Below are 280932 nucleotides of genomic sequence, written 5' to 3' on the forward strand. Positions count from 1 at the left end.
CTATAGAGACTGTAAACAAGGTGGCTTTCCACCGAGTACACAGACTTGGAGCTCGGAGCGACAAGACCAAGGGTCTTCGCAAAATTTGAACACTGAGCTGATCGAAAGCAGAGGAATTGTCACACCCTGACCATAGTTTGCTTTGTATGTTTCTATGTTTTGGTTGGTCAGGGTGTGAGCTGAGTGGGCATTCTATGTTACATGTCTAGTTTGTCTAGTTCTATGTTTGGCCTGATATGGTTCTCAATCAGAGGCAGGTGTTCGTCATTGTCTCTGATTGGGAATCATATTTAGGTAGCCTGTTTGGTGTTGGGTTTTGTGGGTGATTGTCCTTGTTACTTTGCACCAGTATTAGGCTGTTTCGGTTTTCGTATTACGTTTATTTTTTTTTGTATTTGATTCGTGTTTACTTTGTTTCATTAAACATGGATTGCAATAGCCACGCCGCATTTTGGTCCGCCTCTACTTCACCTAAGGAAAACCCTTACAGAATCACCCACCAACAAACAGTGCAACCCAGGCTACCTAAGTATGATTCTCAATCAGAGACAACTAATGACACATGCCTCTGATTGAGAACCATACTAGGCCGAAACATCGAAATCCCCAAATCATAGAAAAACAAATACAGACTGCCCACCCAACTCACGCCCTGACCATACTAAATAAATACAAAACAAAGGAAATAAAGGTCAGAACGTGACAGGAAGGGAGCTTAAAGGGACCAAATTCAGTTTCAATGACCAATTTCCAAAGGAGATAAACGAAAGTCGTAAGAGACTGTATCCGATATAAAGAAAACAAAGGATGGATGGTAGGCGTGCCTTTATCATTGTGGACATACTCTTTATAGATGGACAGCTATTCCGAGACAGCTCCATAACACCGTAGCTGTACTAAATTCTACAGGGACTTCAGGTTACGAAAAAAAAAAAGCTATGGGAACTCTTTAAAATATCTGAACATTATGAAGTGGATATGACCACACACACGTACTCAACTACATGCTTGCTTACACATACGGACTTATACATACACACACACACCTGATCTCGCTCTCTTCCCTCTCTCTTTCTCTCTTTTCTCTTCTCTTCTCTCCCTCTGTCTCTATTGTCGAGAACCGTTTTATAATTGAATGTGTTTATTGTTTGTCTATCTTTTTTATGTATTTGTCTACAAGTTTATGCATGTTTACAACAAGCAAGGGGAAGATATCAGAATAGGGGCATTGGGGAATAATAACATATTGTACAGAATACATTTGTACTGTAGTGAAGCCGTCTCTAGAGTAATGCAAGGTCTCTTTCATGATCATGTGAAACGTCATTAACTATGGAAATGCTGGGATGCATTTTTCAATTATGTTAAAGGTAATTATGATGCAACTATCATGGTTACACAATATGGATTACAATTATGAATATTAAGGCTATACGCACTACATGTTACACACATAGACACTCAAACATGCAAATTGGCAGAGTTATTGGCACACATTATAGTCTTACTCTTATACAGACATCATACACACTCATTATATCATATCCAATATCATACACATCAACCTACTCAGATTTGTTACACACATAATTTGTCTCAATTTTCAAACATCTGTGGCATTGGCTCACAGGCAAACAGGCAAGGGAACAAACAAATATTGCTAGAACCTATTTCTTGAATTCTAGACATTTGAAAGCTCTAGTTTTGACCTTCATAATATCTCTGATGGCAGTAACTAGCACTAATTATGGTCAATTTAGCCTGAGAATAGTATCTAGTTATGGTAAGGGGTGAAATAAGTATAGCTAGTTATAATTGTAAAGGTTTGGCAGATTATAAGAAAAGAAGATCCGTGTTTACTTGGCTAAAAGAAAAGGAATATAACATATACTGTTTACAGGAAACTCACTCTACATTCTTAGATGAAGTTGCGTGGAAAAAAGAATGGGGTGGTGAAGTAATTTTCTGTCATGGACAAAGGAACTCAAAGGGTGTGTGATATTAATTAACAAAAAATGTTGATCTGAATGTGCAAATAATCAGGAATGATTCGCAAGGAAGGTGGATCCTTTGAATTTGAAAGTGGACGAAAAAGAGATTTGGCTCATTAATCTATATGGTCCAAATCAGGATGATCCACACTTTTTCGAAAACATTTATACCAATTTATTGAACTTACAGGCAACAAATGATCTAATCATTATGGTAGGAGACTATAACACAGTGTTAAGTACCTCAATGGACCGTAAAGGTAATCACTCTACAAACTATCATCACCGTGCCCCCACAAATATTATGGACACATTAGAAATAGTGGATATTTGGAGACTAAAAAACCCCGACCTAGTGAGATATACATGGAGGAGACTTAATCAAGCTAGTCGTCTTGACTACTTTCTTGTCTCTTTCTCTGTTGCATCAAAGGTTAAAAAAGTTTTAATAGGAGACAGAATGCGATCGGATCATCATCTAATTGGCATTCACATAACTCTTGTAGATTTTCCACGTGGACGGGGATATTGGAAATTTAATCAAAGTTTACTGGAGGACAACTTATTTTTAACTAAGACAAAAGAGTATATAACTGAATTTAACTGAACAGTATAATATATGTTCAGCAAATCCCCTTATTTTATGGGATACCTTTAAATGTACCTTCAGGGGTCATTCAATTCAATATTGATCAATAATAAAAAAGCAGTTTCTGGCTAAAGAGACAAGACTAACCAGGGAAATCCATGAACTAATAGTACAGGTAGATAGATAGCAATACAAACGATACTACTTGAGGAACTTATTCAAGGATGATCTAATGTAATATATAACAAAAATAAAGCAAACTGGATGGAATATGGAGAAAAAGTCATCTATGATTCCCCCGAATTATATTTTAAAAGAGGAAGCTAATTATTTTAAGCAGATGTTCTCTTTTCCGTCTCATCCTCTCCCCCTGAATGAAGAATACGGTAAGGAATTCTATCCAAATAATGTAAAAAATGGAAAATTAACAAATGAACAGAAAGATCAGTGCGCAGGCCAAATTACAGAGGAATAACTTTTTGAGGCTATTAAATCCTTTCAGTTTGGAAAACCCCCAGGTCTTGATGGCATACCGGTAGAGGGATATCAAGTATTTTTTTTATATACTAAAAGCTCCATTGTTAGATAGTTTTAACTACTCCTACAGAAATGGTAGTCTGTCAGGTACTCAGCAGTAAGGTCTGATTTCTCTATTATTAGAACAAGACCCAGATGGCAAATATAAAGACCCAGTCTATCTAAAAAACTGGAGGCCCCTTACACTTCAATGTTGTGATGCAGAATTAAAAGGGTTTTACCAGGTATTGTTCATCCTGATCAGACAGGTTTTTTACATGGATGATACATTGGAGATAATATACGACAACTACTAGAAATAATAGAACATCATGAAACATATAATAATCCAGGAATGGTATTTATAGCTGATTTTGAAAAGGCATTTGATAAAGTAAGACTGGATTTTATTACATTTCTAATAAAATGGGTAAAAAATAATGTATAGTAACCCCAGGTGTAAAATAGTAAATAACAACTACGTTTTGAATTGTCAAGAGGAGTTAAACAAGGGTGTGCGCTGTCACCATATCTATTCGTTATGGCTATCGAAATGCTAGCAATTAAAATCAGCCCCAATAACAACATTAGAGGATTAGAAATCCAAGGCTTAAAAACAAAGGTGTCCATGTATGCCGATGACTCAAGTTTTATATTAAGTCCGCAAGCTAGATCCCTGCAATGTCTCATTAAAGATCTAGATAACTTTTCTGTACTCTCTGGACTAACACCTAATTATGATAAGTGTACAATATTACTTATTGGATCCTTAAAAAATACAACTTTAACATTACCTTGCAGCTTACCTATAAAATAGGCTGATGGTGAAGTAGACATACTCGGTATTCATATCACAAAATATATAAATAAGCTCTTCACAATGAATTTAGTTAGAAAACTTGTAAAAATAGACCAAATCCTGCAATGAAGAGGAAAATATCTGTCTATTTATGGAAAAATTGCCTTGATTAACTCCTTAGTCATATCTCAGTTTACTCACTTACTTGTTGCGCTGCCTACTCCTGATGATTCGTTTTTCAAATTATATGAGCAAAAAATATTTCACTTTATCTGGGACGCTACACCAGACAAAATAAAACGAGCCTATCTATATAATGAATATGAATTGGTTGGGTTGAGATTATTAAATATAAACACACCTCTCTCTAAAAGCTTCACTCATTCAAAAGATGTATTTGAACCCTAAATGGTTCTCAAGTAGATTACTAAGAAAACCTCATCCATTGTTTAAAAATGGACTTTTTGCCTTTGTGCAGATTGCCACGTCTCATTTTCGATTAATTGAAAATGATACTTTTTTCAAAGGATCTCTCTTTTTCAAACAAGCATTGCAGAGCTGGCTACAATTTCAATTTCTTCCCCCTGAAAAGATAGAACAAATATTACAACAAATATTATGGCTGAACTCAAATGTGCTGGTTGATAAAATACCTGTATTTATGGGAAAGATGTTTGAAAAGGGTATTTTGTTCTTAAATTATATTGTAAATTGGAACGGTAGAGTTATGTCCTTCATGGAGTTATCAGAACTGTACGGGAAGGTCTGCTCAATCCAAGAGTACCACCAATTGATTACAGCATTGCCCCAGAAATGGAGGAGGCGGGTGGCAGCGGGAGAATGTAGGGAACTGGTCTGTCTGCCCAATATAAAGGATCAAAACTGGTGGATTAACAAAAATAGCATAAATAGGAAAGTATACCAGTTTCATTTGAGGACCAGGATGTTAACAACTGTGCCATACAGATTGCAAAATAGTTGGGAAGAGATTTTTGATGTACCGATTCGATGGTACAGGGTGTATGAGTTGATATATAAAACAACGCAAGATTCAAGACTTCGTGCTTTTCACCTAAAATTATTATATAAAATTCTTGCCACCAACAAAATGTTGAATATTTGGGGCATAAAATCATCGAAGCTCTGCAGATTTTGTTGTGAGGATACAGAATCAATAGACCATTTATTTTGGTATTGTTTCTGGTCTCAGGGTTAGAAATGGCTGAAAATGCATAGCATTGATCTAAAATGGACCCTAGAAATAGTACTGTTAGGAGATCTGGAGAGACCGGGTCAGTCAATTACTAATATACGAATACTCTTAGTCAAATGATTTATCTTCAACACGCAATCTGTAGATTATATTAGATTAGATAGATTGAAATTGTACATTAAACATCATAGAAACACGAAGTGGGTGGCCAGCAGAGATAGATGGGATGAGGGAAGCTGAGGGTTAGTATGTGGAATTGGGAGTAGAGTTGCTGTGTGAGAGAGAGAATGATGGTCAAAAGATAAAGGGAAAAAAAGTCCAAATAAAACATAATAAAAGTACATTTCAACGACACTAAGTGGCAGTGTTTTTACAACTAATGCCAGTTTGCGTGAGGCTGATGCCGTGCAGGTGTTTGTACACATGCATATACACACACTCTCATTCAAATAGACACATACAAGAACACACACATACATGTAATAGTGCCAGATATGCACAAAAACATATAAAGTAGGCATTGCTGTTATTTCAGTTGTCCTTGATGTCCTTTGTTTTAAATGTATTATTTAAAAAATAAATAATTTGCTTTGTTGTTTGCTGTTTTCTTCTGTCTTTTCCTTTTTTCTCTTTAGTTCATTATCTTGGTTGTTGGTGCATTGGGGGTTCTTGGGGATGGGGAATGGAATTAATTGTATTTTTTATTTTTTCTCTTCGGGGGGGGGACTGTGGGAGGGGTCTCGAATGGTTGAGGGACAGCTATTGGGGAACTGTGGGGGAATCTTGGAGGGTTCGGGTTTCACAAGATTGTGATCATGAAAAAGGAAACTATGACATATATTTTATATCACTATCATGCGCACACACCCTCACACATAAGGATGGCTCTGTTGCGGAAAGACTGATACATGTTTGATAGTGTCTTGATGCTGTATTGTTTGTCCTTCATGTTCTAATACTTTAATGTTACCCCTTGTGTTTTTTTTGTAATAAATAATTATTACAACTTTTTTTTTTAAAGACGATGATCCAAAACACAATCAAGTCTATATGAAAATAGCTGAAAAAGTAACAAATTTGAAGTTTTGGAACGGCCTAGTCAAAGTCCAGACATAATCCCAATTGAGATGTTGTGGCAGGACTTGAAACAAGCAGTTCATGCTTTAAAAAAAACAAAATGTCTATGAGTTAAAGTATTTCTGCATGGAAGAGTGGGCTAAAATTCCTCCACTGCGATGTGAGCGAGTGATCAACAACTACAGGAAGAGTTTTTTTGGAGTCATTGCAGCTAAAGGTGACACAACCAATTACTGGGTGTAAAGGGGCACGTTTACTTTTACTTTTTTCACACAAGGGCATTGGGTGTTGCATAACCTTGTTTATGAAATATGTATGTAATTGCTGCGTTATTTGTTCACTCAGGTTCCCTTTATCTAACACTAGGTTTTGGTTGAATATCTGACAACATTCAATATCAAAAATATGTAAAAGTAGAAAAAATTAGAAAGTGGGCAAATACTTTTTCACAGCACTGTAACTAGTACTCATAGTACGCACTGTAACTACTACTCACAGCTGTATTCATGAAAAGGCTTTGAAAGGATGGTCAGGGCTCACATCAACACCACCATCCTAGATACCATGGACCCACTCCAATTCGCATACCGCCGAAACAGATCCACACATGACACCATTTCTATTACACTCCACACTGCCCTCTCTCACCTGCACAAGAGGAACACCTATGTGAGAATTCTGTTCATTCACAGCTCAGCGTTCAATACCACAGTGCCATCCAAGCTCTTCACCAAGGTAAGGACCCTGGGACTGAACATAGCCTTCTGCAACTAGATCCTGGACTTCTTGATGGGCTGCCCCCAGGTGGTGATGGTAGGCAACAACACATCCACTATGCAGAACGTCAACACTGGTGCCCCTTAGGGGTGCGGAATAGTCTCTTCCTGTACTCCCCGTTCACCCACGTCTGTGTGGCTGCGCATGACTCCGACACCATCATTAAGAGTGCTGATGACACGACAGTGGCAGGCCTGATCACTGATGACAATGAGACCGCTTAAATGGAGGAGGTCAGAGACCTGGCAGTGTAGTGCCAGGACAACAACCCCCCTCAACATCAGCAAGACAAAGCTGATCGTGGACTACAGGACACGGAGGGCCGAGGACGCCCCATTCACATCGAAGGGACTGTAGCGGAGTGGGTCGAGAGCTTAAAGTTCCTCGGTGTCCACATCACTAAGGATTTATCATGGTCCAAACACACCAACACAGTCGTGAAGAGGGCATGATGACTCCTCTTCCCCCTCAGGAGGCTGAAAATATTTGGCATGGGCCCTCAGATCCCTACAGTTGCACCATTGAGAGCATCTTGAATGGCTGCATCACCGTTTGTGATGGCAACCGCAAGGCTCTACAGAGGGTAGTGAATACGGCCCATCCGTGTCCTCTATACCAGGCAGTGTCAGAGGAAGGCCCTAAAGATTTCGTAAGCAGTACCGATGCGCCAAGTCTCGAAACAACAAGACCCTGAACAGCGTCTACCCCCAAGCCATAAGACTGCTAAAGAGTTAGTTAAATAGTTAACCAAATAGCCACGCAGACGTTCTGCATGAACCCTTTTTGCCCTAACGTTTTTGTCTCATCACATATGCTGCTGCTACTGTTTATTCTCCATCCTGTTGACTTATCAAATTTCAAATCAAAATTATTTATATAATCGTTCGTACATCAGCTGATATCTCAAAGTGCTGTATAGAAACCCAGCCTAAAACCCCAAACAGCAAGCAATGCAGGTGTTGAAGCATGTTGGCTAGAAAAAAATCCCAAGAAAGGCCAAAACCTAGGAAGAAACCTAGAGAGGAACCAGGCTATTTGGGGTGGCCAGTCCTCTTCTGGCTGTGCCGGATGGAGATTATAACAGAACATGGCCAAGATGTTCAAATGTTCATAAATGACCAGCATGGTCAAATAATAGGTCTGGGACAGGTTGCACGTCCGGTGAACAGGTCAGGATTCCATAGCTGCAGGCAGAACAGCCAGGTGGACTGGGGACAGAAAGGAGTCATCATGCCAGGTAGTCCTGAGTCATGGTCCTAGGGCTCAGGTCCTCTGAGAGAGAGAAAGAAAGAAAGAAAGAAAGAAAGAAAGAAAGAGAGAATTAGAGAGAGCATACTTAAATTCACACAGGACACCGGATAAGACAGGAGAAGTTTTCCAGATATAACAAACTGACCCTAGCCCCCCAACACATAAACTACTGCAGCATAAATACTGGAGGCTGAGAAAGGAGGGGTCGGGAGACACTGTGGCCCCATCCGATGATACCCCCGGACAGGGCCAAACAGGAAGTATAAAACCCCACCCACTTTGCCAAAGCACAGCCCCCACACCACTAGAGGGATATCTTTAACCACCAACTTACCATCCTGAGACAAGGCCGAGTATAGCCCACAAAGATCTTCCGCCACGGCACAACCCGAGGGACTGGGGGGCGCCAACCCAGACAGGAAGATCACATCAGTGACTCAACCCACTCAAGTGACGCCAAGTCTAGAACCAACAAGACCCTGAACAGCTTCTACTCCCAAGCCATAAGACTGCTAAAGAGTTAATTAAATAGTTAACCAAATGGTCAAATAATCACTTTATTTCTAGGTATATGTGTATATCTATCTCAAATAACTCGTACCCCTGCACATCAACTCGGTACTAGTACCCTATGTATATAGCCAAGTTATCACTACTCATTGTCTATTTATTATTACTTGTATTAATATGTGTTATTACTTTTCTATTTCTCTTTGTCAATTAATTGTTGGGAGGGGCCGTAATGAAACATTTCACTGTTTGTCTGCACCTGTTGTTTACAAAGCATATGACAAATACAATTTGATTTGTAATGCATTGAAATTGCTACTCCTCATTTTGATAGGAACGATCAAAAAATGTATTTTCTTATCCATTTTAATCATCTGTAGCTAAGATTTTGGTATACTGACTGACTGTATATTCTTCTCTGTAAGCTATGATGAGACCCAGCGTTCAGATGGCATTTTGATGTGAGGTATGATGTCTTTGTATGTACTGTCATCTACTGGCCATATATGAGATTGCGTAACATTATATTTGAACATGCTTGTTATCCAGGGGGCTCTAGGACCCGGTTCAGGCAGTAGTGTTTCGTAAGAAAGTGTCGATTGTCGAGTGATGGAATACTTTACTCCATGCATGCCACAAGAAGAATAAGGACAATTTACAAGTGGATACAACAAGATTACCATTATTGTTGTTTTTGACTTTTAATATCTCTTCGCGTAAAACGAGTTATTTGTTTGGAGCTTCAATTCACTAAATCGCTTTCCAGCACCAGCTTGTCTTGAGAAGGTGAGTGTTGTTATAACAGCAACAAATCTAAGCTAGCTAATTTAGCTAGCTAGCTATCTTGATAGGTCAGACCGATAACGCCACAAATGTATTTATTTACATGTTTATTTAACTAGGCACGTCTCACAAATGATAGCTAGAGAAATATATACTGCTAAGGTTATTCTGAAGCTCTGGTCGTTGTTGTCACATTGTTTAAATATGCCCTCTGTCAAAGAGCGGGCCACCAAGAAAAACAGGCTAACAATGCCACTGGGACAAATGCATCATGATTACCATGATAATATCTGTAGTGCTCAAGAAATTATTCCATGAGAGCAACAACATCTGAAGCATTTGTTTAGAAAGTTCAATTTTATATGACGACAAAAACATAAACATTTAATTATTTTTTTTTGGGGGGGGGGGTGATAGTAAGGTACAGTTGTTCTGAACATTTATGTACATTCAAATTAATAATTTTATTAGTTGGAACTACAATGTGCACCATGACCTCTCTGAACTGGAGCTTGTGAGGGCTTCGTTCCTACATACCAAGCTACTCCATGGTACATTAGACCAGGTTTCTGATCTTGAGCCCTATGTGTAGGCTTAATGTGGTAGTAATATGTCTGTTATAGTGAATACTCTCTTTCCCCTCCCTGTCTTCCCAGCTCCCAGCCACCATGGTGGTAGTGCAAAGCTACTGTGAGGCCAGCGCTTCCATCTCCGAAGCCTGGCTGGAGGGCGGCATCTCGCCCTGCTTCTACTTCACCCTGGTGCCCACCGTCCTGCTTACCCTCTCCTTCTTCTTCGGCGCCTTCCACTGCGTCTGCTACCGCCGCTACGGCACCGAGATGGAGCCCAAGTTCGTGCCGCGCTCGCGCCTCTACGGCCTCCAACTGGCAGTCTCCCTACTCCTCCTGCTGCAGTTCCTAGGGGGGCTGGTGTGGAGGGCAGCCGGAGGAGGGGAGCTCCCCGGCTATGTGGTGCTGTACGGCTGCCTGTCCATGCTGGGCTGGGTCTGGGCAGTGGCCCTGCTAAGGCTGGAGAGGAGGAGGGTGCTGGTGAGGGACCGGACGCGGGGCCACAGCACGGTGCTGCTGCTCTTCTGGGCTGTGGCATTTTCAGCGGAAAACCTGGCCTTCGTCTCCTGGGCCAGCCCCTACTGGTGGTGGGGCCTGGAGAACACACAGCAGCAGGTGAGAGAGGACCAACGGTATTGTTGAGGGTTTAACATTATAGAATGTCCCCAATAGAGCTGACGTGACTCCTCACTCTAGATATCACTCAAAGAGACACGTCTGTTCTACATGATGTATTTATATCTGAATGTTTCACAACCTTGCCTACTGAATGTGGCACTGGGGTCTGTTCAGGAGGGTGTAGCGTTAGAGGACCTTCAGATAGAAATGTATTTGTGTAGAATAAACATGTTTAACTGTCAGGTTAAGTTGGAAATGGTGTTAGATCTGTTCCTTGCATTTCTGTCTATCGTTTGAAACGTTTCATCTCTTTGAATGAACCCCACAGTGAGGATGAACTGCGATCCCATTCCCTAGTTTCATTGAGGTTGTTAAAACGTTGACATATATTGTTACTGGCTATTAGTATTAAACTTAACGTTGAGTTTTTACATTCCATCACACAGGTCTAGTAATTGGCCTCCTAAAAAGTAAGTTAGTCTACTCATAGGGTGTGATACTGTATCTGCATAAATGGGACACATAGGCTAGGTTTTATGTTTCTTAAATCCCATTTCGTAATGACTGTTGTGATTGTAAAAAAAATATTACAAAGCAGTTTCTCGCAAGAAGACAGCTAATATAGAAACTGGCATTCCAACCATGACACAGCAGTGAAAGGGTGCGGAACTATTCTCATTAGTCAGCTTTGAGTAACTCTAGAAGTGCAGAGTCATTGCCCTATGTCATTCTACATCCCTCTCCCTCTGGCCACGCCCCCAAATATAAATGTTGTAACCAATCAGATCATGCCTTTTCTTAGTCCCACCCTGTGGCTGTCATTGGTCGTCCTACTCAGCATGACTTTAGATTGAACAAGTCATGTCTGGAAGTATGGCTGTTTAATATGTCTCCCAGGTGTGTTCAACTGATGCATTCTGAATACATCTTCATTAGCTTTTTACCAAGCTTTCACCATCATCGTTCTTCCAATGGGTTTTTATACCACAAAGTATATGACACGGTCCACTGTTTACTTTGTGTCATAATATGTACACTATTTTACTTTGTACAGTCAGTCTGACTGTAACCACTGACTCACCTCTCACCTTTAAATGATAACCGCTGCCTCACTGAGCAGACTTGATGACAAATCTGCTGATGTGCCCTTGAGCAATGCACTTAACCATAATTGCTCCTGTAAATCGCTCTGGATAAGAGAGTCTGCTAAATGACTTAAATGTAAATTGTATGTGTTGAATGGAGTATTGAAACAATTTTTTCTTATTTAAAGGAATACAAAACTCACTATTTTTTGACTCCTGACGTGCACCATTTGCGATTGGATTGTATTAACAGTCCCATTGGGATTGAATTATCAGTGGACAACATACTAAAATATAGTATATGAGTGCAAGATTCCTTTAAATAGTCAATGTGTAATTGCTACATCCATTTTTGAACTAATGATCTACACCCATTGATTCTTGAAGATTATAACTGAATGAATGCCTCATGAGCTTAGTTCAACTGTCACACCCCATACGAGCTTGTTTTACTTTAATGTTTATAACATTGTAAATGTAAACAAACAGTGTATAACCTCTAAAGATGGTTAAAACTATAATGTTGATACCATGGATGGTCAGTCCTTGCATCCATAGCTCTGTCTATGTATTTGAGTGGTTCCATTTCTTCAGGCCATTCCCTCAGCTTTTTACCAAAACTGCATTTTGCCCCTTTAAAGGTTCAGTCATGACTTAGCGTTTTTCATTCATTACCTCAGGTGGAATTTTCTCTGTGGTTGATGCGCTACATCGGCACAGGAACACTCTTCTTCCTGGGCCTGAAGGCTCCGGGATTACCACGGAGACCGTACATGCTCCTGATCAACGAGGACGAACGTGACGTGGAGGGCGGCACTGGCCAGGTAACCTAGTAATGTAATCATATGTTATTTCTCACATGCGCCGAATACAACAGGTGTAGACTTTACCGTGAAATGCTTACTTACAAGCCCTTAACCAACAATGCAGTTTTAAGAAAATAGAGTTAAGAAAATATTTACTAAATTTAAAAAAAAAAAAGTTTTTAAATATCACATTAAAATAACAATAACGAGGCATTTTACAGGGGGTATCAGCACCGAGTCAATGTGCGGGGGTAGAGGTTAGTCAAGGTAATTGAGGTAATATGTACAGGGAGTTAAGGGTAAAGTGACTGCATAGATAATAAATAGTGAGTAGCCACAGTGTAAAAAAAAAGGTATAGGGGTCCTGGATGGCAGGACGCTTGGCCCCAGTGATTTACTGGGCCGTATGCACTACCCTCTGTAGCGCCTTGCGGTCGGATGCCGAGCAGTTGCCATACCAGGCCTCGGTGCAACCGTTCAGGATGCTCTCAATGTTGTAGCTGTAGAACTTTTTGAGGATCTGGGAACCCACCAATCTTATCAGTCTCCTGAGGAGGAATAGGCATTGTTGTGCATTCTTTGCGACTGTCTTGGTGTGTTTGGACCATGACAGTTTCTTGGTGATGTGGACACCAAGGAACTTGAAGCACTTGAAAACGGCAGCTCCATGGCTTCTGGTTGGGATATGTACGTACGGTCACTGTGGGGACGATATCATCAATGTACTTATGGATGAAGCCGACGACTGAGATGGTATATTCCTCAATGCCATTGGATGAATCCCGGAATTTATTCCAGTCTGTGCTAGAAAAACAGTCCTGTAGCTTAGCATCCGCTTCATCTGACCACTTCAGTATTGAGCGAGTCACTGATACAACCTGCTTTAGTTTTTGCTTGTACGCAGTTTTTTTTTTTTCTAGTTGCACAGGTGACATGTTGGTAGAAATTAGGTCAACCCGATTTAAGTTTCCCTGCATTAAAGTCCCCGGCCACAACCCTTTTTGTTGTTGTTTTTTGTCTCTGTCTGTATTTATTAAGTTCCCAATAACCCCTAATATCTCTATCTGTATGCCAGCCCCTGTTGGATGGGGCAGAGGAATCCCAGTCTACCTGGCAGGACTTTGGGCAGAAGGTGCGTCTGCTGGTGCCCTACATGTGGCCCAAAGGCAGCATGCTGTTACAGGGCCTGGTGGTGCTCTGCCTGTGCCTGCTGGGTCTGGAGAGGGTCATCAATGTCTTTGTGCCCATCTACTACAAGAACATTGGTGAGAGAGCATCCCTCCTTTCGCAACATCTGCCCTAGATCCAGCTTTTATCTGGATTCCTTTTTAAATTCCTACTTGTTTGCTGTCACAGCCTTATTGGTTGTGTTGCAGGTTGTCTTTATTGGTGCTGCGCTGCATATTCTCAGAAGTATTGTGTGATATCATTGTGGCTGACATGATAATCTGCCCAGAAAAACTGTAGAAAAGATGACCTGGACTGTCAACCCTTTTCAAAACCTCTCTCTCTCACTCTCATAGTGAATGAGCTGACTGATGGAAGCAGCTGGAAGACCTTGGCCACCACTGTGTGTGTCTATGTCTTGCTCAAGTTCCTGCAAGGTGGAGGGGCAGGTAAGTGCAAGGTTCTAAAGTGCGACTCATTTGGTAAATAAAATTTTGCCCTGCGACTACTTTTTTAGTATTTAGTCAGCCACCAATTGTGCAAGTTCTCCCACTTAAAAAGATGAGAGGCCTGTAATTTTCATCATAGGTACACTTTAACTATGACAGACAAAAGGAGAAAAAAAATCCAGAAAATCACATTGTAGGACTTTTAATTAATTTATTTGCAAATTATGGTGGAAAATCATTATTTGGTCACCTACAAACAAGCAAGATTTCTGGCTCTCACAGACCTGTAACTTCTTCTTTAAGAGGCTCCTCTGTCCTCCACTCGTTACCTGTATTAATTGCACCTGTTTGAACTTGTTATCAGTATAAAAGACACCTGTCCACAACCTCCAAACAGTCACACTCCAAATTCCACTATGGCCAAGACCAAAGAGCTGTCAAAGGACACCAGAAACAAAATTGTAGACCTGCACCAGGCTGGGAAGACTGAATCTGCAATAGGTAAGCAGCTTGGTTTGAAGAAATCAACTGTGGGAGCAATTATTAGGAAATGGAAGACATATAAAACCACGGATAATCTCCCTCGATCTGGGGCTCCACACAAGATCTCACCCCGTGGGGTCAAAATGATCACAAGAACGGTGAGCAAAAATCCCAGAACCACATGGGGGGACCTAGTGAATGACCTGCAGAGAGCTGGGACCAAAGTAACAAAGCCTACCATCAGTAACACACTACGCTGCCAGGGACTCAAATCCTGCAGTTTGCTAGAGAGCATTTGGATGATCCAGAAGAAGATTGGGAGAATGTCAGATGAAACCAAAATATAACTTTTTGGTAAAAACTCGTCGTGTTTGGAGGACAAAGAATGCTGAGTTGCATCCAAAGAACACCATACCTACTGTGAAGCATGGGAGTGGAAACATCATGCTTTGGGGCGGGTTTTCTGCAAAGGGACCAGGACGACTGATCTGTGTAAAGGAAAGAATGAATGGGGCCATGTATCTCTCCCTAGGTGAGATTTTGAGTGAAAACCTCCTTCCATCAGCAAGATAAAGATGAAACGTGGCTGGGATTTTCAGCATGACAATGATCCCAAACACACCGCCCGGGCAATGAAGGAGTGGCTTCGGAAGAAGCATTTTAAGGTCCTGGAGTGGCCTAGCCAGTCTCCAGATCTCAACCCCATAGAAAATCTGTGGAGGGAATTGAAAGTCCGTGTTGCCCAGCAACAGCCCCAAAACATCACTGCTCTAGAGGAGCATGGAGGAATGGGCCAAAATACCAGCAACAGTGTGTGAAAACCTTGTGAAGACTTACAGAAAACGTTTGACCTCTGGCATTGCCAACAAAGGGTATATAACAAAGTATTGAGAAACTTTTGTTATTGACCAAATACTTATTTTCCACCATAATTTCCAAATAAATTCATTAAAAATCCTACAATGTGATTTTCTGGATTTTTTTTCTCATTTTGTCTGTCATAGTTGAAGTGTACCTATGATGAAAATTACAGGCCTCTCATCTTTTTAAGTGGGAGAACTTGCACAATTAATTGGTGGCTGACTAAATACTTTTTTGCCCCACTGTATATATATATATATTCTGGTGCCCCTAACTTAAAATTGATTCTCAATTAAAATTGAGAACACCAGTGATACCAATATATATATTTTTTAATTTAGAGCCCTGGGTGAGGGGGAATTTCACCTTCCATATTGTCTTTCTCTGCTACACCCATTCCTTGGTCTCCTTGAGTACTTTTATTTTAAATGTCTCTCTCGCTCTATATATCTCCTCTCCCCAACCCCACTCTTACCCTTCCCCCCTGCCCTCTCCCTCTTCTTCTCTTTCCTGAACCTCACTCTCTCCCTAGGTGCGTCTGGCTTCATCAGTAACCTGCGCTCCTTCCTGTGGATCCGCGTGCAGCAGTACACCAACCGGGTGGTGCAGGTGCGTCTGTTCGGCCACTTACACTCACTGTCACTGCGCTGGCACCTGGGCCGACGCACCGGGGACGTCCTGCGTAGCATTGACCGCGGCACCTCCTCCATCAACAGCCTGCTCAGGTGAGTCTCCAAATAATAAATTGTGTGCGTGGTTTTCTGAGCCACGCCCCTACCTTTTTTTTAAAGGTATGCATATCTGTATTCCCAGTCTTGAGAAACCCATTAGGGCCTAATGAATTCATTTCAAGTGACTGATTTTCCTTATGAACTGTAACTCAGTAAAATATTTAAAGTTGTTGCCTGTTGCGTTTTATATTTTTGTTCAGTGTATATACTGTACAGTGCCTTCAGAAAATAAAAAAACAACACATGATTTAAATATGAACAACTGAAATGTCTTGAGTCAATAAGTATTCAACCACTTTGTTATGGAAAACTTAAATACGTTCAGGAGTAAACATTTACTTAACAATAACATTTAAAAAGCAGACATTGAATATCCCTTTGAGCATGGTGAAGTTAGTAATTATACTTTGGATGTTGTATCAATACTCCAAGTCACTACAAAGATACAGGCATCCTTCCTAACCCAGTTGCCGGAGAGGAAGGAAACCGCTCAGGGATTTCACCATGAAGCCTATGGTGACTTTAAAACAGTTACAGTTACTGTTATAGGCTGTGATAGGAGTTGGCTGTAATGGCTGTGATAGGGTAGCCATCAGCGGCAGCTCACCGCTGCTAAATTAATATAGGGGAAACGCTGGACATGCGTGTTTGATCTTGGTGTGATTTACCTTATCCTCAAAGTTTAGAGACTGCTTCCTCAGGGGTTTACTCAATTGTCAAAAAGAGAGATTCAACTGTTCTCCTTTCCACCTTAAAATTGAGTCTACATTCAATGTCTTCCATCACTACCAACCAGTGTGATGTGACCCATCTATGATCCCCCTGTAGTATGTCTTAGTTTCTTAGTGTCATCCTAACCTGTGGACAGTCTGTGTGTTCATTCCGAGTTAAACCTGGCCTCCCTCTCTTTCTCTCCACAGCTACATTGTATTCAGCATCTTCCCCACCATCGCAGATATCGTCATCTCCATCATCTACTTCATCACCTACTTCAACGCCTGGTTCGGACTCATCATATTCGTCTGCATGTTCCTCTACCTCAGTGAGTACAAGGCCTCCTTTCCAGAACCAATTCAGTTATATTTCTACGGTAATAATAATTTGATCTGAGTCAAATGTGTGAAATACTTTCAAATGACGTGACCTGCACCAATGGAATAGTCCCAAAAGTGTAAATTAAATCGAATCAAAATGTATTGGTCACATGCGCCGAATACAACAGGTATTCATTCACCTTACCAGTGAAATGCTTAATTACGGGCCCCTAACCAACAATGCATTTAAAAATTTAAAATACGGATAAGAAATAAAAATAACAAGTAATTAAAGAGCAGCAGTTCAATAACAATAGCGAGAATATGTACAGAGGGGTTCCGGTACATAGTCAGTGTGTGGGGGAACCGGTTGAGGCATTATGTACATGGGTAGAGTTATTAAAGTGACTGCATTGATGGTAACAACAGAGAGTGGCAGCGGTGTAAAAGAGGGGGGAGGACAATGCAAATAGTCTGGGACTTATGGCTTGGGGGTAGAAGCTGTTTAAGAAGCCCTTTGGACCTAGACTTGGCGCTCCGGTACCGCTTGCCGTGCGGTAGCAAAGAGAACAGTCTATGACTTGGGTGGCTAGAGTCTTTGACAATTTTTAGGGCCTCCCTCTGACACCGCCCGGTATAGAGGTCCTGGATAGCAGGAAGCTTGGCCCCAGTGATGTACTGTGCCTTTTGCACTACCCTCTGTAGTTCCTTGTGGACCAGGTAGTGATGCAACCAGTGTCATCGGCAAACTTAATGATGGTGTCTGAGTCATGCCTGGCTGTGCAGTCATGAGTGAACAGGGAGTGCAGGAGGGGACTGAGCACACACCCCTGAGGGGCCCCTGTGTTGAGGATCAGCGTGGCGGATGTGTTGTTACCTAACCTTACCACCTAGGGTGGCCCATCGGGAAGTACAGGATCCAGCTGCAGTGGGAGGTGTTCAATCCCAGGTTCCTTAGCTTATTGATGAGCTTTGAGGGCACTATGGTGTTGAATGCTGAGCTGTAGTAATTGAATAGCATTCTCACATAGGTTTTCCTTTTGTCCAGATGGGAAAGGGCTGTGTGGAGTGCAATAGAGATTGCATTATCTGTTGGGGCGGTGTGTAAATTGGAGTGGGTCTAGGGTTTCTGGGATAATGATGTTGATGTGAGCCATGACCAGCCTTTCAAAGCTACATGGCTACAGATGTGAGTGCTACAGGTCGGTAGTCATTTAGGCAGGTTGCCTTAGTATTCTTGGGCGCAGGCACTATGGTGGTCTGCTTAAAACATGTTGGTATTATAGACTCGGACAAGGAGAGTTTGAAAATGTCAGTGAAGACACTTGCCAGTTGGTCATCGTATGCTCGCAGTACACGTCCTAGTAATCTGTTTGGCCCTGCAGCCTTAAAGGTCTTACTCACATCGGCTGCAGAGAGCGTGATCATAGTCTTCCGGAACAGCTGGTGTTCTCATGCTTGTTTCAGTGCCATTTGCCTCGAAGTGAGCATAGAAGTAGTTTAGCTCATTTGGTAGGCTCGTGTCACTGGGCCGCTCTCGGCTGTGCTTCCCTTTGTAGTCTGTAATGGTTTGCAAGTCCTGCCACATCCACCGAGCATCAGAGCCGGTGTAGTATGATTCAGTCTTAGTCCTGAATTGACACTTTGCCTGTTTGATGGTTCGTTTAAAGGCACAGTGGGATTTCTTATAAGCTTCCGGGTTAGAGTCCCGCTCCTTGAGTGGCAGCTCTAGCCTTTAGCTCAGTGCGGATGTTTCCTGTAATCCATGGCTTCTGGTTGGGGTATGTACGTACGGACACTGTGGGGACGACGTCATTGATGCACTTATTGATGAAGCCAGTGACTGATGTGGTGTACTCCTCAATGCCACCGGAAGAATCCTGGAACATATTCCAGTCTGTGCTAGCAAAACAGTCCTGTAGTTTAGCATCTGCTTCATCTGACCACTTTTTTATTGATCTAGTCACTTCCTTTTGCTTGAAAACAGGAATCAGGAGGATAGAATTGTGGTCAGATTTGCCTTGAGGATGGCGAGGGAGAGCTTTGTATGTGTCTTTTGTGTGTGGAGTAACGGTGGTCTAGAGTGGTCTGTGGTCTGCATTAAAGTTGCCTGCAACTAAGGAGCGCTGCCTCTGAGTGAGTGTTTTCTTGTTTGCTTATGTCGGAATACAGCTCATTCAATGCTGTCTTAGTGCTAGCCTCTGACTGTGGTGGTATCTAAACAGCTACGAAAAATACAGATGAAAACTCTCTAAGTAGATAGTGTGGTCTACAGCTTATCATACTCTATCTCAGGCGAGCAATAGCGCGAGACTTCCTTAGATATTTACAGAAATACATAGTCCGCTGCCCCTTGTCTTACCAGATGCCGCTGTTCCGCCACTGTTCCTGCCGGTACAGAGTATAACCAGCCAGCTGTATGTTGATAGTGTCAACGTTCAGCCACGACTCCGTGAAGCATAAGATATTACAGTTTTGAATGTCCTGTTAGTAGTTTAATCTTGCGCATAGGTCATCTATTGTATTCTCCAAAGATTGCACGTTTGCCAGCAGAATGGAAGGAAGTGGGTGTTATTTGATCGCCTGCGAATTCTCAAAAGGCAGCCCGCCCTTTGGCCCCTTTTTCTCCACCTCCTCTTCACGCATATCACGGGGATCTGGGCATGTTCCCGAGAAAGCTGTATATAGTTTGCGTTGGGCTTGTCAGACTCGTTAAAAGAAAAAAAGGATTCTGCCAGCCCGTGGGGAGTAAACGCAATCCTGATGTCCAGAAGTTAATTTCGGTCATAAGAGACGGTAGCGGCAACATTATGTACAAAATTAGTTTAAAAATAAGTTACAAACAACGCAAATAAACAAACAAAAAACACAATCGGTTGGGGACACGTTAAATGTCTGCCTTCTTCTCCGGCGCCATTTTAATCAATCACACCTATTTGAAAGTATTTTACATATGCGTTCGACCGAGATCCGGTAATACCAATGTAATATTTCATAATGGTCCATCGATACATCTCTTCAGCCCTTACCATCATCATCACGGAATGGAGGACCAAGTACAGGCGAGACATGAACACCCAGGACAACAACACAAAGTCCAAGGCTGTGGACTCCCTGCTCAACTTTGAGACGGTACTGAGATGGTCCCTTTGACCTTTAACCTCTACTTGGAATGTGTTCTTTAGGGCACACAACAGAAAATGTTTAAAAACATTATTCAACATTAACATTCCAGGTAGTCCCTCCCAGTTTGTTTGTTTGATGCTTAATGAACACGACCCAGAATCCCTACCTGCCATGGTGGCACATGAAGATGCCCGCAAACATATTGCATTTCTGCAACTTCAGAGTTGCTTCATGACTGCGATTTGTAATGTTTTTCCAACAGGTGAAGTACTACAACGCAGAGAATTACGAGGTGAACCGTTTTGAGGACGCCATCCTGAAGTATCAGGTAATCCAGGCTATAGATGTCAAACTCTGATGAGTTGAGAATATAGATCTGAGTTAATTTACACCAGAGTGCTTGCTTTGGTTTTTCACATGCACAGTCCCAAGAACCCAGCAGAAATCAGCTTTTCATATATATGACTTTCATTTATCTGTCCAGTCTTTTATATTTAGCCAACAGTTGCATTCATGAGTTGTATTAACAAATGTCAATAATAAAAATTAGGTCAGCCAAAGCAAAAATCTGATAAACATAAATTTATATGAGTGCTGTAAGTACAGAAGTTGTTTGTTTATTGGGAAATGAATGTCCAACTAGTCAGTGACAACTGGAGTTTGACAGCAATTATGTAAGCGTATTACAGTATTAAATTACAGACACTTTGTCCTGGGATTCCCTATGATATTCTATGTAGAAGAACCCCTTATCTTCTAACGATTCTTGTGTTGCTTGTGAGTGTTCGTGGGAGTCTCATCTTTTCATATACTGTATAGCTTTTAATAGTTTGTAGCTCAAACCATTCGGACTCTTTACAAAACCCTGCCCTGGTCCCCTTCAAGATCCACCCTTTTCTCACAAATACCACTCTAGCTCAACCCCTGTTAATCTCACAGACTATGGATGCAGAAGAAATAGACAAATCCAATGTTACAATCCAGAAGTCTGTAGCGCAAACACACTATCTATACAGTTAGAAGTCCTAAATCACGCCTTCATTATGGTGGTGCTCATTGTCTTAACTTGCAAGCCCCTACCCAGCAGTGATATATAGTTCAATATAATATCAAAAAAGTATAATTAATAAGCAAATGTTTTGTAATAACACAAGAAATAAGAGAGGAAGCTATATACAGGGTACATGTGCAGGGATACTGGAGTTAGGTATGTACATGTAGGCAGGGATTAGGAGAAAGTGACTGGTCGCAGGATAAATAATAATAGTAAACAGGATGGCAGAAGCATGTGGTGTGTGTGTGTGGTGAGTGTCAGCAGGTGTGACAGGCGGATGAATACACAGTGCCTTCAGAAAGTATTCATACCCCTTGACTTATTCCACATTTTGTTTTTACAGCCTAAATTCAACATAGATTAAATAGAATTTTGTCTCTCCCATCTACACACAATACCCCATAATGAGTAAGTGAAAATGTGTTTTTAGACATTTTTGCAAATGTATTTAAAATGAAATACAGAAATATCAAATTAACTTAACTTTTCACTCTCAGGAGTCAATACTTTGTAGGAGCACTTTTCGCAGTGATTACGGCTGTGAGTCTTTCTGGATGGGTCTCTAAGAACTTTCCACACCTGGATTGTGTAACATTTGCCCATTTTTATTCTTTAAAAACTCTTCAAGCTCTGTCAAATTGGCTGTTGATCATTGCTAAACAACCATTTTCAGATCTTGCCTTAGATTTTAAAGTAGATTTAAGTCAAAACTGTAACACACCACTCAGGAACATTTACTGTCTTCTTGGTAAGCAACTCCAGTGTAGATTTGACTTTGCGTGTTAGGTTATTGTCCTGCTGAAAGGTGAATTCATCTTTCAGTGTCTGGTGGAAAGCAGACTCAACCAGGTTTTCCTTGAAGGATTTTGCCTGTGCTTGGTAGCCATTCCGTAAAAAAAAAAAAAATCTGAAAAACTCCTCAGTCCTTAATGATTACAAGCATACCCATAACATGATGCAGCCACCACTATGCTTGAAAATATGGAGAGTTACGGTACTCAGTTAATTGCTTTGACACATTTCTTGCAGCAGGTAATTAGTGATTAGTAATTAGTGTTGGGCCAGTAACAGGAACGGTTGCTGGATTGAATCCCTGAGCTGACAAGGTAAAAATCTGTCGTTCTGCCCCTGAGGAAGGCAGTTAACCCACTGTTTCCCGGGCGCCGAAAACGTGGATGTCGATTAAGGCAGCCTACTGCACATCTCTGATTGAGGGGTTGGGTTAAATGCGGAAGACACATTTCAGTTGAATACATTCAGTTGGACAACTGATTAAGTATCCCAACTTTCCCTTTCCCTATTACTTTAGTACCTTGTTGGAAACAGGATGCATGTTTTGGAATATTTGTATTCTATACAGGCTTACTTCTTTTCACTCTGTCAATTAGTTTAGTATTATGGAGTAACTACAATGTTGTCGATCCATCCTCAGCTTTCTTCTATCACAGCCAAGTAACTGTTTTAAAGTCACCATTGGCCTCATGGTGAAATTCCTGAGCGGTTTCCTTCCTCTCCGGCAACTGAGTTAGGAAGGATGCCTGTATTTTTGTAGTGACTTGGTGTATTGATACATCAGCCAACGTGTAGTTAATAACTTCACCATGCGCAAAGATATTCAACGTTAGCTTTTTTTTATCTACCTATAGGTGCCCTTCTTTGGTGCCCTTCTGCATTGGAAAATCTCTGGTCATTGTGGTTGAAATTCACTGCTCGTCTGAGGGACCTTACCATTATCTGTATGTGTGGGGTACAGAGATGAGGTAGTCATTCAAAAGTCATGTTCAACACTTACTGCACACAGAGTGAGTCCATGCGACTAATGTGACTTTAAGCACATTTTTACTCCTAACTTATTAAGACTTGCCGTAACAGAGGTTAAATACCTATTGACGCAAGACACTTCAGCTTTTAATTTTTAATTAATTTGTAAAGATGTCTAAAATGTATAATTCCAGTGTGTGTGTGTGTGTGTGTGTGTGTGTGTGTGTGTGTGTGTGTGTGTGTGTGTGTGTGTGTGTGTGTGTGTGTGTGTGTGTGTGTGTGTGTGTTTTTTTTCACAATTCCTGACATTTAATCATAGTAAAAAATCCCTGCATTAGGTCAGTTAGGATCACCACTTTATTTTATGAATGTGAAATGTCAGAATAACAGTAGAGAGAATGATTAATTTCAGCTTTTATTTCTTTCATCACATTCCCAGTGGGTCAGAAGTTAACATACACTCAATTAGTATTTGGTAGCATTGCCTTTCAATTGTTTAACTTGGGTCAAATGTTTCAGGCAGCCTTCCACAAGCTTCCCACAATAAGTTGGGTGAATTTTGGCCCGTTCCTCCTGACAGAGCTGGTGTAACGGAGTCAGGTTTGTAGGCCTCCTTGCTGGCACACGCTTTTTCAGTTCAGCCCACACATTTTCTATAGGGTTTAGGTCAGGGCTTTGTGATGGCCACTCCAATACCTTGACTTTGTTGTCCTTAAGCCATTTGGAAGTATGCTTGGGGTCATTGTCCATTTGGAAGACCCATTTTCAACCAAGCCATAACTTCCTGACTGGTGTCTTGATATGTTGCTTCAATATATCCAAATAATTTTCCATCCTCATGATGCCATCTATTTTGTGAAGTGCACCAGTCTCTCCTGCAGCAAATCACCCCCACAACATGATGCTGCCACCCCCGTGCTTCATGGTTGGGATGGTGTTCTTCGGCTTGCAAGCCTCCCCCTTTGTCCTCCAAACATAACGATTGTCATTATGGCCAAACAGTTTTGTTTCATCAGACCAAAGCACATTTCTCCAAATAGTACGATTTTTGTCCCCATGTGCAGTTGCAAACCGTAGTCTGGCTTTTTATGGCCGTTTTGGAGCAGTGGCTTCTTCCTTACTGAGCTGCCTAACAGGTTATGTCGATATAGGACTCGTTTTACTGTGGATAGATACTTTTGTACCTGTTTCCTCCAGCATCTTCACGAGGTCCTTTGCTGCTGTTCTGAGATTGATTTGCACTTTTCGCACCAAAGTACGTTCATGTCTAGGAGACAGAACGAGTCTCCTTCCTGAGCGGTATGACGGCTGCGTGGTCCCATGGTGTTTCTACTTGCGTACTATTGTTTGTACAGATGAACGTGGTACCTTCAGGCGTTTTGAAATTGCTCCCAAGGATGAAACAGACTTGTGGAGGTCTACAATTGTTTTTTTTGGCTGATTTATTTTGCTTTTCCCATGATGTCAAGCAAAGAGGCACTGAGTTTGAAGGTAGGCCTTGAAATACATCCACAGGTACACCTCCAATTGACACAAATTATGTCAGTTAGCCTATCAGAAGCTTCTAAAGCCATGACATCATTTTCTGGAATTTTCCAATCTGTTTAAAGGCACAGTCAACTTAGTGTATGTACATTTCTGACCCACTGGAATTGTGATACAGTGATATAAGTGAAATAATCTGTCTGTAAACAATTGTTGGAGAAATTACTTGTGTCATGCACAAAGTAGATGTCCTAGCTAAAACTGTAGTTTGTTAACAAGAAATGTGTGGAGTTGTTGAAAAACGAGTTTTAATGACTACTACCTAAGTGTATGTAAACCTCCGACTTCAACTGTACATGTAAACAGGAGTAATAGTGACCAGTAGCAGAATGAATAGATGTATACAAAAAAATGTTTGACCACCTCAGAAGCATAGTTAAATAGAGCTTGCCATCATTAATGATGTTCTAGGATTTTAGAACTGCAACCAGCAGACATTTCTTTAGCTTTTGTATCTCTATCCTGGTTCTAGGTCTGTTCAGCAGTGCAAACAGACAGCACAAACCGATCTGGGACCAGACTATAACTCTTTTGATTGTACTGTTGCGTTTGTGGACTTTTTATCTGTCTGTCCCCTCCCGTCTTAGACCTCAGAGTGGAAGACACAAGCTTCTCTGGCCTTCCTAAACCAGACACAGAACCTGATCATCGGTTCAGGTCTACTGGCCGGGTCACTGCTCTGTGCCTACTTTGTCCAGGAGGGCAAGTTTAAGGTACTGAGCTCGGAGCCGTTACTAGCTTAAAGGGAAAGTTGAGTATTTTACAATTTAATGTTAGATGGTTCCTCACCCTGACAATAGTCTATGAGCCAGGACTATGGTAATTTATCCATGTTTGGATTTAGTAAATAACCACTTTCAGGGTGAGAAACTATTTAACATGAAGTTGTGAACTACTGAAGTTCCCGGAAAAGGTCTAGATACTCATCCACTTTTCTCTACTCTATGCTATGGCTATGTTGTTTTTTGGCTCTATGTCCTACATTAGATTAGAAAACGTTATTATACTCTATTAAGGAAATTATTTGTAACTTGCTTTGCCGACAAAAGCAATCAATACAAATGCACAACATCACTACTAGGCCGTGCAGCCTTGCTACTTTATGCATGTATGTTTTCATGCATGTTTGAACATTTGCTAAAAAACGTACTTTTGCACACAGTGTTGTGGTACTACATGTTTTTCTCAGTAATACATGTGGTATAATGAAGTATACATTAAAGTCAGATGCTGTGAACTTTAGCCTGGTTAAACAAAACTGAACAAAGTGAAACAATAGTGAACCAAGTGTTCAGTCTGGTTTAACCAGGCTAATGCACTCTATTTCCAGGTTGGAGACTTTGTCCTCTTCGGCACCTACATCATCCAGCTCTACACCCCTCTCAACTGGTTTGGAACCTACTATAGGTGAGAGGTGTTATGGGCTGGGTTTCAATTCTACTTCCTGTCACCTTCTCTAGTCTCTTTTATGTCTGTCACTTATAGCTAAATTGACTGTATTGGTTTCCACCATATTGCTTCCACATGTCTGACTTGATCAGGAAAGACACAAGCAAATGAAGCTAGACTATTGACACAGATCTATGGAAGGCATTGTTTATAGCATCATGTACTACAGTACCCATAATGCACAACTGGTTCTCTTTATAATACTTATGTCCTCAACCTCCACAGAATGATCCAGAACTCCTTTATCGACATGGAGAGCATGTTTAAGCTCTTCACAGAGGAAGAGGAGGTAATTTTGAAATTGGTTGTCAATGACCAGCTTTTTGGTGTGTATGGGAGATACTCAATTGGAAAAGTCTGTCCTCTCCTCCATTCCTCCACCCTCCGTGACCTGGAAAAACGATAAGTGATCGAGAAGTACCAATTCGCAAGTAGGTTGTTTTCTCCCATCCTCGACTACCTACTTCGACCGAGGATGCACAATAGTATCCTCGTAGCAGGAAGCATGGAAGTGTTTTAAAATCTCTTCGAATCAGCTTTTGTTTTCTCGGAGTAGAAAAGCATGTTCACATTTAAAAACAATACACTATATACAAAAGGATAAGTCCTTTTATCTATAAAATGTCGTGCACAACTAGCTAATTTAGTTTTTTATCACTACACATTTATTTTGCTGTAAGCATCATTTGCCTGATGATGCGTCAGTGTAGAAAGTCTAATTTCATGAAAAGCTTATTTGTTTCCACGTTCCTTCTCCTTGTCACCTCTCCTTGATTACCTTCAACCTTTTTCAAACGAGGCGAGGACGGGAGGGAGGAGGCAAGCAAAACCAATCGAGATTCTCCCTGTGTCAGAATCTAATCTTTGCATTTCATTATGGGAAATACATTTCTTGTAATTTGATGTGCTTTTTTTTTATTTCTCTTCAGGTGAAGGACATGGTGAATGCAGGGAACCTTCTCTATAAACTGGGAAAAGTGGAGTTTGAGAATGTGTACTTTAACTACACTGACGGGTAAGTCCTAAGATTTGTATTTATTTATATTCAGGTCTTGTTTTGACTGATGAAACGTGTTTAGGCTATACACAGAGACTGATTCAGAAACAGTTTGATGAATAATTATATTTGTGGTAGTTCCAGCGTTCTCCTTTGATTGGCGACATAGGTCTGGGTGCCTTGTAAGGATCTGACGGCGAGTGGGTAATCTCCCTTTACCATCGGTCCAATTAGCCAACGTACAATCATTGGATAATACGGTAGACAATAAATAAAGCAAACAGGAAAATGCTCATCCAGAGTCAGCTAGTGGCCGGGGACTTTAATGCAGGGAAACTTAAATCTACCTTACCTCATTTCTACCCGCATGTTAAATGTGCAGCCAGAGGGGGGAAAAAAACTCTAGACCACCTTTACTCCACACACACACACAGATGTGTACAAAGCTCTCCCCTGCCCTCAATTTGGCAAATCAGACCACAATTCTATCCTCCTGATTCCTGCTTACAAGCAAAAACTAAAGCAGTAAGCATCAGTGACTCGGTCAATAAAAAAGTGGTCAGATGAAGCAGATGCTAAGATACAGGACTGTTTTGCTAGCACAGTACTTCCGATGGCATTGAGGAGTACACTACATCAGTCACTGGCTTCATCAATAAGTCCATCAATGACTTTGTCCCCACAGTGACTGTACGCACATACCCCAACCAGAAGCCATGGATTACAGGCAACATCCGCACTGAGCTAAAGGGTAGAGCCGCCGTTTTCAAGGAGCAGGACTCTAACCCGGAAGCTTATAAGAAACCACGCCACGCCCTCCGACGAACCATCAAACAGGCAAAGCATCAATACAGGACTAAGATTGAATCGTACTACACTGGCTACGACTCTCGTCGGATGTGGCAGGGCTTGCAAACTATTATAGACTACAAAGGGAAGCACAGCTGCAAGCTGTCCAGTGACACGCGCCTACCAGACAAGCTAAATTACTTCTATGCTCGCTTCGAGGCAAGTAACACTAAAACATGCATGAACGCATCAGCTGTTCCGGACGACTGTGTGATCACACTCTCCATAGCCAATGTGAGTAAGACCTTTAAGCAGGTCAACATTCACAAGGCCGCAGTGCCAAACGGATTACCAGGACGTGTACTCAGAGCATGTGCTGACCAACTGGCAAGTGTCTTCACTGACATTTTCAACCTGTCCCTGTCTGAGTCTGTAATACCAACACGTTTCAAGCAGACCACCATAGTCCCTGTGCCCAAGAACACTAAGGTAACCTGCCTAAATGGACTACAGGTAAAGGAGGACCGAGCACAACCCCAATTCTCATTGACAGGGCTGTAGTGGAGCAGGTTGAGAGCTTCAAGTTCCTTGGTGTCCACATCACCAACAAACTATCATGGTCCAAACACACCAAGACAGTCGTGAAGAGGGCACGACAAAGCTATTCCCCCTCAGGAGACTAAAAATATTTGGCTTGGGTCCTCAGATCTTCAAAAGTTACTACAGCTGCACCATCATTACTGCCTGGTATGGCAACTGCTCTGCCTCCGACCACAATGCACTACAGGGGGTAGTGCGTTCGGCCCAGTACATCACTGGGGCCAAGCTTCCTGCCATCCAGGACCTCTATACTAGGCAGTGTCAGAGGCAGGCCCTAAAAATTGTCAAAGACTCCAGCCACCCTAGTCATAGACCGTTCTCTCTGCTACCCCACGGCAAGCGGTACCGGAGCGCCAAATCTAGGTCCAAAATGCTTCTTAACAGCTTATCAAATGGCTACCCAAACTAGTTGCATTACCCCCCTCTTTTACGCTGCTGCTACTCTCTGTTTATTATCTATGCATAGTCACTTTAACTCTACCTACATGTACATATTACCTCAACTAACTGGTTCCCCCGCACATTGACTCTGTACCGGAATCCCCTGTATAAAGCCTCGCTATTGTTATTTTATTGCTGCTGTTTATTTTTTTATATATTTTTTTTACTTATCTGTTTTTTACTTAACACTTATTTTTCTTAAAATTGCGCTGTTGTTTTAGGGCTTGTAAGTAAGCATTTCGCAGTAAGGTCTACACCTGTATTATTCAGGCGCGTTTGACAAATCAAATTTGATTAAATATATATTTTGTGCTTCTGTGTGTTTTTTTTTTTTTTTTTTAAGGAAGGAGATCCTTAAGGACGTATCATTCACTGTGCAGCCAGGCCAGACTGTTGCATTGGTAAGATTGGATTCGAAGCTTCCGAGCATTACCCAGAGGCTACGCACACTTGAGCAGTGTTTGATTTCTCTCTATCAGTCATTGGATGGTTTGTGTCTGGACCATGTGTAGTACAGATGTTTCTTGCTTCTCAACAGTTTGTGTCTTTATTGACATCCCTAGGTTGGCCAGTCAGGGTGTGGTAAGAGCACCATCCTTCGCCTGCTCTTCCGTTTTTATGACGTCCAGGGAGGATGCATCCGCATCGATGGCCAGGACATCTCTAAGGTGAGTAATTTGCCCAGTTGCACAAAAATAGTTCCCAGACAAACTGCCTTGTTAGCAGATGCTGTATATAACATTAGGTTTGTTATATGTTGGTGGTCTTCTGGTTCAGTTAGACAGTATAGTTAATATGATACACACCTGGGTCGTGTTCATTAGGCACCAAATTAAGAAAAAACTATTATCAGGACGTTTGAAAACATTTTTCCGTTGCGTGTCCTAATGAGCTTGACCTTGTATTAATATAGTGTGTTCTGAGCCTCTTGGTATCTGAGTGCAGGTGAAGCAGGTGTCTCTGCGTGCCCACATTGGCGTGGTGCCCCAGGACACGGTCCTCTTCAACGACAACATCCGCGACAACATCCGCTACGGACGAATCTCTGCCAGCGACCACGAAGTGGAGGAGGCGGCTATCGCCGCAGACATTCACGAGAAGATCCAGACGTTCCCAGAAGGTATGGAAATAACACAGCCTCTTTTTCTGGTTTCCCAGACACCGATTAAGCCTTGTCCTAGACTAAAACACTATTTCAGTGGAGATTTTCTATTGAGTCCAGGACTAGGCTTAATCTGGGCCTGGAAACCAGAACTGTATGTTGCCATTATATTTCTGTCTGTAGTTAACCTGAAGGTGGCTTATGGTGTCAATATTGTTGTTTTAAGGGTTTGTATTTACTAACCCCATTTGCAGAATAATTTTGACATCTAAATCTCCTCAAACAAGTGGGGAAATTTGCAGCGTTCACACAGTAGCTGCCAGGTGCATTGTTACTGTATGAGGTGGGTGACATTTGTGTCTGTTTTCTGTCTGTCCCCCTCCCAGGATACGACACCCAGGTGGGCGAGAGGGGTCTGAAGCTGAGCGGGGGGGAGAAGCAGAGGGTGGCTATCGCCCGGACCATCCTCAAGGCCCCTCAGATCATCCTGCTCGATGAGGTAAACTTTCAGGAAGGGCCACAAGGAGGGTCAATGACCGTGTTCAAATAGATGCCCCGAGACACTGATCTTGGGTCAGTTTCATTTTTTTTTCTTTTTGGGCTAAGTTTAGGATTGGGGAGGGAAAGCTGGTCCTAGATCTTTATCTAGGAGAAACTTCACCCGGAGCGTTCAAATACTTTAAAAACACACTTCAAATTGATAGGTAAACACAATGGCTCTATCACCAGTCCAGCCATGTCCAATCAAATATTTTTTCAAGAACGAGAGGAAGCAAGGATTCATTCTTAACGTATTTGATGAGGGCCAATGTTTGCCCCCACACCACTGATCCTCCTGTCATATTGTGTTACAGTGGATTAATACAAGTTCACTGAACTTGAATATTTTAGTCATGTTTATCTCATTTATCTCATAGTCAATTTATCTCATAAAGTTTTCCCTCTGCACAGGCCACATCTGCTCTCGACACACAGACGGAGCGCAACATTCAGGCGTCGCTCACCAAAGTGTGCTCCAATCGGACCACCATCGTCGTGGCTCACAGGTAAGGGATGGGTCTCAGGTGGACAAAAATGCATGTATGGAGGGAACCCATACATTAGGATCAGTGGAGACTGCTGAGGGGAGGGTGGCTCATAATAATGGCTGGAACGCAGCGAATGGAATGGCATCATGATGTATTGGATACCATTCCACTCCAGCCATTACCACTAGCCTGTCCTCCTCAATTATGGTACCAACTAATACCCTTCTAATGTTAAGCTTATATGGTTTGGATCTTTATTTTGTCTGATTGTGAATCGTCTGTCTTCAGGTTGTCGACCATCATCGGTGCCGACCAGATTCTTATTCTAAGTGACGGTCAGATAGCAGAGCGAGGACGGTGAGTGAATGGTTGAAAGAGTGATTGTTCTATTTCTGCACACTCAACAAGCCTATTCCAATCAAAATATTGTTTTATGCTCGTCAAGAAACAAACATCTAAAGAATGTATGTAAATGCCAAGAATGGGACAGGCCAATGTTTATGATGCTTCTCACACTATAGTCCTATTCTCAAAACCATATAGTGGGAACATCTTGGCGATGATGTTAATGGTGATTGTGTGTCCCCATTGTAACTACATATTCTCCACTTTCTCCCTCCCAGGCATGATGAGCTGCTGGCTAAGGGAGGGTTGTACTGTGACATGTGGATGAAGCAGCAACATGCCCAGGACTCAGACTCAGCCTCTGACACAGAAGCCAAAGACAGGAAGTCTGAGAAACTACAGCCCCCATCAGTCACTGCAGGCCACAGGAGCCACTGAGTATAGAGTGAGAGGTTCAAGGATATGTAGACATTGTGAGGAGATGGAGGAGGACGAGAGACGCAGTGAGAGTATTAGATACCTCAAAAGGCTGTTTTGTCTGCACTTTTTTCAGGTATCTGTCCATCGAGGTTCATTCGGTCATGAGTGAAGTTTTAAGCAGATATTTATTGGGTGTTTAATGTTTGATCATTCAATCAAAATGTTTGTGCCATGAATGCCTCGGGCCAGTTGTTTTTAAGTGTATTCAGTATCGTGTTCATTAGGTTAACAGAAAATGTTTTAAAACGTTTTAAAATCTAAAATTAGTGTTTCTTATTGGACAAGTCCAGGAAGTCCCTCCTTATTGCAGTCTGTTTTGATCAGTTTTCTGCGTAATTAATCTCACTTGTTCCACCGCAATTTTTTGAAATTGAGTCAAATGCTCGTTAACATGTCGGAAAAGATACAAGAACGAGTAGCAGAAGCAGGGCGGTAGCTCCCTCCCACACAAACTCTTTCTGCAAGTTACGGGCAAGTCTAGGGGCCAAATGTCCCCTCTTCCAAAATGTGAAAGATATGAACACCTGCAAAATCCTAATTTATCCAAATAATCAGTGGCAAAAATCTGTGCACCTCGCTGTTGTCGCATCCCACAGTCTGTTGACATACACTACGATACCAGTTCTGTTACATGCTTCTGTCCACGAGAGATTATTGCCTAATGAACATGACCAGGACTCAGTATAATTTGTCCTCTTGCTGTCTGAAGTCGGTTGACTGCAGCCGTCCAGAGAAGTGGCCAAAGTAGACTAATACCTACCCTTAAGCGCAGGTATAGGCAGTTTGGCACAGTGTCTCACAAAACTTTGAATTGTTGACTAATGTTTAGGGGTTGACGAATGTATTAGTTTTATTTACAGCATCTAGAGATAATTTTATTTTTACTATACCCACTTTAAGCTTATTTTTTTAGCTATTATACAAGCAATAGACTTACATTATACTTTATAGACTAATGAAACGATTCAGACCGAATTTAATGTTTAAACAAAGAAATCTGTTGCACTCTTAAAAAAAAAGAATTATAAGTACAAAGGTATGTGTATGAGAACTTCAACTTTAAAATTTTAATTTGGTTATTAGTAAAACAGATATTTAGTCTGTGTTTGGTCTGTTTCACATCCAAGCTGCATCAATTTTACCCCAATCAGACTCGGGTCTAGGTGTTGACTGATGCATGCCAAATTATCCTGTAAATTGTATTTGTCACCAATGGTGATCAATAAGAACTACTGGCAGTATATTAAAGAGAACAGAATCGGTAGAATTGACTAAATTCACAGCGGAAACGCAAACCTTTCTCTATGAATGAACTCAGAATCCGCAAGCCTGTCTGTGCTGCTACCCGTTTTGAGTAAAGAACTACTGTAAGTGTATCTTTATTTTAATGGAAGAAATATGTCTGTATTTGAATTTGTTAATATCTATGCCTTGCATTCCCAAGGCAGTGTGGAGTTTGTCAATATCTGTTGATAATAATCATACTCCATTTACAGTACGTATTGTCAAATTCTGTTTAATTTATTTTTAAAAAGGACCATAAGGGAAGATCTAGCCATTTAGCTGAACTTGAGTTATTTGAGAGAGAATGTGGACTTTACACTACCGTTCAAATGTTTGGGGTCACTTAGAAATGTCCTTGTTTTTGAAAGAAAAGCTCATATTTTTGTCCATTTAAATAACATCAAATTGATTAGAAATCAAATTGATCAGAAATACAGTTAATGTTGTAAATGACTATTGTCGCTGGAAACGGCAGAGTTTTTAAAAAAAATGGAATATCTACATAGGCGTACAGAGGCCCATTATCAGCAACCATCACTCCTGTGTTCCAATGGCACATTGTGTTAGCTAATCAAAGTTTATCATTTTAAAAGGCTAATTGATCATTAGAAAACCATTTTGCAATTATGTCAGCACAGCTGAAAACTGTTGTTCTGATTAAAGAAGCAATACAACTGTACTTCTTTAGACTAGTTGAGTATCTGGAGCATCAGCATTTGTATGTTCGATTACAGGCTCAAAATGGCCAGAAACAAATAATTTTCTTCTGAAACTTGTCAGTCTATTCTTGTTCTGAGAAATGAAGGCTATTCCATGCGAGAAATTGCCAAGAAACTGAAGATCTCGTACAACACTGTGTACTACTCCCTTCACAGAACAGCGCAAACTGGCTCTAACTAGTTATGTGACTTCTGAAGGTAATTGGTTACACCAGATTTTATTTAGGGGCTTCATAGCAAAGGGGGTGAATGCATATGCATGCACCACTTTTCTGTAATTTTAAGACATTTGTTTTCACTTCACCAATTTGGACTATTTTGTGTATGTCCATTACATGAAATAAAAATAAAAATACTTTTAAATTACAGGTTGTAATGCAACAAAATTGGAAAAATGCCAAGGGGGATGAATACTTGTGCAAGGCACTGTACAGCACTGTGTACTACTCCCTTCACAGAACAGCGCAAACGGACTCTAAACAGAGTAGAAACGAGTGGGAGGCCCCGGTGCACAACTGAGCAAGAGGACAAGTACATTAGTGTCTAGTTTGAGAAACAGATGCCTCACAAGTCCTCAACTGGCAGCTTCATTAAATAGTACCCGCAAAACACCAGTCTCAACTTCAACAGTGAAGAGGCGACTCCGGAATGCTGGACTTCTTGGCAACGTGTCATTGGAACACAGGAGTGATGGTTGCTGATAATGGGCCTCTGTACACCTATGTAGATATTCCATAAAGAATCTACCGTTTCCAGCGACAATAGTCATTTACAACATTAACAATGTCTACACTGTATTTCTGATCAAGTTGATGTAATTTTAATGGACAATTATTATAATTTTTTTCAAAAACAAGGACATTTCTATGTGACCCCAAACTTTTGAATGTTAGTGTTTATCTACGTGAAGTCCTTAGGGTTACAGGTTTGGGGTTGAATCAGAATTGGAAACTGCATTAATCAAGGGGAAGTGAAAACTGACATACTTAACATCCATATAGTGCACAGCGGACTTTACATCATGAAAAGCTGTCGGACTGTGAAATAATTAGATGAATCGCAATGCATTTGAGCATTTGTGACTGCAGAAGTAATACCAAAGAGTGGTTCTGCTAGCAAATCACTGCTCTACCACTACAGCAGTCAGTAGTTTGTAGGTGTACAATGCACAAACTGTTGCATTCAAATTACTTACACGAATGCACCATGAGTTTGAAATGTTCTGTGACATTGACACCACAGGAGGTTGGTGGCACCCTAACTGGGGAGAACGGGCTTGTGGTAATGGCTGGAGCAGAATCAGTGGAATGGTATCAAATATATCACTATTGGTTTCCATGTGTTTGATGCCGCTGCATTTGCACTGTTCCAGCTATTCCTTTTGAGCAGGCCTCCCCTCAGCAGCCTCCACTGATTGACACAGAGAAAAATGTGTTTGTTTTGTCTTATATGTTAATAAAGGGTATAATTAAAGGTGTATTGTGACGAAGTGGGCTCTGTTTTTACTAATTTACCATATTGCTAGCTGTATATTGTTAGACAACATTTTGTAGCCATACAGTAACTTGCATAACTGTCCCCAAGACTGTTCCCTCCCTCCCTTCATCTCAGCTGTTGATTGGTTTCTAAGCGGGCTTGTCAGCAATTACAACGGGTGTAACTGCTGTGCTAGCTAGTGCTGTTTTATAGATATTCAGCTAGAGTTTTCTCTTTCTAGTATTTGGCTAATGTTAGATAGACAGCATGGATTTCAACCAATTGTTTAATGAATGAACATTTCAATTTTCTGACTTGGAGACCTGAAAGGAGCTGTGTAGCTACGCTCCCCGTCCAAACTGACAGAGCTTGAGAGGATCTGCAGAGAAGAATGGGAGAAACTCCCCAAATTTAGACCATTTTTCCATACAGAATCTTTCCGGATCCTTGATATCATTCGTCTGTGCTTATGGAATGCCCTCTTCAATTCAAACCACAGGATTTCGATATGGTTCAAATCGGTAGACTAAGATGGCCATTGCACTCTTTAGATTTTGTGGTCAATTAACCATTTCTGTGTGGATTTTGATGTGTGCTTGGGGTTATTGTCTTGCTGGAAGATCCACTTGCAGCCAAGTTTCAGCCTCCTAGCAGAGGCAACCAGGTTTTGGCTAAAATGTCCAGGTACTTAGTAAAGTTCCTGACCCATGCCAAATCTGGAAAGATTAAGTATGGAGGAATGGTCTAAGATCCCTCCCAGTGTGTTCTACAATCTCATAAAACATTTTTGATAAAGGCTCGGTGTCATTATCCTCACAGGGGGAGGCTGCTGGAGTTTTGAAAACGAGTGGCAATAATTTTGAGACTTTTGTTTTTGTTGCAGAAAATTATTACTTTTTAAACAAGATCTCTTAGTGTAAGACTAAAATAATAGTCTTAATAATAAAACAATGTACAAAAATATGAATGCAACAGGTGAAGTCTCAAATGTCTCAAATGTTTTTAAAAAGTGGAGACTTTGAATTGGCAGGGATAGGCCCATAATGCAACCATGGATTACAAAACCCCAGTTGGCTCTGGTTTTGCCACTATCTGTATTTTCAATCTGTGATGTTTTGACCCATCGGTAACCTTTAACCCTGCACTCTGCTCCCCCTTCTCTGACATGTCAAGCCCTCAGCGTTTCAGAGAAAGACATGAGTAGATATTGGGCTCAACATCATGGGGTCACCAGTATTGCAACATCGAGGCAGATAAATAACTCGTAGTTTGTCACAACACATCAGCAGAGACGGAGTGTGTACAATGGCCTCTGTCACAAAGCTGAACATTCTACTCTCTGTTCTGATGGGAAACATCCATGATGTCTAAGAAGTCTATTAGATTAAAGCAGAAGGAGAAAAATATGCTTTTTACAACAATCTTGCTTTTTACAACAATGTGGGAAAGGACAACTGTTTGATCTTTAAATCCGAAGCTGAAGAGAGCCTGCTTTTGTGGAACTCTTCTAACACTTCACCTGAATATTCCACACTGAATGCCGGGATTAAGGGATCAACTGAAACTGATTCATAACATGTCAACTGTCCTGATCCAGAACATCTCTGTCAGACACTGGACTATACAGGGCCGAGTGCTGGACAGCTGGGTTGATGATAAGCTGAGCTTCACTGTGCATGTAGAGAACTTGTTAAAGGAAGCTCAAGCTGAAAATAGGATTTTATTACCGGCATAAGACTTGTTTTTCTTTTGAGGCCAGGAAGGAGCTGGTACAATGTACATTACTGTCGGTTTTAGATTTTAGTGATGCTATATCTATGCAGGCCTCAGCCACTACCCTGAGAGCACTTGATTCAGTGTATCATGCAGCCCTCAGGTTCATTACCAATCAGAAACGTCTAACACATCATTGTGATCTCTGCAGCGCTGTTGGCTGGTCGTCATTGACCTTGCGTAGGCTTAAACACTGGTATACACTGATTTATAAGGCCATATTGGGTAAAATGCCATTTTATCTCTGTTCTTTTTTAGTCAGGTCAGTAAACAAATATAAATTACGGCCCCATTCTGATTTGCTTCTAACAGTACCAAAAATTAGAACAGGTCATGGTAGAAAGAGTTTTAGTTACTTAGCACCGTTGTCACATTCTGACCTTAGTTCTTTTATCATGTCTTTGTTTTAGTATGGTCAGGGCGTGAGTTGGGTGGGTTGTCTATGTTAGTTTTTCTATAATTTTCTATTTCTGTGTTTGGCCTGGTATGGTTCTCAATCAGAGGCAGCTGTCAATCGTTGTCCCTGATTGAGAACCATATTTAGGTAGCCTGTTTTCTATTGTGGTTCGTGTGTGATTATTTTCTGTTGTCTGTTTTATGTCTGCACCAGCCAGAACGGTTTTTGGTCGTTTCTCTTTGTTATTTTGGTTATTTCCGTGTTCATTCTAATAAATATGGACACATACCACGCTGCTCCTTGGTCCTCACCTTCTTCCACCAACAACGGCCGTTACAACCGTGGTCCTGGAATTCTCTCCTGAACATTTTAAAATGTGATGATCTAGTTTCGTTGGTGGAGTTTAAACACTTGATCAATGTATATATCATAGAAGAGTGTAATTGTTTTTAGGCCAGATGTTTTTCGTCAAGATGTTTGTGTTTTTAATGTCATATGTAATTGTTGTACTGTATGTGTGTTTATAGGTTTGTTTAATGTTGTGTTAGTGTATGTAAGTTGTTTTGTCTGAAACGTTGTTCCCCCTGCTGCTATTGAAGAAACCCGCAAAGCCATTCATGGAGGAAGTAAGGGGCCAGGTGCTTTTGGCTGACAACGGATCCTCTCTCCATATGACCAACTTCACATTAATGCCTGGTAGTGGAGAGACAGCGTTGTGTTTACAGTCAGACCGTCTTAGCGATCTATAAGACAGTGTACTTTATAATCAGCATTATGTGGGAGTGAATGCATTGCTTCCCTGTTTCAACCCTGACCCTAATGGGACAAAGACAAGGTGGAGGAGAATCCTAAGTCATCAAGGGAAACAGACATTGAATGTTGTGGATGGACAATTGTAAGGAAATTACTCCCTAGTCATCCCATCACTGATGCGCAACCACTCAGGGTTTTATGAGTGCCAGAAGAAGCCTCCATCAAGAGTCATCATATATTGTCTAATGGTGTGCCCCTCAAATAGTTCTTAGAGGGAGGAGAGGTTTCCCTCACATGCAGCTCTGATTTTCCAGAGTATGACAGGCTGGTGTAGTACATAAATAGTATAAAGGTGGGCAATGTTATTTTGGACACAAGATGTACAGTATGGATGGTTTAATGTGTGGGTGGAGTCTGAGCATGGCCAATTGACTTCTGGCATTTTCTCAATTGAATGAATTAATGTTTTCTCCCTAACATCTCTCTGGACCGGTCTAACCTCTCACCAGAGGACAGTGGGATACTGGTGTGCTCTCATCTCTGACCAGAAGAACATGGTCTGTTTATCAATAACTACAACCTTCTTGATTGAAGGGTAGAGAGACCCGTTTGGCATGGACTCCACATTATATGCTGTGTACTCTTCACATGCTGGGCTGTGCTATGGGGATGGACTTTGCTGTGATCACTGTGAACCTTCAGACCAGGAGAAGAGACCAGGCTTCCATGAAGACCAGGAGACATTACCAGGCTTCCCCTGAAGAACATGAAGTCTTCAGCCAAGATGCTGGGCAGCAGAACAGCAGAGTGGAAGAGGAGAGCGAGAGAACAAAGGGGAGAGAGGATAGCGAACAGAAAAGAAAGTGAAGAATAAAGAGGACTTTTTCACTTGCTCAATTGATCCAGACAGGTTTAAAGTGCACATTTGGGTTGTTTTCTTACTTTCAGTAGCTTCTTTTTGTGCATGTAACAAAGCTAATGTAATTGTGTAGGGCAGCTATACCTTAGTGCAAAACAAAATAAATCTAAAGTAATTTTAAGTATGTCCAAAGGAACCTGTACAGTGACATTGTCTTTGGAGTTTGCACATATGAATATATATAATTTGTTTTTTAGACATAAAGAATTAGGTCCACTGTTATTTATATGTAAAATAGCTTTCAAAGATTTTGTTAATACTTCTATGTATGTTAAGTTTATTTAAGGAATTTTGATAAAGCCACAATCTCGAAGAAGTCCTGCACTTCACTTGATTTGTAATTTCCATTAATGAAATGTACCCAGATAATGGAATATAATGCCTGATGAGCTTAGTACTACTTTCTTACACTATCATCATAATTCAAAATATTAGGTTATTAAATACAAAAAAACTCCCTAATTCACAATAATGTGATTTGTACCGCATGCAAGTGGTTTCTTCACACACCACACTAAGACATTATCCCATTCCACTACCTTTTCAAGTTTTTTTTATGACATGAAAGTAAGCTTTGCTTTTATACTTACAAGACCATCAGGCTTTTTTTCAAGTGAGCTGTTTTGTCTTGTAGTAATGTGGTGCCTGCCTGTATTTCCCTAAACCTTAATTTTAGCAATACATGTCATTGAGATTTTTCTTTTGATAATACCATCCTTTGTTTGGTCAGTAGGTGCCCAACATAACAACTGGTGGTTGTGTGTTGGACACAGGCACTCATATAGATATAATGAGCCAGCCTGTCTGCATTCCTGATTTCTGTAACCGCTACTTTACGTAATATTGACATAATCTCAGAACCACTTGTTTTGCAAACATGTTCCTGTTTTATCAATTGCTGTGCTGATCAATGGACAGTTAATTTCCTCTGTCAAATTAATATGTAGCTTTAAGTTATCTTCGTATTTGTATTTATTTTTGCAGTGAAGATGATGACGCTACAATAATACACATTTACAATAGGCCTATATCTAAAAATACATACAGCCTGATGATTTATACATACACTGATGTCCCATGTTTCAGGAGCTGAAATAAAAGATCCCAGAAATGTTTCGTACGCGCAAAAATCTTATTTCTATCTACTTTTGGGTACAAATTTGTTTACTTCCATCCACCTTACAGGTGTGGCATATCAAGAAGCTGATTAAACAGCATGACCATTACACAGGTGCACCTTGTGCTGGGAAACAAGAAAGGCCACTCTTAAATATGTTCATTTCTCTACCATAAGCCAACTCTAATGTCATTTTAAAGAATTTAGCAGTACGTCCAACCGGCCTCACAACCGCAGACAATATGTATGATATTGTGTCGGCAAGTGGTTTGCTGATGTGAACGTTGTGAACAGAGTGCCCATGGTGGCTGTGGGGTTATGGTATGGGCAGGCATAAGCTACGGACAATGAACACAATTGCATTTTATAAATGGTAATTTTTGTTGTTGTTGTTATTTCTCCCCAATTTTTGATCTTGTCTCATCGATGCAACTCCCCAACGTGCTCGGGAGAGGCAAAAGGTGGAGTCATGCGTCCTCCAAAACATGACTCTCTTAACCATGCTCCTTAACACCCGCCAGCTTAACCCGGAAACCAGCAGCACCAATGTTTTCGGCGGAAACACAGTTCAACTGGCAATCTGGGTCAGCCCACAGGCACCGGACCTGCCACAAGGAGTCGCTAGAGTGCGATGAGCCAAGTAAAGCCCCAACCGGCCAAACTCCCCTAACTCGGACGACGCTGGGCCAATTGTGCGCTGTGCTATGGGACTCCCGGCCTCAGCCGGTTGTGGCACAGCCCGGAAATGAACCCGGGTCTGTAGTACAAGGCAATGCAGTGCCTTAAACCGCTGCGCCACTCGGAAGGCCCCTATTGAATGCACAAAAATACCGTGACGAGATCCTGAGGCGCATCGTGAGGCCCATTTTTTTAAGGTATCTGTGACCAACAGATACATATCTGTATTCCCAGTCGTGAAATTCATAGATTAGAGCCTAATGAATGAATTTAAATTAACTTATTTCCTCATATGAACTGTAACTCAGTAAAATCAATGAAATTGTTGAGTTTATATTTTTGTTCAGTATATACAATATCTGTAAAAAGTTTGGACACACATTCCAGGGTTTTTGGAATGGAATGATCTACTACCTTTGCCCCACCTTTCTGTATTACTGACCTTTGCCTGCCCTGAGCCTGCCTGCCGTCCTGTATAAAATATGTTTCACACTTTTTTGGTTACACTTACATTACATTTAAGTCATTTAGCAGACGCTCTTATCCAGAGCGACTTACAAATTGGTGCATTCACCTTATGACATCCAGTGGAACAGCCACTTTACAATAGTGCATCTAAATCTTTTAAGGGGGGTGAGAAGGATTACTTTATCCTATCCTAGGTATTCCTTAAAGAGGTGGGGTTTCAGGTGTCTCCGGAAGGTGGTGATTGACTCCGCTGTCCTGGCGTCGTGAGGGAGTTTGTTCCACCATTGGGGGGCCAGAGCAGCGAACAGTTTTGACTGGGCTGAGCGGGAACTGTACTTCCTCAGTGGTAGGGAGGCGAGCAGGCCAGAGGTGGATGAACGCAGTGCCCTTGTTTGGGTGTAGGGCCTGATCAGAGCCTGGAGGTACTGAGGTGCCGTTCCCCTCACAGCTCCGTAGGCAAGCACCATGGTCTTGTAGCGGATGCGAGCTTCAACTGGAAGACAGTGGAGAGAGCGGAGGAGCGGGGTGACGTGAGAGAACTTGGGAAGGTTGAACACCAGACGGGCTGCGGCGTTCTGGATGAGTTGTAGGGGTTTAATGGCACAGGCAGGGAGCCCAGCCAACAGCGAGTTGCAGTAATCCAGACGGGAGATGACAAGTGCCTGGATTAGGACCTGCGCCGCTTCCTGTGTGAGGCAGGGTCGTACTCTGCGGATGTTGTAGAGCATGAACCTACAGGAACGGGCCACCGCCTTGATGTTAGTTGAGAACGACAGGGTGTTGTCCAGGATCTAGATGATTGCAAATGTTTTATTTCATAGTTATTTCATAGTTTTGATGTATTCACTATTAGTCTACATTGTAGAAAACAGTCAATAAAAATAAAGAAAATCCCTTGAATGAGTAGGTGTGTCCAAACCTTTGACTGGTGCTGTATATATAAAATATGTAGGCCTATAAAGTGCATTCGGAAAGTATTCAGAGCTCTCAACTTTTGCCACATTTTGTTACGTTTAAGCCTTATTCTAAAATGGATTAAATTGTTCTTTTTTCTCATCAATATACATACAATATCCCACAATGACAAAGCAAAAACAGGTTTTTAGAAATGTTTGCAAATGTATTAAAATCAAAAAGCAGAAATACATTATTTACAGAAGTATTCAGACCCTTTCTATGAGACTCGAAACTGAGCTCAGGTGTATCCTGTTCCATTGATCATCCTTGAGAGTCCACCTGTGGTAAATTCAATTGATTGGACATGATTTGTAAAGGCACGAGTTCCCACAGTTGACAGTGCATGTCAGAGCAAAAATGAATTGTCCGTATAGCTCCGAGACAGGATTGTGCCGAGGCACAGATCTGGGGAAGGTTACCAAAAAATGATGTGCAGCATTGAAGGTCCCCAAGAACACAGTGGACTCTATCATTCTTAAATGTTAGAAGTTTGTAACCACCAATGTATGGGGTATTGTGTGTAGATTGATGGATAAATTAATTAATTTAATCCATTTTAGAACAAGGTTGTGACGTAACAAAATGTGTAAAAAGTCAAGGGGTCTGAATACTTTCCGAATGCACTGTATACATAATTTTCATAGCAGGACACTGTAAAGTTCATTATCCATCTGAAGAAGGTTTGAATCCTAAGCAACCTGCCTACACTGTCAAGCCCTGTAGCCCTGTAGTAGTTCAAAGCTTTGTGCATGTAAACCTTGGTAGAGCATGGGTAGAGTAGGCATTGTGGCGCTCGTGTGAATTTCCTTTCTTTTTCGGCTTCAGACCAATGCCTTCTTCTCACTTAAAACGTTTTTTTTTTGTTGTTTTTAATGTCCATGGTTTTTACACCACAATGTGATTATGCAACATTATTATATAACATTATAATACAGCATAACACAGCAATACAAACAAAGTAAAAATACATAATGACAAATGGCAACCAAAATAATTTGTTATCTATCTTCCCTAACCTCTAAACCTAACTCCTAACCCTAAAACTACCCCCTAACCATAATTATAACCCTAACCCCTAACCCCTATAGCTTTTGTCCTTGTGGGGAAGAGGGAGAATTGTCCTTGTTTTACTATCCTTGTGGGTACTTTGGGGTGTGTCAGGTCCCACAAGGATAGAAGAACAAGACCACACACACACACACATTGTGTGACTGTCAGTCATATGAAGGCTGAAGTGCTGCAGTTTATCGTAACACTCTCTGAGAAAGTTATCTAGGGTTTATTTCCAGAAGATAGAAGAAGCTGAGGAGATAATATAAGGACATATGGAACGGTGTACATGTTATCAACAGGTTCCACTCAAGGTCAGAGCAACTTCACTGTGTTATTTGATTGATGCCCAATTAGCTGAGGTCATCTTGCAGGCCTTAAAGATGGGTTTACTATTAATGGAATTAACAAACTTTTACATTTATACTATTTATTTGAAGAAGCAAAAGCATTCAGCATAAAACAACATGAGACCCTTCATACCATGGAAAAAAACCCACCTAGAACACACTCAACCTTTTCTAGTAAGTGACCATTGGACTTTAAAAAATGCCTGATTGATTACATTTATAATTTATCGCTCTCACGTGCGTACTTCTGTCCATTAACAACCAATGATGTGCTACATTTTTTAAGCATTTCTAACAATGCTAACATCTTTTCCAGCCGAATCTCAAAATTCTCAAATCAGACCAAAGCACTTCGGTTGCGCAGCAACAGCGCCAGCACCTAGCTAGCTAACACCAGTGTTTGGTTTTCACAAGACATAATGGGTCACATCTCATCCAAAACGTTGACTCAAGTTTGCCAAAAAAGCACCTGGAAGCACCTGGATGATCATCTAGAGTCTTGGAAGAATGTTCTATGAACAGATGAGTCAAATGTATAACTTTCTGGACGACATGGATCCCATTATGCCTGGCGAAAACCAAACACAGCATTCCACAGTAAGAACCTTATACCAACGGGTCAAGAACGGGGGCGGTAATTGTGATGGTTTGGGGATGCTTTGCTGCCTCAGGACCTGGACGACTTGCCTTAATAGAGGGAACCATTCATTCTGCTCTCTTTCAGAGAATTCTACAGGAGAATGTCAGGCGATCCATCTGTGAGCTGAATCTGAAGCGCATCTGGGTCATGCAGCAAGGCAATGATCCAAAACCCATAAAGTCTACATGAAAATAGCTAAAAAGCAACAAATTTGAAGTTTTGGAACGGCCTAGTAAAAGTCCAGACCCAATCCCAATTGAGATGTTGTGGCAGGACTTGAAAATAACTTAAAAACTTAAATAACAAATATCGCTGAGTTAAAGCATTTCTTTATGGAAGAGTTGGCCAAAATTCCTCCACAGCATTATTGTGAGAGACTGATCAACAACTACAGGAAGTGTTTGGTTGGAGTCATTGTAACTAAAGGTGGCACAACCAGTTAGTAGGTGTAAGGAGGCAATTACTTTTTCATACAAGGTTATTGGGTGTTGCATAACTTTGTTTATGCATAAAATGAAGTATGTATATAATGTTGTTAGTTAATTCAGCTTCCCTATATCTAATACTAGGTTGTGGTTGAAGATCTGATAACATGCAGTATAGAAAATATGCAAAAGTGGAGAAAATTTGAAAGTGGGTAAATACTTTTTCACAGCACTGTAACTAGTACATCTGTATTCATCTGTATTCATAAAAAGACATTGGAAGGCTGGTCACACCACCATCCCAGACACCCTAGACCCACTCCAATTTGCAGACCGATTTCAACCCAGAGCTTATATTTCTCTACCACATCACCAAATTGCTGCCGCAAGCTCTGGACCATTACACCGGATCATCGCCACTAGCTAGCTGCAACCGAGTGGCTATTGTGGGCTAATGCATCTTGTCCAGAAGCAAACACCAGTTAGCCTTGAGCTAGCCTCGAGCTAGGCCCATCTCCAGGCCAGCTGACGGAGTAATACCAGCAAATTCTTGGGCTACAATACATCTTTTGCCAATTGGCCTGGACCCTTTATTGTTGTCATGGAGCCCCGCCGATCCATCAGGACTGGTCTGCCGACGTAATCGTCCGATATGGTTTTAACATCTGCTATACCCGGCCTGCTAGCTTTCTGAACACTGTGTCTCCCGCTCGCCTAGCGTGGTAGCGACTAACGAACGGCTCCCTGACTCACCTATTGCTGCTCACTGGACCCTATGATCACTCAGCTACACAGCTGATGCCTGCTGGACTATTCATTAACACTGTACCTCATTTTGTTTATCTGTCGGCCCCAGCCTCGAACTCAGGTCCTGTGTGTACCTAACTGACCCTCTCTCTCTCATTTCGAATCCCACCGTACCTTCTCCGCTATGCAAACTGGTTTCCGAGCTGGTTATGGTCCGAGCTGGTTATGGTCCTAAACAATACGATAACTGCCATCGATAAAAGACAGCACTGTGCAGCCGTCTTTATCGACCTTCATCATCACCGCATTCTTATCGGCAGACTCAATAGCCTTGGTATCTCAAATGACTGCCTCGCCTGATTCACCAAGTACTTCTCAGATAGAGTTCAGTATGTCAAATTGGAGGACCAAATCGGAAGGCCTGTTCTCTGGACCTCTGTCAGTCTCTATGGGGGTGCCACAGGGTTCAATCCTTGGGCTAACTATTTTCTCTGTAAACATCAATGATATATATATCAATGATGTCACTCTTGCTGCTGGTGATTCTCTGATCCACCTCTACGCAGACAACACCATTCTGTATACATCTCGCCCTTCTTTGGAGACTGTGTCAACAAACCTCCAAACAAGCTTCAATGCCATACAACACTCCATCCGTGGCCTCCAACTGCTTTTAAATGCTAGTAAAACTAAATGCATGCTCTTCAACTGATTGCTGCCCGAACCCTGCACAACTAACATCACTATTCTGGACGGTTCTGACTTAGAATATGTGGACAACGACAAATACCTAAGACTCACATTAAGCATCTCCAATCCAAAATTAAATCTAGAATCGGCTTCCTATTTCGCAACAAAGCTTCCTTCACTCATGCTGCCAAACATACCCTCGTGAAACTGACTATCCTACCGATCCTCAACTTCGGCGATGTCATTTACAAAATAGCCTCCAATACCCTACTCAATCAATTGAATGCAGTCTATCACAGTGCCATCCATTTTGTCACCGAAGCCCCATATACTACCCAACACTGCGACCTGTATGCTCTCGTTGGCTGACCCTCACTAAATATTCGTCGCCAAACCCACTGGCTCCAGGTCATCTATAAGTCTTTGCTAGGTAAAGCCCCATCTTATTTCAGCTCACTGGTCACCATAGCAACACCTACCCGTAGCACGTGCTCCAGCAGGTATATTTCACTGGTCATCCCCAATGCCAACACTTCCTTTGGCTGCCTTTCCTTGCAGTTCTCTGCTGCCAATGACTGGAAGAAATTGCAAAAATCTCTGAAGCTGGAGTCTTATACCTCCCTCTCTAACTATAAGCATCAGCTGTCAGAGCAGCTTACCGATCACTGCACCTGTACACAGCCCATCTGTAAATAGCCCACCCAACTACCTCTTCCCCATATTGTTATTTGTTTTGCTCTTTTGCACCCCAGTATCTCTACTTCAAATCAAATCAAATCAAATTGTATTTGTCACATACACATGGTTAGCAGATGTTAATGTGAGTGTAGCGAAATGCTTGTGCTTCTAGTTCCGACAATGCAGTAATAACCAACGAGTAATCCAGCTAATGTAACGGATGTGAAACGGCTAGCTTAGTTAGCGGTGTGCACTAAATGACGTTTCAATTGGTGACGTCACTTGCTCTGAGACCTTGAAGTAGTAATTCCCCTTGCTCTGCAAGGGCCGCGGCTTTTGTGGAGCGATGGGTAACGATGCTTCGTGGGTGTCTGTTGTCGATGTGTGCAGGGGGTCCCTGGTTCGCGCCCGGGTATGGGCGAGGGGACGGTCTAAAGTTATACTGTTACACTAACAATTCTAAAACTACTACCTTATGCACATAAGTGTAAAGGGATAAAGAATATGTACATAAAGATATATGAATGAGTGATGGTCCAGAGCGGCATAGGCAAGATACAGTAGATGGTATTGAGTACAGTATATACATATGAGATGAGTATGTAAACAAAGTGGCATAGTTTAAAGTGGCTAGTGATCCATGTATTACATAAAGATGCAGTAGATTATATAGAGTACAGTATATACGTATACATATGAGATAAATAATGTAGGGTATGTAAACATTATATTAAGTAGCATTGTTTAAAGTGGCTAGTGATATATTTTACATCAATCCCATCAATTCCCATTATTAAAGTGGCTGGAGTTGAGTCAGTGTGTTGGCAGCAGTCACTCAATGTTAGTGGTGGCTGTTTAACAGTCTGATGGCCTTGAGATAGAAGCTGTTTTTCAGTTTCTCGGTCCCAGCTTTGATGCACCTGTACTGACCTCGCCTTCTGCACGATAGCGGGGTGAACAGGCAGTGGCTCGGGTGGTTGTTGTCCTTGATGATCTTTATGGCCTTCCTGTGACATCGGGTGGTGTAGGTGTCCTGGAGGGCAGGTAGTTTTCCCCCGGTGATGCGTTGTGCGGACCTCACTCCCCTCTGGAGAGCCTTACGGTTGTGGGCGGAGCAGTTGCCGTACCAAGCGGTGATACAGCCCGACAGGATGCTCTCGATTGTGCATCTGTAGAAGTTTGTGAGTGCTGAGGTTGAAGAGGCGCTGCTGCGCCTTCTTCACGATGCTGTCTGTGTGGGTGGACCAATTCAGTTTGTCTGTGATGTGTACGCCGAGGAACTTAAAACTTACTACCTTCTCCACTACTGTTCCATCGATGTGGATAGGGGGGTGGTCCCTCTGCTGTTTCCTGAAGTCCACAATCATCTCCTTAGTTTTGTTGACGTTGAGTGTGAGATGGGTTAGGGCAGTGTGCAAGTGACTTCCGGCGCCGACAGAGATGGCCGCCTCGCTTCGCGTACTTGCACATCATCATCTGCACATCACATCACTCCAGTGTTAATGATAAATTGTAATTATTTCGCCACTATGGCCTATTTATTGCCTTTACCTCCCTAATCTTACTACATTTGCACACACTGTATGTAGATTGTTCTATTAAGTTATTGACTGTACGTTTGTTTATCCCATGTGTAACTGTGTTGTTTTTGTCGCACTGCTTTGCTTTATCTTGGCCAGGCCGCAGTTGTAAATGAGAACTTGTTCTCACCTGGCCTACCTAGTTAAATAAAGGTGAAATAAAAAAATTAAAAAATACCTCTCCAGCAGATCCATAAATCTCTATTGCACTCCACACTCCCCTCTCCCAACTGGACAAAAGGAACACCTATGTGAGACTAATGTTCATTGACTACAGCTCAGCATTCAATAACACTGTGCCTTCCAAGCTCATCACTAAGGTAAGCACCCTGGGACTGAACACCTCCTCCTGCAACTAGATCCTGGACTTCCTGATGGGACTCCAGGTGGTGAGGGTAGGCAACAACACATCTGCCATGCTGAACCTCAACACTGGTGCCCCTCAGGGGTGCGGCTTAGTTCCTTCCTGTACGCCTTGTTCACCCACGACTGCGTGGCCAAGTACAACTCCAACACCATCATTAAGAGTGCTGATGACATGACAGCGGTAGGCCTGATCACTGATGACAATGAGACCGCTTAAATGGAGGAGGTCAGAGACCTGGCAGTGTAGTGCCGGGACAACAGCTTCCCCCTCAACATCAGCAATACAAAGGAGCTGACCGTGGACTATAGGACACGGAGGACCGAGGACGCCCCATTCACATCGAACGGACTGTAGTGGAGCGGGTTGAGAGCTTCAAGTTCCTCAGTGTCCACATCACTATCAAGGTCCATACACACCAAATCAGTCGTGAAGAGGGCACGACGACGCCACTTCTCCCACAGGAGGCTGAAAAGATTTGGCATGGGCCCTCAGATCCTCAAAAGGCTATACAGTTGCACCATACAGTTGCATCCGACAGCAAGGTGCTACAGAGGGTAGTGCGCACGGCCCAGGACATCCTTGGGGCCGAGCTCCCTTCCATCCAGGTCCTCTGTACCAGGCGGTTTATGAGGAAGGACCTAAAAATGTGCTAATTCTCCAGACACCCAAGTCATAGACTGTTCTTTCTGCTACCGCACGGCAAGCAGTACCGATGCACCAAGTCTAGAACCAACAAGACCCTGAACAGCTTCTACCCCCAAGGCATTCGGCTGCTAGATAGTTAGTTAAATAGTTAACCAAATAGCCACCCGTATTATCTGCATTGACCCTTTCCTGCATTGACCACATTGACCCTTTTTGTCTCATTGCATATGCGGCTGCTACTGTTCCTTATCCGTCTGGTTGACTAATGACTTCATTCCTAGTTATACACACAGATCTATCTCAATTAACTCATACCCCTGCACATCAACTCTGTACTGGTACCCTGTGTATATAGCCAAGTTATCGCTACTCATTGTTTATTTATTATTCGTTTTACTATTACGTTTTATAACTTTTCAATTATTTCTCTATTTTCCTTCTTTCTGCATTGTTGGGAGGGGCCGTAAGTAAACATTTCACAGATTTTCTGCACCTGTTGTTTACAAGGCATGTGACAAATACAATTTGATTTGTAATGCATTGACATTTCTACTCCTCATTTTGATAGGACTTGCAGGAATGATCAAATGTTTTTTCTTATCCATCTTAATCTTCTGTAGCTAAAATGTTGGTATACTGACTGTATACTGTCAGCCTTTTCTTCTCTGTAAGCTATGATGAGACCCAGCGTTCAGATGGGCTTTTTGATGTGAGGTATGATGTCTTTGTATATGCCGTCATCTACTGGTCATATATGAGATTGCGTAACATTATATTTGAACTTGCTTGTTATCCAGGGGGCTCTAGGACCCGGTTCAGGCAGTAGTGTTTTGTAGGAAAGTGTCGATTGTCGAGTGATGGAATACTTTACTCCATGCATGCCACAAGAAGAATAGAATGACCATTATTGTTATTTTTTACTTATAATATCTCTTCGCGTAAAACGGGTTATTTGTTGGGAGCTTCAATTCACTAAATCGCTTTCCAGCACCAGCTTGTCTTGAGAAGGTGAGTGTTGTTATAACAGCAACAAATCTAAGCTAGCTAATTTAGCTAGCTAGCTATCTTGATAGGTTGACTGACTGAAAAACCCACAAATGGTAGCATGTTCCACAACATGCCAAGCTACTCCATGGTACATGTGTCGGCATACCACTGTAACCTAATTCTAGTGTGATATTTTGAATGAGTATCAGTTGATGAAATGTGATGTGTTTTGGGTGTCTTAAGTGCCTTGACTGAATCAGAATTGGTCCACCGCCCACCCCAGATGACACTATGGGGTGTGGATTCACCTGACTGGCTGGGATGCTGTTAGGAGCCATGACGGAAGCACTAAACCATATCGTAAAGTTCACAGCCCGATATAGCAGGGCTGTCATGGATCTCCTAGGCATATTGAAGTCTGTTGAATGATTATAGACTTGGAAGAGATGCTTGCTGTGTTTTGCTTCATAGTACAACACACACACCTCAAGGAGATTCAATCTGCTCTTGACCCTGATACATTAAGTAGGGTATAGCAAAATAATGAACAGGTGTTCATTGTGTTGACTAACTTCACTTTTAATCGCTGCTGGGAGAGTTATGAATGGAAGAAGTTAGACTAGTTGAATGTCATCATGAATAGCAGTTTAGAATAGGATACAAATACGGTCCGGTGAAAATACTGTTTTTGAAAACTAATTTCATGCAGTCTACTGTATGATTTTCTTTGCCTGTCCTGCCTTTTTAAAATCTCTTAACATACATGCGGACCAGGTTTCTGATCTTGAGCCCTATGTGTAGGCTTAATGTGGTAGTAATATGTCTGTTATAGTGAATACTCTCTTTCCCCTCCCCCGTCTCCCCAGCTACCATGGTGGTAGTGCAAAGCTACTGTGAGGCCAGCGCTTCCATCTCCGAAGCCTGGCTGGAGGGCGGCATCTCGCCCTGCTTCTACTTCACCCTGGTGCCCACCGTCCTGCTTACCCTCTCCTTCTTCTTCGGCGCCTTCCACTGCGTCTGCTACCGCCGCTACGGCACCGAGATGGAGCCCAAGTTCGTGCCGCGCTCGCGCCTCTATGGCCTCCAACTGGCAGTCTCCCTACTCCTCCTGCTGCAGTTCCTAGGGGGGCTGGTGTGGAGGGCAGCCGGAGGAGGGGAGCTCCCCGGCTATGTGGTGCTGTACGGATGCCTGTCCATGCTGGGCTGGGTCTGGGCAGTGGCCCTGCTAAGGCTGGAGAGGAGGAGGGTGCTGGTGAGGGACCGGACACAGGGCCACAGCATGGTGCTGCTGCTCTTCTGGGCTGTGGCATTTTCAGCGGAGAACCTGGCCTTCGTCTCCTGGGCCAGCCCCTACTGGTGGTGGGGCCTGGAGAACACACAGAAGCAGGTGAGAGAGGAGGAGGGGTATGTTCAGGAGGGTGTAACATTATAGAATGTCCTCAATCTACAAATTACTCAGAGAGACACGTCTGTTATACATAATGCACTGGAGTCTGTTTAGGAGGGTGTAGCATTACAGGACTTTCAGAAATAAATATATTGTTGTATAACATACATGTTTAACTGTCAGGTTAAGATCTTTTCATTGCCTTTCTATCTGCAACGTTTCAAACATAAACCCCACAGCTCAACCGTCAGTGAGGATAAACTGCCATCCCACTCCATAGTTTCACTGAGGTTGTTCAAATGTTGACATATAATGTTGCTTGATATAAGTATTAAACTTAGTTTCAACACTCCATTACACAAGTGTAGTAGTGGGCTTTCTAAAAAATTAAGTTAGTCTGCTCATAGGGTGTGATATCCATCCATGTAAATGGGACACATAGGCTAGATGTACTTTGGTTCTTTTCAAGTACCTACTTAATAACCTCTAAATCCTTTGTGGTTGTAGTTTTTTTTAACAGTCTATTTCAAAGCAGTTTCTCACAAGTAGACTGCTAAAATAGGAACTGATTTTCCAACCATGACACAACAGTGGAAGGGAGGTGAGCCATGATCATTATTCAGCTATGAGTAACTCTAGAAGTGCTGAGTCACTGCCCCCTCTTGCCCTTCCACATCCCTCTCCCTCTGGACACTCCCCCAAATAAATACACAGTTGAAGTCGGAAGTTTACATACACCTTAGCCAAATACATTTAAACTCAATTTTTCACAATTCCTGACATTTAATCCTAGTAAAAATTCCCTGTCTTAGGTCAGCTAGGATCACCACTTTATTTTAAGAATGTGAAATGTCAGAATAATAGTAGAGAGAGTGATTAATTTCAGCTTTTATTTATTTCATCACATTCCCAGTGGGTCAGAAGTTTACATACACTCAATTAGTATTTGGTAGCATTGCCTTTAAATAGTTTAACTTGGGTCAAACGTGTCGGGTAGCCTTCCACAAGCTTCCCACAACAAGTTGGGTGAATTTTGGCCCATTCCTCCTGACAGAGCTGGTATAACTGAGTCAGGTTGGTAGGCCTCCTTGTTCGCACACTCTTTCAGTTCTGCCCACAAAGTTTCTATAGGATTGAGGTCAGGGCTTTGTGATGGCCACTCCAATACCTTGACTTTGTTGTCCTTAGGCCATTTTGCTACAACTTTGGAAGTATGCTTGGGGTCATTGTCCATTTGGAAAGACCCATTTGCGACTAAGCTTTAACTTCCTGACTGATGTTTTGAGATGTTGCTTCAATATATCCACATAATTATCTATTGCAATCTATTTTGTGAAGTGCACCAGTCCCTCCTTCAGCAAAGCACCCCCACAACATGATGCTGCCACCTCTGTGCTTCACGGTTGGGATGGTGTTCTTCGGCTTGCAAGCCTCTCCCTTTTTCCTCCAAACATAACGATGGTCATTATGGCCAAACAGTTCTATTTTTGTTTCATCAGACCAGAGGACATTTCTCCAAAAAGTACGATCTTTGCCCCATGTGCAGTTGCAAACCGTAGTCTGGCTTTTTTATGGCGGTTTTGGAGCAGTGGCTTCTTCCTTACTGAGCGGCCTTTCAGGTTATGTCGATATCGGACTCGTTTTACTGTGGATATTGATACTTTTGTACCTGTTTCCTCCAGCATCTTCACAAGGTCCTTTCCTGTTGTACTGGGATTGATTTGCACTTTTTGCACAAGTACGTTCATCTCTAGGAGACAGAACGCATCTCTTCCTGTGAGCGGTATGATGGCTGCCTGGTCCCATGGTGTTTATACTTGCGTGCTATTGTTTGTACAGATGAACGTGGTACCTTCAGGTGTTTGGAAATTGCTCCCAAGGATGAACCAGACTTGTGGGAGTCCACCATTTTTTTTCTGAGGTCTTGGCTGATTTCTTTTGATTTTCCCATGATGTCAAGCAAAGAGGCACTGAGTTTGAAGGTAGGCCTTGAAATACATCCACAGGTACACCTCCAATTGATTCTCAAACAATGTCAATTAGCCTATAAGAAGCTTCTAAAGCCATGACACAATTTTCTGGAATTTTCCAAGATGTTTAAAGGCACAGTCAACTTAGCGTGTGTGAACTTCTGACCCACTGGAATTGTAATACAGTGAATTATAAGTGAAATAATCTGTCTGTAAACAATTGTTGGAAAAATGACTGTCATGCAAAGTAGATGTCCTAACCGACTTGCCAAAACTATAGTTTGTTAACAAGAAATTTGTGGAGTGGTTGAAAAACAAGTTTTAATGACTCCAACCTAAGTGTATGTAAACTTCCGACTTCAACTGTATATATGTGTGTATAGATGTAGTGTGTATATTGTAAATAGATGTCCTAGCCTACCTCTTTCTGGTAATACATTCAATGCAGTATTAGCCCTGTATTTAGTTACTTAATGATGGGTTATGCGTAATAAGCTTCTAACTTATAGGCTGTCTTGCGCGATACACACTCACCTGTGCTCCACTGGCCTCTCGCGTTAAAAAACTCTCTTTAGCTTTAGGAGTCCCATGCAGGACAAGCTAGACTAGAATAGCTTGATGGACATTGTAGAACACACAGGTCATTTTAAAGAAGAGCGAATGTGCGATGGCGGTAGGCTATAGCAGTAATTTATCCAGACCCACAGCCATTTAATCTTCGTGAAGAGAATTGAAAGCCTTCTGCATCTAATTCTAGTCCTATATTATTTAAGGATGTCATTAGAATGATGAAGATAAAGGACAACTGTTGAATGCGAGGAAGGAATGACGCAACAAGAGGAGATGAGGTAGGCTAATAACATTAGGGGAAGTATTATGAAAGGTATATATGCGTCAGCCTACTCATTATACAAATAGGCCCTAATTTATATTTCAAAGTTCAAATCAAATTCACTAGCTTATAGGCTACTTGTAACTTTGAGGTCGCATGTGCTGCACCAGAATTGCATGTTATCTCCCTGCTTAATCATGGCTTGAACGATGTGTGTATTTTCAGTCCATAAATTACAGTACAGTAATACAGTTCGCACTCAAAGATTAGCATAGTGGAGCTTGTTTAATTTATTTACTGAAGAGAGCATATAGCTAGCTACATCTATGGGCTTTTATGTGTTTCTGTCATGAGTAATGTGCATTAACCTATATCATATACAGCATGTATTGGATAACGGCACAATCATTTGGGCTTTTTTTCTGGGCTTGGGATCATTAACCTCTACGGGATCGGTGTCCGTTTCTCGAACTAGACACTCTAATGTACTTGTCCTCTTGCTCAGTTCTGCACAGGGGCCTCTCACTCGTCTTTCTATTCTGGTTAGAGACAGTTTGCGCTGTTCTGTGAAGGGAGTAGTACATAGGGTTGTACGAGATCTTCAGTTTATTGACAATTTCTCGCATGGAATAGCCTTCATTTCTCAGAACAAGAATAGACTGACGAGTTTCAGAAGAAAGGTAATTGTTGCTGGCCATTTTGAGCCTGTAATCGAACACCCAAATGCTGATTCCCCAGGTACTCAACTAGCCTAAAGAAGTCCAGTTTTATTGCTTCTTTAATCAGAACAACAGTTTTCAGCTGTGCTAAAATAATTGAAAAATGATTTTTTTAAGGATCAATTAGCCTTTTAAAATTATAAACTTGGATTAGCTAATATTAACGTGCTGTTGGAAGACAGGAGTGATGGTTGCTGATAATGGGCCTCTGTACGCTTATGTAGATATTCTATAAAAAATAATCTGCTGTTTCCAGCTACAATAGTCATTTACAACATTAACAATGTATTTCTGTATTTCTGATAAATTTTATGTTATTTTAATGGACAAAAATGTGCTTTTCTTTCAAAAACAAGGACATTTCTAAGTGACCCCAAACTTTTGAACGATGGTGTAGTTTATAAATTCCTCATGAGCTTAGTTCAACTTTCACACAACATCAGAACCCAAAATATAAGATTGTTTTACTCCAATGTTTGTAAACGTTAACAAACACTGTATAGCCTCAAAGCATTGTTTCAACTGCGGATTGCCCCTTTGAAGGATCAGTTATGACTAAGCATTTTTCATTCATTACCTGAGGTGGAGTTTTCTCTGTGGTTGATGCGCTACATCGGCACAGGAACACTCTTCTTCCTGGGCCTGAAGGCTCCGGGGTTGCCACGGAGACCATATATGCTCCTGATCAACGAGGACGAACGTGACGTGGAGGGCGGCACTGGCCAGGTAACCTAGTAAACACATCCCTTATGTGTGTATAATATCCAATGACTGTATAAATAAGAATATATCCTGATTCAATTTGTGTATGTGTGTAAGTTTGTAATGAGTGTCTGTTTGTCTGTGCCACCATGTCCCATAATAACCCCTATCTCTACCTCAGCCCCTGTTGAGTGGGGCAGAGGAGTCCCAGTCTACCTGGCAGGACTTTGGGCAGAAGGTGCGTCTGCTGGTGCCCTACATGTGGCCCCGGGGCAATATTCTACTACAGGGCCTGGTGCTGCTCTGCCTGTGCCTGCTTGGTTTGGAGAGGGTCATCAATGTCTTTGTCCCCATCTACTACAAGAACATCGGTGAGAGATCCTCCCTGGTTTCTGAACATCTCCCCAAGAACCAGCTTTTTTCTGAATACCTTTTAAGATCTTAGTTGTTGTCACAGCCTTATTGTTTGCGTTGCAGGTCATCTTTTTTTTCCAGAAGGCTTTGATATCATTGAGGCTGACATCTGAATATCTACCCAGCACAACTGCAGAAAAGATGACCTGAAACTGTCATTCCTTTTCAAAACCTCTCTTTCTGTCACAGTGAATGAGCTGACTGATGGGAGCAGCTGGAAGACCTTGGTCACCACTGTGTGTGTCTATGTCCTGCTCAAGATCCTGCAGGGTGGAGGGGCAGGTGAGTGGGACTTTCACCCCATATTTTCTTTCTCTACCGCTTTACTCATTCCTTGAGTGCTGTTATTTGAATTCTCTCTTTTGTTTCCTCACTCTCTCACTCCTCTCCCCTCTCCCCCTTCCCCCTCTTTCTTTCCCCTCTCTTTCCTAGGTGCGTCTGGCTTCATCAGTAACCTGCGCTCCTTCTTGTGGATCCGTGTGCAGCAGTACACCAACCGGGTGGTGCAGGTGCGTCTGTTCGGCCACTTACACTCACTGTCACTGCGCTGGCACCTGGGCCGACGCACCGGGGACGTCCTGCGCAGCATCGACCGCGGCACCTCCTCCATCAACACCCTGCTCAGGTGAGTCTCATAATAATAAATTGTGTGTGTGTCAATGAGTACGTTTACATGCACACTAATAATTAGTGATGCACCGATATGACGATATCGGATATTTTCCTTGTAAAAAAAAAACGATACCGATAACTGGTATTTACAATTTTATCAGTCTTTTAAGCATTCTAGTACAGTTAAATAGTTAAAACACACACATGGGCGCAACGGTCTAAGGCACTGCATCTCAGTGCAAGAGGCGTCACTACAGTCCCTGGTTCAAATCCAGGTTGTATCACATCCGGCCGTGATTGGGAGTCCCATAGGGCGGCTCACAATTGGCCCAGTGTCGTCTGGGTTTTGCCGGTGTAGGCCGTCATTGTAAATAAGAATTTGTTCTTAATTGACTTGCGAAGTTAAATAAAAGTTACACACACCACACTGACCAACAAGTTATTTTTTTGGCATTTACGTATGTCCCCATTACCAGTAAAACATCATCAAAACCTATTTCTTTCACTTACTTGCTGTGCCACTTACTTTCTGTGCCATTGTTCATTTGTTCAGTCATTTCATTCTCAACCAGGATTTCTATGGTATGGCGTTTGGGTTTTTGCGTATCAAATAATATAATATTTAACACTATTTCACTTGTCAAATAAGCTTGTAGACCAATCAGGACCTGAATATGACTGCAAGTCACATAATGATTTAACGCATTCATACATTTTTTACGTAGTTATTACACGTTGATTACACTATCACTCGTATTTCATGTCACAATGATTCATCGATACGTGTGCTATGAAGCTGGCAAAGTTGTCTCGCGCACTTACATTGCTGGTCATAAAAAAAGCTAGCTTGCTCATGGATGCAAACAATGTTCTTCCCCAAAAACCTAGCAAAATGACATTATCTGTTTCAGTAGCTGTAGTTAGCTAGCTTAGCTAACTATATAGCTAAGTGTCATCATCTAAAATAACCCTAATTTATAGGACAGTTCTTATTTGATTAATGGTCAGACCCATCTATGTGAAGCTAGCCACAAAAGGATTAGCTACAATAGTGGACTTTGCAGTTAGCCTTCAAAATAAAAGTATGGCATAATTTTACTATTTGTATTCATTTGCATCACTGTCAATAACATACTTTTTTATTTTGAAGGCAAACATCAAATTCCATTATTGTGCCTAATCCTTATTGTGGCGAGCTTCACAACACACAACCCGGTCTGGTCGAGCCTATATCTAGCCAGATGAACCTAGCTGGCTGCTTATAATGTTAGCTCTGGGCAACAGGGTTAAGTAGCTGGCTAGCAATTTTATTTTTCATGAACTGAAGTTCAATTTCAATAGGCGAACAACAATACTTACTCACAAGGATTCCTATCATTGCTAAGAATAATGAAAATGACTGCAGTTTCTACTGGTCATTGTTTTCAGGCTGGTTGTATTGGTGCTAGCTAGGTACCAAGCTAAAGCTTCCTACCCCAGAAGTTGTGGTCGAAGAAATGATGTGTTATAAATACTGTGTTGGTAATAAAGCATCGTTCGTGGCCGTGTTTGCTTGTTTGCAGAATTTGATGTACAGCTTTGACAGTGCTACTGACGTGCAAAGACCGAAATGGCGTTCCATAGTATGAATGTTGTGAAGCTAATAGCAGTGACACTATTACTGTGTAACTCCAGTAGGGCAACATCTGAAAAATAGCTCACTTGGTAGTGTGTGTACCGGTGCTCAACCAGTCGGCGAAAGCCAACATCACCCCGACAGAGAACGGTTGATTGTCAAAGGCAATGAATTCCATTATCTTGGCTTGAATGGATTTTGTGTACGAGTTGGTCCTTTTGTGGCAGGGCTGAAATGCAGTGGATTTTTTGGGGGGGGATTCAGTTCATTTCCATGGCAAAGAGGGACTTTGCAATTAATTGCAAATCATCTGATCACTCTTCATAACATTCTGGAGTATATGCAAATTGCCATCATACAACCTGAGGCAGCAGACTGTGAAAATTAATATTTGTTTCATTCTCAAAATTTTGGGCCACGACTGTAGTATGTCTTAGTTTCTTAGTGTTATCCTGACCTCTGGACAGTCTGTAGTTTCCTGTGTCTGAATGTCTGACTTTCTGTGTCTGAACCCAGAGGTAAACCTGGACTCCCTCTTTCTCTCCACAGCTACATTGTATTCAGCATCTTCCCCACCATTGCAGATATCGTCATCTCCATCATCTACTTCATCACCTACTTCAACGCCTGGTTCGGACTCATCATATTCGTCTGTATGTTCCTCTACCTCAGTGAGTACAAGGCCTCCTTTCCAGAACCAATTCAGTTATATTTATAAGGTAATAATAATCTGAGTCAAATGTGATATGTCCTCTTGCTCAGTTGTTGCTCAGCTCTCTTTCTATTCTGGTTAGGGCCAGTTTGTGCTATTCTGTGAAGGGAGTTGTACGAGATCTTCAGTTTCTTGGCAATTTCCTGCATGGAATAGCCTTAATTTCTTAGAACAAGAATAGACTGACGAGTTTCAGAAGAAAGTTCTTTGTTTCTGGCCATTTTGAGCCTGTAATCGGACCCACAAATGCTGAAGCTCCAGATAATCAACTAGTCTAAAGAAGGCAACTTTTATTGCTGCTTTAATCAGCACAACAGTTTTTTCTAATGATCACTTAGCCTTTTAAAATGATACACTTCGAATAGCTAACACAATGTGCCATTGAAACACAGGAGTGATGGTTGCTGATAATTGGCCTCTGTACACCTATGTAGATATTCCATAAAAAATGGAACAATGTCTACACTGTATTTCTGATCAATTTGATGTGTAGAAAATTGGCTTTTCTTTCAAAAACAAGGACATTTCTAAGTGACCCCAAACATTTGAACGGTAGTGTATCTTCAGAATGAGGTTGTTCTTCTATAACAGCCCTTTTACCCCACTTGGCCTTTTCATCCACTTTTTTGGGGAATTTTTAAAAAAAATTAGTGTTCAATGTATTTTCAGTGTTATGTTTAAAAATTGCCTTTTCATTATGGGAGCAATGATAAATAATATTATAAATGTATTTGTTTATAACTTTTTTAAAACTGTTGCGGTAATGTGAATTTTGTAAAAATGGTAAAATGCATAATATCTGATCAAAAAAAATATTAATAATTATGAAATAGATAAGTACAGATCCTAATCTCAGTGATCCAAGAGGACATGTCATGAAAAATGAACATTTTTGGAGTCAAATTTCAGCTAGTAGTGCAGGTGTGCAGGTGTGAGATGCGACTGAAATTTCACCGGTGGGGGAGAGCGAGAGAGAGGGGTGGACATGGAGGGTGCTTTGCTTGAAGCGCTGAACATCATCATGACATGACGTGAACTAGAATGTGCTTGAGCTATAGAGCTCCACAGTGGAGGTGTCCTAATTCCCATAAAACCTAGCGGTCAAACAGGGAAACGGTACCAATTGTTCACATGCGCCAAATATAACCTTTCTGTGAAATGCTTACTTATACAAGCCGTTAAGAAAATATTTACTAAATAAACTAATGTAGAAAAAAAAAAAACACTACAAATAACACTGATAAGGCCATATTCTGTACAGGGGTACCGGTACTGAGTCAACATGCGGAGGTACAGGTTAGTCAAGGTAATTGAGGTAATATGTACATGTAAGTAGGGGTAAAGTGACTATGCATAGATAATAAACATTGAGTAACAGCAATGTATTTTTATTTTTTATTTTTACAAAATGCATATAATTCAGCTCTATTTACTCTCAGAATCAAAAATGCTAATTATCATCAAAGTAGACATCATGCAAGACTACAAATCCCTGCAGCTCCTGCAAGTCATCTCTCGCTGACACCTTTGGTAACAGGAATTGTGTATATTTTAAAACTTACACAAGACAGTTCAAAGAATTGTACATTTTAAAGAAATGTTGCCAATTTATTCATTGTTCAGCTAACATTAGGTAGTTAATTCAGAGATTCTTACCTTTGCCTCTGTTCGGCAGTCTAGTCCAGATCATTAAATTTGTAGTTCTTTATGATCACCACATTAGCAGCTAATTAGCATTTCATTTTTGGTTAAAAACAGGCAAATATATTGATAAAAGTCACTTAGTCTTGGAGAGATTTACACAGTAATCAGAACGTCATGCCAGGGTAAACCTACACGAAACACCACCCTTATTTTAAGTGTTTCTTAAAATCCCCTATAGGAAAAATAAATGGTGGGAAGATTCTAATCTAATTTTATTAGTCACATGCACCGTATATAAAAGGTGTCAGTGAAATGAAAACCTTTGAGTGAAATGCTTACTTACGAGCCCCTAACCAACAATGCAGTTTAAAAAAATACGGATAAGAACAAGAAGTAAAGTAACAAGTAATTAAAGAGCAGCAGTAAAATAACAGCTGTGAAACTATATCCAGAGGGGTACCGGTACAGAGTCAATGTGCAGGGTAGAGTTGTTAAAGTGGCTATGCATAGATGATAACAACAGAGAGTAGCAGCGGTGTAAAAGAGGGAGGGGGGAGGCAATGCAAATAGTCTTGGTAGCCATTTTATGAGATGTTCAGGAGTCTTATGGCTTGGGGGAAGAAGCTGTTTAGAAGCCTCTTGGACCTAGACTTGGTGCTCCGGTACCACTTGCTGTGCGGTAGCAGAGAGAAAAGTCTATGACTAGGGTAGCTGGAGTTTTTGACCATTTTAGGGCCTTCCTCTGACACCGCCTGGTATGGAGGTCCTGGATGGCAGGAAGCTTGGCCCCAATGATGTACTGTGCCTTTTGCACTACCCTCTGTAGTGCCTTGCGGTCCGAGGCAGAGCAGTTGCCATACCTGGCAGTGATGCAACCAGTTAGGATGCTCTCGATGGTGCAGCTGTAGAACCCTTTGAGGATCTGAGGACACATGCCAAATCTTTTCTGTCTCCTGAAGGGGAATAGGTTTTGTTGTGCCCTCTTCACGACTGTCTTGGTGTGCTTGGACCATATTAGTTTGTTGGTGATGTGGATGGCAAGGAACTTGAAGCTCTCAACTTGCTCTACTACAGCCCCGTCGATGAGAATGGGGGTGTGCTCGGTGCTCTTTTTCCTGTAGTCCACAATGATCTCCTTTGTCTTGGTCACGTTGAGGGAGAGTTTGTTATCCTGGAATCACACTGCAAAGTCTCGGACCTCCTCCCTATAGGCTGTCTCGTCATTGTCTGTGATCAGGACTACCACTATTGTCTCAATCGGCAAACTTAATGATAGTGTTGGAGTCGTGCCTGGCCGTTTAGTCATGAGTGAACAGGGAGTACAGGATGGGACTGAGCACACACCCCTGGGGGGCCCCTGTGTTGAGGATCAGCGTGGCAGATGTGTTGTTGAATGCAGAGCTGTAGTCAATGAATAGCATTCTCGCATAGGTGTTCCTTTTGTCCAGGTGGGAAAGGGCAGTGTGGAGTGCAATAGAGATTGCATCATCTGTGGATCTGTTAGGGCTGTATGCAAATTAGAGTGGGTCTAGGGTTTATGGGATAATGGTGTTGATGTGAGCCATGACCAGCCTTTCAAAGCACTTAAAACATTTTTAAAAAAACTTCATGGCTACAGACGTGAGTGCTACGGTTCGGTAGTCATTTTTGCAGGTTACCTTAGTATTCTTGTGCGCAGGTACTATGGTGGTCTCCTTAAAACCTCTAGTGACTCCCCATCCCGCATGAGGGAGCGTAATCATCGACTGACACTAATTAGCATAACGCAACGGTCATAAATATTCCTAGAAAATATTCCTATTCATGAAAATCACAAGTGAAATATATTGAGACACAGCTTAGCCTTTTGTTAATCACCCTGTCATCTCAGATTTTCAAAATATGCTTTATAGCCAAAGCTAGACAAGCATTTGTTTAAGTTTATCGATAGCCTAGCATAGCATTTTGTCCAGCTAGCAGCAGGTAACTTGGTCACGGAAATCAGAAAATCAATCAAATTAAATAATTTACCTTTGAGCTTCGGATGTTTTCACTCACGAGACTCCCAGTTAGATAGCCAATGTTTCTTTTTTCCAAAAATATTTATTTTTGTAGGCGAAATAGCTCCGTTTGTTCAGTCATGAAAACGCCGAAAAATATTCCAAATTAGCTCCATAATATCGACAGAAACATGGCAAACGTTGTTTATAATCAATCCTCAAGGTGTCTTTCAAATATCTATTCGATAATATATCCACCGGGACAATTGATGTTTCAGTAGGACCGATTGGAATAATGGCTACCTCTGGATTTTACGCGAGAGTCACTCTGGGAGCCATCAGGTGACCAGTTGCGCAATGTAGCCGCTTACGGGTATTCTTCAACATAAATGCGTCAAACTACGTCACAATGCTGTAGACACCTTGGGGACACCACTGCTCAATAGGGACACAATAGGGACACATTGGAACATGAGGCACTTCCGGGTTTAATTTTTCTCAGGCTTTCGCCTGCAACATCAGTTATGTTATACTCACAGACAATATTTTTACAGTTTTGGAAAGTTTAGAGTGTTTTCTATCCTAAGCTGCCAATTATATGCATATTCTAGCATCTTGTCCTGACAAAATATCCCGTTTACTACGGGAACGTTATTTTTCCAAAAATGAAAATACTTCCCCCTAGTCACAAAAGGTTAAAACATGTTGGTATTACAGAATTTGACAGGGAGAGGTTGAAAATGTCAGTAAAGAAACTTGCCAGTTGGTCAGCACATGCTCGGAGTACACGTCCTGGTAATCTGCCTGTGAATGTTGACCTGTTAAAAGGTCTTACTCACATCGGCTGCGGAGAGGGTGATCTCACAGTCTTCCGGAACAGCAGGTGCTCTCATGCATTTTTCAGTGTTATTTGCCTCAAAGTGAGCGTAGAAGTAGTTTAGCTCGTCTGGTAGGCTCTTGACACTGGGCAGCTTTCGGCTGTGCTTCCCTTTGTAGTCTGTAATGGTTTGCAAGCCCTGCCACATTTGACGAGCTTCAGAGTTGGTGTAGTACGATTCTATCTTAGTCCTGTATTGATGCTTTGCCTGTTTGATGGTTCGTTGGAGGGCATAGCAAGATTTCTTATTAGCTTCCGGGTTAGAGTCCCGCTCCTTGAAAACGGCAGCTCTACCATTTAGCTCCGTGCAGATGTTGCCTATGGTTTCTCTGCATTAAAATCTGCGGCTACTAGGAGCACCGCTTCTGGGTGAGCGTTTTCTTGCTTGCTTATGGCGGAATACAGCTCCTTCAATGCTGTCTTAGTGCCAGCCTCTAACTGTGGTGGTGACTAAACAGCTACGAAAAATACAGATAAACTCTCTAAGTAGATAGTGTGGTCTACAGCTTATCATGAGATACTCTACCTCAGGCGAGCAATAGCTCGAGACTTCATTAGATATCGTGCACCAGCTGTTATCTCCGAAAATACATAGACCGCTACCCCTTGTCTTACCAGACGCCGCTGTTCTATTCTGCCGGCCAGCTGTATGTTGATAGTGTCGTCTTTCAGCCACAACTCCGTGAAGCATAAGATATTACATTTTTGAATGTCCCGTTGGTAGTTTAAACGTGCGCAAAAGTAATCTATTTTATTTACAAAGATTGCACGTTTGCTAGCAGAATGGATGGAAGTGAGTTATTCGATCACCTACAAATTCTCAAAAGGCAGCCCGCCCTCTGGCCCCTTTTTCTCCACCTCCTTTTCATGCAAATCACGGGGATCTGGGCCTGTTCCCTGGAAAGCAGTATGTCGTTGGCTTCGGGGTCGTTTGACTCGTTAAAAGAAAAAAAGGATTCTTTCAGTCTGTGGTGAGTAATCGCAGTCCTGAAGTCCAGAAGTTATTTTTGGTCATAAGAGACGGTAACGGCAACATTATTTACAAAATTAGTTTAAAAAACAAGTTACAAATGAGAGCAAATAAACAAACAAAAAAACACAATCTGTTGGAGACACGTCAGCCTTCTTCTCTGCGCCATTTTTTTGGAACCATTTCCTTGTTTGACCGCTAGATTTTATGGGTATTATGGCTCATACTGTGGTACTCAATAACTATCATTATAACTTTACAGAATTATATAAACATAATAGATCGGGAGGAATATTTTTGGAACCAAAAATAACATTCATTATTAACTGGTTCTCAAGATTTAAAAAGAATGGTTATATTCAGGAACACTAGAGATCAGTTTGCTTCTTCATTTTTTATTTTTTTTGGTTCTGTTCCCTGAACGGGTTCCAACCCCTGGTAATAACAATGTAATATTTCATAATGGTTCATCAATATATTGCTCCAGCCCTTACCATCATCATCACGGAATGGAGGACTAAGTACAGGCGAGACATGAACACCCAGGACAACAACGCCAAGTCCAAGGCAGTGGACTCCCTGCTCAACTTTGAGACGGTACGGAGATGCTCCCATTGACTTATAACCTCAATACTTGGATCGTGTTCATTAGTACTATAGTGGAGAAATTACAAGATTAAGTTATAATACTGTTATTGCATCAAATGGTTGTTTTATGCAATAGAATAGGGTTCTATTAGTACTCACTTATCTGTGTGTGTGAACTGAGAGGAGCCTTTGATTTATGAATGGTTTGGTGATGAATTCCTACAGCATGCATTTCATAGAATGATTTGGTGTTTGTTCACTGTTAGGTACCAGGGAGAGATGCCTCTGGTATGAGAGAAACCTTGTCTTTAGGGGCCAAACTCTGGTTTCTGTACAATAAGAAAAGTCTACATGACAAATACTATTTGGCTGGGGGATACTCCTTTCTCTTATATCAAGTCTCACCTTGTGACCCATTCCACATATCTGTTGTTTGTCATGTAAACTAAGTGGGTGTATCTTTGCTATACAATATCTTTGTATTCTTTGTGTCAGGGCTCACAACCCAACAGTCAAGAGTGTTGGGTTGACCAGCCTTGTTATTGCAGAGCACTCACATCATGACCTGCTTTCCTTATTAATAAGTTCATAAATATTTTTGTTTAAGTACAACTCTGACTTGTGTGATAAGTTTGTTTCTCCTCATTTGATAATAAATAAATAACCACCACAGGACACACAAATTAAAATGTAAAAAAAATGTTTTGCAACAGAAAATGAAAAATAAGTCCAGGTAGTCTCTCCCTGTTTCAGTCTGTTGGGTGCCTAGTGAACACAATCCAGAATCCCCACCTGGCACATGAAGCTGTCCACAAACACATTACATTTTTGCAGCTTCAAAGTTGCTTCATGACTGTTTTTCCAACAGGTGAAGTACTACAACGCAGAAAATTATGAAGTGAACCGCTTTGAGGACGCAATCCTGAAGTATCAGGTAATCTAGACTATAGATGTCAAACGCTGAAGAGTTGAGAATGTAGATCTGTGTAAAGTTACACCAGGGTGCTTGCTTTGGTTATTCGGGTAGATGTGTTTGACCACCTTAGATGCTTCTCCATCTCTACCCCCCGACCTGATGTCTCAACCTTTGAATGCTTGGCTATGAAGAGCCAGCATTTACTCCTGAGATGCTGAACTGTTGCACCCTCTATAACCACTGACCCTGCTGGTCATAGATGAAAATTTGAATGTCTTGAAGAAAGATCTGGCCTTGATGGCCATGTACTCTTATAATGCACAGCCATAAGAGGTCTGGCCACCTCTCAGAGCCTGGTTTCTGCCTTCCTTTCTATGGAGTTTTTCCACGCCAATGTGCTTGTGCATCTGCATTGTTTGCTCTATGGGCTTTTAGGCTGGGTATCTATATAAGCACTTTGTGACAACTGCTGATGTAAAAAGGCCTTTCTAAAATACATTTGATGGTCTGCATAACAATGACTATAGGAGTTGGCAAGACAGCACAAGCAGATCTGGGACCAGGCTATAACTATATTGATTGTAATGTTGCATTTGCATTCTGTCTGTCTGTCCCCTCCCATCCTAGATTTCAGAATGGAAGACCCAAGCCTCTCTGGCCTTCCTGAACCAGACCCAGAACCTGATTGTTGGCTCAGGCCTACTGGCAGGCTCACTGCTCTGTGCCTACTTTTTCCTGGAGGGCAAGTTTAAGGTACTGAGCTCAGAGTGCTTGCTAGCTTAAGGGTCATTCCACCTCGAAAAGGAGAAGAAAGAGGATTTTGACACCCACTTTCTCAGATTGTGCTGAAATCTTTCTTTAGTTAGAAACAGATAAGATTATCATTCCTGAAACATTGTTTTGTTGAAATGTATAATTTGATCTAGGATAAATTAAGCTAATTGATTTGCACCCAAATTGGCTATTTTAATTTATAGGATTTATATAATCTTCAATAAATAAATAATAATAAAAAAGAAACGTCCTCACTGTCAACTGCGTTTCTTTTCAGCAAACTTAACATGTGTAAATATTTGTATGAACATAACAAGATTCAACAACTGAGACATAAACTGAACAAGTTTCACAGACATGTGACTAACAGAAATGGAATAATGTGTCCCTGAACAAAGGTGGGGTAAAAATCAAAAGTAACAGTCAGTATCTGGTGTGGCCACCAGCTGCATTAAGTACTACAGTGCATCTCCTCATGGACTGCACCAGATTTGCCAGTTCTTTCTGTGAGATATTACCCCCCTTTTCCACCAAGGCTCCCGGACATACATATATAATATATAAGCTCCCGGACATACAGTGGGGCAAAAAAGTATTTAGTCAGCCACCAATTGTGCAAGTTCTCCCACTTAAAAAGATGAGAGAGGCCTGTAATTTTCATCATAGGTACACTTCAACTATGACAGACAAAATGTGAGAGAAAAAATCCAGAAAATCACTGTAGGATTTATTGTTATTTTTTTCTCCCCAATTTTGTGGTATCCAATTGTTTAGTAGCTACTATCTTGTCTCATCGCTACAACTCCCGTACGGCTTGGGAGAGACGAAGGTTGAAAGTCATGCGTCCTCCGATACACAACCCAACCAAGCCGCACTGCTTCTTAACACAGCGAGCATCCAACCCGGAAGCCAGCTGCACCAATGTGTCGGAGGAAACACCGTGCACCTGACAGCCTTGGTTAGCGTGCACTGCGCCCGGCCCGCCACAGGAGTCGTTGGTGCGCGATGAGACAAGGATTTCCCTACCGGCCAAACCCTCCCTAACTCGGACGACACGAGGCCAATTGTGCGTCGCCCCACGGACCTCCCGGTCGCAGCCGGTTACAACAACATTGTAGGATTTTTTATTAATTTATTTGCAAATTATGGTGGGAAATGAGTATTTGGTCACCTACAAACAAGCAAGATTTCTGGCTCTCACAGACCTGTAACTTCTTCCTTAAGAGGCTCCTCTGTCCTCCACTCGTTACCTGTATTAATGGCACCTGATTGAACTTGTCATCAGTATAAAAGACACCTGTCCACAATCTCAAACAGTCACACTCCAAACTCCACTATGGCCAAGACCAAAGAGTTTTCAAAGGACACCAGAAACAAAATTGTAGACCTGCACCAGGCTGGGAAGACTGAATCTGCAATAGGTAAGTAGCTTGGTTTGAAGAAATCAACTGTGGGAGCAATTATTAGGAAATGGAAGACATACAAGACCACTGATAATCTCCCTCGATCTGGGGCTCCACGCAAGATCTCACCCCGTGGGGTCAAAATTATCACAAGAACGGTGAGCAAAAATCCCAGAACCACACGGGGGGACCTAGTGAATGATCTGCAGAGAGCTGGGACCAAAGCAACAAAGCCTACCATCAGTAACACACTACACCACCAGGGACTCAAATCCTGCAGTTCCAGACGTGTCCCCCTGCTTAAGCCAGTACATGTCCAGGCCCGTCTGAAGTTTGCTAGAGAACATTTGGATGATCCAGAAGAAGATTGGGAGAATGTCATATGGTCAGATTAATTCAAAATATAACGTTTTGGTAAAAACTCAGAATGCTGAGTTGCATCCAAAGAACACCATACCTACTGTGAAGCATGGGGGTGGAAACATCATGCTTTGGGGCTGTTTTTCTGCAAAGGGACCAGGACGACTGATCCGTGTAAAGGAAAGAATGAATGGGGCCATGTATCGTGAGATTTTGAGTGAAAACCTCCTTCCATCAGCAAGGGCATTGAAGATGAAACGTGGCTGGGATTTTCAGCATGACAATGATCCCAAACACACCGCCCGGCCAACGAAGGAGTGGCTTCGTAAGAAGCATTTCAAGGTCCTGGAGTGGCCTAGCCAGTCTCCAGATCTCAACCCCATAGAAATCTTTGGAGGGATGTGAAAGTCTGTGTTGCCCAGCAACAGCCCCAAAACATCACTGCTCTAGAGGAGATATGCATGCAGGAATTGGCCAAAATACCAGCAACAGTGTGTGAAAACCTTGTGAAGACTTACAGAAAACGTTTGACCTCTGTCATTGCCAACAAAGGGTATATAACAAAGTATTGAGATGATAAACTTTTGTTATTGACCAAATACTTATTTGTAAACTTGATATTTCATTAGCAAACATTTTCAAAAACATTTTTTTGCTTTGTCATTAAATAATATATTTTCCACATTTGTTACGTTATAGCCTTATTCTAAAATGTATTACATTGATGAGGGGGAAAAACAATCTACACACAATACCCCATAATAACAAAACAAAAACAGTTTTTTTAGGAAATTATATCACATTTATGTAAGTATTCAGACCCTGTTACAGCAGCAAAGGGGGGACCAACTCCAAAATAATTCCCGTGATTTTGGAACGAGATGTTCGACGAGCAGGTGTCCACCTACTTTTGGTCATGTAGTGTGTGTACTGTAGAAATCTTTGTCAGAAATAATGGTATATTTCCCAAGACGTAGCGATGCTGAATGTAAAAAAATTCTCAACATACCCCACTGCTATATTTGTTGAATATTATGTGAATCCTAAAAATTAAAAGGGCATATTTGGATGAAATTAATTATCTTAATTTCTCAGAGATTAAAATATAACAAAATAATTTTACAGGAATGCAAATGTTATCTGTTTCTAACTACAAAAGCAATTTCAGAAAAATCTGAGCAGGTGGGTGTCTTGGCTTGCTGAAATGACAGTATTTTACAAATGAATGTAACAGTTCCTCACCCTGACAATAATAGTCAATGAGCCAGGAAAAACTGTAAAACTGGTTTGGTTTTTGTTAAACAGACACTTTCAGGATGAGAACCCATTTTAAAGGGGAGTTCAGTATTTTACAACTTCATGTTAAGGGCCTTGATACTCATTTTGTTACCTTTTTCACACTATTGAGCCATTCTAAAACAAACTGCTGGCTCTTTTCACATTGTGCTTTTCAGCATGGTTCCAGCAACTACGGTGAATGTGTGGAGGCATAACCAGGCCACTGCAGCTGGGTTTGGCTCAGTAGTGCGAAAAGCTCAACAGTCTCACCTCACCAATCTCAGGCCGCTTTTCTCTTTCACTATGCTAGGGCTACGCTGTTTTTCGTCTCTATGTCCTACATTAGATTCTAAATCTTCATTGTACTCTAATAAGGAAATTATTCTTGCAGCTTGCCTTGCAGACAAACAAAATCAATACAAATGCAAAACATAGACGTATTGCATCACTATAAGGCCAAGCAGCCTTGCTATGGTTTCATGCTTGAAAAAATGCATGTTTGAAGAAAGAAATCCTATAACACTGAGTGATGTTACACGTTTTTCTTAATAATAAATATGGTGTGTGAAGTGTTATGATACATTTAACCAGGTTAGCGCCCTCTATCCCCAGCTTGGAGACTTTATCCTCTTTGGCACCTACATCATCCAGCTCTACACCCCTCTCAACTGGTTTGGAACATACTACAGGTAAGAGGTGTTATGGGCTGAGTTTCAATTCTACTTCCTTACATCCTTCCCTAGTCTCCTTTATGGCTATCACTTACAGCTAAAAGCATATTGCTTCACCTGTCATGTGTTACTATATCAGGAAAGACACAAGCAAATGAAGCTAGACTATTGAGATAAATCTATGAAAGGTGTCATGTATTACAGTACCCATAATGCAAAATGGGCTCTGTATAATACATTGGTCTTCATCCTCCACAGAATCATCCAGAAGTCCTTCATCGACATGGAGAGCATGTTTAAGCTCTTCACCGAAGAAGAGGAGGTAATTTTGAAATTGGTTGTCGATGACTAATGTTGATGTTGACCAATCTCTCATGGGAAGATTATGCGTGTTAACCGAGAGATTGGGATGCGTAAGATAACGAGCAGTAGTAGTTCCAGTGTTTGAGGTTATTTGGACAAATCACGATTACGCAGGTCTTAGCATCTTTCGAATTTCAGAAGTGGGATAGACTTTCTGCCCGTAATTTGCGAACAGAGAGAGTGGAGCTTCTTGTTCCAGTTCCACTCCTTTGTCTAGCAATTGATTTCTTCTCTTAACCTCCTGCTCCTACCTGGCACGCAGGCGTCCCATCTAGAGATCTGGAAATGCAAATGCGCTACGCTAAATGCTAATAGTATTAGTTAAAACTCAAACGTTCATTAAAATACACATGCAGGGTATTGAATTAAAGCTACACTCGTTGTGAATCCAGGCAACAAGTCAGATTTTTAAAATGCTTTTCGGCGAAAGCATGAGAAGCTATTATCTGGTAGCATGTAACACCCCAAAAGACCCGCAGGGGACGTAAACAAAATAATTAGCATAGTCGTCGCTACACAAACCGCACAAATAAAATATAAAACATTCATTACCTTTGACCATCTTCTTTGTTGGCACTCCTAGATGTCCCATAATCACTATTGGGTCTTTTTTTCCAATTAAATCGGTCCAAATATAGCCTAGATATCGATCTATGAAGACTGCGTGATAAACTAAAAAAAATTGCGTTTCATAACGTAACGTCATTTTTTAAAATTAAAAAAGTCGACGATAAACTTTCACAAAACACTTCGAAATACTTTTGTAATGCAACTTTAGGTATTAGTACACGTTAATAAGTGATAAAATTCATCAGGAGGCGATGTAAATTCTATAGGTGTCCGTCTGGAAAAAATGTCCGGATATTTCTCAACCAAAACATCCGGTCGGAGACCGGAGGGAATCGGTTCCCTTGATTCGGTTTGACCAAGAATCAAAGCCGAAGCAAATGACAAGACTCTAGACATCGTGTGGAAGCTGTAGGTACTGCAACCTCGGCCTCATTTAATTCGGTTCTTCTTTAACAATTCCTGGAAGTGGCGCATGGATATTTATTTCCATTTTCAGTGATCAGATTTTCCTGCGCTTTTCGATGAAACGCACGTTCTGTTATAGTCACAGCAGTGATTTAACCAGTTTTATAAACGTCTGAGTGTTTTCTATCCACACATACTAATCATATGCATATACTATATTCCTGGCATAAGCAGCAGGGCGCTGAAATGTTGCGCGATTTTCAACAGAATGTTCGAAAAAGTAGGGGGTAGGAGTAACAGGTTAACATGTGTGGACCTAGAACTTAATCGAGCAGCTGACCAATTTCGCGAGAGTCAATGACCAGCATTTTGGTGTCTGTCAAGATTTCTTTGCACTGCATTACGGGAAATAGTTTTTTGGTCAAATAGATTTACTTTGACTTCCCTTCAGGTGAAGGACGTGGTGAATGCAGGGAACCTTCTCTATAAACTGGGAAAAGTGGAGTTTGAGAATGTGTACTTTAGCTACACTGATGGGTAAGTCCTTGCTTAGATCACTTAGATGTATTTTTAGGTCTTCTTTGGACTAATGATCCAGCACCTCTCAATTTTTTCCGATGTGCCGAAAATATCCCCCCCTGCCAGAACCCCCCCCCCCCCACCCCGCACTCAATTCTTCATTGCTGTGACTTGCTTGCTAGTTGAGATTTCTGATCACGTTAGGCTGCGTTTCATTACATTTTTTATGTCGGTTTGATTGCGGGGAGGCACTAGTAATGTCTGCAGTTTTCGGTTTGGCTATGTGTCTCAAGTTTATTAGTCTATAAATACATCTCTGTGCCAGAATTCGTCATCTCTCCCTTAATCAACTAGTAGTTGTTCTGAAATGTTTATTGCTTGCCTACATTTTACTCCCTCCTCTGTTTTAATATAACACACATACATTAATTATTCATTTTGGTTGCCTATCCTGATGTGAAGTTTCTTCTATAGAAAGTATGTGACTCTGTGTGCTGCAGAAAGTATTTGAATCTAGCCACAAACATAAAGAAATGAGAAGGGGGGTTCGGCAAAACTATTTTCTTGCCTCCCGAAATCCCCCCCACTTTCTATCTTGGGACTGCAAGGCCTGGCACACTTCAGAATCATTTTGGTAGCTCATGTTGACCAGTAGTGTGTGCCAAAGAAAATACAATTAAAGTATAAAGAAACATTAACTTTTATTTTAGAAACATTTTGTAATGTTTTAGAAAATATTGATGATACACAAATATTATCTCACAATAACAAAAAAACATAATTGAAAGTTAAGTTTGTTAACAAACATTAAATAAGAAATACAAATTTAGATATTTGCATAATAAGATATAAAATGACAATAAATTAAATATAAAAAGACAATAAATTACATAAACAAATATTGGAAAGCTGCAACAGTTTGGCTGAAAACCTGAGATTCTCCCTCCTTCCAATTTCCTTATTTTTGTGGAGTCAAATACTTTCTGTGGCACACATCAGTCTAATACTTTCTGTAGAACAAACTTCACGTTTGGCAACCCGAAATGAACCCGAAATGAATAATTCATGTATGTGTGTTATATTAAACATAGAGGAGGGAGTAAAATGAAGGCAAGCAATAAACATTTCAGAACAACTGCTCGTCGAATAAGACATAGGAGAGATGACGAATTCTGGCAAAGAGATTTATTTATAGACTAACACAATTGAAACAAATAGTCAAACCGAAAACTGTAGTCATTACTAGTGCCTCCCCAGCGATCAAACCAACATAAAAAATCGAATGAAACGCAGCCAAATGTGATTAAAAATCTCAACAAGCAAGCAAGTCTCAGCAATGAAGAATTGAGTACGTGCGTGTTCAAGCAAGTCGCAGCGATGAAGAATTGAGTACGTGCGTGTCGCAGCTTGCTTGAACATAAGGTTTTATGTTATATGAGCAAAAAATAGACATTTTTGAGTGAATTTTCAATGTGGGGCATAAAAGACTAAAAACTCTGGGTAATCCACTCCAAGTGATTTTAATTTAAGACATTTGTTCCCAAGTATTCCCACGCATAATAGAGACGTGATCGTATACAAACGCAAGCCAGGTTTGAAAGGATTTTGTTTTAGTCAAACATTATGTTTGTTTGGGATTCATGCGGTCGATTCTTTGCAGTCTACAAATGATTTGTAATTATGATCTGGCCCCCCGACCATCCGCTTAAGAAACAATCGGCCCGCGGTTGAATCGAGTTGATGATCCCTGGTCTAGGCTATTGATGGATTCAATACAAGGTCGTTTTTATTGATCTCAGATTCTGTTTGTCAGTGTCAAAGTAGAATGTAATTTCAATCATTTGTGACGTATTAAATAAGATTCTGCTCAAGTCCCCCAGTCATCTAAAATTATGTAGAATTGCAAGAAATGTGTTTATGAAAGGCAACAAAAAATCCCAGACCCTAAACTTAAAAAAAAAAAAAAAGTAATCCCCATGTGTGCAACTTCTTCAAGCACCTCTATATGCATGCAATTCTTTATTATAAAGGAGATTTTCTTTTTTCCCCATATGTTCCGGTCCCTAAGAGCCCCCCCAGGTCACCCTCCCTCGGCTCACTTTTTGTTCCGGCACCTCCCAATTTCCTAATTAACCACTAGCCTTACACAGTTAATGATTCAGAAACAGTTTGATGAATAATCATAGTTGTGGTTGTTCCAGTGTTCTCCTTTGATTACATATATTTTTTGTGCTTCTGTGTTTTTTTTAAGGAAGGAGATTCTTAAGGACGTATCATTCACTGTGCAGCCAGGCCATACTGTTGCATTGGTAAGATTTAATTCCAAGCATTACAATACTACATCCCTTTGGAAACGGCCTATGTGGCATCGATATGAGTCAGAAATAGTTATTCTAGTGGCAAAATTGACTACAAAGTGTGCGACGTTCATTTGCCCACTAAAATGTGGTGAACAGCTGTGGTGATTGCTCTCTATCCAATAGCATAGACGGTGAGACAGAACTGCCCAGCGGCTCTGACTTTGTTTACATAAGACAACACCTCACGCATTTTTTTTAACTTAAGAAATACTGCACCAAACACCTTAGTTAGATGTAAAATTGCTCCACTTAAACATCAGTAAAAAAACAGCTAAATTAATTACAGATTTGTTGCAATATCTTAGATTCATTCTTGGGATTTTGAGGACGTGAAATAGGCTTCTGCGTCTGCAGTGTCTCATGGGGGACAAACATCATTAACCAAACGCTGAATCGGTCAGGAAACACACTTTCGAGACTGAAATCTCGTTTTTTGAATGGCAACAGAAAAAAGCACGTGCCAATCAGCGTGTTCAGTGGCTCTTAAAGCAAATAATACTGGACTTCGGTGTTGAAGAGTGGTTCATTTCTCTCTGTTTCTCAACAGTCGTGATGGTTTGGATCTGTCGATTGTTCTCGCTTCTCAACTGTCTGTGTTTGTGTGTGGACGCCCATAGGTTGGCCAGTCAGGGTGCGGTAAGAGCACCCTCCTTCGCCTGCTGTTCCGTTTCTATGACGTCCAGGGGGGATGCATCCGCATCGATGGCCAGGACATCTCTAAGGTGAGTAATTTGCCCAGTTGCAAGAAAATAGTTCCCAGGCTGTCTTATCACATGCTGTATATAACATTTTGTTTTCAATGCGCTCTGGTGGTTTTACAAGTCCTGGTAGTGCCTCCCTGTTTCACCCTTTACTGCTTAAGTGTCATCTGAGACTCTTCATTTCTGGGTGCAGGTGAAGCAGGTGTCTCTGCGTGCCCACATCGGCGTGGTGCCCCAGGACACAGTCCTCTTCAACGACAACATCCGCGACAACATCCGCTACGGACGCATCTCTGCCAGCGACCACGAAGTGGAGGCGGCGGCCATCGCCGCAGACATCCACAAGAAGATCCAGACGTTCCCAGAAGGTACGGAAATACCACCGTCTCTTTTGACGGTTTCTTGAACACCGATTTAAGCCAGCAGCATACCATCCTGCATCCTGCACCCTGCTAGCTTGCTTCTGAAGCTTTGCAGGGCCGGTGCTGGTCGGTCCCTGGATGGGAGATCCAGTGGTGTTGGAGGGCCAGTAGGAGGCACTCTTTCCTCCGGGCTAAAAAAAGATCCCAATGCCCCATGGCAGAGATTGGGGACATTGCCCTGTGTAGGGTACAGTCTTTCGGATGGGTCGTTAAACGGATGTCCTGACTCTCTCTGGTCACTAAAGATCCCATGGAACTTATCGTAAGAGTTAAGACTGTGTGATATTGCCAATAAATCATATCTAGATTTTTTTTTCAAACTTGTGTGATTCACAATAAATACGCTACATGGCCAAAAGTATGTAGACATCCCTTCAAATGAGTGGATTCGGGTATTTCAGCCACACCTGTTGCTGACAGGTATAAAATCAAGCACACTGCCATGCAATCTCCATAGACAAACATTGGCAGCAGAATGGCCCGTACTGAGGAGCTCAGTGACTTTCAATGTGGCATCGTCATAGGATGCCACAAGTGGTGGAAAAAGTTCCAAATTTTCATACTTGAGTAAAGGTATAGATATAAATTAATAGAAAGTTACTCAAGTAAAAGTGAAAGTCAGCCAGTAAAATACTACTTGAGTAAAATTCTAAAAGTATTTGGTTTTAAATATACTTATAGTATGAAAAGTAAATGTAATTGCTAAAATATACTGACGTATCAAAAGTACAAGTATAAATCATTTCAAATTCCTTATATTAAAACTTGTTGAATCTAGGGGGCACTATTTTCATTTTTGGAAAAACAACGTTCCCAAAGTAAACGGGCTATTTTGTCAGGACAAGATGCTAGAATATGCATATAATTGACAGCTTAGGATAGAAAACACTCTAAAGTTTCCAAAGCTGTAAAAATATTGTCTGTGAGTATAACAGAACTGATATTGCAGGTGAAAGCCTGAGACAAATCCAATCAGGAAGGGACTCTTATTTAGAAAGCTCTGCGTTCCTATGCGTCCCTTTTGAGCAGTAAATGAGATATCAACCAGATTCCTTTTTCTATGGCTTCCCTAATGTGTCTAGTGTCACAATACATAGTTTCAGGCTTTTATTTTGAAAAAATGAGCCTGAACATCAACATTGCGCCAGTGGTCAGCTGGAGTCTCTCAGAGTGTTTTGTGCGTAAAAGACAAATGCGGCCATTGTTTCTCTCTTTCCTACTAAGAAGCCACCTGTCCCGGTTGATATATAATCAAATAGATATTTGAAAAACACCTTGAGGATTGATTATAAACAACGTTTGCCATGTTTCTGTCGATATTATGGAGCTAATTTGGAATATTTTTCGGTGTTGTCGTGACCGCAATTTCCGGTCGAATTCTCAGCCAAACGTGAAGAACTAACGTGAAGAGTTATTTCAGCTACAAAAATAATATTTTTGGAAAAAAGGAACATTTGCTATCTAACTGGGAGTCTTGTGAGTGAAAACATCCGAAGCTCATCAAAGGTAAACAATTTAATTTGATTGCTTTTCTGATTTTCATGACCAGGTTGCCTGCTGCTAGCTAGGCATAATGCTATGCTAGGCTATCAATAAACTTACACAAATGCTTGTCTTGCTTTGGCTGTAAAGCATATTTTCAAAATCTGAGATGACAGGGTGATTAACAAAAGGCTAAGATGTGTTTCAATATATTTCACTTGTGATTTCATGAATATGAATATTTTCTAGTAATTTTTATGTCTGTTGCGTTATGCTAATTAGTGTCAGTTGATGACAACGCTCCCGGATCCGGGATGGGTAGTTACAAGAGGCAAAGCAGACGGCACCATTTTCTGTATGGATAGCCAGGGGCACACTCCGACACTCAGACCTTATTTACAAAAGATGTATTTATGTTTAGTGAGTCGCCAGGCCAGAGGCAGTAGGGATGACCACGTGTTCACTTGATAAGTGTGTGAATTTGACAATTTTCCTGTCCTGCTAAGCATTCAAAATGTAACGAGTACATTTGGTTGTCAGGGAAAATGTATGGAGTAAAAAGTACAATATTTTCTTTAGGAATGTGTCGTGAAGTAAAAGTTGTCAAATATTAATAGTAAAGAACAGATACTCAAAAAAAACGACTTAAGTAGTGCTTCAAAGTATTTTTACCTAAGTACTTTCTACCACTGGATACCACCTTTCCAACAAGTCAGTTGGTTACATTTCTGCCCTGCTAGAGCTGCTCCGGTAAACTATAAGTGCTGTTTTTGTGAAGTGGAAACGTCTAGGAGCAACAATGGCTCAGCCGCGAAGTGGTTCGACCACACAAGCTCACAGAACGGGACCGCCAAATGATGAAAGTGCGTAGCGCGTAAAAAATTGTCTGTCCTTGGTTGCATCACACACTACTGAGTTCCAAACAGCCTCTGGAAGCAACGGCAGTACAATAACTGTTCGTCGAGCTTCATGAATGGGATCCATGGCTGAACAGCTGTACACAAAGCCTAAGATCACCATGCGCAATGCCAAGCGTCAGCTGGAGTAGTGTAAAGCCCACCACCAATGGCCTCTAGAGCAGTGGAAACACGTTCTCTGAAATGATGAATCACGCTTCACCATCTGGCAGTCCGACAGACAATTGGTGGAGGAGGAATAACAGTCTGGGGCTGTTTTTCACGGTTCGGGTTAGGCCCCTAAGTTTCAGTGACAGGAAATCTTAACATTACAATTGTAGACGATTCTGTTCTTCCAACTTTGTGACAACAGTTTGGGGAAGGCCCTTTCCTGTTTCAGCATAGCAATGCCCCCTTGCACAAACTGAGGTCCATACAGAAATGCTTTGTCGAGATCAGTGTGGAAGAACTTGACTGGCCTGCACAGCCTTGACCTCAACCCCACCAAACACCTTTGGGATGAATTGGAAAGCCAACTGCGAGACGGGCTTCATTGCCCAACATCAGTGCCGACCTCACTAATGCTCTTGTGGCTGAATGGAAGCAGGTCCCCGCAGTAATGTTCCAACATCTAGTTGATAGCCTTCCAAGAAGAGTAGAGGCTGTTACAGCCTCTCCAAATTATTGCCCAGGATTTTGGAATAAGATGTTCAATGAGCAGGTGTCCACATACCATAGACCATGTAGTGTATCTCGTTTTATTTTTTAACGTTTTTTTCTCTAAATAGGCGTTGTTGCGCAATTAAAGCTCAATACACTGCATTTCAATGAATTATTTCATCAAATTAGTTTAACCTCCTTTTTGTTGTTGTTGCAATAATCACTGATCTGGCTTTCAAGTTTGTCTATAAAAATGCCCTTTTGTAACCAGAACCATGAAAAATGCACATCCACTAATAATGACCAACTTCTTGAAGCAGGCGTTATGGAAAATTAGCACAGATCTCATAAACAATCTCTCAAGCACAAGCCTATGTGCTAGTGAGTACCTGTATTCATTTTCTTTCTAACAGCGTAGAACAGTTGAACTGTTATGGACACACCTTCCTGCTTCCAACTGCTTGAAAAACATAGCCTGTTCACTTTGTTTAGATATTGAAATCAAGTGGCCTAACTTGATGAGAAGATGCTGATTTCTCAGAATGAGAACGAGTTGCCAATTCATTATATAACTGCACATTTTTTATTCTCATTGCACATTTCTAAAACACAGAATAGACCTCTAGCACATAAGTCTGTGGCTAAAATGCTGCTAGCGGTACAAACTGAGCATTCATTTTCCATACTCTCGTTTTAGTAGGGCCTGCTCTGTTCTACATTTTGGGAGTTGAGACATAAAAAGGGTGTCGTTAAAAAGGTTAAGTTCTCATGTATTACAATAAAATATCTAGTTTTTTTTCTGTGTCCATATTACCACTTCTGTTGGACCAAACTTCAAATGCAAATAGCAAGTTTATCTTTTGTATTTTGTTGTTGTGAGTTGGAAGCGGGGAGGGACTTGCTGTCTGTGGAAAGGTACACACAACACAGAAGGAGTGAAGGGGACGAGACCAAAAAGACAGAAGAACACTCATAAAAAACCCAAATAAATAAATAACCTTGATTCTTACGATACAGGTATTTTGGAACATCGTACTAAAACATACATTTGAATTAATTTGATATATCACCCAGCCCTAGTAAGAGTTTGGGTGTTAACCCCGGTGTCCTGGCCAAATTCCCAATTTGGCCCTCATCATTGCAATTTAATCATCCCCAGCTTCCATTTGGCCCATTCTTGCCCCCCTCCTCTCCCTTGTAACTATTCCCGAGATCGTTGCTGTAAATGAGAATGTGTTCTCAGTCAATTTACCGGGTAAGGGTTAAATATGCCTTGTCCTGGACCCCACAAAATGTTTCAATAGAGATTCTACATTGAGTCCAGGACTAGGTTTAATCTGTGTCTGGGAAACCAGTGCTATATGCTGCCATTTATAGTTCTGGCTGTACTTTAAAAAAAAATGTTTACCCCTTTTTCTCCCCAATTTCGTGGTATCCAATTGTTAGTAGCTACTATCTTGTCTCATCGCTACAACTCCCGTACGGGCTCGGGAGAGACGAAGGTTGAAAGTCATGCGTCCTCCGATACACAACCCAACCAAGCCGCACTGCTTCTTAACACAGCGCGCATCCAACCCGGAAGCCAGCCGCACCAATGTGTCGGAGGAAACACTGTGCACCTGGCAACCTTGGTTAGCGTGCACTGCGCCTGGCCCGCCACAGGAGTCGCTGGTGAGCAATGAGACAAGGATATCCCTACCGGCCAAGCCCTCCCTAACCCGGACGATGCTAGGCCAATTGTGCCACCAGAGTCTCTGGTGGCACAGCTGGCGCTACAGTACAGCGCCCTTAACCACTGCGCCACCCGGGAGGCCCAGTTCTGGCTGTACCTGAAGTTGGCTTATGGGTGTCAATGTTGTTGTTTTAAGGGTTTGCATAGGTGTTTTGTATTTACCAACCACATTTGCTGAAGCATTTTGACATGCACATCTACATTTCCTGAAACACAGTAGCTCCCAGGTGCATTGTTAATGTATGACGTGAGTGACATTTGTATGTGTTTTCTCTGTCTGTCCCCCTCCCAGGATATGACACCCAGGTGGGTGAGAGGGGTCTGAAGCTGAGCGGGGGGGAGAAGCAGAGGGTGGCTATCGCCCGGACCATCCTCAAGGCCCCTCAGATCATCCTGCTGGATGAGGTAAACTTTCAGCAAGGTTTACCAGTAGGCTCAATGACCCTGTTCAAGGTGTAGGGTGACGATGCCCCGAGACACTGATCTTGGGTCAGTTTAGCATTTTTTCTTCTTTTTTTTGGGTAAGTTTAGGATTGGGGAGGGAAAGCTGGTCCTAGACCTTTTACCTAGAAGAAATGTCACCCCGGAGTGTTCAAATACTTTAAAAACACACACTTTCTCCCTCCTCTCCTTGAAGTTATTGCTGAGCTTACACAAAATGATAGGTGAAATCAACAGCTCTATCACTTAGCTTTCACCAGTCCAGTCATGTCAGATCAGATATTTCTTCAAGGACGAGAGGAAGCAAGGATGCATTCTTAACGTATTTGATGAGGGCCAATGTTTGCCCCCACACCACTGATCCTCCTGTCATATTGTGTTACAGTGGATTAATACAAGTTCACTGAACTTGAATATTTTAGTCATGTTTATCTCATTTATCTCATAGTCAATTTATCTCAAAGTTTTCCCTCTGCACAGGCCACATCTGCTCTCGACACACAGACGGAGCGCAACATTCAGGCGTCGCTCATCAAAGTGTGCTCCAATCGGACCACCATCGTCGTGGCTCACAGGTAAGGGATGGGTCTCAGGTGGACAAAAATGCATGTATAGAGGGAACCCATACATTAGGATCAGTGGAGACTGCTGAGGGGAGGATGGCTCATAATAATGGCTGGAACGCAGCGAATGGAATGCCGTCAAACACATGGAAACCATGTGTTTTGATGTATTGGATACTATTCCACTCCAGCCATTACCACAAGCACATCCTACCCAATTAAGGTGCAACCAACCTTCTGGGATTAGGACACACACATTTCTCCCCTCTAATGCTGAGTTTGTATGGTTTGGATCAGTGTGGTCTGTCGTCTGATTATGAATTGTCTGTCTTCAGGTTGTCGACCATCATCGGTGCCGACCAGATTCTTGTTCTAAGTGACGGTCAGATAGCAGAGCGAGGACGGTGAGGGAATGGTTGAAAGAGTGATTGTTCTATGTCTGCACACTCCACAAGCCTATTCCAATCAAAATATTGTTTTATGCTCTTCAAGAAACCAACATCTAAAGAATGGAACAGACCAATGTTTATGATGCTATAGTCACACTGTAGTCTTATTCTCAAAACCATACAGTGCCCATGTGGGAACATCTTCGCATAGTACATGATGATGACTTTAATGGTGATTGTGTGTCCCCATTGTAACTACATATTCTCCACTTTCTCCCTCCCAGGCATGATGAGCTGCTGGCTAAGGGAGGGTTGTACTGTGACATGTGGATGAAGCAGCAACATGCCCAGGACTCAGACTCAGCCTCTGACACAGAAGCCAAAGACAGGAAGTCTGAGAAACTACAGCCCCCATCAGTCACTGCAGGCCACAGGAGCCACTGAGTATAGTGTGAGAGGTTCAAGGATATGTAGACATTGTGAGGAGACGGACGAGGGATGCAGGGAGAGGATTAGATACCTCAAAAGGTTGTTTTGTCTGTACTCTTTTAAGGTATCTGTCCATTGAGGTTCATTCGGTTATGAGTGAAGTTAAGCCCCACCCCAACCCTCTCTGCATGTTACGGGCAAGTCTAGGGGCCAAATGTCCCTTCCCTTTCCAAAATGTGAAAGATGCGAACACCTTCAAAATCATGATTTCTCCAAATTATCAGTGGCAAAAATCTGTGCACCTCGCTGTTGTCACATCCCACAGTCTGTTGACATACACTACGATACCAGTTCTGTTACATGCGTCTGTCCACGAGAGATTAGTGCCTAATGAACACGACCAGGACTCTGCATAATCCGTCCTCTTGAAGTGACAGCAAGTCCAAAGTAGACTAATACCTACCCTTAAGCGCAGGTATAGGCAGTTTGGCACAGTGTCTCACAAAACTTTGAATTGTTGACTAATGTTTAGGGGTAGAGAAAAGTATTTGTTTTATTTACAGCATCTACAGGTTCATTGTAAATTATATACATATATATTTTGTTTTACTACATCCACTTTTTAGCTTATGAGATGGATCTTTTTTGTTAGCTACTGTACAAGCAATAGCCTTACATTATACTTAATAGACAAATGAAGCGATTCAGACCGATGTGAATGGTTAACAAAAAAAATCAGTTTCACTCTAATTGTTTTTTGTCTTAGTACAAAGGTATGCGTACAATAACTTCAAAATCTAATTTTGGTTATTAGTAAAACAGATATTTAGTCTGTATTTGGTCCATTTAGCATCGAAACTGCATCAGTTTTACTCCAATTAGACTTGGGCATGATCATGTACTGTACAGTCTAGGTGTTGACTGATACATGCAAAATTAGCTGGCTGTAACTTTTATTTGTCACCAATGGTGATCAATAAGAACTACTGGCAGAGTCGAGAGAACAGAGTCGATGGAAAAGGAAACCTTTATCTATGAATGAACTCAGAATTCTCAAACCTTTCTATGCTGCTACCCTTTTTGCGTAAAGAACTACTGTTTGTGTATCTTTATTTTAATGGAAGAAATTAGTCTGTATATTTGAATTTGTAAATATCTATGCCTTGCATTCTCAAGGCAGTGTGGAGTTTGTCAATATCTGTTGATAATCACACTCCATTTACAGTATGTATTGTCAAATTCTGTTTCATTAATTTTTTTAAAGGGCCATAAGGGAAGATCTATCAATTTAACTGAACTTGAGTTATTTGAGAGAGAATGGGGACTTTATATCTACGTGAAGTCCTTAGAGTTACGAGTTTGGGGTTGAATTGGAAACTGTCTGCATTACTCAAGGGAACGTGAAAATGGACATACTTACCATCCATATATTGCACAGCAGACTACATCGTGAAAAGTTATTTCAGACTGAAATAAATAGATGAATCCCAAATGCATTTGTGACAACAGAAGTCATACCAAAGAGCTAGAGTGGTTTTGCTAGCAAATCATTGCTCTACCACTACAGCAGTCAATCATTTGTAGTTGTACAATGTGTGCAAACAGGTGCAGTCAAATAATTTACACTAATGCCCATGAGTTTAAATGTTCTGTGTCAATGAGTGACATTGACACCACAGGAGGTTGGTGGCGCCTTAATTGGGGATAACAGGCTTGTGATAATGGCTGGAGTGGAATAGTATCAAATACATCAAACTATTGGTTTCCATGTGTTTGATGGCATTCCTTTTGTGCCATTACAGAAATGCAACATTTTTGTTCTGATAATAACTGCTTTGACACAATGTCAAACTCTTTTGTATGTGATTTGGGGGCATAGTTTGTTTTGTAGTGTGGTCTTTGCCTTTGTCACACTTCCAATGTGTGTGGCATCAGGCTATGCTTGGATGTCAAATACATAGATGTTTTTTTTTTTTCTTTGTGTATATGTTAATAAATGGTATAATTAAAGATTATGACGAAGTGGGCTCTGTTTTTACAAATTTACCATATTGCTAGATTTATATTATTAGACAACATTTTGTAGCCATTTAGTACACTGCATAACTGTTCCCGCCCTCCTGTCTTGTCAGCCATCACGACGGGGGTTACTGCTGTGCTAGCTAGCCTGAGTAAAACCAGGCGCCGTTTTATAGCTATTCAGCTAGATTTTCTCTTTCTTCTATTTGGCTAATGTTGGATAGACATCATGGATTTCAACGAATTGTTTAGTGAACGAACATTACAATTTTCTGACTTTCAGGAGTTTACGGTAAGTTGGCCTGTCAAGGCGAGTGACGCTAGCTGAGTTGGCTAGTTTAGGTAGTGAAATATGACAGCAAACGGGTTGACGTGAGTTTTAGACATATTTGGTAATAATCGCATTTTAAATAGGTATACCAGATAAACAACACGTGTTGTATGCCTGTCTTACAATTGAACATCAAAACACGGCCAAGTTAACGTTTAACGTTACATATTGTACAGTATTGTACTAGCTCACGCGGTAACGTAGCTAACCAGCCTGCTAACGTTAGCTATATGTGAATGTGATTGTTCTGGACTTAGCTTCAACTTCATGACTTGTCACCTAACGTTAACTGTTACCTCGTAAAACGGTAGCCAGCAAACCCAATGGGATAACCGAATATAAAAGTTTGTGGGATAGCTAGTTAGCAAGCTAACTTATTCCAACCGTGTTGACATGACTTGCTTATGTAAAGTTAGCTAGCTAACGTTATTTCAGTTTCGTTTTTGTCATGAAATTAGGCCCTTCGCTCAATAAACTCTGATCTGCCTTCACAGTTTCTTCCTGGACATCAGAAACTGTCTGAGAGAGTGCGGAAGCGATTGTACTATGGCCTGGACCAAGACGGCTCTCTAGATAACCTTTCCTGTCCTGTTACAGGTTAGCTATTCTGTCTGTTAGGTTGTGTCCTGTCCATGTGTGACTGTTGTTTATTATGTTGTGAATTTGAATGATTGATTCATATGTTCTGAATATGATTTATAGATATTGCTGTGGAACTCCTTCAGAAATCTGCCCCTAGCCCAATTCGAAAACTGCACAAGAAATATGCTGCTCATGTCGCGAGGTATGTTGTCAGTGAATGTTGACACTGGTTATCCTTTTTTATCATGTAATGGTCTTCATAACTTAATATAGTTGGTTTGTTTTTCAGGGAGGCGTGCATCTCTCCGTGTGCCATGATGCTGGCCCTGGTCTACATCGAAAGGCTACGACACAGGAACCCCGAATACCTGCAAAAGATCTCCTCCTCTGACCTCTTCCTTATCTCCATGGTATGTGGGCCAAAGGTTGCATGCATCTCAAATGGCACCCTATTCCCTTTGTAGTGTACTGCTTATTGTCAGACCAAAGACCTGTATTTCACTGTTAGTCTGCACCTGTTGTTTAAGAAGTATGTGACAATATTTATTTGATTGATTGGAATAGGGTGCCATTTGGGACTCGCAGGTTGTCTCGTTAGAATTCGGCAAAGGCTATTTAGCCTATGTGATAAGCATTAGGCCATCTGACCAGAATTATGCAATGGCCATGTGGGTGACTGAAAAGCACAGGTCTTCTTGCCAGAATTAGGTCATAGCGATGTCTGTGAAACACTAGTCGTCTCGTCAGAATTAAGCCACGGCAATGCACGTGATGGGCACAGAACAGCTTGTTATGAAAATGGGCATCTATAATTGCTGGGCATGTAGGGCCCAGACCCATATACTACACCTAATTCTTGTTCAATTTAGAATTTCCCGCAGCCACCCGCAATGTGCTTTTTAGACCAGGAGTAGGCTTAAGTGTGTGTCTGGAAAATGTTTTCAAATCACATTTTATTTGTCACAAACTGTTTACAGCAGGTATAAAAGATGCAACAAAATGCTGACGTGATAGCTTCTTCAACAATGCAGGACATCAGTCAACAATAGTCACTGTGTAGTATGGGTGTGGAGAAAGATGCAAACACATCTAGCTTTCTATGACATATGGACTGATCTTAACCTCCTAATCCTGTTTCGCCTTTCCTCCAGATGGTTGCCAGCAAATATTTGTACGACGAAGGGGAGGATGAGGAGGTGTTCAATGACGAGTGGGGGGCTGCTGGGAAACTGGACGTCCAGACTGTCAACACTCTGGAGATGAATTTCCTCGATGCTATTGTAAGTTATACATAGTATTACATTACCAGCCTCAGAAATTGCTACCCAAATAAATGCTTCACAGAGTTCAAGTAACAGACCCGCTCAACATACACACAGGCTCCGAAACGTGTGGTCCCACTCAGAGCCATATATTTAATAGTGGTGCGTGGGTCAACCATTAGTTCACCCGTACCCGTCCGCAATGAATGTCTGGGGACCGACCCTAACCAGCTAAAATAGAAAATGCGCTGTAGGCTACAGTCAGAGACGGCAGAACGATTTTTTTGACAGAAGGTGCATGATTTTTTTTTATTGCCTGACTTAGGTATGTTTCTGCTTTATTTTGGTAGGCTTTTTTAGTCACCTTGTCTATAATTAGATACATGCAGCTTCCCTTCCGTCATTATGTTTCCCTAGAAGACAAAATAAACCCTTGCTCACCAGAATGTCACAAATCGATAGAATGAATGCTTCAATCTAGTTGACATTTGTCGTCTCTGCTTCTTTCACGGAGCAAAGACGTTCAGGAACCTGGAGAAAATGCAATAACAAAAAAAAGGAAATATTTTCTGTGTAAATTTCCAAATGGCATCAGGTGGACTTGTTGTAAGGAAATAGAAAGCTGTGTAAACAATCCAACGGGTTTCTGAAAATATTTCAGTTGTGCTTGGATGGATATTTTATGTGGTTGAAATACTATCAGCTTTTATGATGCTGATAAAGATAGCACCTCTACAGATGGTATCTAACTGCGCATTCGCTTTTTCTCAAGATGCTGAAAGAAAGAAATCATATTTCTCCACTCCTGTTTGAGTCTAAATGTTTCCTACATTTGGTGTATCATTTTACTGCAATAAATGCTATGTTCCGCATGGGGTTAATATTAAGGCTTTGTGAGAGGTTATAGACCTAAAGTCAGTGTCCAGATTTCAGTATCCTTTTAACCCATCTGAACAGTGGGATACAGTTCCCTTGAAGTGTCATATGCCTATTTTAAAGTATAGCGCCTCACAATCATCACACATAACATAGCTGACACTGTTATCATCCTCTTTTACCACTTTACCAAATCTTTCCCAAACATTACTTTTCTTGCCCCGCCTTTTCTTTATTTTCAACTCTCCATTTCGTAGCTTTTCTCTTATTGTCCTTTTTGCTTCACTGGATCGCCATGAACTTTTTTCTGTTCGGCCCCTTCCCAAAAGCATTTTACAATTGGGGTGTAGGCTATTTGGCTTTTGAATCTGAAAAATGGCAAGAGAAGTACAGTTGCAAAAACCATCAAGTGCTATGATGAAACTGGCTCTCATGAATGAGGGCCGCCACTTGAAAGGAAGACCCAGAGTCACCTCTGCTGCAGACGATAAGTTCATTAGAGTTACCAACCTCAGAAATTGCTACCCAAATAAATGCTTCACAGAGTTCAAGTAACAGACGCGCTCAACATGGTCTGTTCAGAGGAGACTACGTGAATCAGGCCTTCATGGTCGAATTGCTGCAAAGAAACCACTACTAAAGGACACCAATAAGAAAAGAAGAGACTTGCTTGGGCCAAGAAACATGTGCAATGAACATTAGACTGGTGGAGATCTGTCCTTTGGTCTGGTGAGTGCAAATTTGAGATTTTTTGTTGTTGACCTCCGTGTCTTTGTGAGAAGTAGTGTAGGTGAACAGATCTCTGCATGTGTGATTTCCACCCTGAAGCATGGAGGAGGTGTGATGGTGTGGGGGTTCTTTGCTGGTGACACTGTCAATGATTTATTTAGAATTCAAGGCACACTTAACCAGCATGGCTACTACAGCATTCTGCAGCGATACGCCATCCCATCTGGTTTGCGCTTAGTGGGACTAGTCACAGGACAATGCCCCAAAACACACCTCCGGGCTATTTGACCAAGAAGGAGAGTGATGGAGTGCTGCATCAGATGACCTGGCCTCCACAATCCCCCGACCTCAACCCAATTGAGATAGTTTGGGATGAGTTGGACCGCAGAGTGAAGGAAAAGCAGCCAACAAGTACTCAGCAAACAGTATGTGGGAACTCCTTCAAGACTGTTGGAAAAGCATTCCTCATGAAGCTGGTTGAGAGCGTGCCAAGAGTGTGCAAAGCTGTCATCAAGGCGAAGGGTGGCTACTTTGAAGAATCTCAATTATAAATATATTTTGGTTTCTGCACGATTCCATATGTTGTTTTGATGTCTTCACTATAATTCTACAATGTTGAAAATAGTACAAATAAAGAACTGCAGCTTAGAGGGAACATTGCTAGCACACACACGTCATCCACACAATATTTCATGACCCTAAACCCACCTGCCCGTGGTTATAACCACAGGGACTGCAGGTTGTGTCAACCCACCCATCACTAATATTTAAATCCCATTGTACTGTATTTGTATGGACATATAATATGCAATCTGACAGCTGCTCTCACTTCTGTGTTTTAGGAGTGGAGCCTCTTCACTGAGCCAGGGGACTACTTTGGCATACTGAATCAACTAGAAACCAGGTTTGTGATTGTTGTCATTCACGTAGATCGTGATTTAAAAAATACATGAAAAAATATTTTTCCAATGTATTGTTGGACATGACTTTAATGTAAAAACACCAGCAAATCATTTCCAAGTGATTTTAATTCTGGAACTCTGTTCCAAAGTATTCCTATGCATAATAGAGAGAGATACAGTATATGTGATCGTATACAAATCTGTGCAAGATTTGAAATTATTGCTTTAGTCAAATAAATCTGTTTGGCCTTCTTGTAGTCAATTTGCAGTCTACAAAATATTTGTAATTATGTTCTGACCCCCTAACCATCAGCTCAAGAAAAAATCTGCCTGTGTGTCGGGGTGGGCGGATGTGTCTGTGTGTGACTCCTAATGCATTAGAACCATTAGAAACACAAGAAGCTATGAAGGGTTCGGAATGTCATAGAGACTTCTATTTTTGTAAGCCCCATGACTTTTCATGGAATAACTAAATTAGTAGTGTCAAGTTCTTGTGGTAATTTGGCTGGTAGATCTGATACAGAGCTGCTAGTTCAAACAAAGGGTTGGTCATTTGTGTCACATGAGCGTAGTAACATGAGCGTAGCCAGACTCTGTTCTGGGTCCATCTCTCTCTCTGTTTGCATTGAGTGTGGACTGTGTGTGTGTATTAACTCTGGCCTGTTGTGACTCCAGTATTGCAGAGAACCAGGGGATGAAGCGAGGCTGGTTCACCTACACTGACCTCTGTGTGCTTCTGGAGCAGGCGGCGTGGCGACAAGCACTGACGGCCATCTACCTGCACTTTGCCAAGGTGAGGAGGGGCCAGTGGTCAGAGGACAGGGCAGTGGGGTGCACTGAAGGACTGAGTTGTGGGTAATCCTCAGTATGGGCACACCGTAGCAGAACATTTTGAAATGGACAATATCATTTCTTATTTGACATGTTCAGGTAGTATGTTTTCTCCTGTTTTGTGCCAAATGGACACAACACTAGTCTCAGAAACGCCCCTGAAATTAACATGTCAATGTCATGGAAATTCTTACACAGGGACGCTCGAAGTCAGCTTAAATTAATCAGTGTTTATTGTCAACGTGCTGGAGAGGTTTCAACAAACTCAATACACCATAGTGAATTTCTGTTAGGAGCTCTGCTTGTGGCAGTCCTAGCAGTTGTCTTATATACTGCTATACACAGACAAGTTATATTTGCATGATTTTGCATAATTAATTCATCATTACAGTTTTGTTTAATTTATGTGACTGATCAATATTGGGTCATACATGTGACAGACCAATGCCTCACAAGGCTTCTTCTCTCTAAACTGAGACCTTGAAACTGAAATATCTTTCTTTCTCATAACAAGGTCTGAGCGTACTGCCAAATTATAGATAATGATAAGTGAGGATTTTTTTAATCAGTCACTTACATGAACACAAAAATTGGTTATTAGAACAGCACATGAATGAACACAGAAATTAGTTATAAGAAAAGCACAAGTATAACATTTCCATCACATCAATTTCTGAAAACTGCTCATTGTAGAAACCCACAAACTATGTGTTGATTGAAAGAAGCAACACTTTTGAAAGTAGTTAGTTTGGGAGGAAAGGAAAAACACACTGAAAGAAATCCACTAAATCCACGTCCTCACCTGTCTCTAGGTGACCTGCATGCTGGGGCTGGTGTATCTGACCAGTGTCGCAGGCCTTATCGCCACCAGCCTCCCCAGAAGCAACCAGCCCCTGTCCCCAGTCAGCCAAGTCCACCTGCCTAGCTCCAGCCTCTCTCCACCACCACCACTAGGCCTGCTCCCAGTCCCAGAGACCCCAAGTCCAGCATCCGACCTCCCTCGCTGCTGCGTCTTGGGCAACGACAGTCACAAACGCAGACCTGGCACTCTCCACACCCACGACAACCACGGCTCGCCAATCACCTCCCAGACCTCTATACTGTGTCTATGGGGCTCTCTCCTCACTTCCCTAAGCCACACTGACCCACACCCCCAGCCTGACACTGAACCAGCCTTGTCCGCCTCCTCTCTGCACTACCCCGGCTGCCCAGTTACAGTGGGGAGCCTCCCTCCTGGCTCCATCCAGTGCAGCCCATCGAACACCTCTGCTCCACTACTTGAGCCTGGAACCCGTGGTCACCCCGCAGCACCGTGGCTGGCCCCTGCCCCCCTCCTCTACGGAGCCATCCCGATGCTCCTGGACTCCCGTCTGACTGGCATGGCAACCCTCCGTGTCGGACCCTGCTGCCCACAGTTCATGCTGCCCATCGAGAAAGCCCAATCTCTCCTCATGCCCAGCTAGACACAGACGGACAAAACAAGCCACTATCGTTACCCTGCAATGACTATGACGCCGGACTCCAAATTAAACCAACTGATTTTTCAGAGTGCGTCCGTTGCAGTGAAAGGATTGATTTTGTTTTGTATGTGCATTTTTTTGTTGCATATACTGTCTAAATTTGAGATACGGCCCCCTAAAGGTGAGTAGCACATTTTGTACAGTGGTTTGCCAGCTGAATTGGTGTAAATAAGTGAGATGAACTCATAACCGCGTGAGGTCTGAGTTCTGTGCTCAGACCCTCGTATCTTTTCTAACGTATCTTTTTCAAAGGAGGTTGGATCACATCGCTTTACAATGGGTGTTTCCAAAGTCAAGGAGGTGTTTGAGGTCTAGAAGGTGTGTACATGGCAAACTAATCTTTCTTGTTTGGTTTAAAAAAAAACACAAAAACATGTCTAAGCATAGCTACCATACACACACAGCGTTTGTTACTACCTACTCTGTGGCCTGGGTACCAGATTTGTTTGTGTCATCATTCCACTCACACCATGTTTGGCATGACAAAATGGCATGATGGAAGAAACAGACTGGTACCCAGGCTACCTACTCTTTACCTATGCTTGAAAATGGGGGCTTGTGGGAGTTGGGCTAAGTCAAGTTTTTAGTTGGAAGAGTTAAGTTTTGATGTGACATCATAGCTATTTGAGAAAGTAAGTTGTCTCCACAAAAGCAAGGCTGCTTTCTAAGTCAGTACTGTACTGTAGCGCTTTAAGAAGGGAGGCAATTTAGCCTGGTCCCAGATCTGTTTGTTCTCTTGCCAACTCTATTTGCTGTCCTTGTCAAGCCAAACATTGCATGACAATGAGTGAGAAGGAGTTGGATTGATGGCACAAACAGACTTGCACTCAAGCTAGAGACAACTAGCCTACATTTGATTTGCCATGGAGTTTTTGGGTTATTATTCTCATTTACTGTAGTTGTTATTTTAAAAAATGTCAACATATTTTTGCACAGATGGCTACTGGTCCCTGCACTGAACAATAGTAGAGATGTAATGCTTTTTTATTCCAGTGAAAAAACAGTAAACATTCAATTCATATCTCGGTTTGGCTGCCCCTCAAGTCGTGTTCATTAGGGCACATCATAGCGAAATGCTTTACACCACTTCGCAATAGTAAACGAAAATAGAAGTTTCTTATTGGACAAGGTCAGAGAGCCCCCCTTTTTTTGGGGGGGGGGACATTTGTTTCATTTCCTGCCTACTGAACATGACCCTAAACTCAGATAGCACTGGGGGACAGATGGAACTCTAAATATTTATTTTACCATGATAGAATGCAGTGGCGATCTCTAATTTCATGTTTGTACAACAGAATGCCACGCAACTGAAATGGGTCATAACCAGTTTACTGTTTTGATGTTTTTTTAAATGAGTTTTGAATATGATTGAAAATGTATCTAATGAATGTGATTTTCATCCAATTACCCTTTTCATGGAAACAGTTGTATTGTGCAAAACATCACTTTTAAGTAGAAATGTCTGTTTTTTTAATTTATGCAATTAATTAGTATCCCTCTTTAACATACCAATTTGGTTGGGGAGACCTGACAACATTAAAAACCACTCAATCACTTGCATACAATTTGTCTTCTCCACCTGCTCAAAATTGGAAAATGTCTTCTTTCTCCATAGATTTACTTGAATGGGGATGTAAATTCTAGTAATACTATTTCAGTCTCTCATCCCTGAAAAACAGTTGGCTCTTCTCATATTGTTCTACTCAAGATAGAAGGTTCTTGCTAGGGAATTTGATATTTGTACATATGACTTGGGTTTACATTGACACCTTTCTTACAAAGCCAGGAGGCACTGTGGTCCCAAGGACATGAACTCATGAAGTTTGGCTTTTGTTGAATTGCTGAAAACATCTAAATAAAACAATTTTCAAATCAGACTTAGATTTTGAAGCACAATATCCTTACATTTTGTAAACAATGTGTAGAAATCTGTTTAAAAAAAAATAATAATAAAATGCTTGACTCTGACACCAAAAAAAAACATTTGTCATTTATGCCTGAATTTCTGTTCACATGGTCCACTGACATACAGTATGTAATGTAAGTGGTCAACATTGCGCTATTAATCTCACAATCTGGGCACGCACACACACACCCTAGAAAGCAATATGCTATTTGAGCTGACATCTAAGAACTGCAGTCACACAGGCACTGGTCTACATGTGTAGTGTCAAGCAAGCATTAACCTGGTCACATTTGTTTGGGCTGTCTTGCCAATTCACATGGTCTTTATCAAGACGACACAAACAGAACCGGGACCAGGCTAAGGCACTGTCACCTAAGCCACCATCTTTGGATTCTCAATTGAATTTCTTAAATTCCTCATCTTTGTCTCCTCAAACTGCATTGGAGCAGAATATATGGGGTTCCTGTTCTGTGGGCTGTATTCACAAAGCGTCTCAGCGTAGGATTGCTAATCAAGGATCAGGTTACCTCATCTAAAAGCTAAGCGAAGGACCCTGGGACTAAACACCACCCTCTGCAACTGGATCCTGTACTTCCTGACGGGCCGCCCTCAGGTGGTAAGGGTAGGTAACAACATCCTCCACGCTGATCCTCAACACGGGGCCCCTCGGGTGCGTCCTCAGTCCCCTCCTGTACTCCCTGTTCACTCACAATTGCATGACCAGGCATGACTCCAACACCATCATCAAGTTTGCCGATGACACAATAGTGGTAGGCCTGATCACCGACAACTATGAGACAGCCAAAAGGGAGGAGGTCAGAGACATGGCCCTGTGGTGCCAGGATAACAACCTCTCCCTCAACATGATCAAGACAAAGGAGATGATTGTGGACTACAGGAAAAGGATGACAGAGCACGCACCATTCGCATCGACTGGGCTGCAGTGCAGCAGGTTGAGAGATTCAAGTTCCTTGGTGTCCACATCACCAACAAGCTATCATAGTCCAAACACACCAAGACTGTTATGAAGAGGGCACGACAAAGCCTATTCCCCCTTGGAGACTGAAAAGATTTGGCATGGGTCCTCAGATCCTCGTAAGGTTCTACAGCTGCACCATCAAGAGCATCCTGACTGGTTGCATCACTGCCTGGTATGGCAACTGCTCGGCCTCCGACCGCAAGGCACTGCAGAGAGTAGTGCGTACAGTCCAGTACATCACTGGGGCCAAGCTTCCTGCCATCCAGGACCTCTATACCAGGCGGTGTCTGAGGAAGGCCCTAAAAATTGTCAATGACTCCAGCCACCCTAGTCATAGACTGTTCTCTCTGCTACCACACGGCAAGCGGTACCGGAGTGCCAAATCTAGGCCCAAAAGGCTTCTTAACAGCTTCTACCCCCACACCATAAGAGTCCTGAACAGCTAATCAAAGGGCTAACCAGACCCCTATTTTATGTTGCTGCTACTGTTTATTATCTATGCATAGTCTCTTTAACTCTACCTACATGTACATAAACTCAGCAAAAAAAGAAAGGTCCCTTTTGCAGGTCTCTGTCTTTCAAAGTTAATTCGTAAAAATCCAAATAACTCCACAGATCTTCATGGTAAAGGGTTTAAATACTGTTTCCCATGCTTGTTCAATGAACCATAAACAATTAATGAACATGCACCTGTGGAACGGTCGTTAAGACACGAACAGCTTATTTTGACCCCCCCCTTTGTTCAGGGACATTATTTTTACATTTCTGTTCGTCACATGTCTGTGGAACTTGTTCAGTTTATGTCTCAGTTGTTGAATCTTGTCATGTTCATACAAATAGTTACACATCTTAAGTTTGCTGAAAATAAACGCTGTTGACAGTGAGAGGACAATTATTTTTAGGTTTAGTTTATTACCTCAATTACCTCGACTAACCGGTGCCCCCGCACATTGACTATGTAACGATATCCCCTGTATATGGCCTCACTATTGTTATTTTACTGCTACTGTTGAATTATTTGTTACTTTTATTTTAAATTTTTTACTTAAAATGTATTTTTCTTAACCTCTTATAGCATTGTTGGTTAAGGGCTTGTAAGTAAGCATTTCACTGTAAGGTTGTGTTCGGCTCAACTTTATCCTAGATCAGCACTCCTACTCTGAGACTCTGTAAATATAAGCCCCATTCTTCTCCAGTGTGTTTTGAGAGGAGAGAAGATGTGAGGAATCAAGGAAACACAATTCAAATGCAATCTACCCAGCAACAACTGCACAACATAGTGTGCTTCACCTCGTTTCCTGTTATTGCTGCCCTCCTCAAGCTCGTGCAAATAACAATGAACAACACAATGCCAATGGGAACAGGAAGCCATTACAGCTGAATCAAAACAGTCAACATAGTTACACCCATCACCAGAGTCATAGCAAGCCTTTAAAACACTGCAGCACCTCTCCATTGCATTCAACTTCAGCACATATCCATATTACAACACAACACGTCCTTTTGACTGCTGTTCCTCGTGTCGTCCTACGGTGCCAAGTCTGCGTATCAGATCAGTTACATTACCAGGCTAAATGTTTTCACAACCCAGGAACCACATCAACAACACGATGTAATGCTCCTCAAATCCACACAGAAACTATGCAGAATATGTCAGAGAGGAATGTACCCACCCCTTTTCTGCCTGCGCCTCACCCCAGACCCCACCCCCATCCCGTTGGCCCTCTGCATACCACTTGAGACTCCTGCTCCTAATATAGACCCAACTGGTTTGTGGGACAGGCAGGGGGAGAGGAGCCTACATGTAGCAGGATCTAGCGTTTATTGTTGGGTGAGTTGTGCGCAAGTCTTTCATGGAGAAAATACTTATCAGGCAGGTAAGTCATGGTACACGAGTTGGCCAGATTTGTGTTTGAGAAGTGTGTGTAGGACTGAAACATTTAGGACTACAAGGAGTAAAGCTGGGGTCAAAAAATAAGTTGGTTGGATTGTAAACTGTTTTTGGTTTAGAGCTTTAGTTCAACTTGATCCCGAATGTTTTCCCTTCGAGCTTCATTCCAGCACTGATTTTAGAGCACATTTATCAAGGTGTTATAGAGTGTTGTTGGTGTTCTTTTTCTGTTGGTCTAGATCATGTTTCAAGAGATGCGTGAAGAATTGAAGAATTCAGGTAATTCGGGTAACCTTCAGTGTTTGTGTGAATGTACATTTGTGTGTCTGTTTCATGGAATGAGGCGTGTAGGGGATCTATAACTGTCTGTGTGTGTGTGTGTGTGTGTGTGTGTGTGTGTGTGTGTGTGTGTGTGTGTGTGTGTGTGTGTGTGTGTGTGTAACTTTGTACCCACTTCACTTACCCGTAACTTCAGAGGCTGATGCTGAGATGTACATGAAGTTCATGAAAAGTCATTGCTGCTATGAGGCCATTCCAACCAGCTGTAAACTGGTCATATTTGACACAACACTACAAGTAAGAGTCCAGGGTCGTGTAACCCACTTGTATGTTGAAACTGAACAATACAAAATAATTTGGGGGCCAAATCAAGAGTCCAGGATCAGTGTTCAGTAGGGCACATCGTAGCAAAACGTCTCACAACAGGTTACAGGAAACTAAAATCTGTGTTCTTATTTGGCAAATTCACGTAGTGCCTCCCCGTTTCAGAACATACTCTTCCTGCTGAACTCAGCCCAGATATTCTCCCTCCACTTCCCAAGGGAAAGGTCATGGTCCCTTTTGGTATGACATTTCAAGTCAGAGTTCCTCTCTCCTGTAACTACAGCTACAGTCAGTTATAGTGGTTTTCCCTTGTCCCTGCAGCAATAATTCATGTGCAGCCTCATTCCTTCTTCCCTAAAACATACTCACTACTAAGACGGGTGTTAACTGGTTGTGTTAAAAAAAATCCTATGTTTGCAGGTGAAGAAAGCCTTTTTCGCTCTTGTAGCAAACGGCTTGAGAGCTGCACCTCTCTGGGATAGCAAGACACAGAGGTTTGTGGGTAAGTGAAGAGATTAGGGGGTGCTCTCTTGCTACTTGCTTATGGCAACGCAATGTCCTGAATGATTGCAAGCTAGGGCTGGTTTTGGGGGTAGTGTGATATGAAGACTAGACACTAGCACGTATCCATGCCAATAGTGATGAGCTCTCTCTCTCTATCTCTCTCTCTCTATTGTCCTCACAGGTATGCTGACTATAACAGATTTCATCAACATTCTCCATCGTTACTACAGGTCCCCATTGGTGCGTATATGAACCAAATGGGTTCTTCTGTAACTGGTTCTTCTGTAGCTCAGTTGGTAGAGCATGGCGCTTGTAACGCCAGGGTAGTGGGTTCGATCCCCGGGACCACCCATACGTAGAATGTATGCACACATGACTGTAAGTCGCTTTGGATAAAAGCGTCTGCTAAATGGCATATATTATTATATTATTATTATTAAATGCCAGTCAATATCCCAGTCATAAGCATGTTTCACATTTCATGTCCAAGTCATCCCAATGTGCCTGAAATGGATTGTGTAGCTCAATAAACATCCTTTAAGATGATTTGGACATTTAACATGCAAAATGCTAATAACGGGGATATTGATCTGCATTGATTTTTGGACAAACATTCTTAAAAGTTAGCCTTTGGTGACAGTGGCAAGGTTAGAAACCAAAGCATGGATTGCCGTCTTATCTTGCCATACATTTCTTACATGGTAAGGAAACCATTTTGTCATTTGGGTGGACTATCCCTTTAAGCCTAGTCTTGGCCTATAAAGCATGTTCAATGGAGACAAGATCATGGTTGTGTGAATAACACAGAAATCATTCATCATAATTTGTCCAATATGTTTCCACCCTCCCACAGGTTCAAATGAACGAGCTGGAGAGGCATCAAATTGGAACATGGCGAGGTGATTCATTCAAGTAAATAAGCTAGAGAAAGCAAATTATACAGTGTTCTATGTCTATGGTATATACGTACATGTCTTTCTGTGACTTTCCATTCTGTTTATTTCTCTCTCCCTGCAGATGTGTACCTGCAATACTCCAACCACTGTCTTCACAGTATCGCTCCAGACGCCAGGTGAATCTACGCAGCTCTCAGTCAAACCAACTCCTGTTACCTGGCTTTGCCTGAGTTGTTACTTTTACTGATAACTTTTTTTAAATGAGTAACAGACTAAGGAAATTGAGGCTGGGATTCAGTCAATTACGGGGCAGTGTTCTGGGTTGTGTTCAGTACGGCACACTGTAGCAAAACGTTTTGCAACATGACCCAGGTGTGGATGTTGGTTGTGTTCTCCAGGGTTAGACACTATAGGCCTACTCAGTCTCCCCTCCTCTCCTTTGCAGCCTCTTCGACGCCATCTATTCCCTACTGAGGCATAAGATCCACAGATTGCCGGTTATCGATCCCGTGTCCGGAAATGTCTTACACATTCTCACGCACAAGCGAATCCTCAAGTTTCTCCATATATTTGTAAGACAACATGACTTGAAGAAGATGTCTGTGTGTTTATGCTCATATCATATGGTCATCCATTTCAAACAGTGGTGTTGTGAACTGTATGTGTTGCTTTTACAATCCTTGTGTTCCTTTTTATTTTTTAATTAAAAGTACTCTACACAGAAAGAGACAGTCCCAAAACCCTGCTTCATGCAGAAGACGATCCAGGACGTTGGGATCGGGACATTCCGGAACATTGCCACGGTCCAGCAGACAGCCTCAGTCTACGATGCCCTGTCTGTGTTTGTAGAGAGGAGGGTCTCCGCACTGCCCGTAGTAAACGAGCAAGGTGGGTTAACCTCATCTCTAGTTCAAAGTCGAACACTGACTAGTACAGTATGTGTATGTCCTTACGTAGGTGCCCTTCAAAAATAAAGTTTCACTTGTAAGATGTAGGCAGGCTATGTATCTCACTGTCCTTTGTACACCAAGGCAAGGTGGTGGCTCTCTACTCCCGATTTGATGTGATTGTAAGTGCCCCAAAGCTGCCCGTTACAGTTTAATTCACTTGAAAACAATACAAAATAAAGCCCTTCACATTTTTATTGTTCTCTCCACTCCTCTTCTCTTCTTCTCGGAGACAGAATCTGGCTGCCCAGAAGACATACAACAACCTGAACATGTCCATGCAGGAGGCCATCCGACGGCGCTGCTGTTTCATTGAGGGCGTCATCAAGTGCCTCCCCGACGAGACCCTGGAGACCGTCATTGATCGCATTATTAAGGCTGAGGTTAGTGTCCCACTCTGCTCCCACCAGGGTTGTATTCATAAGGCTCCAAATGGAAGAAAACAGGCTGCAACAGGGAGGGACTACTTGAACGTGTCCAATTAGAAACACTTGTTATTTTTGCTACGGTGTGCACTACTGAATATGACCAAGGTCATGTCCTCTATCACAGTGGCCCTCTCTCTCCACTCCACCTACCAGTTTGTTTAAAAAAGACATCAAAGTAATGGGCGCTGATATGCTGCAATATTTAGCTCTATTAGCCCACACAATTAAATATAAATAGAATTATGGCCACTAGTATTTAAATATATTTGAATGCATTAGCTGTAGACTGTATCAGCATTAGCCCTCTGCTTACTGCTCTACTCTACTTAATTACTGGTAAGTCCTTGTTGTGTAACCATGACCAACCCTTTCCCACCACACACTCCCATCCTCTCCCCCTCCTGTCACCATTCTGCACCAATTCTCTCCCCATTCTACCCCATCCTGCCCCCATCCACTCTCTATCCTGTCCCCATCGTGCCCTCCGTCCTCTCTCCATCCTGTCCCCATCTTACCCCCATACTGCCCCATTCCTCTCTCCATCCTGTCCCCATCTTACCCCCATCCTGCCCCATTCCTCTCTCCATCCTGTCCCCATCTTACCCCCATCCTGCCCCATTCCTCTCTCCATCCTCTCCTCACCCCTTTTACTCCTCATCCTGTCCCCATCGTGTCCCCATCCTTTCCCCGCAGGTCCATCGGCTGGTCCTGGTGGACAAAGAGGACGTGTGCAGGGGGATCATCTCTCTCTCTGACCTGCTCCAGGCCATGGTGTTAAGCCCGGCAGGTATTGATGCCCTTTTAGCCTCTTAGCACCTGTGGGAGTCAGGTCCCCTTGCCCTACCTCCATCTTCCACCGCCTCTAGCCCCACCTTCCTGGCCCAGGTATGTCCACCCTTTTTCTCTCCTCTCTCCAATCCCCCCAGCTCACTGACTGGCTGTCCGACACACTTCTTTGACCCCCCCCCACAACAGCTGCTGCTGCTATACGTTGCACCCTGTTTCTCTGAGCTTCAGCCACATATCAACCCCCCACCACGTACCCTGCAGACACATACACACACACTTTCTCTGCAAAGGGTGATTATGATGACCTCTGACCTATCGTTCCCTGCTTGCCTGGTGCATGGGGAGCAGTATAAATCCAATGACTTTCAAAAGGACTGGAATCTTGAAGATTCCAAGCTTTTGTGGTTGACATTCTATGGATTAGCTGCAGCTAAAAGGCCAAGTTACAGTATGGCACTAGAGGAATGTGGTGATGTATCTGCATAAAGATTTGATGATATCTGATTTGATCTGCGTGCCAAATGGCACCCTATTCCCTATAGTGTACTACTTTTGACCAGTGTCCATATGACTCAGGTGAAAAATTAATAAATAGCTTGGCTTGTGCAAGCTGAAACGGTTCATCTCCTGTTTCTGTAGCGTGAGGCAGCTTGATGTGCATGTACAGCCCCTGGATAGGACACTAGTCTGTCTCCGGTCAGTAGTTCATTATATAGGTAATAGGTTGCCGTTTGGGATGCAACCATGTTGTTGTTCATTTGCATCTCTCAGATTGGTTTGTGTCTACGGCAAGAATGGGGCGGCAGGGTAGCCTAGTGGTTAGAGCATTGGACTACTAACCGAAAGGTTGCAAGTTCAAATCCCCGAGTTGACAAGGTACAAAATCTGTCGTTCTGCCCTTGAACAGGCAGTTAACCCACTAGGCCGTCATAGAAAATAAGAATTAGTTCTTAACTGACTTGCCTAGTAAAAAAATAAATAATAATAATCTGTATGGAGCTTATTATATATTTATGCTGATATAATAAGAACACACTTTGATGCACACAACCTTTTTTTATCATATGCTTTGGTTACAATCATTCCAATCTTTGATAATATTGCATTTCCACTATTGTTTTTTTTTTCCAGAGATTTCAAGCAAATCAAACTGAGATCACTAGAGGACAATGTGAAGTTCATGGTGGATGAAAAGGGAGACCGTTTTCAAAATGTCAACATACTGTTGTAGAGAAAAACAATCTGCAACAATCAGCTGTATCAGTTGAGTTCAATAAATCACAATAGTCATTAGTTACATTTGATGAAATTGATGATAAGTTTGTGTTACTTTGTGTTGCCCTGAATTTGTGCTGTATTAATTAAACATGTTCAAATCAATTTGACTTGTTTTTTTATAATGGACTTGCACAATGGATTTCACTGTTTTATGTAAGCTTTTCAGAGAAACAAGTGGAGATGTAATAATGGATAGTACTATCCAATTTATCCAGCAGATGTCAGTAAATAGCTATTGTTTTCGCAAAACCAAGCGCAGTAAACAAGGAAGCACGTGACATGCTGAGCCAGTAAACTGGGTTTCCACTAGATAGCACATCTATAAAGTCTAAATTTGCTAGATCGTAAGAATGCATGAAAACGACATTTTAGATTTTTGGTCTTAATTTAAGGTTAGGCATAATATTAACAGTGTGGTTGGGGTTAGATTTAAAATCTCATTTTAAGACGAGCAATTGTAGAAATAGGCGGGGTTTATGACTTTGTGGCTGGAGTAACTAGTGACCACCAGTAACATCGGTTCCTACTTTCTTTTTTTTAAATCCATGACGGGCCTTCGCGGATCTATCCGCCTATCCATACCCCGTGATCACCAAAACAACACAACAAAGTGGGGGAAAGATGGCGAGCGGAGAGGAGGCTAGATGCCCCTCTGTTTCTTCCGTACTCGAGGACCTGTTCCCTGCCGGAGGATCAGAGCAAGTATGCGGTGATGGGAACCCTGAGCTCGTGCAACTGCGGGAGCGTCTTCAAGGCTGGCTATCGCAATATGAGCCTTTGCTGTTATGGATGCAGAGGCTGCTTGTTTGGGAAAGGCCGCTCTACAGCATCTTTGTTGCTCTCACGCTGAACACCTTATTCTGGTAATGCTAAATAATTAGTAAGAATAACTCATGTAATCAGTTATTTTGCACTGAATACGAAGATGAACTGTAGCTAATGTCTTAGCTTGATAGTAGTAGTAGCTACTTACTGTAGTTTGAATGACAACGATAATCCTCCTCGGGCGACAGTGACGCGCTAGCTAGGTGGTTAATTAGCTATTTAATGATGTCTGTTGGTAGTTTGGTATGCCAAAGTTTACCCTACTATTATCGAATAAACGAGTAACGTTTCGCTAAATACTCTACATAAATTCTAAGTGAGCTATCTTTCAAATAACAGTAACTTACCTAGTTGACAGCTGTCAAATCTGGATAACAAGACGTGAGCGTTCGGGATAGAAATGTGTAAGTAAATGTAGAACAAACGTGCCTCTCCGACATGTAGACCAAGGAATCATGACGGCTGTATTCATGACACGTTAAATCTGCAACGTTTGACAACTGAACGTAGCCAAGTTGGCAGGAGATCTGTTTTGTGTATTGTCCTGAACCAGGACAGGGGGCTAGCTGACAGTCTATTCACTCTTGTGGCTAGCTAGTTAACGTTACTTAATGTTAGAAACGTGACTAACATTTGTTACATTTTAAAATGATATGGGTTGTTTGTCTTTTTTACAGGCTTCTGTCGTCGACGTCCCTGCGTCCTCTCTTCCTCCTGAGTCTTTCCATTCTAGGGCTCATGCAGCTGGAGAGATGGACGCATAAGTTACCTCTTACAACAGGTAAGTTCATAAACTCAACAAAATAGAAAACGTCCTCACTGTCAACTGAATTTATTTTCAGCAAACTTAACATGTGTAAATATGTGTATGAACATAAGAGTCAGACAAACTGAAAAAGTTGCATTCCCTCCAAGAGGCATGTGTAACAACTCCCTGTGGAGTGAGAGGTATGTGACTGTAGGTGCAGGTAAGGATGACACAGAATTTTACCGTTAACATGGAATTTATTCCTTCACACGGTAATTTTGGGGAAAAGTTGCTGGACGGAAGCTAAGACAGTTAGAGCCTACCCACAACTTACCTAACTAGCACCACCTGGCGCACTAACCAAAATACAGGGGATGGTCTGCCCAGGTCTTACCTAGTGTGCATCTACAGAATACATAATAGGGGTATATGTATGCCCGCAGGCCTCTTGCCTAAGCACTCCAAGGTGCCTTCCCCCTGGGAACAAAAAACAGAATAAAACGTGAACAACTTCAATCATCAAAACACAGTCCTTGTGACAAAAACATACCTCAACAAGACCGGCTACTAAATACTGTACAAAAACTGTCTGCGCAACAACCAACACAAGACATACTAATAAGCTCTCTCTTTCTGAGCAAAGGAACACTGGCTTATATACAGCTGGAGAAGGTGTCTGTAATTGCCGACAGCTGTATCCCCTGACGAGAGGGCGGGGTCAGCTCCAATCTGCAATGGGGCCGACCAATCAGCTGCTTGGGGGAATCCAGGAAGCCATTTCCTGAAATACATACATACAAACCCACAACACCACAGGAACTGAGGAATGTAACACATGCGACTTACAGAAATTCCATAATGTGTCCCTGAACAAAGGGGGGTAAAAATCAAAAGTAAGTCAGTATCTGGTGTGACCATCAGCTGCATTACGTACTGCAGTGCATCTCCTCATGAACTGCACCAGATTTGCCAGTTCTTGCTGTGAGATGTTACCCCACTCTTCCACCAAGGCACCTGCAAGTTCCCGGACATTTCTGGAGAGAATGGCCCTAGCCCTCACCCACCGATCCAACAGGTCCCAGATGTGCTCAATGGGATTGAGATACGGGCTCTTCGCTGGCCATGGCAGAACACTGCCATTCCTGTCTTGCAGGAAATCACACACAGAATGAGCAGTATGGCTGGTGGCATTGTCATGTAAGGATGAGCCTGCAGGAAGGGTACCACACAAGGGAGGAGGATGTCTTCCCTGTAACACACAGCGTTGAGGTTGCCTGCAATGACAACAAGCTCAGTCCGATGATGCTGTGACACACCGCCCCAGACCATGACGGCCCCTCCACCTCCAAATTGATCCCGCTCCAGAGTAGAGGCCTCGGTGTAACGCTCATTCCTTTGACGATAAACGCGAATCCGACCATCACCTCTGGTGAGACAAAACCGCGACTCGTCAGTGAAGCACACTTTTTGCCAGTCCTGTCTGGTCCAGCGACGGTGGACATGCCTTACAGCAGGCCTACAAGCCCTGTCCAGCCTCTCTCAGCCTATTGCGGACAGTCTGATGGAGGGATTGTGCGGTCCTGGTGTAACTCGGCAGTTGTTGTTGCCAACCTGTACCTGTCCCGCAGGTGTGATGTTCGGATGTACCGATCCTGTGCAGGTGTTGTTACACGTGGTCTGACACTGCGAGGATGATAAGCTGTCCGTCCTGTCTCCCTGTAGCACTCTCTTAGGTGTCTCACAGTATGGACATTGCAATTTATTGCCCTGGCCACATCTGCAGTCCTCGTGCCTCCTTGTAGCATGCCTAAGACATGTTCACGCAGATGAGCAGGGACCCTGGGCATCATTTTTTTGGTGTTTTTCAGAGTCAGTAGAAAGGCCTCTTTAGTGCCCTAAGTTTTCATAACTGTGACCTTAATTGCCTACCGTCTGTAAGCTGTTAGTGTCTTAATGACCGTTCCACTGGTGCATGGGAAACAGTGTTTAAACCCTTTACAATGAAGATCTGTGAAGTTATTTTGATTTTTACGAATTAACTTTGAAAGACAGGGTCCTGAAAAAAGGACATTTTTTGTTGTTGTTGCTGAGTTTAGTAGGTGCATGCATGCATTACTCATGCCACAGCCACCCCTGGCCCTGAGGTCAGTGTGAAATCTGAAATGCTAGTATAGGTCACAATTTGATAAGATGGTTAAATGTTAGTGCTGTCGATTTGGATTTGATTTGACATAACATTGTTCTGATGACTTTGCTTACCAAGCCTACTCTATGAAGTCTAAAGTGTTTTGTTGATGTTGGACTTAGATTAACAAATCTGTACTGTCTCCTCTCTCCACTACAGTTCAGTATCCTGAGGCCAACCCAATGGAAAGGTACACATCTTGACTCAAAGGTCCAATGCAGCTGTTTTAATCTCAATTTCAAATCATTTCTGGGTAACGATTAAGTACCTTACTGTGATTGTTTATAATTTAAAATAGTACAAAAATAAACAAATAACTTCTTAGCAAGAGCAATTTCTCAAGCAAGAATTTAGCTATGAGGGGTCTGAGTGGGTAGGGGAACATGTAACATTAGCTGTTATTAGCAGAGGTTTGGAATTCTCTTTCTTATTGGTCTATTAACTAATTTAATGCATGATGATGTCACCATGGAAGGCCTAAACTTCATCCCACCAAAACATGCTGAAATTGCAGGCGTTCTTTTCAAACAGCTCTTACACTAAAATGGAATTATCATCATTTTCACAATTTCACAGTATTATTCTAACCTCATAGTGTGGAAATATAAAACAGGACAATCACAATTTTGACTACACTGGGCCTTGAAACACATCCTAACTCACCCTGCTCCTATAACACCTTCAAGCACTTTACTGTTACAGACTATCATGTGGTTATTCAGGTGTTTTCCCTACTTGTTTGCTGGTCTGTGCCTGTCAATAGCATTAGGGCACATATTTATTAAGAGTAGTAGAAGAGCTGATCTAGGACCAGGCTCACTCTATCCATTGTTATCTGATCCTAGATCAGCTCTCCTACTTCGAGATGCTTGAATCCTTTTAGGTCTGGCTTAGTACTGCTTGTGTTCGTGTGTACATCCCACAGTCTCTTTCTCTGACTGCAGAGAGACCATGTATGTGCAACCCCGGCTCCTCAGTATTCCAGAGCTCAGCCACCACCTGGTGGAGAGCTACCTCTACTGCTGCCTCTTCGTCCAGGAGATGCTGCAGTACAAAAGGCAGAACCATGGAAAGGTATGTTGGGTTTGTTGGCTGTGCAGTGGGTTAGAGCTCATTGCCTCCATCAGGGTTGTGGGTTCGATTTCCACGTGGGCCACATATACTGATTGTCATTTGGTATCTGGAGGTCGACGTGTATTAAAACTGTTACCATATTGTTATATTATAAAGTGCCTCAGTCATGGTTTATCAAAACATTAAATTGGTTGAGTTGCATACATTTTTTTGTATAGCTGAAGCAGAGGAGGCTGGTGGCAGAAGCTGTAGGAGGGGAGGACGAGCTCATTGTAATGGCTGGAATGGAATTTATGGAACGGCGTCAAATGTGATTTCCATGTGTTAGATACCGTTGCATGAATCCCATTCCAGCCATTACAATGAGCCTCCTCCTATACCGCCTCCCACCATCCTCCTCTGACCTGAAGAGGTATTTGCTGAAGTAGTTGTCCCTCCTCTACATTAGTTTCAGCCAACTTGCAAGTTTAATGACACTGCGTCTCTTTTCTCCCTCCAGTTCTGTGCCATGATGTGCTCTGGCTGTTCTGTGCTCGCCGTGGTGGGACACTACGTACCAGGAATCATGATATCCTATATCATCGGTGAGCTGCCTTGCTTTTTCAATTATTTTTCCTTGTTTTTGTCAAAGGCAACCAACCAACCAGTATGCCAAAGGGTGTGGTTGTCTTAAGAAATGCAGTGCTACTGCATAACAATTGCCAATAACTTCTAAATGCAACCTTCATACCACCATTTATAGTGTTGCCATTCCCCAACCTGGAAATGTATTGTGATTTGACCATATGTGACGCTCAGTATTCCAGGGTTGTAGTCTATAGTGCACACATTAGCCAAACATTTGCAATAGGAACCGCTTACGCCACGGTGTAGTGTTTGGAGTAAATGGTTTCAGTTGCAAAATGTTTTACTACGTTGTTCACTAATGAATACAACCCTGAGGTATATCCCTTTCTCTGGTTAAACTAAAGATGGTGTGCATTCCAAATGGAACCCTATTCCCTATATAGTGCACTACTTTTGTCCAGAACTCTATGGGTCCTGGTCAAAAGTAGTGCACTATGTAGGCAAAAGGGTGCCATTTGGGATGCTGTGCTTGTCATGGTGAGTCAAACGCCATTTAAGTGCCATGTTGAGGTTGTTTTTTGTCCTGTGCCCAGCGCTGAGTGTGTTGGTGTGGCCTCTGGTGGTGTACCACGAGCTTATCCAACGGATGTACACGGGCCTGGAGCCCATTCTGATGAAACTGGACTACAGCATGAAGGGAGACACGCAGCACCGCAAGCACGATAAGAGGAGTGAGTTTACACTGTGTGTGTGTGTGTGTGTGTGTGTGTGTGTGTGTGTGTGTGTGTGTGTGTGTGTGTGTGTGTGTGTGTGTGTGTGTGTGTGTGTGTGTGTGTGTGTGTGTGTGTGTGTGTTTTGTCTGTCAGTATGTGTTTGATGGTGCGTGTGTGTGTCTTTTAGTGTGTGTGCCCTGCCATCATTCACATGTCACCAGGTCCCCTCTCTCTGGCTGTGAACACTGAACGTCAGGGTTGCCTGGGAAATCGTTCTCCTCCCTTCCGGTTTGTGGCACTGGTGTGGCAGCTGGAGCAAATTTATTTTCAGACATGTAAGGATCCTGTCCACGGATCCTTAAAGGCCTTACGTCTTCAAATGTCTTAAATTGCACTTTTAAAGGGCTTTAAAATATGCAACAGAGATGACTACAGTGTTTCTGTTATATTATGCAGCTGCTTAGTTGTTGCCACCGCTGGAAAAACAAACAAAATTGATCGGTAATTGATTAAATTGATAATACTCTGGGTGCACTTTCAAGACCTATCCACATATACACCTCTGAGTCACGTCGTTGCCAGAGGGGAGAGCAAGGTAGCCTATGCCATTTGAAAGACAACACTAACTAGAGATGGGATGATGAACTGAAAATTACTGCCCTGCTCGTACCGAAGCAACTTTGCTTATTTTTGTAATTTCGGTGATTAGACTAATCAACGGTCCTGCTCATTTTTAGAATTTTTTTTTTTTTTTTTTTTTTGGGGGGGGTTCTAAAACCATTATTTGGTCAACTGTAATGTACATTAACCTGCTTCCTGCAACGAAAGTGCCTGCCCTGTCAATGTTTCTCACTCTCGCTCCCCTCTTTGCACATGGATTGAAGGGAGAGATGTATTCTGATAAGCGCAAGCATACTGAAAGTTGAGCAACATTTCAAAATATAATTGCGTGAAAGACAGTTTTTCAAACAACTACTCTTACTGTTGTTAAGCAACTCTATTTCTGAACTGTCAATATAGAGGGAAAAAACACTTTACAAACACAGTATGGAATTGAGATGATTTGTCAACGGAGCAGTGAATTTTACAGTGAATACATCAAGTATGCTACCAATGGAAAGTTTTTGTAGGACGTTACATTTACTGTTAGTGTCTTTAGCCATACAATTGATCTAACATATTTAGCAATCTAGCTAAAATGTTTTGAGTTCCCATTTCCTCAGTTGGTAAATGTATGTAGCATTGGCTATAGCCTAGGCCAATATATATGCACAATAAATATACAGGCAAATTAATCTCTAAAGATACAAAAATATCAAATTATTCTGGATCATATTTTGAAATATAGTACATCAAAATATCCATCATGCACTCCCTGAATATGTTACTGAAATGGCATACTTCTTTACTAGACACTGGAAAGTCAGTCTAGAGCCCTCCCACTTCGCTACCTTGCTTCGAAGTATAGCCATTTGATACCTGACTTAATGAATCAACTTTTTGGTTGTAGTCTAATGTTATAGCATAATACCCCTAGAAGAGCTACAGTATATGTAGACTTTCGTTCCAGCCCCACTCTAACAAACCAGACTCTACAAATCAACTGCTCAACAGGACCTTGTTAAGCTGACTTCGGTGTGTTTGAGCAGTGCTGGATCAAAAACCTGCACACCCAGTGGCCTAGCTCTCCAGATGGAGAGTGACCATGTGTTTTATACAGTAACAGTGCTGTATATTTGACCTTTTTAAGGCATTTTTTTATCGGTGGTATTGAGTATCATTATACTAAGCTGGTATTGATATTCGAAGCCAAAATTCTGGAAACTTAGTTAATGATTAGTCAATTGGGGTAGCCCAACAAATGCAGATGGGCAACCCCATGCTTCAGCCATCTATAGTCTAGCCAGTAGCCACTATGCTACTACATTCATCAGGCTCAATGCTAAAATAGCACACCTGCCTGATAATGAGCCACCTTTGGTGAAAATATGACTTGTTGCCAACATGGGCTCATTTCTGGAGAAGAATATTAGCTGGTGTGGTGCTCGCAGACCTCAATTTGTATTAAATTGCATGCCAAGTGACATTAAAAAGTCCTTAAGTCTTAAATTCAACTTATTGGATCCTGTAGTTACCCTTTAAACTGTGTGTGTGTGTGTTGCAGAGGTGAAGAAGGAGGTGGAGGAAGGGGATGAGCCCAGGGCTGAGACAGAGAGCGAGAGTGAGGAGGAGCTGTCCTGCTTTGCCCCCCTGGTAAGCACCACATCGTCTGCCATCTTGCACTAGGATCGTGTGTGTGGACATATTTACCTATACTTGTGGGGACCAGAACAAAAATGTGACTAACTGGGGACATTTTGTCGGCCCCCACAAGGGGAAACGGGCTATTTCTAGGGGATTAAGGTTAGAATTAGGGTTGGGGGCAATGTTCCCTCATTTATTTAGTCACTGAGCAAATTTCATATCTGCTGAGCCCCAACTTGAATGTGACAATTCAGTGTAACTTCCAGTACACGTTTACTGTGAACCCTGAGGCTGTACCCGCTTTAAGTTAGTTTTTTAACAGTAGCCAAGTAGACTACTATGGCTATTTGATCATAATGTAGTCTTACCAGCGTGACCTACCATCAGAAACAATGGAGAAAATACATCCCAAAACATTTTAATCTGGAAATAGCTGTTCTATCATTCAGCCAATGTGTGATGTTCAATGTCGGAACTACATTCCATGAGACTTAAAAAAAAAAAAAAAAACATGCAGGGCTTGACATGAATCTCAGACAAGGAAGTGACTGAAAATGTTGTGACTGAACCAAGAAACCACTTTACAAGATAATATGCATTATTATTCCCATACCATTATTAGAGAATCAGACAAATTGTGCTGCCTATTGTCTACTTAGCTTATTCAAGCCTGCCTCAAAAAACAGCACTGCCCCTTTAAAAATATATATATCTTTACCGGTCTTGCTTTTCAATGATGTTTAAAAATGTACAGGTGTTGTGCTCTTGTAGGAAGCAGTCACTCCCCCATTGCGGGCTACAAATTGTCTATAACTGGGCTAATAACTCACTCACTAGAAAAGGATATGAACAAAATGTGCATAGGTGGCTACATGCAGCTCTCGCTTTGATCTCAAAAGAAGAGCATCTTCTCACGACCGCTCATGCTGTAAATACAGTTCAGTTTAAAGTAAATGGCACAGATCCATAAATGGCAATGGTCTATTTGCATATCAAAAATATAATTTTATTTGTCATGTACACGTGTTTAGCAGATGTTATTGCAGGTGTAGCGAAATGCTTGTGAAATAGGTCTTCCGCAGGTCTGATTGGTTATGCCGCACCGGTCTGTGTAGAGTACTGGCTGAGTCATGCATGTCAAATAATTAGGCTGTTTCAAAATTTGACATGTGTTGCATCCCAATAATCTTTCCTTTCTCCCGAAGTGTGTACATGTTCACTTCCCCTTATGGATTTGAAAGGAAATTCATGTTTATGGAAACTCCCTCTAGCCCACGCCTATAAATTAAATTATTTTAAATATGTATGGAATAGAACAAATGCACACTTCAGGAGGAATGAGAGATTATTCATACTTTACCAAGACATTCCCCTCAATGAATGGCTAAATATTTGTTTTTTACAGAATGTGGTTTAATTCATGTTTCAATGTTGACATTCAATTGAGAGGATAAGATAATATTATTGCTTGACTTTCTAAACACCTAATTGGGCTCTATTATGGGTTCTGTCGAGAGCCTTTCACTATAGAACAATGGTGATATCATAAAATTGTGCCATGTCATTGGTCAGGTGGATGCAAAGACCACAGCCCTGGCTATGGCCATCACCGACTCGGAGCTGTCTGACGAGGAAGCATCCATTTTGGAGAGTGGGGGGTTCTCCGTATCCAGAGCTACCACCCCACAGCTCACAGACGTCTCTGAAGGCAAGTACCCAAGGAAAACAGGCCCTTCCTCCAAAGTATCTGTCCTGCAACTTGGATTTAAAAGAAAATAAATGGTGTGTATTAATTAGTGCAAACCGAAGCAAAATGTTTTGCCCCATAAAAAAACTCACCGGTAGCCTAGCGTGTTGTTATTGTCGGTCAATCAAAGCGACACCACATTCAGAGGCTCCATGTGTGTAGCAAGTGAAGTGGGAGATTTCTAATCAATGCTAAATGGAATTAGGCTACAATGATCAACCAAGTGGTAGGCTGTGGTTTCATATGAATAAAGTTGTTGTACACAAGGATGCCTCAATAAGCCTTGCTACTTTAGCTAGTTAGCTGGCTACTGTAGCTGGCTTCTTTACAAAGATTAGATGCAGTCAAGAAGGGCACTTGCAGATGGTATGATAACCTATGGCAGCAACAAGTTTGTCTAACTAACGCGAGTCGTTTTGGCATCTTTCTCTCTCCCTCCATACCACACACACAGACTGTCACACACACCGGTCCCTGCTCCCCTATCGCCCCTCCCCCACACTTCCAAGCAGAGCGCAGCGCACCGACTCTCAAGTTACGCGAGCAAGTCTTTATTGAAGTAAACAAAAATATATAGCTTTAAAACATGTTAGACTATCTGAAAAATCATGTTATTATTCTAATAGTGAAATCATTTCAAATGCTCAGCCCTAGCATATAACCCGATGTTAGAAGTACTTGTGTGTTAACTCAAATACGACATGTTTCCAGTTTAACAACGTGTACTCAACTGTATTAGCACAATACATGGCTGCAATTGGCTCAGGCCAGGTTAATCTACAACGAGACTCTTGCTAATAACAGAGTGATTAGCGCCCTAAACAGAAATATAGTTAAAAATTACTTTAAAAATTAATTTAACAATCTCACACTTTTTTCTTTTAAAGACAAATAAACCATCAACAACAATTGAATGTCCCAAGTAATATTTAAGTTCCCATTACAAATGGGTTGTGTGAGAACGTTTTTATTTTTTATTTGTATTTCTCAAGCTGCCACTTTCCATTACTGAGTGCCTTTAGGAGCACAAGACTGGATGCTCCCTTGTTGCCGACCACAAAATCCGCTGGATTCTCGATGCTTGAATAAGTTCCTTGATGCTGCTTATCTCAAGGCAGTGTTTTTTTCTCTGTGACAGACTTGGTTGACTTCACAGCATCAACTAAGGAGTAGTTGTCAGTGACACAAACTACAGGTAGAATGTGCCGTTTTGTCTCACCAGTGGTAAGTTCTGATGAGAACAGAGTTGCAAGAAAGATAGCATTGTCAATTTCATCTGCAAGAGCAAGGGTTTCTCCAGCAAGTGTGCTTTGGACAACCCTTCTGATCCTTTTTGACTGCCAACAGATAGGTGAGACTCTTCCTCCTTCACCCATTAACACACTTACATGTCCACCTTGTGTGCCTCCATCTGTAAGGTTCCCTAGGGAAGCATCACTGAAGACAACTAGTTTGAGTCATCTTTTCAAACATGCTGAAACTTTAGCCACTTGTGATTACAGTTTACGAACAACTTTGTTCGCCTCGTGAATGGTTTGTACAGTGGTGTTTTGTGTTGGATGCCAAGTTGCAGCCATCAAACATTACATCAAGTCTACTCTGTCAAGGAACATATAGAATTTTACCTATATTTGAACTCAATTGATCAACTTCAATTCCACTGAGAGGGGAATTATTCTACGGCTCTTGAAGAATCCATGTGGATAGGTTGAAGATTCTTGATTTGAATTAAGTTTCCATTTTTTTCTGTCAGATCACTGTCAGCAGCAATCTGAGTGACTGAGGTGCATGTAGGTGAATATTTTGGGAGTTCTTCAGCAGCTAGCTCCCCAACATTTAGCCACTAGAAGTGCTTTTGGCCCTATTGCCATTTAAGTATTATTTAAGGGCACTCACCCACCTTGTTGAGACATTTTTGGCCAATGTCTTTGACTTCCTCAAACACTCCATTTTACTGAGCTCATCTAGCTTAGCAGAGTCAAATGACACATCCTTTGTTTTCAAGTACATCATCATTTTGAATGTCAGTCTGTTTTTCTTGATTTTTCCATTGGTTCAATTCTCAGATTATCTACAAGTGACAGGTCAGCTGACCCTGTTGTACCAGAAAGTGTAGCTGGTTCAAAGTACTACAAGTTGTACCAGTTCTGGTGTTTTCCTTTGGTTTTTCCTGCTCGTCCAGTGACGGTTGCTGTATGTGGAATACCACTTTCTTTGTCCATGTATTTAAGTTTGCCCAGTTTTCAGATGGGAACAACCTTGTTGTCTTAACACGTGGATATTGTTAAATGTTTTCCTAATTTGAATGTGCAACAGTATTACCTGTGTTGTGGTTGAAGGTCTCTGCTCAATTTCCTGTATAAGTTTCAGTGTCCATTAGAGGTTGACCGATTTATGATTTTTCAACACTGATACCGATTATTGGAGGACCAAAAGGCCGATACCGATTAATCTGACGATTTTTATGTTTTATTATTTGTAATAATGACACTTAAAATAAGTGTTCATTCAGTATTATTGTAACTTAATACATCAATAAAAACGATTTAGTCTCAAATAAATAATGAAACATGTTCAATTTGGTTTAAATAATGCAAAACCAAAGTGTTGGAGAAGAAAGTAAAAGTGCAATATGTGCTACGTAAGAAAGCAAACGTTTGTTCCTTGCTCAGAACATGAGAACATATGAAAGGCACCTTTTTCTCCCCAATTTTGTGGTATCCAATTGTTAGTAGCTACTATCTTGTCTCATCGCTACAACTCCTGTACGGGCTCGGGAGAGACGAAGGTTGAAAGTCATGCGTCCTCTGATACACAACCCAACCAAGCCACACTACTTCTTAACACAGCGCGCATCCAACCCGGAAGCCAGCCGCACCAATGTGTCGGAGGAAACACCTGGTAACCTTGGTTTGCGCGCACTGCGCCCGGTCCGCCACAGGAGTCGCTGGTGCGCGATGAGACAAGGTTATCACTACCGGCCAAGCCCTCCCTAACCCAGACGACGCTATGCCAATTGTGCGTCGCCCCACGGACCTCCCGGTCGTGGCCTTTCCACTCTTGACAGTCAACTCATTTGTAGTACACTTTGTTTCCAATCTCGTACTTCTCATCGGTGGATTGAAGCTGTTTACGCAGAGCCCTGGGAATTCTCTCTGAACACTGCTTCAGTGAACGCCTTTCTTGCTGAATGTAGTGCTGAAAGGTGCTGTCCCACCCACACACTCACACTGGTCCCTTCTAGTGCTGGTGGCTTGTCAATCAGTACAGAGGAAAGATTAAGGTTCTATCCGAACACTAGTTGGTGTGGGCTGTGGTAGTGGTCGACCGACTATGATTTTTGAAAGCCGATACCAATTATTGGAAGACCAAAAAAAGCTGATACCGACTAATCGGACGTTTTTTAATTTTTTATATATATTTATTTATTTGTAATAATGACAATTACAACAATACTGAATGAACACTTATTTTAACTTAATAGAAGAAAGTAAAAGTGCAATATGTCCCATGTAAAAATATAATAATAATAATTTTTAACTAACTTTTAAGTTCCTTGCTCAGAACATGAGAACATATGAAAGCTGGTAGTTCCTTTTAACATGAGACTTCAATATTCCATGGTAAGAAGTTTTAGGTTGTAGTTATTATAGGACTATTTCTCTCTATGCCATTTATATTTCATATACCTTTGACTATTGGATGTTCTTATAGGCACTTTAGTATTGCCAGCTTAATCTCGGGAGTCATAAACAGTGCAATGCTTGAAGCACAGCGAAGAGCTGCTGGCAAAGCAGTAAAGAGCTGTTTGAATGAATGCTTACGAGCCTGCTGCTGCCTACCACCGCTGTCAGACTGCTCTATCAAATATCAAATCATAGACTTAATTATAATATAATAACACACAGAAATACGAGCATTAGTTTCCGGATTTGACCATAGTTCATTACTATCATTTCGAAAACAAAACGTTTATTCTTTCAGTGAAATACGGAACCGTTCAGTATTTTAGCTAACAGGTGGCATCCATAAGTCTAAATATTGCTGTTACATTGCACAACCTTCAATGTTATGTCATAATTATATAAAATTCTGGCAAATTAATTACAATCTTTGTTAGGAAAAAATGGTCTTCACACAGTTTGCAATGAGCCAGGCGGCCCAAACTGCTGCATATACCCTGACTCTGCTTGCACAGAACGCAAGAGAAGTGGCACAATTTCCCTAGTTAAATTAATGTTAGCAGGCAATATTAACTAAATATGCAGGTTTAAAAATATACTTGTGCATTGATTTTAAGAAAGGCATTGATGTTTATGGTTAGGTACACATTGGTGTAAAGCCGGTGCTTTTTTCGCGAATGTGCTTGTTAAATCATCACACGTTTGGCGAAGAAGGCTGTGATTCAATGATAAATTAACAGGCACCGCATCGATTATATGCAACACAGGACAAGCTAATCGGCCATTCCGATTAATCGGTCGACCTCTAGGCTGTAGCCATAAATTGTGCATTGCGTTTTTATTGCCATCAAAGCCTAGTCTTGGGCTGTTTTCCAGTCACATCCATTGTCTTGCTTCACTTTCAGAATAATCTCTTGAGTGTTTGATTGTCTCTCCATAAATCCATTGCTTCATGGACTGTATGCAGCAGTTGTCTTTACATGTTGAATTTCTCAGCCATTTCTCTTATTTCATTATTATTGAATTCTCCATGGTCACTAGCCTAGTGGTTAGAGCGTTGGACTAGTAACCGGAAGGTTGCAAGTTCAAATCCCCGAGCTGACAAGGTACAAATCTGTCGTTCCCCTGAACAGGCAGTTAACCCACTGTTCCTAGGCCGTCATTGAAAATACGAATTTGTTCTTAACTGACTTGCCTAGTTAAATAAAGGTAAAACAAAATAAAAATCTGGGGCGGGCCATGCACACTTATCCAGGAATGAATGAAGTAATTGATGTTTTCACTGGGTTTCTTTGTATTGACAATGCTTCCAGCACTGAAGCATGTGAAGTTACCACACACTTGGTCCCAACTCATGTAGATCTACAGCCACTTGGAAGCCAGTGGCAAACCAACAGCTGGCCTGGTCTTAGTTTTGCTATATTTCTGACAAGTCTCACAACTGTTAACTATCTGCCGTAGAATGAAAAATACTGTCATCATTATTCCCAGAACTGCTGAGTAATTTCTGAAGTCTGTCAACTGCATGTCCAAACGGTTTGATGTTTTAACAATACATTTTATCCTGTGTTCTGTGTCTGTCAGAATCTCATTTTTACATGGTCTCTGTGTGATGTATTTGTCTAAAATGTTCACACAATAGTGGCCTGAGGTAGTAAATTCAAGGGTCACTGATTGTTTAAACGTCACTGCCTTTTCATTTTTTTATGTCTAGTACAGCCCCTGACTTCTTGATGGAAGCTTTGCTTAATAGTAAGGGGATGTCTGTAGGGACCACCTCTGTTTCAATGTGACACTTATTAGTCTGACCAATAGTTGCTGGTATCTTAACTCTCTTGGTAGAATGAACAATTCCCCTATCTCGGGGTGGCAGGTAGCCTAGTGTTGGGTCAGTAACCGAAAGCTTGCTAGATCGAATCCCCGAGCTGACAAGGTAAAAATCTGTAGTTCCGCCCCTAAACAAGGCAGTTAACCCACTGTTCCTAGGCCGTCATTGTAAGTAAGAATTTGTTCTTAACTGTACTGGCCTAGTTAAATAAAAATTAAATCTCCAAATTTGAAAGCTCTGTTGCTTGGTGTGTCAATCATATTTTGTACCTCTTTCATATTTAGTTCACTGACATAGTTATCAAGCCATTTTGCGCCACAAACTGTGTGTGTACATGCAGTAGCAATCACAGCAGATCCTAAGAACTCAGAAGCAGATTGGTTTGAAAACAGTGTTACACTGCTCTCTCTGTTTGCATTTTCCTCTGTTTAACTTGTTCATTTTGTTTTACGAGGACAGTCTTTAACCCAATGGTAAGTGCTTTGACAAATGGCCCATTTTTTTTAATCTCCTGCCATATCTGTCCAGTGAATTTGTGCCGGGCAATGGCGCCCTCGTCTGGTTGTCATGAGAATAACTTTTTGGCGCCTTTTCTCTGCTGCTCTATGTAATATGCTGCGTCACTAGTCAAAAGTAGTGCACTATAGCTGGAATAGGGTGCCATTTGGGATGAATCTTGTGTTTCTCGAGGCTTGGGCTTGATGGCACCTGTGTTTTGACAGGCTTTTATTGCTTTTAACCAAGGGAACAAGCCATCTGCGTTTTGGGAGCTACTAGTAATGTGTTTGGTTGGCAGGAGAAGGGTGTGGAGCCTCGTCCCAGGTCGTACCATCTGTTCTTGGCGCGACAGAAGTATTTTTCACCAAAACGTATGTTTAGTGCCGTGCTCATTGACGCCAAAAGCCAGCACAGTACAAGCAGTTAAAGCTAACTGTTTCTTCCTACCACCCAGAAAGGCAGTATATAGCAACTTGAAAGCTAACACGGCATCCGGGAGAACCATCTCGTACTTGCGCATCCTATTGTATCTTTGTTCAAAATCAATTATGTAGTCCGTAATTGAAACCGAAATATCTCTAACACTGTCAAAGTTTGAATATGCCTCGTAGGCACGGTCTTTCTCTTAGTGCTCTAATCAAAGTTCCCATACCGTCATCCTTGTTCAAATCCTCAACAGATATTTCCAGTGCTGTATCTCTCGCTCATCCTTCGAGCGATAATACAACCGCAAATACTTGATTTTTCTTGTCCAGATTCCAAGTTAAATGTTTCCAACTTTCATACGACCTCTTATCGTCGAAGCGAGGTGGCACATTGTAGGTACTAGCCATCCGCTGCTACCAATGTTAAGTGAAATACGACACAACTACAAGGTTCCAGTTTAACACCGTTTACTCAACTGTATTAGCACAATACATGGTTGCCATTGCGCTCAGGCCAGGTTCATCTACAACGAGACTCCTGCGAAAGGCACACTAATAATAGCCTACCTGGTTAAATAAAGGTGAAGAAAAAGAAAAAAAAACGGACTCACCGACATGGCGTTGCCACAAGCAGGATATTGTAGATATTCACTCACAAAAAATATCTGGCCATGTGCAGGTGAGCTTCAAGCTGCTGCAATGTGACAGCTGCTGGACCAAAACGGCAGAGGAGTTCAGCCTTGCGATTCACACTCTTAGAAGTCAACCCAATATTCCGATTTACTTCATGTATCGCTGACTACCTTTTAACCCCACCCTCTCTCTCTCTCTCTCTCCTGTGACTGTTTAGACCCGGACCAGCAGAGTGTGCACAATGACCCAGAGGAGGCCTTCTTAAGGGACCGATCTGAATTCCCCTCGGTTGACGAGTTTCCCATTGAGCACAGCCTCCTCCACTTTCCGTTGCGGGGCCCCGGTCAGGGCCAAGGGGACGGGGCTACGGCTGGGGGAATACGGCCCTCAGCGGGGGGGGGGCCCATGAGCCCGGCCAGCCTCCTCATCCAGCACCTGGCCTCCCCACTACACTTTGTCAACACACACTTCAACGGACGTGGACGGCCACCAGGTGGGGACCAGGGACCACTGCTGGGTGCTGGGACAGCGGAGGAGGTGGTGCATGGGGGGGAAGTGGAGACCCAGGCCCCGAGGCAGTCACTGGAAGCCCTGAGTGTTGAGATTGTGAACACGGCAATCTCCACAGTGGTGCAGAACACTCTGTCGGCCATGCTACGCTCCACCGAGGACAGCAAGGTCCCCTCAATCGCAGATTTCCTGCCCACCGACACGCCCCCCAGTACCCTGGAAAGTCCCCATGTCGCCGAGGCAGAAAAGGACCAGGATGCGGTCGCTGTGAAGACAGAGGAGAGGAGTGCTGAGGAGATGCCGGATGACAGATTTGTACCGACCGAGGATGAGGACTTTGAGCTTCTGGACCAAAGTGAACTGGAGGAGATGGACGAGGACCTGCTGGGTCTTCTCAGTCCTGATGGACAGGGGATAGTGGGAGTGGCCTCTCCCACAGATACACCCCCATCTCCAACGCACCAACCAGAGTCCTTCTAGTGTTTTCATCACCGCTCATACCCTACTGTTTTGTTTTATGTAGATATACATTATACAGATATATATGTACACTTATCAAAGTGTCTGTGGTTAGTGGCAGTTGGTTAGTGATTGAGATCACTGTGGTTGATTCTGCCTTCACACTATCACTGTGGATGAGTCCCGAATGGGACCCTTCCCTTTACAGTGCTCTACTATTTTACCAGGGCCCATAGGGCTCTGGTCAAAAGTAGTGCACTATAGCTAGAATAGGGTGCCATTTGGGATGAAACTTGTGTTTCTTGAGGCTTGGGCTTGATGGCACCTGTGTTTGACAGGGTTGTAATTGCTTTTAACCAAGGGAACAAGCCATTTGAGTTTTGGGAACTACTAGTAATGTGTTTGGGTGGCAGGAGGAAGGGTTTGGAGCCTTGTCCCATATCTGTTTGTGCTGTATGTTGTAATGCTAAATGCAGTTTGGTATATTACAGCACAATCTGCAATGGGACCAGGCTATAGGGACCAGATCTACAACCACCCTTCTCAAAGGAAATGATGAACATATTATATGTGGATGGATTCTTTGAGAGAAAGGAAAGGTTTTTGTTTTGATTATATTAATATATATGATATAAACGATTTATTGCCGTCATGCGAGAATTTTAAAGTAATAAAGATTCTCTATGGTCAGTAACCCAAGTCGATTCTACAATCTGCATTGGATTTAGATCTTCAGCAAAACACGTTTTCATCATGTATGCACAAATGCGTACATTTGGGAGTTTCTTTGAAGGCGGTTTATTGACCAACAACCCCTCAAGTAAATTCAGCACTCAATTGTGAAATCTCCCAAACAAAACTTAGTACTGCAGTAATTAGTCATACACAAAGGACTTATTTTAACCATCTATTAAAATTACATTTCAGATTCACAATAATAGGTCTTTGAAACTTAGACATCGTTGGACATCGTACGCACAAATACATGTTTTTGGGAGTTTTATCGAAGGCAATTTAATGACCAGCAGCCCCTCAAGTAAGTTCCACAATCTCCCAAATGATAATAGATCTTTAAATTTTAGGGTGTATTATCTTTTTATCCCCAAACCAGGTGATGGTAAATTTCTTTACCCATATAAAACATACTTACTGTGGAATGCTGACAACCTTTTCAATTGCTCATTGTCAACATCTCAAAGGTCTATTTTGTTAGTTGTATTCTGTAATGTTTGTAAATTAATGCAAGTGCTACTTAATCCTCCACCAATTGCTTAATATGTGTACAACTTAAATGTTATGGGTACTTAATACTCTTGGAAATCCCAGACCTAGGGCAAAACATTTGTAACATTGTGGGAGGCAACCAGTCTGTCTAGAGACTAGGTACCTTACATCTAAAGGTTATTTATGCTGGTTTTGTCACGGCAATCCCACATACAACTGCGATTCGCTATGACAAATGATTGAAAGTAATAGGAATACATGCATTGCATTATCTCCCCAAAAAGGTATGTTACCTAGGTCCTATCTAACAATGGGTTATAAATGTTGCAACCTGATGATAGGAATTCAGCTCGACCCCAATTTAACTAGGGCAGCTTTGTTGCTGCAAGTGTGCCTATCTGAATCTCAAGGAGTGGGAGGTACTTTAGTTTGCGCAATGGAAGATACCGTTGCACATGGAGACAAATATGTAGATGAAAAATTAATGTGAAGTAGAAAATGTCGTCCACCAATGTCTAGCCTAAAGTTCCCCAACCCAAGTTGTCCCTGTGCACTGTATTGTAATATAAACTAACCTTTTTCCTGGCCAATGCCTTCCAAGCACTTCTGTAAGTTTCCCTCAAAATGAGAGCAATTTGGAACATTGCATGTGATTACCAAGCATTAAAAATGCAATTGTCCTCTCCAAACTTGAAGGGAGCGAGACCTTGGCCTTTTGGCAAGCATGCAATTTGTATGTTGCAGCTTTTATTACACCAATGTCCCTTAAAGAATTCCGATAACACTACGTTGCTAATGAGGCAATTTAGTGCGATTCATTTAAAAAGTAATTTATTTTGCTGTAATCCCACTGTAACCAACTATAAGATTATATTAACAAATTGTGTCATAGAAATGTTTGCCTATGCTTTTACTGCTTCTTAATCTATAAAGGCACCTAACAAAAACTGTATTGTGAAGAAGGGTATCTATTTTCAAATTTCTCCTGTTTTTCAGAAACTACTCATCAGTTTGATCTTTTACATCTACAAAGGAACACAAACCAGTTCAGAAAATGCTGATAAGATTTATTGCAAATACAACAGGTTAAACACTGACAGCAGCTCTTTGTGCAGTGAAAGAATAAAATAATAAACTGAAACCAGGAATGGAATGCAGTTGAAATTGATTTTAAAAATCCCTTTTATCCATCTAACCCATATCCTCTTCTCCCTCCTCTTCAAACTCGCCCTCCTCCTCGGCGGTGGCATCCTGGTACTGCTGGTACTCAGATACCAGGTCGTTCATGTTGCTCTCGGCCTCGGTGAACTCCATCTCGTCCATGCCCTCTCCGGTGTACCAGTGCAGGAACGCCTTGCGGCGGAACATGGCTGTGAACTGCTCAGAGATGCGCTTAAACAGCTCCTGGATGGCCGTGCTATTGCCGATGAAGGTAGCGGCCATTTTAAGGCCGCGGGGCGGGATGTCGCAGACTGCTGTCTTGACATTGTTGGGGATCCATTCGACGAAGTAGCTGCTGTTTTTGTTCTGCACATTCAGCATCTGCTCGTCCACCTCCTTCATGGACATGCGGCCACGGAAAATGGCGGCCACAGTGAGGTAGCGGCCGTGACGGGGGTCGCAGGCAGCCATCATGTTCTTGGCATCGAACATCTGCTGGGTGAGTTCAGGCACCGTCAGCGCTCTGTACTGCTGGCTGCCTCTGCTGGTGAGTGGAGCAAAGCCTGGCATGAAGAAATGCAGGCGGGGGAATGGGACCATGTTGACAGCTAGCTTACGTAGGTCGGCGTTGAGCTGGCCGGGGAAGCGCAGGCAGGTGGTGACACCACTCATGGTGGCTGACACCAGGTGGTTGAGGTCCCCGTAAGTGGGAGTTGTCAGCTTCAGAGTGCGAAAGCAGATGTCATACAAGGCCTCGTTGTCGATGCAATAAGTCTCGTCAGTGTTCTCCACTAGCTGATGCACAGACAGGGTGGCATTGTAGGGCTCCACCACAGTGTCTGACACTTTGGGGGAGGGCACCACACTGAAGGTGTTCATGATGCGGTCAGGGTACTCCTCACGGATCTTGCTAATCAACAGGGTACCCATACCAGAGCCTGTGCCGCCTCCAAGGGAGTGGGTGAGCTGGAAACCCTGAAGACAGTCGCAGCTCTCGGCTTCCTTTCTCACCACATCCAGGACCGAGTCTACCAGCTCTGCTCCCTCAGTGTAATGGCCCTTTGCCCAGTTGTTACCTGCACCACTCTGTCCTTTAAACAAACAACAAAAAGTAACGCATTGAGATGTAGGCCAGGCGTATTACTATGGTAGAATCGACTATGACAAGGTGAAATGAATTTGCAATTTCAAAGCATTTCCTCACCAAAGACAAAGTTGTCCGGTCTGAATATTTGGCCGAATGGTCCAGAGCGGACAGAGTCCATCGTGCCAGGCTCCAGATCAACTAGAATGGCACGAGGAACATACTTGCCACCTGAAATAAATTAACAATCGCATTATGGGTCAATAATTTGTCACAGATTTTCATGCAAATTGTTGAGGATAAAAACCAGTGTGATAAGAGAAAAAGTACATGTTTTCATATACAAAAAAAAAAAAGTTTAATGTGTTTCCATCGCAAACTGTTGAATTAAATAGCAAATGTTCCTACTCTGGTCTTGGCACATGCACTCTAGCCAACAGCTTGCAGATACAGTGTGGGTAGGCTAGTCTACATGAGATTTATTATGGATAAGAGTGAGAATATTTGTATTTGTCAAAAAGCAGACAAGCACCAAGTCACCAGAATTAGACCCTCTATTTATTGGAAAGGAGCATAAAGATCTCATCTGTAGCCTAATAAATGGCATTGTTTCTCGTGTGTCGGAGACCACACCATGTTGCGTGATTCCAAGTTTACTTCAATATGATGGTTGTTATATCAATATTTGCGCATAAATGCGTTTCCACCGACAATTTATTTTACCAACACAGAAAGATCCCACCATGTCTAGTGTATTTTGTTGTCGACATTTGGAATGTTTACTGACATTCTGTTTCCACCAGGCCTGTCATGACATGTACTTTACATGCATTACCAGGTTTCCATCCAACCTTTTTAAGGCCTTTGCTGACTACGATTTTAGCCGTCTTGTGCCACAATTTTTTCCGTCCTAGACAAAATGTCCACATTGTAGGCAGATTCTTAGGTCGTTAACGATTGTCTGACGTCTTGGCTCGTTCAGTGTGACCGGGTCTCGGTCTGGCAATTTTAAGTACTGCTTCAGTGCGGTCATAGGCTCTTGACAAAATTCTAGCAGTGTCTGAAGTTTTGGGCCTTTATCATGTAGTGTGGCTGGTGTTATGAGCCGATCCTGGTGACTGACCAATAGGAACACGGTTGGCACTGAGTATGCACACAATAATACAATTAATATAATAGTGAAATTAAAACAAACATTCAGCCTACATGCTGTGCAAGAACGATTTTCCTAATTATCTTTTACACCTGACAGATCTGAAATCAGGCCTATTTTATTCTGCGTTTGGACATACAAAGTTTTCACATAAACCTTATAAGATGCATACCTTGTTTTTCAGAACTCACTTCACTGGCACATAAACAAAGAAGCTTGAGCTGCTGGCACATTCCCAGATCAAAATATCAAAAACAATGCTGCAGTTGACTGCAAGCCAATTTCAGAATGTGACTACAGAACAGAAGCAAATCTTACAATCTGGACAGGTTGATGTCAATATTTTAATTTAAGAATATCAGTGTGACGATGTGTATCTTACGAAGGCCACTTACGAGAACACATTTTTTTTTTTGAAAACTTGACACTACTACAAGCGGAAATACACACTTTAAAATCACTTCAACTAGCTACTTTCCATTTGTATATAAGATCTGAAACTACAATAATGAAACAAGCAGGGAGCAGGTCTCCAACCCTCGACCTTCTAGCCCGAAGTCCAGCGCGCTATTGACTGTGCCGCAGAGTCTATATTCATTTTTTTCTATATTCATTTCATATATTCGCGCTTATAAAACCAAGGTCGTTACACTACTCCCTCCTCTCAAAGAGCGCGTCCTCGCGCTAGCTTGCGACTCAACGTCTTACAGGAACGCGCTCACCGGCCAAGTACACGCACTGTAGTGGATGCAAGGTCCGATCACTTCTGACACCAATGTAATGAAACCGCATGGAGCAGGTCTCGAACCCTCGACCTTCTAGCCCGAAGTGCAGCGCGCTATGACTGTGCAGCAAAAGCATGCTCGAGCGGACGCTTATAAACCCTGGGTCGTTACAATATATTCAAAAAATACCGCTATGTACATAAAGGATCATTTTCAGTTAGTTACCTGTTGCCTCATTATAGTACACGTTGATTCTCTCAAGCTGCAGATCGCTATCTCCATGATAAGTGCCTGTTGGGTCTATTCCATGCTCGTCACTGATAACCTCCCAAAACTGCAAAAGTATGTTGGAATGGTTAGTGGCATGTGGGCGGGTAAACGTTACTCATAGCATTATAGCTTGCAAGCTAAAGTTTGGCGCTAGCCGAGCAGCCATCGAAAGTTGACCGAATTTTACTCTTCATATCAACCACAAATTTCAGATAACCAAAGCTAACGTTAACTAACTAACAAATCGCAAATACTTTAGTTTGGATTTACCTCATGAGCAGGTTAGCGACACAAAGTTAGCTAGCTAACGTTACTTACTTTGAAAAATGCAACTGTGTTTGCAATACATTTTCATTTAAAAAATGACCTTACCTTGGCACCGATCTGATTTCCACATTGACCGGCCTGCAGATGAACAATCTCCCTCATGTTGAAATCGAGTTTCCGAGTAAATTAATCAAGATCACTTGTAAACTTCCGACTATTTAATCTTTACTACGCGCCTTTTTGTAAGCGTCTGACAAGCGAGCCGTTGAGAGAGCGCGAGAGGGAAAATACCGCTTCAGAGCACGTGAGGAATTTGTCTTCGCATGCATTTAATTGGCTAAATCAATATTACATCATTATCATACAAATGAAAAAAATGCTTGGGTGTGAGCAATGGTGTGTGTGTGTGTGTGTGTGTGTGTGTGTGTAAACTCGGCAACAACAACAAAAAATCTCTCACTGTCAACTGCCTTTATTTCAAACTTAACACATGTAAATATTAAAAGTTGTTGATAGTGATGTCTGATGAGGACCTTCCTTACAACAGGCCTACAAATCCCTCAGTCCAGCCTCTCTCACCCTATTGCGGACAGTCTGAGCGCTGATGGAAGGATTGTGCGTTCCTGGTGTAACTGCAGTTGTTGTTGCCATCCTGTACCTGTCCGGCAGGTGTGATGTTCAGATGTACCGATCCTGTGTAGGTGTTGTTAAACTTGGTCTGCCACTGCCAGGACAATCAGCTGTCCATCCTGTCTCCTTGTAACCTGTCTTAGGCATCTCACAGTACGGACATTGCAATTTCTTGCCCTGGCCGCATCTGCAGTCCTCATGCCTCCTTGCAGCAGGCCTAAGGCACGTTCACGCAGATGAGCAGGAGCCTGGGCATCTTTCTTTTGGTGTTTTTCAGTCAATAGAAAGGCCTCTAATAGTGCCCTAAGTTTTCACAACTGTGACCTTAATTGCCTACAGTCTGTAAGCTGTTAGTGTCTTAACAATGTTCCACATGTGCATGTTCATTACTTGTTTATGGTTCATTGAACAAGCATGGAAAAGAGTGTTTAAACCCTTTACAACGAAGATCTGTGAAGTTATTTGGATTTTTACGAATTAACTTTGAAAGACAGGGTCCTGATAAAGGGATGTTTCTTTTTTGCTGAGTTTGTGTGTGTGTGTGTTATTGCATGCAATGTTTATCTATGGACCATGATATAAAAAATAGTTACATAATGTAGCCTACACACGTGTGTGAAGCCATTCCTTTTTGACCCCAATGTGAAACTGCTGCTTCACAAGAAGTCAGCCCAAACCTGTTGTTGGGCCCTTGTGCAAGGCACTATCTCACTGCTCTAGGGGCACTGCTCTGCTCCTGACACTTTGCTGCTTATAGCCTCTTGTGTGTTTGGGGGTTGGGAATTAAATAAAAGACAGCCCACTTACATATCCTTTATTGCTGATGCTATATATTGGACATTGAGGCTTTGAAGCCACATTGGCACTCCCCAGTAGGCACAGTCCTCCATAGGAATGAATGGAATTCTACAGTATTTCAATTAAATGTTAAAGACTAAATTACTTATTTACCACTTAGTATTTGTTGTGGGGACAGTAAAATGTGGAGCTTAAAGACACACAGAGCCTGCAATGGCATTACCATAATCTCTAGGCTGTGCCGAGTTCAACGAGATGCCCCGCTTGACCGTAGCTCGCTTGGTCTGGGTGCAGCGACCGTGAAAAAAGGTAGGCCCATAATGAGGCCTAGACCTAAATTTCAAGTGCTTTTGGGTGACAGCGAAAGAACCGTTAGGGTTAGAAGCACAATTCGACCTCGGGAACGTTCCCGAGGTCCTCCCGATCTGTGCAAGCCTAACGTTGACCGTGTGGCATTAACCCTTAACAGTGAAAACAGGTTTTTTTCATCTCACCGTTTACAATGACATCTCTCCCCATTGGAATACATGGCCTGTTCCCCTAAATTCAACCTGAAGCCTATGTGGGTTATGAATGCCTTATGAACCTGTTTTTGATGACAATTCATCAGGTCACCATTATGAGGTCAACCTGTGTTGATTCTAAGCTTCCTGGAGCAACCAGAAGTGGTTCAATTCACCCTAAAGGTGTTTTGATGTACCAAACCTGCAGTTTGTGAAAATCACTGCATTCAACCCTGTGTAAATCAGTCAATTCTTAAGGTGTCTGTAATAGAATAATTGTGGGGGGAAAAGGAAAGTAGTCATTTATAAATGCAAGATTTTTGCGCTGTGGCTTCAATACAGCACCCCCCATTTTGAGTCAAAACTCAAATATGCAAACGCCTGTGGTGAGTTTCAGGTCTAACATATGGCGTGAATTTCCTCTGCGGAAGTCTGTCTGTCTGACAGGGGTTCAAGTGTAGTTGCACTGCCTGAGCTAAAAAAGACAAAGCCTTGTTCTTTTTTTATCTAAATACATCTCAAGGTGTTGAACATGGGCAAGCTAAGACCCTCTTGTTTAAAATGAATGATTTCTAGTTGGTTCGAAGCACTAGGAGGGTGTCAATGTGAACGAATGGTGAACTATCTTGGTCAGTGCTGTGTTACAGTACTGACATGAACACTTGGTAAGCAGAGCCTCTTGAAAACGAGACAAGCAACTCTGCAAACATTCCTCACTAGAACCTTGGCGTTCCAGCCTTTGCCCTTAGGTCTGATGTGGAGGATTTCGGATTCAAACCCCACTTATGTAACCCAGTTACATAAGGCTTACAGACATGGAATCTGAGAATGGCATGAACTATGTAAAAATAACTTCATAGCTCAAACAATGAGTTGAAGGGGAAGGATGCAGTGGGGAAGAAGGATGCAGTGGGGAAAGGTGCAACCAGAAGTCCAGTGATGATGATATAATTCATTGAGGTCATCACTATTTAGTCACCAAAAATGTAAAACATTCAACCTTGAATAACTTTAATATGCAAATAAATATCAGATGTCTTTATCAAAAAGTATAAGGAGCATTGTTTATTTTGAACAAACATATTACAACTCTGACAGGAAGTGCGTCAGAAACTAGTGTATATTCATGCAGTGTCTTTTCTTGTCCTTGATGCAAGATCTTTCTCCTAGGGATAGTGTAAACAAAATAGTATAAACACAAAAGATACATTACTTTGCAATTAAAGTTAATGAAAAATCAATTAATCCAAAGGAATGAGGGCAATGCATTACAGATGTTTCCCCTGCCCCCACAGACACACACACACTCTTACCACTGTGCCTCCCTCCTAAAAATATTTGGGATTTAATTGGTTTCAATTGAAACATTAAAGGTCCTGGGAAATAATCGAAAAACACTGGCACAGAAGCATACTAAGCTATGAGACACAATGTGATTGCTGCGTCTGTGTCCTAGTTACTATACTCACCTCCCTGAGTTGGTCTGCAGCAATCTGCCGTGTGGCCCTCTTCTCATCACCAATTACATCAGACAACACGGACCATCTACCATCCTGGAGGCTCACTGGCATTGAGAATACTACACCAGCTGGGAGGTTGTACTGTCCTGCAGAGAGGCCAAGAGAAGACCGATATCAGGGCCTTTATTCATAAAGTGTCTTAGAGAAGGAGTGCCGATCTAGAATCAGTTTAACCTTTTAGATCATAATAAATTAACAGAGGGCGGGACCTGATCCTAAATCAGCACTCATACTCAGACACTATGAATATAGGCTTCATAGGAAGCACTGATTTAGTATGCTTACTTACTTTCTTGTGTTCTTATTTATTGTATGTTTTTGTTATACCTTGTTATTTTTAGTATTACATTTGTTGTTGATTACTGCATTGTTGGGTTAAGAGTTTGCAAAAAAGGCATTTCACTCTACTTGTGCTTGTGACATTGAAACTTATCCTGAAACACATGATATAAAATGCTGATACAATATATACAATTACTACATACCCGTGTCCCAGATCTTTAGGTGCTGCAATGGCCAAATCCTATGGCTGTTGTCAATACTAATGTTACAGCACATACAGATCTAGGATCAGGCTTAAGACGACCAATTCTTATTGCTTTTAGCCGCACCCTTATTCTACTCCTCCTATGTTCCTCTGGCGATGTAGAGGTGAATCCAGGCCCTGCAGTGCCTAGCTCCACTCCTATTCCCCAGGCGCTCTCTTTTGACGACTTCTGAAACCGTAATAGCCTTGGTTTCATGCATGTTAACATTAGAAGCCTCCTCCCTAAGTTTGTTCTATTCACTGCTTTAGCACACTCTGCCAACCCGGATGTTCTAGCTGTGTCTGAATCCTGGCTTACCTGCAGCTGCCACTATGTTGACTTTTAACCCTACCTGTGCTGAGTATGCCAAAGGAGAGGACCTCCTTAGCAGAAGAGTTGTAGTTCCAGGCCTTTAGAACTGCAATGATCCTATTAGTGGTTAATATGGCTGTAGCCCTCTGGGACTTGGAGGCTACAGTGGCACGTTGGGAACTGACCAAATTCAGAAAGTCAAACTGTAGCCATTTCCTTTGAGAAAAAAAGGTATTCAAAATTTGGGTGTACTATGTGTGTGTTAGAACTAGAGCACTGATGACACATTATCAAAACTTAGTGCAGTGGTATTTTTATGGTAGTTGAATATAGGTATGAAATGGCACAGGTGAAGACAGCTTGTCTGTCAACGTTGGACATACAATTTTTGCATCTGAGCTCCTAGAGTGTGCGGCTCTCCTTTTATTTATTTTTCAATGAAATAGCACAGGAACCGTAGCTTCGTCCCAGATCTGACGGTGTTGTCTTTGCCAAATCCTAAGGACATTTTGTCATGACAACGACCATAGGAGTTGGCTATACAGCACAAACAGACTAGAGGAACAGTACAGACTCATTGATAAACAATTTGGCAATAACCTATTGGCAAACAGTTAAGTTACCTGTCATATATAATCTCTAGGACTGGCTGAGAAAACTCTGATGGTCCCCAGATGGCCCCTTCGTATTGGAAAACCTTCACCCTCTGTAGGTCAACATGGGAACTGCCGCTGATGTTGCCCCAACCGATGACATCTGTCACATCTGACAGAAATGATAAAGAAGAATCACATGAATGTTTTAGGTTTGTTTTTCTCCAATTTAAGGTGAATATGTTTATCCATTTTATAGATACGAATGTAATGGTAATGAAAAAATGAAGGAAAAAAAGTTGATTTGAGGAATGTTTCACTTGAAATGACTGGGATATGTTGTTGTCGTCTACTTTAGCTGAATGCACTGACTAAGTATGAGAGCAAAATGTATGTAAATGTACAATTTTGATTTGTTACCTGCAGTCTTCACAGACAGCTTCTGTGCAATGTGGGCCCCGCCTCGTACTCCAGTTGAGTTGCCATGCCCACAAAGCGTCCGCTGTCAACCGAGGGAGCATTCTCTAGCAAAAGGGAGCACTTCAGGTTAACCGAGGAGTTCCCAGCCACAATCACCGCCACGTTCATGTGCGCCCTTTCGTCGTTGAGGCGCCCATACGGTTGGTAACGCTCCGACACCTTTCTCACCTTAAAAATAATATGTTCATTTAGCAGACTCTTTTTATCCAAAGCAACTTAAAGAACTGTCAACACTGAAAGAACTGGACATATGTTCAGCGTATGTGGAGTGGATGATACAAGAATCCAACCCACAACCCTGGTGTTGCTTTCACTGTGCTCTAACTAACCTACGAGCCATTCAAACTACAAACCTTGTTTTCTTTCTCATCCTCCACCCTCTCTGTCCTCAGGCCAAATATCAGGGTAGCCTAGTGGTTAGAGCGTTGGACTAGTAACCGAAAGATTGTGAGTTCAAATCCCCGAGCTGACAAGGTACAAATCTGTCGTTCTGCCCCTGAACAGGCAGTTAACCCACTGTTCCTAGGCCGTCATTGAAAATAAGAATTTGTTCTTAACTGACTTGCCTAGTTAAATAAAGGTAAAAAAATAAATGTTTAAAAAATCCAGGAGGATGATGAAGTGTGCTTGTTGGAAGGCCTGGTGCAGCTCTGTGTAGACAGTGACTTTATGGAGCTGTGGGAGGGCCAGGTCCTCTGCCTATGACTTCTGTACAAGACAAACATATTTGAGCCAAACATTTTCTAATATTTTCAATGGCAATATAAATGTCACTTTACTTCCTGAATTGACTCAATTGAAATGGAATTGATCCCAGCCCTGCCTCACATTGAGATGCAGCTAGCTTCCCTTACGTACCTGCTGATCCGTATGTGCAGTGGCTTGATGAGGCTCTGATGGTACACCTCCTCCTTCATGCACAGCTCCTGTGTAGGCAGGTTCTCTGTTGCAATCTTCATCATCAGTTGAACCTGTTGCCGGCTGGAGCGAGGGAACCTGACAGACCAGCTGAGGCAGGGAGCCTGGCAATCCGGCTGAAGCATGAGAGCCTGACGAGCCGGCGGAGGCAGGGGAGCCTGGCAATCTGTCTAAGGCATGAGAGCCTGGAACGGCTCCCGGACCCGACATTATTCCCACCCAAAAAGTAAATTATAAAAAATGAATAAACACTCCCTGATGCTTCACTAGGTGAGGCGTCATTCTATAACGATGTGCTCTGAAAGTCTGGAAGCAAGTTCAGGGAGTGAGTGTTTTAATAAAATAAACAGAACATAATACAAAACAAGAAACACAAACAGCACACAAACAAGAAACAGAAACAATGACGCCTGGGGAAGGAACCAAAGGGAGTGACATATATAGGGAAGGTAATCAGGGAAGTGATGGAGTCCAGGTAAGTCTGATAACACGATGGTGACTGGTGTGCGCAATAACAAGCAGCCTGGTGACCTAGAGGCCGGAGAGGGAGCACACGTGACAGTGGGGTTGAATGTTTGATGATTAACGACTCATGGTGTAATTGTAACAACATACAAGAGCTCAAGTCCTTTTGTTCACCTGACCTAGAATTGCTCACAATCAAATGCCAACCGTATTATCTCAGAAGAGAACTCTCCTCAGTTATCGTCACAGCTGTGTATATCCCCCCGCAAGCTGATACCAAGACGGCCATCAAGGAACTTCACTGGACTTTATGCAAACTTGGGGATGCATTTATTGTAGCTGGGGATTTTAACAAAACTAATCCAATAACAAGGATAGAACTACATTCTATCAGCATATCGATTGCAGTGCACGACTGAGTAACACACTCGACCACTGCTACTCTAACTTCCGCAATGCATACAAGGCCCTCCCCCACCCTCCTTTGGCAAATCTGACCATGACTCCATCTTGTTGCTCCCCTTCTATAGGCAGAAACCAAAACAGGAAATGCCCGTGCTTAGGTCTATCCAACGCTGTTCTGACCAATCAGATTCCATGCTTCAATATTGCTTCGATCATGTGGACTGGGATATGTTCCCGGGTAGCCTCAAACAATAACATTGACGTATACAATGATTCAGTGAGCGAGTTTATAAGGAAGTGTATAGGAGATGTTGTAACCACTGTGACTATTAAAACCTTTCTTAACCAGAAACTGTGGATTGATGACAGCATTCGCGCAAACTGAAAGCACGTACTACCACATTTAATCATGGCAAGGCGACTGGAAACATTTACATTTAAGTCATTTAGCAGATGCTCTTATCCAGAGCGACTTACAAATTGGTGCATTCACCTTATGACATCCAGTGGAACAGCCACTTTACAATAGTGCATCTAAATCTTTTAAGGGGGGGGGGTGAGAAGGATTACTTTATCCTATCCTAGGTATTCCTTAAAGAGGTGGGGTTTCAGGTGTCTCCGGAAGGTGGTGATTGACTCCGCTGTCCTGGCGTCGTGAGGAGTTTGTTCCACCATTGGGGGTCAGAGCAGCGAACAGTTTTGACTGGGCTGAGCGGGAACTGTACTTCCTCAGTGGTAGGGAGGCGAGCAGGCCAGAGGTGGATGAACGCAGTGCCCTTGTTTGGGTGTAGGGCCTGATCAGAGCCTGGAGGTACTGAGGTGCCGTTCCCCTCACAGCTCCGCAGGCAAGCACCATGGTCTTGTAGCGGATGCGAGCTTCAACTGGAAGACAGTGGAGAGAGCGGAGGAGCGGGGTGACGTGAGAGAACTTGGGAAGGTTGAACACCAGACGGGCTGCGGCGTTCTGGATGAGTTGTAGGGGTTTAATGGCGCAGGCAGGGAGCCCAGCCAACAGCGAGTTGCAGTAATCCAGACGGGAGATGACAAGTGCCTGGATTAGGACCTGCGCCGCTTCCTGTGTGAGGCAGGGTCGTACTCTGCGGATGTTGTAGAGCATGAACCTACAGGAACGGGCCACCGCCTTGATGTTAGTTGAGAACGACAGGGTGTTGTCCAGGATCACGCCAAGGTTCTTAGCGCTCTGGGAGGAGGACACAATGGAGTTGTCAACCGTGATGGCGAGATCATGGAACGGGCAGTCCTTCCCGGGAGGAAGAGCAGCTCCGTCTTGCCGAGGTTCAGCTTGAGGTGGTGATCCGTCATCCACACTGATATGTCTGCCAGACATGCAGAGATGCGATTCGCCACCTGGTCATCAGAAGGGGGAAAGGAGAAGATGAATTGTGTGTCGTCTGCATAGCAATGATAGGAGAGACCATGTGAGGTTATGACAGAGCCAAGTGACTTGGTGTATAGCGAGAATAGGAGAGGGCCTAGAACAGAGCCCTGGGGGACACCAGTGGTGAGAGCGCGTGGTGAGGAGACAGATTCTCGCCACGCCACCTGGTAGGAGCGACCTGTCAGGTAGGACGCAATCCAAGCGTGGGCCGCGCCGGAGATGCCCAACTCGGAGAGGGTGGAGAGGAGGATCTGATGGTTCACAGTATCGAAGGCAGCCGATAGGTCTAGAAGGATGAGAGCAGAGGAGAGAGAGTTAGCTTTAGCAGTGCGGAGCGCCTCCGTGATACAGAGAAGAGCAGTCTCAGTTGAATGACTAGTCTTTAAACCTGACTGATTTGGATCAAGAAGGTCATTCTGAGAGAGATAGCGGGAGAGCTGGCCAAGGACGGCACGTTCAAGAGTTTTGGAGAGAAAAGAAAGAAGGGATACTGGTCTGTAGTTGTTGACATCGGAGGGATCGAGTGTAGGTTTTTTCAGAAGGGGTGCAACTCTCGCTCTCTTGAAGACGGAAGGGACGTAGCCAGCGGTCAGGGATGAGTTGATGAGCGAGGTGAGGTAAGGGAGAAGGTCTCCGGAAATGGTCTGGAGAAGAGAGGAGGGGATAGGGTCGAGCGGGCAGGTTGTTGGGCGGCCGGCCGTCACAAGACGCGAGATTTCATCTGGAGAGAGAGGGAGAAAGAGGTCAGAGCACAGGGTAGGGCAGTGTGAGCAGAACCAGCGGTGTCGTTTGACTTAGCAAACGAGGATCGGATGTCGTCGACCTTCTTTTCAAAATGGTTGACGAAGTCATCTGCAGAGAGGAAGGAGGGGGGGGGAGGATTCAGGAGGAAGGAGAAGGTGGCAAAGAGCTTCCTAGGGTTAGAGGCAGATGCTTGGAATTTAGAGTGGTAGAAAGTGGCTTTAGCAGCAGAGACAGAGGAGGAAAATGTAGAGAGGAGGGAGTGAAAGGATGCCAGGTCCGCAGGGAGGCGAGTTTTCCTCCATTTCCGCTCGGCTGCCCGAGCCCTGTTCTGTGAGCTCGCAATGAGTCGTCGAGCCACGCAGCGGGAGGGGAGGACCGAGCCGGCCTGGAAGATAGGGGACATAGAGAGTCAAAGGATGCAGAAAGGGAGGAGAGGAGGTTTGAGGAGGCAGAATCAGGAGATAGGTTGGAGAAGGTTTGAGCAGAGGGAAGAGATGATAGGATGGAAGAGGAGAGAGTAGCGGGGGAGAGAGAGCGAAGGTTGGGACGGCGCGATACCATCCGAGTAGGGGCAGTGTGGGAAGTGTTGGATGAGAGCGAGAGGGAAAAGGATACAAGGTAGTGGTCGGAGACTTGGAGGGGAGTTGCAATGAGGTTAGTGGAAGAACAGCATCTAGTAAAGATGAGGTCGAGCGTATTGCCTGCCTTGTGAGTAGGGGGGGAAGGTGAGAGGGTGAGGTCAAAAGAGGAGAGGAGTGGAAAGAAGGAGGCAGAGAGGAATGAGTCAAAGGTTGATGTGGGGAGGTTAAAGTCGCCCAGAACTGTGAGAGGTGAGCCGTCCTCAGGAAAGGAGCTTATCAAGGCATCAAGCTCATTGATGAACTCTCCGAGGGGACCTGGAGGGCGATAAATGATAAGGATGTTAAGCTTGAAAGGGCTGGTAACTGTGACAGCATGAAATTCAAAGGAGGCGATAGACAGATGGGTAAGGGGAGAAAGAGAGAATGACCACTTGGGAGAGATGAGGATCCCGGTGCCACCACCCCGCTGACCAGAAGCTCTCGGGGTGTGCGAGAACACGTGGGCGGATGAGAGAGAGCAGTAGGAGTAGCAGTGTTATCTGTGGTGATCCATGTTTCCGTCAGTGCCAAGAAGTCGAGGGACTGGAGGTAGGCATAGGCTGAGATGAACTCTGCCTTGTTGGCCGCAGATCGGCAGTTCCAGAGGCTACCGGAGACCTGGAACTCCACGTGGGTCGTGCGCGCTGGGACCACCAGATTAGGTGGCGCGGCCACGCGGTGTGGAGCGTTTGTATGGTCTGTGCAGAGAGGAGAGAACAGGGATAGACAGACACATAGTTGACAGGCTACAGAAGAGGCTACGCTAATGCAAGGAGATTGGAATGACAAGTGGACTACACGTCTCGAATGTTCAGAAAGTTAAGCTTACGTAGCAAGAATGTTATTGACTAAAATGATTAAAATAATACAGTACTGCTGAAGTAGGCTAGCTGGCAGTGGCTGCGTTGTTGACTTTGTAGGCTAGCTGGCAGTGGCTGCGTTGTTGACACTACACTAATCAAGTCGTTCCGTTGAGTGTAATAGTTTCTACAGTGCTGCTATTCGGGGGCTAGCTGGCTAGCTAGCAGTGTTGATTACGTTACGTTGCGTTAAAAGAACGACAATAGCTGGCTAGCTAACCTAGAAAATCACTCTAGACTACACAATTATCTTTGATACACAGACGGCTATGTAACTAGCTATGTAGCTAGCTACGATCAAACAAATCAAACCGTTGTGCTGTAATGAAATGAAATGAAAATGTGATACTACCTGCGGAGCGAAGCGGAATGCGACCGGGTTGTTGAGTGCGGAAGTTCTATTCAGTAGACGTTGGCTAGCTGTTGGCTAGCTAGCAGTATCTCCTACGTTAAGGACGACAAATAGCTGGCTAGCTAACCTCGGTAAATTAAGATAATCACTCTAAGACTACACGCTCTAAACTACACAATTATCTTGGATACGAAGACAGCAAAGACAACTATGTAGCTAGCTAACACTACACTAATCAAGTCGTTCAGTTGAGTGTAATAGTTTCTACAGTGCTGCTATTCGGTAGACGGTGGACGTTTGCTAGCTGGCTAGCTGCTGGGCAGATAGCAGTGTAGACTACGTTAGGACGACGAAATACGAAGTTGCAATAGAAGTGCTGACTGTTTCACTTTGTTGTCCTCTTTCTTTTCCTTTTTCTTCTGTCCTTCTTTTGTCCTTATTTTGTCTTCCTTTCTTCTGTTAACTAGATATTTTTTGTGGAAACATGGCTGAATACAAACAGTGTTGTTATTCCCTCCGTAAGGCAATCAAAAAAGCAAAGCGTCAGTATAGAGACAAAGTGGAGTCTCAATTCAAAGGCTCAAACACAAGACATGTGGCAAGGTCTGCAGACAATCACGGATTACAAAAAGAAAACCAGCCCCGTCGTGGACATCGACATCTTCCTCCCAGACAAATTAAACAACTTTGTTGCGCACTTTGAGGACAATACAGTGCCACCAATGCGGCCCGCTACCAAAGACTGTGGGCTCTACTTCTCCGTGGCCGACTTGAGTAAAACATTTTAACGTGTTAATTCTCGCAAGGCTGCCGGCCCAGGGGGCATCCCTAGCCGCATCCTCAGAGCATGCGCAGACCAGCTGGCTGGTGTGTTTACAGACATATTCAATCAATACTTATCCCAGGCTGCTGTTCCCACATGCTTCAAGAGGGCCACTATTGTTCCAGTTCCCAAGAAAGCTAAGGTAACTGAGCTAAATGACTTTGAGAGACTAGTCAATGATCATAGCACCTCCACCCTACCTGACACCCTAGACCCACTCCAATTTGCTTACCGCCCCAATAGGTCCACAGACGATGCAATCGCGATCACACTGCACACTGCCCTAACCCATCTGGACAAGAGGAATACCTATGTAAGAATGCTGTTCATTGACTACAGCTCAGCATTTAACACCATAGTACCCTCCAAACTCGTCATCAAGCTCGAGACCCTGGGTCTCGACCCCGCCATGTGCAACTGGGTCCTGGACATCCTGACGGGCCATCCCCAGGTGGTGAGGGTAGGAAACAAAATTTCCACCCCGCTGATCTTCAAAACTGGGGCCCCACAAGGGTGCATGCTCAGCCCTCTCCTGTACTCCCTGTTCACCCATGACTGCGTGGCCATGCACGCCTCCAACTCAATCATCAAGTTTTCAGACGACACTGCAGTGGTAGGCTTGATTACCAACAACGAGGAGACGGCCTACAGGGAGGAGGTGAGGGCCCTTGGAGTGTGGTGTCAGGAAAATAACCTCACACTCAACGTCAACAAAACAAAGGAGATGATCGTGGACTTCAGGAAACAGCAGAGGGTGCACACCCATCCACATCAACAGGATAGTAGTAGAGAAGGTGGAAAGTTTTAAGTTCCTCGGTGTACACATCACGGACAAACTGAAATGGTCCACCTGTTCAACCTCAGGAGGCTGAAGAAATTTGGATTGTCGCCAAAAACACTCACAAACTTTTACAGATGCACAATCGAGAGCATCTGTCGGGCTGTATCACCGCCTGGTACGGCAACTTCTCCGCCACAACCGTAAGGCTCTCCAGAGGGTAGTGAGGTCTGCACAACGCATCACCGGGGGCAAACTACCTGCTCTCCAGGACACCTACACCACCCAATGTCACAGGAAGGCCAAAAAGATCATCAATGACAACAACCACCCAGAGCCACTGCCTGTTCACCCCACTATCATCCAGAAGGCGAGATCACTTCAGGTGCATCAAAGTTGGAACCAAGAGACTGAAAAACAGCTTCTATCTCAAGGCCATCAAGCAGTTAATTACTGTTAAATAGCCACCACTTACACATTAGAGGCTGCTGTCCTATATACATAGACATGGAATCACTGGCCACTTTAATAATATTTACATATTTTGCATTACTCATATATGTACAGTGGGGAGAACAAGTATTTGATACACTGCCAATTTTGCAGGTTTTCCTACTTACAAAGCATGTCTGAGGTCTGTAATTTATATCACTTCAACTGTGAGAGATGGAATCTAAAACAAAAATCCATAAAATCACATTGTATGTTTTTTAAGTAATTCATTTGCATTTTATTGCATGACATACGTATTTGGTACATCAGAAAATCAGAACTTAATATTTGGTACAGAAATCTTTGTTTGCAATTACAGAGATCATACGTTTCCTGTAGTTCTTGACCAGGTTTGCACACACTGCAGCAGGGATTTTGGCCCACTCCTCCATACAGGCCTTCTCCAGATCATTCAGGTTTTGGGGCTGTTCCTGGGCAATACAAACTTTCAGCTCCCTCCAAAGATTTTCTATTGGGTTCAGGTCTGGAGGCTGGCTAGGCCACTCCAGGACCTCGAGATACTTCTTACGGAGCCACTCCTTAGTTACCCTGGCTGTGTGTTTCGGGTTGTTGTCATGCTGGAAGACCCAGCCACGACCCATCTTCAATGCTCTTACTGAGGGAAGGAGGTTGTTGGCCAAGATCTTGCGATACATGGCCCCATCCATCCTCCCCTCAATAGGGTGTAGCCGTCCTGTCCCCTTTGCAGAAAAGCATCCCCAAAGAAGGATTTTTCCACCTCCATGCTTCATGGTTGGGATGGTGTTCTTGGGGTTGTACTCATCCTTATTCTTCCTCCAAACACGGCGAGTGGAGTTTAGACCAAAAAGCTATATTTTGTCTCATCAGACCACATGACCTTCTCCCATTCCTCCTCAAAATCATCCAGATGGTCATTGGCAAACTTCAGACAGGCCTGGACATGCTCTGGCTTGAGCAGGGGGACCTTGCGTGCACTGCAGGATTTTAATACATGACGGCATAGTGGGTTTTCTTTGAGACTGTGGTCCCAGCTCTCTTCAGGTCATTGACCAGGTCATGCCGTGTAGTTCTGGGCTGATCCCTCACCTTCCTCATGATCATTGATGCCCCACGAGGTGAGATCTTGCATGGAGCCCCAGACCGAGGCTGATTGACCATCATCTTGAACTTCTTCCATTTTCTAATAATTGCGCCAACAGCCTTCTCATCAAGCTGCTTGCATATTGTCCTGTAGCCCATCCCAGCCTTGTGCAGGTCTACACTTTTATCCCTGATGTCCTTACACAGCTCCCTGGTCTTGGCCATTGTTGAGAGGTTGGAGTCTGTTTGATTGAGTGTGTGGACAGGTGTCTTTTATACAGGTAACGAGTTCAAACAGGTGCAGTTAATACAGGTAATGAGTGGAGAACTGGAGAGCTTCTTAAAGAAAAATGAACAGGTCTGTGAGAGCCGTAATTCTTACTGGTTGGTAGGTGATCAATTACTTATATCATGCAATAAAATGCAAATGAATTACTTAAAAATCATACAATGTGATTTTCTGAATTTTTGTTTTCGATTCCGTCTCACACAGTTGAAGTGTACCTATGATAGAAAATTGCAGACCTCTACATGCTTTGTAATTAGGAAAACCTGCAAAATCGTCAGTTTATCAAATACTTGTTCTCCCCACTGTATATACTGTATTCTATCCTATTCTACTGTATCTTAGTCTTTGCCATTCTGACATTACTCTCCCAAATATTTATATATTCTTAATTCCATTCCTTTACTTTAGATTTGTGTATATTGTTATGAAATTGTTAGATATTACTGTTAGATATTACTGCACTGTTAGAGCTAGAAACACAAGCATTTTGCTACACCTGCAATAACATCTGCTAAACACGTGTATGTGACAAATAAAATTTGATTTGATCTGATTTTCAGTTTTGATTTTTAATACAATTGCAAAAATGTCTAAAAACGTGTTTTTACTTTGTCGTTACAGGGTATTGTATGTAGATTGATGGGGGGGGGGGACAATTTAATCCATTTTAGAATAAGGCTGTAATGTAACAAAATTTGGAAAAAGTCAAGGGGTCTGAATACTTCATGAATGCACTGTAGTATACAGTATATGTAATATATAATATAAAAATTGTGCACTATAAAGAGAAAAGGGTGCCGTTTGGTATATGGCTGCTGTTTCATTGCGACATGAAACCTGTACACCTCATAGCCTGTATAGCCCTCTCACTGTAATTGATTATGGTGAATTGTTGTATATGCATGCAACCTCCTCCATCTTACAGAGACTGGACTGTTTATCATGCATCCTTGCGCTTTATTACAAATGCCAAGTCACTCACCCACCATTGCACATTGTACCAAATGGTAGGTTGGACCTCACTTTATATGCGCAGAAAGATACATTTGCATGTGTTCATCTACAAAGCCCTAAACTCCCTCTTTACCTCTGTAGTCTGGTCTCCTTCTCCACCAGCAGTTACCATACCCGGTCTGCTAGGTGGTTGCTACTTAGTCCCCAGGACATTCACAGTATTAGGCAAGATTGCATTATCTTCTTGTGCACCAGATGCATTGAATAGTCTACAATCCATGTTTCATCTAGATATTTTAGTGCCACTGAATTAATTTAAAATATTGATGGGAGACTCTGTTACAGAGGAGTGTAAATGCTTTTTTTAGGCTGGATCATGTTGTATTGTTGAATGTTTTAATTATGTAATGTATTGATTGTTGCTGCCTTCTTGGCCAAGTCTCCCTTGAGAAAGAGACTCTGGGTCTCAATGGGCTTTTCCTGGTTAAATAAAGGTTTAAAAAAATGTATGTAATGTATGTAATGTAATAGTCTGTTGGTTTAATGCGTTTGCCCTATCTACACAGAAACTGCAAGGTGTGCAACATCAGGTGCAGTCCCTCTTATGCATACTCTAGTATAAAATGGCACAAAACACACTCTTCAAGGAAACAGTAGACAGGAAATGATGCTAGGTGTGTTTTTTTTGTTTTTGTCATTACAGCAGTTTTTTTGGTATTTTAACGTTTCCTCGTGGCTGAGTTACTTAAGTTAAACCTCAAAGGACGAGTTGTAAGTTGTTCTATAAAAATATGTAAACAATGATTAAAACTAAAATATTGCAATACACTGAAACAGTTGAGAGAGGCCTGTAAGCTTGGGAATGCTCAATTTGAATCACCAGCTTGATTAAATAAAGGTTAATAAAAAATAAAATAGTCCGTTGGTTTAATGCGTTTGCCCTATCTACATAGAAACTACAAGGTGTGCAACATCAGGGTGCAGTCCCTCTTACGCATACTCTAGTGCACAATGGCACAAAACACAAGCCTCCAAGGAAACAGTAGACAGGAAGTGATGCTAGGTGTGTTTTTTTGTTTTTGTCATTACAGCAGTTTTGTTTGTATTTTAACGTTTCCTCGTGGCTGAGTTACTTAAGTTAACCCTTAAAGGACGAGTTGTAAGTTGTTCTATAAACATCTGGTTAAACAATGGTTAAAACTAAAATATTTGTAATGTGGTGCGTGCTGGTGGCAGGGAAGTCAGGCGCAGGAGAATGAACTTGGTAAAAACGGAGCTGTTTAATAAACATCAAAACCTCCAAAAACCAAAGTAAACAAAATAACAAATAGAGGGTGCAAAAACCATCGCACACCAGAATAACAATAAACACCTACATACAACAAACAATCTCCGACAAGGACAAACAGAAGGTTAAATAGAAATTGATTGATGGGATTGGAACCAGGTGTGTAGGAAGACAAGACAAAACCAATGGAAAATGAAAAATGGATCAATGATGGCTAGAAGGTCGGTGACCTCGACCACCGAACACTGCCCGAACAAGGAGAGGGACCGACTTCAGCGGAAGTTGTGACAATATTGCAATACACTGAAACAGTTGAGAGAGGCCTGTAGCTGGGGAATGCTCGATTTGAACCACCAGAACCACCAGCAGGGTAGCCTAGTGGTTAGAGCGTTGGACTAGTAACCGGAAGGTTGCAAGTTCAAATCCTCGAGCTGACAAGGTACAAATCTGTCGTTCTGCCCCTGAACAGGCAGTTAACCCACTGTTCCTAGGCCGTCATTGAAAATAAGAATTTGTTCTTAACTGACTTGCCTAGTTAAATAAAGGTGTAAAAAACTTTTTACAAATTAAGTACAGTAACAAAGAATTAGTCCATTATAAAAGGACAAGCAGGGATTTAATAATTCAGTATGCCTGTTTCAATGTAAGATAGTCCCTTATTTTGATACATATACTGTACATGACAATCAGTGGCTCTCAGAGAGAGTGTGTGAAAATGAGGTTCAGTCCCCTCATATTCGGGAACCACTGTTTCCTGTGAGACCCATTCACCACAGAGCTAGGGTCTTCCTACACACCCACTACAAATCAAAGAGGATATCCCTGTAACTGTACGCATAACCAAATTGTGTGTGTTGGCATGTGTTCGTTCTCTACAGTATGCATGGGGATATTTTCTTATATAGTATGCTGCCCACAACTTCAAAACTACATTCTCAATAGTTTCCCAGAAGATCATATTACATCAGACTATAATTATTTGATTCACATTTCTAAGATAACTCTCTTTATTTACACACAATCAGATGAACAATTAGATGTACACCACATAATTTGAAGAGCTAGCTTTTGTATTTACATAAAGAACTTTCTGTTTCTCCAGTCAGCCCTCAAGGGCCAATAAAGGCTTGACTTTCGTGTTGCTTTTGTCTGAGGATGAGTGATCAGTATCGTCCCATTCGGATTGGATGCTGTACCCCCTGCTTCTTCCTGGGCCCCCTGAGTGGAGCTTTGGGTTTGATGTTCATGTAGTCGCTCTGGGAACACTTCACTCTCTTCAGTCTGAGCTGAGGATCAAATTCACAGAAAGAGGTGGAGAGTGAGTAGGGTGAGCTCTGTATATGTATGCAGTGGTAGTTTCATAAATATGTCTCCATGTATCACTTGTGTTTTCAATACATACAGTACCAGTCAAAAGTTTGGACACACCTACTCATTTAAGGGTTTGTCTTTATTTTCTACATTGTAGAATAGTAGTGAAGATAGTGAATAGAGAAGAAATCAAAACTATGAAATAACACATATGGAATCATGTAGTAACCAAAAAAGTGTTAAATAAATCTAAATATATTTTATATTGGAGATTCTTCAAAGTAGCTACCCTTTGCCATGATGACAGCGTTGCACACTCTTGGCATTCTCTCAACCAGCTTCATGCGGAAGTCACCTGGAATGCATTTCAATTAACAGGTGTGCCTTGTTAAAAGTTCATATGTGAAATGTCTTTCCTTCTTAATGCGTTTGAGCCAATCAGTTGTGACAAGGTAGGGGGGTATACAGAAGATAGCCCTATTTGGTAAAAGACCAAGTCCATATTATGGCAGGAACAGCTCAAATAAGCAAAGAGAAATTACAGTACATCATTACTTTAAGACACGAAGGTCAGTCAATTCAGAAGATGTCAAGAACTTTGAAAGTTTCTTCAAGTGCAGTTGCAAAAACCATCAAGTGCTATGATGAAACTGGCTCTCATGAGGACTGCCAATGGAAAGGAAGACCAAGAGTTACCTCTGCTGCAGAGGATAAGTTCATTAGAGTTAACTGCTTCTCAGATTGCAGTCCAAATTAATGCTTCACAGAGTTCAAGTAATAGACACATCTCAACATCATCTGTTCAGACTGCCTGAATCAGGCCTTCATGGTCGAATTGCTGCAAAGAAACCCCTACTAAAGTGGTCCTTCTGTAGCACAGTTGGTAGAGCATGGCGCTTGTAACGCCAGGGTAGTGGGTTTGATTCCCGGGACCACCCATACGTAGAATGTATGCACACATGACTGTAAGTCGCTTTGGATAAAAGTGTCTGCTAAATGGCATATAATAAAGGACACCAATAAGAAGAAGAGACTTACTTGGGCCAAGAAACATGAATAATGGACACAAGACCGGTTAAATCTGTCTTTGGTCTGATGAGTCCAAATTTGAGATTTTTGGTTCCAACCGCCGTGTCTGTGAAACGTAGAGTAGGTGAACGGATGATTCCTGCATGTGTGGTTCCCACCGTGAAGCATGGAGGAGGAGGTGTGATGGTATGGGGGGGGCTTTTCTGGTGACACTGATTTATTTAGAATTCAAGGCACACTTAACCAGCATGGCTACTACAGCATTCAGCAGCGATACGCCATTCCATCTGGTTTGCACTTTGTGGGAAAATTCACAGGACTATGACCCAAAACACTCCTCTGGGCGATGTAAGTGCTATTTGACCAAGAACGAGAGTGATGGAGTCCTCCATCAGATGACCTGGCCTCCACAATCACCTGACCTCATCCCAATTGAGATGGTTTGGGATGAGTTGGACCGCAGAGTGAAGGAAAAGCAGCCAGCAAGTGCTCAGCACATTTGGGAACTCCTTCAAGACTGTTGGAAAAGCATTCCAGGTGAAGCTGGCTGAGAGAATGCCAAGACTGTGCAAAGCTGTCATCAAGGCAAAGGGTGGCTACTTTGAAGAATCTCGAATATAAAATATATTTAGATTTTTAAAAAAAACTTTTTTTGGTTACTACATGATTCCATATGTGTTATTTCATCGTTTTGATGTTTTCACTATTATTCTACAATGCAGAAAATAGTAACAAAAATGAGTAGGTGAGTAGGTGTGATGACGTTTGACTGGTACTGTATTCTATATTACATTCTTGGACTAAATAGTTCATTATGCATTGAATTTATTCCAAGGCTTGAGAGCACCTCATGGATGTAAGACAAGTTACCATCTCTCTGAGTAAAGGAAGCGAGATGCCACTTACCCAGATGACAAAGGCGATGACAGTGACAGCCAGGCCATAGATGATGGTGATCCAGAACCCCAGCACCCATGCCCAAACAGGGACACCATCCACTCTAGAGCCTACACATCCCACAGTCTTTCCTGCCTGGCACTGGTATGCTGACCAACCAATCAGAGAGAGAGAGATGTAAGTTTTAAACTTCAAGGGGTAGTTTTACAGATCCAGATTAAGTATGCTCCTGGGGTACTTGAGTTTTTACACTGAAAGTGCATTTTAAGTCAAATAAGTAAGATGATCTAGGTCCAGGAAACTGGCCCGTTTGGCCTTTAAGCACAAGTACATCATTAGAATATACACTAAATGCATAAAACATTAGGAACACCTTCCTAATATTGAGATGCATCCCCATTTGCCCTCAGAACAGCCTCAATTCGTCAGAACATGGACTCTACATTGTGTCGAAAGCGTTCCATAGGGATATTGGCCCATGTTGACTCCAACGCTTCCCACAGTTGTGTCAAGTTAATTGAATGACCTTTGGGTGGTGGAACATTCTTGATACACACGGGAAACTGTTGAGCATGAAAAACGCAGCAGCGTTGCAGTTCTTGACACACTCAAACCGATGTGTCTGGCACCTACTACCATATTCTGTCAAAATGCACCCTTGTCTTGCCCATTCACCCTCTGATTGGCAAATATACACAATCCATATCTCAATTGTCTCAAGGCTTAAAAATCCTTCTTTAACCTGTCTCCTCCCCTTTATCTACACTGATTGACGTGGATTTAACAGGTGACATCATTAAGGGACCATAGCTTTCACCTGGATTTACCTGATCAGTCTTTGTCATGGGAAGAGCAGGTGTTCCTAATGTTTTGTACACTCAGTGTATATTCCTTCAAATCAAGATATAGCATTTTGAACTACTGTGCGTGCATGCACGCCTGCGCGCATGCGTGTGAATTTGTGTGTGCTTGCAATAGATTAGTTCCTTTTGAAGTAAACATACCTTCAACCAGGACCACAGTCTGAGTCTCATCTTGTACTTTCTCAATGGGAGGTGGGTACATGGGTTGCCCCTCACAGGTATAGACCCCAGCGCGCTCCGTGGTCATTCCAGAGAGGACAAAACTGACCGTATGGTCCTGTTCGTTCACCCTCAGCCCCAGACCCTCCCCAACAGGACTCACGGTCTCTGTGAAGTTGTGGTTGTGAGCACTGTCGTGAGTGTGGTTGCCAACCTCGACCAAGCCCAAGTAAAGGTGGAATCTCATTTCCTCCTGGTCCTTGCCTGTCAGGTTGGGGCAGCTGACCGATGCAGTGCCGTTGACAGACACACGGACCACATGGAACGTTCTGAGCTTGTCTGGTGAGGGAAGGTCAAAAGTCAAACAGAGGCCGTCAGTTGTGTGCGTTATATCAGGGGGAAGTAGACAAGGGCTCTGTTTAAATACTTCCCTCCGTCTTTCCTTGAAGAAATCACTGATCTGACACAGCAAGATTTGGTGAGTGCAATGGGGTGTAAACCTAGCCTGGGTGCCAGTCTGTTTCTGCTCTCTTGCCAAGTCCTTATAGAATTGTCATGCCAAACAAATTTTTGTGAGACCAGACTTTTTAGCTTGACAATGACAGTATTTGAGTCACTGTCAACAGATCTGGGACCAGGCTAGTAGAAACCTACTCTGGTTACCAGTCTTTTTAGCTAACGTTCCACTCCTTGTCACTCCTGTCATTTGCCAAATTGCTTGTCTCTTTGATCTTGAACACACACACATACACAGCTATGTATTTCTATACCTGTGAGGACTTTTGGGGGACTAACAATGGATTCCCATTCAAAATCCTATTCTCCCTAACCCTAACCTTAACTCCTAACCCTAACCCCAATTCTAAACCTAACCTTAATTCTAACCCTGAACCTAACCCCTAAGCCTAAAATAACTATTTTACTTGTTAAACATTATCAGAATTTTAGCGAACTTCTGAGGACTTTTGGAACTCACAAGTATAGTAAAACACACACGCACGCACGCACACGCACGCACGCACGCACGCACGCACGCACGCACACACACACACACACACACACACACACACACACACACACACACACACACACACACACACACACACAGGAAATGGCTTCTGAGGCTTACCTAGTCTTTTTATACTCTCATGTTTGGATTATTCACATGCATAATTTGACAGTATTTTAACCCACACATTGAACATTCTCCAAAACAACTGTTGTGGCCTGAGATTTCAAAAAGTGGTGGAGAGAGGCAGTCCTGTAACTGTGTGGAATAGAACATGTGAGTCATTTAGTTTAATCCTTGTCACCCCCACCCCTGCCGTTTCATTTCTGCAAGTCCTATCAAAATGAGGAAACAGCCAATTCAATGCATTACATACACCTGCTTATTCTATTCATAATACAGCTGCAGTATAGATGTTAAAGCATATCCACATCTGTAATAGGGGTTTAACTACAGTAGTTTGAGTAATGCGTTGGAGGAATTCAAACCACTGCAACTAGCATCCACATCTAATAAAACCATGCAACTCTGAAAGCATTGCAATTTGAATGATCTGCAACCCTTTGATTGGGCAACCTTTTGCTTTTGTTCCAGTTATCAGAATGTTCTGGTAGTGCTATGGATCCTGCCTGATGTGACATTTGTTGATACTGAGAATATAGATGACAAAGTTCATGGGTGAAACATTCAGATAGAAATGTAATAATTAGAGCTGAAACGATTCCCTATTTTACCTGACAGACATTCATATATATTCTACATAATACATTTGTATATGAACATTTTATAACGTTCCTGAACTGGCCCAGAGCTTTTTATTTATTAATTTTGGCCCATATCGATCCCCCCCCCAGGTTTTTATTTTGTTGTTACATGTACATACATTACATCTGGATGGATAGTACTTAGTATACATAATACATCATATTTTCAGTCATAACTACTATAGAACGTGAGCTTTTAAGCAGGCCCAGGTCTTACCTTTACAGTTGTGGGAGCTTATCATGTTGGCAGCACTGGAGAGGCAAAGGGAGAGGAGGATTGTGGGTATCCAGTAAACGTTCATCTTGAAAGTCAGTTTTTTGGTGAAATTGAAGCTCCCCTGATATCCCTTTACAGTGCACAACAATCAGGGTAAATGAGACGATACACTGTATGCCAACCAGACCGAGACAGTGACTGCTCTGCTCTACCTAGACATCACTCAACACATGCTCGTCACACGATGACAGCGTACATCTCATAACATCCTTCCCTGTCACTTCACTGTGACCAACAATCTGGCCCTCGTCGACTGTATGCAACTCTCTCTGCTGCACATCTAACAGGGCGACTGACTGCACAGACTCTTGAGGAAAAAACATCCGCACTCTGTGGCAGTGCACTCTGAACTTCACAAGAGTATCCGCCCTCTAACGGTGTGTGACCTTTGATGCCCTTTGAATTTGATACTTCTCTGTGTGTTAGGGCTTGGAACCTCGTATCGCATTAGTCATGTTTGATTTCACCCTTCTTATCTCAGAACTGTTATGTAGACTCACTTTATATCATATTTCACTCGCAGAGACCCACCTGGGCTACAGCACCAATGTGAGTGACCGGGGTTCGAACCTGGGTCTTGCCCACAAGACTGTGTTAGCCTGCTGAGCCAGAGCTAATGCAAGCGTTCAGGTCTCAGGTCTCAGGCAGAGTTACTCATCACGCGGTTGTTACATAGGCCTACCTAGCACCTGTCAGTGACAACCATCGCACAACGTGGGTTTTGTCTGTGGTTATGTGACTGTCTCCTGCAACAGACAGTCAGTCAGTCAGTTAGTCAGATAAACTAACATAATGTTGCACTTATATTATCACGGACGTGTAATGCGCTGAATCCTATAACCATACACCACGTTGTACCGACTGTATAGGCCAAACTTCCAATGAGCGTCATTATCCAGAGTCCCTTCACATCATACAGATAGATACCTTAATTCAAAATTGAGAGGGCTATAGTTTGTTTGGGGGGGGATCAGAGAGATTTACTGGCCTCCCCAAACAAACTATAGCCCTCTCAATTTTGAATTAAGGTATCTGTATGATGTGAAGTGACTCTGGATAATGACGCTCACTGGAAAGTTTTCTCAAAAATACCACTCCTACTATCGGCAAACACACACAAGTTAAATCAAATTTGATTTGTCACATGCGCCGTATACAACAGGTGTAGACTTTACCCACACACACACCTACTGTAGCTCACCCTTTTTCCTCTCTACATTTACGTCTTCATAAAATAATAATTACATTTACATTTAAGTCATTTAGCAGACGCTCTTATCCAGAGCGACTTACAAATTGGTGCATTCACCTTATGACATCCAGTGGAACAGCCACTTTACAATAGTGCATCTACATCTTTTAGGGGGGTGAGAATGATTACTTATCCTATCCTAGGTATTCCTTAAAGAGGTGGGGTTTCAGGTGTCTCCGGAAGGTGGTGATTGACTCCGCTGTCTTATACACAGTGTAAGGGGATAAAGAATATGTACATAAGGATATATGAATGAGTGATGGTACAGAGCAGCATAGGCAAGATACAGTAGATGGTATCGAGTACAGTATATACATTTAACATTTACATTTACATTTAAGTCATTTAGCAGACGCTCTTATCCAGAGCGACTTACAAATTGGTGCATTCACCTTATGACATCCAGTGGAACAGCCACTTTACAATAGTGCATCTAAATATTTTAAGAGGGGGGTGAGAAGGATTACTTTATCCTATCCTAGGTATTCCTTAAAGAGGTGGGGTTTCAGGTGTCTCCGGAAGGTGGTGATTGACTCCGCTGTCCTGGCGTCGTGGGGAGTTTGTTCCACCATTGGGGGCCAGAGCAGCGAACAGTTTTGACTGGGCTGAGCGGGAACTGTACTTCCTCAGTGGTAGGGAGGCGAGCAGGCCAGAGGTGGATGAACGCAGTGCCCTTGTTTGGGTGTAGGGCCTGATCAGAGCCTGGAGGTACTGAGGTGCCGTTCCCCTCACAGCTCCGTAGGCAAGCACCATGGTCTTGTAGCGGATGCGAGCTTCAACTGGAAGCCAGTGGAGAGAGCGGAGGAGCGGGGTGACGTGAGAGAACTTGGGAAGGTTGAACACCAGACGGGCTGCGGCGTTCTGGATGAGTTGTAGGGGTTTAATGGCACAGGCAGGGAGCCCAGCCAACAGCGAGTTGCAGTAATCCAGACGGGAGATGACAAGTGCCTGGATTAGGACCTGCGCCGCTTCCTGTGTGAGGCAGGGTCGTACTCTGCGGATGTTGTAGAGCATGAACCTACAGGAACGGGCCACCGCCTTGATGTTAGTTGAGAACGACAGGGTGTTGTCCAGGATCACGCCAAGGTTCTTAGCGCTCTGGGATGAGGACACAATGGAGTTGTCAACCGTAATAATAATAAAATATGTGCCATTTAGCAGACACTTTTATCAGTCATGCATACATACAAAGCATCATGCTCTACCGACTGGGCCACACAGGATATTATTCATTACTACATTTGTCTGTAAATGATCATCAACTCAGACTAAAGAGAGTGGAGTCTTCCCAGAGTGACTACATAAACACCAAACCCAGAATTTCCCCCAGAACAATCATACACTCACACGTGACTGTCAGTCATGTCAAGGCTGAAGCGATGCAGATGATCCTTTTATGATCATCCTAACGGCCCTGCTACACTATAGCCATCCGGCGTCCCGCATTGAGAGCAATATTAATGCCGTTTTTTGTTGTTGTAGGTCACTAACTCAGCCATGGTTCGTTGGACAGAGCCTATGGGAAAATGTATGGCGTTTTTGGGTAATTGCCAAAAAATAAGGTCTGTGGTCAACACAGGCTTAGGAGATCATATACGTTTTGTTCTATGAGATAATCTTGGTCATTTTGAAGCATTTATGTCATTTAAAAAAAGCCCATACAGCACATAAAAGGCTTTATAATTCATAAGGTTCACGATAACTGAATGATCTCAAAGAATAAAACGTGTAAGATCTCCTAAGCTTGTGTTAACCTCAGACTTTTATGCGGAATGCGTTCCAAATGGCACCCTATTCCCTATACCGCACTCCCTGGTCAAAAGTAGAGCACTAGAAAGAGAAAAGGTTTCCATTTTGGACATACTCACTACTACATTGTGAAATGAAACCTGTACAGCCCTCATAGTCTGCTGCAGTGTGTTTACCCTAACTACATAGAAACTGCAAGGTGTGCAACATCAAGGAGGAGTGCCTCTTATGCATACAAAAGTGCACAATGGCACAAAAAAACAACCTCCAAGGGAACCTTAAACAGGAAATGATGCAGTGTTTTTTTTTTTTTTTTTTGTCATTGTAGAAGTTTTTTCCTATCGTTTTCTTATCGGCCGAGTTACACACGTTAACACAATGTGTTCCGTAGTGAAAATAGAGAGATGTACCTTACATTAAGGTCATGACCTAAAGCACAAGCAGGGATTTGTAATTCAGTGTGTCAGTTTCAATGTAGGACAGTCCCTTATGATGACCCATACATGAAAACCACAGTGGCTCTCAGAGAGAGAGAGCATGTGGTTTAGTCCCCTCGTATTTGGAAACCACTGTTTCATGTGAGACCCATTCACTAAGATCTTCATCTAGCTACGCCACACGCACACTACATATCACTGAGGGTGTCCCTGTGTCTATACGCTTAACCTGTCTGTGTGTGTGTTTGTGTGCGCGCGTTGACTTACCGTATGCACGGGGATATGAGAGATGAACATTCATTTCGTATTATTTGTTGTTGTTGGGGGTATGCTGCCCACAACTTCAAGAGTCCATTCTCAATAGTTTCCCAGAAGATCATATTACATCAGACTATAATTATTTGATTCACATTTATAAGATACCTCAATCTTTATTTACATACAATCAGTTGTACAATTAGATGTATACCACGTGACTTAAAGAACAGGCTTACATAAAGAACCTGGTGTGTTTCAGCAGTCAGCTCTCAAAGGCAAATTAAGGCTCAATTCTCGTTTAGCGTTTGTATGAGAAGGATTGTGATCTACCAACTGTAGCACAGTTGGTAGAGCATGGCGCTTGTAACGCCAGGGTAGTGGGTTCGATTCCTGGGACCACCCATACGTAGAATGTATGCACACATGACTGTAAGTCGCTTTGGATAAAAGCGTCTGCTAAATGGCATATATTATTATATTATTATTATGACTGTGGTCAGTATCGTCCCATTCGGATTGAATGCTGGACCCCCTGCTTCTTCCTGGGCCCCCTGAGTGGAGCTCTGGGTTTGGTGTTCATGTAGTCGCTCTGGGAACACTCCGTCTGACCTGAGGATCAAACACACAGAAAGAGGTGGAGAGCTGTGTATATGTATGCAGTGGTAGTTGTCGTTGCATAAAACTGTCTCCATGCCTCACTTATGTTTTAAATAGATAATACTATATTGCATTATTTGACTTTTTTTGTGTTTTTTAAACTTGTATTTTGTGCTTATTTTGACTTTGTTTTTGACTTTTACCTTTAGCTGTCATTGAACCCCCCACCCAGCAACTTCTCTCCCACTTATCTCCAGTTCCACATCCCAACCCTCAATTTCCCTCAGCCCATCCCACCTATCTCTGCTGGCCACCCTCTTCGTATTTCTACACGCAATGTATCTTTCAACTATGCTGTGATGTTTAACATAGAATTTTGAATCTATCGAATAGAATCAATAGATTGTGAGTTGAAGATAAATACTTTTACTAAGAGTATTAGTATGTTAGTAATTGACTGGCCAGGTCTCTCCAAATTTCCCAACAATGCATTTCTAGGGTCAATTTTAGATTAATGTTATGCTTTTCAGCCATTCCTGAAACTGACACCAGAAACCGGCAGCACACATAACAGCACAAATGGTTTATTGATTCTGTATCCTCACAACAAAATCTGCAGAGCTGCGATGATTGTATGCCACAAATATTCAACATTTGTTGGTAGCAAGAATTCGGTTTTACCGAAAAGCACAAAATGTTGAATCTTCCGTCATTTGATATATCAACTCGTCGTTTTATATACAGTACCAATCAAAAGTCTGGACACATCGGGACACTCAGTCAAGGGTTTTTCTTTATTTTTACAATTTTCTACATTGTACAATAATAGTGAAGACATCAAAACTATGAAATAACACATATAGTAGTATCATGTAGTAACCAAAAAAGTGTTAAACAAAGTAACCACCCTTTGACTTGATGACAGCTTTGAACATTCTTAGCATTCTCTCAACCAGCTTCATGAGGAATGCTTTACCAACAGACTTGAAGGAGTTCTCACATATGCTGAGCACTTGTTGGCTGCTTTTCCTTCACTCTGAGGTCCAACTCATCCCAAGCCATCTCAATTGGGTTGGGGTCAGGTGATTGTGGAGGCCAGGTCGTCTGATGCAGCACTCCATCACTCTCCTTCATGTTCAAATAGCTCTTACAATAGCCCTTACACAGTGATGACGTTGAATGTGTTGCTGAGCCATGTGTTGATGATCATAAGAGCATTTAGGGGGGGGGTTCACAACCGAATGTAAATCCCAACTACAAGTTAATATCACAACTGAAAACCTGACATCTCTAGCCAACAATGAACCTACAGGCAGCAATCTCAAGGGGATTCAAAAGATTTAGATTGCTTTTCACTTTGATCATGCGCACACATGCACACACAGCTTTTTTTAATGTGACATTTCTAGACTTTTTAGGGAGTAACATTGTATTCCCATTCAAAATCCAATTTACCCTAACTCTTTAAGCCTAAAATAGCATTTTAACAAATTCAGGACATTATCTGGTTTTCCTATGTTGTCAGGACATTGTGACTTGTGTAAGAAATGTAAAAAACACACACAAAGGAAATAGTTTCTGAGGCTGAATCCTGCAGTACACTATATTTTACCTAGCCCCAAATCTGGATTATTCATATTTCATGATTTGTAATTTCATAGTATTTTAACCCACATATTGAACATGTTCAGAGAAAGAAAGAGATATCATAAAGTGGTGGAGAGATGCAGTCACAGAACTGTGTGGAATAGAAAACGTGAGTCACTTAGTTTCATCTCTGTCACCCCTGCCCATTCATTTCTGCAAAGTCCTATCAAAATGAGGAAACAGCCAATTCAATGCATTACATACACCTGCTTATTCCATTCATAATATAGCTGCAGTATAGATGTAAAAGCATATCCACATCTGTAATAGGGGTTCAACTACAGTAGTTTGAGTAATGCATTGGAGAGATCCAAACAACTTCAACTAGCATCCCCACCTGAAAAACCATGCAGATTTGCAAGCATTACAATCTTGAATGATCTGCAACCCTTTGATTGGTCAACCTTTTGCTTTTGTTTCAGTTATCAGAATGTTCTGGTAGTGCTATGGATCCTGCCTGATGTGACATTTGTTGATACTGAGAATATAGATGAACGTTAATGACAAAGTCCAATGGTGAAACATTCAGATAGAAATGTAACAATTAGAGCTGAAACGATTCCTATTCTACCTGACAGACATTTATATCTGTTCTACACAATACTCTGAACATTCTATAACACTGCACCCTCCTAAACAGACTCAGATCTTACCTTTACAGTTGTGGGAGCTTATCATGTTGGCAGCACTGGAGAGGCAGAGGGAGAGGAGGATTGTGGGTATCCAGTAAACGTTCATCTTGAAAGTTTTGAAACTGAAGCTCCCCTGATATCCCTTTACAGTGCACAACAATCAGCGTAAATGTGACGATACACGGTATGCCAAACAGAACGAGACATTGACTAATCTGCTATACCTAGACATCACTCAACACATGCTCGTCACACGATGACAGCGTACATCTCATAACATCCTTCCCTGTCACTTCACGGTGACCAACAATCTGGCCCTCGTCAACTGTAAGCAACACTCTCTGCTGCACATCTAACAGGGTGACAGACTGCACTTTTGAGGGGAAAAAAACACACTCTGTGGCAGTGCACTCTGAACTTCATAAGAAGTTTCTGCCCTCTACTGGTGTGACCTTTGATGGGCTTGGAACCTCGTATCGCATTACTCATGTTTGATTTTCTCCTCTATATCATATTTCACTGCTTCTGGTAAAACTCGCAGAGACCCACCCGGGTTTCTCTGTTGCTACGTGACTGTCTCCTGCGACAGACAGTCAGGAAAACGCTGATATTATCCCAGAGACGGGTGTAATACATCTCGTTGTGGTCACAGTATAGGCCAACATTTCCTGGTTGTCATGCTTTTTCTGTGCAAGAACTTTCCAGTGAGCGCATTATCCAGAGACACTTCAAATCATACAGGTGTCTTCATTGAAATATGATAGGTTGTTTGGGGGAGCGGAGAGAGAAAATCAAACACAGAGACACACAGACACACACACACACACAGACACACACACATACATACACAGTCATGTCATGCATACATACATTTTTGAACCCACAGTCCTGGGGTTGCAATCCATGCTCTACCAACTGCTCACACACCAGTAGACCGTGCCCCAGGACTACCTGACAAACTTGCTGTCCCCAGTCCACCTGACTGTGCTGCTGATCAGTTTCAACTGTTCTGCACCATGCTGGTCATTTATGAACATTTGAACATCTTGGTCATGTTCTGTTATTTGATGCACAGCCAGAAGAGGACTGGCCACCCCACATAGCCCGGTTCCTCTCTAGGTTTCTTCCTAGGTTTTGGCCTTTCTAGGGAGTTTTTCCTAGCCACCGTGCTTTTTACACCTGCATTGTTTGCTGTTTGGGGTTTTAGGCTGGGTTTCTGTACAGCACTTTGAGATATCAGCTGACAGGGCTATATAAATAAATTTGATTTGATTTGATATTCAACTAATCATGGAGATCAGAGAGCTACTCTCTAGACCAGTTCCTGGTGAGCGACAGTTCTGTAGGTTTTCACTCCAACCCTAGTCTAGCACACATGATTCTAATTATTAGCCGGTTATTAAGCTGAATCTGGACAAAAACCTTCAGTGTTGTTGCTCTCAAGAAACAGACTTGGAAAGGCCTGCTCTAGACCCCTTAAACTCAACTCTGGACCTTGAAGCAAGTTTTCATTACTCCCCTCTAATCAGGGACTGATCTTGACCAGGGACACCAGGTGGGTGTAAATAATTATCAGGGCAAACAGATAACCAGCAGGCTCTGGACCTTGAATAACCCTGGTCTAGACCATAGCTGTGTTCGAATACTCATACTAACAGCACTATTTGTGATGTAAATTGAGTATGTAGTATGCTTATTGGTCATTATATGGATATCGTTAATATGCCAAAAGTTCCCAGACATCGTACTACATTTGCAAAAATGCGAAGTATACAATCAGTGGACAATATTTCTGTGCTTTTGGTGTCCATAATGCAATTCTTCAGAAGTGGGCGTGGCTTCACAGCATTTTCAGATTTGAAGAAAATGGCAGAAAATATGCAGCCGAAGTCTGTCAAGAGCAGATACAAATTAATTGCTTTAACAAATTATGACAAATGTTAAGCAATATAATAAAGTAATGTATTTTCAAATAAGTTACATTACATGTTGTATGACAATTAGCTTCACTAGCCTTATGAACCGCATAGCACATCATTACAGCAGTTGCTTGTATGTACCGGTATGTTAGCTAGCAACCGTCCAGTTGTACAACTGACTAGGTATCCCCCTTTCCCCTAACGTTAGTTGGCTACTAATACATTGAAATTGCCAGTACATTAACTATATACTAACTAACTACCCAATGTTTTGACTTGATCATTCATGTCATTCTTAGCTTAGCTACGTGGTATAGCCATTGTGCATTCTCAATGGACAGTGTTAATGAAGTCGTAAGATGTCGTGCTAGTATTTTTTTTTTGCTATGCTAACTAGCTAGCAAGAAGTTGCATTGCAACAGCATCAACTTCCGGTAGACAGGTGAAGTGCTAGTACACTTAACTGAAAGGATACCGTTTGTTTACAGTATACTACAATTAACTTGTAGTATATACTCATTAAGTATGCAGTATACAGTATGTTACTATGGGTATTTGAACACAGCTCACATAACTTCTGCTTTTCATAGCCTTCTTTGACAGCATGGATGGTTCCGATCAGAGCAGCCAGTAGAATGTTCCGTTTTGTGAAAGATGCTATTGAACAAAGCCTAATATCTTCTCATCTCTTTCTCTGAAACACTGAGGGCCTGACATGTCAGAGAGGAGAGAGCAATGGTAAAGGCAAGTGATGGGTCAAAACATCACAGATTGAAAATGCTGATTGTATCAAAACCAGAGCCAACTGGTGCTTGCACATCACTGTCAGACTGTGTTTAGACAGGCAGCCCAATTCTGATATTTTTTCAACTTATTGGTCTTTTGACCAATTGTGTTTTTAATTCGATGTTTCAGATCTGATTTGTCAAAAGACCAGTTAGTAAAAACATCTGAATTGGACTGCCTATCTAAATGCAAGCCTGACACACCCAGATTCAAGTATTCAGCTCAACCAATGTTTCTCTCTGGCCCAGAGCCAGGGAGAAGGAATAAAAAATGTCATGGCAATATTGTCCACTAGGTGGCATAATTCGTTTAGATGTATCTCTGCTGTTGATAATTATATTTGTATGACACATTTAAACACACTTTTGACAAATTATTTTTCAAGCACTTATATGTATTATCACATAAGTCCTTTGTACACCATTGCCACTTTACTGGGTCACCACTTTCAGATTTAGCCTAATTAGGTAATGGTCAACGGTCATAATTAACTTGCAATATCCTACAACTGGGTTAGATGGCGCCGACAGATATCGCAGCTCTGCTTCTAGCTCCTAAGCAACTTTGCAGTATTTTTTTTTTTGTGTGTTATTTCATACATTACTGGCCCAGACATTTTTTTGTGTTATTACATAGCTGGAAATAATTTCTTTTTTTAACAAGCATTTCGCTACAAATGTGTATGTGACCAATAAAAAGTGAACTGTACAAGGGTCTGGGGTTGGTAGAATAGAAACACCAACAAATGGTAAATCATTTTTCTGTGTGGAATTCATGTAAGAGATTAGAAAGAATTTGCAAAAAAAAAAGATTTTAATTTGAACTTGACAGGATAATGAATGAGTTTTGATAATAATAAAACCATCCATATGCATTTGCAAAACAACATGGTACATGGCATTGGCTTCTTCAGCAGTCTGGTTGAGAAGGGTGCAACTTCTCTCCATACCCCCAAATACACACTGCAACCAAAACAGGAGCCAATTTTTACAATTAGAGTTAATTTTGTAGAATTCCACTTAAGTCTGCCATAGAGTGGAGAGAAATTAAGTTGAATGATATCTGAGTGAGACTGGCCAACAAAATCAATGGGGGTAATTTGACCATGATAACAAGTTTAGATAGTTTTGCAGCCAGCTAACTTGGCAATAAAAAATAATGTCAGCTGACATGGGCTAATTGACTGACATAATAGAACTGCTGATGCACAACCAAATTTCGAAATTGTACCTTATACTCTACTATTCTAACTCGCAACATTTTATTTGACCTTTATTTAACTAGTTAGGCAAGTTGAGAACCAAGTTCTCATTTACAATTGCGACCTGGCCAAGATAAAGCAAATCAGTTCGACACATACAACACATGGAGTAAAACAAACATAGTCAATAATACAGTAGAAAAACAAGTCTATACGATGTGAGCAAATGAGGTGAGATAAGGGAGGTAAAGGCAAAAAAAAGCCATGGTGGCGAAGTAAATACAATATAGCAAGTAAAACACTGGAATTGTAGATTTGCAGTGGAAGAAAGTGCAAAGTAGAAATATAAATAATGGGATGCAAAGGAGTAAGCTGAGACCCCGACTAAATTCCCAAAAAATGTATCAGAGGTCCTTCAAAAGGGAGTGTCCTTCGCCCTCGCCTGTCGGACACTGTTTTCCAGAAGTTCTGTTAATGACAAAGGGCAGGTGTTCGGCAGTGGGGAGCGAAGGACAGTGCGTGCTAGCGTAGTCCTAATAAGGATTCCAGTACACGGTGTTGCCTCCGCCTCCCGGCGAAGCTAGCGATAGGCGGGGGCGACACCGGTAGATGTATCTTTCGCCCCCGCCTGTTGGGTACGGCTTTCTCCGGTACGCAGCATGCGGGAGGCAACGAGGTGTGCTGACTTGACACCGCATATTAGCTAGCACAAGCCACGGCGTGGCAGGGGCGACCGGTAGACAGTATCCCGCCTGTCAGCCATGGTTTTCTTGGGTACACAGCTGGCGGGAGGAGGGTGCGAAACCGTGTGTTAGCTAGAACACGGTGTCGCTCCCGCCTGCTGTACGGCTTCCTGCAGTTCTATTCACGACGAGGAGAGAAGGAAAATGTCCAGTTAGCAAAGAGGACTCCGGTAACCAGGAGGCGTGGTCGAAAAAAACATATTTCCATTTTGACCCACATTCGAAAGCGCCACACCACATACCCAAGCATGAAGATGTCCTGCTTGGAGGGGGGCCTTCATACAGGAACCAATGGGTATACAAGGGGGGTGGGGAGGGCAGTCATGCAGAAACCAATGGGATGATCGAGGGGGGTCGTGAAGGAACCAATGGTATGCTCGAGAGGTACGTTCCTGCAAATGCAGAAATGCCCACATGCAGGAACGCCCTTATTTGCGTGCTGCAGTTGCACACCAGTACACTGGGTTGGAGAGGTGCTTGCTCACTCCCAGGATAGCGCTGTTGATTAGTCGAGCCTAATTCTGGGCTGGACAGGAAACAGGAGACGCTTGGCGTGCCTCGCGCAACAATCCTGGGAAAGAGAATGAGGATGGGAATATGTATGTATTTGCACGACGAGCGGTAGGTTAAAAAAAGATGAGGACAACGGACACAACAATTATTTCAACTGTTTCACAGAAGCGTGTTATTTGGACCATTAAGTTTTTGGAACAAATACCGTGATTACTGCGTTTGGTTTTCATCAACCATTGGTGGGAATACAGAAGAGGAGCCGCTGTTAAATCCCAGTTTGACTGTAAGTGGGTTGTGAAATCAGCTTTTCTCACCTATAGATGTTTTTAGGATTTATTTATTGATTAAAAACGAACAATCTACTTTACAAAAAATACCACGAGTTATGGTGTACCAGCCTAGATGATCCTTATTGTAGCGTCTCCATGAAAAAAGGGCAGAGAGACGGGAATTGATAGCCTGCTGGGTGTGAATTGTTTGTGGAGGAAGGGTAGTTTGTTGTATAGGACCTCGCATTTGAAATATGGCTATGTTTTTAGTTAAACATTTACCTTTTTATAAAGTGTATGATGTCAAAACTAGTGGTATGTTTGAGAGTTATGCTTTTGCGGTGCTCTTATGCGGCCATTGAACACTCCTTGGATAAAGGGTGTGTGTGGCTGGCCAGATTAGAGAATACCACGGGCTGACCATGACCCATTGAAAAAGATTACTGGACAACTGTTGTTAGGTCGTCATACAAGTGAATGTTTTTTTTTATGAACAGGCCGGGGATACAAAGTAGCACTGTCTGTGTGAATTACTCATGAATTTCAGTTGATGATGGTCTAGGATGGGTAAAATGTTTTCATGCAAATTTGCTTGACATCGTCGTCTCTCATCAAAGGCGATTTGTGTAACGGAGAACATACTACGCAATGTCATGCCATTTTCAGCGACATATTATGATAGGCCTAGTGTCTTGTTGAACAGCGATATTGCTGCCAGTGTCCCCACCCTGTTCTGACTGGTCTCGGACTAGACATAATAGTAAACGTAAATTTGGGACACCAAATTTGTATGTTCTCTGGATAAGTGAGATTGAATTGCATTAAATGACATGTCTGGCAGAAATGAGCGTTTGAATCCGGGAAGTTGCTCTCACGATTTCTCCAAGCCAGAATGTTTAATACAATTATATATTAACATACATTTACCGGTTCTTGTGGCTGGTCCTTTCGGTGGTAGGAATGTGAGATGATACATCCGCAGGAAAGTATAATTACATGAACTTTTCAGAGCATTGGTAGTCCATTCCGATTTATATCACCTGAAGCATGATCAGTAGATAAAAATACATGCACACTTGCTGAGTTCGTGCACATGTTTACATGGTTCTGCACATGCTTCAGGTGATAGAAATCTGAAAGCACTAACAGCACTATGAAAAGTTGATGTAATTATACTTTCCCTGTGGATATATTGTCTCCCAGTCCTGGACATATAACGTGAACGTCTAGCCACCCAAAGGTGGTGCACAAATCTCATCATGGACAATTAGCAACTACTTACATGTTTAGCTACTTCGCATGTTAGCTAACCCTAAACCTTTTAGCTAACCCTAGCCATTTAACTTAGCTCTAGGGGTTAACGTTAGCCAGTTACCTAACGTTAGCCACCTAGTAAAAACCTATTTAATCCATTTTAGCATTAGGCTGTAACGTAGCAAAAAGTAGTTAAGTCAAGGGGTCTGAATACTTTCTGAAGGCTTGAATGCCAAGCGTCAAGTCTGGAGGAAACCTGGCACCGTCCCTACTGTGAAGCATGGTGGTGTCAGCACTCAGGACCTCAGACTGGGGTGAAGGTTCACCTTCCAACAGGACAAAGACCCTAAGCACACAGCCTAGACAACGCAGGAGTGGCTTTGGCATAAGTCTCTGAATGTCCTTGAATGTTCTTCGATCTGACTTGAACCCGATCTAACATCCCTGGAGAGACCTGAAAATAGCTGTGCAGCGACGCTCCCCATCCAACATGACAGAGCTTGAGAGGATCTGAGAATGGGAGAAACTCCCCAATACAGGTGTGCCAAGCTTGTAGTGTCATATACCTCAGAGACTCAAGGTGGTAATCGCTGTCAAAGGTGCTTCAACGAAGTACTGAGTTTAGGGTCTGTAAATGTGATATTTCATTTATTTTTGTTAGCTAGCACACAAGGATTTCGATTTGTTTAGCACCTTTTTGGTGACTACATAATTCCATATGTGTTATTTCATAGTTTTGATGTCTTCAAAATGTAGAATATAGTAAAAATAAAGGAAAACCTTGGAATGAGTAGGTGTGTCATTGACTGGTACTGTATGTATACGAGTGTTTCTTGGCTAAGTGGACTCTGGCAATAGACCCTAAGACAAACACAGAATTGAGAGTATGACTGGGTTTCTCTGCTCATAGCTTCAGACAGACATTCACACTGTAAAGTTAATGACCCTTCATTGAATGTAGAGTTCATAGCTTATTTTGCAAAGAGGAGCAGAGTGCAAGGCCTCTCTCTGGATGCCATATGTACCCAGGTTCCCAATACCTGCTAAAATATCAAAACAAACATGTGTTGGGTGGGCATTTGTTACTCTAGTAGGGCTTGGAAAGCATAGGTTTCTTTTTGATGAGCTCCTCTTGTGAGGGGGCACAAGCACTGCTGGCACGCTGTAAGATTGCTAGTGAAACGAGGCCTACTCGGTGAAGCTGACGAGAACTTATGACACCTTTCTATCTGTCCAACATTTTATGACCATATGGTATTTTTTTAGGCAAGCATGTAATGTAGCCTACCGTACCTCCACGAGGCACGGAAACACCGAAACTGCCCTAATCTCTGTGTTTGGGGACAGAGCAGTAACCTTTCTATAGGCATTGAAGTCCCATCACCTATATTGGACACATACAGGTAGGTCCCTCCCCATTTGGGACTGTTTGCTTTGGTTCTAGGTGAATACACCTAAGTTACGGGCCAGATGTTAACAACCAACTATCACTAGGTGGTTTCATGGTTTTCTTGTGAATGCTGTTTACATTTACAAGGACAGCAAGCAGGTTTCACTTTTGACAGAGATTTCACTGTCATGCCAAAAGAACAGGGAAAATAATGGAAGGAAGCGCATAAGTGAAGTGTTGTGCATATCACAACAAAGACGTATGCAATCTTAAGTTGACCCCTACCTCCTGTTCACCTTTGGAGTTCTGAAAGAACTTCTAGTAGTTCCACCTTGCCTTTCAATAGGCTAGATTGAATTGTTGTTATTGCGTACTCCTATCCAGTCCTCACAGATCTCCACAAGTGTCTATCTAGGGCAGTTACTATATTTTGTAAGGGGGCCACTTTGTCAGAGGGCCTCACACATTGTTGTAATTTTTCTTTCAATATCTTTGTAAGTCGCTCTGGATAAGAGCGTCTGCTAAATGACTTAAATGTAAATGTAAATATTTTGAGAGCAATTTCAGAGCAATAGAGCACATGCAATTGTTTTGTTTTCCAGCACTTCACAAATACATACATACATACATTAAATAGGCTACATATTTGACCCATATTAAGGGTTACCTCAGTAGTTGGATGAGTGAAGATGTCCCTTCTGCTCCCTGACTGAATTAATTTTAAATTTATAGTCTGTTGCTATCCTTGTGAGGCAATCCAGGTGTGCATTGGTCAGTCTGTTTTTGTTTCACAATGTTCATTGAGTCCTTTCTCTTTCCCTCGCATGTTTGGGGTGCCGGAAGTGCACATAGATGCCAGATTTGACCAGTCAATATTATTTGAAAAAAATAGAATATCCTCTCGTGTTTGTACCTGAAGGGGCAGTAAACATAAAAGTAACTCTCTGAATGACTCATTTTGAGGGAAGCGGACCCAAACACACAATTTGGCAATTTCACTTAAATCAGTGCTTTTGTCAAGTGCAGTACTAAAACACTGCTCCATGGTTGTCAGTAATCAGTTGCTTGCTGATGTCTTCTATGCCTATTGTTATGGTCGAGTCTCTGAGAGTTGCAGTCCCTTAATCTTAAGGATGTGACCTCCCCCTTTTTTTCCACTTTTCGCCTGAAATAACATACCGAAATCTAACTGCCTGTAGCTCAGGACCTGAAGCAAGGATATGCATATTCTTGATACCAATTAAAAGGAAACACTGAAGTTTGTGGAAATGTGAAAGTAATGTAGGTGATGTACCATGTTTGAAATGCAAGAGAAAAGCCATAATGCATTTTTCCAGCCCAAGCACAATTTAGATTTCGGCCACTGATGGCAGCAGCGTATGTTTGAAAATTTAGACTGATCCAATGAACCACTGCATATCTGTTCAAAATTGTTTACCAAGACTGCCCAAATGTGCCTAATATGGGTTATTAATCCAGTTTCAAGTTAATAATTGTGCACTCTCCTCAAACAATAGCATGGTATTATTTCACTGTAATAGCTACTGTAAATTGGACAGTGCTGTTAGATTAACAAGAATTTAAGCTTTCTGCCTATATCAGATATGTCTATATCCTGGGATGCAATGTTTTGTCTGAGGGCAAAAAACATTATTTGACAATCTCCATGTCTGAAGGCCTTCTTGTTTCTTGCGATTACCCAAGCAATCTCATATGTTGCCTGACGTTTTCTCTGCAACAGTGCTAGATCTGTCCATTTGTTGTTCTTTGACCTGTCCTTTTGAGTTGCGCTATGTTGTTGCTTTGTGGCGGATATGTTTTGTCCAAGTGGCCATGGTGTGACTGGAAATTTGCTTGTTTAAAACAATTGACTGCCTTCTGGCAAATAAGACATTGAGCTCATCCCATCATGCAATACAAGAATACTTGTCTGTCCATTTCTCTTGGAACTTTCTGTGTTCTTCTTGAATCGACCGTGTCCTTGTCTTAGCCACCGGAGCTATGTTAGCTAGCTGCATTTCCCCGCTGCCATTTGCAGATACATTTTTGTTTTCTCCTGGTTCTCTGATGGTGGTTCGTTCACAGCTGCCACGTTGTTCTCCAGCTCTTCCCCCTCATTTTCCTTGTCAATAGATTTACGTTTCTTTTTTTACAATAAATCGTTCCATGTCTACTAGACTGTAAAATTAGCTTGTCGCAAACTGATATGGGTCAGTAGCTGTGCAGTTGCCTTCTATTTCGGCAAATGTTCTATTTGGGGATTTGTTCAACAGCTGCGCTGTACTTCCATCTATCTGCCGTCCAGGGAACAATAGATATATTCAATGAAGTGATTCAGGCCTGCATTAAACACATTGATTTGAAATTGTATCATTGTTATGAATGGAGAATCACTGTGATCTGCAAATTAAGGGTACATCTGGTCTAGGGGGTAGGGGCTGGTTGACTTGAGATGGCGGCTTGATTGTCAGTCTTGACAATAAATGTTATTAGGGTAGCTGTGTGGTTTTGTTTATGAAGGATCGCATTGCAACTTACATCGGCAGGCAGCTCTGTGGCCACATTATTTTGAAAGCCAAAGGACTTTGTTAGCTGTGTTCTTTGGGGCTGATGTAGCCTGGGTTGTGTTCATTAGTTCAAAACATTGTGCAACAAAAAATGTAAATGCACTTATTATTTGACAAATCCAGGTATTCCATTCCCCTTCCATTTGGTGCCTACTGAACACGACCCAGGCTTTGTGTACGTAAACAGCACAGTCATGGTTTAAGTTTTCCATTGATTGTGGGGGACCATCTGTCAGGAGGAGTTGGGCGGCGTCCCAAATGGCACCCTATTCCCCAATTAGTGCACTACTTTTGATCAGGGCCCATAGTGCTTTGATCAAAAGTAGTGCAATATATTGGCAATAGGATGCCATTTGGGATGCAAACCTGGTGTCATTTCAGTTTCTCTTTTTTGAAGGGCAGATGTAAGTGAGTTCAGTGTTCCACTTTTTCCCTGAGGCCAGGGAGGGAGAAGAGTGGGAGTAAAACAAGAGAGAGACTGCATGTCTGAGAGAACTGCAGAGCACAACAAAAACCACACATCTTACAGCCACTGCATGGTTTTCCCATTCACTACTTTTGTTTAAAAACAAGTTCTCTACCTTGTCTGCTCCCATATTTATCTCACCCTCTTCCCTTTCATGTCACAGTGAAAGTAGTTTTTAGTGGTAAAAAGGTACCACCTGTTTAAAAAAAATATATAAATTCCCCCTACCCCTTTCAAATATACAAAAATAATGGAAAGGCCTCTGTGTGCAAGGCGCTATACAGCAGGGATTTTGATTTTCATGTTCCAGTGAAAGTAGTGAAGCACATGTAGAAGGCCCTCTGCTCTGCCACCCACCACATGTCCCTAGGCACAAAAGGCAGCCCTCGAGCCACACAAAGAGCAGCAATGCCACTGAGATGACGGGTGTAGGCTTACCCAGGATGTGTTACACCCAGAGGGGGTGTGGGGGGCACTTCAAAGATATTCATAACTTACTGTGATAAAGAGCTGGTGGGGGGAGGGCAGGGAAACCTGTGACACGGCCTGCTGATAAAGGAGATATCCCTGCTGCCAGTGCCTTGGGCAGGGTTGGGGGTTTGGTAGAAGGCGTGGTAGGGGCCTGCGAAGGGCAGCTGGCGCCATGGTGTCCGACCGAGTGCTACCCTCATACAAACCGGAGCCCACCCTGCTTTCCTAGGCGTGAGTTTCCCCTATTGTAGTTTGCCCTGGTACTACATGGCCTCTGTCTCTTAGGTCCCTTAGGGTTCATATAGCATTTTCTTGACCTTTTGACAGCTGCAGCTGCTATTTTGGAACAAAGGCAGCCAGCCACCCGCCTGCCTGCCCTAGATCCCCTCCTATGGACAAAGATGGAGAAGGACATTTTCACTGACCAATTGTTCAGAGAAATGAACAAAATCCAAATCTAGATGACTCAATGAAATGAACAAGAACATCAATATTTTTTATTTACATAGTGTTATTTGATTGATACTGTAATTCACATGTGTCTCGTTTTTGATTTCTTTGCACTAAGAAATGAACAGGGGTTCTTATCTGGATGTTTTAAATGGATCGGCAGCACACATCTGTGGGTCCATGTCTAGATCATGTTTTCAGACTGTTAAAGGGCTGGTGTTCAGACTCTGTTCTGTCTGTCTGATTGGAACAGGCAGAAGGAGGGCACCCTTGCCTGTGTTGAGGGGAATGCAGGAATACATCGGTTAGCAGGAGCGCTCAAGCGATGCCATGCAGGCCGCACAGGAGTGATGAACAAAGTGAGGCAGAGGCAGTGTTGCCCCACAATGAAAGGAAATGCTCTCTCCCCCCTCTACCCTGTACATCTCTCTTTTCCCCCTCCCCCTCTCTCTACCTTCTCTCTCCCTCCCTCTCTCCATATAGTGTCATTATAAGCAGCTTGTGTAGTTATTAATCAGTCAATAGCATGAACACAATGGTGGCTGATTTTAAAGCTTCCGCATGCTTAGGTTTGGCTGGTCTGATGTTTCATGCTTTGAAATATAATATATTTTCCGTACTCACAAAAAGCTTATTTCTATCAAATGTTGTGCACAAATTTGTTTACATCCCTGTTAGTGAGCATTTCTCCTTTGCCAAGACAATCCATCCACCTAACCGGTGTGGCATATCACAAAGCTGATTAAAAAGCATGATCATTACACAGATGCACCTTGTGCTGGGTACAAAAGACCCACTAAAATGTGCAGTTTTGTCACACAACACAATTCCACAGATGTTTTAAGGGAGCGTGCACTTGGCATGCTGACTGCAGGAATGTCCACCAGAGCTGTTGCCAGATAATTGATTTCTCTACCATAAACCCCCTCCAACGTTGTTTTAGAGAATTTGTCAGAACGTCCAACTGGCCTCACAACCGCAGACCACGTGTAACCAGTCCAGGACCTCCACATCTGGCTTCTTCACCTGCGGGATTGTCTGAGACTAGCCACCCGGACAGCTGATAAAACTGTGGGTTTGCACAAACGAAGAATTTCTGGACAAACTGTCAGAAACCATCTTAGGGAAGCTCCTCTGTGTGCTTGTCGCCCTCACCAGGGTCGTGACCTGACTACATTTCGGTGTCATAGCCGACTTCAGTGGGCAAATGCTCACCCCTCGATGGCCACTGGCACACTGGAGAACTGTGCTTTTCACGGATGAATCCTGGTTTCAACTGTACTGTGCAGATGGCAGACAGCGTGTGGGTGAACAGTTTGCTGATGTCAACTTTGTGAACCGAGTGCTCCATGGTGGCGGTGGGGTTATGGTATGGGCAGGCATAAGCTACGGACAACAAACACAATTGCATTTTATTGATGGCAATTTGAATGCACAGAGATACCGTGACGAGATCGTGAGGCCCATTGTCGTGCTGTTCATCCACTGCCATCACCTCATGTTTCAGCATGACAATGCACGGACCTATGTCACCAGGATCTGTACAAAATTCCTGGAAGCTGAAAATGTCCCAGTTCTTCCATGTCTGGTGAGTATGTAGGCCATGTCACACATTGAGCATGTTTGGGGTGCTCTGGACAAGTGTACGACAGCGGGTTCCATTTATCCAGCAACTTCGCACAGCCATTGAAGAGGAGTGGGACAACATTCCACAGGCCACAATCAACAGCCTGATCAACTCTGAAAGAGATGTCGTGCTGCATGAGGCAAATGGTGGTCACACCAGATACTGACTGGTTTCTGATTCACATCCCTACTTAAAAAAAAAATGTTTAAGGTATCTCTGACCAACAGATGCATATCTGTATTCCCAGTCATGTGAAATCCATAGAATAGGGCCTAATTAATTTATTTCAATTAACTGATTTACTTTTATTTTTGTTCAATGTAAGATAACACAAGAAATCTGTCATTAATTTAGACATTTTTGCATAGGAGATCTTAGTCACGCAATTTTACATCTAACTAAGATGTTTGGTGCAGTATTTCTCAAGTGAAAAAATGTGCATGGAAACGAGTCAAATAGTTGAATGACAACAACCCACTTAGTTGAAGAAGCCATACTGTTGACCAATGACCAACGAAGGGGCGTAGACTTCGGCTCTGAACTTCAGCTTGCCTCGAGAGGAAGAAAGTGCTTGCAACCACCCGAAAAAAAACCTTACAGAAGACCAAAATGTCATCATCATATACAGTTGAAGTCGGAGTTTACATACACCTTTGCCAAATACATTTAAACTCCGTTTTTCACAATTCCTGACATTTAATCCTAGTAAAATTCCCGGTGTGGGTCAGTTAGGATCACCACTTTATTTTAAGAATGTGAAATGTCAGAATAATAATAGAGACAATTATTTATTTAAGTTTTTATTTCTTTCATCACATTCCCAGTGGGTCAGAAGTTTACATACATTCAATTAGTATTTGGTAGCATTGCCTTTCAATTGTTTAACTTGGGTCAAATGTTTCGGGGAGCCTTCCATAAGCTTCCCACAATAAGTTGGGTGAATTTTGGCCCATTCCTCCTGACAGAGCTGGTGTAACGGAATCAGGTTTGTAGGCCTCCTTGCTCGCACACGCTTTCTCAGTTCTGCCCACAAAATTTCTATAGAGGTCAGAGCTTTGTGATGGCCACTCCAATACCTTGACTTTGTTGTTTATGCTTCGGGTCATTGTCCATTTGGAAGACCAATTTGCGACCAAGCTTTAACTGCCTGACTGATGTCTTGAGATGTTTCTTCAATATGTCCACATAATTTTCCATCCTCATGATGACATCTATTTTGTGGAGTGTACCAGTCCCACAACATGATGCTGCCACCCCCGTGCTTCACGGTTGGGATGGTGTTCTTTGGCTTGAAAGCCTCCCCCTTTTTCCTCCAAACATAACGTTGGTCATTATGGCCAAACAGTTATAATTTTGTTTCATCAGACCAGAGGACATTTCTCCAAAAAATATGATCTTTGTCCCCATGTGCAGTTGCAAACCGTAGTCTGGCTTTTTATGGCGGTTTTGGAGCAGTGGCTTCTTCCGTGCTGAGCGCCCTGGCTGAGCGCCCTTTCAGGTTATGTCGATATTGGACTTGTTTTACTGTGTATATAGTTACTTTTGTACCTGTTCCCTCCAGTATCTTCACAAGGTCCTTTGCTGTTGTTCTGCGATTGATTTGCACTTTTCGCGCCAAAATACGTTCATCTCTAGGAGACAGAACGAGTCTCCTTCCTGAGTGGTATGACAGCTGTGTGGTCCCATGGTGTTTATACTTGCGTACTATTGTTTGTACAGATGAACGTGGTACCTTCAGGCATTTGCAAATTGCTCCCAAGGATGAACCAGACTTGTGGGGGTCTACAATTGTTTTTCTTTTTTTTTTCTGAGGTTTTGGCTGATTGCTTTTGATTTTCCTATGATGTCAAGCAAAGAGGCACTGACTTTGAAGGTAGGCCTTGAAATTAATCCACAGGTACACCTCCAATTGACTCAAATGATGTCAATTAGCCTATCAGAAGCTTCTAAAGCCATGACATCATTTTCTAGAATTTTCCAAGCTGTTTAATGCCACAGTCAACTTAGTGTATGTAAACTTCTGACCCACTGGAATTGTAATACAGTGAATTTAAAGTGAAATAATCTGTCTGTATTCAATTGTTGGAGAAAATTACTTCTCATGCACAAAGTAGATGTCCTAAACCACTTGCCAGAACTATAGTTTGTTCACAAGAAATTTGTGGAGTGGTTGAAAAATGATTTCTAATGACTCCATACTAAGTGTATGTAAACTTCCGACTTCAACTGTATGCACAAACCGTTTCGGATAGGAAGCATGCGGACGCCTTTAGCCGGTGTCCTCAAAGGCCCCCCTCTGTTAGCTACAGGCAGATGGCCTCTGCTTGCTCCTACTGTGGTCCAATCAGTGTTGCCATTAGTGTCATGTGACAGGATGTTGGAAATTGACTGTAACCTGAACTCTGTTTCCGTTGCAAAACGTTTTGCTAGGCTTTGCTCTAACGAGTATGATCCAGGTCTGAAGTACAGAATGGCTGCATTCCAAAACTGAAAAGGTCTCTCCTATGGCCCATCTCTTTTACCTAAATGATTCTTCAAGGCACGGAAGCTCAAGAAGCAATGAAGCCTTGATCCATGGCCAAGTCAGAGTAAGCATTATGGCTGCTTTCCCACCATAACATAGGCCTAATAACCTGAAGGTCGCACTCTTCCATATTGCTTTCACCAATCCAGTCCGGGAAACGAGATCACATGTTTTTATTTTTAGCCTAGTCAGTCTATTCTATTGGTTTCAATTGGCATTTTTGATGCCAAAGGGCGTGGATGTAGCTTTTGATGGCCTTTAGATTATTTTCGAGGCAGGGCACAATCTAAGAAGACCCAACGGACCAAATCAGTGGTTTAGTTGAGGTGTTTGAGCCCAGCCTGTGCTGGTTTCTCTGATCTGGTTGTGTCCCAAATGAGCTCTATGGTGCCCGCAGGAAAGGTAGTAGAGTAAGGTGCCATTTTTGGGATGCAGTATGCCCTCTTTCCCTCCAGTGAGAAGTTCTGTTCTGAGTGACTTCCTAATACCCCTGTGATGTTTTCTTCGTTGCCATGGAAACAGGCCGTCTCCCATCAGCCAGGTGGGATAGACATCATTATCCTTCCCATCCTGTGTGCTCACTGCTCTCCCCTCCCAGAGTTCAGCTAGTTCTCATGGAACACTGAGAGCAGCACTGATGTGTGTTTATGTATGGGGTGGTAGAGAGAAGCCAAGATTGACATTTAGGAGGCGAGGGAGATGAGGAGAAACACCCTGTGAGGTTCTGACTGTTGTGTTGATATGGAGTGGTAGAGAGGAACCAGGATTTGCCTGAGATTTGCGTTTGTCTGTGTGTGTGCGAACTCTGTGACCTCTAGTATCAGGTCATTAGCGGTGCAGATTAAGCTAGCTCTTCCATTCACCCCACTGTGAAAGTCCTCCACTATTTATCTTGCCTGTAGGTTTTTGTTTTCTCTGTTTCCCCTGAGTGGTCTCTTGGTCACATTCCTTTTAAATCCTCAGGGAACTGTTTTTGTCCTATGAATACATGCATTTAGTATTGTGGGCAATTGTGGGCAATTGTCTTTCTTTGCGACACTCTGCTCTTTACTATTTGTGTGTGTGTGTGTGTGTGTGTGTGTGTGTGTGTGTGTGTGTGTGTGTGTGTGTGTGTGTGTGTGTGTGTGTGTGTGTGTGTGTGTGTGTGTGTGTGTGGCTATGCTCAGCATGTATTTGTCTTGGAAGAGCTGTAAACAGCCTTTTGTACTTTTGGCACTTGGATGATTCTCTCTTACCATTGAATCTAGACATTAGCTATATGGGTGGTGTTCAGTAAAGTTACACTTTAGCAAAACCTTTTGCAAAGGAAATTGACAAGTTCAGGTCCCAAGTCCCTTTTCCACATTACAAAGGTTGAAGAAGCCAGATTTCAAGCAGCAGCTCCATACTTCTTGCCAGACAGAGAACTGATACTGGTTGTAAGGGCGGGGTTGGCGAAGGGTGTGGGTTCTGAAGGTGGCTATTGATAATTTTATTGGATTCCTCATGTCTTACTCATTGTTGGGAAGAATTACATGCTGACCAGACTGGACACGTAAGCGTGCGCGAGCGTCGCAAAATAAATTCAGAAATCCATGTTATTCAATTATTGCACCCACTCTGCTCGCGCGCGCCAACGAACGTCTGCTATGCCAAGGGCTAAAATAGAATCCGTTCTATTTCTGACGCAGATCGCACTGCAAGTCCTGCCTCTCCCATCTCCTCATTGGTTTATAGAAGCAGGTACCCACATGCCATCTCCTCATTGGTTATACCCACGTGGGTGACTGAAAGACGAACGGGGTCAGTGGCAGTAATGCACCTATTTTATGAAAGTTGCCAATCGCATTATAAAGTCAAGAGAAGAAAAATCCGGGAAGGAAGAGAGATGACTAGAAACGATTCAGTTGACCGTTTTATGTGTGGATTAATTGTCGGAGTAGAGGACCTTGTGCATTTCAGGTAAAATAACAACTCAATGTTTTATATCCCAAGACAAATTAGCTAGCAACAGCAAGCTAGCTAAATAGGACAAATTAGCTAGCAAGCTAACTAGCTAAATTGCCGTACATGTTTCATGCTTTTCGACCTGTCCCCAAATGAATATCATCGGCTCAGAGTTCGTTTTGATATTTTAACCTGCGTGTCTTGGTGTAGAGGGACAAAATACATTTATGCACAATAGCGCACGGTGGCCGGTTTGTTCTGTGTTATGGTCCAAATCGGATGTTATGTACTGTATTTATTTGAGATTTTATGAATCCTATACATTTTAAAATGGGCAATATGGGTGCAGTCAATCAGCTTTAATTTCTCAGATCAAATTATATTTCAACAAAATAAGGTTTCAGGAATGATGGTCTCATCCGTTTCTAACTACAGAAACGGTTTCAGAATAATCTTAGATGGTGGGTGACACAATCCTCTTGTCCTTTTTGAGGTGGAATGACTGGTCTGTTGTAAGTTTTCGTTTTTTCCACTGAGTCTTTTATAGCATTCTCTATATTATGAGCTGAGACTGGGCTCAGTATAGAATAGAAAACCTCCATTAAAGATGTACAACTTGCCTTCACTTTCTTGGCTTTCCAGGCCCAGATGACCTATTTAAAACATGCAAGATGCATTACACACATTAATCTCTTCACATCCGTTGTGGAATAGAATTCACTTTACAGATGTGGCGAATGGCCATACGGATGGGAGTGATTTTTATTTTGTTAGGATCCCCGTTAGCTGACAACAATGGCCACAGTTAGTCCTACTGGGGTCCAACACGCAGGGAAAACGACATTAGACAGAAGAATTTACAAGTGACATGCATTTAAAAACATTAACATGTATTGTGTGTGTTTTGCATCTATCAGTTACACATGTCAGTACGTACACACAAAAAGTAGATCACTTGTGCCATGAAGTGTTGTCTTATTTGTCTTTTGAAACCAGGTTTGCTGTTCACTCGCGCTGTTTGAGATGGGAGTTCCATGCGCTCATGGCTCTTTTTAAAAATCACATTGTGTTGGTCACATACACATGGTTAGCAGATGTTATTGGAAGTGTAGCTAAATGCTTGTGCTTCCAGTTCCAACAGTGCAGTAATATTTAACAAGTCATCTAACAATTTCACAACTACCAAGTATATACATATGAGATGAGTAATGCAAGCTATGTAAACATTATTCAAGTGACTAGTGATCCATTTATTAAAGTGGCCAACAATTTCAAGTCTGTATGTAGGCAGCAGCCTCACTGTGATGGCTGTTTTTAACAGTCTGATGGCCTTGAGATAGAAGCTGTTTTTCAGTCTCTCGACAGGATGCTTTCGATTGTCTGTCTGTAAAAGTTTCTTAGACCTTCTGAGGTTGAAGAGGCGCTGTTGCGCCGCCTTCACCACACTGTCTGTGTGGGTGGACCATTTAAGTTTGTCTGTGATGTGTATGCCGAGGAACAAAACTTTCCACCTGTCCCAGGGATAGGGGGGTACTCCCTCGGCTCTTTCCTGAAGTCCACAATCATCTCCTTTTGTTTTGTTGACGTTGAGTGAGAGGTTATTTTCCTGACACCACACTCTGAGTGCCCTCACCTCCTCCCTATAGGCTGTATTGTCATTGTTGGTATTCAAGCCTACTACTGTTGTGTTGTCTGCAAACTTGATGATTTGAATTGGAGGTGTGCATGGCCACACAGTCATGGGTGAACAGGGAGTACAGGAGGGGGCTGAGCACGCAATGTTGCGGGTCCCCAGTGTTGAGGTGAAGTGAAGATGTTGTTTCCTACCTTTACCACCTGGGGGCGACCTGTCAGGAAGTCCAGTTCCCAATTGCACAGGGCGGAGTTGAGAGCCAGGGCTTCAACTTAATGATGAGCTTGGAGGATACAATGGTGTTTGAAAGCTGAGCTGTTGTCAATGAACAGCATTCTTACAAATGTATTCCTCTTGTCCAGGTGGGATAGGGCAGTATGCAGTGTGATGGTGATTGCATCGTCTGTGGACCTATTGGGGCGGTAACCAATTTGAAGTGGGTCTAGGGTGACAGGTAAGGTGGAGGTGATATGATCCTTGACTAGTCTCTCAAAGCACTTCATGATGAAAGAAGTGAGGGCTACGGGCGATAGTCATTTAGTTATCTATGCCTTGGGTACAGGAACAATGGTGGCAATCTTAAAGCATGTGTGGACAACAGACTGGGATAGGGAGAGAGAGAATATATCTGTGAACTCCAGCCAGCTGGTCTGCGCATGCTCTGAGGACGCGGCCAGGTGAGGGTTAACACGTTTAAATGTCTTTCTCACGTCGGCCACGAAGGAGTAGAGCCCACAGTCCTTGGTAGCGTGCCGTGTCGGTGGCGCTGTATTATCCTCAGTGGGCAGAGAAGGTGTTTTTAGCTTGTCTGGAAGCAAGATGTCGGTGTCTGTGACGTGATTGGTTTTCTTTTTGCAGTCCACAATTGTCTGTAGACCCTGCCACCTACGTCTCTTGTCTGAGCTGTTTAATTGCGACTCCACTTTGTCTCTATATACTGACATTTCGCTTGTTTGATTGCCTTGCGGAGGGAATAACTACACTGTTTGTATTCGGCCATATTCCCAGCCAACTTTCTATGGTTAAATGCGGTAGTTCGCGCTTTCAGTTTTGCGCGAATACTGCCATCTATATGTAGGCTATATGTAGGCTCTGTATAATACTGTATGTTTCCTTGAATTTGTTCTGGACCTGTGAGAAGAGTTGGAAGGCAAAACAGTGGCTTTGTCTCAATATCCCACGCCTTCAGCCTTTAGTGTGCACATGCACACTCCCCATCATTGATCTAAATGCATTGCATTGGTGTAAGCATTGGCTGGAGGGAGTTTCCACCATTTGTTAAATCCATGAGGAGAAGTGTGCAAGTGTATGGTTTAGGAGAAGGGTGGAGAATCGGGATGCAGATAGCATCTCCCTGTCACATTGCCCATTTTACAGCGAGCCAAGGGAGGAGGGTCGACGCACATCATTGAGCCAATAACCTCACTAGGGGTTTTCCTCAACCTTCAGCTACCTCAGTAGTTAGAAGACTGATGGCAGTGGTTGGGAACTGGGTCATTTCCAGTAGGGCACACCGTCACATAAAAAAATGTAAAAAGCGTTTTGAAAAAGAAAAGGAAATTGAGCGTTTCGTATTGGACATGTCCAAGTGGTCCCTCCCTCCCTGTTTCAAACTGTTTCCTTCAGTTTGGTGCCTAGTGATAATGAAAATGACCCAAGTGATCGGATGGAGAGAAGAGAGAAAGAAATGAATAAAAGCGAGATGTCTGAGCAAGACCGTGCTGCTCTTAGTGTAAGTGATGTCATCCGGAAATGCGTGCTTGTAAACTCTGAGGTCATTCTCATCATTTTTCCTCAAGTCATTTGACCAGTTTCACACAGTCAACATCTGGAACACTTGGCTGTGTAGCAGTTTCACTTTGTAATCCTTTGCAGCTTTAATACCAGTGTTCATTATGTGGTGTTCATTAGGGAACACTGAACAAATAGCTTTTCAACAGAAAATGAGGGTTTCTTATTGAACAGTTCAGGTAGTTCCTCCCTCCCCTCCTGTTTGTCTGTATTTTTTAAAACATTTAGTCCCTAATGAATGTGACCCTGGTATACCACTGTTGTCCAAACTTCAGAGGGAGTTATATTGGTCAATGTCTGAATGTTAAATGTTATGCAACAGTGTGCTGTCACAGGGCTTTGAATAAAGGTGGACCAGGCCAATAATGTCATTTGAAAAGGTTTCAACTGCTTTGGCTAGCCTGCTGTAGATATTTCACTTCACCTTACGCCTCTCTCTCCAGAAAAGAGATGGTGACTCGTATCAAACCAACACTTGTAGCTTTAGTCACTCACACTGGAGGCACATGTGAGTGTTTTACCACTCACACACAGTCATCGTGCGTGTGTGCGTGTGTGCGTGTGTGCGTGTGTGCGTGTGTGCGTGTGCGTGTGTGCGTGTGTGCGTGTGTGTGTGTGTGTGTGTGTGTGTGTGTGTGTGTGTGAACAACAGCTCATGTTAAGTGTGTGTGAGTGGCTCACTCTCATTGACTAATACCCTGCCTTACCGAGTCCAACTCCCTGACTCACCCGCTGGGCTGACTGGGCTAATCTCTTGGCTGGGGCCTGGTTTGTTGTGTAGTGATCCTGATTACACACTGTCGTGCCAAATGTAGTACGGCCTGGTTCCAGATCAGTTGCTGAGCTTGTCATCCCTATTGGTTATATGGGGCATCAGAGGGCTACTCACAAGTCCAGGGCCAGCCAACATGAACCAGTTGTTGCAACAAGTGAAGTTTACAGAGAGTGAGAGAGTCAAGGCTCATATTCATTAATCTTCTAAGTAGGAGTGCTGCTCTTGGATCAGCTGTTGGATAAAAAACTGACTTAAGATCAGCGCAACTTCACCCTAATCCAGTGATGGCCATGCATTTCTCTGGTTATGATGACTCGTGCTCTATGGTCACCTGTGATTTGCTCTTCTGAAAGACTTAACCTACTCGTCCTCTTAAGCTTCGTTCACAGCCGTTGAAGAGGAGCGGGACAACACTCCACAGGCCACAATCAACAGCCTGATCAACTCTATGTGAAGGAAATGTTGCGCTGCATTACCTTAAAAAAAAAAGGATGAGTGACCAACTGATGCATATCTGTATTCCCAGTCATATGAAATCCATAGATTAGGGCCTAATTTATTTATTTAAATGGCCCGATTTCCTTATGACTTTTAACCAGGGCTGTTGCGCTTGATCATATTACCGCCACACCATATAGTCACGGTAATTAGGCTTCTCCAAGCTCTGATGCTGCCGATGGTCATTAGTAGTCTACCAAACTTGCTAACTGCCTGGTACTCAGCACTCTATTGTCCCTCTAATCACACTGACATCAATGCAAATGTATTCAAAAATCGAATCAAACACTTCATGAGAGCTCATGTTGCGCAACATTTCTATAGGCTATGCAATTGTGTGAGAAAACAGAGTGATGGCCTCTACTGAATGGAGGAGGAGGATCCCATCAGCTGTTTATAGGTTTACTATATTTATTTCTCAACTTCCCTAATATTAAGCACATTGCTTATATTTATAACAGGGGTATAGCCTCCCTGACTGGCATGAAAAGGAATCACGGGAAAAGAGTCCTCCTTCCCCTATTTAAGTGCATAGGTGATATGCATTTTCCCCCCCCCGCTGTCCCTGTTTTGAGACTGGACCCATATTATGTACCTTTCTAAATTAAAACAAACTTCACACACAATATTTAGTATATGCAAAGATGAGATTAAATGAAGCATAGTCTGATGGGGAGCTATTAGCCTATCACTTGTGAATAATGCCCAGCATAAGACAGACTTTTTCTAATCATAGTTGCACACCTCATGTAGTCTAGCCCATAGGCCTATATGATTTGTTTCACGACTAAAGTGGCCAAAAAACTAATAAAAATGAAGCACATTGATCCGCTTTACAAGGGGTTTAGAGCCTAACTGGCATACATAAGCAGCATGTGAGTTTCAAGTTTGGGGAACATAATGTTCACCATAAAAATGCACCTTTTTTATAATACATTACATGCTTAATTGTATTTGCGGTCACTTTTGATAATGGTGTTTTCCCGCTAATGTTACGCTTATAATGTGAAGAAATAGCCTAATACTTTATCTACATTTTTAATCTAAATGTTCTGATCTGTTGTCAGCCACATTACATAAAGTTTAAAAAAAATGTGAGTGGTTGTATTAATTTGGGATCCATTGCATCCCACAACTGTCCCATGCTTTGTTTGGAATATTTCTTTCTTTCTTACAATAGGTTGGCTTTTGTACTATGAGGATAGTAGATTGACATAGGCTAGTGCTTTTGCTGTTCGTTCGGCCTACTCATCTTGTTGGCTGACGAAATGTAAATGTGGACAGTCCTTCCAATACCTTCAATATGCACCTCGGAATTGGATAATATTGGCAGGCGCAGTTGCGTCCCCGGTGTGTCGGTCTTCACTTGTGATTGGGTCTTTCTCACAGACAACGTGATGGAGAGCGCGCAGCACTCAGGGAGTAGGGTACAACAAAAGCATATGTTTTTTAAGGTGCATTACGGCCACAAAGGAGATACCGCCGGGAAATTCGAGGCATTATCAATTTCTTGTCAAATTGTGAATGAGAGACTGAAGTGTGTACAGGCCTGCGCATAAAACGAAGCAGAGCTCATGCCTTTTATGCAAGTTTTTTCAAATCATCATTAGTTGCATCATGCAGCCTTAAAATGTATTAAAGTCAATAATAATTGTAGAACTAAGTTACATTAACTCTAAATTGAGCATATAGTAGTACCTATTTCTTTGTTAACCGCTCAACACAGAATAGCCGCATGTGCACACTCCCTCAAATCGTTTGGAGAAAATGTGTATATTTTATTCAGCTTTGTTCAATTGTAGTCTTCATATGATACAATAATGCCACTGAATTCTAAGCTAATCTTGTCTGCTAAATTAACTAGTGTAGCCCACAGCCATTTAGCATAGACACATCAGGACCTAACATAAAGAACAACTCAGAGTATGCTATTCTGTTCTTCTGAAATAATCAATATTCTTCATATGGAGGAGGTCACCGGTTTGGATGTGTCACATGCACACACACATGTTTTTGCCTCCTACTGCTTTCGTGGTGGGTAATGTCCATTACTGTACACGCTCCCAATTTCTCTCTCACTTTCCTCTATGTAACAATACAAGTTTTTATTATCCTCTGACATCACCTCTGCATAGTGCCCTCTTTCCCGCTTCCTGCGCAGACAGGAAATGTGGGATTGTGCCAGAGCAGGAAGTGGGTGGGAGAAGGAAACACCTGTATCCCAGGGAGATTTGAATATACAGTACAGGAAGTGGTGTTTCCCCTACATTTAGTTTTTTTGGTGGAGCGCAGAAGCCTACACCAACATCAACACTTGTCTGAATGGAAATCAACAGAGACAAGATGTGCATCCTTAGTGGCTGTAGGGGATAAATACTGGTTTTGTGAGATGTTTTTCAACCCTATCCCAAATAGAGGACTTGATTCTCTAACCTTGGCTTTGGCTCTTGAAACTCAACTCCTGCACTGAGAATACACCCAGTGTAAGAGATTGACGATTAAGGTCCTGCTCTTTTGGATCCAGGGAGAAATGTCCACTCCCTACGCACACATCCTCCCTCTCTAGCACCTGGGATAATGATGTCACACTTGTTTACTTCCTGTGTGCTGAGAGAGCAGCAGCTACTGCAGCGCATACAGCTGTTCAAACCTACATGTCACCTCCAATACAATGTCAGTGTTGACAGACACGCATAATTGCTGGGCAGATATCACACAGAGAAGGCTTGATCACTCACTGTAAGTCAAGCTGAGTGATAGTATCAAAAACAGACAATAACACAGTGTGTGTGTGAGAGGTGTTTTCATGTCTGTGTGTGTATCAGACACACACGCACCATGAAAGAACACACCCCCTGTGTTTTGAGTGGGAGCCACATGCTTCGTGTGGACAGTCCGTCTGCACAGTTGTTCTACAAAGGGACAGCTGAGGCCAGCTGGGATAGCGAAGGCTAGAGTGTGTGTACTCCCCCGAGGCAAACAAACACCCACCATGTGGCCCTGTTCACCACACGAGTCAGCTAATTTTCACACCAGCCTAATGGACCATCTATGTGATTCATTTGAATCATGTTGAACATAAGGTTTAACATATGAGTCAGTATTAAAAACAAAAATGTATACAGTACCAGTAAAAAGTTTGGACACCTACTAATTCAAGGGTTTTTCTGTATTTGACTATTTTCTACATTGTAGAATAATAGTGGAGTCATCAAAACTATGAAATAACACTTATGGAATCATGTAGTAAACAAATCAAAATATATTTTATATTGGAGGTTCTTCAAAGTAGCCACCCTTTGCCTTGACAGCTTTTGACAATCTTTGCATTCTCTCAACCAGCTTCACCTGGAATGATTTTCCAACCGTCTTGAAGGAGTTCCCACATGCTGAGCACTTGTTGGCTGCTTTTCCTTTACTCTGTAGTCCAACTCATCCCAAACCATCTCAATTGGGTTGAACACTCAGTCACTCTCTTTCTTAGTCAAATAGCCCTTACACAGCCTGGAGGTGTGTTTTGGGTCATTGTCCTGTTGAAAAACAAATGTATTCCCGCTAAGTGCAATCCAGATGGGATGGTGTATCTCTGCAGAATAGAATGCTGTGGTAGCCATGCTGGTTAAGTGTGCCTTGAATTCAAAATAAATCACTGACTGTGTCACCAGCAAAGCACCCCCACACCACCTCCATGCTTCACGGTGGGAACCACACATGCGGAGATGATCCATTCACCTACTCTGCATCTCAAATACAGATGATGTTGATGTGTCTGAGGTGCAGTTATTTTCATGATCTTATTCTGGGTCTTCCTTTCCTGTGGCGGTCCTCATGAGAGCCAGTTTCATCATAGCGCTGGATGGTTTTTGCGACTGCACTTAAAGAAACTTTCAAACTTCTTGAAGTTTTCCAGATTGACTGACCTTCATGTCTTAGTAATGGACTGTCATTTTTTTCTCTTTGGTTATTTGCCATAATATGGACTTGGTCTTTTACCAAATAGGACTGTCTTCTGTATACCACCCCTACCTTGTCACAGCACAACTGATTGGCTCAAACACATTGAGAAGGAAAGAAATTCCACAAATTAACTTTTAACAAGGCACACACATGAATCGAAATGCCTTCTAGGTGACTATCTCATGAAGCTCTGTTCTGGGTGACTTTAACCTTCCCACATCTACCTTTGACTCATTCCTCTCTGCATCCTTCTTTCCACTCCTCTCCTCTTTTGACCTCACCCTCTCACCTTCCCCCCCCTACTCACAAGGCAGGCAATACGCTCGACCTCATCTTTACTAGATGCTGTTCTTCCACTAACCTCATTGCAACTCCCCTCCAAGTCTCCGACCACTACCTTGTATCCTTTTCCCTCTCGCTCTCATCCAACACTTCCCACACTGCCCCTACTCGGATGGTATCGCGCCGTCCCAACCTTCGCTCTCTCTCCCCCGCTACTCTCTCCTCTTCCATCCTATCATCTCTTCCCTCTGCTCAAACCTTCTCCAACCTATCTCCTGATTCTGCCTCCTCAACCCTCCTCTCCTCCCTTTCTGCATCCTTTGACTCTCTGTCCCCTATCCTCCAGGCCGGCTCGGTCCTCCCCTCCCGCTCCGTGGCTCGACGACTCATTGCGAGCTCACAGAACAGGGCTCCGGGCAGCCGAGCGGAAATGGAGGAAAACTCGCCTCCCTGCGGACCTGGCATCCTTTCACTCCCTCCTCTCTACATTTTCCTCCTCTGTCTCTGCTGCTAAAGCCACTTTCTACCACTCTAAATTCCAAGCATCTGCCTCTAACCCTAGGAAGCTCTTTGCCACCTTCTACTCCCTCCTGAATCCCCCCTCCCTCTCTGCAGATGACTTCGTCAACCATTTTGAAAAGAAGGTCGACGACATCCGATCCTCGTTTGCTAAGTCAAACGACACCGCTGGTTCTGCTCACACTGCCCTACCCTGTGCTCTGACCTCTTTCTCCCCTCTCTCTCCAGATGAAATCTCGCGTCTTGTGGCGGCCGGCCGCCCAACAACCTGCCCGCTTGACCCTATCCCCTCCTCTCTTCTCCAGACCATTTCCGGAGACCTTCTCCCTTACCTCACCTCGCTCATCAACTCATCCCTGACCGCTGGCTACGTCCCTTCCGTCTTCAAGAGAGCGAGAGTTGCACCCCTTCTGAAAAAACCTACACTCGATCCCTCCGATGTCAACAACTACAGACCAGTATCCCTTCTTTCTTTTCTCTCCAAAACTCTTGAACGTGCCGTCCTTGGCCAGCTCTCCCGCTATCTCTCTCAGAATGACCTTCTTGATCCAAATCAGTCAGGTTTCAAGACTAGTCATTCAACTGAGACTGCTCTTCTCTGTATCACGGAGGCGCTCCGCACTGCTAAAGCTAACTCTCTCTCCTCTGCTCTCATCCTTCTAGACCTATCGGCTGCCTTCGATACTGTGAACCATCAGATCCTCCTCTCCACCCTCTCCGAGTTGGGCATCTCCGGCGCGGCCCGCGCTTGGATTGCGTCCTACCTGACAGGTCGCTCCTACCAGGTGGCGTGGCGAGAATCTGTCTCCTCACCACGCGCTCTCACCACTGGTGTCCCCCAGGGATCTGTTCTAGGCCCTCTCCTATTCTCGCTATACACCAAGTCACTTGGCTCTGTCATAACCTCACATGGTCTCTCCTATCATTGCTATGCAGACGACACACAATTAATCTTCTCCTTTCCCCCTTCTGATGACCAGGTGGTGAATCGCATCTCTGCATGTCTGGCAGACATATCAGTGTGGATGACGGATCACCACCTCAAGCTGAACCTCGGCAAGACGGAGCTGCTCTTCCTCCCGGGGAAGGACTGCCCGTTCCATGATCTCGCCATCACGGTTGACAACTCCATTGTGTCCTCCTCCCAGAGCGCTAAGAACCATGGCGTGATCCTGGACAACATCCCTGTCGTTCTCAACTAACATCAAGGCGGTGGCCCGTTCCTGTAGGTTCATGCTCTACAACATCCGCAGAGTACGACCCTGCCTCACACAGGAAGCGGCGCAGGTCCTAATCCAGGCACTTGTCATCTCCCGTCTGGATTACTGCAACTCGCTGTTGGCTGGGCTCCCTGCCTGTGCCATTAAACCCCTACAACTCATCCAGAACGCCGCAGCCCGTCTGGTGTTCAACCTTCCCAAGTTCTCTCACGTCACCCCGCTCCTCCGCTCTCTCCACTGGCTTCCAGTTGAAGCTCGCATCCGCTACAAGACCATGGTGCTTGCCTACGGAGCTGTGAGTGGAACGGCACCTCAGTACCTCCAGGCTCTGATCAGGCCCTACACCCAAACAAGGGCACTGCGTTCATCCACCTCTGGCCTGCTCGCCTCCCTACCACTGAGGAAGTACAGTTCGCGCTGAGCCCAGTCAAAACTGTTCGCTGCTCCGGCCCCGCAATGGTGGAACAAACTCCCTCACGACGCCAGGACAGCGGAGTCAATCACCACCTTCCGGAGACACCTGAAACCCCACCTCTTTAAGGAATACCTAGGATAGGATAAAGTAATCCTTCTCACCCCCCCCCTCCCCTTAAAAGATTTAGATGCACTATTGTAAAGTGGCTGTTCCACTGGATGTCATAAGGTGAATGCACCAATTTGTAAGTCGCTCTGGATAAGAGCGTCTGCTTAAATGTAAAATGTAAATGTAAGCTGGTTGAAAGAATGCCAAAAGTGTCCAACAGTGTCATCATGGCAAAGGTTGGCTACTTTGAAGAATCTCAATATAAAACAGTTTTTTGCTTACTACATGATTCCATATGTTATTTCATAGTTTTGATGTGTTCACTATTATTCTACAATGTAGAAATAAAGAACAGAGATAGAGGTTGTGTCAAAGAGCATTAGGCCAAATTCAAACCTATCCCAACACTAGATGTGTGCCAGAGGTTGACCAGCCAGGCCATGAGTCAGCTTTTTTTTTTTTTTTTACACGAGCCTAATCTTCCATCTATATGATTCATTTGAATCATGTTCAACATATGGGTCGGCATTCTTTTTGGACATGAGACACATTCGTCTGAATCAGCATACGGGACAAGCCTGGTGATTAGTGAATCATAATGTGTGTCAGGGTTTTGATTAGCATTGTAGTTTTTGGTATGTGACTAAATGTGAATATCTGCCTCATTTAAATGTGTGTGTTTGTCACAAGCTACCCTGCCACAGTGCATGTGTTAGTTTCTAAGCTTGATGCATTTTCTCAACCCAGTGTACCTTTCTATGAGCGCTCCACACCCAGGCTTGCTCTGAAGCTAATCCCTGTGGCGGTAAGATTGATCCCTCTCTCTGTGCGTGTGTGTGTGTGTGTGTGTGTGTGTGTGTGTGTGTGTGTGTGTGTGTGTGTGTGTGTGTGTGTGTGTGTGTACAGCGACAGTCCATGTGATTTCTCTACAGCACTATGAGAACAAGCATCATCGATCCACAGTTTCCTTTTTTCACTCAGTAATGGCCCTTGCTGAGCTGAATTTCAGCCACCCTTTCTGTCTCCACTTTAAAACAAAAATAGATGGTGAATCAAATCTGCTTGATATTCTTTCTTCTCTTCTCTCAAGGACATAAAAGCTGGGTGCTGACTGTTGCGTTGGCTTCATTTGACCTTTTTGACCTGAGTGGGACAAAGGGAGAGGGACACCAGAGGTAAGATGCACTTTTAATGCCTTCCTTTAGCTTGATGTTTAGTCGGTTACCAGCTAGGTGGTCGTGGATGTTAGTTGATGACACAAACCAATCTGCAAATCTACCAGGCTAGCCAATACATTGGCTCCTCTTGCAATTCTTTCGATACTTTCTGACCCCTGTTGTTATTGTATAATAATATGGACATTTTAGAAGATGGAACCCACAACCCTGGTGATGCCAGCACCATGCTCTAGCTCAGTGAGCCATTGGAACCAGTCATGGACACTTTATCATGGCTGTACCAAGACTCTGACAGAATCTCCACAGTGAGAGGCTCTTTGCGCGTAGAAATATAATTACTAGAATGGCCATTCCCATTCAAGTCAATGTTCTGTTATTCTATTCCAATGCTTTTGCTCCATGCGTGGGGATTATATTTTTCTGTAAGTTGAAGAGCATACCCAGGAAAGATAGAGGCCAGACAGGGGAGGGAGTTGGGAGAGAGGGGCTGCGTTTCATCCCATGAATATGTTGCCTCCCTTCTGCCCTCCATACACTCCCCTTCACAGATCTAATAGGACTGTATATTTGAAAGCAATATGGTGGAAACTGGGTGGAGTCGTTTTCTCATTTTATTTATTGAACCTTTATTTTATTAGGCAAGTCAGTTAAGAACAACTTCTTTATTTACATTGACGTCCTAACCCGGCCAAACCCGGACGATGCTGGGCCAATTGTGCGACGCTCTATGGGACTCCCAATCACAGCCGGATGTGATACAGTCTGGTTTCAAACCAGGGACTGTAGTGACACCTCTTGCACTGAGATTCAGAGCCTTATAGACCGCTGCGTGACTCGGGAGCCACGAAGGGGAGTGAACGAGTGCAGAAAGGAGGGAACATCTTCCTGGAATGAAACACTGCCAGGGGGGCCCAGATGAGGGGAGCCTCCCTGAGCTAGCCTCGTAAATAAGGTCCCAAATGAAAAAGGAGTTAAGGCGAGGATCTTGTCTTTGGGCCTGGGATAATTCCAGTCAGGCTAAAGTGGAACCATGTGAAGGGGTGGACTCAAATGATGTTTGCTTGTGGCCCAAATGTCACCCTATTCCCTACATAGTTCACTACCAGGACTAAAGTAGTGCACTATGTAGGGAATAGGGTGCTATTTGGGATGTAGTCTCTGTGGCTGCCTGAGGGGTGTAATGAACAAGTTTTCTCCCCCGCACTGGCCTGTTCCCGGAGAGTGGAGAAGTAGCGTTGAAGTAAATTGTCACGCGTGCTTTGAGAGTTTGCGTCCTGCACTGTCTTGTCCCCTCCACCGCCACTGTGGAGAACTTGCTCTCTCGTGTTTCCTGGCTGTCACGCTGTCTGCCCGCATAGTGGTGTGTGTCTCCCAATTCTGGTTCTCTAGGGGGGACCCAGAGGGGTGCACGTTTTTTGGTTCTAGCCCCACACTAACACACCCAACTAATCATTGAGCCTTTGATAAGTCAAATCAGGTGTCCTAGTTTGAGATCGGCCGATTTATGATTTTTCGATGCCGATTATTGGAGGATCAAAAAAGCCGATGCGGATTAATCGGCCAAATAATGTTATTATTTAAAAAAATAATATATTTTTTTGTAATAATGACAATTAAAACATTCATTCAGTATTGTTGTAACTTAATACAATACATAAATAAAATAAATTTAGCCTCAAATAAATAATGAAACATGTTCAATTTGGTTTAAATAATACAAAAACAAAGTGTTGGAGAAGTTAAAGTGCAATACGTGCCATGTAGGAAAGCTAACGTTTAGGTTCCTTGCTCAGAACATGAGAACATATGAAAGTTGGTGGTTCCTTTTAACATGAGACTTCAATATTCCAAGGTAAGAGGTTTTAGGTTGTAGTTAATATAGTGTTTATAGGACTATTTCCCTCTACCATTTGTATTTCATATACCTTTGACTATTGGATGTTCTTATAGGCACTATAGTATTGCTAGTGTAACAGTAGCTTCTGTCCCTCTCCTCGCCCCAACCTGGGCTCGAACCAGGAACACATCGACAACAGCCACACTCAAAGCCAATCGCTCCACAAAAGCGAGCAAGGGGAAAAACTACTCAGTCTCAGAGCGAGTTACGTTTGAAACGCTATTACCGCACACCCAGCTAACTAGCTAGCCATATCACATCGGTTACACCAGCCATTAGGCTGATAGGCTTGAAGTCATAAACAGCGCTGTGCTTGCGAAATGCACGAAAGTGCTGTTTGAATGAATGATTACGAGCCTGCTGCTGCTCAGTCAGACTGCTCTATCAAATCAGACTTATTTATAACATAATAACACGCAGAAATACGAGCCTTTGGTCATTAATATGGTCGAATCCAGAAACTATCATTTTGAAACAAAGCGTTTATTATTTCAGTGAAATACGGAACCGTTCGGTATTTTATCTAATGGGTAGCATCCCTAAGTCTAAATATTCTTGTTCCATTGCACAACCATCAATATTATGTCATAATTACGTAAAACTCTGGCAAATTAGTTTGCAATGAGCCAGGCGGCCCAAACTGTTGCATATACCCTGACTCTGCGTGCAATGAACGCAAGAGAAATGATACAATTTCACCTGATTAATATTGCCTGCTAACCTGGATTAGTAGTGATTATGATTGATTGATTTTTTATAAGATAAGTTTAATGCTAGCTAGCAACTTACCTTGGCTTCTACTGCATTCGCGTAAAATGCAGTCTCCTTGTGGAGTGCAATGGTTAGAGCGTTGAACTAGGTAACTGTAAGGTTGCAAGATTGGATCCCCCGAGCTGACAAGGTGAAAATCTGTCGTTCTGCCCCTGAACAAGGCAGTTAACCCACCGTTCCTAGGCAGTCATTGAAAAAAAGAATCTGTTCTTCACTGACTTGCCTAGTTAACTAAAGGTATAAAAAAAAAAAAAGATTCCCTTTGCGGTAGCCTACTTAAGCTTTGTGGAGCCAGTTTGCGGTCTGTGTCGATGCGATCATTTGTATTTGTTATTATGTTTTCAAAATGATTTTGCTTTTAATGTTGATTAGGAACTGTGTCTAAAACGCCAATACTTGTGAAGATGGCCATGTTGATTGGCCCTGTTTGGGAGGTGACAAACGTTCCTCTACTATAGAGACTAAACTTGGGGGCATGTGCTTAGAAAAACATTATCGATAATTATCTCCATTCTCTCCACTGTACATGTAATGGAATAAACATACAGACAACCTGTGCTAATTCCACAAAACATATTTATTTCATATGTTCTGTACTTATCAGTTTTAGTCTTTATTTATGTTTTGTAAATACCTTTTCAGAAGACTGAACTGAAACAGGTGTGATCCGTAATGTTTGTCTAATCACATGTGCTCATTGGGGGAATAGTGGTGTCAAGCCTACACTCTACCTGGAGAGACACAACCACCTTTCTGACTAGGAGCTGTCCATTGGCCACCTTGGCCACCTCCAAGGCAAGCTAAGGGCCTCCTGGGTGGTGCAGTGGTGAAGGGTGCTGTACTGCAGCTCCAGCTGCGCCACCGGAGACTCTGGGTTCGCGCCCAGGCTCTGTCGTAACCGGCCGCGACCAGGAGGTCCGTGGGGCGACGCACAATTTGGCCTAGCGTCGTCTGGGTTAGGGATGGCTTGGCCGGTAGGGAAATCCTTGTCTCATCTCGCACCAGCGACTCCTGTGGCGTGCCGGCGCAGTGCGCGCTAACCATGGTTGCCCGGTGCACGGTGTTTCCTCGACATATTGGTGCGGCTGGCTTCCGGGTTGGATAGCGCTGTGTTAAGAAGCAGTGCGGCTTGGTTGGGTTGTGTATCGGAGGACGCATGACTTTCAACCTTCGTTTCTCCCGAGCCCGTACGGGAGTTGTAGCGATGAGGCAAGATAGTAGCTACTAAACAATTGGATACCATGAAATTGGGGAGAAAAAGGGCTAAAATTCAACAACAAAAAAAGCCAATGCAAGCTGGATCTGAAGATGTTCTCTGCAGATGTCAGAAATGTATTTTCTTCTGCAGTAGACTACATATTGCCGACATTTCCATTTGGAGATGTGCTCCTCCAGCATGCAGTGGTCGCTGACGTTGCCAACAGGCAGGCTGCCATGTTCTCATCCCTCAACTTTTTCATGGCATGCTTTCCCTACATTATCCCTGAGCTCTGTTGATCTGGTGGAAGATGAGTTTAGACTCTCAGGCAACAACCTTATATTATTGGTCATATATTGGTCATATTCCATAGCAATACGAACAAATATTCAGTCCTGTTTCCAAGAACAAAACCCAGTACAAAGCCTCCCTCAGTACAGACATGCTGAGTGCCCTCGTTACCAAGAAGGTTTCAATGATTGCCAGAGAGAAGTCTACCCTGATGCCCTGCTGCGTAAGGCTACATCTGCTAGCTACCAGGCAAATCTGTCTAGGAAATGATTTCCTGAACATTTTGAAGGTCTCCAGAAGATTTGTTCTCACCCACTGTTTCCTATCTTAGATTTTCCCTTTTCATTATGGATAACATGTTTATTTGATACGAAGGCTCTGCTTCAAACATTTGTTCTTATCATATCAGAGTTTTTTTTTTAATTCTCGTGGATAAGACATTTGTACACTTTGTGTATAAACTAACTTATTAGATCTTGTTAGTGACTTTTACCATATGTGTAAATGGAATGCTGTCAAATTATTCCAACCTTTTTTATAGACTTGATTTGGTACAATTCTATAATTGCGATCAGACTCACAAACAGTGTGAGCAGGGGGCTGGGAAAGCCCCCCCCAGTTCAGCAAGTATTACGTGCGCGAGTTGAATCTCCAATTTGCCACGTGTGTCTGGTACCCAAAAAATGTGGACAGGGTTGGCAGGTCTGCTTCTGACTGGCAGGATGCTGTTGTTGCTATGGTCTCCATGGAGATGATAAAAAACACATGTATTGTGTGCTATTGGAGGGTGTGTTTGCGTGTGTACTGTGTGTGCGTGACGTTGACTGTTTGTGTGTCCTTTAAAAGCTAACCATCCCCTTTGGTGGTGAGGGAATCTGACTCTTGAAGATGGAGAGTAAGCCCTCGAGCTGAAAATGAGCTAGTGGGGAACAGTATAGTTGTTTGCGTGTATATGTGGGTACGTCCCAAATTCCATGTGAATGTTGTGGAGGGGTGTTGCACACCCTTCAGGGGCAAGCTGGCATTCCTGAATATTACGGAACGCCAGAGATGGACGGTGCGGAATGGCCGGAAAGCCGGAGGTGGCGTGGTGGACGTGAGGTGGCACTGCTGATGGCCTACTACCCGACAGTTGCTAGAGTCAGAAGGCATAACAAGTGCATTTTGCGTGTGCGTGTGTTTCACCCCATGTACGCGTGTGCAATGTGCCAGTTACCAATTCCCAGAGGTCAAGAGGTCAGAGGCTGGCTGGAGCAGCTGGCAGGATCTGGGGCTGCTGGGATGAATGAAGACATTCCCAGCTGTTCTGGGATCTGTGCTGTGGTGTCGGTCTGTCTGTCTGCCGATAGGGAGACGCTGAGCCTGTGCACAGGTCGGGTGTGGATTGGACAGCTCTATACCCACTGTGCTCTTTGTTCCCAAATAGGTGTGTGTTATGCACAATCTGTCTACTATGGACACACCACGGTTAGACACTGATACTTAAATACTAGGATAACTAGTAAAAGAGACCGAATAGTACAAATATAAATGTACAGCAACGTTGTTATTGAGCCAATATCCTAAGTTGCCAAGTTGGTGTTACTCTGCAAGGAGATTGAGGGCTTTTAACACATTCGTGGGTTATGTGTGTGTGTGTGTGTGTGTGTGTGTGTGTGTGTGTGTGTGTGTGTGTGTGTGTGTGTGTGTGTGTGTGTGTGTGTGTGTGTGTGTGTGTGTGTGTGTGTGTGTGTGTGTGTGTGTGACTTTTTTTTTTTTTACCCTAGTGAGTAGTCTCTTTCTCTGTCTAAATTGGCTAAATTTTAAAATCAAACCCAGAAATGATACTTGCCCACGATGAACAAACTGATGGTTGTTATGAGCCTGGAAACTATGTGTTACTCATTACCCAAGGATATTAATGATACACTTTCAACTGTTCTGCCTGCTGTTATGGAACCCTGACCTGTTCACCGGACGTGCTACCTGTCCCAGACCTTCTGTTTTCAACTTTCTAGAGACAGCAGGAGCCGTAGAGATACTCTGAATGATTGGCTATGAAAAGCCAGCTAACATATACTCCTATTATTATTATTTGACCCTGCTGGTCATCTATGAACATTTGAACATCTTGGCCATGTTCTGTTATAATCTCCACCCATTACAGCCAGAAGAGGACTGGCCACCCCTCAGAGCTTGGTTCCTCTCTAGGTTTCTTCCTAGGTTCCTTCCTTTCTAGGGAGTTTTTCCTAGCCACCGTGCTTCTACACCTGCTTTGCTTGCTGTTTTGGGGTTTTAGGCTGGGTTTCTGTACAGCACTTTGAGATATCCGCTGATATAAAAAGGGCTTTATAAATGGATTTGATTGATATCAGATAGTCTATGGTTACAGAGCTAGTGGTTATCATACATAAATGCCTATTTATTCCTGCATCATATATTTCCATAGTAATTTGCATTTCCAAGGACCATGCACAACAGAAATGAATTGTATACTATGTTTCATTTAGCAGAGCTACATAACAGCTCAGTGGCACAGAGGTACACAGTAAACAATCAAATCGAGCAAGATCACAAGCTGGATGGTGATCATATACAGCGCCTGCAGAAAGTATTCACACCCCTTCTCCACATTTATTTGTTACAAAGTAGGATTTAGTTTTTTTTTTGTTAACGATCTATGCAAAATACTCAAACGTGGATAAAAATCTTTTTTTATTTTTATTAATGGAAAATACAGCACTATCTTGATTAGATAAGTATTCAATCCCCTGAGTCAATACACGTTAGTATCCCCTATGGCAGCGATTTACATCTGTGAGTCTTTCTGGGTAAGTTACTAGTAAGCTTTGAACGCCCGGGTTGTACAATATTTGCCCATTATTCTTAAACAAAGGTGTCAAGCTCTGTCAAGTTGATTGTTTCTCGACAGCCATTTTCATGTTTTGACATATATTTTCAAGTAGATTTAAATCAAAACATTCAATGTTGTCTTGGTAAGCAACTCCAGTGTATATTTAGCATTGTGTTTTAGGTTATCCCGCTGAAAGGAGAATTTGTCTCCCCGTGTCTGTTGGAAAGCAGACAACCAGGTTTTCCTCAAGGAATTTTAGCTCTATTCTGTTTATTGTAGCCCAAAAAACTTCCTAGAATACCCATAACATGATGCAGCCGCCACCAATCTTGACAATATGAAGAGATTTGCCTCAAACGTAACGCTTTTATTAATTTCTTTCACCACATTTTTTGCAGTACTACTTCAGTGCCTTGATGCAAACAGGATGCATTCTGTACAGGCTTATTTCTTTCTCTGTCAATTAGGTTAGTATCCTCAGTTACCTCCTATCACAGGTCTTTAAACTCTTTAAAATCATCATTGGCCTCACGGTGAACTCCCTTAGCTGTTTCCTTCGTTACTTGGTGTATTGATACACCATCCAAATTGTAAAAGTAATAATAATAATGGCTGTTAATAATAATACCCATCTACCAATAGGTGCCCCTTTTTACAATCCATATGAAAACCTCTCCTGTCTTTTGTGGTTGAATCTGTGCTTGAAATTCACCTCTCCACTTAGGAACCTTACACTTATCTGCATGTGTGGGGTACAGAGATGGAGTAGTCATTTAAAAATCACTTTAAACAATATTGCACCCACACAGTGAGTCCATGCAACTTATTATGTGACTTGTTAAAACCTCTTGGAACTCCCTCTCCTGGATCCGGGAGAATTGTCATCAACTGACATTAATTAGCATAACGCAACAGACAAAACATATTACTAGAAAATATTCATATTCATGAAATCACAAGTGAGATATATTGAAACACAGCTTAGCCTTTTGTTAATCACCCTGTCATCTCAGAGTTTGAAATGATGCTTTACAGCCAAAGCAAGACAAGCATTTGTGTAAGTTTATCGATAGCCTAGTATAGCATTATGTCCAGCTAGCAGCAGGCAGCTTGGTCACAAAAATCAGAAAAGCAATCAAATTAAATCGTTTACCTTTGAGCTTCAATGTTTTCACTCACGAGACTCCCAGTTAGACAGCAAATGTTCATTTTGTCCCACCTCTGTTTGTACTTCACGTTTGGTTGAGAAATCCACCGGAAACTGAGGTCACGGCAATGCCGAAAAATATTACAAATTAGATCCATAATAGCGATAGAAACATGGCAAAAAAATCAATCCTCAAGGTGTTTTTCAAATATCTATTCGATAATATATCAACCGGGACAGGTGGCTTCTTAGTAGGAAAGAGAGAAACAATGGCCGCATTTGTCTTTTACGCACAAAACACGCAGAGCCTCCAGCTGACCACTGACGCAATCTTGTCTTTCAGGCTCATTTTTCAAAATAAATGTGACACTTGACACATTAGGGAAGCCATAGAAAAAAGGATTCTGGTTGATATCTCATTTACTGCTCAATAGGGACGCATAGGAACGCAGAGCTTTCTAAATAAGAGTCCCTTCCTGATTGGATTTTTCTCAGGCTTTCGACCTGCAATATCAGTTATGTTATACTCACAGACAATATTTGTACAGTTTTGGAAACTTTAGTGTCTTCTATCTTGTCCTGACAAAATAGCCCGTTTACTTTGGGAACGTTATTTTTCCAAAAATGAAAATAGTGCCCCCTACTTTCAAGAGGTTAAGCAAATGTTTACTCCTGAACTTTTTTCGGCTTGCCATAATGAAATGATTGAATACTTATTGAATTTTTTTCAATGGATTTTTTTAATGAATTTGTAAACATAATTACACTTTGACATTATTGGGTATTTTGTATAGATTAGTGGCACAATCTTAATTGAATCCATTTTAAATTCAGGCTGTAACACAGAAAAATGCGGGATAGGTCCAGCGGTGTGAATACTTTCTGAAGGCACTGTATTTGCACATGGGGGTTGGGCTGTTGCTGTTACTATGGGCTGTTGCTGTTACTATGGAGAAACCTGCTGACCTCTAGCTGCTGACCTCTAGCTGCTGCCTCTGGATGGAAACAAATCAGCTGGTCAGCTCCTCTCGCTCCTTATGTCTTTAGTCTTTCTTTCTTTTCCCGTATCCCTCTCTTTCTCATCTCTTTTTCTCTCCTCTATCTCTGTTAGTTTGCTTTCTTGCTCTCCCACCCCCCCTGTTTTAATTGGCAGCGTATGCCAGAGTCACTCTGAGTGATCCTCTCCTCCTACTCTTTCCATTCTCCTCTTTTCCTCTCTGTCTGCTGGCTGTCAGTTGTGCTTGACTGATGCTGTTTTGTCAGTCTGGCCCTCCCCCTACACATATTACAACGGTCCATTCCCTCCCCCATCATCTCTCCATCTCTGTCTTCCTCTCTCCCACTTGCCCATCCTTCCCTTTATCTGCTTATTGTAGGAAGTGCTGTGTTCTAGCTTTCTTTAATGGCACAAAGATGGCAAAATGTCTCTGGATTGGATCTCTGCTTCATTGTATGCATTTTGTTGATTTTATATCTAGGCTGTATGTCATTTTGTGCGGTTTTCCCATTGATGATATTACCAGGGGATGTTGATATACTGTATGATGTTGAATCAAAGCAAGGTCATGTTGATTAGGCACTAAACCTTCGGGTACCATCAGAACATGTCTACGGTGTGCCCTAATGAACACAACCTTGGCCTGGAGTGAGTTCCTCTCGAATTACTCTCCCGAGCACAAAGGTTCCAGGGCCTGTGTCCATAAAGTGTCTCAGACTAAGAGTGCTGATCTAGGATTAGGTCCTCACTGTCCACGTAATCATATTCGTTATCATCTAAAAGGACAAACGGATCCAAGAACTGTACTCTTACTTCAAGACGCTTTTTGAATGCGGGACCAGGAGTGATCCACACCCAAATTGACTTTAGACTTGTTGCCGTTGTCAATGGGTCTCTTTCATAGCCAGTGTGGAGATGATATTCTCCTTTTTGCACGCCGTATGGGGTTGTAGCCTACTAGCCATATACATTAGTCTTACAGTTATGAACTGATGACGTTCTCAGCCTCCGTTTAATGATCTCTTTGGCCCCTCCCTCAGTGTGCAAATGGCCCCTTTCATTGACTGACTGAGCATGATGGAGGAGGCCTGTTTGCCCAGAGGGGATTTGGGAGAGAGGGCGAGAAGAGGGGTGAAAGAAAAGAAATTGAGCACTGCCTTGTGTCCTGAAATAGCCGCTATTCATTCGTCCACGCTCACCCTCCTGCTTTGTCGCATAGGCGATCAAAGCACTTGAGAGCAGTAATACCAACTGTTTTTGGCCTACTCATATACCCCCCCCCCCGCGCCCTACCATTTGGGAGAGTCCAGCCACACCCTTATCTATGTTCCTCTCCAGAACAGAACCCAAGGCCAGGAACAGTGGAGGGTATTGTGACATGGGGGGGTGTAACGAGGTGTGTCGACCGCAGACTTTCTAAATTTAGTCCGTGTTAAATGTTACAGACTAGACTTATGTGTGCATGGTAAGGGAAAAACAAGCCACTGTCTTCTATAGCAGCCTTAGTTTGAGATGCTCACACGCGCGCACACACTTCCCAGGGGACAATTTAGTGGTGCTGAGAATATGGGACCCACTCTATAATGAGCCATTACCTCACACACTGGAGTGCTTTTCTTAACCCAGCAATCCTCCCTAAATGTTTTTTGTTCTTGGTGTTAATTTTTGTTCCAACCCCTCAGGAGACTACAGCTGAGCCCTACCAAACTCACAGGAATGTGACCCCCCCCTCTTTTTCATCTACCTCTCCAGAATGGAATAGTGGGGTTAAAGGGGAATTCCGCATTTTACAACTTAATGTAAGACTGTTACTCATCCTGTATGGCTTAGTTGGTAGAGCATGACACTTTCAACGGCAGGATTATGGGTTTGATTCCGGGGGCCACCCGTAAGTAATGTGTACACGCATGACTAAGTATTTTTGGATAAAAGCGCCTTCTACTTGGCATTTATTATTAACTTCCCCTGTAGCTGATTTCCTAAAAGGTTACCATTGTTGTAATAAGAGTGTTTTTCTCCTTTTGAGAATTCATTCATTGTGATACGATGTGATGTTGATGTATTTTTGGACTTGAAAAGGCTCATCTACATTGGGGTCACGATGGAGTTTAGTTTGAGAGACAGAGAAAATGAGTTGCAGAGTGAGAAATAGGATTATGGGTTGGTCTGTGTGTTGTCTGGCTGTCATGTTTTTCTATGGAGGATGCTGTTGAGACGATGTGTCACTGCTGCCACTGTTTTATTAGCCCCTCTGTCATTCATGCATCACACACACACACACACACACACACACGACGCCAAAATTAGACTACATCCACGCCCATTTAGAAGTTTGGTTTATGGAAATGTCTATTCAGCCATTAGTCATGATGTGTTTTCATACAGCTTACGGCATAGTCACAAACTCTACAGCTTCCACTTTCTGAATCATAAAAGGGTCATCAATCCTCTGTGTTGGAGATAGTAGTGTGCTTGTGTGTGTGTGTGTGTGTGTGTGTGTGTGTGTGCGTGCACACTTGCATTCACGCTTACCATGGTCTTGTTCGGTGGGCACAAAGTCCGAGAGCGCTCCAAAACTAAGTGATGTTCTATCTGATTCTGAACTTGTTCAGTAAGAAACAAGAAACACTCTGTTTTCCTTGGCAAAACGTTCTGCTCCTGTAAGCTCTAATGAACAGGACCCGGGACGAGGCTGAGAACAAACCAAATAAACAACAGTGTTCTGTTCCTACTCGGATGCAAAGTGAATTAACGAAGAGACTGCAGCGTTCCACGTAATCTTATCTATGATGTAATGGGCAATTCCACAGTAACAAAATGATGACACAAAGCACACAAAACGTCATCATGTTACCAAACTTTGCATCTGTACTGTTCTTCAAGTAAATGTGTTTTTGTCAAATTCTCTGGAAATTGGAACTCTGGAACTCTGTGGCCTCTTCATTAATTCACTTTCAGTACATACACCACCATTCAAAAGTTTGGGGTCACTTAGAAATGTCCTTGTTTTTGAAAGAAAAGCAACGTTTTTGTCCATTTTAAAATAACTACAAATTGATCAGAAATACAGTGTAGATGTTGTAAATGACTATTGTAGCTGGAAATGGCTGATTTTTACATAGGCGTACAGAGTAGAGGTCGACCGATTTTATGATTTTCAACACTGATACCGATTATTGGAGGATATATATATATATATAAAAAAACATTTTTTGTAATAATGACAATTACAACAATACTGAATGAACTCTTATTTTAACTTTATAATACATCAATAAAATCCATTTAGCCTCAAGTAAATAATGAAACATGTTCAATTTGCTTTAAATAATGCAAAGACAAAGTGTTGGAGAAGAAAGTAAAAGTGCATTATGTGCTATGTAAGAAAGCTAACGTTTCAATTCCTTGCTCAGAACATGAAAACATATGAAAGCTGGTGGTTCCTTTTAACATGAGTCTTCCATATTCCCAGGTAAGAAGTTTTAGGTTGTAGTTATTATAGGAATTATAGGACTATTTCTCTCTATACCATTTTGTATTTCATTAACCTTTGACTATTGGATGTTCTTATAGGCACTTAAGTATTGCCAGTGTAAAAGTATAGCTTCTGTCCCTCTCCTCGCTCCTCCCTGGGCTCGAACCAGCAACACAACAACAACAGCCACCCTCGAAGCAGCGTTACCATGCAGAGCAAGGGGAACAACTACTAGAAGGCTCAGAGCGAGTGACGTTTCAAATGCTATTAGCGCATGCTAACTAGCTAGCCATTTCACTTCGGTGACACGAGCCTCATCTCGGGAGTTGATAGGCTTGAAGTCATAAACGGCGCAATGCTTGACACACAACTTAGAGCTGCTGGCAAAACGCACGAAAGTGCTGTTTGAATTAATGTTTACGCGCCTGCTTCTGCCTACCACCGCTCAGTCAGATACTTAGATACTTGTATGCTCAGTCAGATTATATGCAACACAGGACACGCTAGATAATATCTAGTAATATCATCAACCATGTGTAGTTAACTAGTGATTATGATTGATTGTTTTTATAAGATATGTTTAATGCTAGCTAGCAACTTACCTTGGCTTACTGCATTTGCGTAACAGACAGTCTCCTTGTGGAGTGCAACGAGAGAGAGGCAGGTCGTTATTGCGTTGGACTAGTTAACTGTAAGGTGGCAAGATTTGCAATTGTTAGCACAGCTGAAAACTGTTGTTCTGATTAAAGAACCGATAAAACTGTCCTTATTTAGACTAGTTGAGTATGCATTTGTGGGTTCAATTACAGGCTCAAAATGCCCAGAAACACAGACCTTCCTTCTGATACTCATCAGTCTATTTATTTTCTGAGAAATTAAGGCTATTCCATGCAAGAAATTGCCAAGAAACTGAAGATCTCGTACAACGCTGTGTACTACCCTCTTCACAGAACAGCGCAAACGGTCTCTAACCAGAATAAAAAGCAAATCCCCGGTGCACATTTGAGCAAGAGGACAAGTACATTAGTGTCTAAGAAACTGACGCCTCACAAGTCCTCAACAGGCAGCTTTATTAAATAGTACTCGCAAAAACCCCAGTCTTACCTTAAACAGTGAAGAGATGACTCCGGGATTCTGGCCTTGTAGGCAGAGTTGCAAAAAAAAAAGCCATATCTGACTGGCCAGTAAAAGATTAAGATGGGCAAAAGAACACAGACACTGGACAGAAGGCCTAGAAGGCCAGCATCCCGGAGTCACCTCTTCACTGTTGACGTTGAGACTGGTGTTTTGCGGGTACCATTTAATGAAGCTGCCAGTTTCATTTTATTAGTATGGAGTTGTCTGAATGCCTTCTCCTGTTCTTTCTTCCCCCCACTCTTGTCCTCATTCTCTCTCGCTCCCTCCCTATTTCTCTCTCCGTCATGCTCCTTCCCTCTCTCTGCCTAACTCTCCTTCTATTCTCTCCCTTTTTCTATTTCCTCCCCTCCTCTCTCTGCCTTCCATTCCCTCTCTCTCCCTACTTTCTGCTCTATCAATCCTCATCTCCTTGTTTTTCTCCATTCTTTTGGAAACGCTTCTTATCTCTCTCCTTCCCTCCCCCTCTCAAATATACTTATATAGCGTCAATTGATTTGCATGTGAAGCATGATTGGCTAGCTGATTTCTATTCAGATTACACGGAAGTCAACCAAACACCTAGGTTAAACACTGTTCTACAAGGCTACATGCTACATAACATCAGCCCGCATTTATCTCCGTCATTTAGATTTATGTAGTGTTTAAAATTCACATTTATACGGCTTGTGTGTGTGTGTGTGTGTGTGGTTATATACAGATGCTTTGGCTACAGGTTAGGGTTCTACACCTCCTGACTTGACTGTCAGTGAGCATCCCATGTATGACCTTTGATGACGCTGCCTGTTGACCCTCCATAGGCCAACATCGCATCCTTTCCCTTCTCTATATGAAACATTTTGTGTTCTGTTCTCTATTCCCAGCCTCATGGTTAAGAACTGGAAGTCAGCCATTACCTTCTTTAATTTAGAGAAGTGCTTTTCCAGAACAGTCCCCTCAATCTTTCTCCCCCTTTCTCTTCCTTCCTCTCCCTCTATATCCCCCTCCTCGGAGGCACAGGCCAACCCAAACTGGTGGCCTTCTGTGGGGCAGACGTGTGTGTGTGTGTGTTTCCTATGTACCCCTCCTGTGGCAGAGGCTTAACACCACAACACCCCCAGTGGGGTGACCTCTGAACCTTGAGGTGGCCCCTTTGCTCTGACCCCGGTGGTGATGGGAGACAGATGAGTGAGTGTCATGCTCAGGCTTCTCATAGACACAGAAGCCTGGAGAGAGTGATGGAGGGAGAAAGAGACACAGGGAGAGAGAGACACAGGGAGAAAGAGAGATGGTGAGAGGGAGAGTGATGGAGGGAGAAAGAGACACAGGGGAGAGAGATGGTGAGAGGGAGCGAGAGAGAGAGATGGTGAGAGGGAGAGAGAGAGATGGTGAGAGGGAGCGAGAGAGATGGTGAGAGGGAGGAGAGAGATGGTGAGAGAGCGAGAGAGATGGTGAGAGGGAGAGAGAGAGATGGTGAGAGGGAGCGAGAGAGATGGTGAGAGGGAGCGAGAGAGATGGTGAGAGGGGAGCGAGAGAGATGGTGAGAGAGATGGTGAGAGGGAGCGAGAGAGATGGTGAGAGGGAGCGAGAGAGATGGTAAGAGGGAGCGAGAGAGATGGTGAGAGGGAGCGAGAGAGATGGTGAGAGGGAGCGAGAGAGATGGTGAGAGGGAGCGAGAGAGATGGTGAGAGGGAGTGAGAGAGATGGTGAGAGGGAGCGAGGGAGATGGTGAGAGGGAGATGGAGGGAGCGAGAGAGAGATGGTGTGAGATGGGGAGGGAGTGAGAGATGGTGAGAGGGAGATGGGGAGAGTGAGTGAGAGATGGTGAGGGGGAGAGTGAGTGAGAGATGGTGAGGGGGAGAGAGAGTGAGAGATGGGGAGAGGGGGAGAGAGAGAGATGGGGAGGGGGGAGAGAGAGAGATGGGGAGGGGGAGAGAGAGAGATGGGGAGGGGGAGAGAGAGAGAGATGGGGAGGGGGAGAGAGAGAGAGATGGGGAGGGGGAGAGAGAGAGAGAGAGATGGGGAGGGGGGAGAGAGATGGGGAGAGAGATGGTGAGAGGGGGAGAGAGATGGGGAGAGAGATGGTGAGAGAGAGAGATAGAGAGAGAGAGATGGTGAGAGAGGGAGTGGAGAAGAGGGATTGATGTTTGTTTTTGTGATAACTCACATAGAACTCACACACCCACGTGCTGTCTGTTTCAGGTAGTGGTGATGCCCCCGGTTGTAAATAAATCATGCCCTTCGTAGCAGGTGTTCTAACAGTTTTAAGTGAATTATCACCTGGGACGCTGATTTAAACGGTGCGGCCAACTCTCACGTGTTGGACATGAGATGCATTTGACCCTCTTCACACACCGCACCTTTTTATTTCTCACTTATTGAAAAAAGTACTGCTTTTATTGTCTAATTAATCCAATTCAGTGTGTTTTAATTTATCAACTGTGTTTGGAAATGGGATCATATTCATCTGCAATTCTATATCATGAGCATTCAAGGAGCGGGACACTAATCCGGATGCTTATAAGAAATCCCGCTATGCCCTCAGATAAACCATCAAACAAGCAAAGCGTCAATACAGGATTAAGATTGAATCCTACTACACCGGCTCTCACGCTCTTCGGATGTGACAGGGCTTGAAAACTATTACAGACTACAAAGGGAAACCCAGACTTGAGCTGCCCAGGGACGCAAGCCTACCAGACGAGCTAAATGCCTTTTATGCAAGCAACACTGAAGCATGCACGTGAGCACCAGCTGTTCTGGATGACTAAGTGATAACGCTCTCGGTAGCCGATGTGAGCCAGACCTTTTAAACAGGTCAATATTCACAAAGCCGTGGGGCCAGACGAATTACCAGGACGTGTACTCAAAGCATGCCCGGACCAACTGGCAAGTGACTTCACTGACATTTTCAACCTCTCCCTGACTGAGTCTGTAATACCTACATGTTTCAAGCAGACCACCATAGTCCCTGTGCCCAAGAAAGCGACCGTAATCTGCCTAATGATCACCGCCCCGTAGCACTCATATCGGTAGCCATGCTTTGAAAGGCTGGTCATGGCTCACATCAACATCATCCTGGATACCCTAGACCCACTCCAATTCGCATACCGCCATAACAGATCCACCGATGACGCAATCTCAATCGCGCTCCACACTGCCCTTTCCCACCAGGACAAAAGGAACAACTATGTGGGAATGCTGTTCATTGACTACAGCTCAGCGTTAAACACCATAGTGCCCACGAAGCTCATCATTAAGATAAGTACTCTGGGACTAAACGCCTCCCTCTGCAACTGGATCCTGGACTTCCTGACGGGCCATCCCCAGGTGGTAAGGGTAGGTAACAACACGTCTGCTACACTGATCCTCAACACAGAGGCCCCTCGGGTGTGTACTTAGTCCCCTCCTGTACTCCCGGTTCACCCACAACTGCGTGGCCAAACAGGACTCCAACACCAAGTTCGCTGATGACACAACAGGGTTAGGCCTGATTGCCGACAATGATGAGACAGCCTATAGGAGGAGGTCAGGACAACCACCTCTCCCTCAATGTGAGCAAGAAAGGAGCTGATCGTGGACTATAGGAAAAGCCGGGCCGAACAGGCCTCCATTAACATCGATGGGGCTGTAATGGAGCGGGTCGAGAGTTTCAAGTTCCTTGGTGTCCACATCACCAACGATCTATCATGGTCCAAACACATCAAGACAGTCATGAAGAGGGCACGGTAACACCTTTTCCCCCTCAGGAGACTGAAAAAGATTTGGCATGGGTCCCCAGATCCTCAAAGTTCTACAGCTGACCGGTTGCATCAATACCTGGTATGGCAACTGCTCGGCATCTGACTGCGAGGCGCTACAGAGGGTAGTGCGAATGGCCCATTGCATCACTGGGGCCAAGCTTCCTGCCATCCAGGACCTATATACTAGGCAGTGTCAGAGGAAAGCCCATACAATTGTCAAGTCTAGGACCAAAAGGCTCCTTAACAGCTTCTATTCCCAAGCCTTAAGAATGCTGAACAATTAATCAAATGCCACCAGACTTCTGAACCCCCCCCGCCCCTCCATTTTTGCTTTGTACACTGCTGCTACTCGCTGTTTTATTTTCTATGCATAGTCACTTCACCCCTACCTACATGTACAAATTACCTCGACTAACCAGTACCTCCGCACATTAACTCGGTACTGGTACCCCCTGTATATAGCCTTATTATTGTTATTTTGTTACTTTTTGCTATTTAAAAAAAAAAACTTTACTTTATTTGGTAAATATTTTCTTAACCAACAGTGCATTTCACGGTAAGTTCTACACTTGTTGTATTTGGCGCATGTGACAAATAAAGTTTGCTTTGTAACTGTGGCAGCTTCACCTGGGAGATCCATCATCTTCCTGCTACTGCACTGTGTTCCGCGACAGATTGAAGGTTGTAATTGGTTTAGTAAGGGTCCGGGGCCAAGGCAATTGGATGCACATTTTATAAAGAAATGCCCCTCTATGCTGTGTCTGGTGTGCAGCCACAGCAGACAAGACGGGCATTTTTATGAATTCAAATTCCAAAAGAGCAGCACGGCAACTTGTCGCACTGTTTTGTACAAAATGAATTTGTTGTCACTACTGTCCCTGTCGCAGAATGCTTCCTTATTACAGCATGTGATTATACAGCCTAGTTAGTGATTTAAATGATTTTAATCCACCACTTGCATCAGCTACTGTTACAATGAAAGGCGGACGCATATGATCCAATTTCAAAATGATTTTCAGGCACAGTTGATAAGATTCAGGCAATGTCTTCAGGATATTTTATTACCTGGTTAATTTATTTGGCCTTTCACAATAGCTGATGTCATAACATTTCCCATCCCCCTACAATGGGCTAAAATATAGACTAATGAGTGTGCTTATCTTAGCAAGAACACTACTGTTATTCCACCTACTTGTTTATTATTTTCACTTACCAATTTTTCTGGTGTATTTTAAGGTATTTGAAATCGATTATGCCTGCGTGAGTCTTTTTGCCCTCAGAACATCCTCAATTCGTTGGGGCATATGGACTCTACAAGTTGTCGAAATCATTCCATGGGGATGCTGGCTCATGTTGACTCCAGTGCTTCCCACTGTTGTCAAATTGGCTGGATGTCCTTTGGTGGGTGGACCATTCTTAAAACCCAGCAGCGTTGCAGTTCTTGACACAAACCACCTCCCCTTCATCTACACTGATTTTGAAGGGACGTCAGTAAGGGATCATAGCATTCACCTGGTCAGTCTGTCATGGAAAGAGGTGTTCATAATGTTTTGTACACTCGGCTAGATCATAGCTTTCACCTGGATTCAACTGCCAGTTTATTAGGTACACTCCTCTAGTACCGGGTCGGACCCGCTTTGCCTCCATAACAGCCTGAATTCTTGCTGCAGATTGGACGGCGCTACACCTAGTTAAATAAAGGTTCAATAAAATAACAATAGAAACACCACCGACACCCGGCTGTACCGTTGACACCAGGCAGGATGGGTTCATGGACTAATACTGCTTACGCCAAATCCTGACTGACCAAATCCTGACCATTTAGCATGACCCAACAGGAACCGGGATTCGTCGACCCAGGCAATGTTTTTCCACTCCTCCAATTGTCCAGTGTTGGTGTCCACTGGAGCCGCTTCTCCTTGTTTTTAGCTGATAGCAGTGGAACTAGGTGTGGTCGTCCGTGACGATGATCGAAGAGCTGTGGATTCAGAGATGCCATTCTGCACCCCACTGTTGTACGACGCCGCTATTTGTCCGTTTACAGCCCGCCTGTTAGCTTGCACCATTCTTGCCATTTCTCATTTTGACCTCTCTCATCAACGAGCTGTTTTCGCCCCCAGGACTGGCACTGACTGGATGTTTTTTTTTTTGTTTGTCGCACCACTCTCAGGAAACCCTAGACACGTAGTCGTGCGTGAAAAAGCCCAGGAGGGCGGCCGTTTCTGAGATACTGGATCTGGAGCCGATCATACCGTGCTCATTAGTCGCTTATGTCACTCGTTTTGCTCATCCTAACGTTCAATCGAACAGTAACTGGATGCCTGTCTGCCTGCTTCTTTATAGCAAGCCACGGCCACGTGACTCACTGTCTGTTGGAGCAATCCATTTTTTTGTTAACGGGGTGGTGTACCTAATACACTGGCCAGGTAGTGGAGGTGAAGTCATGAGAATAGGCTATTGAAACGGCCCTTGCCTAAAATATCCGGTCTTTAGTATTGTGCGCAAGCTGCTAGGCAGAAACGGTATGCATAAATGCAACGTACCTATGTAGAGTCAGATGGTGGCAATGTTTTGCCAGTCATCCTCACCCACTGAAGATTTATTTTCATGAGATTCTTCTTGAATGTGGGGTAATTAGTAGAAATCAAATGTCACATGGACATAATCAAACCCCAAGTATTTGGGAAGCTTAGATCAGGGGCGGCGAACCCTCTTAGAGAGCTACCTCTTATGCAGTATTTTCTATGGTCCTATTGGTTAGACACTGCCACCAACTTTTAATATTAGCATTTTCTAACCATAAACCAATGTAATTTAATGACCCCCAATTAGCATACTCTAAATGTCATGCCCGTATAATCTCAAAGTAATTGAAGCCAAGTCGTGGAGAATCCTGACCTGTGATAAAAATCCAAATTCACCCAGGTCATGGGCCTTAGCCATGTATAAAATATGTAGAATTGCAGGAAATTAGCTTTAAAACAGAATTTTTGGGAACCACCAGACCACCGGTTAGGAGTGGAGCCAAGGACAACAGCTTGGAGTGAGAAATCCTATCTTCAATAGTTGGCAGCACTGTTTAAAGCTTATGGTCAACAACCCAAAAAGTGTGTGTGTGTCTATAATTTTATTACAGCAAGGGGAGTGCTGTCAGACTAGATGGTGGCTGATCGCTCATCTCTGTACTTGCTTCCCAAATGGCACCCTATTCCCTATATAGTGTCCTACTTTTGACCGGGGTCCATAGGGTGTCATTTCGGACACAGCGGTCTATATGATAGCACCACCAGTGTATTTGCAAACAGAAAGGAGGCTTATTTCATTCTGTTCTTTTCCTGTCCTCCTCGGTTAGCCATGATGTCATGCTGTAAAGGAGCCCTGTCCCCGGCGCTGTAACAATGGCGATGCTGGGTTTTGATTGACTGCTGGGCTTGGGCGTTGTTATGGAACAGCCCGTGGGGGAAATTAGGCCATTTCCTGTTCTGGCCACCCTGTCGTCCCCCCACTTGCCGCGCGCACAGCTACCACACACACACACACACACCACACACACACACACACACACTGTTCATCTCACATATATGGTGGTCATGCCAACTAAATGGTTGACTGGGATGGCCAAGGGGTTTTAGGTAGGTGATGGTTGGGCAGCTGAAGAGACACCGTGTGGAAAGGCTGTGTGCCTGTAACTGTCCATGCCTGTAAATTTGCACACACACACAACAGTGGTTCTGTGTAAGCTAGCTATCTTGAATGTCTCCGCCCATGATCCGAAACAGACTCCTTTCCAGCTGCTGTGCGTATTTTGCTCTCATGAACTTTTGTGTGTTGTGAGTGAGGGTATACGTGTCTGTCTGTGTTTATGGCCTGTGCCAGTGCCCACCAGGCCCACTCTCACACTCAGCCAAACTAGGCCCAAATCACAGGCTGTTTAACCACAGGATGCTAACTGCAACTCAGCACAGCAGGCCTTTTCTCCCTCCCTGTTCTCTCTTCTTTCCCTCACTCTGATCCCTCCCTGCTCTCTCTCTCGCTCTCTGCTCTTCTCTCTCTCTTTGCTCCCTCTCTGCTTTTCTTTCTCCCTTCCTCTCTCACTCTTCTGCTTCTTCCTCTCACTCTTTCTTTGAGCTGTTAACACAGAAGAAAATAAAGATTTGGAGGTAGAGAATGCAGCAAAGTATGTAAGCTCTCTCTTTTCTTTCTGCTCTCTCTCAGGGGAATAAGAGGAGAGGGGATTTTCAAAGCAAGCCCTTCCTGCCTTTCCTCTCCACTGCTCCCTCCACACTTAAACACATTGCTCCTCTCTTTGAGACATTGCTATTACATTATACCACCTTCCACACACACACTCTAACATAATAATGCTGATCTTGGATCAGATTGCGGGTCACACACAGCTTTATTCTCGTGAAATTTCAGGAATTTTTGAGTAAAAATGTTTGACCATTAACAATCCCATTTTTCCCTAACTCCTAAACCTTAACCCCAAAACCATAAACCTAACCCTTAAGCTTTAAAATAGCATTTGAAAAAAAGTGTTTTTCTACACTGTCAAGATATTCGGGTGAATTATCAGGACATTGGGGTCCTGTTAAGCTAGGAAAACAAGTGCACACACACACAGTATCAAAAGCAGCGCTCAATTTGGGGTTTTCCCCCCATGTACCTGTGGAGGGTCCTGTTGTCTGGTACAGTTAAGGGGAAGCACTATACCCCCTGGAAAACCAATGAGATTACCTAAGGCCTGAGCTTCTAAATAGTCTGTTCCATCTGAATGGGCTGCTATCAGACCTGGCTTTAAATACTTGATTGAGCTCAATGGAACCCATAGAATATACCCCAAACTGCAAACCTGCCTGCCTGGCACTCTAGGCAGGCTTGCACATACGTTCAAAGGTTTTGAAAGATTTCAAATAGTATTTGAACCCAGGTCTGGCTGTTGTAGGGGTTCATGTACTGTAGGAACACAGGGAAATATTGTGGGGATAACACTGTGCCTTTGTGTCTTTAGGCTACTTTGTCACACACTGCTGTCATGCCCGTGATACCATGTTGCCGTGTGTGTGCTTGTTTCTGTCTCACTTCTCACTGGGTGTGTGTGTGTGAGTGTGAAAAGAGAGAACGGGGGGGGGCGTAGTCATTGAAATATGTGTTTACAGTTTAGTGGTAGAGGGTGTGCGTCCGTGCGTGTGTACATTTGAAGTCGGGAGTTTGCATACACTAATGCATCATTAAAACTCGTTTTTCAACCACTCCACACATTTCTTGTAAACAAACTATAGTTTTGGCAAGTCGGTTAGGACATCTACTGTGTGCATGACACAAGTCATTTTTCCAACAATTTGTTTACAGACAGATTATTTCACTTATAATTCACTGTATCACAATTCCAGTGGGTCAGAAGTTTACATACACAGTAAGCTGACTGTGTAATTAAACAGCCTGGAAAATTCCAGAAAATGATGTCATGGCTTTAGAAGCTTCTGATAGGCTAATTGACATCATTTGAGTCAATTTGAGATGTACCTGTGGATGTATTTCAAGGCCTACCTTCAAACTCAGTGCCTTTGCTTGATATCATGGGGAAATCAAAAGAAATCAGCCAAGGCCTCAGAAGAATGTAGACCTCCACAAGTCTGGTTTATCCTTGGGAGCAATTTCCAAACGCCTGAAGGTACCACGTTCATCTGTACAAACAATAGTACGCAAGTATAAACACTATGGGACCACATAGCCATCATACTGCTCAGGAAGGAGACTCATTCTGTCTCCTAGAGATGAACGTACTTTGGTGCGAAAAGTGCAAATCAATCCCGGAACAAAAGCAAAGGACCTTGTGAAGATGCTGGAGGAAACGGGTACGAAAGTATCTATATCCACAATAAAACAAGTTCTATATTGACATAACCTGAAAGGCCGCTCAGTAAGGAAGAAGTCACTGCTCCAAAATTGCCATAAAAAAGCCAGACACATGGGGGCAAAGATTTGTACTTTTTGGAGAAATGTCCTCTGGTCTGATGAAACAAATATAGCTCACCAAAAAAACAAAATTCACCCAACTTATGATGGGAAGCTTGTGGAAGGCTACCCAAAATGTTTGAACCAAGTTAAACAATTTTAAAGGCAATGCTACCAAATACTAATTGAGTGCATGTCAACTTCTGACCCACTGGGAATGTGATGAAAGAAATAAAAGCTAAAATAAATCATTCTCTCTACAATTATTCTGACATTTCACATTCTTAAAATAAGGGTGATCCCTAAGACATGGATTTTTTTACTAGGATTAAATGTGAAAAACTGAGTTTAAATGTATTTGGCTCAGGTGGATGTAAACTTCCAACTTCAACTGTATGTGACCATGTGTGAGGGAGTGTTTTCTTGTGTCCCACTGTGTGTGGCTGTGCCTCCCCATGTCCTCATGGAGCCTATCAGTAGATAAAGATAAGATAGCGTTCCTCTGACTGGATCCCGTGCTGTGTTTTCATTCCTAACTTTGTGTGACACTAATACTCCACTAAACTGTTTCCCTCTCCAACCAGGAAGTGATGCAATAGGAACAGGATGTGAAGGGGTCAGCTATTACACCAATATGATTATGTCTGCCTGATGTTGGAGGGGATCAAAAAGGAGTGTGGTCAGAGATTGGTTTAGTCACACAGATGTAGGTGGGGGTTTAGGGGAAGGGGCTTCGGTGACGTGTGTGTGTGTGTGTGTGTGTGTGGTGCGCACACACTCACCTCTAGGGGCTTTAAAGGCTTGTAGTGTCACTGGCTCAAGATCTACCGGTGTGGCATTTAGTCATGACACTGCACATGATTTACACACAGTGTCATGACCCAGCAGTGTAAAAGGTGGGAAATAAATAATTAAATCACCTATTTTCTAATCTGTCCACAAGAGGGTGCTCTGTCATTGTCATTAGATGGCGCAACGAGGCTTTGTGATACAGAATACCACGGCAACGTCCCAAATGGCACCCCATTCCCTTCATAGTGCATTACAGAGCCCTAGTGCACAATAAGGGAATAGGGTGACATTTGGGACACAGTTATTGACTGGATGTGGCTGACAGTCGACTTCGACTCTTATCGCCAATGTCTGAACATGGGTATGATGGCATTCAGCATGTGTTATACTGTGTCTCTGGCAGACAACAGGGAATAGCCTCCTGCCGTTGCGCAGCCTTATCTATCCACATTATAGAGCTCTTTTTGGTGGTTGCCATGGTAACATGTAAGGAGGTTGAGCTGGTGAAGTTGTGGATTCATCGCGGCCACTGTGCGATGGAATTCTCTCTTAGTAAATGTGTCTGCGTATGCTTGTGTGCACGTGAATTGAAATGTTTTAATCCTTTCAATTGTAATGTGATTCCTGTATTCAAATGAGGTACTCTGTGTCTGCCTACAGATGGCGGATATGTCTGACGATGAGCTGGACCACGGGGCAGAGGAGGAGGACAGTGATAAGGAAGACCAGGACCTGGACAAAATGTTTGGAGCCTGGTTGGGAGAACTGGACAAACTCACACAGGTATTGCAGTAGGGGAGGATGGGCGTATCCTGGTAGCCGGGTCATGGATACCATATCTTGGCAATGGTATCCTAGCAAACTAAATCCAAGTAACCATATTCTAGTAACAATATCATAGTAATAGTATCCATGCAACCATGTCTTAGTAACTGTAACCTAGTAACCGTACCCTTGCAATCGTATCCTGGTAACCGTATCTCGCCAACCATATTATCCTAGTTTCCCACCCATTCGCTGAGTCATGTTAGCTTTCTTCCACTTCCTTCAAGCCTGTTGAAGTCTGGTATTGTTATGCATTAAAGACATGCTCCTGTACTTTGTTTTATGTGTAGTAGCGGTCGACCGATTCTGATTTTTCAACGACGATACCGATTTAAAACAGCAAAAGATGTTTATGGTTAGGTACATTTGTGCAATGATTGTGCTTTTTTTCGCGAATGCGCCTTTGTTAAATCATCACCCATTTGGCGAAGTAGGCTGTGATTCGTTGATGAAATAACAGGCACTGCATTGATTATATGCAACTCAGGACAAGCTAGTGTCGTGTCTTTGGCTATTAAGTGATTTGACATGCTATTCTATAAAATAATTTCTTCGTAATTAATATTACCTGATTGAGCTAATCATGTAAATGTAATGTAATGTAACTAGAGTCGGGCACCACAAAATAATATTTATAGAGCTGTAATATAAGACCTAGTAATATTTTACATCAATAGCAGTCAATATCAATCGTCATCTTAATTCAGTCTCAACCAAGAATTTACAACTTTCAGATATCTGCACGAACCCTGGCTAACAATTTGAATCAGCAATGCAAAATTGGGTTCAATGATTTATTTACTAAATACCTAACTAATCACACAGAATTACACACACACGTAATTAAATCATAACTTGATTACAAATTACGTCATAAAGGAAACGTCCCTAGCGGGCGGAACCGTTATGACAGCTGGTTACACAAAAGAAAAGGGCTGGGTTTGAGTGAAAGAGCGGGAAGACTGAGGGACACAGGGAGAAGCTGTGCTATCTTAAATACAGTATCTGATGCATTCTAAATGACCATTTGGAAAAGGAAAATGCAATAAATATTTACTCTGAGCTGCGCTTCGGTAGGTTGGTGGTAGATGGAAGGCCGTGTTGCCAAACCGAGTCCTTTGAAGAATGTCTCTGGTTGTCAATTGGATACGTTGTAGTAACGTCGTTGGGTGATAGACTGGATACTCTGTCTGTTCCTTCCTAACTCTCGTTGCATCTGCTGTTGCTAACTCAACGGCTAGGAGGTATCACTTCTGTAGTGAATAAGAGTTCAAAGTGCATACCATTCACAACCAAAGCTCACGCTGATGTTGGCTTCGTTCTGTAGTTATTATCAGAACCATTCTGACATTGGACCGTCGTCCTACATCCTCGGAACAGGAGGTTATATTGTCATCAAGGGCTTATATAGGAAAGGAGAGGAGGGCGTGTTGGAAAAGTTTTATAGCCCATGTCCTTTCACAGGGGCGGGCCACTGATTGAGCAGAGCCCTATCTTATGAAAACCCAAATCTCACATTTTAGATGCTAAAATCACATTTCATCCCATCACGAATAATTTCATATTCAAACATTTAAATTGAACAACAATTCCATGTTAATCCGATAACTCTGATGTGTAGACTTTCCACTAGAGTTTGTCATCTTATCATTGATGAGAATGTCTCAGATGACAACCGAACTGACATCATATTCATTAAGTACCACCGCATATGTTCAATTGGTCGGATTACCAGAATATAGTTTATTTCCTCCCACCTTCTGATGTTCCCAGAATCTCTATGTTAACCAAGGGTTTTGCAAATGTAACATCCGTAGGGTAGAGAGAGGAAAAAGGGGGGGAGAGGTATTTGACTGTCATAAACCTATCCCCAGGCCAACGTTATGACACTATTTAAACTAGTAATATCATCAACCATGTGTAGTTAACTAGTGATTATGTTAAGATTGATAGTTGTTTTATAAGATATGTTTAATGCTAGCTAGCACCTTACCGTGGCCCCTTGCTGCACTCGCATAACAGGTGGTCAGCCTGCCACGCAGTTTCCTCGTGGATTGCAACGTAATCGGCCATAATCGGTGTCCAGAAATGCAGATTACCGATTGTTATGAAAACTTGAAATCGGCCATGCCAATTAATCAGTCAACCCCTGTGTAGTTCATACATGCATAATCTATGAGAATGTTTTACCTCAATTAGCCATGGAATCCCTAGTTTGAAAACTACTTGTTTCTGGAATCTGTGGGGTGCCATTTTCCCTACATTTATCTCCACGTGGGCCAGTCCCCTAGCAATTTGCGTTTCAGCCAATGAGCTTCCGCCAATGAGCTTCAGCCCCTCGCCATTTGAGTGACAGCTAACAAGACGCACACACAGTTGAGCGAGAGGGCAATAATTTGTGAGGTAGTACGCAATATTCTGTGACTATTCAGAACGAGTGGCTAAAAAGTATCAGAGACCATCTTTAAGATGGTGGGGATTTTGATAGTGTGATTTGTCCTCTACAGAGTCTGGATGACGGGAAGCCACAGAAGTCGGTCCAGAAGGCCCCTCTCAGACAGGAAACCAACATGGCTAACTTTTCTTACCGCTTCTCCATGTACAACATCAACGGTAAGACACACACTCAGACCTATATGCCCTACCCACTTCCTGCAGAGCAATGGTGTCTGTGACATGCCTGTGTGACCCACACAACCATTGCTTTACTGCTGTGCAAAAGTACCTTTTCAACCGTCACACTTTCATTATATTTTAGCTTCTATTTAGTGTGTGTGTGTGTGTGTGTGTGTGTGCGTGTGCGTGTGCGTGTACTAGCATGTGTGTATACAAAATAACATGGATTCACACTCCCCTTTTCCCCCTCCTTACAGAGGCTTTGAACCAGACGACAGAGACCGTAGACCTGGATGCCCTGATGGCTGACCTGTGTTCCATAGAACAGGAGCTCAGCACCATCGGCAAGCCCAACACCGGCACCGCCCGCCAGGCTAAATGTCAACAGCGATGCCCGGGGGGTCGCAGCGCCAGTGCCAAGCAAACTGGCAGTGGTGGGGGGAGTAGCAGCGGGGGCAGCACCAGCAGTAGTACCCGGGCCTCACCGGCCTCCACCGTCCGAGGGGGCAGCTCCAACTCCCACGGGCGCCCGTCGGCATCGAACCTCTCGCTGGACGACATCACGGCCCAGTTGGAGCAGGCGTCACTCAGCATGGACGAGGCGGCGCACCAGACTTCTTCCTCCTACTCCTCGACCACCCTCCGGCGCCCCTCGGCAGGTTCCTCGTCCTCGCAGCACCGGAGGACGGGCTCGGTGGGCACCATTAGTGAACATGAGGCGGGGGGCCACTCCTCGAGGTCCAGCGTTAATTCTGCATCCGCGTCCAGCATGGACTCTCTGGATATCGACAAGGTGCTGTCTAGGACAGTAGGAGGGCCCGAGCAGGACGGGGGTTCACAAGGCCCCCAGCCGCCACAGGACCCGGCCAGTACTGAGGTAAGGCACACACACTCATACACACACTCCAATCTTCACAATCCTCTTTTCCCAATTGTTTCCTAAAAACTAACTAAGATGTACCATGAATAGCAATATCTCTTCGTGAAACATTATTACCACTGATAGTTTGTTCATTTCTATCCTCTGTTGTCTGTATGAGAGTCAACCTGCATCAAGGCCCAGTTATCTCGGCCTATCAAAAGCCCTTTTTCATGTGCAGGCTTTTAGTTCGGGTTCGATTGCTGTTTATGGGGCATTGTGGGACTTCCTTTATTCAGACTAAAAGGGTGGGCTGGCTATCTGAGTTATGACAGTGAAAGGCTGTTTGGTTAGGGGGGAAAATAAACTGCTGTAGTGGTTTGTTTGTTCAAACATGATGAAAGATGATGAATGGTATGATGATGATGAGTGTGTGTGTGTGTACGCACGTCCTCTCGAAACCACCCTCTCTAGTTCCCTGCATGGTACACTTCCACTGCATGATGTTTTGACGTCCCAACTGCATGTCATGTGTGCACCGTACAACTCATTGTATTACATTTGTTTGCTATCCGTGTAACACGCAATGTTGTGTGTGTGTGTGTGTGTGTAGACTACCCATTGGAAAGTGTGGTATTTACAGTACAGTGAGTGAATGCATTGTAATCACTGAAGTCTGCATGTGTGATATGGATTACAATGTATCTACTGTACCCGTTTTGCTGTAAACTGAACCTGCTTGACTTAAGTACGCAAACTTAGTTTAGGTTTACAAGATGGAAAGGAGAAAATATATATGCCACTTAGCAGAGGCTTTTATCCGACACGACTAACAGAACAGTGCCTGCATACATACAGTATGTAGTATGTTGTCACTAATTGAACCCACACCCTGGCATTGCTAGCGCCACACATGACCACATATAGAATCAGTATGCGATGGAGAGATTGAATAAGTGGAAGGTAAGGTGTTGAAAGGATAATGTGAACATTTTAAATGGAGAAAGAGAGCTTAACGCCTACTTGAATAAAGTGCACCTTCCCCGTCCCCTTGCATGTTTACTGTGTGTGTGTGTTTGCATCCTCTCTGCACCCATAATGCACCTCCCCGTTTCCCAGCATGCCTCACTACTGCGACGGGCCAATGGTAAGCCGGCCAGACGGCAGCTTGACCTCACCTCATGGGAGGGTGAAGTGGATCTGGACACTGTAAGTGTGTGTGTGTGTGTGTGTGTGTGTGTGTGTGTGTGTGTGTGTGTGTGTGTGTTGAAGAAAAAGCCAGACCTGTATGTAGTGTACAGCATGTGTGTGATTGTGTACAGGTGGGTATTAGCAATCAACTTCAGTAATCACAGCAGTATAATCATTAGAAAATGTGCTTTTGATAAATCGTCTCTCTTCCCCATCCACAGCGATCTAATATGACTACCACCACAAACAATGCTCCAACTTTTGGACCTCTCTTGCTTCCACACTTTAACCCCCCCCCTTTCAAAAGCATTTTTAATGAGCCATTGAGAATCATTGCCCTGACTGTCTTATCTGTTTCTCTCCTCACCTCTGCGCCACCAAGCACTCTTATCTGGACAGAGAAACGTCCCTCATTCTGAAAAGCATTGCAGGAAAGCCTTCTCACCTGCTGACCAAGGTGACGCCTCATTCGCTTGCTTATGCTTGCTTGTGGTTGAACTACACTTCTTTACCATCTCCCTAAGCTCCTCCCACAGTGCCAACACCCACCCACAATGCTCGATTGACCTGATTTGGCTCGTTTTACTTCTCTCTCATCCTTCCGTAGCTTTCTTTTCCCGCCTTTCTCCTGTATGCAGCCCCCTGCTTATATCCCTCCTTTGTCCATTTTATTTTTCTCGTGTTCCTCCCTGTGCTGATGTGTCCATTTTATTACCTGCACTCCTTTCCTCTAGTAGGGGGAAAGAAATGTAGGGTAGGTAACTGGCACTGCGGCTCAGTACAGTTTTGCACTCTATCTAACTTCACTGTCATGACAGTCTTGCAGACAGACCTGGGTCAATATACACTTATGTAAAATACTTTCAAATGTACTTGACTTGATTTGCCTGGGACAATAGAACCAACATAATCCCAAAAGTGCAAAACCAAGCACACCTACTGACCATACTTTTCCTGAGTTGAATTTGAAAGTACGTGACATGCGCTTGACCCAAATCTGGAGTGTTGTTTTATAATAACCCCATACATAAGGGCTGCGTTCAGTTGCACTAGGTCTGGAGCATGACTGCATGCCTGTGTGAATCGACGCTGGTTGATATGTGCCTGAGCTTAGAGAAATGGAGCTAGATGTGCGTGTGTGTGTGTGTGTAACTCTGAACGCTCTCTTTTATATTATGAAGTCTTTGATGTGTGAGCAACTAATGCTATGGTATAAACCAGTGTTCCTCAACCTGCGGTCCACGGGCCGGGTCTGGTCCTTGGGATGTTGCATACCGGTCCCTCAGGCGGTTAGTTGTCAGACACTGATTCGGTCAACTTTCCAGTGCTCGGTTTAATGGAAGTGGTCGACCAGGGAAGAATGGTCATTTTACGTACGTAAACAGTAGCTTGCAGCCCCCTGGTCCAAAAAAGGTTGAGAAACACTGGTATCAAGGTTGGTGTCGATTCCATTTCAATTAGATCAATACAGGAAGTTAACAGAAATTCAAATTCCAATGTTCTTTATTGTTTCTTACTGAATTGAGACACTGTTCATGGAATTGACCCCAACCCTGTCTGGTATGGTAAGCATGATCCTGAAACCAACAGGAGCCGAGACTTTGACATTGTCACAAGGCTATTTAGCTGAAAACGTCAATGGATTTGACCTGAGCCCACCTCTCCACAGCTAAAGAGAAATAACAAGCCCGGTCATTTTATAGATTACTGACTGGTCTGGTGCAGTGAAATGACACAGGGAAATTTACATGAAGAAAATAAGGAGCAGTGTAGTATGTTTAAGATATTTGTCTCAGAAATAGCTGGCCTGTTTCGTTTGAATCGGCCTAATCCTCTTTCGGGTTAGAAAAGAGGGTCGCTCTCTCCCCCTCTCGGTGCTCCGCTATTCCTTTGCTCTCTTTCTCTCTCTCTCTATCATGTGTGTGTTTATTTATCCATCATCTTTAATCTAGAACCCCTTCTCCCCTCCCTCCCCACATTAAAGTACATTCTTGGCATTTGTTTGATGGTTGTGTGTCAGATGTTGACTTTGGTGGATTGTAAAACTTGGCCACTTTCGATCAAGATTTATTTTGCCTTCAAAACAAAAGCCGCTGAGCCAGTGCTCGTCCTGAGATACACAGGGAGCAGTAGTGATAGATACTGTATTCCAGGGTGAAGAATGGAGATATACTGTATTTCTGTCAATGCTGTAAATGGCAACATTTTATTTATATATATAAATTTCAAAAATGTACCCCCTTTTTTCCCCCAATTTTGTGGTATCCAATTGTTAGTAGCTACTATCTTATCTCATCGCTACAACTCCCGTACGGGCTCGGGAGAGACGAAGGTTGAAAGTCATGCGTCCTCCGATACACAACCCAACCAAGCCGCACTGCTTCTTAACACAGCGCGCATCCAACCCGGAAGCCAGCCGCACCAATGTGTCGGAGGAAACATTGTGCACCTGGCAACCTTGGTTAGCGCGCACTGCACCCGGCCCGCCACAGGAGTCGCTGGTGCACGATAAGACAAGGATATCCCTACCGGCCAAACCCTCCCTAACCCGGACGACGCTATGTCAATTGTGCGTCGCCCCACGGACCTCCCGGTCACGGCCGGTTAAGACAGAGCCTGGGCGCGAACCCAGGGTCTCTGGTGGCACAGCTGGCGCTGCAGTATAGCGCCCTTAACCACTGCGCCACCCAGGAGGCAACATTTTGGCAAATCTCTCTGTGATGCACAGACCCAAGAGCGTTTGTTTTCAGCTTTCCTTGATTAGCGCAAACGCTAGCCAAGGCCGTCTGACATATTAGTACATCAGTTAATAAACAATTATCACTACACAAAAGAAGACCCAAAACAAATTCATCAAGCACTTTTTAATTTATGCGGACGGCCTAAATTATCATAATGTATGGGAACGTAATTATGCAGTCATTCTCGGGGGGACGCTAACTGTATTGCTGCTCATTCGAATATTATGGATGCCAACACCTGGAGGATTGTGGGTAGGAGGAGGCACACATCTGTATGTCTTCTGACATAGTATCTCAAATGATTAAACACACATCCAAACGCAAAATTTCATGACTAGGACCTGGGGCCGTATGATTTAATTGACTAATTATGGACTAATTATGGAGTTATTATAGTCCCATGTTGCACGAGGCTATTTGTTTATGAGCTGTTTTAAAGCCGTCCGTCCATGTCTGTATTCAGAATGCCATGTAAATGGGTTTAGAGGGAGAGCGAGAGTTCCTTGAGGTGTTTGTGGCAATGGGAGGGTTTGTATGTCAGTGTTACACGACACTTTTACACAGAGACGGCGAGAGCGAGAAAGAGCGAGGGAAAGAAAGGGAGAGTAGATTGCCGTTTCACCACACTATCCCTTCTCCCCTGCTTCATGAGTCAGAATAGAACAACGAAGTACAGAGGGATGATGAGGGAGAGAGGGAGGGGAACAATAGGAAGGGAAAGAGGGTAAAACTTCAAAGGGAAAGAGCGAGACCGGCTCTTTATAGGCGCAGCAGAAAATCCTGTTTTGAATTCAGCCTCCATGAAATCCTGTGAAAATGCAGTAGGACAGTGCCTACAGTAGAGACGGAGGGATATCTAGTTTCCAGTGTTTACCGAGGAGCATGCAGGAAGCAAAGTGCTGGGGGGGGCTTGGAGCTGAGGTTTTGCGGTCTCTCTGGATGGAAGTCCAAAAGCTAAATTAACAGTGTGACTGGGATTGACTCCATATTGTAATCCTCCATTGGTCCTTTAAGCCCTTAAACACACGCACACATACAAACACACTCCACACTAAAAGCCTGTCACTGCGTGTTGGCCAAACAGTGCGTTTCTTGCATTACCCCTGCCGCTCATGCAGAAAGGTAGTCTGGGTCAAGGATGGGGTGCCCCCCTCCAAATATTCACTGCCCTACTCCTCTAATACCACTCCCTGTTTACTGTTGTCCGGGGGCGGGGGGTCAGCTTCCCCTGCACTGATTAGATAAGGGGGAAGAGTCTGGCGAATGGGTCCTCTTGGTTGGTGAGAGGAGAGCGGGTACACATTGTGATTGGGTGACGGGACAGAGGGGTCCTCTCTGTCGCCAGCCGGTGAAGGGGTTCTCCTGTTTGTATGGGGATTATGGCTTGGCGATTGGGCACGCTCCCAGGACTCCGCAGCTGTTCCACAGAGAGAGGGGGGAAACAAGAGAATGTGGAAGGATGGAAGGGGGAGGGGCGTCTCGCCTCCCAGTCTCTGAGTTAGAGGGGTTAGTGGTGCTCATCCTGTGCGTAGAGTATGTGTGTGTATGCCAAGGAGCCTGTACTCTCACACTCCACTCCGGTCTTGCTTTCCTGTCTGTTGTCTGTGAGTGGAAGCAGGTTGAAGTCGCTTTGCATTGGTCTCAGTTACTCCCGAAGGACTTAAACAAATATCTCTCCTTCGCTCTTGCTCTCAACAACAGTCTTATTTCCTTTTCTTAAATACATTGCTTTCTGCCATTCATCTTGACTCGATAGGGTCTTGGAAGGAGAAGATCGGGATTTTGGAATGGTGACATTACAACATCGGGAAAATCAATTTGTTTTTGTAGTATCTAGGCTTTCTCTATATACTATGTAAGTGTCTTTGGTTTTTTGTTTTGTTGTGGAGAAAACGCATACTTTTAGGACCCAACTTCATATCATCTGCAGATTCTTGCCGTTTGGGGAATCCTCCACTATTGTCTCCCATCCACCGTGTAGCGAGACCAAAGGGAAATCCACACCTCTGCTGCTGCTCTAGTAGAGAGAAAGAGCGAGAGGACGATAATGGGGAGAAAGGGATGAAAGAGCGGCCATCTTTGAGCGCTTTTTTCCCCCCTCAATTTTTACCAATGGAGCACTGGTGATTCAGGGCAATCTACCGTTGGGTTGAAGTCGGAAGTGTTGGGCTGATCTGTGTGTGAGGACACACTCGTTCTGTGTTGTGGTGGCTACCAGAGATGGAGGTGATGGCGTCTTGCTGGAGGGGCCAGGTAAACAATTCCAGTGCCATTGATGGAATGCACAGTATGTATACGATTGCACATCTCTGGCTGACTGAGAGGTAGAAAGTGATATGTGAGGTGTTGGTCTCACTCTGTCAAATGGAGTTCAGAGAGCATCAACTGAACTGTCTGCCCTGCGATGAGGAGAGGTATGTAACGAGTAGGAGAAGGTGATAGAGGAGGAGGTTGGCTCAGTATTGAAGGCTCCTGTTGGTTTTTGTGCGTGTATGTGTTTGACCATTGTGTGTGTGTTAACTGTTGCTCTGTGTCTAGGAGGAGCAGGGGGCCAAAGTGAAGGCCGAGAAGATCCGAGTGGCCCTGGAGAAAATCAAGGAGGCGCAAGTCAAAAAGGTAAGGTTCTGACTAGGGTTGCAAAATTCCTGGAACTTTCAATAAATTCTCTGGTTTTTCCCAAAATACCGGTTGGAGGATTTCTGGAATCAGGAGGAAATAAGCAGGAAATCCGAAGACCTCCAACCAGGACTTCTGGAAAACCAGGGAATTTATTGAAAGCGACCAGAATTTTGCAACCCTAAGTTCTGACCTAACCCACAGTACACACTGTGTTTTTCTACACTTGTTTTTCCACAGTATGTGCTGTACATTCCCATTGGGATACATAGTTCCCTAAGATCCTCTCCCCCATATCTGCTTCAGATTCACTGCGTGAACTAACTTCATTCAGAGAGCTGCAGTGAAGCGCTGTGAAAATAGGTCACTGCAGTGTGTGCCTCTGAAAGAGACGGAGAATGAGAGACAATCAGACATTTTGCACTGGCATCCATAAGACTGCTTATTCTTTGGGTTGATTAAAACAAGTCTTGTTTTCGTGAACAACTGGGGTCCTTTGCATTGTGTTCCAGTCAGTGAATTGGTTCTGTGAGCCACACCAGGCACCATTTCAGCCCATCGGACCAGTTCACCAGTGTGAGTGAGCTTGAATGAAGTGCAACTGCTCTGAATGAAACAGCTCCATTGAACACAGTGATGTTTTTTTTTCTCCCAGTACATTATGGAGAGAGCAGACCCACCATTTCAGCCCACACTGACTGATTGAGCCAGCTGTTAGATCCCAACAAAATGCAAAAGATTGTGCCCTCTTCAAATATGTTGGTGTTTTACACCACGGTAGATATAGTATGTTAATTGTATAGAACACAGAAAAATGTGACATTTTGTGAATCTTGCTTTGAAACTGTGTGTGTTGTTGAATTTTCTCTATATTACCGTATTGCAATATAAAAGGCAGCAAAGATTGAATGTTATATTGAAACCGATTACACCTCCACTTTGCTAGAGGCTTGGAATTTAGATTTGATTTTAGGAGGGCAGATTTTGGACTCCTATGATTTAGAATGGGAGGATTTTTTTAAGGGGGGGGATCTATGGAAGCGTCCCTAATGGAACCATATTCCCTATATAGTGCATGACTTTTGACCAAAAGTAGTGCACTATATAGGGAACAGGGTGCCATTTGGGACTAAACCCATGACTGTGGATGTAGGTCAAACTCAATGGATGCCCATGTCTAGGGCACAGTCGCTTCCTGGCTACAGTTTGGTTTAGCGATCTATTTGATCGGCTCTACTAACTTAGTGATTGGATGCTGTAGTCCCTGTGGAAGGGGATTACTGGGCACTTCCATGGGTGCTTGCTGTTTTTTGCTCCCTACCATGTCACACGCCCATAAGCACGTACACACAACAACAAAAACATTTTTATTGTCACATACACCAGATTAGGTGCAGTGAAATGTTCTTTTACAGGGTCAGCCATAGAAGTACGGCGCCCCTGGAACAAATTAGTGTTAAGTGCCTTGCTCAAAGGCACATTGACAGATTTATCACCTTGTTGGCTCTGATATTTGAACCAGCAACCTTTTTGGTTACTAACCCACCTTTCTAACTGCTAGGCTACCTGCCGCCTAGACTCTCACTGCTGGGGCTATGGGAGCCCAGTTGTGTCACAAGGGGGATTTAGCCGCAGTGGTCTCAGATAAGGTTAAGCCTATGGGGTGCATTCAATGGACCAAACCAGCGCTGGAGACCAGGACTGCAGCCGAACAGGGGCCTGATTTGGTTGAACATTGTATACTTTAGATATGTTTTCTAGATGGCAGCATGGAGACAGGACTAAGTTCATTTGAAGACTGTTTCAGTCTTTGGAGCCATGACCTTTTTAGATCCACTTGGTAAATACACTATGTCTGTATCCAAAATGGCACCCTATTCTCTGTATAAAGGCTCTGGTCAAAAGTAGTGCACTATATAGGGAATAGGGTGCCATTTCAGGTGCAGCCTGCATTTTAACCATCGTGTCGTGACCCCATACTCCACGCTGTGGTATATCACTGGTTCAAATCACATCCTCAATAGTTGTCCTGGGGGCATGGAAACATCCCTCTTAAATTGATTTCATATCAACAATTATGTTATGAAGCAGCCTGATCCAAGATCTGCTTATGCTCTTGCTGACCTTGTCCCCAAGCTCAAGTATCTGGTGCATAGAGCCTGGTAACACTGAGGCAGGAGGGAGAGGGAGCGAGCCTGCTTCAGCTGTATTAGATGGGACTTGCATTAGATGGGACTTGCATTAGATGGGACTTGCATTAGATGGGACTTGCATTAGATGGGACTAGATGAAAAATTGCCAAATGAGTTAGGAGTTAAGGGTTATGCTAGATGGTGCTGGACTAATAGATCAGCCAATTTAAAACCAGCGGTTGTTTAGTCTGCTCCTGCCATAGACTTTCTGTCAAATCCTGTTCTGAGGCGCTGAAAACTCGACAGTTCAACTGAGAGGGAGCCAGCTGATGGACGAGGTTAAGTTCTTGCTAACTCCATTGCCGTCATTCTCAAGCCAAAACATTCGTTATGACCAGAGGTTTGGCACGGTGGCACAAACAGCCTGGCACTCAGGCTAGTGTGAGAACTGTTCCATACAAAGAGCCTGGCACTCAAGCTAGTGTGAGAACTGTTCCATACAAACAGCCTGGCACTCAGGCTAGTGTGAGAACTGTTCCATACAAAGAGCCTGGCACTCAGGCTAGTGTGAGAACTGTTCCATACAAAGAGCCTGAACGTTCTGCACCTCTTCCGCCGCCTCTTTCTCCTCATCCCTCTTCGTCGTCCTCCTCAGCTGGTGATCCGGGTGCACATGTCGGACGAGAGCTCCAAGACCGTGATGGTGGATGAGAGACAGACTGTCAGACAGGTGCTGGACAGCCTGCTGGACAAGTCCCACTGTGGCTACAGCCCCGACTGGGCACTGGTGGAGACCATCAACGAGCTGCAAATGGGTATGGATATACTATCAGACAGATACTGGGAATATACTGGGGGGGAGAGGTCAGATATTGGGGAGATACTTGAGAAGATACTGGAGGACCCCGGGGGCGGGTGCGATATTGAGGATGGTACTGGTGGATAAACTGGGGGAGAGTGAGGCATACTGGGGAAGTACTGTGCCACTGAGACAAACGTGGACTCGGACAGTGTCAGCTTGTAGTGTTAGGTAGTCTAGGTAGTAGCTAGTATTGTATCCGTTTGTGTTTTGAAGACTGCCCTAGAGTGCCTCTGTAACTGTTGATCTGTCTGACGGCGTGAGGCAGGGATTGGGCGCCCAGCCTTTAATGCTAGACGAAGCACTCGCGTTTAGGCGCAGGCAGCGTGGTTATTTAAGCTGCGTCACACATAGCACCCTTTTCCTTCTATAGTGACCAGGGTATGCTTAGTCCGGATTGAATCGTGTTTCACATACACACTCCCTCGCTCTTTCTGTCCTCAGAGCGGATCTTTGAGGACCATGAGAACTTGGTGGAGAACCTACTGAATTGGACCAGAGACAGCCATAACAAACTGATGTTCATCGAGCGCATCGAGAAATATGCCCTCTTCAAGAACCCCCAGGTAGGAACTAAGAAACCCTCCCAATGTGTTGTGTGTACACTACTCGCACAGCTTTAGTGTGGAGTACACACATTTCTTATGCCTGCTTAGTGCCCTTGAGTGTGTGTTTTTAAGAAGTAGGTCACAGCTCTGGCAATAAACGACTGAATAATGCATTGGACATGAGAAGGCTAGGTGAGCCAGCTTGCCTGGAGGAGTGTGTGTGATCTGCTGTTTTCAACTCGTGTCTAATTCTCCTTTGCTTTCCTTGCCTCTTTCTCTCTATTTTCCCCACTTATTTACAGAACTACTTGTTGGGGAGGAAGGAGACCTCTGAAATGGCCGATAGGAATAAAGAGGCCCTACTGGAGGTAAGACATACATGCTCCCTCACACAGTCTCTCCCAATCTACCACCCACATTCCGCTCGCCCCCCCCCCCTCCCCCTTTGATTACACTAATAAATGATGTGTTTGTGCAGGAGTGTTTCTGTGGCAGCTCGGTTTCAGTACCAGAAATAGAGGGAATCCTCTGGCTGAAGGATGACGGGAAGAAGTCGTGGAAGAAACGATACTTCCTGCTGCGCGCATCAGGGATCTACTACGTGCCCAAAGGCAAAGCTAAGGTTAGCCACCCACTGACTACGTCGATCATAGCTACTTTGTGACAACTACTGATTTAAAAAGGGCTTTATAAAATACAATTGTGTGCGCGTGTGTTTAACCCGGTGTGTGTGTGTCCCTGATTAATGTATTCGGTTCACATGTTGTCAGTTAATGAGAAACAGATCCACACCATCTCTCTGGTATTTCCTGTTTCTGGATATGACTCCACCGGGATCGACCGAGCACGTGCCTCCTCTCCTATTGCATCATGGGTCATTGGTTACCCCCAGAGACCAATATTTCTCAACTGCAGCCCCATGTTGTGTGTGTGTGTATATGCTTTAACTTTTAACCCAGGGTTGTGTTCAGAAGGCATGAAACAGAAGTTAACCTTGGACTTGTATTTTTCAAAATGTTTTCCCATTGCGTTGGGGGTAGTAGAGGTTAAAATCATATTTTTTGTCCCACTTCCACACCGTTTCTGTATTCTCTTTCTTGTCCTCTCTGATTATCCCATCAGTTGTCTCCTTTTTTATGTATATACAATGCCACCTTGTGGGGTGTTAATTCTGCAGTGAATGAACCAGAAATCTGATACGTTGAGTTGTTGCAACACACACACGCACAACACTAAAAGCCTGTCACTGTGTGTTGGCAAAACAGTGCGTATTTCAACCTCTACTTACATTAATACCTTAACAAACCAGTTTGGCCTCTAGACATGGGCCTTGGCCCGCCTGTAACCAATAACATATAATCAATTATATGTCAATATAAACTCAGCAAAAAATGAAACGTCCTCACTGTCAACTGAGTTTATTTTCAGCAAACTTAACATGTGTAAATATTTGTATGAACATAACAAGATTCAACAACTGAGACATAAACTGAAGTTCCACAGACATGTGACTAACAGAAATGGAATAATGTGTCCCTGAACAAAGGGGGGTGGGTACAAAGTAACTGTCAGTATCTGGTGTGGCCACCAGCTGCATTAAGTACTGCAGTGCATCTCCTCCTCATGGACTGCACCTGATTTTCCAATTCTTGCTGTGAGATGTTACCCCACTCTTCCACCAAGGCACCTGCAAGTTTCCGGACATTTCTGGGGAGAATGGCCCTAGCCCTCCTATCCAACAGGTCCCAGATGTGCTCAATGAGGTTGAGATCTGGGCTCTTCGCTGGCCATGGCAAAACACTGACATTCCTGTCTTGCAGGAAATCACGCACAGAACGAGCAGTATGGCTGGTGGCATCGTCATACTGGAGGGTCATGTCCGGATGAGGGAAGGGTACCACATGAGGGAGGAGGATGTCTTACCTGTAACGCACAGCGTTGTGACTGCCTGCAATGACAACAAGCCCAGTCTGATGATACTGTGACACACCGCCCCAGACCATGACAGACCCTCCGCCTCCAAATCGATCCCGCTCCAGAGTACAGGCCTCGGTGTAATGCTCATTCCTTCGACGATAAACACGAATCAGACCATCACCCCCTGTGAGACAAAACCACGACTCGTCAGAGAAGAGCACTTTTTGCTAGTCCTGTCTGGTCCAGCGGCGGTAGGTTTGTTCCCATAGGCGACGCGGTTGCCGGTGATGTCTGGTGAGGATCTTCCTTACCACAGGCCTACAAGCCCTCAGTCCAGCGTCTCTCAGCCTATTGCGGACAGTCTGAGCACTGATGGAGGGATTGTGCGTTCCTGGTGTACTTCGGGCAGTGGTTGTTGCCATCATGTACCTGTCCCGCAGGTGTGATGTTCAGATGTACTGATCCTGTGCAGGTGTTGTTACACGTGGTCTGCCACTGCGAGGACGGTCAGCTGTCTGTCCTGTCTCCCTGTAGCGCTGTCTTCGGCGTCTCATATTATGGACATTGCAATTTCTTGCCCTGGCCACATCTGCAGTCCTCGTGCCTCCTTGCAGCAATGCCTAAGGCATGTTCACGCAGATGAACAGGGACCCTGGGCATCATTATTTTGGTGTTTTTCAGAGTCAATAGAAAGGCCTCTTTAGTGCCCTAAGTTTTCATAACTGTGACCTTAATTGCCTACAGTCTGTAAGCTATTAGTGTCTTAACAACCGTTCCACAGGTGCATGTTCATTAATTGTTTATGGTTCATTGAACAAGCATGGGAAACAGTGTTTAAACCCTTTACAATGATGAACTGTGAAGTTATTTGGATTTTTACGAATTATCTTTGAAAGAAAGGGTCCTGAGAAAGGGATGTTTTTTTTTTTGCCGAGTATATCTCCACTCACTCTCCTCTTTCTCCCTCCATATAGACTTCTCTAGTCTAAAGCCTCAGACAATTAATTTATTTAAAGTTTTTGCGAAAATCGGTCAGCCTTTTAACTTTAACTGTTGTTGAGAGTTGCAATAGTAGACGGCACAAGAAGTATTTAGAAATGTGGTATTTCATGGGCAGGTTTCCTCTCGTCATTCACTGACAGACCTTAGAGCAGTTGTTCCCAATATAAAAAAAGGAATTCAGTCCGGCTTTAAACTCGCTTGTAATAGTGGAATGCACAAGGTGCAATTTGGAAATTGGGTAGTGTATCATCACTTCCTCTTGTCATGTTAGCCATTATATACCTTAGAGCTATTTATAACTTGTCAGAAATTTCCAGATCAACTAGCCCATGTCGGTTAACAATTGTATTTAGTTTTTGTAGCCCATAGATATTGTTGTAATTTGATGATGATGTTCCCCAATGTTGGAAGGTGGCCCGAGTGGGGGTTTGTTGCTATGCCGATAAACAACCATATCCATCCGAACTTTTGCCACCTAGGAAATTGTGTGACCGGACCTTATCAAATAGTATTTCAGTACCCTTGCAATTAATGATATAACCAATCATATCTAAAGATATGAATCCTGTCTCTCCCTCTATATAGGCCTCCAGGGACCTGGTATGCTTTCTACAGCTGGACCACGTTAATGTGTACTACGGCCAGGACTACCGCAGCAAGTACAAGGCCCCCACAGACTACTGCCTGGCCCTTAAGGTAAGCCAAACCCCCCTCCTCCCTTTCACCTAATGGAACACTCCACTTCTTCTTCTTGTGGAGAATTGATTAGGGACTCATTTTTAGACAAGGGGTGGCACATTTTTAGAGTAGTGGTGTTGCGGTGAGCCTGGACAAGCCCATTAAGATGGATCTGCTGTGTGGGTGGATGTGGTCTGGGTAATGCCATCCTATGAGGTCTTAACACCAATGCCCTGTCCACTTAATAGGACCATTACTGTGCCCGTTATGATCGGCATACTGTTACTCATCAGTCACTTTCAGCCTGTCTCCACGCCACTTCTTTTTAAAATCACACAACCCCTGAAAAACACCAACAATAAGTATTAAGGCGCCACTCTCCTATATTATTAATGTTGATCTGTCTTTAGCTGTAGTCAAACTAACAGGCACAAAGGCAATTTTCAAGGATGGTTTTGGAATCAATATCTTTACCGGAACGATCATGGCCGCTCAGACACCTAGAGAGAATATTTGCCGCACTCAGTAAAACTCGAATAGAACTAGAAAGGAAAATTACTTTGAGAAGACGTCTAAAATATGCGTGTTCCCGACGTTGAAGTTGGGTTCAATTTAGGTGCTGAATGAACGTTGAACAGAATGTATAGCCGTCTATGTTTGGGCCAAATCAAAGGCTGGTCTAGACCGAACAAAATCTGAACATAAACATCTATGATTGGTTCGATTTGTTCCGGACCAAAAACCAACGTACGTGGAATTCCAGACCGTTCTAGACTGCACAAAAAAGGCATCTGGACAGGACCAAAGAAACACATCCAAAAGGTGTCAGTGTTGGTCCCTGCTTATTGAGGTATAGACCACAGTGTCACCTGAAATTGAATTTTAGGAATGCACATCTATGTGGTGGGCCTACCGTTTTGTAGAACACCCAAAAATACGTCAGTGTCGGTCCACGCTTACTGGGGTGTAGCCTACCATGTGGCCCACAATGGAATTTTAGGAATGCCCATTCATATGGGTAGGCCCACCGTTTGTAAAAAATAAAAAAAACTGTCCGTTGCATTGCCTTCTATTAGTCCTGATTCCTGTGAGTAATCAATTTGGCTATTTAAACTCTGAATATCAGCTACCCAACTTTTTCCGGAGGAGTTATCCTGAACCTATTTGCAATGTGTTTACACAGCGGGAAATGCAGAAGTATTTCCTTTTTCGCTATGATCCGCTTGTAAAAAATGCAAACTTGAAACCACTGATCAGGACAATTTAGCCCATAGGATCAAACTTCTGGACAGCAGAAGGACCTGATTGGCCATTCCTCCAATGAACGAAGTGAAACTACATGTGTTGTGTTGTCATGGTAACACGCATGTCTCTGTGTGTTCAGCACCCCCAGATCCAGAAGAAGTCCCAGTACATCAAGTATCTGTGCTGTGATGATGTCAGGACCCTCCACCAATGGTTCAACGGCATTCGCATCGCCAAGGTAAACCTTAACCTCCTCGTCACTCTCAAACATGACTATTAGAGGCTATATAGAACTTTTGCTCTTAAGCCAAAAGGGGTCCCCTAAACTTAAAGCTTTTTTAAAAAAAATTTTTTTTAAATCCCCAAAAACTAAAGATGGTGTTTTACAAGATTTGTTCAATATTAAATCCTATATTTACATGAAGCATGCAACCAAAATACACGGAAGAAGAAAAAAAATACACCATTCGATGTAAACAATTAGCAACTGTGACCTCTCTCTTTCCCCCACGATGGCGGTGATGTAGTACGGGAAACAGCTGTATGTGAACTACCAGGAGGCCATGAAACGCACAGAGGCGGCCTACGACTGGTCCTCCCTCTCCACCTCCAGCATCCGCTCTGGCTCCAGCTCCGGGTCAGCCAGTCTGCCCGGTGAGTCAGCCTTCCAGGGCTTCCAACTGGTCTGGGATCAGCTGCTCAAATCCACGGTGGTCCACTGAGGCCGAATGGTAGTGGCTGGGGGACTGTGATAGACAAGCACAGATCCGGCATCAGCTTGGTTGTCATTTCGAATTCAGTCGATTCAGAAGAGATTGATATGCTATTAATCAATTGATATCCTATTATTTTCAAAGACTACTTTTTGATTCAATTTCTGAATTGGAGTTCAGATGGAATTGACCACTGTCAAGCAGTAGGTAAATTGATTCTAGTTCTGATCTTGAATCAGTTGTTGTGGCTTTGAGGGTACACGATAAAACTCTAGTCTATCTATAGACACATGGATTCACCTTTTTTTTACACACTTACTCCCATTACTCAAATCTGCAAAATAGCGAGTACTAATATGACAGTTCGGTGGCTTCAGAGCCTCTTGTTAGCTAATGCATAGGTCAGCAATCTAGTGTTTATATGTTCCGGGGTGAAGTGTCCCCCTAGGTACAGATCTAGGATCAGCTTCCCCTTGCCCAATCCTAACCTTAACCATTAGTGGGGAAATTCAACAATGACCCAAGATCAGCATCTAGCGGCTCTCTTACATGGCTGTGTGTGTGTCCCCCAGAGTCCCAGTCGAACCACTCGGGCCAGTCAGACAGTGGAGTGGACACGGCCTCCAGCCACGGGCGCTCCCAGAGCGTGGTCAGCTCCATCTTCTCTGAGGCCTGGAAGAGAGGAACGCAGATGGAGGAGAACACCAGGGTTAGTCCTTCTCCCCTTTGACCTCTTCACTCCAGCATATCCCTCCTTTGTATTTCCTCTCTTCTCTCTATATGTCTCTCCATTGCATCCCTCCTTTCTCCTCTTTGTCTCCATCAGATTTTTTTTACTGAAATGGTTGATTTTTGTCTCCGTCGCAAGTATTTCCTCTCTCTTTGCTTGAATTTTTCTTTCACTCACTGCTGGTTCTAGTATGGTTCTACTTTATGGTAACACTTTATTTTGATAGTCAGTCCATCTGTAGATGCTCTACAATCAGTAACATTTCAACCAGGGCCGGCGCAAGAACAAATCAGTTGGACACCTTTGATTTCCATAGGGGGGCAAGTTTTTTTGCAGGACCTCCTTCCGTGGAAAAACTAGAACCGTCATTCAAGCTGACGTGCAGTCATTCGGACTGCAACATTCTAACAGTTTTGAGTGAATACATTTCATATATGCTATCGCAAAAGAGTCATTTGGTTGTTTTTCTGAAGGTAACATTAGAATACAAAAAAAAAAGTATTTCAAATCACACAGGCGTTTTCATTAGTGTTACTGTTCATTAGTTTATGTAAAAACAAATTTTAGTTGTGGAGTGCCTTTGTTACACCTATGAAACGGAAAGCATATGTTGGAACGCAGTAACAGCTTTTACAACGGCAAAAAAAAGATAATACCCCAACCACCAAGACGCACAGTCAGCAAGATGCACGGTCAAATGATGAAAACATTAGTTGCCTTAACATTATTATAAGCTCCATCTTAGTGCATCTAAATCTTAAGATTTAGATGCACTATTGTAAAGTGACTATTCTACTGGATGTCATAAGGTGAATGCACCAATTTGTAAGTCGCTCTGGATAAGAGCGTCTGCTAAATGACTTAAATGTAAATGTAAATGTTGATAAATAGTGAAAAGCATCGCAAAAGCTTAAATGGCATTCTAATGAATATTTGACCGCAGTCCAAAATAATCTATTATTGTCCGCTTGTGCTTACATGGTGTGAGTCTTCACTCAATGGCATAAGTTGGAGCATGTCTCATAAACAACACAAGCTGGTGAGTGCATTGCTGATGTTCTTTTTTTGTTTGAGATGTAGGGCCTGCTCTCTGTGATGACATTTTGGGGTGATAATTGGCCAGTTGTCTCTGGCTTGTTCTATCCAAACGGCGCCGTGCCTTCCTTTCTCTTGTCTCACCGTTTTCATTTGGTGGTGGCGCGGGCACCTGCTCAGTGCGCCCAGTTCTGGCTTTTTTTGCGCTTAGGCCTCGGAGGTGTAGATTCAGGCTCAGAATCGGAAGAATAATCATCAGAGATGTCATCGTGATTCATTTCTTCCCCACCATCTGAGTCATTTTCCTTCAGATTTTGTCACGCTGCATGTGCATCCATTTACATTTACATTTAAGTCATTTAGCAGACGCTCTTATCCAGAGCGACTTACAAATTGGTGCATTCACCTTATGACATCCAGTGGAACAGCCACTTTACAATAGTGCATCTAAATCTTTTAAGGGGGGGGGGGGAGAAGGATTACTTTATCCTATCCTAGGTATTCCTTAAAGAGGTGGGGTTTCAGGTGTCTCCGGAAGGTGGTGATTGACTCCGCTGTCCTGGCGTCGTGGGGGAGTTTGTTCCACCATTGGGGGGCCAGAGCAGCGAACAGTTTTGACTGGGCTGAGCGGGAACTGTACTTCCTCAGTGGTAGGGAGGCGAGCAGGCCAGAGGTGGATGAACGCAGTGCCCTTGTTTGGGTGTAGGGCCTGATCAGAGCCTGGAGGTACTGAGGTGCCGTTCCTCTCACAGCTCCGTAGGCAAGCACCATGGTCTTGTAGCGGATGCGAGCTTCAACTGGAAGCCAGTGGAGAGAGCGGAGGAGCAGGGTGACGTGAGAGAACTTGGGAAGGTTGAACACCAGACGGGCTGCGGCGTTCTGGATGAGTTGTAGGGGTTTAATGGCACAGGCAGGGAGCCCAGCCAACAGCGAGTTGCATAATAATGGAGAAACTGTTCAGAGTTTCTTTCCTCTAAGGGAACAGCTTTGTCTTAATAAGCAGTACAAAAATTACCAATTTAGAACCCAGGTTTGTTCTCCAACGCATGGCTATTCAATTATTTTCCTTTTAAGGACTCTCAGGGTCTTTTTAGGCCCCATTGTTGGAGTTAAAATGTGGAGCTGCTGGACACGACTCAGACAAGCTGTGCTTTGCTTTGCTTTTCAATGGCATGGGCCAAAGCCTTGTACTTATATACAAATATAAGGCTTTTATATGCAAATATAAGTCTTTTATATCCAAGTATAAGGCTCTGGCATGTGCCATTCCCATTGAGTAGTAGAGGACTGAGCAGAAAAGTGGCTTACTTACATCCATTGGTCTACTTGCTATAGTAAAGTATGCACACTCTCACTGTGTACTCCAAGTAGGCCAGTTTAGACTGATAAGACTGCTTGGATTCGGTGGACTGATATCGGGTACTTACCATTTTCATCTGTGGTATATGTTCAGTTTCGAGGAAATTATTGGTGTAATTATCAACTGGGTACAGCACCTTAATTATCGGGAGGAGGGGAGCAGGCCCTACTGTCGGGAGGAGGGGAGCAGGCCCTACTGTCGGGAGGAGGGGAGCAGGCCCTACTGTCGGGAGGAGGGGAGCAGGCCCTACTGTCGGGAGGAGGGGAGCAGGCCCTACTGTCGGGAGGAGGGGAGCAGGCCCTACTGTCGGGAGGAGGGGAGCAGGCCCTACTGTCGGGAGGAGGGGAGCAGGCCCTACTGTCGGGAGGAGCGGAGGGCAATGGGGGAAAACCATAAAGAAAATGACATGCCCTCCTAACACTGGTTATAACACCAGTTCTGTTTGTGATATTAAGATTCTAACAATGGCATTGTGTTTTATAGACTTATTTAGGTAAAGTCAAGGGCAGCATGACTTAAAATGTTAGAGTAATTAATAAAATTACCTTGTGGCATGGACACAAACAGTCGTGATGTTTTCAACTGATTTGTCATACAAATCACTTCAAAGTGTAGGTTACCTTTTGCACGTTCGTCTAAAATAAAATAATAATAATAATAATTCCAGCATCCAAACAGTGCCAACAATTTGCAAGTGGCTGAAACGACTATCTCACCAGAGAAAGCATCCGAGCGAGCAAAACAGCGCCCCCTCTGTCTTACAACGTCAACAAAACGAAGGAGCTGGTCGTGGACTTCAGGAGACAGTAGATGGAGCACGCTCCCATCCACATCGACAGGGCCACAGTGGAGAAGGTGAAAAGCTTCGAGTTCCTCGGCGTACACATCACAGACAATCGGAAATAGTCCACCCACACAGACATTGTGGGTAAGATGACGCAACAGCGCCTCTTCAACCTCAGGAGGCTGAAGAAATTTGGCTTGGCCCCTAAGACAATCACACACTTTTACAGATGCACCATTGAGAGCATCCTGTCGGGCCTGACACCTACAGCACCTGATGTCACAGGAAAGCCAAAAGGATCATCAAGCATATCAACCCACCCGAGCCATGGGCCTGTTCGCCCCGCAATCATCCAGAAGGCGAGGCCAGTACAGGTGCATCAAAGCTGGGACTGAAAAACAGCTTCTATCTCAAGGCCATCAGACTGTTTTATAGCCATCACTAGCCGACTACCACCCGATTCCTCATCCCTGCACCGTAGAGGCTGCTGCCCTATGTACATAGACATGGAATCACTAGTCACTTTTAATAATGGAACACTAATCACTTTAATAATGTTTAGACACGGTATTCTAGTCAATGCCATCTTATTCAACTATTGCTGTATATATACTATTCTATCCTACGTATTCTACAGATGAACTAAATAATCGATCCACAATAATGTCTATACATCCCATCATGTATATTTATACTCTGGACTCCGACATTGCTTGTCCTAGTATTTATATATTTCTTAATTCCATTATTTTACATTTGTGTGTAATGTTGTGTATTGTTAGATATTACTACCCTGTTGGAGCAAGGAACACAAGCATTTCACTACACCCCCAATAACATCTGCTAAATATGTGTATGTGACCAATGCGATTTGATTTATTTAGCCCATGTATGTGATGCTGTTTGGTCAAAAAGAGTATGACCTGCTATACAATTTTTTTGTCCAGACAGCATTACATACATGGGTTACACATACTCAGACAGAGGGAGCGCTGTTTCGCTCGCTCTGATTTATCTGAGATTGATGCATCTTTCTGTCTGCGCTCATCTCGGTCAAATAAATTATCAATTTGGACGGGCAAGGAGGTACGGTAGGGCGGTCCAGGCCATCTAATGCCCACTCATAACGCCGGGGCTAATTTCACTAATTTCTACTAACCCTTATCCTAAAGTTAACCCTAGCCCTAACCTTAAACCTTATCCTAACCCTTACCTGTAACCTTAGCAAGCCGTTGCGTATCAACAGATGGTCCATGGTGATCCTGTACTCATTGTGTGTACTTCTGTCCCGACACAGATGAGGGAGTCCACCAGAGGTGCCACCCTCCCCCACCCTGTCCATGCGCACCGCCAGGCCCCACAACTGGAGCCCCCTGCGTCGGGTACGCCGCCACAACAGCAGCCGCCTCCCCAGTCTCGCAGCAGCTACACCTATGCTGCACCCCCCCAGCCACAGGAGGGCACCTCCCCCCTGCTTCAACAGCAACTGCCCCCCCAGATCCGTAGCGGTTACACCCAGTCCATGTCCCCTCAGCCCTCCCCTCCGCCACCCCAACAGCTGCCACCCCAACAGCTGCCCCCCCAGATACGCAGCAGTTACACCCAGGTCCTGCCTTCCCTGCCCCGCCAGCCCTCCCCTCCACCACCCCAACAGCTTCCCCCCCAGATCCACAGCAGTTACACCCATGTCCTGCCTCCCCAGCCCTTCCCTTCACCACCCCAACAGCTGCCCCCCCAGATCCGCAGTAGTTACACCCAGGTCTTGCCCTCCCCTACCCCACCCCCCCAGCCTACTCCTACACCACCCTCCCTGCCCCCCCAACTATCTCCACCAGCTCAACAGCTGCCCCCCCACATCCGTAGCAGTTACACCCAGGTCTTGCCCTACCTACCGCCACAGCCCTCTCCTCCACCACCCCAACAGCTGTCCCCACAGCCCTGCAGCAGCTACAACCAAGCTGTACCCCCTCCTCCCCCGCCGCCCCCTCCCCCGCCGCCGCCTCCCCCGCCGCCCCTGCCTGCCAGCAGCACCCCCCACCACTCGGGCCCCACCGTGTTCGCCAAGTACAGCACCATCACCCGGCTGCAGAACCAGAACGCCGCCCACCAGGCCGCCAATCTCCATAGGGCGCAAAACAACCACCAGAGCCCACCAAGGGTGCTAGCTCAAGCCCCGCCTCCTCCCCATCAGACGGCTATCAAACCACTGGTCAACAACATCAATGTCCCGCCTCCCCCGCCTCCCCCTCCCCCACCATCCATGCCTGCCCTGGGGTCGGCCATGGCCGCACTCCGGCTCGGGCCCCCCACCCCGGCTGTCGTGCCCCAGTTCATCCCACCGCCACCGCAGAGCAACGACATCCCCCCTCCCCCTCCTCTTCACCCAGACACCATGCCAGGTCTGTGCACATCGCGCTACGGCGCCAACGCCCTCCAGCAGGCACTGCCCCAGAAGTTCCCCAGTGGTCCCCCCCAGGGCCCCTCTCCCCCCACTGCCAGACTGGTCGAGTCACCCCCGGCAACGCCTCCGCCTCCTCCCCCACCACCTCCCCCTCCTACCCTACCGCCTCCCCAGCAGCTCTCGGTGCCGACACCCCCTCCTCCTCCTCCTCCACCTCCCCCTCCTACCCCACCGCCTCCCCAGCAGGTCTCGGTGCCAACACCCCCTCCTCCTCCTCCCCCTCCTACCCCACTGCCTCCCCAGCAGTTCTCGGTGCCGACACCCCCTCCTCCTCCTCCCCCACCACCTCCCCCTCCTACCCCACCGCCTCCCCAGCAGCTCTCGGTGCAGACACCCCTTTTTCCTCCCCCACCTCCTCAGCAGCAGTACTCGCCCGCAGCTGCTCCCCCCCCTGCCCTACCCAAAACCTTCTCCCCGGGCTTTCTGCTCCACCATGGTGCCCGGAAGCCTCCCTACCCAGTTTCCCCTCTCCCTCCCACCCCACCTGCTGCCCCAACTCCTCCCCCACCACCGCCTCCGCCGGTGTCAATGAAGAAGCAGCACAGCCTACAGATAGGCCACACCCCCAACCAGCCCCCTCCCACATTTCCCAAGCAGCACAGCCTCTCCAAGCCGCCACCCCTGTCCTTCACAGCTCCGCCCACCACCACCTCCCTGGTCAAACAGATGGCAGGCCAGTTCCCAGGGTCCACACTGTCTACCAATCACACTGAGAGCCCCAAAGCCCCCCTGTCTCCTCCTGCGGTGAAGGCCAAACCAAGATGGCAGCCAGGTGGTGGACAGGCCCAGCAACAGGCCCCAGAGTTCCCTCCACCCCCTTTTGAGAGCAGCCTGCCTTTCCCCCTCCTCCCCCGCCTCTACCTGCTCTGGTCACCGGCCCTGCCCCTCCTGCTCCCCCTCCCCCTCCCATCACTGGCCCCACCCCTCCGCCTCCCCCTCTCCCCCCCGGCAACCTAGGCTCGCCCCTGAAGAGATCTCCATTGGGCTCCTCCACCTCCTCCTCGGGCTCCTCTGTCTGGGGGGGCAAGAAACCCCTGCCTGCCACCCCCCAGAAAGCCTCCAGCGTCAAGTCTAACTCCTCTGCTGAATACCAGGAGTCCCGCAGGAACCTTCTCAGCAAGTTTGCCTCCCAGTCCTCTTCCCCCTCCACCTTCCCGTCCTCCCCTGCCGTACCCTTGGGTAGTTTTCCCTCTAAGGACCCCTCCCTGGCCGGCCCCGCGGCGCCCCCAAAGCCAGGCAAGCTGAACCTGGCCAACCTGGCCCTGCAGGCCAAAGTAGGTCAGCAGCGCCAGTCCACCGCTGACTTCCCCCCTCCCCCGCCGGCTTTTGATCTCTTCCCCCCTCCTCCGCTGCCCAGTGACAGCCACGTCGGGGCACCTAAGGTGGCAGTGGTCAACCCCCAGCCAAAAGTACCGCCCGCCCCCCCGGGTCCCCCTCCCCCCGCCACCATCAACTCCTCCTGGGGCAAGGGCTCCCTGAAGAAGGCCCCTCCCCCCACGCTGCAGCGGAACCAGCCATCTCCCCCGACCCTGTCCCCACCTCCCAAGCTGCCCACCTCGCCCCCCACTGGGAACGGCAACAACGGCGTCCCCCAGCCGGGCAACTTCATGGACGACCTGAACCGGACTCTGAAGCGCAAGTCGGTGAGCCGGCAGGGTTCGCTCTCCTCGTCCCGCCTCTCCGGTCCCAACCTGGAACCCGCTGCGGGCACCATGGACGACATGGAGTTGGCGCTGCCCCCACCGCCACCTGAGTTGCTGTCGGGGGGGAACGTCTCAGGCTATGCAACGCTACGGCGGGGGCCCCCTCCGGCCCCACCCAAGAGGGGGGGCAACACCAAACTGACACACTGACCAGGGGAGTGGTAGAAAAGGAGACTGTTGGATGATGCCTACATTACCTCTCTTGGAGAGGAGCTTCTATCTATCACACAGGACCGTCAGTGGACATTGACAAACTGAACTCCTCGTGTTCCATGATTATGATGGTGAATACCAAACCATGTATCCGCTTCTTCTTCTTTGCCATATGTTTGTGCCACGTAATCAGAAAACCATAATAACGACGTTAGGATTCATTCTGCATTGGTACTGCATGGACATGCTGTAAAACATGAAGCTCTTTGGTGAGTGTGTGTGTATGTGGACCCGTTTGTGTGCGTACCCGTGTATGTGTGCATGCGCGTGTTCACATGCATCCGTGTGTGTGTGAGCGAGAGGTAGAAGGGGAAATGGGTTGACAGCCCATAACGGAAGGCCTCTGTAATACGCATTGTTATTTTGCCTCTGTTTTTATATGAAATTATTTAATACATTATTTTTTTGTTAAGTTTATAAAAGCTAGTTGGATAAATCAATTTGATTGGAAATCATGAGATCGAAAAACTTTAGAGTATAGGCTGAGAGGTTATTTTAATCAATGAGCTACGAATTCCCAACATTTCCTAGGTATTCCCTGACTGTTTTACAAGTGTCTTGCTCTTTGTGCTGTCATTCGGTGACACGCGAATCAGGATGCCTTTTTTTCACAGACGATTGCCCTCTCGAAAGAATCTCCAAATTAAAAAAAGGAAATTCTCTCCTCCTAAAGGCACGAAGCCATGACTGTGCAACTGGAAACATTTGTGACTTGGAATTATTTTTTTCATAAATGTTTTATTTAATGCGTAACTATCGTTTTGCTTAACTGAAGACTGAAATGGCACGAGGCATATTGTGTGTATGTCTTCGAGGGCCCTGTGAGTCTGTGGGGTGTGTGCTGTGTTTGTTTGACTTGACCTGCATCTGGGTCATGTTTATTAGGCACCAAGCAGAAGAAAACGGATTGTGAAACAGGGAGGAACTCACTGGATTGTCCAATAAACACACACTTTTGGTTTTCGTTGCTACATGTTCTAAAACGTTTGGTGCCTAATGAACATCTGCTTCTGTTTCTGTACAGTAACAGCCCTTGCTTCCCTCCCATTGCCCCCTGCTGCCTTTAAATTGTCACATGACATGGCCTAAAAATGATAGAAATATAATGTACAGAGTGGGGTCAGCTGTGCTCCAGGTGCAGTTTACTATATACTCAGTTATTCTCAACATGGTGGCTAAAATTGAAGCAACACGTTGGTGCTTGAAGGTACTGAGCATTGAATTATGTTGTCATTAGCATTAGGCTAGACCTGACTGGCTAAATTAACCCACAAATTCCCATCTGGCGCGCATTAAAATTGAATGTTGCTTTCTACTCTGTTGCTTTCTATATCCTGTTTTTATGGCCTAAACATTCCAGTGTAGTGCAATTTCCTGCTTCTCCTGCCAAAGTGCAGTGCAGAGAGAGGGGGCGGTGTTCTCGCAGCAATGCCTTCATTTCAAGGGTGCTAGTGCTTATTATCCTAATAAGCCTGGATATCAATGGGCAGACATCTTATGTTCAATGTAGGGTTTGTCCCAATTCTCCACTCTTCTCCCGAATTGTGAACATCCTGGATTGGATTGATATAAGCATTAGCTACGGTTCCCACCATTGTTAGCAATAGGTACAGTATAGCAACCATAACCACAAAGCTGAATGCCCGTACTGAACTCAAGTGGACCATGAATGTTGATAGACCACTACTAGACACACAACATGCTGTCATATTAATCTTGCGTATCTACATTGCTCTGTATTGGTGAAGTTGGCTCTAGATGCTGATCTTGGGTTGTTTTTGCCGCTAATGTTTGGGGGCAGGGAAGCTGATCCTAGATCTGTACCTAGGGGAAACTTTACCCCAGAGCCTGTGCATTTTCATGATTTAATATCATCCTTTTCAGGTTGTTGGGTTGCAGTATGTTAAACTGAAGTAGGCATTAAATTATTGAAGTGTTGTTTCTGATTTTGGGAGCCAAATGAAGAAAACGGGGGGAGATTGCAGACTAAATGTCTCTACTTGCATATAAACCGAAGATCACAATATAAATGTTCAAATCATACCTCGACCATGTCCCAGTGTCTTGTTTATCACCAACTCTATGGTTAATGTATTGGTTAACTTAAAGGGGCAATCTGGGACTCAAACAGCTTCTTTTTTTTTGGAAATGGGACTGGAGCAATATAACCACTAAAACGATTAACCAGGGCTGGGATTCAATCTGCTTGTGCCTGTCAACGATGCACCATAAGGTCATTTACAATTTAACCGACATCTGCAGCGTTTATCGTGAATGCAATGGAGTAAAACAAGCTTATATTTTGATTGTGGTAAGTGTAATTAAGCTCACAAGGCATTATCCAAGAATAATGGCTATATATAATTGATTTAAAAGTCGAATCGGATGTACCAATCTCAGATTGTCCCTTTAACCTTTGTCTACTGTTGTGAAAGAATGGAACTTAAAGATTGAGGCAGTCACTGATCTGACACACTACATGACCAAAAGTATGTGGACACCTGCACGTCAAACATCTTTCCAAAATCCTGGGCATTGATATGGAGTTGGTCCACCTTTTGCTGCTATAACTATCTAGACTCTTCTGGGAAGGCTTTCCACTAGATGCTGGAATACTGCTGCTGGGACTTGCTTCCATTCAGCCACAAGAGTATTAGCGAGGCCAAGCGATTAGGCGTGACTCGCAGCCAGCGTTCCAATTCATCCCAAAGGTGTTCAATGGGGTTGAGGTCAGGGCTCTGTGCAGGCCGGTCAAGTTCTTCCACACCGATCTCGACATGGACCTCGCTTTGTGCAAGGATGCATTGTCATGCTGAAACTATTGCCACAAAGTTGGAAGCACAGAATTGTCTAGAATGTCATTGTATGCTGTAGCGTTATTTCCCTTCAATGGAACTAAAGGGCATAGCCCGAACCATGAAAAACAGCCCCAGATCATTATTACTCCTCCACCAAACTTTACAATTGGCACAGTATTGTGGCAGGTAGCGCTCTCCTGGCATCTGCCAAACCCAAATGGTGACGTGTGATTAATCACTCCAGAGAACACGTTTCCACTGCTCCAGAGTCCAATGGCGGAAAGCTTTACACCTCTCCAGCTGACACTTGGCATTGCGCATGGTGATCTTAGGCTTGTGTGTGGCTGCTAGGCCATGGAAATACATTTCATTAAGCTCTCGACGAACAGTTCTTGTGCTGATATTGTTTCCAAAGGCAGTTTGGATCTCGGTAGTGAGTGTTGCAACTGAGGACAGACTATTTTTACACGCCACATGCGTCAGCTCTCGGCGGTCCCGTTCTGAGAGCTTGTGTGGCTGAGACGTTTTTGCTCCTAGATGTTTCCACTTCACAATAACAGCACTTACAGTTGACCAGGGCAGCTCTAGCAGGGCAGACATAGACATTTTACAAACTGACTTGTGCCACGTTGAAAGTCACTAAGCTCTTCATAAGGCCATTCTACTGCCAATATTTGCCTATGGATTTTTAAGCCTAGAGACAATTGAGATGTGGATTGTGTGCCATTCAGAGGATGCATGGCTGTGTGCTCGATTTTATACACCTGTCAGCAACAGGTGTGGCTGAAGTGGTCAACTCCACTCATTTGAAATGGTGTCCACATACTTTGTATACAGTGTAACCAATGCAATTGAAAGGTTGCTTATACAAATCCAGTGATGTTGGATCCGGCTTAGTGTCCTGTTGTATTCTAGATGAGCTCATTTGTATACCAGTCACTGGTATGATAAGCATTGTGTACAAAACATTTAGGAACACTTGCTCTTTCTATGAGACAAACCAGGTGAAAGCTATGATCCTTTATTGATGTCACTTGTTAAATCCACTTCAATGTCGATAAAGGGGAGGAGACAGGTTAAAAAATGATTTTTAAGCCTAGAGACAATTGAGATGTGGATTGTGTGCCATTCAGAGGGTGAATGGGCAAGGCAAAATACTTAAGTTAAGTTCCTTTTAAACAGGTTATGGTAGTAGGTATCAGGGTGTCAAGAACTGCAACGCTGCTGGGTTTTTCACTCAAACGTTTCAAATCTAATGTTATTTATTTTTATATAGCCCTTCATACATCAGCTGATATCTCAAAGTGCTGTACAGAAACCCAGCCTAAAACCGCAAACAGCAAGCAATGCAGGTGTAGAAGCGCCTGTCTCCTGTGTGTATCAGGAATGGGCCACTACCCAAAGGACATCCAGTCAACTTGACACAACCGTGGGAAGCTTTGGAGTCAACATGTGCCAGCATCCCTGTGGAACGCTTTCGACACCTTTGAGTCAATGCCCTGACGAATTGAGGGCACAAGGGGTTGCAACTCAATATTAGAAAGGTGTTCCTAATGTTTTGTACACTCAGGCCATCCATTTCTTATTTTCCACTAATCGGTCTTTTGACAAGTCAAATGAGCTCTATTGCCAATAATGGGGCAAAATATAATTGGGCTGCCTTTATAAACGCAGACAAACACTATCTTTGATAAGAGGAAATGTAGCTCTGGGTTGATGGGCTTTGAGTGCTCTCTTGTGGTCTGCATACACAGGATCACCCTGCATCCGTCTTTCAATCACAATGGACAGTGGATCATTTGTCATTCTTAGAAATGATCTATTAAATCCCGGAGGCTTGTATGTCCCATTTACTGAACATGAATGACTCACATTCAGACGAGTAATCAATTTAATTGGAAATTAGCTCATGTTCCATCGCCACCATCAGAACCTCCCTTCTTTCCAACGAGTACTGTCAGGGCCTGATCAGGAGAATGTCACGTTGTAGAACAGATATGGTTGTCTGTCAGAATTGTAATGTATAGAGCTGACAATTCACTATTCTATCTGCAACACTCGGAACGTTTCACATCACTGAATATACTCCAGGTGGTTGCCGAAGCTGATCCAAAGAGGTGACAGCAGAGGCTCCATTTCCTGTCTGGAGAAAGAGTGGCTGGGAAAAAGAGGGGCCTCAAAACATCACTGCTCTAGAGATCTGCATGGAGGAATGGGCCAAAATACCAGCAACAGTGTGTGAAAACCTTGTGAAGAAAACGTTTGACCTCCGTCATTGCCAACAAAGGGTATATAAAAGTATTGAGAAACTTGTTATTGACCAAATACTTATTTTCCACCATAATTTGCAAATAAATTCATAAATTCTACAATGTGATTTTCTGAATTTATTTTCTTATAGTCTCATAGCTGAAGTATACCTATGAAAATTACAGGCTTCATCTTTAAGTGGGAGAACATGCACAATTGGTGGCTGACCAAATACTTTTTTGCCCCACTGTATGTAGCTTAAGAAACCAGGTTAATGAAATGAATAGCTTGCTAGTATCTCTGAAACTCAGACAATACCTTTTGATAGTGGTAGCAATACAAGGTTAAAACATTTACAGAAATGCCAGTGGTGTTGCTGTTTCTATTCAGAACCACATTCCTGTACAGATTTGAAGAGATCCCATGTTAAATACTATTGAAGTAATATGGCTACAGGTTCACCTGCCTCACCTAAAGCCCATTCTTGTGAGAAGCTGCTATAGACCAAGTGCTAACAGTCAGTATCTGGATAACGTGTGAAATGCATGTGATACCAACAGATGTATATTTTCTTTCATCAAGCTGCCCAATGAAGAAAAAGCGTCAAACTGTAACCGGTGTCTGCAACCTGGTTCAGGTTATCAGTCAACCTACCAGGGTAGTTAAACAGCACATGTTGATCACATCTTTAATGCTGCAGAAATGTGCCTGAAAGCAGCATCCAGAGCCATTGGATGTAGTGATCATAGTATAGTAGCCATAGCTAGGAAAACCAAAGATCCAAAGGCTTGGCCTAAAATAGTGTGAGATCATACAATAAGTTTGGTAGTGATTCCTATGTTGATGTAGTGTAATGAGACGCGCACACAGATGTTGCACTTGACACATGTAGGAAGTTGCTTATCCCAGTTATTTGTTAAATATAAACTTTTATTTAACTACGCAAGTCAGTTAAGAATAAATTCTGACAGCCTCCCCCGGCCAAATCCGGATGACGCTGGGCCAATTGTGCGCCGCCCTACGGGACACCGCCTGAATTCGAACCAGGGACTGAGATGCTGTGCCACACGGGTGCCCAATTACAGCATTATTTAATCTGCAGTTATTGTTCTGCCAATTATCCTTTTACATGTACATTTTATTTTGTAACTAAATGCAAACATTATTAACTTCCAAAATGTATGTAGGGAAACCCCTGGCTGTTCGATAACCGTTTCTGATGGTATGAGTAAATGTTGGAAAAATCTTGGTTATTTTTGAAGCATAGCAATCTGAATGCAAAAAGGACTCCCAACTTTGTTGTCGAAGTGAACTGGCAAGGGAGCCGAGTCCTCATTTAAATCCCCAGAGCTCACTTTAAAGAGGACTGAGATTGATTATTTTAAAGAGGACTAATGTGAAAACACCCTTTATTTCTCTTTATCTATTGGGCAACGGCGGTGTCCTGGCCACAGTTCAGGGACACAACCTGAGTGAGCTCTGCACACACATGTTGTGCAGGAGGTGGGAGGGAGGGGAGGATTAGTGGTAGTTAAGTAAATGGGCATACAATAAAGGACTTTGATCAGTATGCTAGTACAGTATGAATGCTATCTAAAAATATATATCTTTAGCATTTATAAATCTAGCTTTTATAACAGGGACCAGTCCTGTTGGAATGATCAAGGCAGAGAAACTAATTTGGTGACATTCTGTTCTCCCCTGTCTGTCACAAACACAGCATCCCATGCCAAAATCAACATTGTGTGGAGTTTGTCAACAGTTGAGAATGTCCTAAAAACCCTCAGTTTATAGATGAGCCCCACAAACCCTTTAATCGGACTAGCACAGTAGTCTACGACCAAACTATTTGCTCATATTGATGTAAAATACAGCTACTGCAGTTTGTAGCTGTTTGTCTGGTCGAAGATTGAGAAAAGACATTTGATTTGTGGGTCAATAATTTTTTTTGCTAAAGAGATATAGTCATGTATTTATCAGTCCCAATCCTTCAGCTGCGTATTGGGGAGGAATTATTTTTATGAACATTTTAGTCTCAAAGTAGTGTATAGAGAGTAGAGTGCTGATCTAGGATCAGGGCCTTCATGTCCATAGTGTATTTTTATTAATTATGATCTGAAAGGGAAAACCGATAATCACTCTTATTCTGAGATGCTTGATAAGGCCCCGGATCTATTTCTTGTACTGAGTTCATAGGCTGTGATGACACATGTAGCCCAATTCTGATTCTAATTTTTTTCTCTAATTGGTCCTGACAAACCAGATCTTTTCTTTGGCCAATAATCGAGGATCGGGTCTCACCACAAGTCCCACTCTGAAAGCACATCTCTGTGAGTCTTCTCCAGAGCTCTTCAGACAGTTTGTCTCCTTTATCCCAAAGTAACAACCTGGAAGAGAAGATAGATCTTAATGCATGTGATGATGTGTATGAACAAAATCAAATGGACTGAGGCATGTGTAGAAGCACTATTAGAACCAGCTGCAAAATTGAGTTCTACACCTGAAAGAATTGTATATCACTTACCTGAGCAGCACAAAGACTGCAGCAAGGCCAGCAGAACACACCACTTCATCTTCTGTCTATCATAAAACAAAGCACCTGGATCATCAACTCCCCCATTCCTTAAATACAGTACAATCAGACTCTACCCAGCCCTGTCCCTCCCACTAACCTTAGTGCTTTGGGTTTATTTCAATGCCAACAGTATTGACCTACAGGCGGAAATCTCATTGTCTTCTTCCTGGAACTAAACTTGCCACATGTTCATTTATCTTACAAATCAGTGCAAACAACTATATATCACAATTGCAAGTAAAACCTTAAAATAGCCGCCATGTGCGAAGGCAGTGCTAAAAGAACACAAGTTTGCTTGCAAGAAAACCGCTACAACATTTATCTGATTGTCCTATTCATGTTTGCACTCAAATGCTTGAACAATTTATCATTGCACTAAAGATGACACAACCATTGTATTTTATAAATGTTTTAATATAAAAAAAGATACTTCCTACTTAGGATACAGAACGGCATTTCTAGTTATTTAAAAACGTTAAGTAACAATCTTAATTATCACAGCAGTCATCAGAATTGTGAAGTTAGTCTCTACAGGCTCGTCACCACCCTCTCGCTCAACGATGTCAGTGAACAGAGTTTGGTCCTCATCAAAGACAGTCAGACACTGCAGTCATTCCAGGTAGTCTTTTTTTGTAGTCACACTACACAAGAGATCAGATCTCACAATGCCTAGAGATATGTTTCACATCCCAAGAACCACATTAAACACTATATGTAGCCTAGCGGTTAGGAGCGTTGGGCCAGTAACAGAGGTCGCTGGTTCAAATCCCGAGCCAACTAGGTGAAAAAAATGTCGACGTGCCCGTGAGCAAGGCAATTGCTCCAAGGTTGCCGTCAATAACGGCTGATCCCTAACTGGGTGGGACATAAACAATTTCCAATTCACACGTGTGAAATAATACAAATGTAAGCACCCACCTAATTATCTTAACAATCTTCTGATATTTGTAGTTTGACTGAAAAAAAGACAACCTGGAATGCAATCAAAATCACAGTTGTGTCCAGTCCTTGCTAGACGAGCACTAATCTAGTCTACCAGCCGGCTCTCTGTATGCGTTGACAATCGAGACAGGGAAACTTGGGAGGCTAGACGAGCACTAAAAATGTTATGCCTCAAGTACAAAATACACTGGAAAAATGTAATGGGTCTTGAAATCAAAACAAATACTAAACATTTAAGACCCTCTAGAAAGAGAGTGGACGCCTGGACTGACACGTCAATAAATACATCTCTTTCATTTAAGTCAACGTATTCCTGGTGCATTTTAACACAAACTGTATCCTATGTCAACTAAAAGAATGGCTAGTATGCATGCACGCGCACACCCATGAGCGTGACACACTTCCACCCACACCCCTCATCGCTCCAGTGTCCCCATGAGAGGCTCCATGGCGGCCAGGAAGCAGGCCTCAAACTCTTGGTCGGAGAAGCGGGTGACCGAGAGGCGGGCGTTGCGTCGGATCTCCAGGCGGGCCGAGGGTGACAGGGCCAGGATGCGCTCAATGGCATCTGCGTAGCCGTCCTCATCCTCGGCCAGGAAGCCCGTCTGGCGGCCCTCGTAGGGCACCACAATGTCCAGCCTGGGGCCTCCAGACTTGTGGGCCAGGACGACGGTCCCAGCTGCCATGCACTCCACCACCCCTGAGAGCAGAGGGTAAGTGTTGGCTTTAAAGTTAGACACATTACAGGGTGTATAATTGCATTACCTAAGACTGCATTTATATTGAACACTGAAGATAGCATTTTAGCATCCACAGCCACCTGGCTAGCAACCCAGCCATCTTGAGAAACTTGCTATGGGTGGTAAAAATGCCTGTATGCCTTCATCTTTTATTTTTATAAAGAGGATTAACAAAAGCATATTGTAACAGAACAATGTACTACAATTTCAGAATGGGCTGTTGAATATAGGCGTATGAGGACTCCAGTCAGTACAGGATTATACAGTACTAAATGTTGGGAATGTAGAGAACGAGCGCTTTGCTTTGGAATAATAGTCACTCCCGCTGTTTAATAACATAAATGACAGTTGTATAGAATAATGGTAATTCTGTTTTTACCTATCCCGAAGTGTTCGTTCCACATGGTGTGCAGTCCCACCGTAGCTTCCCCCAACTCCCTCTTCAGCTCCTCAAACGGCACATTGAGTTTAAACTCCACCCTGTCCGCCACGCCCAGCTCCTGGCACAGACCTCTCAGCATCAACACCCTATCCTCATCCTCTTGGTTCCGGCATCCACCAATCAGCACCAACCTCAGCGACTCCCTTCCTCCCGGCCCCGCAATTAGCCCCGCTTCTTTCTTCTGCAGCACCTTCCGGAAGGCGCGAATCTGAAGCCGATGGTCCTTCTCCGGTCGAAACTGACCAATGGAAACGATGGAATGGCACTTCCGGTCCGAGTCCTCGTCCAACGGGAGCTGGAGGAAGGCGCGGGTGTCGCAGGGCGGGAAGACTAGGCAGGTGCGGTTGGTCGCTCGCCATAGGGTCAGGATGTGGTTCAGGGTCCAGCTGGAGTTGACCATGACCACATCGCTGCAGGAGCCGGCCAGACCATAGAGCAGCGCCAGCAGGCAGTAGTAGACAACCTTGACCGCGCTCAGGAACAGGTTGTTGGAGATGTAGTCTGCGTTGTTGAACCTGGAAACATAGGGGGGAGGTTGGTTAGGGAATGGTAAATGATAACATGATAGGATCAGGTGAAGGGAAGAATAAACAACAAGGGGAAGTCATGCCTTGATGTCAATGATATAGCGGAAAGTGGACCTAAGTTACAACACTGATTGATGCAGGATTGATGAGTCAAAACAATGACAGCGGTGCTACGTGTTAGATAGTGCTTGTAAGTTTCCAGAGTATTCCCAATTTCCCATTAGCCTGATTTGATCTTGATCTTAGCCTAGTCCAGATCTGTAGGTGACTTTTTAGCTAACTTTTCTGACTAACATTGTCACGTCATGGTAGTCAGAGTGTGACATTGACAATAATCGGCAGAGAGGCATTGGCTAAAGCGCATTCCGATATGGACCTGGCTATATTATCCTAGTTTGACTGTCTCGGGGGCCAGGGGTCTGTAGTGAGAAACAGGGTTCTGAGACGATTACCTACCTGGGGTTCCTCTCGCGCACCACCGACAGCATGTCTGTGCTGATGGTGGGGTAGTGCACGTAGCTAGCCACATGACAACCCCCTAGGTATTTAAACACAGGCAGGGTGAAGGCGTAACCCATGGAGTCGATGTAGACATCTGGGACAAACTCCGTAAGGGCTTCCCAACCAAGGAAGATTGAGCCTACACTTTGACCAATCAGAGTGAAGTGGGGGAAGAGGCTGGCCTCGACCAACAGGCGGTGTTTGAGGAAGACAAACTGGACGGGTCGAGGTAAAAGGATGTTGAAGCGCCGCCGGGCGCCATCAAGAATCTGCTGGTTCGTCACACCCTGGTCACCCGTGTACACCATGAAGTTGACATCTTGGTACCTATGACATGGAGAAGACCATATTTATTATTGCATACAGTAGCAAACCCTTTTGCAATGGATAACGTTTTGCAACGAAAACAAAGGTTTATTGGACAAGTTCAGGTAGTCCCCAGTTGGTTGTACTTCCCTCCCCTGTGGGTCTGTTTGCTTCCATTTGGTTCCTAGTGAATATGACTCAGGTGAGTGAATTAATGTGAAAGACTGGGAGATGTTCATTAGGGCACAATACAGAAAATGTTACGCAAGGGAAAATTAAAATGGGCGTGAAGTCCCTCCCTGTTCCAATCCCTTTTCTTCCCTTTGGTGCCTAATGAACATGGCAACGAATTACTGTTGGATATGGGGTTTTTCATACTGTGTGAACATTCTAATCAACATAATGCTTGAGAAACGGGTAGCAAGCTGAGATTCGGTAGATAATCCACCAAAGTATATTATTCATGCTGAATTCACTGAACAATATGTAGTAAGATCCTATAGCTAGGAATATTATTATTAAGCAATAAGGCCAGAGGCTTTTCTTATGCACAAGGCAACACGTCACATACCCCCAAGGTGCCTTATTGCAATTATAAACTGGTTACCAACATAATTAGTGCAGTAGAAATGAATGTTTTGTCATACCGGTGGTATACAGTCTGATACACCAGAGCTGTCAGCCAATCAGCATTCAGGGCTCGAACCACCCAGTTTACAATAATAATATAGTCACTGGTGATTATTCGCTGGTGTGGCTTAGCTTAGTCAAGGTGCAACGACATACATTGAAAGTGCAATTTTTCCTTACCTATTCTGCAAAGCTCTGAGGGCACACCACAGCACTCTCTCGCCACCACCTCCCGCGTTGCAGTACGGGTGAAAGAAAGCCACCGTGGGACGCCCATCACGCGCTCGCCGTGCGTTCCTGTTTGCCTGCAGCCACACGCGCACACCCATGACAAGCACGACCAGGGTGGCGGTCAGGAGCATGCACAGAAACACGCATGGCAGTAGCAATGTCCACAACAACCTGGGGTAATGAGAGAACTATAAGAGATAAGGTGACAGACCTGCTCTACAGAAAAGGTAAGGCCAATTCAGTAAGACAACGTTGTGTAAACGTTCAGATAGAAATATATAATGTAGCTAGAACAATCACGCATCTCTGACTTGTAGAATCACATCAGCTGTATTTATGCCATTTCTATCTGCAACAATCTGTTATTTTCCCACTGAATGCTCAGATATGTAGCTAGCTAGAGCAAACATACCGCTCTGACATGTAGAAAAAGCTATATCAGAGCCATATGAGCTATAGCAGCTCTGTTCATGACATTTCTACCTGCAACGTTCCACAACGTTTGCCAAACGTTACTACTGAACAAGGCCCAGGAACCCTGTTAAACTGATAATCTACACTTAAGGTGGAAACTTTCCGTGGGAATATGGGACTTTACGGAATCTAATGTAGATGTTTTTTTGCATTGGATATATTTACAATATCATATGGGAGACAGAAACATAAACCTTTTACCATATAAGTAGACCTAATTGCAAATTATAAAATCCTCCCAATAGAAATAAAACAATTTAGCTACGAATTGAAGTTTAAATGAGTTGACTCTTCACATGGGATGATTTCACTGAACACCAAAAGACAGGCATATTGAATGACCCCCAAAGCCCAAAAATGTTTTCAACATACATCTGTAAAATGATAGTCTAGAAATTAAAGCTCTTCCTCTCAGACTTCCATGTCTTCTCACTAGGCCTCCTCAATGTCCACCTCTTGAACATCAGACTCTGAGGCCTCATCTTCCCTGTCACTTTCCAACCTTGTTGAGGATGGCTCGTTGTCAGGCTCAAAAAAACTCAAATTTGGCCAGATGGCCACCAATTTTTCAAACCTTGTATTGGTCAGCCTGTTGCGTGCTTTGGTGGGTGTTCCCAAACAAAGACCAGTTGCGCTCTGAGGCTGCTGATGTTGGTGGGATTTGGAGGATGGAGGCAACAGGGGAAAGATCCTCAGATCCACAAAGTCCCTTCCACCAAGTGGCTGATGAGATATGTTGGCACGACTACCATATTGTACATAGTGTACTTCGCCAGACTGCCAAGAACCTTGCCCTCATCCAGGCCAAGGTGGCGAGACACAGTAGTGATGACACCATAGGCCTTATTGATCTCTGCACCAGACAGGATGCTCTTGCCAGCATACTTGGGGTCCAACATGTACGCTGCGGCATGTATGGGCTTCAGGCAGAAGTCTTCACGCTTTTTGATGGATTTCAGAACTGCAGTTTCCTCTGCTTGGAGAAACAGTGAAGTGGGCAGGGCAGTACAGATTTATTCTCTTACATCTGCAAGCAGAGTCTGAACATCAGACAGGATAGCATTGTCTCCCTCAATCCATGCAATGGCTACTGCCATATGTTTCAGGAGTTTCAGGCTGCTTACCGCGCTCTCCCAAAATACATAATCCAGGAGGATCCTCTTGATGGGGCTGTCCTTATCGGCAGACTGTGATATGGACATTTCTTGGAGAGACTCCTTCCCCTCCAGGAGACTGTCAAACATAATGACAACACCACCCCAATGGGTGTTGCTGGGCAGCTTCACTGTGGTGCTCTTATGCTTCCCACATTGCTTGGTGAAGTATATTACTGCTATAACTTGATGACCCTTTACATACTTTACCATTTCCTTGGCTCTCTTGTAGAGTGTAACCCATTATTTTCAGTGCCACAAAGTCCTTGAGGAGCAGATTCAATGCATGAGCAGCACTTTAGACCAAGCAGCCTTCATGTTGGCAGCATTGTCTGTCACCAGTGCAAATACCTTCTATGGTCCAAGGTCATTGATGACTGCCTTCAGCTCATCTGCAACGTAGAGACCGGTGTGTCTGTTGTCCCTTGTGTCTGTGCTCTTGTAGAATACCGGTTGAGGGGAGGAGATTGTCGTTAATTATTCCATGGCCGAACATTCGACCACCCATCAAAGATGATTGCAATACATTCTGCTTTCTCTTCGATTTGATTGTCCTTCACTTGAACTCTGCATCCAGCAAATCAGTAGATAGAACATGTCTGGTTGGAGGGGTGTATGCTGGGCGAAGAACATTCAGAAAACTCTTCCAGTACACATTGCCTGTGAGCATCAAGAGGTGAACCAGTTGCATACACAGCTCGAGCAAGACATTCATCAGTATTTCTCTGACTAGGTTCCTCCATTGAGTAAAAAAAAAAACGTCTCATTCCAGGAGGACCGTGAGCTGTTGCTATCGATAAGGTGTCGGATTCATCATTTACACCTTGAATAAAAGTAGAGGGACTTTTGTCAGAGGTTGCTTATTGAGAGCGCTGAGGGAACTTTATGCACTTGGCCAGATGATTCTGCATCTTTGTTGCATTCTTCACATATGATTTGGCACAGTATTTGCAAATGTACACCACTTTTCTTTCTACATTAGCTGCAGTGAAAATGTCTCCACACATCAGATAGTGCCCGTGGCATTTTCCTGCAAAGAAAAAAATGAGTAAAAAAAAACAAATACAATTCAATGTACAGATAGTTAGATTAAAACAACTCCTTTGTCAGATACATGTTTTAAAATGAAACATGTATGGAAACAGGTGAATTAACACTCCTCAGTTAGCAAGCTCAAGCAAGCTAAAACCCACATGGTAGCAAAAACTAACTAGCAGAAATTGTTAATAAGTTAGTTCCAGGCTGTATTTACTAGTTAACAAAAAAATCATGTATGTCATAAAATATATTCACCTCACCCTGCATTGTAATCAAAACTTACCATAAAGCATGCAGTCCTTGGCACAGACAGTGTAGCAGTGTGGGCTCAATAGCATCTCATTATTGTGCAAGATCTTGAGAATCAACTGTATATGTGATGGAAGAGTGCACTGCACATGTGATGGAAGAATACACTGTGCATGCAGAGGGTTGCAATTCCATTTAATTGGGGACAGTTTAACCAAAATATGCCACAAGACCTAGAATTGCCTCCTGTATCCCACAAAAAAAGGTTCACTGTTATATGCTAACCTTTTTGTTGAATTTAAGCTAAATTCCCGGGCTTAACTTCCCATAGAACATTTTCGGGGGAAATCTAGAAATTTACTGGAAAGTTTCCGACCCTATCTATACCAAAAGTTTGCTTTAGAAAAACCTTCGCACGTAGGATTTCAGCGGTTACATTCGCCCACCATTGGCTCCAATTCCGAAGCTGTGTATTAACGTTAGAAACGTAAATAATCATGGCTTTCAAACAGGTTTACGAAACATGTGCTTTATATATCCTATTGAGGATAGTATTTTCTGGCCAGGGGAGGTTTGTTAATAAGATCCCCGACGATCGTTCTGAATGCTTAAACACATTGCTTGCGGTACGGTTATGGAAACATAATGAACGCATCTTTCATATCAGAAATCATTTTCAAAAAACAAAATGGTTAAATTATTACACATCTTAATAGTGTTCTCACATGTCCATATCTCCATGTTACCTTTGCTTGCAGACATCTGGTTGTCACTTACCACAAATACAAAGTCAAAATTGTCTATTATAAAAATTCATGAAAATAAAAATGAGCTTTGTGTTCTTAATTTATGGTTAGGCATAATGTTAATGGGGTTAAGGTTAGGTTTTAAAATCAGATATTTGATAAGATACATTGTGGAAATAGGCAGGGTTTATGACTTAACTAGTGTTAAGGGGGGGGGGATTACGGATGTGCAAAACTACTACAGTAACTTTTGTATGCATCTTTCTAGTTGACATGAAAGATAAGGGGTGGCATATCAGCGCGTTTCAAAAAACATTTTGCAAGCGATTGATTGACGTTTCTAAACGTCAAAACAAACTGCGTCGGAATTGTAGTTCATATGCAGCCACCCAAACTTACTGCGTGGGCGAAGCTAAGCGCTGAAAACCCTACGCCACGGATAAGAGTTTGAGAGCTAGCTAGCTACATTCCATGAGCAACAAGACACGACTTAAGAAAAATGACACGAGTCGACATCGATAAACAAACTATGAATTACCTGTGATAAAATAATAGCTGGCTTAACGTTAGCTAACTGTAACGTAGGTGATGTACTGCTGTTGACAGCTAAGTAGCTAGCCAGCTGGTTAGCTATAATGCCTAGCTAGCTGACTAAAACAATCAATAGCACAATGTTTTGTCTAGTTAGCTGGGCAAATATCTAACATCATTAGATAAAGATGTACATAAAAAATCCAACCTGATTAGATCACACAAACATTGAGCAAGTTGATCATGGACAGACATCTTGACAACACAACCTCCAAACCGGAAATGTTTGTGCTGCAAGTTCACTATTGGTTTTTATTTTAGGTTAGCGCGTCCGTTCTTATTATACCTCGGTGAGAGCATAGCGCCACCTGGTGTAGTCAATGATGTGTATAAAATCATCTTGGCACTCCTCAATTGTACCAAATGTTTTGGAAGCTATAGAAAGTAATTTATTAATGTCTACATTCGTTTTTCACGTTTATTCTATTACAGACACCTTAATGCATACTTTAAAATTATATTCTCTGTGCTAAACATAAAAATAAAATAAAAAGTATTAAAGTATTTTTTTGAGAGTACTAATATTAATGTCCCCACTAGAAAAACAAAAACATTTTTTAAACATGTAATATGTCCTTGAAACCTTGAAATTGAAATGCTGTAGAATACGGCCGACTGGTGGCCAACATGGCCGTCTGGTGGCTTCAAAGCCTCTCAATGGCCAATAAATAACAAACAGCAATCTATGGTTTATATGTCATTGAGTGTAGCATAGTGAATTTGTCTGTGAGCTGACAGATTTTGCATAATGAACATATAATATTCTGTAGACCTACTAAAGCAAATATTAGGCATAGCTTAAGAAAATTATTTTCTAGCTAAAGGCAGTTCCAGGATAAAGTTTAACCCAAATAAATTACAATATATAATTTCAAGGTGTTTTTTTTTTGGGGGGTCATGGTGTAGTAAACAGCTCACTGTTATTGCAAAGCAGCCCAAAGCTCTACTTTAACTTAGACTTTACTCTGGCTAAATCAACACAGATCTATCTCTCTCTCTCTCTCTCTCTCTCTATCATGTTAACCAAACATCTTGCATAAGTTTTGGACACATTAAACATGAAGGCTCTTCTAATATGGGCTGTTTTGCTGAATTTTTACAAGCTCCCTAAGACAGGTGACTGCGCTTCAACACAGTAAGTTTCCCACAGTAAACATTATCATAATTGTTTAGAAAACTTTGCTTCGCCTAAATGAAAAATAGATGCGTTTGATTGACAGATCCAGAATCACCACCACATGATAATGTTTACTCTTTCCACTGTATATCCTCCTACATGTTTTCTGTATTTTATTTAAAGTAGAATGAAGTGATCATTGACATGAAGTTGACATCATTGATATGATTTAAGGAATTCACATTCACAAGAATTCATGAGATGACAGGATAAATCTAAACCCATGTATTTGCTATAATACAGAACTGTAATGAATAACAAACTATATGAATCTGTGAAGGATAACACTTCAATTTGGTCAATTTGTCTTTGGCTCAACTTAGTCCACGCCAAACATTTTGACTATGTTAGCCCACACAGCTAACATAGCACTTTCATGCTAGGTTGAAGACCTCATATTTAAGATTATAGATACCCCAACTGGTGTATAGAACAATCTCAAAATTATCTACTTTGGTTTAGAAGCATCATGAAACCTGTAACCCAATAAATTAATTTGACTTGGTGAAAATCTGTTTGTTTTTTTTAAACGAAATTGCTTAACACTTTTTCCATGTGGTTTATTCCTTCACAGACTCCATGAAATGATGACCTCTTCCTAAATATTTGGTCAAATTATTAATTTTGTGTTTGGTTTCCTAGAAACAAGGGTGGCTAAACGTACCCCTTTGGCTCAACTTACCTCACTCTCCTCTATATCTCAATAGTCTAGTGACCTCTCCTCATCTCCTTTCCTATGTGCAGATGAAGAGGAGACGGGGAAAGGAAGCCACATAGGACTATTGAGACCTAGCCTATTTTTCCTTTGTCTTTCACAGTGACCAAGTTCTCTCAATCCAAGTCACAACACATCAACAAGCAGATATTGTGAGGAACATATCCAGCCAATATGAGGTACGATAAAGATGTGATAATAAACTAACAATTATCTTGTTTTAAAAAACCTTTTCACTTCACTGGTCTTAAACCAAAAACATTGTGCCAATTACTATTTTTGTTTCTGTACTAGGTTACGGTGTGTTGTTTTCAAACTTCATATTACGCACAATTAGGATATATTCTTTTAAAGTTTATTCATGCATTTGTGTGTGTATGAACATGTGTGTTTGTGTGTGTCTCCCAGACAGTTTTGTGGTCACCTACTTCACCTGAGTACATCGGAGCACACACTGAGGTGCACCTGTTTGTTCCTGCCAACAAATTGGGGACTGTCACAGACCTGCTGCAGACACACCACCTAACACACCAGTATGTCATGTGATCAATTGTCATATTTTAGTGACACTAGCAACGTTAACACAACACCTAACTGCCTCATCAAGAAGTTCTGTTTTATGGGCTTAATGGCTATGGTGTTGGGTTTACAGTAGCAAGAGATTGAGTTCAAGCCCCGGTTTGGACTACCAGCTGACTTCGCTTTAACATCAATATTGATTTTGTTGTGTTATGCCCATATTATGGTCATATCCATGATATTGAATAAGCTATCAGTATTATGAAATGCATATAGAATGTTTCTAGTAGTTCAGAGAAATCCCCAAGAGCAGGAATGTGTGTTTGTTTCAGAGTGCTACTGGACAACACAGAGGAACTGATCGAGATGCAGACCAGGAATGAATCGTCGGACCCTAGAACCAGTGCATCATATTATGAGAGATACCATTCTCTGGAGGACGTAAGATACCGGATTGTGTCATGTCATTTCCTAATGTTATTAACATAACCGTAATGTAATGTAACATTGACATAATCTCAATGTAACATCCCATTAACATTACTTTAAAGTCATAACCTTTTCTGGGCCCATATTCATACAACATCTCAGTGTAAGAGTGCTGATCTAGGATCATTATGATGCCTTTTAGATAATAATGAATAACTTTATATTGCCAGGGGCAGCTAGTCTTAGATCAGTTCTACTACTGTGAAACACTTTATGAATACAAGGCCCTGGTCATTGTGGTCCCAGCTGCTAGATATCAAGTTTGTATTTATTATGAAAATGTTTACATGCTGTCTCTTTTATAGATCTACAATTGGATCAACAAGACTGCCCAGGACTACCCAGACATGGTCAAAGTCACCCTGATTGGCTCATCATATGAAAAACGCCCACTTTACATTCTCAAGGTTCCCCAAGCTGCCTTTTTAGCAATGATTCATACAATTATTATATTTTAAAGTAATGTCATTGTCATAGTCAGTTTATAAGTCCGAGTCATTTCATACAAGCAACAGTTACATCCTAATCATCTGATCAAATGATTGCATTTCTCTGTTGTCTTTATCAGTTGTCTGGACGACAAGAGAGAGCTGAAAAGAGAGCAATATGGATTGACTGTGGCATTCATGCTAGAGAGTGGATCTCCCCAGCTTTCTGCCTGTGGTTTGTGCAATATGTGAGTACCTTGTTCCTAAAATCCCGATTCTCTACCAACTTATGCTCTATCTATTCTGATAGGCCCTACTGTATACATATTTAGTTATATAGCGTCTTCATACCTCATTGGTTATGAAGTTGGATTGAAAATGTTTATGATGGACTGGAATTGTATTAAATCGTATTGCTCACTATCTTGATTTGGAACATAGACAGCTATATTAAACTGTTGACTCTTCCTTGTGCTCTTTCCTCAGTCCTTGAATTTCTATAATCTAAACAATGACATCACTGAGATGCTGAACAGTATGGACATCTATGTGCTGCCTGTCATGAACCCGGATGGATACAAGTACACATGGACAACGGTAAAGAATAAGACGATTAATAAGAAATTGAGTCAGTGGTTGCGTTCCGGGACGACAACATTGTAGACGTGGTATTGACCAATAGTTGTGTGCCACCTCATCGACTGTGCAGTCATGCGTCAGATTGCTATGTGATGTGGTTAGCTCATATGTTAAACACCGATCCAGTGAGATCTGGCATGAGTCTGCAATGTCAGTCTGGAATGCTGCCAGTGCCTTCAAATATGTCAATCTGAGCTACACAAAAATGGTAATCTCTACGGGCACTGTGCATCATATGGACATACTTAGTGCATATGAATGATCTATGAGCCAAGATCCATGATCTAACACACAGATCCATTCCACTCACTCCTAAACAACTCAACTTTATTCTGCATAATGTATAAACAGAATGTCAGAGAGATTTTTTATTTTGTGAGTTTACGTCAGTGTACATTTTATGAGTAGGCTATATGTTTTGAGTGGATACAGTATGTCAGTATTTGTTTTGTGATTATACTGTGTGTGCTCCTTTATTTGACCAGAACCGAATGTGGAGAAAGAATCGTTCCTTGAGCAAGGAAAGCAACTGTGTTGGAACCGACCTCAATAGAAACTTTGACGCAAACTGGTGCAGTAAGTCTGAAATGGAAACTGAACTGGCAGCTTGAGGGCTACTGATCCCACAATCAAACTACTGCCGTTGTTCCCTTGGGCAAGCCTCTTATCCCTAAAATTGCTCTCCATCCAGGGGTGTTGCACAGCAACTGACTCTGTGTCGCTCAACGCGTGTGTGTGTTTCTGGGGTTGTTGGGAAAAAGGCAGAAGACGACTTTGTGTTCTAACCAAATGGATAATAAAAGCTCTATTATATTCCCTCTGCAGCAAAGGGAGCCTCCAACAGGCCCTGTGATGAGATATACTGCGGCCAGTTCCCAGAGTCGGAGCCTGAGGCAGAAGCCGTGGCTAACTTCTTGCGCAGCCACAAAGACTCGGTAAAGCTCTATCTCTCCATCCATTCCTATGGTCAGATGCTGCTCTTCCCATACTCCTGCTCCAATGAGGAGGTGCCTAACCACGCCGAGTTGGTGAGTTGTTGGAAGAGATGAATGGGCGGATGAATCCTAGGGATCACATATTAGGCATTAATTTGCAGTTGATAATGGTGTTTGTAAGTAGCTAATTAGGCCAATATTCTGTATAATTAGCCATTTATTAAGCCTTTTCAGTGTTTTCCTATTCACACAAACAATAAATGGCTAATAGTACCTGAAATGGCATAGGATGCTACTTATAAATGCCTATATGGTGATCCATATACTGGTTTTTGAACAGTCAGTAAATATCATTACCCCAAAAAATGCTAACCTCCCCTGGTATTGGTAATGGTGAGAGGTTGGCATGTCTTGTGGGTGTCTTTGTGCCTCTAACTTTCCCAGTCATCATTATTCACAATTCATTCAGGCTTATCCGTAATTATGGTAATCAAGTGTTCAGAAATATAGTATATTCTTATTTACAATCAAAGTGACTCCAAAATGACACTACATTATTTACCATTAATTTATATTTGGCACAAAATAATCTTTAATGCATCCAACAAGTTTGTAGAGTCTAAAGCTTGACGAAGTCATTTCGTGCTGGGAATTTGGGACCAAATACTAAGCTTTTGTATAACGGCACAAGGCGAGACCTAAATGCAGACACAGGATTGAGCTCCGATACTTATTATACCAAAAGGGTTAGGCAAAAGGCAAGTCGGGGACAGGCGAGAGTTCATAAACCAGGTCAGAGTCCAAACAGGGCCATGCGATAGGCAGGCTCGAGGTCAGGACAGGCAGAGTGGTCAGGCAGGCGAATACAGCGTCAGGACAGGCAAGGGTCAAAAAACCAGAGACTGGGAAAAATAGGAGCTAGGAGAATCCTGGTTGACTTGGCAAAACAAGACGAACTGGCACAGAGAAACAGGAAACACGGGGATAAATACACCGGGGACTAATGGGGAAAACAGGAGACACCTGGAGGTGGGTGGACACCACAATCACAGACAGGTGAAATAGATCAGGGCTTGACATTTTGACTACTTTAATACAATTTGTCCAAATACTTTTGATTCCCTAAACTATGTACAAAAAGTGCTGTAACTACCCTCAAATTAAAGCTGACAGTCTGCACTTTGACATCATAGTCATTGTATCATTTCAAGTCCAAAGTTCTGGAGTACAGAGTTAAATCGCAAACAATGTGTCACTGTCCAAATACTTTTGGACCTCACTGTATATAATCAACAACAACAAAAAAATGACTTTTTTTTTTAATTAACTCTGTTCCATTGTTTTTTTTAACAGTTTGAGCTTGTACAGGAGGCAGCCATGAAAGTCAGAAGATACTACAGGAACAACTACAAATACGGCGCATCAGCAAAAACAATATGTGAGTTAGTCTTAATATATGTGAGTTAGTCTTCATCAGAGTTGGGGTCAATTCCATTTTACATTTTGCCAACTCAGGAAGCATTGGAATGAATTAATTGACCCCAACCCAGTCTCCATCAAAAACAACATTGTGATACTCACAGCATTTTGTCTGTATCATATAGGTTGGTGGGGCAGGCAGCAAGGTTCAGACAAACCCCCACTGTTGCAAACCAAATGCTGGCTAGAAGCATGGGGATATAATGTTTAGATGCCTTTTTCCAGTGGAGATTATGTTTATGAATTGCCTGGCTGGGCGGTGGGACAGTGGATCCACATTGATAATTCAAATGGAAATGTTAACAGGTATTACCCGGGAAATATTGTGAATAACTCCTGGCTATCAGCATCCAAATATACTGTTTAATACAACCTGGTCTCAGAGCATTTCATATTATTCTGTACGTAAATCCGTTAGTATGATATGTTACTTTTCGTATAGTATGTATTAATTTGTGGATGTCCAACACCCAATTCATATAATATGTTACGAATTACAATTCGTATTACACTAAACAAAAATATAAACGCAACAATTTCAAAGATTTTACTCAGTTACAGTTTCTATAAGGAAATCAGTCATTGTAAATACATTCATTAGGCCCTAGTCTATGGATGACTGGGAATACAGATATGCATCTGTTGGTCACAGATAACTTAAACCAAAAAAAGGTAGGGGCGTAGATCAGAAAACCAGTCAGTATTTGGTGTGACCACCATTGGCCTCATGCAGCGCAACACATCTCCTTCGCATAGAGTTGATTAGGCTGTTGATTGTGGCCTGTGGAATATTGTCCCACTCCTCTTCAAAGGCTGTACGAAGTTGCTGGATATTGGCAGGAACTGGAATGCATTGTCACATTTGCACTGGGACATTTTCAGCTTCCAGGAATTGTCTACAGATCCTTCCGACATTGGTCCGTGCATTATCATCCTGAAACTTCAGGTGATGGTGATGGATAAATGGCACAACAATGGTCCTCAGGATCTCGTCATGGTATCTCTGTGCATTCAAACTGCCATTGATAAAATGCAATTGTGTTCATAGTCCATAGCTTATGCCTGCCTATACCATAACCCCACCCCCACCATGGGGCACTCTGACAGTTTTTCCAGAAATTCATTGGTTGTGCAAACCCACAGTTTTATCAGCTGTCTGGGTGGCAGGTCTCAAACGATTCCGCAGGTGAAGAAGCTGGATGTGGAGGTCTTGGGCAGATGTGGTTATATGTAGTCTGTGGTTGTGAGGCTGGTTGGACGTACTGCCAAATTCTCTAAAACAACATTGAAGGCTTCTTATGGTAGAGAAATGAACATTCAATTGTTTAGCAACAACTCTGGTGGACATTCCTGCAGTCAGCATGCCAATTGCACGCTCCCTCAAAGCGCTCCCTCAAAACTAAATACATCTGTGGCATTGTGTGATGACAAAACTGCACATTTGAGAGTGGACTTTTATTGTCCCCAGCACAAGGTGCACCTTTGTAATGATTATGCTGTGTAATCAGCTTCTTGGTATGCCACACATGTCAGGTGGATGGATTATCTTGGCAAAGCATAAATGCTCATTAACAGGGATACAAACATTTGTGCACACAATTTTAGAGAAATAAGCTTTTTCTGCATATGGAAAAATTCTGGGATCTTTTATTTCAGCTCATGAAACATGGGACGAATAGTTTACATGTTGTGTTTATTTTTTGTTCAGTTTATACAATACCAGTCAAAAGTTTGGACACACATACTCATTCAAGGTTTTTCTTTATTTTCACTGATTTCTGCATTGTATAATAATAGTGAAGACATCAAAACTATGAAATAACATGCATGGAATCATGTAGTAACCAAAAAACTATTCAACAAATCAAAATATATTTTAGATTCTTCAAAGTAGCCACCCTTTGTCTTGATGACAGCTTTGTGCACTCTTGGCATTCTCTCAACCAGCTTCACCTGGAATGCTTTTCCAACAGTCTTGAAGGAGTTCTCACAAATTCGGAACACTTGTTGGCTGCTTTTCCTTCACTCTGCAGACCAACTCATCCCAAACCATCTCAATTAGGTTGAGGTCAGGTGATTGTGGAGGCCAGGTCATCTGATGCAGCACTCCATCACTCTCCTTATTGGTCAAATAGCCCTTACACAGCCTGGAGGTGTGTTGAGTGATTGTCCTGTTGAAAAACAAATCATGGTCCCACTAAGCGCAAACCAGATGGGATGGCGTATCGCTGCAGAAGGCTGTGGTAGCCATGCTGGTAAAGTGTGCCTTGAATTCTAAATAAATCACAGAGTGTCACCAGCAAAGCACATCACACCTCCTCCTCCATACTTCACCGTGGAACCACACATGCGGAGATCATCTGTTCACCTACTCTGTGTCTCACAAAGACACGGCGGTTGGAACCAAAAATCTCAAATCCAAAGGATGGATTTCCACCGGTCTAATGTCCATTGCTCATTTTTCTTGGCCCAAACAATTCTCTTCTTATTAATGGTGGCCTTTAATAGTGATTTCTTTGCAGCAATTCGACCACGAAAGCCTGATTCACACAGTCTCCTCTGAACAGTTGATGTTGAGATGCGTTTGTTACTTGAACTCTGCAAAGCATTTTTTTGGGGCTGCAATCTGAGGTGCAGTTAACTCTAATGAACTTATCCTCTGCAGCTGCACCAGAGGTAACTCTGGGTCTTCCTTTCCAGTGCCGATCCTCATGAACCAGTTTCATCATAGCGCTTGATGGTTTTTGCGACTGCACAACCTTCATGTCTCAAAGTAATGATGGACTTTTGTTTCTCTTTGCTTATTTGAGCTGTTCTTGCCATAATATGGACTTGGTCTTTTACCAAGTAGGGCTGTCTTCTGAATACCACCCCTACCTTGTTACAACACAACTGATTGGCTCAAACGCATTAAAGGGGAAAGAAATTCCACAAATTAACAAGGTACATATTTTAATTTAAATGCATTCCAGGTGACTACCTCTTGAAGCTGGTTGAGAGAATGCCAAGAGTGTGCAAATCAAGGCAAAGGGTGGCTACTTTGAAGAATCTCAATATAAAATATATTTAGATTTGTTCAACACTTTTTGTTACTACATGATTCCATATGTGTTATTTCATAGTTTTGATGTCTTCACTATTATTCTGCAATGTAAAAAATAGTACAAATAAAGATAGACCCTTGAATGAGTAGCGTGTCCAAACTTTTGACTGGTACTGTATGTTACAAATTTGCTAAAGGTACAATATATCAAATCAAATGGATTTGTCACATACACATGGCAAATGTTAATGCGAGTGTAGCGAAATGCTTGTGCTTCTAGTTTCGACAATGCAGTAATAACCAACAAGTAATCTAACCTAACAATTCCAAAACTACTACCTTATACACACGTGTAAAGGGATAAAGAATATGTACATAAAGATATATAAATGAGTGATGGTACAGAACGGCATAGGCAAGATGCAGTAGATGGTATAGAGTACAGTATATACATATGAGATGAGAAAAGTAGGGTATGTAAACAAAGTGGCATAGTTTAAAGTGGCTAGTGATACATGTATTACATAAAGATGCAGTAGATGATGTAGAGTACAGTATATATATATACATATGAGAAGAGTAATATAGGGTATGTAAACATTATATTAAGTAGCATTGTTTAAAATGGCTAGTGATATATTTTTACATCAATTTCCATTATTAAAGTGGCTGGAGTTGAGTCAGTATGTTGGCAGCAGCCACTCAATGTTAGTGGTTGCTGTTTAACAGTCTGATGGCCTTGAGATAGAAGCTGTTTTTCAGTCTCTCGGTCCCTGCTTTGATGCACCTGTACTGACCTCGCCTTCTGGATGATAGCGGGGTGAACAGGCAGTGGCTCGGGTGGTTGTTGTCCTTGATGATCCTTATGGCCTTCCTGTGACATCGGGTGGTGTAGGTGTCCTGGAGGGCAGGTAGCTTGCCCCCGGTGATGCGTTGTGCAGACCTCACTACCCTCTAGAGAGCCTTACGGTTGTGGGCGGAGCGGTTGCCGTACCAGGCGGTGATACAGCCCGACAGGATGCTCTCGATTGTGCATCTGTAGAAGTTTGTGAGTGGTTTTGGTGACAAACCAAATTTCTTCAGCCTCCTGAGGTTGAAGAGGCGCTGCTGTGCCTTCTTCACGACGTTGTCTGTGTGGGTGGACCAATTCAGTTTGTCCGTGATGTGTAAGCCGAGGAACTTAAAACTTACTACCCTCTCCACTACTGTCCCGTCGATGTGGATAGGGGGGTGCTCCCGGTATTACGAATGTGCAAATGTACAATGTTTTTTGATTTAGGTTGAGGTTAAGGTTAGAGTTAGGGGAAGGGTTAGCTAACATGCTAAGTAGTTGTAAAGTAGCAAAACAGTAGTAAGTAGTTGAAAAGTTTCTCATTAGCTAAAAATGCTAAAGTTCCCCATGATGAGATCCAAACTCGCAACCTTTGGGTTGCTAGATGTTCGCGTTACACGCCCACCAATCCACCTTGACCAACCATTCTACTTTTGTTTTTGCATTAGGCAACCATCACTCTTATGTAACCATACCAAATGCAACATATCATACTAATTTGAGTGTCCCAGATTTACATTTACTATGTTACGAATAGTCTATGAGACCAGGCTGTTTCATAATAAAATGCTGACAATTGCTTTGTAAAGCTGTTATAAGTTATTTCTTTATAAACAGTCACTACAAAACCAGTTACATTCCTTGTTCTTCCTTCATCCTTCTACAGACTTAGCCCCTGGAGGTTCTGACGATTGGGCCTACAACCTGGGCATCCACTACTCCTTCACCTTTGAGCTGGAGGACCGTGGTCGATATGGTTTCCTCCTACCGCCATCATTTATCTCAAAGGCCTGCAATGAAGCCCTCCTCGCTCTTAAGAGTATCGCTCTCAGAGTCATTCAGAAAACACAACCCCAACCCTAACACGGAACCCAAACCGGCTGCGCGTGTGCGCCATCGTGTGCCATCGTGCATAAATGTATTTTGTCCCCCCACACCAAACGTTATCACGACACACAGGTTAAAATATCAAAACAAACTCTGAACCATTGATATTAATTTGGGAACAGGTCGAAAGCATTAAACATGTATGGCAATTTAGCTAGCTAGCTTGCACTTGCTAGTTAATTTGTCCTATTTAGCTAGCTTGCTGTTGCTAGCTAATTTGTCCTAGGATATAAACATTGAGTTGTTATTTTACCTGAAATGCACAAGGTCTACTCCGCCAATTAATCCACACATAAAACGGTCAACCGAATCGTTTCTAGTCGTTTCTACACCTTCCAGGCCTTTTCTTCTCTTGACTTTATAATGTGATTGGCAACTTTCATAAATTAGGTGCATTACCGCCACTGACCTCGTTCGTCTTTGAGTCACCCACGTGGGTATCACCAATGAGGAGATGGCACGTGGGTACCTGCTTCTATAAACCAATGAGGAGATGGGAGAGGCAGGACTTGCAGTGCGATCTGCGTCAGAAATATAACTGACTTCTATTTTAGCCCTTGGCAACGCAGACGCTCGTTGGCGCGCGCGAGCAGTGTGTGTGCGCAATAATTGAATAACATGGATTTCTACATTTATTTTGCAACGAGAGCGGTGTAGTCAGCCTGCAACCCTTTATGCCCATGAGAAGTTGGCTGTGTAAACCTGAGCAGTTTCACGTCTGATTTTGTCCAAAGTAATCCCTTTTATCAAAGTATGTTTTCGGTGCGTGTCTGTCAAACATGATTGTAAATTGTATCATCATTTTTTGTTTTTAAGGAGTGGGGCAGTCCCAATCATGACATAATTAGTTGTTTGTTGGAGGAGAGGAAAGACGGGGGAGAAAGTGCTGAAATAGAAATGGGTCTGATGCGAACCCATGCAGCTGCAAGTGGTGTTCCATGGGCAGCATCTTAGACCGCTAGGCCAGCCTAGTGTCACCTTAGCACAGCATTCATGTTTTTTGTAGTAAGAAATCATAGACACTAATGAAATCTTTGTTTTTATTCCAACTGTATATCCTCCTACAGCTTTGAAGCTTAAAACTATAATTGTGTTGACAGTTCTCTGTGTGTAGGCTTCTAATGGTGTAACACAATGAATATTCCAACAGAAAACAATAATAAAATTTGATATTTAAATGTTGATGTTTTGGCCTTTCTGAGAATGTCAATTTTTTCACTGGCTTCCCTTTAGTTTGAAGCATGGCTAGAAAACATACCATCATTGCACTGCTATGGTGACACACACATCTCAGAATAATCTTCACACAGATGTCATTGTCATATACAGCCCGCATATATAGAAAAAAGACCCCTTTATGGTCATTGTTGGCTGGTCACATGTGCAAGCCGAACTGTCAAAACCTTAGTCATTCTATATGTGTCACTTCACTGTGTCCTATTAATACATATTGACTTCAATTCTTCAATTGCATGTTTTAAAACTACAATACACTGTGGGAAGCTAAGGTTGGCAGGAGTCACAAGGTGATCAGAGTGTGTTGATTTCCTGTTCATTGTAGTTGAAAATGTAAAATAGTTCACAATAAATCACACACAGACCAGAGCAGTACAGGTGACCAAAAGTATGTGGACAATATACTATATATACAAAAGAATGGACACCCCTTCAAATGAGTGGATTTGGCTATTTCAGTCACACCCGTTGATGACAGGTATATAAATCAAACACACAGCCATGCAATCTCCATCGACAAACATTGGCAGTAGAATGGCCTTACTGAAGAGCTCAGTGAATTTCAACATGGCACCGTCATAAGATGCCACCTTTCCAACAAGTCAGTTCAAATGTCTGCTAGAGCTGCCCTGGTCAACTGTAAGGGCTGTTATTGTGAAGTGGAAACGTCTAGGAGCAACAATGGCTCACAAGCTCACAGAACGGTACCGCCGAGTGCTGAAGCATGTAGGGCATAAAAATCGTAGAAAAATCAGAAAAAAAATCAGAAGAAACATAAGCACATTAATGACATCGATATACATGGCCGAGCAGCTGCACACAAGTCTAAGATCACCGTGAGCAATGCCAAGTGTTGGCTGGAGTGGTGTAAAGCTCGCCGCCATTGGACTCTGGAGCATTGGAAACGGACACATCTGGGTTTGGCTGATGCCTGGAGAACACTACCTGCCTGAATGCATAGTGCCAACTGGAAATTTTGGTGGAAGAAGAATAATGATCTGGGGTGGTTTTCATGGATCGGGCTATGCAGTGAAGGGAAATCTTAATGCTACAGCATACAATGGCATTCTAGACGATTCTGTGCTTCCAACTTTGTGGCAACAGTTTGGGGAAGGCCCTTTCCTGTTTCAGCATGACAAGGCCCCCGTGCACAAAGTGAGGTCCATACAGAAATGGTTTGTTGAGATAGGTGTGGAAGAGCTTGGCTGGTCTGCACAGAGCCCTGACCTTAAACCCATCAAACACCTTTGGGATTAAATGGAACTCCGACTGCGAGCCAGTTCTAATCGCCCAACATCAGTGCCTGACCTCCCTAATGCTCTTGTGACTGAATGAAAGCAAGTCCCTCAGCAATGTTCCAACATCTAGTGGAAAGCCCTCCCAGAAGAGTCGTGGCTGTTGTCGCAGCAATGGAGGGACCTACTCCATATTAATGCTCATGATTTTGGAATGAGATGTTCGAAAAGCAGGTATCCACATACTTTTTGTCATGTAGTCTCTGTCAAAGCGAGAACCTTGAAGCCCAGCAAGAAGGTTAGAGCTGGTGCTCATCATTCAGGCAACAATACAAACACACACATCAAATCTCTTACCAGAAGAACATTTTTAAAGATTCTCAGAGCTTGACACAAATAAAGACACAAATAAAGATGAGGTTGCAAGAGAAGAAAATGTCTGTCAGATTGATGTTATAAAAGCAATTTTCGTTTGGTGGAAGAGACCCTCTGGAGCTGCTGCAGTGTGTCTGGGGCTGCTGTGTGTTCTCCTACCGGCTAGGATCATAGGCCAATGTGCCTGCAACAACCTGACTAAAGAGAGAGACCAACTAGAGACCAGCCACAACAACCTGACTAAAGAGAGAGACCAACTAGAGACCAGCCACAACAACCTGACTAAAGAGAGAGACCAGCTAGAGACCAGCCACAACAACCTGACTAAAGAGAGAGACCAACTAGAGACCAGCCACAACAACCTGACTTAAAGAGCGCAAACCAGCTTCAGAGAGAGACAGAAAGACTGAGGCCGTGGTATTAGGGTTTCTATTAGCCAATATGTTTCGACTTGAGGTTCAGCAGTAAATACATCTTCCCCTTCGAGTCAAAACGATCCTCAGCCATAATGTTTGTCCCGCGGTGATGAATGCGGATATGGCTAGAAATCTTACCCCAATCCAGGGATGGAAGATGTGCCTGTACTTCTAATGATCCCATTTTCCGATATGGGAAATCAAGAAGATTGAAATACTTCTAGCTTTAGCTAGTCTAGCATACTGACGAAAAAGACAGTTAAATAATAATGATTGGTTTTCCATGTCTATTCATCAATTGCAGTATTAGTAAATGTTGATGATAATAGTTCTAATCACACTTAATTTTTTATTTATTTTTTTATTTCACCTTTATTTAACCAGGTAGGCTAGTTGAGAACAAGTTCTCATTTGCAACTGCGACCTGGCCAAGATAAAGCATAGCAGTGTGAACAGACAACACAGAGTTACACATGGAGTAAACAATTAACAAGTCAATAACACAGTAGAAAAAAAGGGGAGTCTATATACATTGTGTGCAAAAGGCAGGCGAATAATTACAATTTTGCAGATTAACACTGGAGTGATAAATGATCAGATGGTCATGTACAGGTAGAGATATTGGTGTGCAAAAGAGCAGAAAAGTAAATAAAGAAAAACAGTATGGGGATGAGGGAGGTAAAAATGGGTGGGCTATTTACCGATAGACTATGTACAGCTGCAGCGATCGGTTAGCTGCTCAAATAGCAGATGTTTGAAGTTGGTGAGGGAGATAAAAGTCTCCAACTTCAGCGATTTTTGCAATTCGTTCCAGTCACAGGCAGCAGAGAACTGGAACGAAAGGCGGCCAAATGAGGTGTTGGCTTTAGGGATGATCAGTGAGATACACCTGCTGGAGCTCGTGCTACGGATGGGTGTTGCCATCGTGACCAGTGAACTGAGATAAGGCGGAGCTTTACCTAGCATGGACTTGTAGATGACCTGGAGCCAGTGGGTCTGGCGACGAATATGTAGCGAGGGCCAGCCGACTAGAGCATACAAGTCGCAGTGGTGGGTGGTATAAGGTGCTTTAGTGACAAAACGGATGGTACTGTGATAAACTGCATCCAGTTTGCTGAGTAGAGTGTTGGAAGCAATTTTGTAGATGACATCGCCGAAGTCGAGGATCGGTAGGATAGTCAGTTTTACTAGGGTAAGTTTGGCGGATAGAGTGAAGGAGGCTTTGTTGCGGAATAGAAAGCCAACTCTTGATTTGATTTTCAATTGGAGATGTTTGATATGAGTCTGGAAGGAGAGTTTACAGTCTAGCCAAACACCTAGGTACTTATAGATGTCCACATATTCAAGGTCAGAACCATCCAGGGTGGTGATGCTGGTCAGGCGTGCGGGTGCAGGCAGCGAACGGTTGAAAAGCATGCATTTGGTTTTACTAGCGTTTAAGAGCAGTTGGAGGCCACGGAAGGAGTGTTGTATGGCATTGAAGCTCGTTTGGCGGTTAGATAGCACAGTGTCCAAGGACGGGCCGGAAGTATATAGAATGGTGTCGTCTGTGTAGAGGTGGATCAGGGAATCGCCCGCAGCAAGAACAACATCATTGATATATACAGAGAAAAGAGTCGGCCCGAGAATTGAACCCTGTGGCACCCCCATAGAGACTGCCAGAGGACCGGACAGCATGCCCTCCGATTTGACACAATGAACTCTGTCTGGAAAGTAATTGGTGAACCAGGCAAGGCAGTCATCCGAAAAACAGAGGCTACTGAGTCTGCCGATAAGAATATGGTGATTGACAGAGTCGAAAGCCTTGGCAAGGTCAATGAAGACGGCTGCACAGTACTGTCTTTTATCGATGGCGGTTATGATATTGTTTAGTACCTTGAGCGTGGCTGAGGTGCACCCGTGACCGGCTCGGAAACCAGATTGCACAGCGGAGAAGGTACAGTGGGATTCGAGATGGTCAGTGACCTGTTTGTTGACTTGGCTTTCGAAGACCTTAGACAGGCAGGGCAGGATGGATATAGGTCTGTAACAGTTTGGGTCCAGGGTGTCTCCCCCTTTGAAGAGGGGGATGACTGCGGCAGCTTTCCAATCCTTGGGGATCTCAGACGATATAAAAGAGAGGTTGAACAGGCTGGTAATAGGGGTTGCGACAATGGCGGCGGATAGTTTCAGAAATAGAGGGTCCAGATTGTCAAGCCCAGCTGATTTGTACGGGTCCAGGGGGGCTGTTGGCCGAGGTTGGAGTTGCCAGGCGGAAGGCATGGCCAGCCGTTGAGAAATGCTTGTTGAAGTTTTCGATAATCATGGGTTTATCGGTGGTGACCGTGTTACCTAGCCTCAGTGCAGTGGGCAGCTGGGAGGAGGTGCTCTTGTTCTCCATGGACTTCACAGTGTCTCAGAACTTTTTGGAGTTGGAGCTACCGGATGCAAACTTCTGCCTGAAGAAGCTGGCCTTAGCTTTCCTGACTGACTGCGTGTATTGGTTCCTGACTTCCCTGAACAGTTGCATATCGCGGGGACTATTCGATGCTATTGCAGTCCGCCACAGGATGTTTTTGTGCTGGTCGAGGGCAGTCAGGTCTGGAGTGAACCAAGGGCTATATCTGTTCTTAGTTCTGCATTTTTTGAACGGAGCATGCTTATCTAAAATGGTGAGGAAGTTACTTTTAAAGAATGACCAGGCATCCTCAACTGATGGGATGAGGTCAATGTCCTTCCAGGATACCCGGGCCAGGTCGATTAGAAAGGCTCACAGAAGTGTTTTAGGGAGCGTTTGACAGTGATGAGGGGTGGTCGTTTGACTGCGGCTCCGTAGCGGATACAGGCAATGATCGCTGAGATCCTGGTTGAAGACAGCGGAAGTGTATTTGGAGGGCCAGTTGGTCAGGATGACGTCTATGAGGGTGCCCTTGTTTACAGATTTAGGGTTGTACCTGGTGGGTTCCTTGATGATTTGTGTGAGATTGAGGGCATCTAGCTTAGATTGTAGGACTGCCGGGGTGTTAAGCATATCCCAGTTTAGGTCACCTAACAGAACAAACTCTGAAGCTAGATGGGGGGCGATCAATTCACAAATGGTGTCCAGGGCACAGCTGGGAGCTGAGTGGGGTCGGTAGCAGGCGGCAACAGTGAGAGACTTATTTCTGGAGAGAGTAATTTTCAAAAATTAGTAGTTCGAACTGTTTGGGTATGGACCTGGAAAGTATGACATTACTTTGCAGGCTATCTCTGCAGTAGACTGCAACTCCTCCCCCTTTGGCAGTTCTATCTTGATGGAAAATGTTATAGTTGGGTATGGAAATCTCAGAATTGTTGGTGGCCTTCCTAAGCCAGGATTCAGACACGGCAAGGACATCAGGGTTAGCAGAGTGTGCTAAAGCAGTGAGTAAAACCATTAGTAACCATTAGTGAATATCCAATTCATTATGGGTATGTTTTCTAACTGATCTCATGAACCAATAACTCATTTACAACTGGTTTGTAATTGAAATAATAAATAATTTAGAAAGTATAAAAATACAATTAACAGACACCTTAGTCATAATTGTATTATATTAAACATGACAAAATATGTTGTTACAGTGTTTATGAAAATACTGTTTGGTGGAAATGTTTATGTTTGTGCTTTTCTAATAATCAATTTCTCTGTTCTATTAATGTGCTTTTCTAATAGCCAATTTCTGTGATCATGAGTGACTCATTGAACGAATCCTAACTATCAGTATCTGCAATTTGGCAGTACGGTACGTCCAGAACCTTATTTTGAGAAAGAGATATCTCAGTTTCAAGGTCTCAGCTTAGAGAGAAGCAGCCTTGGGAGGTATTAGTCTGTCACATGCATGACCCAGTATTGGTCGGTCACATGAAGGAAGTAAACGTTAATGATGAATTAATTGTGAATGATGAATAAGCTAAATCATGCAAATATAACTTGTCTGTATATAAGATAACTAACAGGACTGCCCCGGGTAGAGCTCCTGATCGACATGTGTACTTGGTGCATTGAGTTGGTTGGGACCTCTCCAGCGCACTGATAATAAAGAATTTCTAATTTAAGATTGTCTTCGAGTGTCCCTGTGTAGGACTTCCACAATTGTTTATGAATAGCTTACTAACATTTAAACATTTAGGAATAATGATTAATACTTGAACTATTTATTAATGCAATATCAATGCTTTACTACTAGGTGTTATTATAAAGTGCTACCAATTATGGCAGTTTTTTCAATTTCCTTAAAAGTTTCTGTTTTTAAGATGAAAAGATCTTTTCATCTGATAGCGACGCAATGCAAACACAGAGCAGATGTACAGTTACCAGCTTCTATGTGTCAATGTCAGGTGGATGGGAGACTGGGGCCATGTTGAACTGCCTGTCCAAATATGTCTGCATCTTCCTCCTGCTGGCCCTGTCAGGCCTCTTCTTCCTGTTCCGCAACATCAACGTTCTGGAGGTGAGGAGGAACAAGTTCAACCTTGCTTCCAACACTATTTTTCATCCATCACTATCCACATTAGCCTACCACCCTTTCACCTTTAGTGACCTCTACTCTCCCCCACAGTGGAAGCTCAACTGCATCTTGGATGTCTGTAGCATCCAGTCAATGGGCCCTATTCTCCTGGACCGCAAGCGGTGCTTCTGTAGCGGGGGACCAGCGGAGGCTCTTGTCATTGTGAACGAGTTCCAGGGGCGACCCAAGAGCCATGGTGAGGACGTCCTGCTGGCCGAACTGCACTCCCCACAGTTGGGGGTGGGCATTGCAGGGCAGGTGCTAGACCACCGGAACGGGACCTACTCTACCATTTTTCCATTACTGTGGGAGGGGTCTGTACAGGTGGAGGTGACAGTGGTCCATTCAAGTGAGGCAGTTCATGTTTTACGACGCTTACGTGAGGAACGGACAGACCGGGTTCTTTACAAGAGCCTATTCCGTTCTGGATTACTGTCTGAGGCCACCATGTGTAACTTGTGCCGGCCGACCAACCAGCAGCCGCTGGGCAATTACACAGATCCCTGCACAGGGGAACCCTGTCCTGCTACAAAGCCCAAGCATCTGCTGAGCTGTGACACGTGGATCAACCACTTCAGGGCAGGCTACAAGAAAGATCTGATAACCAACAAAGAAGCATTGCTCTTCCAGAGGTTAGTGCGGGGTAAGAAATAATGTCTGTGGAAATGAGTGTACTGTATGTTTTATCTTGGACCTGTGCAGTATTTTTCATTTGTATAATAACAAAGTGGGATTCCAGGTGAATGGTATTGCTTGCTGCAGGATTTCAAACATTTCAAATTATTTTCAATCTATGCAAATAAAGTGTGACTGCCAAGTCGAGCCTTGCAGCATACAGTAGGCCTAACTATCTCACATTAAAGGGATAGTGCGATATCTTGGCAATCAAACCCTTTTTTCTACTAACCCAGAGTCAGATGAACTCATGGATACCACCACACATGATACGTATTACACATGATATGCATGTCTCACAAATGCAATTTCCATTCAATACGACCTTTTTCTTATTTCAGCTTTAATCTTTATATGTGTGCACTGCTTTGCCTATTCATGTTCACTTTCTCTTTAATCAATAAACAAGTCATTCATTTATAAAGCTATCACTTGTAATTTCATTGTGAGCCTTTATTTCCCAATTTCAGTCATTTTATTTTGTGTGCGTTTGTTTTCATTCAACTATAAGCCAACATGACTTAAAACCATTTGTGAATATTTTGTTAATTGTGGACAAACCTGCAAAAGAGAGATGAACTACAGAAGTTATAACAGTTATTCCTTCTGTTCGTAGACACTGACAATACAGTACATGTACCCACATATAGTAAAACCTTTCAGTATTGAACACTGTGCAAAAAATAATGTTTAATAATGATGCTTTTATAACTCCTCTAAAGGGGTGATACAGCATATCCTTAGAGCAAGGGGAATGAAGATGCAGGGTCATAGGTCGTGTTGAGTATCTTATTTGTAAACCCATTTAATAGCCAGACCTTCATACAAACATGCTATGCTGAATTATTGACGTACGATCAAACAGGCTGCTTGCTATATGCTGCCGTATGCTGCCAGAACGCCCACAAGCGAGTCACAATGTCGCCTAAGCGACACGCGCCAATTTACCTCTATCTAGTGTACATTTACATTTACATTTAAGTCATTTAGCAGCAAGTTCTTATCCAGTATTTACAAATTCAGCATAGCAAGTTTGTATGACATCAGTGGAAAATTTACAATAGTGCATCTAAATATTTTAAAACGCTCTGGGGGACAAATTACTTTGCTGCCCTGTTTCCTAGGTATGTCCACATGGCTGGGAGAAGAGGTAGGGTAAATACAGGTTCTCCGGAAGTGTGGTGAAACAAACAATATATTAGCAACAGTGCAGGGAGTTTGTTCCAAATGGGGGCTAGAGCTATCTAACAGTTTTGACATGGGCTGTATAGGGAACTGTAGCTAGCTCAGTGAATGAAATATCAGTATATCAGGATATATTTGGATGAAAGCAAACCCCAAATGCATTTGTAGGGCCTCACTCAACATATTCACACAAAAACAAAATTACATTCAAAAAGGACAAAAACTAATGGGACTGTGTCTGACTTCAAACTGAGAGTGGAACAGGTTTCTATTCATGAAGATAAAGATGACATGGTGATGGCTCTACAATACATATTCAAGACAACGTTGGGCCTTCAAACCAATGGCTGCCTTGACATGGAAAATGGCACGAGCACGCTGTCTCTTTAATATGGGCCAGGCTGACACATGCGTTCTCTGACCTTACCGGCTCAGTGAGATGTCACGGGAATACTGGGGTCCCCCAGGGCTCTGTTCTAGGCCCTCTCCTATTCTCGCTAAAAGAAGTCATTTGGGCTCTGTCTGCCACCCCTGGTCTTTCCTGCACCATTGCTATGAAAACATCAAAATTAATCTTACCTTTCCCCCTTCTGATGACCAGGTATCTTAAATAAGACATCTCTGCATGTCTGCCCGATAAACAGTTTTAACTTGTTTTTAATGGAGAAAAAAAAGCTCTTCCTCGGGGATAGGACTGTATGTCCATGATCTCGCCATCAGTCAACCCATTGTGTCCTCCTCCCAAAGCGGAACTCGTGATTCTGACAACACCCTGTTGCATTAACATAGGAGAGTCTGTTTGTGTGGTACCTTCTGTTCAATGTGCCTAGCCTGTCAGATGGCTGAGAGGTATGGTGAATGCTTCTGTCTCCCCCTGCTGCCAACAACTATGATGATGATGCGCACATCAATGAGAGAGAGATACAACATCCCGGGCAGCTTAATTCCGCAGCTTGTGGGCGTGCTGGCAGCATATAGCAGCAAGTTCGGCTGTATTTCAAGAATTCAGCATAGCAAGTTTGTATGAAGGTCTGGTTATTAAATGGGTACATAGTTCAATAGTAATATACTCTAAAACGCTCTGGTGACAAACACACTTTGCTGCCCTGTTTCCAATTGTCCACATGGCTGGGAGAACCTAATCTGCTAAAGACCATGGTTTGCCTATGGAGCTGTGAAAACAAACAATATATTAGGCAACAGTGCAGGTTAACTCAAACAAGGGGCTAGATCCAGTCTGGCCTGCTATCTAACCACTGAGGAATACAGTTATAGATCAAAACTGTTAGCTGGCTCCCCAATGGTGGAACAAATATCAGGATATCGGATATATTTATCACCTTCCGGAGAACCTGCAAACCCCAAATGCATTTAAGGAATACCTAGAATAGGATAAACTCAACCCATTCACCCCCTTAAAAGATTTAGATGCACAACATTCAAAGTGGCTGTTCCACAATGTCATAAGGTGAATGTGTTGATTTGTAAGTCGCTCTGTGAAAGAGGTTTCTATTCAAGTAATGATCGAAATGTAAATGTATAGTAAATGGAGAAAAGTTGAAAAAACTGACCCTCAGTTACATTGTGACGTGTCATGCCGTACAGCACGCATAAATCAACTATTTCTGTCTTACAATCTCTCTCCACCAGGTGTAGCACTTCTCTCATCCTTTAAAAACAAGAAATGGACAGTAAGGGGGGGGGTCATCATTGCATGCGATCATCATTCTCAAAGTGGCTGTTTACTTAAAAACCAGATTAAGATCAAATAGGTATGTAATGACACATTATATAAACTCTTTATAGAGTTTTTTATTTACATTTTAGAGGCGATATGGTGATAAGTTGGACAGATCGAGGGAAAAAAAGCAATTTTCCCACACATCTCTCCTTCTCACTATCACGCATTAGTTTACCACTTCCCCACCCGCCATTTTTAAAAAGACCTGACGGGCTCATTGTCTTCTTGAATTATGCAGAAACGGGCAGCGTGGGGGTCATGTAATTGATTATGTTGGAAAGGGGAGAAATTGTGCTTTACAATGGTATTGACATTACAGTTGATCTGGAAGTATTACGTTTTTGGGGCGCTAAAATAAGGTAAATTGTACGGACCAAGGCGATGTACAAATGTGAGTGAGTTTACGTTAGTGTCACGAATCCCGTTTCCTGAGTCTGTTTTTTTGCCTGTGTTCTGTCCTGGAGTGTTTTTTTCCGGCGTCCTGGAACGCACCCTGTCTGGTTGCCGGGCAATGTTGCCAGTTGGGAGTTCTGATTACCCGCACCTGTATCCCATCAGCTATCTGCACACCTGGTCCTGATCATCATCTCTCCTCTTCATAAGCCCGGACCTGACATCCATTCCCTGCCGGATCGTTAGCCATGAACATTACTTACCCGGATCATTTACACCATTCCCGCCTGGTCGTCGGAGGATTCCGCTACCCCATTGGATCCACCTATTTACTCCCATCAACTCACCACCGCTGCCCGCTACGCCACCTGGATATATCTACCCATTCACTTGTAAATAAATACTCACCTTCTTCCTACTCTCCTTGTCCTGGTCTGCTTCTGGGTTCGATTTTGAAAGAACGTGAGTTAGCTAGTTAACAGCCATGGTGGAGGGTGACAGGACATTAACGTTAGCCCCAACTGTCAGTGAGAGAGTAGGCTATTCTGGATAAGGCAGGCACTTTTGTGTAGTTCCTGTCCCTAGAAGTGAGGATGGAGATAATAGTAACATAATATTCAGTGTGGTGAAATTTGACTATAATGAAGTCTGTTTCTTGTGAGGTTTTCTGTCCTCATAAAGAGATATATTGTCACGTTCTGACCTTTATTTCCGTTTTGTCATTATTTAGTATGGTCGGGGTGGGCAGTCTGTTTGTTTTTCTATGATTTGGGTATTTCTATGTTTCGGCCTAGTATGGTTCTCAATCAGAGGGAGGTGTCATTAGTTGTCTCTGATTGAGAATCATACTTTGGTAGCCTGGGTTTCACTGTGTGTTTGTTTCCGTGTCTGTTTTTCACCACACGGTACTGTTTTGGGTTTTGGTCATTCCACGTTTATTGCTTTTGTATTCAGTTGTTCATGTGTACTATTTCGTATTAAAAGAACCATGGACACTTACCACGCCGCATATTGGTCCTCTGATCCTTTTTGCCTCTCCACTTCGGAAGAAGAGGAGGAAATCCCTTACAGATATGAAAGCTTGTCTATATATGAAGAGGTCCCAATGAAGAGCAGTGGTTCTCAGTCCTGGTCCTGGGGTCTCAAAGGGGTGTACATTTTTGTTTTTGTCTTAGCACTGCACAGCTGATTCAAATGATCAACTCATCGTCAAGCTTCAAGTGGTATTTATGTATTCTTTTGTGACCCTATCCTTGATATGAACCTGTTATTGTCACATGCACAAATGTGTGGCCATGCCGCTATCGATCCAATGTTATCATGATTTGTTATCAGGGATATTATACTTTAGTAATCTACAATGATCTGGTGATGTAAAACTAATAATTACATTATTATTAATTGTCTTCCATATTCCTACAGATATCTTGTAACTGGAGATTCATTCAAAGCGATTACCTACAGTTAACGTGTAGGGCACTCCACGGTTGGGTGACCAGGGCCATCTGGGACTGAGGAATTCAGATGTGTGAAGGCTACCTGTGTCCTGCATAACTTCATGAGGATGGACATGAGGACCAGGAGGGGATATGCAGCTGCTGTGTGTCAGAGGAGAAGTCTGCTGCTCCGCAGGATGTTTCAAGGATGGGGTACAACAACACAGCAAGAGAGGCAATCCGTGTGCGGGAAATTTTCACCTCCTACTCCTTCGAAGATGGTGCTGTTCCCTGGCAACACAATAGACTGCACTATGCACAACCAAAGGCTCTTTTAAGAGCCATTCACATTGCAATAAGAGTAGTCTTCCATTTACTTAGCTATGTCAATTGCAGTATTCAATTTCCAGTTTCTCTCCCTTTGAGTTCTACTTCTAAGGTGAGGGTGCTGTTTAGGTAAGGGTGTGATGTCTGCACAAAAACAAAACAGGCTATTTTAAAATCACCCATATTGAAAAAATGTAGAGCAATTAGACACCCTATAACCCATACCTACACGCATGTATCAATCTGATTGCTGGATTGTGTTGTGTAGTAAACAGGCTCAGGTGTATAACTGTGGCTCCTTCCACCTTCAAAGAATAGGCAAGAGGGCCAACCATGGCGAATAGTAAGACACTTCATTATTTCTATAACTACGCTATATTGTTTGTCATCGTATGTCCGCTCATGTTTTTTGGCAGAAAGTATCTGCAGCCACACAGATTCCTGTTGAACACTGTCTCTTTAATTACCTTATTTTCTCAATAAGTCTCTCTCCTTCACTTCATCCCTCTTTCCTCTTCTCCCTAAATCCTCTAGGTTATATCAGCTGTGTCGGTGAAACCAGAGGTGAGAGGTCACTTGGTCAGGTCAACAGGAAGTATTATTAAAGAGATGCTTTACATTGAAATACAGATAAGAGATGCAGTAGACCCAGAGTTAATGATCCAAGGTCAGTTTTACATTTCACCTCTTGATTTATGATAATGTTAGAATAAAACAAAAACTTAAACATGCTGTCTCTCTCCTGCAGATATGTTTTTATTTGAGAGGATGCCAACCCCGTCCCATCATCGCCACCTCAACTTTCGTGCCGACTAGACACGTATGTAATTGTTATGAACTGAGAGAATATTTG

General features: G+C 43.1%; 10 protein-coding genes and 1 pseudogene across 23 annotated transcripts; 7 read left to right on the plus strand and 4 right to left on the minus strand.

Moving 5' to 3' along the window:
* Nucleotides 1-9359: 9359 nt before the first annotated feature.
* Nucleotides 9360-35506, plus strand: LOC118363668 (ATP-binding cassette sub-family B member 6-like). The gene is made up of 20 exons (XM_035744772.2): nucleotides 9360-9509; nucleotides 10163-10690; nucleotides 12459-12602; nucleotides 13660-13849; nucleotides 14108-14200; nucleotides 16077-16269; nucleotides 17196-17317; nucleotides 20332-20441; nucleotides 20698-20763; nucleotides 25383-25508; nucleotides 26126-26202; nucleotides 26470-26533; nucleotides 27174-27259; nucleotides 29415-29472; nucleotides 29635-29739; nucleotides 30017-30191; nucleotides 30560-30672; nucleotides 31125-31219; nucleotides 31490-31558; nucleotides 31825-35506. Exons 2-20 carry the CDS (start codon nucleotides 10175-10177, stop codon nucleotides 31982-31984), a joined length of 2562 nt encoding a protein of 853 aa, XP_035600665.1. The 5' UTR covers nucleotides 9360-9509; nucleotides 10163-10174; the 3' UTR covers nucleotides 31985-35506.
* LOC118363670 (ATP-binding cassette sub-family B member 6-like) lies at nucleotides 9464-85096 on the plus strand. 3 transcript variants are annotated; one of them, XM_052488502.1, is made up of 20 exons: nucleotides 9464-9509; nucleotides 51593-52113; nucleotides 56217-56360; nucleotides 56518-56707; nucleotides 56940-57032; nucleotides 57183-57375; nucleotides 59527-59648; nucleotides 65647-65756; nucleotides 66616-66681; nucleotides 67291-67416; nucleotides 71091-71167; nucleotides 71408-71471; nucleotides 72939-73024; nucleotides 75258-75315; nucleotides 75984-76088; nucleotides 76261-76435; nucleotides 81552-81664; nucleotides 82181-82275; nucleotides 82599-82667; nucleotides 82937-85096. In XM_052488502.1, the coding sequence occupies exons 2-20, from the start codon at nucleotides 51598-51600 to the stop codon at nucleotides 83094-83096; spliced, it is 2562 nt and encodes an 853-aa protein (XP_052344462.1). In that variant the 5' UTR covers nucleotides 9464-9509; nucleotides 51593-51597; the 3' UTR covers nucleotides 83097-85096. The 3 variants fall into 3 exon arrangements, with proteins under 3 accessions (XP_052344462.1, XP_035600666.1, XP_035600667.1); XM_035744773.2 differs by lacking the exon at nucleotides 9464-9509 and adding an exon at nucleotides 50533-50747; XM_035744774.2 differs by lacking the exon at nucleotides 9464-9509 and adding an exon at nucleotides 54857-54931 and having other exon boundaries at nucleotides 51965-52113.
* Nucleotides 85097-85193: 97 nt separating this feature from the next.
* On the plus strand, nucleotides 85194-94010 carry LOC118363673 (protein CNPPD1-like). Its single transcript, XM_035744779.2, has 8 exons — nucleotides 85194-85392; nucleotides 85926-86028; nucleotides 86134-86215; nucleotides 86303-86423; nucleotides 87165-87293; nucleotides 89723-89784; nucleotides 90458-90575; nucleotides 91426-94010. The coding sequence occupies exons 1-8, from the start codon at nucleotides 85330-85332 to the stop codon at nucleotides 92074-92076; spliced, it is 1329 nt and encodes a 442-aa protein (XP_035600672.1). The 5' UTR covers nucleotides 85194-85329; the 3' UTR covers nucleotides 92077-94010.
* A 2370-nt stretch (nucleotides 94011-96380) lies between these two features.
* On the plus strand, nucleotides 96381-102456 carry prkag3a (protein kinase, AMP-activated, gamma 3a non-catalytic subunit). Of its 10 annotated transcripts, none has more exons than XM_035744782.2 (14): nucleotides 96418-96849; nucleotides 97149-97188; nucleotides 97385-97485; nucleotides 97678-97752; nucleotides 97933-98014; nucleotides 98198-98256; nucleotides 98870-98915; nucleotides 99034-99088; nucleotides 99358-99484; nucleotides 99635-99800; nucleotides 99944-99981; nucleotides 100096-100242; nucleotides 100981-101172; nucleotides 102208-102456. In XM_035744782.2, the coding sequence occupies exons 1-13, from the start codon at nucleotides 96634-96636 to the stop codon at nucleotides 101098-101100; spliced, it is 1272 nt and encodes a 423-aa protein (XP_035600675.1). In that variant the 5' UTR covers nucleotides 96418-96633; the 3' UTR covers nucleotides 101101-101172; nucleotides 102208-102456. The 10 variants fall into 10 exon arrangements, with proteins under 10 accessions (XP_052344466.1, XP_052344467.1, XP_052344465.1 ...); XM_035744781.2 differs by having other exon boundaries at nucleotides 96419-96849; nucleotides 99623-99800; nucleotides 100981-101074; XM_035744780.2 differs by having other exon boundaries at nucleotides 96435-96849; nucleotides 99623-99800.
* Nucleotides 102457-102845: 389 nt separating this feature from the next.
* LOC118363671 (reticulophagy regulator 2-like) lies at nucleotides 102846-121192 on the plus strand. The gene is made up of 9 exons (XM_035744775.2): nucleotides 102846-103217; nucleotides 103857-103960; nucleotides 106272-106302; nucleotides 107057-107186; nucleotides 107686-107770; nucleotides 108347-108484; nucleotides 110631-110719; nucleotides 112283-112418; nucleotides 119742-121192. Exons 1-9 carry the CDS (start codon nucleotides 102976-102978, stop codon nucleotides 120512-120514), a joined length of 1728 nt encoding a protein of 575 aa, XP_035600668.1. The 5' UTR covers nucleotides 102846-102975; the 3' UTR covers nucleotides 120515-121192.
* Nucleotides 121193-122763: 1571 nt separating this feature from the next.
* Nucleotides 122764-127468, minus strand: LOC118363672 (tubulin beta-4B chain-like). The gene is made up of 4 exons (XM_035744778.2): nucleotides 126483-127468; nucleotides 126066-126174; nucleotides 124083-124193; nucleotides 122764-123969 (listed from the first exon to the last, which is right to left on the minus strand). Exons 1-4 carry the CDS (start codon nucleotides 126537-126539, stop codon nucleotides 122909-122911), a joined length of 1338 nt encoding a protein of 445 aa, XP_035600671.1. The 5' UTR covers nucleotides 126540-127468; the 3' UTR covers nucleotides 122764-122908.
* Nucleotides 127469-129432: 1964 nt separating this feature from the next.
* LOC118363987 (putative malate dehydrogenase 1B) lies at nucleotides 129433-132868 on the minus strand (annotated as a pseudogene).
* Nucleotides 132869-143161: 10293 nt separating this feature from the next.
* si:dkey-1h24.6 (T-cell-specific surface glycoprotein CD28) lies at nucleotides 143162-156376 on the minus strand. Of its 2 annotated transcripts, none has more exons than XM_052488508.1 (4): nucleotides 156092-156376; nucleotides 147431-147787; nucleotides 146436-146575; nucleotides 143162-144475 (listed from the first exon to the last, which is right to left on the minus strand). In XM_052488508.1, the coding sequence occupies exons 1-4, from the start codon at nucleotides 156174-156176 to the stop codon at nucleotides 144353-144355; spliced, it is 705 nt and encodes a 234-aa protein (XP_052344468.1). In that variant the 5' UTR covers nucleotides 156177-156376; the 3' UTR covers nucleotides 143162-144352. The 2 variants fall into 2 exon arrangements, with proteins under 2 accessions (XP_052344468.1, XP_035600681.1); XM_035744788.1 differs by lacking the exon at nucleotides 156092-156376 and adding an exon at nucleotides 149439-149821.
* Nucleotides 156377-161075: 4699 nt separating this feature from the next.
* On the plus strand, nucleotides 161076-241044 carry LOC118363988 (ras-associated and pleckstrin homology domains-containing protein 1-like). The gene is given in 18 exon segments (XM_052488509.1): nucleotides 161076-161340; nucleotides 186465-186549; nucleotides 211428-211550; nucleotides 214100-214205; nucleotides 214466-215085; nucleotides 216187-216276; nucleotides 216641-216715; nucleotides 221538-221615; nucleotides 224403-224562; nucleotides 225051-225172; nucleotides 225457-225522; nucleotides 225633-225776; nucleotides 228659-228769; nucleotides 230136-230234; nucleotides 230524-230650; nucleotides 231282-231418; nucleotides 235916-237911; nucleotides 237914-241044. Coding segments are annotated over 16 exon segments (5073 nt in total). The 5' UTR covers nucleotides 161076-161340; nucleotides 186465-186549; the 3' UTR covers nucleotides 238933-241044.
* A 5967-nt stretch (nucleotides 241045-247011) lies between these two features.
* On the minus strand, nucleotides 247012-255475 carry LOC118363676 (GDP-Man:Man(3)GlcNAc(2)-PP-Dol alpha-1,2-mannosyltransferase-like). Its single transcript, XM_035744789.2, has 5 exons — nucleotides 255338-255475; nucleotides 250887-251108; nucleotides 249726-250097; nucleotides 248680-249257; nucleotides 247012-248260 (listed from the first exon to the last, which is right to left on the minus strand). The coding sequence occupies exons 1-5, from the start codon at nucleotides 255382-255384 to the stop codon at nucleotides 247977-247979; spliced, it is 1503 nt and encodes a 500-aa protein (XP_035600682.1). The 5' UTR covers nucleotides 255385-255475; the 3' UTR covers nucleotides 247012-247976.
* A 687-nt stretch (nucleotides 255476-256162) lies between these two features.
* Nucleotides 256163-267734, plus strand: cpb2 (carboxypeptidase B2 (plasma)). 2 transcript variants are annotated; one of them, XR_008087604.1, is made up of 12 exons: nucleotides 256163-256324; nucleotides 257185-257260; nucleotides 257490-257614; nucleotides 257933-258041; nucleotides 258395-258496; nucleotides 258658-258765; nucleotides 259004-259114; nucleotides 259642-259732; nucleotides 259982-260184; nucleotides 261445-261529; nucleotides 261696-261876; nucleotides 266332-266473. XR_008087604.1 is itself a non-coding variant. In XM_035744790.2 (11 exons), the coding sequence occupies exons 1-11, from the start codon at nucleotides 256248-256250 to the stop codon at nucleotides 266526-266528; spliced, it is 1284 nt and encodes a 427-aa protein (XP_035600683.1). In that variant the 5' UTR covers nucleotides 256163-256247; the 3' UTR covers nucleotides 266529-267734. The 2 variants fall into 2 exon arrangements, 1 of the variants encoding a protein (XP_035600683.1); XM_035744790.2 differs by lacking the exon at nucleotides 261696-261876 and having other exon boundaries at nucleotides 266332-267734.
* The last annotated feature ends 13198 nt before the right edge of the window (nucleotides 267735-280932 follow it).

This window comes from Oncorhynchus keta, chromosome 30 (assembly GCF_023373465.1).
Source record: "Oncorhynchus keta strain PuntledgeMale-10-30-2019 chromosome 30, Oket_V2, whole genome shotgun sequence".
Lineage (NCBI taxonomy): Eukaryota > Metazoa > Chordata > Actinopteri > Salmoniformes > Salmonidae > Oncorhynchus > Oncorhynchus keta.

Bases quoted from the DNA above. Each gene is read 5' to 3' on its own strand.
- LOC118363673 (XM_035744779.2), top strand. From the start codon at position 85,330: ATGGATTTCAACGAATTGTTTAGTGAACGAACATTACAATTTTCTGAC. The intron at 86,216-86,302 runs GTATGTTGTCAG...TTTGTTTTTCAG, and splicing joins TATGCTGCTCATGTCGCGAG to GGAGGCGTGCATCTCTCCGT. The intron at 87,294-89,722 runs GTAAGTTATACA...TCTGTGTTTTAG, and splicing joins TGAATTTCCTCGATGCTATT to GAGTGGAGCCTCTTCACTGA.
- LOC118363671 (XM_035744775.2), top strand. From the start codon at position 102,976: ATGGCGAGCGGAGAGGAGGCTAGATGCCCCTCTGTTTCTTCCGTACTC. The intron at 108,485-110,630 runs GTGAGTTTACAC...TGTGTGTTGCAG, and splicing joins CCGCAAGCACGATAAGAGGA to AGGTGAAGAAGGAGGTGGAG. The intron at 110,720-112,282 runs GTAAGCACCACA...GTCATTGGTCAG, and splicing joins TGTCCTGCTTTGCCCCCCTG to GTGGATGCAAAGACCACAGC.
- si:dkey-1h24.6 (XM_052488508.1), bottom strand. From the start codon at position 156,176: ATGAACGTTTACTGGATACCCACAATCCTCCTCTCCCTCTGCCTCTCC. The intron at 146,576-147,430 runs GTATGTTTACTT...TTGGTTGGTCAG, and splicing joins GACTGTGGTCCTGGTTGAAG to CATACCAGTGCCAGGCAGGA. The intron at 144,476-146,435 runs GTAAGTGGCATC...TTTGATCCTCAG, and splicing joins TCATCGCCTTTGTCATCTGG to CTCAGACTGAAGAGAGTGAA.
- LOC118363670 (XM_052488502.1), top strand. From the start codon at position 51,598: ATGGTGGTAGTGCAAAGCTACTGTGAGGCCAGCGCTTCCATCTCCGAA. The intron at 71,472-72,938 runs GTAATTTTGAAA...ACTTCCCTTCAG, and splicing joins TCTTCACCGAAGAAGAGGAG to GTGAAGGACGTGGTGAATGC. The intron at 73,025-75,257 runs GTAAGTCCTTGC...GTTTTTTTTAAG, and splicing joins TACTTTAGCTACACTGATGG to GAAGGAGATTCTTAAGGACG.
- cpb2 (XM_035744790.2), top strand. From the start codon at position 256,248: ATGAAGGCTCTTCTAATATGGGCTGTTTTGCTGAATTTTTACAAGCTC. The intron at 257,261-257,489 runs GTACGATAAAGA...TGTGTCTCCCAG, and splicing joins ACATATCCAGCCAATATGAG to ACAGTTTTGTGGTCACCTAC. The intron at 258,766-259,003 runs GTGAGTACCTTG...CTCTTTCCTCAG, and splicing joins GCCTGTGGTTTGTGCAATAT to TCCTTGAATTTCTATAATCT.
- LOC118363676 (XM_035744789.2), bottom strand. From the start codon at position 255,384: ATGTCTGTCCATGATCAACTTGCTCAATGTTTGTGTGATCTAATCAG. The intron at 251,109-255,337 runs GTTGGATTTTTT...TCATTACCCCAG, and splicing joins TGTTTGTGTGATCTAATCAG to GTTGTTGTGGACATTGCTAC. The intron at 249,258-249,725 runs GTAGGTAATCGT...CTATGTTTCCAG, and splicing joins GTGCGCGAGAGGAACCCCAG to GTTCAACAACGCAGACTACA.
- prkag3a (XM_035744780.2), top strand. From the start codon at position 96,634: ATGCTCCTCAAATCCACACAGAAACTATGCAGAATATGTCAGAGAGGA. The intron at 97,753-97,932 runs GTATGACATTTC...CTATGTTTGCAG, and splicing joins AAAGGTCATGGTCCCTTTTG to GTGAAGAAAGCCTTTTTCGC. The intron at 99,089-99,357 runs GTGAATCTACGC...TCTCCTTTGCAG, and splicing joins AGTATCGCTCCAGACGCCAG to CCTCTTCGACGCCATCTATT.
- LOC118363668 (XM_035744772.2), top strand. From the start codon at position 10,175: ATGGTGGTAGTGCAAAGCTACTGTGAGGCCAGCGCTTCCATCTCCGAA. The intron at 10,691-12,458 runs GTGAGAGAGGAC...TCATTACCTCAG, and splicing joins TGGAGAACACACAGCAGCAG to GTGGAATTTTCTCTGTGGTT. The intron at 29,740-30,016 runs GTGAGTAATTTG...ATCTGAGTGCAG, and splicing joins ATGGCCAGGACATCTCTAAG to GTGAAGCAGGTGTCTCTGCG.
- LOC118363672 (XM_035744778.2), bottom strand. From the start codon at position 126,539: ATGAGGGAGATTGTTCATCTGCAGGCCGGTCAATGTGGAAATCAGATC. The intron at 126,175-126,482 runs GTAAGGTCATTT...ATACTTTTGCAG, and splicing joins GAAATCAGATCGGTGCCAAG to TTTTGGGAGGTTATCAGTGA. The intron at 124,194-126,065 runs GTAACTAACTGA...AATTTATTTCAG, and splicing joins GTACTATAATGAGGCAACAG to GTGGCAAGTATGTTCCTCGT.